We start from the raw sequence: 224081 nt of genomic DNA, 5'->3' as shown, positions 1-224081 counted from the left end.
CATGGGAGATTTGAACGGTCATAACCCGCTTTTGGGTAGTAATGTCACCAACACTTAAGGTAAATAACTGGAGGATTTTTCCTTAAATAATGATCTGTGCATTTTTTATGATGGTTCTCATACATATCTACACCCTGCAACTGGAACATACTCTTGTCTGGACTTGTCAGTGGTAGAATCTTTTTACTTAATGAATTTGAATGGTCAGTCCACGATGACCTCTGTGGAAGTGATCATTTTCCTACCATTTTAAAATCTGTTACACCTTCTGATGTTCCTTCATCTTCACGTTGGAATTTTACTAAAGCCAACTGCGCATTATATGAAGTCCTTTGTTCTACAAAACTAAAACCTGAAGTTTTTATTGATGTTCCCGACTCTATACAAATGTTCTCTTACTAAAATAGCTGATGAATGTATTCCGAAGTCCTCCGCAAATCCTCACATACGTAAACCATGGTTCAACAATGATTGCAAACAAGCAAGGAAGGCACGGAAAAAAGCTGAACAATATTTCCGACGCAATCCAATGGTCCATAATCTCAATAAATTTAAAATTTTAATGCTAAAACCCGGCGCACTTTCAAACAAAACAAACGTCACTCTTGGCAAAATTATGTTTCCAAGATAAATTCACGGACGCCAATGTCAAAGGTATGGAACATGATTCAGAAAATAAAAGTAAGGGTACTAAATCAAGCATACACCATCTCATAGATGGGGATCAATTATTAACTAATACATCAGATATTGCAAATAAACTTGGTGAAACTCTAGCTCACCATTCTTCCTCGACTAATTATGTCCCTCAAGTTCAAAAATACAAAAAAACAGCAGGAAAAGAAACCTTTACATTTTAATTCAGATAACAGGGAAGATTACAATGAAGTCTTTTCCATTCATGAACTTCATACTGCACTTGGGCAGGCTCATGATACTGCTGCAGGATCTGATAATATACATTATCAACTCCTAAAGCATTTACCGCAATCCTGTTTAGAAACCCTTTTGATAATATTTGATAAAATCTGGATGTCAGGAGAATTTCCTTCTCCATGGCGTGAAGCTATCAGTGTTCCCATACCTAAACCTGGACGTGATCATACTGATCCATCAAATTATAGACCAATTTCATTGACTAGTTGCGTTTGCAAACCATGGAACGCATGGTCAATAATAGATTAACTTGGTACTAAGAATTCAATAACTTCATCACAAATATCCAATGAGGATTTCATAAAAATCGCAGTACCATTGACCATTTAGTTTGATTGGAGTCATTCGTTAAGAATGCCATTATAAACAAACAACATGCAGTGTCAATCTTTTTCGAACTAGAAAAGGCATATGACACTACATGGAAGTACGGTATTTTAAAAGATTTACATGATTTTGGATTGCGAGGCCGTTTGCCTCAATTTATATCCCAGTTTTTAACTGACAGGCAATTTCAAGTCCGCGTTGGTTCAACCCTGTCTGATCATTATAATCAGGATCAGGGTGTCCCACAAGGAAGTATTTTGTCTGTCACTTTGCATTAAAATCAACAGTTTAGCAAAGGTTTTACACGATTCAATTGATGGATCGTTGTTTGTAGATGACTTTAATGTTTCTTGCCGTGGTAAGAACATGCATACGATTGAGAGGCAAATGCAATTGTGTTTACATAAAATCCAAAAATGGTGTCTAGAAAATGGCTTTTAATTTTCCAAATCTAAGACTAACTGTGTTCATTTTTGCAGAAAATATAAACATCACAGAGACCCAGAACTAATATAAGATAACACCCCCATTAAAGTGGTAAAAGAAGCGAAATTTTCGGTATAATTTTCGATCATCATTTTACCTTTTTACCACATATAAAGTATTTGAAAAATAAATGCCTGAAGGCCCTTGACCTACTGAAAGTTGTTTCAAATTCCAAGTGGGGAGGGGATCAGAAAACCCTCCTCCAACTGAACAGGACACTCATCTGCTCTAAACTGGATTATGGCTCCATCATTTATGGTGGATCCTGTAAAAGTAAATTAAAGTTATTAGATAGTATTCATCATCAAGGCCTGCGGCTTTGCCTTGGAGCCTTCAGAACATCCCCTATCAATAGTCTGTATGTAGAGGCGGATGAGCCCTCACTAAAACAACGTCGAATTAAACTCTCATTGCAATACCTCACAAAGCTCTATTCAAATCCTACTAATCCTGCATATGATTCCGTTTTTAATCCCCTCTATGAGGATATGTACCTTAAAAAGTCATCCCTTGTTCCTCCACTTGGTCTACGAATCAAATCTGACATTTCTGCTGCTGAAATCAATCTTGAAACTATAGCTCCAACTCAGCTTTTGTCCTCTCCCCCATGGCAGTTGGTACAGCCAGAGGTTGACCTGTCATTAACTAAACTTAAGAAATCAGAAACAAACCAACTAATCTATCAACAAGAATTTAATGAATTGCGGAACACATATAACAAATCTATATTTACAGACGGATCCAAGGATGGTGACGCGGTTGCTAGCGCCACCGTGGTTGGATCTAGGGTTATGTCTTTACGACTTCCCGATAATAGTTCTATTTGCACAGCCGAATCCCATGCAATTTTAACAGCTCTAAAATATATTGGTAAACAAACTAGTCATAAGCAATTTATATTATTTTCGGTCTCCCTCTCGTGTCTTCAGGCTATTAAAATATATCATGTAAGCATCCACTTTTAATTGAAATTATTGAATTATATAATCAACTTGCTACTGGCCAGTACGACATCGTTTTTTGTTGGTTACCTAGCCATGTTGGAATCATTGGTAACACAAAGGCCGATGCTGCTGCCAAGCGATTCTGCCCACTGGTTCTCTTTGTAGCTCTGGTACAAAAAACGGCGGAATAATAAATAATAATAATATTTGCGATTACAATAGGGCTTCTGCTTTGCAGGCACGAAGCCCTAAATATATCTCCAACTCTCCTCTCCCCCATGGCAGTTGGTACAGCCAGAGGTTGACCTGTCATTAACTAAAATTAAGAAATCAGAAACAAACCAGCTAATCTATCAACAAGAATATATTGAATTGCGGAGCACATGTTATACAGACGGATCCAAGGATGGTGACGCGGTTGCTAGCGTCATTGGATCCAGAATTATGTCTTCATGACTACCAGATCACAGTTCTATTTTTACAGCCGAATCCCATGCAATTTTAACAGCTCTAAAATATATTAGTAAACAAACTAAGCATAAGCAATTCATATTATTTTCAGACTCCCTCCCGTGTCTTCAGGCTATTAAAAATATATCATGTAAGCATCCACTTTTAATTGAAATTATTGAATTATATAATCAACTTGCTACTGGCCAGTACGACATCGTTTTTTGTTGGTTACCTAGCCATGTTGGAATCATTGGTAACACAAAGGCCGATGCTGCTGCCAAGCGATTCTGCCCACTGGTTCTCTTTGTAGCTCTGGTACAAAAAACGGCGGAATAATAAATAATAATAATATTTGCGATTACAATAGGGCTTCTGCTTTGCAGGCACGAAGCCCTAAATATATCTCCAACTCTCCTCTCCCCCATGGCAGTTGGTACAGCCAGAGGTTGACCTGTCATTAACTAAAATTAAGAAATCAGAAACAAACCAGCTAATCTATCAACAAGAATATATTGAATTGCGGAGCACATGTTATACAGACGGATCCAAGGATGGTGACGCGGTTGCTAGCGTCATTGGATCCAGAATTATGTCTTCATGACTACCAGATCACAGTTCTATTTTTACAGCCGAATCCCATGCAATTTTAACAGCTCTAAAATATATTAGTAAACAAACTAAGCATAAGCAATTCATATTATTTTCAGACTCCCTCCCGTGTCTTCAGGCTATTAAAAATATATCATGTAAGCATCCACTTTTAATTGAAATTATTGAGTTATATAATAAACTTGCTACTGGCCAATATGACATCGTTTTTTGTTGGATACCCAGCCATGTTGGAATCATTGGTAACACAAAGGCCGATGCTGCTGCCAAGGCAGCACTCAACAAATCTGTGACACCACTTCTTATTCCATACAGTGATAATAAACCCGTGATTAGATCTTACATCCGTGAGCTAATGCAAAGGAAGTGGGACACTCAAGTAGGTATAAATAAACTACATGAAATTAAACCAAATATCGGTTATACCTACTTGGGTTGTCAGTCCAGATTTGATTAGGTCATTATGCGACGATGTCGTATCGGCCATTCAAGATATACTAATGAATATATATTGAAAGGTGAGGATCCTCCATTCTGTATCCCTTGTGATGAAGGAATCACAGTCAAGCATGTCTTGCTTGACTGTATTGAATTTTCAACCACAAGGGATAAATATTTCAAAGTTTCATCCTTAAAGGATCTTTTTAATATCAGTGCTCATTTAATTATTGACTTTTTAAAAGAAATTTTATTGTTACATAAATTTTGATTGATATGTTTTGTATATAATATAGTTTTTATAATTGGTAAAATAAATTTGATAACTGAGATTGTTAGTGGCTGTTTCCTCGAAGGGGGGTGAAGTAGTGTAAAATTATTGTGCCCCTGAGAGGGTATGTAAGACCACGTCTTTCAAAGTATATTGATTTCTACCACGTTCTTAATAGTAGCATATATGTTCATTTAAATTTGGCTAAATTTGTCATAATCGACAACAGCTGAAGGGATGATGTAAATCCAGCTGGGGTCCATGCAGGTAGCAAAAGTACTGTAAGTCCCCATGGACCCTAGCATGGTGATCTACCTTCAGCTGCTGGCGATCTATAGCCTGTTTTTATCTTGTACCGTTATGTATAGTGCTATTCTCTTTTATAATTTCGTACTAGTTTTATATCTTTTTCTGTGATGAATCTAGTAATTTTACTGTCCTTTGTTGGCAGGTTTTTAAACAAGTTTCATTGTATGTATTATGTTTAACTATTGATAGTCACGATATGGCTGAATTATTGCCGATGTGACTTAAAATTTAACTCACTCACTCACTCACTAAAACAACGTCAGATAAAACTCTCATTGTAGTACCTCACAAAGCTCTATTCAAATTCTACTAATCCTGCTTATGGTTGCGTTTTTAATCCTCTCTATGAGGACATGTATCATAAAAAGTCATCCCTTGTTCCTCCACTTGGTCTACGAATCAAATCTGACATTTCTATTGCCAAAATCAATCTTAAAAATATAGCTGCAAGCAGCGATGTCGGGCTTCGTGGGTTTCTGCTTTATAGTAGCGGATCCTGGTTTACATTCGTGGAAGTCCATTCACAATATCTCACTTGGGTTACACAGAGAACTAAAACAATGAAACCGAGTTCTTCATGTCCCTAGGTAATGAGGCATTTCCAGTTGTCTTCCGGTATCAGGAAGGATATGTGCACTATTGTATCTGATTATTATATGGTCTTTATTAGCAATATGATATTTAAGTGGTCCGTTTTGAGTGAGAAAAAATTGTCAGTTTTGGCGATGTTCCAGTTTGGCATTTTTAAATTTGGTAACTCTATTTGCCCCCTTGGCAACTGAAGACCGCATTGACCGCCAATACGACCGCCAGTATCAACAGCTGTAGCCGAGAATAGTGTGTGGGCTGTTATGCACTACATGGGCAACAACGTAATGTACCAGGTGCAGTCCGTTTCTAGCCACCACATACCATACAACCCTTTTTGCATTCAGGGTTAAAATAGGTCCCCTGAAACCTATGCTTGTTAGCAGGGTTGACTAAATCAGAACTTGGTGACAAAGTAACAATACAGTTATGATAAGCAAACAAAGCCACATATATAAATTCAGGCATTGTTTATATATTCTATTTTGTCATGGAAAAAGAATTGAGGGTTTTGCAAATATTATATGTAACATTGCTATCCAATGCAAATAAATGTATTGAAAAGTACCATCATTTCCAACTCGCGTCATTGGATTTTTGTTTGTTCGTTGTTTACATATATACTTTGTTGTGATTTTATGCATAAATTGAAAATGGCGGGGCTATTGACGACTTTGCCTTCTCGTTAAACTCAAGTTCCACACTGTCTCAAAAATATTGATCCAATTACCGACCTATTTCATTAACTAGCTGTGTTTGTAAAACCATGGAGCGCATGGTGAATAATCGCTTAGTTTGGTTTTTAGAAACCAACAATTTAATCAGTGATATCCAATGTGGTTTTCATAAAAAAAACGAAGTACTATTGATCATTTGGTTCGTTTAGAATCATTTATTAAAATGCTTTTATAAACAAACAACATGCTGTATCTATCTTTTTCGATTTTGAAAAAGCTTACGATACCACTTGGAAGCATGGTATTTACATGACTTTGGTTTAAGAGGCCGCTTGCCTCAATTTGTATCACAGTTTTTAACAGACAGACAATTTCAAGTTCGTGTTGGATCAACCCTGTCTGATCATTATAATCAGGATCAGGGGGTTCCACAAGGCAGTATTTTGTCTGTTACCTTGTTTAGCATAAAAATATATAGTTTATCTAAAGTATTAAATGACTCAATCGATGGGTCATCGTTTGTGGATGATTTTAATATTTCATGTCGTGGTAAAAATATGCGTACCAATGAAAGACAGTTACAGTTGTGTCTTAATAAAATTCAAAAATGGTGTCTTGAGAATGGATTTAAGTTTTCACAGACGAAGACAAATTGTATACATTTTTGTCGGAAATATAAACCCCATAAAGACCCAGAGCTCTCTTTAGATGATATTCCAATTAAGGTTGTAAAAGAGGCCATATTTCTGGGATTGATGTTCGACCACCATTTGACGTTTTTCTCACATATTAAATATTTAAAGACTAAATGTCTGAAGGCCCTCGATTTGTTGAAAGTCGTCTCGAATTCTAAGTGGGGAGGGGATCAGACAACTCTCCTTCACTTATATAGATCATTAATCCGCTCTAAATTAGACTATGGCTCCATTGTGTATGCTGGAGCCATAAGAGTAATTTAAAAAAGCTAGATTCAATCCACCATCAAGGACTTAGACTGTGCCTTGGTGCTTTTAGAACTTCTCCTGTTGACAGTCTCTATGTCGAGGCTGATGAACCCTCTTTGAAACTACGCCGTATTAAATTATCTCTTCAATATATCACTAAATTGCACTCTAACCCTTCTAATCCTGCCTATGACTCCGTTTTTCATCCCCAATATGAAGAACTGTTTCAGAGGAAACCAAAGCTGGTTCCCCCACTTGGAATTCGGATTAAATCAAATGTTATTGCTGCCAATATAGATTTAGATCTCATCTCTCCTTACAGCCTTTTGTCTTCTCCTTCCTGGCAGTTTGTGAGGCCAGGAGTAGACATTTTCCTCACACGTTTTATAAAATCTGAGACCAATCCACTCGTATATCAACAAGCATATTTACAGTTAAGAAACAAATACGACACTCACCGTTCAATCTTTACTGATGGATCCAAGGATGGTGGCAAAGTAGCATCTGCCATCGTCATTGGATCAAAACATTTATCCTCCAGAATACCAGATAATAGCTCTATATTCACTGCTGATGCCAATGCTATCCTTACAGCCTTGGGATACATCAAAAACAGTCTGCATATAAACGAGTTATAATCTTTTCTGATTCTTTATCTTGTCTTCAGGCACTAAAAAAAGTCTCTTCTAGTCATCCAATCATTTTAAACATTTTAGAACTTTATAATGATCTTTCAACTGGCCTATACGACATCGTCTTTTGTTGGTTGCCCAGTCATGTGGGCATAAAAGGCAACACAATGGCTGATGCTGCAGCTAAAGCAGAAATCAACAAATCTGTGACACCACTTCTAATTCCATACAGTGATTATAAACCTGTTGTCAGATGTTACATCAGGGATCTTATGCAAATGAAGTGGGACACCCAAGTAGGTATCAATAAATTACATCAAATTAAGCCAACTATCGGTTACACCTACTTGGGTTGTCAGTCCAGATTTGAAGAGGTCATTTTACGACGATGTCGTATTGGCTATTCAAGAAACACAAACGAATATCTACTAAAAGGTGAGGATCCTCCGTTTTGTATCCCTTGTGATGAGAGAATCACAGTCAAGCATGTACTGCTTGACTGTATTGATTTTTCCATTACAAGGGATAAGTATTTCAAAGTTTCGTCCATCTAGGATCTTTTTAGTATCAGTGCTCATTTACTCATCGGTTTTTTAAAAGAAATAGAATTAATAGATAAATTTTGATTACAGTATGTACAGTATACTAGCCACATAAAGAAACTGTGCACGGAGAAAATATATTCTGGATTGAAATACAACACAGCAAGAACAAAATGATGCAGCCGCTGTAGCAGCTGAATGATCGGACCATAAGAAAATGTCAACGGGACCTGAACAACATCTGTTACGATGACGTCAGAAGATCCAAATGGAGTAGGGGGTCAAACGACAAAGTCACAAAGTCAATAACGGGTATGACCACCCTGTGCGTGAATCACAGCAGTGCATCGGCGACGCATGGAGTCCACCAAATGGGCATGGAAGGCCTGGGGAATGGCCTGCCATATCCTCCTCAAATCCTGGAGGATGTGAAAGACGACGCAGACGGTGCTCCATTTCATCCCACACATGCTCTATTGGGGAGAGATCTGGAAAATTTGCAGGCCATGGCAGTAACATGACATTGTTATGGTGAAGGAAATCCATTGCGACCCTAGCCGTGTGAGGACGAGCGTTGTCCTCTGAAATGTCAATCCCGGGCCATGACGTTGCAGGAAAGGAATGACCACAGGCCTCAGAATCTGATCTCTGTAGCCAACACCGGTGAGATTGCCCTCAACAACAACCAAAGGGGTTCTGTGCCGTGCTGTTATCCCACCCCAAATCATCACAGAGCCACCTCCAAAACGATTCCTCTCCACAATACAGTTGCGTGCATAACGTTCTCCCAAACGCCGGTAGACAAGTTGGCGCCCGTCACTGTGGGAAATGTTGAACCTCGATTCATCTGTAAAGACAACATTTCTCCACCATATTCGAGGTTGGCGAACATGATTTCGACACCATCTTGGACGGTTGACTCGATGACGGTGTGTCAGGATGGGACGTATGGCAGGGCGTCGTGGTCGAATCCCGTACTGACGAAAACGATTCCTGACAGTGTTGGGATTGATACGGCGCAGTCCAGGAATTGTCTGGGACGTCGTTACTGCCGTTTGGAACCTGTGTCGGAGATGTGTAACTAGAATCCATCTGTTTTGTCTTGGCGTCGTTACTCGGGGACGTCCTGAACGTGGGTGGTCGGCAACGTCATTTGTGTTCGGATAACCCCTCACCAATGCCGATATCGTGTTACGATGGCATTGGAAATGTGTTGCCACCTGTTGTTGCCTCATTCCCGCTCGGATTATTCCAATGGCTTCATGACGCTGTGCAGCTGTCAATCTTGGCATGATTTGCTTGTGATATGCTTGTGTCTGCGCCTGAGAAGTTTTGAATTTTTGAATGACCCCAGATCATGCTTTCCAAAGTGACAGCGAATTTTGAGTTGCACATGCTGTGTACAGCTGCACAGGATGCACGTGCAGTAACACATTGCACGTCCATAGACCCCCCATCAATGACGTCATATCGCATGGCACGTGCATGAGCGTTTGAATGTCTCCAATAATTGCTGTGTTCAAACCTATATTTCATATATGGACGGTGTGCCCTTATATCTATATTTTCTCCGTGCACAGTTTCTTTATGTGGCTAGTATATATGGAAAGTGATTTTAATTTGGTAAAATGAATTCAAAACTTATATAATTAGATTGCTAGTGGCTGTATCTTCACAGGGGGTTGAAGTATCGTAAAACAATTGTCCCCGTGGGAAGGTACGTAAGTCCGGTATCATTCAAAGTATCTTTTCATTCCGCTGTGATTTTAATCGTAGCATTTTTGTTGATTTTAACTGTTTGGCTAATCTTTCTGAACATCGGCAGTAGCCCGAGGGATGGTGTAAATCCTGCTGGGGACCATGTAGGTAGCAGAAGTACCGTAAGTCCCCATGGTCCCTAGTATGGTGGCCTAACTTTGGTTGCTGGCGATCTACAGTCCGTTTTTATACCGTGTCGTCTGATATAATTTGATCATTTTATTGCTCTAAAACTAGTTTTTAAAATAATAATCTGTAATATATTGCTAGTTGTTGTACTGTCCTTCGGCGACGGGTTTTTATATATAATATAACGATATGGCTGAAATAGTGCCGATGTGACTTTAATTATTAACTCACTCACTCACTATTGACAGCTATTACTACCTTGACCTTATTATGTTCACTACTTGTAAAGCCAAAGCTGACAGATATCAACCAGAAAGGTGCATATACTATCTTACAAAACTGAATCATCCAACTGGCCACAAATAAACTTAAAAGGTAATTCAGCTTTGGGACCTAATCGGCTTATCACTAAATACTACATTCAGAATTTGATGTTGCAATCATTATTAAACGGGATGGACATTGTTTTTGTTTTAGAAAGGATCTCTGTTAGATTCATAAACACATCAGACATTGTTGATCCGAGTTTGGTTGAAATGGGTAAACTATTTATACATGGAAATACTGCATTAGATCCAGCTGAAAACATTCATACTCAACATACATTCTGTCGTACAAGTTGTCTGGTTCTGTAAAGCGTTTTGCACACAACTGGAAAATCCATACAGAAACAGACTATAGAAATCGCTTCCGTCGAAACATGACGTGAACGTAAAATCGGTCTGTTATTACCTTAAGTTGTTGTAATAAAATTATGACAAGTACGTGAAAAGATAGAACAAATATCGGAGAGTACAGCGATATCAAACTTTCAGTCACAAACTCAACTCAAATCCAAGAGTCTGAAAATGATTTATGAAGGAGGTGTTCTTGGGCGAGATATAAAGGGTCATGTTTTGTCTGTAGGACCCCACACGCGCCTTTCGAGTGAAACCGCTACCAGCAACTTCATTAACCCGCTTTAGCGCTTCCGCTGTCTCACTATACCCTTACCGTGGCTCAAGCTCCAATATGCACTCGACTGACCTATCAATCTTTATTTCAAGTACTGAAAAGGCCATAGGCCTATAGTACGTATATACATACAGTAGCAATGGGTGCAATAGGAATAACATATATCGTAACAAAATATCACATCTATAATGCAGAGGATCTGATGTTCATTGCATGATATATATACATTGAAAGATATTTTGTGACTGTTTCATTTTGGGATGACATGAGAATATAAAATTTGTCTATTCTAGGATTCAGATAAAAATATTTATGTATGTATTCTTTTCTGATATTTGCATACAATGGACAGACTAGCAAAAAATGGTATTCATCTTCTATCTCTTGGCAAGTACAATATTTACACAATCTGTTTTCCCTTGGTATCGCTAAATGTCTACCTTTTTCTATTAGAAGGTCATGAGAACTACATCTGAAACGGGATAGTGCTGTTCGGAATTTCTTAACATTTATATCCAAAAGATATTTTTCGGACAGAATGAATGATTTAAAACAGGTGTAATGCTTTAACTTTTTATGTAAGTTTAGTGAAGAGTACCACTTTTGAAAATACATATCTTTTAGCCTTTGTCTTAAATTATATATGAAACGATCTGGTACTGTTACATGTTGCTCTCTCCAAATGAACTCATACCCGCAAGACTGGAGTATCTTTTTGACACCCGAGGCCCAGTTATTTTTACCTCTGCTATCGTTAAGAATCATCATGTTATAGCATTTCTTTGGGAATCTGGTATTTGGCATTTTAAGCAATTTTATCCAATATTTTATTACTTTTATGTAAATGAATATATACATTGGGTATCTCCAACAATCCCCGTAAACTGTAACATTTGGAGTGTTGGAATTTACTCCTAAAAATCTTTTATACGCAAATAGATGTACCTTCTCTATTGTATCATTGTTCTCTAGGCCCCAGACTTCAGCACCAAAGAGTAAAATAGGACTGATCTTAGTGTCGAAAATCTTAGAGAATGTTTCAAAGCTAATATTTCCAAGGGGTTTTAGGTTTTGTAAAAGGCCAATTAAAATCTTTTTGGCTTGTAGTGCGGCTTTGTTGCAATGCAGTGACCAAGTAAGTCGATTTGTAAAATGTACCCCCAAATATTTGTAACTTCTTACAACCTCAAGTTTTTCACCTTTATATAGCCATTTTTCTCGTTTTGATAATTTCCCTCCATTTTTGAAAACTACAACCTTTGTCTTATCGATATTGACCTTCAATTTCCATTTGTTACAATAAAACTCAAGTTCATTTATTAACTTTTGAAGTCCAGGTACTGTGCTCGAGAACATAACTATATCATCAGCAAAAAGGAGTAGGAAAAGTTTAATAGTTTCTGGATGGAGTTGGATACCCTCGTTACAATTTTCAGATATTTGTATCGAAAGTTCATTTATGAAAAATGAAAACAGGAATGGACTTAGAATACATCCTTGTCTAACCCCAATATTACAGTAGAAGGAATCAGATAAGGTGTTACTGTTTCGAACACAGACCTTCACATTGCGATATATACAACATAGTAATTTACCAATTTTAGTACTGATACCTTGAGATTTGCAAAGGGACCACAACATGTTTCTGTTAATTGAGTCAAACGCCTTAGCAAAATCAACAAATATAGCATACATTTTTTCTCCTTTTCGTGCTAAATATCTCTGTACAAGTGTCTGCATTTGTAGAGTATCCATGCCTGAAACCGGCTTGTGCTTCATCTATCTTATTAAAGGAATCTGTCCAAAATACTAAACGTTTGTGTATAATACTGGGAAAAATCTTACTGAAAACACTCAAAAGAGTTATACCCCTATAGTTATTGGTGACATTAGTTGATCCCTGTTTGTGCAAAGGAATTATTATCCCCAGAGTCCACTGTTCTGGAAAATAAGTCTTTTCAAGCATAACGTTAAAAAGAATTTCAAGGTAGGGGAGGAGAATATCGGACGAATAATCAAAAAATTCAGGAATCAAATTATCTTCACCAGCTGCTTTATTGCTTTTTAAGTTTGCGATGCTTTCTGAAATTTCATTTCTTGTTATAGGTGAATCAAGAATATCTGAAGTTAACTGACAAAAAGAGTTATCAAATACATTCCATTCGTCGATATCAAAACATCTTTCCTCGTTCTCTGTAGAAGTTGAAAACAGATCCCTGAAATAGTTAAACCAATCATCAATTGGAATATTGTTTTGTGTATAACGATTAGTATTTAGCCCTTTAAGAGTGTCCCAAAATTGTTTAGAATCGCGTATACAATGTTCAAGTTTTTCCTGTTTCTCTTTGAAAAAATTCGTTTTTCTTTTCTCTGCATACACTATTATATTTATATATCGAAACATGACGTGAACGTAAAATCGGTCTGTTATTACCTTAAGTTGTTGTAATAAAATTATGACAAGTACGTGAAAAGATAGAACAAATATCGGAGAGTACAGCGATATCAAACTTTCAGTCACAAACTCAACTCAAATCCAAGAGTCTGAAAATGATTTATGAAGGAGGTGTTCTTGGGCGAGATATATAGGGTCATGTTTTGTCTGTAAGGACCCCACACGCGCCTTTCGGGTGAAACCGCTACCAGCAACTTCATTAACCCGCTTTAGCGCTTCCGCTGTCTCACTATACCCTTACCGTGACTCAAGCTCCAATATGCACTCGACTGACCTATCCGCATGGGTCAAAGGCAAACTGACACGCTGTGAAGTCAATCACATGCATGCGCAATTCTTGGTTTATTTCACGATGCTTCCCTTTTGAGAGTGTGTATTGTGAATTCGCGCCAACTTCTGCAACGCAGATATGACATGACATGATCAAGCCACATCTGTCGCGCGCGATACAATCACCTAGTCGCCTTGCCGAGAATACCACGTTCAGCGATAGCCAAATCAGACAAAAAGAGCGCCCGTGATTTCTATAGTGCGTTTCTCCATGTTGCGCACAGTTTGTATCGGTCGAGAGGAGGATGGGGCCACACAACCAATACACGACCTGGGAAACAATACAGTTTACTAGGCGTATCGCCTGGTGCCAGTTTCCGCGCTATAGCGCTACCGTTGTCTCGCTATACCGTTACCGTGACTCGCGCACCAGTGTGACCCCATTTACCCCTCCCCATTGCTATTAGGGAAGCAGATAGACTATATCGTCAAGGTGTGTATTGCCAAATGGGGTCAGACAGTAAGCGCACGACCTTGCATTAGTGCTGGGAATTCAACTTTCAGAGATAACCGAATCAGCATGTTGACATGTGATTTCTATAGTCCGTTTCTGCAAACGTTAACTTCTGGCCTTAGGCAGTAAGACTCTGCTGACATCCGTAAACCATAGCGATAGAACACAGTTGCAGTTCACCAGGAAACAGTGCTCAACAATCACATCATAGACCTCACGGGGTCGGTATTAATTCAAGAAATAAGTATGCCTTTCGGAGAAGGCCCTTCCGAGCACGTTCATTACTATTCTGAGTTGATTGAAATGCTGTGAACGGGGCTTATGCCGAAATTTTACTGCATCTTCTTTCACTCCTATCTTAAAAAATATATTTATATAGTCCGTTTCTGCTTGCGTTGTTTACCCGCAGTATGTACACTCTATTTCACTGAGACTGACAAGTGATCTCGGTAGTCGATAGCGGATAAACACATTCGCAGTTCGCTGAAAATTATACACAAAGACCACGTACTTGTTTATGAAATCCACAAACCTACACCACAGGTTTACAGACAATACTATAGCATATAGCGAGAAGAGCAAGGACGCTTCTTTCAGTGTCTTTACTGAACAAGTTTGAAGTGTCGTAAAATATCATTGTTTTCCCCACAAAATGACATTCGCAGTTAGATCACAGTTTGGTGTATTGGGATTTTGTGAATGCATTTCAATATCGAACTGCATATATACTAAAGAGTGCCTAGTCTGACAGTTATTGGACGGTCTGGTGAGGTACAATAGGTTAAAGTATGTTGTTATAGATGAATTCTGTTTCATTTTTCTTTCCGTAGCCTTCAATTCTATGTCGCTAGAATTAAACATGGCCATGGACAAGCCCAGTGTATACAAACACACGAAATTTGGTTGAAATCGGACCAGTAGTAACTAAGCTATAGGTGTTTAGAGTTCTGATATATTGCACGTTTATGGACGTTTGCCAAAGAGTTCCCTCTTCAACACGCTGTCCCTTCGTTGTCCTTGGAGCTAGAGTCAAAGGGATTAGTGTTCTGAGCTTGTGAGGATCCCAGGGACCTGTCGCATTACTTAGATGCTAAAATGCATGTCGAAAAGCCCTCTGCTAATTTGCATAGAGACAACGTCTGAGAAGTTTTGAAGTCTTTGCTCAAAAATTGTGAGAAGAGATAGTTCGGCGGCCAAGTGGTGAGAAAAGTGCTAAAATGCATGTCGAAAGGCTTCAATCCAATATGGCTGTCAAACGGTGCGTTTTAGCGACATTGGCGGTCGAGGCAAAATTGATGGGCATCTCATTGCGCTGCCGCATGCCAAATTTGGTAGTCATTGGACCTTTAGTTTCGGAGATATTTGCTGCTGAAATTGAAATTTTAAAAATTGTTTTGAGTTGTCTGCTCTTTGCCATTGGGCCTATGACCTTGGGCTTTTGCTGGGCACTGCGTCACATTGGTGCCAATGTTGCTGTCGATTTTGAAGCGATTCTGCCCACTGGTTCTCTTTGTAGCTCTGGTACAAAAAACGGCGGAATAATAAATAATAATAATATTTGCGATTACAATAGGGCTTCTGCTTTGCAGGCACGAAGCCCTAAATATATCTCCAACTCTCCTCTCCCCCATGGCAGTTGGTACAGCCAGAGGTTGACCTGTCATTAACTAAAATTAAGAAATCAGAAACAAACCAGCTAATCTATCAACAAGAATATATTGAATTGCGGAGCACATGTTATACAGACGGATCCAAGGATGGTGACGCGGTTGCTAGCGTCATTGGATCCAGAATTATGTCTTCATGACTACCAGATCACAGTTCTATTTTTACAGCCGAATCCCATGCAATTTTAACAGCTCTAAAATATATTAGTAAACAAACTAAGCATAAGCAATTCATATTATTATTACAGCCAGAGGTTGACCTGTCATTAACTAAACTTAAGAAATCAGAAACAAACCAACTAATCTATCAACAAGAATTTAATGAATTGCGGAACACATATAACAAATCTATATTTACAGACGGATCCAAGGATGGTGACGCGGTTGCTAGCGCCACCGTGGTTGGATCTAGGGTTATGTCTTTACGACTTCCCGATAATAGTTCTATTTGCACAGCCGAATCCCATGCAATTTTAACAGCTCTAAAATATATTGGTAAACAAACTAGTCATAAGCAATTTATATTATTTTCGGTCTCCCTCCCGTGTCTTCAGGCTATTAAAAATATATCATGTAAGCATCCACTTTTAATTGAAATTATTGAGTTATATAATAAACTTGCTACTGGCCAATATGACATCGTTTTTTGTTGGATACCCAGCCATGTTGGAATCATTGGTAACACAAAGGCCGATGCTGCTGCCAAGGCAGCACTCAACAAATCTGTGACACCACTTCTGATTCCATACACTGATTATAAACCCGTAATTAGATCTTACATCTGTGATCTAATGCAAAAGAAGTGGGACACTCAAGTAGGTATAAATAAATTACATGAAATTAAACCAACTTTTGGTTACAGCTACTTGGGTTGCCAGTCGAGATTGGAAGAGGTCATAATACGACGATGTCGTATTGGCCATAGCAGGTATACAAATGAGTATTTATTGAAAGGTGAGGATCCTCCATTTTGTATCCCTTGTGACGAGAGAATCACAGTCAAGCATGTCCTGCTTGATTGTTCTGATTTTGCCATCACAAGGGATAAATATTTCAAATCGTCATATATTAAGGATCTTTTTAACAGTATCCATTCTCGTTTAATCATTGGTTTTTTAAAGGAAATAGAGTTGTTTGCAAAATTTTGATTGTCTTGTAAAATATAAATGTTTTATGATTGGTAGATTAAATTAGCAACTGGGATTGTTAGTGGCTGTATCCTCGAGGGGGGTTAAAGTACTGTAAAATGATTGTCCTCCTGAGAGGTTACGTAAGTTCCACTTCTTTCAAGGTAAATTTACAACTACCGTGTTTTTAATCGTAGAATATGTGTCATTTTAAAATGTTAGGCTAACTCTGCCAATAATCGCCAAGGCCTGAAGGGATGATGTAAATCCTGCTGGGGTCCATGCAGGTAGCAAAGGTACTGTAAGTCCCAATGGTCCCCAGTAGGGTGATCTACCTTCAGTGGCTGGCGATCTATAGCCCGTTTTTATCATGTTATTGTTAGGTATAAGTGTTATCCTTTTATATGATTCCATACTAGTTTTAAAATCTTTTTCTGTGATAAGTCTAGTAATTTTACTGTCCTTCGTTGGCAGGTTTTTGTATAAGTTTTAATTGTATTTATAAGATTTAACCCTTGATAGTCACGATATGGCTGAAATATTGCCGATGTGACTTTAAATTTAATCACTCACTCACTCAGCTGACAGGTTTTGGCCTTGTGTGGGAGCACCAATGTATTACGAATATCCCCATGTTTATAAATGAATTTCTATATGGATTATAATTTTCATATGAACAAGACTGGGATGCAGCGCTTTCAGAAAGCTCAAAATCATATAACTATTCGTTAATATATATGGAAATATATATTAGTATGTTACCACAAGAGAAATTTCGACATGCTCTGGCTAGATTACGGTGTTGTTCCCATCATCTTCGGATCCAATCTGGCACAAAGCGGAACCTAGAGTGGAACGAGTTTGCAAAGTATGTTAATACAATTATGTTGAAGATGAGTACCATTCTAATATGCAAAAGTTACCAGATTTTGAAGGCAGAATTTATACCAAAAAATATTTTGAAATCTCAACAAGGCAAAAGTTCAACATCCTAATGCCATCTGTCCATCGAGCAACTGCACAATGTCTTTCTTTGTTAATTGTTAAAGCCATGTATCTAAGACAATCGCTGTTAAATATATAAATATGATCCTTTCACTGTACCTTTACCGTTTGTATCATATCATAAGATAAAATAGTTGATCAATGTGTTCCTATGTCCTCTGCCAATCCACACATCCGCAAACATGGTTCAATGATACTTGCAAACAAGCTAGGAAGGCACGGAAGAAAGCTGAAAAGTATTTCCGTCACCATCCTATGGTACATAATTTAAATCAGTTCAAAATCGTAAATGCTAAAGCGTGGCGTACGTTTAAGCAAAATAAACGTATGTCTTGGCAAGCTTACGTTTCCAAAATAAATTCACCTAAGCCCATGTCGAAGGTATGGAACATGATTAAAAAGATCAAAGGTAAGGGATCGAAATCTGGTATCCAACATTTTCAAATGGGAAGGAATTATTAACTGCTAAGACAGATATTGCTAATAAACTGGGTGAAACTTTGGCAAAACATTCTTCCTCATCCAATTATATACCCCAATTCCAAAACTACCAAAAACAACAGGAAAAGATATTAATTTTAATTCAGACAATGGGGAAGATTACAATGAAATATTTTCTATTCATGAACTACATACTGCCCTCAGCTCACGATAGTGTTACTGGAGCTGATAACATACATTATCAACTCCTGAGGCACTTATCAGAATCATGTTTACAGTCACTGTTAAATTTTTTTAAATGAAATTTGGACGTCAGGACGATTTCCACCGTCTTGACGAGATACCATTGTTGTTCCAATACCTAAACCAGGAGGTGATCACACAGATTAATCAAATTATCGACCAATCTCACACACAAGCTGCGTTTACAAAACCATGGAACGCATGTTTGGTACTTAGAATCCAATAGTCTCATTACAAATATACAATGCGGTTTCCGTGAGAACAGAAGTACTATCGATCATTTAGTACGTTTAGAATAATTTGTGATTGAAAAAATTACTTAATGAACAAACAACATGTCGTGCCTATCTTTTTTATCTCGAAAAAGCATATGACACTACATGGAAACATGGTATTTTAAAAGATTTACATAACTTTGGATTGCGAGGTCGTTTGCCTCAGTTTATATCCAACTTTTTAACGGACAGACAATTTCAAGTCCGTGTAGGTTCTACCCTATCTGATCATTATAATCAGCATCAGGGTGTCCCACAAGGCAGTATTTTGTCTGTCACATCATTTAGCATTAAAAGTAATAGCTTATCGAAAGTTTTAAATGTTTCAATTAATAGATCACTTTTTGTGGATGATTTTAATAATTCCCGTCGTGGCAAAAACATGCATACGATCGAAAGGCAACTGCAGCTATGTTTGAACAAAATCCAGAAATGTTCTTGGAAAATGGATTTAAATTCTCAAAATCAAAATCAAACTGCATTCATTTTTGTAGAAAATATAAACTGCAAAAAGATCCGGAACTTATTTTAGATAACACTCCTAATGAAGTTGTAAAAGAAGTCAAGTTGCTGGGTATCATTTTCGATCATCATTTGGCTTTTCTAGCTCACATTCAATATTTGAAGAATAAATGTCTGAAGGCCCCGGACTTACTGAAAGTTGTCCCAAGCTCTAAGTGGGGAGGAGATCCGAAAACCCTCCTACTGTAAAGAGCACTTATCCGCTCCAAACTATATGGCTCCATCATTTATGGTGGAGCTTGTAAAAGCAATTAAAAAATTCTAGATCCTATTCACCATCAAGCACTGAGGCTTTGCCCTAGAACCTTCCGAAATTTGTCGATACAAAGTCTGCATGTGGAGGCGGATGAGCCGTCCCTTTATCAAGGTCGCATTAAAGTATCTTTGCAGTATGTATCTAAATTACGTTCTTCGAAATCCAATCCAGCTTATGATAACGAAAATCTCTACCAAACAAAATCATCTCTTATTCCACCTCTTGGCTAAGAATACAATCTCATACTTCTGCTGCGCAATCAAATCTTGATAACATTGCCCCCACTCAGCTTTTCTCTTCTCCACCATGGTAGTTTGTAAAGCCAGAGGTGGACCTGACATTAACTAAACTTAAGAAATTTGACACAAATCAACTAATTTATCAACAACAATATAATGAATTACGAAGCACATATGATACTTACAAATCTATATTTACATCCAAAGATAATTGACGCAGTTGCCAGCGCCACTGTCATTGGAGTGAGTGAGTGAGTTAAGATTTAACGTCACATCGGCAGTATTTCAGCCATATCGTGACGAGAAGTACATTAATAATACACATATTTAGACAATATAAAAAGCTGTCAACGATGGACAGTACAATAACTAGAATAACACATAGTCTATTTAAAACTAGTATTAGTAATAGTATAAGTATTAGTGAACAACACAATATAAAAATGGGCTAGAGATCGTCAGTAACTATAGGGAGATCACCATACCAGGGACCATGGGGACTTACAGTGCCTTTGCTTCCTGCATGGACCCTGGCTGGATTTATATCATCCCTTCAGTCACTGGCGATAGTATACCAGTTAAGCCTTATGTTAAAATGACAAAAATACTACGTTTTAAAATTCCGGTATGCATAACAATACATTGAATGATGTGGGACTGACATACCCTCTTAGGGGACAATAATTTTACGCTACTTCAACCCCCCTCGAGGGCACTGTCATTGGATCTCATCCCCATTACAAGACAAGTATGAAATACTCACATCCCCCGCCAATATGACATGTCGGGTTGTGTCCAATGCATTAGCTCCTGTAAACTATGAGCACTGGGCCTTTTTGTAAATGGCCTAATTGCAGCACTAACAAAAGTTACTGCTGGTGTTGTTTTTCCATCTGCAGTTGCCATGGAAACTCGAAAAATAACTTTTTTTAAAATCCGAAACTACCAAAAGGCACCAGTTCACCACTAGATCTATCTATGTGCCAAGTGTGGTAAAGAAATATGGTACGGTTTTCACGATCTGCTCCGGAAACGAGGACTTACGCCATTTTCAGTCTAAATCAAAGTCGTTGCCATGGAAACTCGAATTTTTTTTTTTTTTTCAATCCTAAACTATCAAAAGGCGCCAGTTCATCACTAGATCTCTCTATGTGCCAAGTATGGTGAAGACATATAATACGGTTTTCAAGATCTGCTCCGGAAACAAGGACTAACGCCATTTTCAGTCTAAATCAAAGTCGTTGACATGGAAACTCGAACAAATAACTTTTTTTAAGAATCCCAAACTATCAAAAGGCACCAGTTCACCACTAGATCTATCTATGTGCTAAGTTTGGTGAAGAAATATGGTACGGTTTTCAAGATCTGCTCCGGAAACGAGGACTACTGCCATTTTCAGTCTAAATCAAAGTCGTTGACATGGAAACGCGAAAAATATAAAAAAAAAATTAAATCCCAAAACTATCAAAAGGCACCAGTTCACCACTAGACCTATCTATGTGCCAAGTATGACGAAGAAATATGGTTCGGTTTTCAAGATCTGCTCCGGAAACGAGGACTACTGCCATTTTCAGTCTAAATCAAAGTCGGTGCCATGGAAACTCGAACAAATAACTTTTTTTTAAATCACCAACTATCAAAAGGCACCAGTTCACCACTAGACCTATCTATGTGCCAAGAATGACGAAGAAATATGGTACGGTTTTCAAGATCTTCTCCGGAAACGAGGACTACTGCCATTTTCAGTCTAAATCAAAGTCGTTGCCATGGAAACTCCAAAAAAAAATTGGACGGAAAAATCCCCAACTATCAAAAGGCACCAGTTCACCACTAGATCTATCTATGTGCCAAGTTTGGTGAAGAAATATGGTACGGTTTTCAAGATCTTCTCCGGAAACGAGGACTACTGCCATTTTCAGTCTAAATCAAAGTCGTTGACATGGAAACGCGAATTTTTTAATTTTTTTAAATCCCAAACTATCAAAAGGCACCAGTTCACCACTAGACCTATCAATGTGCAAAATATGGTGAAGAAAAATGGTACGGTTTTCAAGGTCTGCTCCGGAAACGAGGACTCTTGTCATTTTCAGTCTAAATCAAAGTCGGTGCCATGGAAACACGAACAAATAACTTTTTTTAAGAATCCCGGACTTTCAAAAGGCACCAGTTCACCACTAGATCTATCTATGTGCCAAGTTTGGTGAAGAAATACGGTACGGTTTTCAAGATCTCCTCCGGAAACGAGGACTAACGCCATTTTCAGTCTAAATCAAAGTCGTTGCCATGGAAACTCCAAAAAAAAATTGGGTGGAAAAATCCTAAACTATCAAAAGGCACCAGTTCACCACTAGATCTATCTATGTGCCAAGTTTGGTGAAGAAATATGGTACGGTTTTCAAGATCTTCTCCGGAAACTAGGACTACTGCGATTTTCAGTCTAAATCAAAGTCGTTGACATGGAAACGCGAAAAATATTAATTTTTGTAAATCCCAAACTATCAAAAGGCACCAGTTCACCACTAGACCTATCAATGTGCAAAATATGGTGAAGAAAAATGGTAAGGTTTTCAAGATCTCCTCCGGAAACGAGGACTACTCTCATTTTCAGTCTAAATCAAAGTCGGTGCCTATGGAAACTCGAACAAATAACTTTTTTTAAGAAACCCAAACTATCAAAAGGCACCAGTTCACCACTAGATCTATCTATGTGTCAAGTTTGGCGAAGAAATATGGTACGGTTTTCAAGATCTCCGGAGAAAACGAGGACTAACACCATTTTCAGTCTAAATCAAAGTCGATGACATGGAAACTCAAAAAATAACTTTTTTAAAATTTCCAAACTATCAAAAGGCACCAGTTCACCACTAGATCTATCTATGTGCCAAGTTTGGTGAAGAAATATGGTACGGTTTTCAAGATCTGCTCCGGAAACGAGGACTACTGCCATTTTCAGTCTAAATCAAAGTCGTTGACATGGAAACGCGAAATTTTATTTTTTTTTAAATCCCAAACTATCAAAAGGCACCAGTTCACCACTAGACCTATCTATGTGCCAAGTTTGGTGAAGAAATATGGTACGGTTTTCAAGATCTCCTCCGGAAACGAGGACTAACGCCATTTTCAGTCTAAATCAAAGTCGGTGCCATGGAAACTCGAACAAATAACTTTTTTTAAGAATCCCAAACTATCAAAAGGCACCAGTTCACCACTAGATCTATCTATGTGCCAAGTTTGGTGAAGAAATATGGTACGGTTTTCAAGATCTCCTCCGGAAAAGAGGACTAACGCCACGCCATTTTCAGTCTAAATCAAAGTCGTTGCCATGGAAACTCAAAAAAAAAATTGGGTGGTAAAATCCCAAACTATCAAAAGGCACCAGTTCACCACTAGATCTATCTATGTGCCAAGTTTGGTGAAGAAATATGGTACGGTTTTCAAGATCTCCTCCGGAAAAGAGGACTAACGCCACGCCATTTTCAGTCTAAATCAAAGTCGTTGCCATGGAAACTCAAAAAAAAAATTGGGTGGTAAAATCCTAAACTATCAAAAGGCACCAGTTCACCACTAGATCTATCTATGTGCCAAGTTTGGTGAAGAAATATGGTACGGTTTTCAAGATCTTCTCCGGAAACGAGGACTACTGCCATTTTCAGTCTAAATCAAAGTCGGTGCCATGGAAACTCGAACAAATAACTTTTTTTAAGAATCCCAAACTATCAAAAGGCACCAGTTCACCACTAGACCTATCAATGTGCAAAATATGGTGAAGAAAAATGGTACGGTTTTCAAGATCTTCTCCGGAAACGAGGACTACTGCCATTTTCAGTCTAAATCAAAGTCGTTGACATGGAAACGCGAAATGTTTTATTTTTTTAAATCCCAAACTATCAAAAGGCACCAGTCTTCACCACTAAACCTATCAATGTTCAAAATATGGTGAAGAAAAATGGTACGGTTTTCAAGATCTGCTCCGGAAACGAGGACTACTGCCATTTTCAGTCTAAATCAAAGTCGTTGCCATGGAAACTCGAAAAATAACTTTTTTTTAAATCCCCAACTATCAAAAGGCACCAGTCTTCACCACTAAACCTATCAATGTTCAAAATATGGTGAAGAAAAATGGTACGGTTTTCAAGATCTGCTCCGGAAACGAGGACTACTGCCATTTTCAGTCTAAATCAAAGTCGGTGCCATGGAAACTCGAACAAATAACTTTTTTTAAGAATCCCAAACTATCAAAAGGCACCAGTTCACCACTAGATTAATCTATGTGCTAAGTTTGGTGAAGAAATATGGTACGGTTTTCAAGATCTTCTCCGGAAACGAGGACTACTGCCATTTTCAGTCTAAATCAAAGTCGTTGACATGGAAACGCGAAAAATATTTTTTTTTTTAAATCCCAAACTATCAAAAGGCACCAGTTCACCACTAAACCTATCAATGTGCAAAATATGGTGAAGAAAAATGGTACGGTTTTCAAGATTTTCTCCGGAAACGAGGACTAACACCATTTTCAGTCTAAATGAAAGTCGTTGACATGGAAACTCAAAAAATAACTTTTTTAAATTTCCCAAACTATCAAAAGGCACCAGTTCACCACTAGATCTATCTATGTGCCAAGTTTGGTGAAGAAATATGGTACGGTTTTCAAGATCTTCTCCGGAAACGAGGACTACTGCCATTTTCAGTCTAAATCAAAGTCGTTGACATGGAAACGGGAAATTTTATTTTTTTTAAAATCCCAAACTATCAAAAGGCACCAGTTCACCACTAGACCTATCTATGTGCAAAATATGTTGAAGAAAAATGGTACAGTTTTCAAGATCTGCTCCGGAAAGGAGGACTAACGCCATTTTCAGTCTAAATCAAATTCGGTGCCATGGAAACTCGAACAAATAACTTTTTTTAAGAATCCCAAACTATCAAAAGGCACCAGTTCACCACTAGATCTATCTATGTGCTAAGTTTGGTGAAGAAATATGGTACGGTTTTCAAGATCTGCTCCGGAAACGAGGACTACTGCGATTTTCAGTCTAAATCAAAGTCGTTGACATGGAAACGCGAAAAATATAAAACAAAATTAAATCCCAAACTATCAAAAGGCACCAGTTCACCACTAGACCTATCAATGTGCAAAATATGGTGAAGAAAAATGGTACGGTTTTCAAGATCTGCTCCGGAAACGAGGACTACTGCCATTTTCAGTCTAAATCAAAGTCGTTGACATGGAAACTCAAAAAATAACTTTTTTAAAAATCCCAAACTATCAAAAGGCACCAGTTCACCACTAGATCTATCTATGTGCCAAGTTTGGTGAAGAAATATGGTACGGTTTTCAAGATCTGCTCCGGAAACAAGGACTAACGCCATTTTCAGTCTAAATCAAAGTCGTTGCCATGGAAACTCGAAAAATAACTTTTTTAAAATTCCCAAACTATCAAAAGGCACCAGTTCACCACTAGATCTATCTATGTGCTAAGTGTGGTGAAGAAATATGGTACGGTTTTCAAGATCTTCTCCGGAAACGAGGACTAACGCCATTTTCAGTCTAAATCAAAGTCGTTGCCATGGAAACTCCAAAAAAAAATTGGACGGAAAAATCCCCAACTATTAAAAGGCACCAGTTCACCACTAGATCTATCTATGTGCTAAGTTTGGTGAAGAAATATGGTACGGTTTTCAAGATCTGCTCCGGAAACGAGGACTAACGCCATTTTCAGTCTAAATCAAAGTCGGTGCCATGGAAACTCGAACAAATAACTTTTTTTAAGAATCCCAAACTATCAAAAGGCACCAGTTCACCACTAGATCTATCTATGTGCCAAGTTTGGTGAAGAAATATGGTACGGTTTTCAAGATCTCCTCCGGAAAAGAGGACTAACGCCACGCCATTTTCAGTCTAAATCAAAGTCGTTGCCATGGAAACTCAAAAAAAAAATTGGGTGGTAAAATCCTAAACTATCAAAAGGCACCAGTTCACCACTAGATCTATCTATGTGCCAAGTTTAGTGAAGAAATATGGTACGGTTTTCAAGATCTCCTCCGGAAAAGAGGACTAACGCCACGCCATTTTCAGTCTAAATCAAAGTCGTTGCCATGGAAACTGAAAAAAAAAATTGGGTGGTAAAATCCTTAACTATCAAAAGGCACCAGTTCACCACTAGATCTATCTATGTGCCAAGTTTGGTGAAGAAAAATGGTACGGTTTTCAAGATCTTCTCCGGAAACGAGGACTACTGCCATTTTCAGTCTAAATCAAAGTCGGTGCCATGGAAACTCGAACAAATAACTTTCGTTAAGAATCCCAAACTATCAAAAGGCACCAGTTCACCACTAGACCTATCAATGTGCAAAATATGGTGAAGAAAAATGGTACGGTTTTCAAGATCTTCTCCGGAAACGAGGACTACTGCCATTTTCAGTCTAAATCAAAGTCGTTGACATGGAAACGCGAATTTTTTTATTTTTTTAAATCCCAAACTATCAAAAGGCACCAGTCTTCACCACTAAACCTATCAATGTGCAAAATATGGTGAAGAAAAATGGTACGGTTTTCAAGATCTGCTCCGGAAACGAGGACTACTGTTGTTTTTAGTCTAAATCAAAGTCGGTGCCATGGAAACTCGAACAAATAACTTTTTTTAAGAATCCCAAACTATCAAAAGGCACCAGTTCACCACTAGATCTATCTATGTGCCAAGTTTGGTGAAGAAATATGGTACGGTTTTCAAGATTTTCTCCGGAAACGAGGACTACTGCCATTTTCAGTCTAAATCAAAATCGTTGCCATGGAAACTCGAAAAATAACTTTTTTTTAAATCCCCAACTATCAAAAGGCACCAGTTCACCACTAGATCTATCTATGTGCCAAGTTGGGTGAAGAAATATGGTAAGGTTTTCAAGATCTGCTCCGGAAACGAGGACTAACGCCATTTTCAGTTTAAATCAAAGTCGTTGCCATGGAAACTCAAAAAATAACTTTTTTAAAAATCCCAAACTATCAAAAGGCACCAGTTCACCACTAGATCTATCTATGTGCTAAGTTTGGTGAAGAAATATGGTACGGTTTTCAAGATCTTCTCCGGAAACGAGGACTACTGCCATTTTCAGTCTAAATCAAAGTCGTTGCCATGGAAACTCAAAATAAAATTGGGTGGAAAAATCCCAAACTATCAAAAGGCACCAGTTCACCACTAGATCTATCTATGTGCCAAGTTTGGTGAAGAAATATGGTACGGTTTTCAAGATCTTCTCCGAAAACGAGGACTACTGCCATTTTCAGTCTAAATCAAAGTCGTTGACATGGAAACGCGATTTTTTTGATTTTTTTAAATCCCAAAATATCAAAAGGCACCAGTTCACCACTACACCTATCAATGTTGGTGGCCGAGAGGGGACATCGCTTTCTCGCTTGCTCGCTTTATCGCTTTCTCGCTCTATCGCTTTCTCGCGGTTAAGCAATATCCCCTCTTGACCACTACAGGGGCCGCATGTGATATCTGCTGCAATTGGGAGGTAATGTTGAACTTTTCTCACTATTTACTTAAAACATAATTTAACTGTAGAGACGTGGGTGATTTTAAAACAATCCACCGATTTTTGCGTAAAATGTAATTGATTGATTTATGGCCCTTTTCAGTTGCATGTGACCATCTCGCCGAAAGCGCGTGGCAGATCATGGCAATACGCTCTAAATAAATCAGGTTAAAATCTAAATATATACTATATATAAAAGTTAAGAAGACTTTGGTTAACTAGTCATGGCTGATTGTTTTGCACAAATACAATCTTATAATTTTGGATGTTCTATAACTAGTTTTCGGTAGTATATGATGTTACAGTGTGTCATGAGGTTGTCCGTAAATGTTCTTTTTGACATTTGATGTATGTTTAACTTGAATTGTGTTTCTTGTCTTGTGCAAATCTACAAAGATATGTGCTTGCATATAGTTTTTGATAAACACCGCTGTGAGTGAGTGAGTGGGAATGGTTTCACGTCGCTTTTAACAATAATCCAGTAATATCACAGAGAACACCAGAAATGGGCTTCACACATTGTACCCATGTGGGGAATCGAACTGGGTCTTCGGGTTGACGATCGAACGCTTTAACCACTAGGCTACCCCACTGCCCCAATCGCTGTGGCGTTACCACAGTTGATATGTGTACTTGTGTAAAAAACTACACATATGGAGAGACATAATTAGTGTGGCCACATAGTTAAGGTTGATAACAATATGAAATGCATTACTATGATTACCTATATACATATATATTAAATCAGCTATCATTATAATATGCTATGTATATGTGTGTGTGTGTGTGTGTGTGTGTGTGTGTGTGTGTGTGTGTGTGTGTGTGTGTGTGTGTGTGTGTGTGTGTGTCCGACTGTCTGTGTAAAAAGGTAGTAGATAACTACATAACTCACATCAGAACGCACAATTGTTAACCATACAGTTTAAATGGATAGAGAATTGCTACATAAATATGTATATTCCTGTCTGAGCCTATACTATAAATGGATATCTAGTCTCTCCTGGCGGGAAAGTTAAACTATATTTAACAAGCACTTTAGCATTAAATTTAATTCCCGAAGACAGTTTGATCGAAAGTCATTATAAGAAACGAGTTGTTTTTAAAAAATATTTACGACGCATTTCATTTCTGTTGTCCAAGGAATGGGGTTACGGGTTAATGACGCTCTCGAAAGTCGTAAATGTGACTTAAGGTAGAGACATATATCTAAATCATCTGTATTTTGTAAGGGAAACATAACTGTGTACATGTACATCTTTTGTTTGCATAATGTGCATGCAACTTAATGAACATAATTGTGATCCCGAAATCGGACGAGCACATATTCGGCTTCAATTCCAAATCTAATGACCGAAAAAAATAATTCTTTGGACGTTGTAAAACTATACAAACTGGCTAATAAAACTGACAATTATTTGTCAATATATGATCTCCTTTTTATCAGTTTTAAGATTGATGGATGAATGAGGGGAGGATACTATGAACAAAATGAAAATATGAACAGTGACTATCTGTATTCTGTGAATCTTGCTTATTTATTACACTACAAGAAAATATACAAGCTAAACGAGAAAAAATTACGTGTGTATTTTGTAACATATTTATCTACTACAAGATGTTTAAAAAATCTAATCATAAGAGGCAAAATAGCGGTGAGAATTACAGGAATGGATCACTAAATGTCAGCAAAAACCGTTTAAATGTACGGCATTATGGGAAATATCGCTTTCTCGCTCTATCGCTTTCTCGCTCTATCGCTTTATCGCTCTATCGCTTTCTCGCTCTATCGCTTTATCGCTCTATCGCTTTCTCGCTCTATCGCTCTATCGCTTTCTCGCTCTATCGCTTTATCGCTCTATCGCTTTCTCGCTCTATCGCTTTATCGCTTTATCGCTCTATCGCTTTCTCGCTCTATCGCTTCCTCTAATGACTAGTCATATGAAGGAATCGGGTGTTCTTTAACTTCTTTTGAATAGTATGTACTGTAAATCTTGAAATTAACGTTAGAGTTAATAATAAATGCAAACAAATTAGCGTAGACTTAATTACCGCATTCGACGTAATAAGCGCACAGGGCGCTCTCAAAATTAGAATATTATTTTGGTGTAAAAAAAGTTGAGTTGAAAGATGAAGTTCGTGGTTTATGCTGACAACCCTGAAAAGTTTATGTACGACAGATATATTTTTCCCGAATTTAATTGCCCATAATTAAGTGTGCATATAACGAGTGCTTATTATACGCGAATAAATAAGTCTTGTGTACATTAATCAATCGGAAGGTGTGCTGGGATTGTTCACTAGCCAATATATTAGCAAATAACGCCGTGAGCGTTTATTAGAGCGGGGCGCTTATTACGTCGAATACGGCAATTAGACTTTGCATTTATGTCTCAGAAATGACTGTTGATAAGACGGCCTCACTGAACACTTTGAATAGCGGAAATACCAACTTGAATATAAAATCAATCAACTATCTATTTCCACATAACGGTTACTGAGAACAATATGTCATCCAAAAACTAGAAATTACATAATGAATATCCGGTAGTATTACCATTGCTTGGGTGAGTAAATTATTTTTAAGTAGATAGTGAGAAAATTTCAACATTCTCCGTCCATATGTATAATTGAAAATGCGACTTGGAAAAATCTCAGCTCCCCCCCCCCCCCCCCCCCCCCCCCCTCACACACACACACACACACATCAGCCCCCCGACCCCCCCTCTCACACACACACACACACACACCACACACACACACACACACTGAGGACAATGCATTAATGTTGTTTTACGTATATACTCTTTATCGTATAGAAACACATGACGCATGCGACCCATATCGTGGCCAAGAGGGAATATTGCTGTACCGCGAGAATGCGATAGAGCGAGAAAGCAAAAAAGCGAGAAAGCGAGAAAGCGATAAAGCGAAAATGCGATGTCCCCTCTCGGCCACCATATCAATGTGCAAAATATGAACATGAACATATGAAACTCGAACAAATAACTTTTTTAAGAATCCCAAACTATCAAAAGGCACCAGTTCACCACTAGATCTATCTATGTGCCAAGTATGACGAAGAAATATGGTACGGTTTTCAAGATCTGCTCCGGAAACGAGGACTACTGTCATTTTCAGTCTAAATCAAAGTCGGTGCCATGGAAACTCGAACAAATAACTTTTTTAAGAATCCCAAACTATCAAAAGTCACCAGTTCACCACTAGATCTATCTATGTGCCAACTTCGGTGAAGAAATATGGCACGGTTTTCAAGATCTCCTCCGGAAACGAGGACTAACGCCATTTTCAGTCTAAATCAAAGTCGTTGCCATGGAAACTCAAAAAATAACTTTTTTAAATTCCCAAACTATCAAAAGGCACCAGTTCACCACTAGATCTATCTATGTGCTAAGTTTGTTGAAGAAATATGGTACGGTTTTCAAGATCTTCTCCGGAAACGAGGACTACTGCCATTTTCAGTCTAAATCAATGTCGTTGCCATGGAAACTCAAAAAACAAATTAGGTGGAAAAATCCCAAACTATCAAAAGGCACCAGTTCACCACTAGATCTATCTATGTGCCAAGTTTGGTGAAGAAATATGGTACGGTTTTCAAGATCTTCTCCGGAAACGAGGACTACTGCCATTTTCAGTCTAAATCAAAGTCCTTGACATGGAAACGCGAATTTTTTTATTTTTTTAAATCCCAATCTATCAAAAGGCACCAGTTCACCACTAGACCTATCAATGTGCAAAGTATGGTGAAGAAAAATGATACGGTTTTCAAGATCTGCTCCGGAAACGAGGACTACTGTCATTTTCAGTCTAAATCAAAGTCGGTGCCATGGAAACTCGAACAAATGTAATTTTTTTTTAAATCCCAAACTATCAAAACGCACCAGTTCACCACTAGATCTATCTATGTGCCAAGTTTGGTGAAGAAATATGGTACGGTTTTCAAGATCTTCTCCGGAAAACGAGGACTACTCTCATTTTCAGTCTAAATCAAAGTCGTTGCCATGGAAACTCGAAAAATAACTTTTTTTTAAATCCCCAAGTATCAAAAGGCACCAGTTCACCATTAGATCTATCTATGTGCCAAGTTTGGTGAAGAAATATGGTACGGTTTTCAAGATCTTCTCCGGAAACATGGACTATTGCCATTTTCAGTCTAAATCAAAGTCGTTGCCATGGAAACTCAAAAAATAACTTTTTTTAAATTTCCAAACTATCAAAAGGCACCATTTCACCACTAGATCTATCTATGTGCCAAGTATGGTGAAGAAATATGGTACGGTTTTCAAGATCTGCTCCGGAAACGAGGACTAACGCCATTTCTTTAGTCTAAATCAAAGTCGTGCCATGGAAACTCAAAAAATAACTTTTGCAAAAATCCCAAACTATCAAAAGGCACCAGTTCAACACTAGATCTATCTATGTTTCAAGTCTTGTGAATAAATTTGGTACGGTTTTCAAGATCTGCTCCGGAAACGAGGACTACTGCCATTTTCAGTCTAAATCAAAGTCGTTGCCATGGAATCTCGAAAAATGATTATTTTTTAAATCCTAAACTATCAAAAGGCACCAGTTTACCACTAGATCTATCTATGTTTCAAGTCTTGTGAAGAAATATGGTACGGTTTTCAAGATCTGCTCCGGAAACGAGGACTACTGCCATTTTCAGTCTAAATCAAAGTCGTTGCCATGTAAACTAAAAAAATAACTTTTTTAAAAATCCCAAACTATTAAAAGGCACCAGTTCACCACTATATCTATCTATGTGTCAAGTTTTGTGAAGAAATTTGGTACGGTTTTCAAGATCTGCTCCGGAAACGAAATGTGACGGACGGACGGAGTGAGTGAGTGAGTGAGTTAAAGCTTTACGTCACATCGGCAATATTTCAGCCATATCGTGACAAGAACATTTATAAGACTGACATTAAAATAAAACACCTGTCATCGACGGACAATAGAACACGTAGCATATCACAGTTTATAAGTAAAACTAGTTTAGAACAATTAAAAGAATAACCTATTATTCAACAATACATTATAAAAACGGGCTAGAGATCGCAAGGGTTTACTTTGAGCACCTTGTTTTCTTTAAATACCGCGATCTGAGACATATGTCCTGCTTTACTGTATTGATTTTTCCATCACAAGAGATAAATATTTCAGTGTTAAAACAAGTAAGGACCTTTTTAATGTTGTTAATTCACATATAATATTGTGCTTTTAAAAGAAATCGAACCTGTTCATGAATTTTGATATGCTTAATGTATTATTTTATAAATTGGTAGTGCTAATTAATAACTTTTTGTTAGTGGCTGTTCCCTCAAGTGGGGTTGAAGTAGCGTAAGGGGTAGAATAGGTCTTCAGCAACCCATACTTGCCGTAAAAGGCGACTATGATTGTCAGAAAAGGCGACTAACGGGATCGCTCGCTGACTTGGTTGATACATGTCATCGATCCTAAATGCGTGGATCGATGCTCATGATGTCAATCACCGGATTGTCTGGTCCAGACTCGATAATTTTACAGACCGCCGTCATATAGCTGGAATACTGCTGAGTGCGGCGTTACACAACAAACAAACAAAGTAGCGTAAAAGTATTGTCCCCCAAAGAGTGTATGTAATCCCATAGCATTCGAAGTAGTTTTGTGTATGCCAGCCTTTTAAACGTAGTATATTCGTCATGTTAATCTTTGGTTGAACTGGTAGACTGTCGCCAGTGACTAAAGGGATGATATAAATCCTGCCGGGGTCCATGCAGGAAGCAAAAGCACTGTAAGTCCCCATGGTCCCTAGTATGTTGATCTCCCTTTATTTAATGACGATCTCTAGCCCATTTTTATATTGTGTTGTTCACTCATTCTTTCTGATTTTAAATGTTCCTCAACTAGTTTTAAATCTAATCTGTGATATTCTAGTTATCGTACTGTCCTTCGATGACAGGTTTTTAGAAAGTCTAAATATATGTATTATTAATGTATAACTTCTCGTCACGTTATGGCTGAAATATTGCCGATTTGACGTTAAATATTGACTCACTCACTCACTCACTCACTGAGTGCCCTTAATTCTTTTTTTCTCTTTTGGATACATGGACTGTAGATTGGTTTACTTCCAGGTATGGCACAGGTTGTGTTTCGGCCAGAGGTTTTTTTAGCGACTCAGGCAGAGGATTCAACTGAATCTCGGTCTGTGTATCAGATGAAACAGATTCTTCCAAAAAATGGAATACAAGATAGTTTGTCTGTCCAAGACCCAGGATATTGCTGTCTTGGCAGTCATTATCTACTTCGCAGACAGAAGAGGATACCGTGACAGAGTAAGATTTTGAGGAAGGATTTGGTGGCGACAAATCTGCAACAAGTTTCTTAGCGTCAGCAAAGAGATGGTATTGGTGTACTTGATTGTGTTGATTTTGCTTTCTCTTTCAAACTTCGGACATGATTTTGAAGATGACATGTGCTCACCGTTGCAGTTTGCACATTTAATAACATTTGTGCAGTCAGTGCTCTCATGTTTTGCACTACAATGGGAGCATACTGGAGAATTTCTGCAGAATCTGGCACCATGTCCAAATTGCTGACATTTGAAGCAACGGAGTGGACTTGGTACAAAATTATCCACTCCCAGGTTCAAATAGCAGGCTTTGATAGATGTTGGAGGTTTTGAAAGAGCAAATGTTGAAAGGTAAATATTTGTTTTGATGATGTTGTCATGTTCTTTTCTCATGAATCATTTAACGGTGATAACACCTTGAAATTTCAGCTCTGCCACAATTTCCTTTTCTGACATGTCTAACAGAAATTTGGATAGATCCCAGGCAATATCTTTGCACGAATTCAGTGATTTGTGCTCAGAGACAACAATCTCTGTAATTGCGAAGTAATGTGTGTTGAGCAGATTTAAAGATTGTTGTCACCTAGCAGATTCGACCAGCAGGAACCACTACGGAGACGAGTGACGTTTTTGACATTACCACACATTTCCTCTATTGCTTTTGAAATAACGAAAGGGTTGACCTTGAGTTGGTTGCCATCAGTTCCTTCCACAACCAGTCATCGTGGCAATGAATCTGGATTTTGTTAGATATTTTCATCATCTGGTGATAAAACAGCATCAGTTCCTACATGTCTTCGTTTAGTTTTGGTACGAGAACCAGCGGATTGTGGGTTAGACATGGTAAAAGAAAAAAATTGACATCCCTGCTCTCCTCCCACCATCGAATGTCAACATGGACGGTGTCGCAATGGAAGGCAGGCTGCAACACCAGAGCTACAGGAATGCTATACTCCAGAAATAAAGACATGAAAAGCTAAGAAGACTAAAAGAAATAATGTCAGGCTGGTTCAGCCCATGACATAATTCCCAAGAACCACAAATTGGCTCATGAGCCACTGCCTTCTTGCATAGGACTCTAGGCAAAAATATATATTCGTAGACATGTAGACTCTGTTTCTTCTGATGAAGATGCAGTACCTCAAAATTCTAATACTTTGCTGAGGTTCTTAGTTCTTACATCTCCTGATGGTAGCCTATTGAAATTAAATCCATTTGCTATTTCCAAAAGGCATTGTGGAACAGTGAAAAATGTCACTACCAAGATTGACACGAAATCAGCGACACCAAGCTGGACAATCTGGCCGGCAAGTAGCCAATGCATTTCAAGTCCACGTGAGGACCATATACAGGCTCAGCCAACGGTACCAGACAACCAACACTACAGATGACCGACCACGTAGTGGAAGACTAAGGGTCACCACCCGACGTCAGGATCATCAGATTGTGCGACAGCATCTTCAAGATCGCTTTGTTACTGCTGCAGAAACTGCTCGACAGACCATGGGGACACACCAGCGACACATTAGTGCAGACACCGTGCGTTGACAATTGACGAGCAGACACCTCCACTGTCACAGACCACACCGACGACCCATTCTGACACCACGTCATCGTCGGGACCGTCTTCAGTGGGCAACACAGCACCAGCAGTAGAGAAGAGTCCTCTTCTCAGACATGAGCCGTTACTGTATCTCAACAGCAGATGGCAGAAAGAGAGTCTGGAGACGCCGTGGGGAAACATCATTCGGATGATTGTGTTGTTGACTCGGGGTGTGGTCCGAGCATCATGGTGTGGAGTGGGATTGGTCTTGCAAAGAGGGTCGGCCCTGTGGTCTTCCAGAACATCGGTCCAGGGAGAGGCAATGGTGTCACAGCAGGTCGGTACATTGATCAAGTCTTGATACTTTACCTCATTGGGCACGTCGCCGCAACCACGAGTTTCAGAATGATAACGCCCGTGCCTACACTGCGAGAGCAAGAAGAGACTTCCTCTAGCAGAATGGCATCAGAACCACGAAGTGGCATCAGAACCACGAAATGGCATGCCCTCAGTCCCCATTTACATCCCATTGAACACCTGTGGTACGAGTTTCAAAGACGGCTGAATGACGTCCGACAACTGCAGCTGAACTGGTGTCAGGCGTTCCCCAGAGTGTGTGGTCAAGTGCCTATGGCCTTCATCAACCGCCTCATCCATTCCCTGTATCGACCGTAGTCATCAAAGCACATGGCGGACACACGAGACTGGTGTTGTGTTTCCCTTTAAGAACATTTGACACTTTAATTGTTACCTTGATGATCAGTTTTGCCAAGTTTCATCTTTTTAATATGTCTCAAAGTATGTTTACAGTGTTTGGACAATAAAGGCGTCTCCTAAATCTATCCATGGTTACGTTTCTTTTGCGGTTCAGTATACATATGAGTTTGTAATAGGATAATGTGGGTACTGCTCTGCAAACATAAAACTACCCCCCCAAAAAAAACAAAAAACAAACAACAACAACACAACAACAACAACAAAAATATAGCTGCAAAGCAGCAATGGCGGGCTCCAAGTTACACTGTGCACAAACGTCCATGTTCGAATCCTTAAAGGGTATCCTTGTACCCAATCCGTCAAATGTAGGCACAACTTGCAGGGTATTGCCGCTACGAAATTGGCGTGTGCTAAGTCTGTTATAAACCCATTTACGACATCAAACATGTTCGAATCCTCAAAGGGTTTGTTTGTACCAACTCTGTCAAAAGAAAGTCACCGTTTGCAGGACATTGGCGTGTTCCAGGGGTGTCCCAAATTCTAATCAAATATTACCACCAAGTGTTGTTACTTTTTCCATGCACCCAAGAACAGAAAATAAGATGCATATGATACCTAACTTCATGTAAACTTGCAATAGTTTCTGTCAACAAGCTTACAAGATATGATCGTTAAAGTAAAATTTCGGTAATTTTTTTTATCAAAATCAAAATCCAATACAACCGCAACTAAAACAGATATCCCAAAACGGCTATGAGAGTTTGCTGTGTTGTGTGTGGAGACAATTCTCAGAAAATTTGGAAGCATTTCATGCAGTGGACTCGGAGTTGTTTGCGTTTGAAGACAGGTACCCAAAAGACACTGTGAAAACCTTCAATCCAATATGGCTGCCAAACCATTTGACCAATGACCAAAGTCAAAGAACAAAATATGTCAAGCAGCTCAAACAGCAGATACATGCAAGTTTTCAAAATAATCGGATAAGCGGTTGCGGAGCAACAGGGCGAAATACATCTTTAAAAACGTCTTGATTTTTAGTTATCTGCCCTTGGCTTTTGGGGCTACGGCCTTGGCGGGCACTAGTACCCAACGGTCTTCATACACATACAAAATTTGAACAAAATCGAGCCAGTGGTTATTTTGCTAGCTCTGGTACAAAAATCGGTGGAATAATAATAATATTAAATCAAACGCTAACACTGGGGCTCTTCAGCCTTTCGGCTTGGGGACTCTTTAACAGGCTGTAACTTCTTTGTCAGTTGGGCTCCAGTCAAACGGATTAGCGTTCTGCGTTCGTCCGGACCCCGGGTTCCTGTCGCATTGCTGAGATAAAGTGCTAAACTTGTTTCCGACATCGTTCATATTCGAATCCTCAAAGAGTTTACCTGTACCAACGCCGTCAAATGTAAGGAACCTCTTGTGAGACATCACCACTACTAAATTGACATGTGCTTGGGTGTCCCAGGATGTTTTTACCAATTTCCAACTTCGACCATGTTCGAATCCTCAAATGGTTTGCTTGTACCAACGCCATCATATTTAAGGAACCGCTTGCGAGACATCACCAGACGTGTCCTTGTGTGTTCTTAACCCATGTTTGACTTCGACCATGTTCGAATCCGCATATGGTTTGCTTGTACCAACGCCATCAAATGTAATGAACCGCTGGTGAGACATCACCACACGTGTCCCAGTGTGTTCTTAACCCACGTTTGACTTCGACCATGTTCGAATCCCCAAATGGTTTGGTTGTACCAACGCCGTTAAATGTAATAAACCGCTTGTGAGACATCATGACATGTGTCCCAGTGTATTCTTAACCCATGTTTGACTACAACCATGTTCGAATCCGCACATGGTTTGCTTGTACCAACGCCGTTAAATGTAATAAACCGCTTGTGAGACATCATGACATGTGTCCCAGTGTATTCTTAACCAATGTTTGACTTCGACCATGTTCGAATCCGCACATGGTTTGCTTGTACCAACTCCATCAAAAGATAGTCCACGTTTGCAGGACATTGCCGCTACCAAATTGGCGTGTGCCACAGTTTCCCAGAGTGGACTAAATGCCGACCTCCATATTCTAATCCGCAAATGGTTTGCAAATGGTTTGCTTTTAACAACGCTGTCAAAAATAAGGTACCGTAGCAATTGGCAATTGAGAAATGAAGAATCAAGTCAGCGAGTCTGATCACCCAATCCGATCAGTCGCCTCCTGTGTCAAGCATAGTTGCCTCTTGAGACAAGCATCGTTTGAAAAAGGCCAATTCTAACTCTGGTCGTCAAGGGTAGTACACATAATATTGAACAAGGCTGTGGAGAACGCTAGGGTATCTGCAAAGCCAGTGAATGGGTGTTTATAGTAGATTTATGAGGCGCTTCCATCCGTATTTGTACTTGGGTGAATTTTTTTATCAAAATCAAAATCCAATATGACCGCAACTAAAAAAGATATAAAAAAACGGCTATGCTCATTTGTTGTGTTCTGTATGGAGACAATTCTCAAAAAGTTTGAAATCATTTCATGCAGCGGATTCAGAGGAGATAGTATTTGAAGACAGGTGCCCATAAAACCCTGTCAAAACCTTGAATCCAATATGGCTGCCAAACCATGTGATCAATGACCAAAGTCAAAGAACAAAAAATATCAAGCAACTTAAGCAGTAGATACATGCAAGGTTTGAAAGTAAACGGGCAAACGGTTGTAGAGCAACAGGGCAAAATATATCGTCAAAAAATACTTGTTTTTCAGTTATCTGCCCTTGGCCTTTAGGCCTATGGCCTTGGCTTTCTGGCGGGCACTAGTAATAATAATAATAAATCGAACGATTACAATAGGGCTCTACAGCCTTTCGGCTTGGAGCCCTAATAATAAATCGAACGATTACAATAGGGCTTCCAGCCTTTCGGCTTGGAGCCCTAATAATAATAATAATAATAAATCGAACGATTACAATAGGGTTTCCAGCCTTTCGGCTTGGAGCCCTAATAATAATAAATCGAACGATTACAATAGGGCTCTACAGCCTTTCGGCTTGGAGCCCTAATAATAATAATAATAATAATAATAAATCGAACGATTACAATAGGGCTCTACAGCCTTTCAGCTTGGAGCCCTAACAACAAAACAACCGCATGTAACTGCCGATATTAATGATATCCAATAAATGTCCCAGGCAGACGCAGACCTGCGTTGGTTGTCAGCCTCTCAGCCAGCAAACGTCCATACTTTAGGATGTTCATTTCTTTGGGAATTGAGTATATATAAGGGCAATCTGCTTTAGTGAGGATGCGCGTGGATGTTTGCTACAAACTACAAACAAGCGGTGCTTACCAGGATCGACGCGGTCCCACTGCACACATGTGCATGCTGGACTCTCCTCAAAGATTGTGCCATCGCCGCAGTGCATCAGGGTCCTTCCAGTACTGCCAATTTGATAGTATGTCAAGGGGTTGAGAGAATTTGCCATCAATGTGCATTCTGAAAATATTGAAAGTAACAATATATCAGTACACATTGTACGATATATGGAAACTAAGAGATTTATCATATACTCTTGAATTGTCGCTGAGCTGATATAATAGGCGATAATGTTATTATAAAATATATCATATTGAAATGATTTTTCTGGTATGGAAACATTGAACAGGTTGGTGTGCATCCCTTTGCGATTGATGATCAGTGAGTGGGTCATATCGGCAATGTTTCAGCTATTGAGCAACGGGTATTGATAGTCAAATCAATTTCTTTCATGTTTGAGGCAGACAGCATATTATACACGTCGCGTTAGGAACGCAACACTTCATTCAGCAGACCCATGCTAGACAGAAAACATGACTAAAATATTGCCGATGTGTTGGTCACGCAGCGACCCAATGCTAAACAGGTAAAAATAGTAGACTTTCATGACCGTTGTGTCCAGTAGCTTCCGGTTATCATTTCAATGATTGCTTATTTATTATGTTTATGCGTTATTATTAACACGAATATATTGTTACTAATATACCAATTCACATACAAAAAGATATTTAGACATAAAGAAAGATTTTCCCAGAGGTAGGGTACAATGAAACCAAAACATCAATTCTGATACGGAACGTCTTGTATCTGCATTTCGAAATCGCCGCAACAAACTACGAAACTCTTTATTTGTGACTTTTTGTAATGTAAAAAAAAATGAAAGGGTGGTTGAACCTTTGAACATAGAACAATTACCTAAACTATTCACAAAATATGATGTTTGCTGTTTTACTCCACGCTCAGCAGTATTCCAGTAACATGGGTACGCCGTCTGGTACAATGACCCGACATCAGCTGAGTAACGGGGATGGAGTATTGAAACATTATTGTCCCCTGATGGTCACACGTAAGTCCTAATAGTATCAAAGTACACTGCCAAAATATAATTCATATTTGAACAATGTTTTAACCGAAGGCTAGTATTGAGTGCAAAATATGCCGGAAATACATTCGTCACGACTCGCCCCTTTCCTTAACCTGCAAGAAGACTCGTCCCCCTATCGATGAATGTTATGCGCGAAAATTACGACAAACCAATCAGAATGCGCATGTGATTGCAAGTTCTTCGTCAAAGAATCCCTCAGAAATAATTTTTGATTTTACATATGTCATGCATCTAAACATACACCCAAGACACAATTAAATGTGCTCAATCATACTGTATAATTCCTCTTGTCCAGATGTGCTTTAAATTGCATCTTAAACATATATAATATGCACATGCACAAAAAGTTAAGCGCCACCATATTCATAGTCTCTTGATTTCAAGTGTGGGAATCAGAAATTGATGATGTATGACTGAATTAGGCTTCCACAGTTTCATGAACCCAAATTTGTCCAGATTCCACAAGGAAAGCGTGCTTTGCGTGTTGCTGTAGTTCCCCTACCAATAGTGAAATTCAAGTGTCAGACACGTGGTTGCATTTTGCTTCCAATAGAGGTTGAAAATCGGCCATGGTGAGGAGAAAGTTAACGAGCGCTGAAAGATGGCAAGTGACAGGCATGAAAAATGCTGGCAAGTCATGCAGGGCCATTGCAAGACAAATGGGTCGTCATCACAGTGTTATCACTCGTTTGATTGTCAAACATGGTCAAACCAATGATGTCAATGACAGGCATAGGTCTGGTAGGCCAAGAAAGACCTCTAACAGAGAGGATAGACGTCTTTTCAGGATAGTCAGACGAAATTCATTTGCCACAACAGATTTAAGACTGTAGTGGATTACCCATTAGAGACTCTCGACGATGACTGTAAGGCGTCGCCTCAGAGCGGCTGGTTATAACGCCAGAAGACCAGTAAAACGTCCTGAACTGACTGAGAGGCACATGCGGAATCGTCTGATATGGTTTCGTGCCCGTAGTCAATGGAACTTGGCCAACTGGAGAAGGATCCATTGGTCTGACGAGTGTCGAATGCTGCTACGAACTGTTGATGGTCGAATACGTAATTGGAGGCAACGTAACACTCGTTTTGCACCAAGGAACACCCAGAAGGCCTTAGCTTGTGGCGGGGGGGGGGGGGGGGGGTCTGTCATGATATGGGGTTGTGTTTCCTTCGGCTGCAAACTTCCGCTGGTGACAATTCGTGGAAACCTGAATTGCCAACAATACCAAGATGCCGTTCTTAGTCCAGTGGTAGTCCCTCATTTTGACAACCATCCTCTTCAGACAAGACATGTTTACATGGACGACAATGCTAGACCACACAGATCTCGGGCAGTTTTTGCTTATTTGCGTCAAGAAGCTTTTGCCACTCTTCCTTGGCCGGCCTGTAGTCCGGATCTTAATCCGATTGAGCATCACTGGGACATTCTTGGCCGGAAAATCAGACATCGTGATCCCCCAGTTCAAAATCTCGTTGGACTTGAAGCCACACTTCATGAAGAATGGATCCGTTTGCCTCAGAGAAGCATTCAACGACTTGTAATGAGTATGAGGCGTAGGGTTGAAGCTGTGGTCAATGTTCGTGGATCATACACACGTTACTAACGTTTCTGTCTTGCAATAGACTCTGCACTCCCTATGTGACACCTTATATGGTCTGCTGATATCATGACAGTTACATGACTAACAAGGTTTTTCAATGTTTTCTAATCCATCAATTTCTGGTCTTCGGTAAATTTCCTTTCTGCTCATATTCTTTTCGAACACAAGATAAACTTGCTTTGGGACAACTTTTGCATCACATGAGGTTTACATATACGGCTTATAACAATCGTACATCTCGTTATAAAAGTCATCATTAAGTGCCAAAAGTAACAGCTCACAAATGTGGTGGGTGGCGCTTAACTTTTGTGCATGTGTATATATGGGGAAATGTATGTGAACCATTACGCAACGAGTTGACAATTGTTTTACGTATGCCCGTTTGCGCTAAGACGGAACCCGGTCGCAAAAATGGCCATGAGAGGGGCACAACCGATACTGACATTTTCTGTACCCCTGTGACATTAACTGTATCGTGTACGTGTGTCTGTCTAGGTGACACGATTAATGTTTTGAACATTGTGTACATTGATCTTCAAACAGTGTTTCAATTATGGTTTCTGTGTCCTATTTTGAAACAATCGCATTATATTACATTTTGAAAGTCAGTGTCAAGTTTCTTTTTTTGAAGAGTATATATTAAGCCTTTTCACGCAAAACACGTGCATATGAATACATCGATAGCCTATATGTCAATTCATAAAATATGGCTGCCGATCGATCACCCAAAGGAACTGTCAAACGTATCGATATTTGCTATATAACAGGCTGAGTCCCTAATACACGACTGATAAGCTGCTCTCGCGAAACAAATAGACGACCTTAGCCTCTTAGAGAAAATACGAATAGTTTGACATTGGGTGTTTTTGGCCACGATATGGTGTTCTATGCCGTAACCCTGACTGCTTCGATGATGAGATCACAACAGATTACGAACAGGCAGTTTCCTTATTGAAACAAACGACAATGAATGTAAAATATAACATTGTAAAATGTGTTTGAAAAAACTTTATTCATGACAACATGTGCTTTACAAACCTTTTTGTTATCGATATTCATTGCTATCACCACCAACCACCATCAGTCCATAAGAAAACACTCGTCCGTTCGACGGATCCCGACATCACAACAGTCACAGGACTTGATCATAACAACTTATCAAACTTCAGGAAATTTATTTTAAAACATGTACAATAAAGCAATTCATACACGTACCACTGTTTCTGTTCCACAACTGTCACATTTCTTTCACACGCTTTCTAATTTCTAATCCGAGAAATCTTGAAATTAACAGATCAAATCAGGTCCCTCGTCTCAAATAGCCGGCTTGTCTGCAGCCTAAAAAAGGGCTGTTCAGTCATGCTCCAGTTCCATATGGCAATCACGTTGTACGATCAGGTTCATTCCCAGTAAATCTAAAAGATAATGTTGAACCACATCATAGGCTTGTCATCTTGCTTCCTGTAACTTGTCTGAGGCACGGAAAAGGTAAATAACAACATTGGCAGTCATTTACAGTCATGAGGTATGAGTAACCGTAGGTAGGTCAAGTTCTGCCACATCCAAGTTTGAGACATATTAAAAAGATGAAACTTGGCAAAACTGATCATCAAGGTTGAAATTAAAGCGTCAAATGTTCTTAAAGGGAAACACAAGACTAGTCTCTGAGAAAATGGCATCACAAGTATCTCGTGTGTCTGCCATGTGCATTGATCGATACTTGGAATGGATGAAGCGGTTGATGAAGGCCATAGGCACTTGAGCCCACACTCAGAGGAACACCTGATGCAGTTCAGCTGCCGTTCTCGGCCATGGTCGGACGTCGTTCAGCCGTCTTTGAATCTCGTCCCACAGGTGCTCAATGGGATTTACATCGGGACTGATGGGAGGCCAGGTTCTGATGCCATTTTGCTGGAGGCTGTCTCTTGTTGCTCTCGCAGTGTGGGCGCGGGCGTCTCGCGAATCTCGTGGTTTGCTGCGACGTTCCAAATGAGGTATGGCGTGTGGTATCGAGACTTGATCAATGTACCGACCTACTGTGACACCATTGTCTCTCCCTCGACCGATGTTCTGGAAGACCACAGGGCCGACCCTCTTTGCAAGACCAATCCCACTCCACACCATGATGCTCGGACCATCCCACGGGTAAACAACACAAGCATCCGAATAAGGTTCCCCACGGCGTCTCGACACTCTCTTTCTGCCATCTGCTGTTGAGATAAAGTAACGGCTCTCGTTTGAAAAGAGGACTCTTCTCCACTGCGGGTGGCGCCAATGCTGGTGCTGTGTTGCCAACTGAAGACGGTGCCGGCGATGCCGTGGTGTCAGGATGGGTCGTCGGTGTGGCCTGTGGCAGTGGAGGTGTCTGCTCGTCAATCGTTGACGCACGGTGTCCGCACTTATGTGTCGTTGGTGTGTCCCCATGGTCTGTTGAGCAGTTTCCGCAGCAGTAACAAAGCGATCTTGAAGATGCTGTCGCACAATCTGATGATCCTGACGTCGGGTGGTGACCCTTGGTCTTCCACTACGTGGTCGGTCATCTGTAGTGTTGATGGTCTGGTACCGTTGCTGGAGCCTGTATATGGTCCTTACGTAGACTTGAAATGCATTGGCTTCTTGCCGGGCGGTTTGTCCAGCTAACAATCGTCCGAGGGCTTGGTGTCGCGGATTTCCTGTCAATCTTGGCATGTGGTAGCAATTCGAAACGAATGAATGTTATCCGATCTGGGTGGATTTTTATAGGGCAAGAAATGGGGGAACGCTTTCGTTTCGTTTGCGTTTCAGTATATATTCGTTTAGCATTAAAAAGCTATTTCTACAATGTCACCTCAACAATTTGAAATGGCATATTCGATTTCAAAGAAATTTGTGCACGCGCAGGTTCTGATGTAATTAAAACATATATCTTTTGACTAAGTTTGGAGGGTTAACTGTGAACTTCTTTTTGAGAAACCATGTGTTTAGCACACTTATTTTGAACTATGTGTATTTTATTGTTGAACTTTAGTAATATTTGTTACACACATTACCACCTGTGGCCAATTATAACAAGGAATCACGTCGGATTTGGCTGGTCTTTCCTGAATAATGCAATACATACTATTTGCCATGATCATTTGTGTCCGACTGTTGATTGCACCTCCAAATTTACAAATTATATTTGATGGCTCCTTGCATACATATTGTACAAATGGCAAAATGAAATATCAATTCTTGTTTGTTTTGAAATGACTCATTCAAACTTAAACGTTTGTATTATCACGTGGAAAGGTAACGGTTCAGTCGCTAAATAATGTGATTTTAAGACATATCAGATCATTGTCTAAGAACACGTTTGACAATGCCTTGATACTTCCATAGTGTACATACGATGAGATATACATATTATCTGAACATTTTCAAGCTAAAAGTAAACCATGATCACCCGGCAACATCGGTAAACTAACAAAGCTAAAAAACACAATTCAATACATTGAAAATATATAACCTCCATGTTTATTGTCAATAGTGCATCATTCAAATTAAAAAAGTAAGGCAGTTTATTTGTAAACAGTTAACATAGCTGTTAACCATTGAACCAGAAAAAGTAGCAAAACATTGCAGCATGCTAACTACTTGTGTAGGTGAAATTATGGCATTTAGCACTTCGTTTTACATAAAGTTCTGATCTGTTGACGCTCATTGCCTCTGAAATGTCATGTTTTTGGGGCATCACCTGTCCACTTATATATTCGAACCGTATCCCGTTTTCACAGCAGGAAGTGGGTCTGATACACCATCAACAATGTAGGAGAATGTGGCTTTAGAGGCGAGTGGATCGCATGTTGTCCCTCACAAAATGCATCAAGAGTGATCATCTTTTCTCTCGACTGAGGACAAGAGAAACAGAGGTGTTCTTCAGCCTCCTAAGTGTCTGGAAACAAAACATATTGATGTAAACTGCTCTAATTTATTGACAATGTACTGACGTAGGTTGCAAACAACTGACCAGTGCAAACAACATAATAGATTTATTATATTTGCCTTGCATATTTCGAATGTTGATGAGACATGAATTGATGTTGTCGAGAATAGATACATGTATATATCCTCAATCAACAATCCACATAAAAATGAAATATGATGTAAAACAAAAATTTGCTTCAGTTACTGAAAAGTACACATTTAGGTACACAATGTGGATTTTGCTAGTTAAAATAGATTCTCTCTAGCTCTTTCACATGTACATATCTTTTGTTATTTATCTATTTTTAATTAAGCGAGGTTCCTATTTCATATCAAGTTTTTGTTTAAAGTGACATAATGTTTCCTTGGCCGAACCAGGAACACAACCTTGATATGAAATGAGTTTTTGATTATATTTATAACCAACGATGTTTTTGAAGGAATCATCACGAGAATAAAGTCCACATGTCAGGATAATGAGAGCAAAGTGCGTATGAATACGAAGTATGCAAAATTACTTTTGAGAAAATTATATTTGAGAAATCAAACCTAATTGCATAGTCGCCCCTCGTGGGGACCCGAAGAAGATAAGAATGTGTCCTCAGCACCCATTTGCTGGTCGTAAAGTGCGATCGTATTGGGCAGCCTTTTTTGCGGTGGGCTGCGACCCTGTGTCGACAGAGGAAGCGAGTCTGGTGGTTGAGGGCGACAAAGCCGGCAATAGTGCTCCTTAGTCCAACACACCGGTTCGACACTAACTTTGCCAAGATGGCAGTAGAATGGGCCCGATTCTGTCAATCGGCTGGTCATGTCATGCCCTTTGCATAAAGATTTCACGCACACTTTTGATACTTAAAATAAATCTATTCTAAATGAATATCATATCTATCAATCGATAAAACTTGCTTAGAGCCCTGTGCTCAAACGGACCTCCGAATTCTGTACGTCTCCAATTGATTGACATGGGCCGAAACAGCCTGACCTTTAATTAGTTATAGATATATAGTTATAGATTTCCGTGTCAAATTTACAGGGGTATACCACCCCTTTATCCTCGGTCTTGACATCTTGGAGATCCGATGCAGCATAAGAGTGTCCTTGTTGACACACTATGGTGGGGTAAAAGGGGTGCAGAACTATTTTCCTTTTGACATGGCTTCGGAACACCCTGACAATATAATGACAACACCTCGTCAAACGAGAGCACATCCAATCGATACGACTATGGGCCAAGTATCTTGCCTGCCCGGCAAGACTGAAGTTGACACAGCTATCAAACGATTCACTGTAAAGAAGGATGGTGTCGTCGAACTGACCAACACCTACCTCTTAACTTATGAATATCCCCCCATCTATCACAGCTGGTTACTGTAACACCTGAGTGGAATGTGTACATCCCAAACCCACTCTGGTGCTACACCTGCCAAGCGTTTTGACATGAATCAAAGTCCTGCCATGCCTCTGCTGCGGTGACAAACACGAGTACACTGGCTGCAGAAAGGATGTGAAGTGTGCAAACTGCGGTGTGAACCATGTGGCTTCTGTCAAATCCTGTCAAGTGTGGAAACGCGAGTCTCAGATCATGAGAGTCAAAACTGAACAAAATGTCTAGTTCCACGAAGAAGAGGGTTGAAGGTTCTACTGCAACCACTTCTACTCTCTCGTCATCCTGTAACCACTAACTCTATCGACTGCCAGACTGATCTAACACGGCTCAAGTTTGTCAAGCCACTTCCTACTGCTTCACTCCCTTAACCAGCTGAAACGACTTCGTCTAAGACTCCTCCTAAACGCAAAACTGTAGAAAATGCGGAGGCAGAGACTCCTAAACCAACACTTGAACCACTCGGTAAAATACAAACAAGGAGAGAAAATTATTGAAAAGAAAGCACCACAGACCATCTCTCCTTTAGAGGTGAGGTGAAATGGGGTTTAACGTCGCGTCCAAGATTATTGCACTTATATAGCGACGTGCATGCACGTGTATGTGTGTGCGTGTGTGGCTGCTTGTACTAGTCCGGACTGATGCCGATTTATAGTGCTAGCTCACTGAGATACCATGCCGCAGTTTAACATGAATACCCCACTCAGACACAGTATACTGACTCCGAGCCGACCAGTCCTTGTTTTAGCCCCTTAATGCCGAGCGCCAGACAGGGTAACAACAAGTACAATCTTTTAACGTCTTTTTGTATGACGCGGCCCGGGATCGAACCCTGGACCTTCCGCTTTCCGGGCGGACGCTCTACCACAAGATCTCCTTTAGAGGTCCAAGTAGAGGTCCATAACTCATTTGGTCCTCTGGGCACTGAGGTAACTCTATCTCCACATGAAACCAATAGGAGTACTTCAAAGTCTTCCTCACGTTCGCGTGATATTTGACCTGTTGAAGCACATCCATGAATCCAAAACACATTATACAATGGAATTGGAGAGGTCTTAAGAAGAATTTGAAACACAACTTTAAATTCAAGATTTTTAACCGTCAGCTTTTTGTCTCCAAGAAACACACCTTAAAACCACAGATCTATTTGATATCCGTCAGTACAGTTCTCACCACTCGTTTTCCCCTCCTGGTGATAAAGCTACTCGAGCTTCCTCTATCCTGGTGAAGCAGGGCATAATCCATAGCCATATTCCAATCAACACTACTCTACAAGCTGTTGCTCACCGTGTTACTTTCAACACTGTTCATTGTATCTTCCACCTTCCTTAGCTATCTGCCAATCAGATCTTCAGACTTTGTACGATCAGCTCCCGAAGCCCTGTATCATTATGGGCGATTTAAATGGTCATAACCCCCTATAGGTGGTGTACTGATACAAATACTAAGGGAAAAGTCCTTGAAGATTTTATCTCAGTTAATGATTTATGCATCTTCAATGATGGTAATTACACGTATCTGCATCCTGCCACCAGCATCTGCTCTGCCCTTGATCTTTCACTGACAGATTCAAATATTTTAAACAAATTCGAGTGGTCGGTCCATGATGACCATTGTGGAAGTGTCCAATTCCGAATAATACTTTCAATCCCGCAGACGTTCACCAAGAAGGTGGAACTTTACAAAGGCCAACTGGTCTTTATTCCAAACACTATGTACTGAAAAACTAAAACCAGACAATTTCAGGATTGTTCTTGATCTAATACAACTATTTTCAGATGCACTAAATTATATTGGAGACGAAAGTAATCCTCTGCAAACTCATATGCGTAAACCATGGTTTGATAATGACTGTAAACAAGCCAGGATAAAATAGGAAGAAAGGTGAGAAATATTTCCGTCGACATCCCACTGTCCACAACCTTAATAAAGATAAACTCGTGGGATAAAGCAAGAGGTACCTTTTAACAATATAAAAGGCAATCCTTGAGGAACCATGTATCTAAAATCAATTTCTGCACATCCATATGGGTCCAAGGTGTGGAACATGATTCAAAACATTCAGGGCAAAATAATCCTAATCTGGAGTTCACCATCTCAAAGATTGTAATGCACTTTTACCAACTAAATCTGAAATTGCCAACAAGCTTGGTGACACTTTGGCAAACCATTCCTCATCATCCATCATTATAATTCTCAATTTCAGAGGTTGTAAAAACAGAAGGAAAAGGAAACAGTAAATTTTAACTCTGATGAGGTTGAGGACTACAACGAAACATTTTCACTCCATAAATTACATACTGCCCTATGACAAGCCCATTACACTGCAGCAGGGGCCGACAACATACATTATCAGCTACTGAAACACTTACCCGATTCCTGTTTAGAAAGTTAACTTAACCTCCTTCATGTCACAATGCTATTATCATTCCTATACCAAAGCCTGGATGGCATCATACAGATCCATCCAATTACTGCCCAATATCACGAACTAGCTGTGTTTGTAAAACCATGGAGCGCATGGTCAACAATCGATTGACCTGGTACTTGGAGACCAATATCGATCCTCACTGACATCCAGTGCAGTTTTGAAAAAAACAAACAGAAGGACCATTGACCATCGGGTGCGTCCATTTTTAAAAATTCCATTGTCCACAAACAACATACTATATCAATCTTTTTCGATCTAGAGAATGCATGTCATACAACCTGGAAACATGGTATTTTAAAAGATTTGCATGAATTCGGATTGAGGGGCAAATTACCAACTTCATATCTCAATTTTTAAACAACAGACAATTTCGAGTAACAGTGGGCTGTACCCTGTCTGATCATTTCGATCAAAATCATGGCGTCCGTTAAGACAGCACACTATCAGTCGCACTTTTCAACATCAAAATGAATAGTCTCAATAAAGTATTAAATAATAGCGTTGATGGTTCACTTTTTTGTGGACAATTACAACATTTCTTGTGGTAAGAATGTGAATACAATAGAAAGACAGCTAAGCTCTGTCTTAACAAAATCTAAAAATGGGCAAACGAAAACTGCTTCAAATTTTCTATATCCAAAACAAGCTGTATTCACTTTTGTCGTAAATATAAACCTCACAAGGATCCAGATCTATTTCCAGATCGTACTCCTATCAAGGTAGTAGTGGTGGCCAAATTCCGGGGCCTCATATTTGACCGTCATCTCACATTCTTACCACACATCAAATATCTAAATTACAGATCGTGAATACGCTCCAAACAAGACTATGATTCCATTGTCTATGGTTGAGCCTGCAAAACCAATGCAGAAAACTGACACAATACACCACCAAGGCCTTAGACTCTGTGGGACCTCTCCCGTGGACAGTTTGTATGTGGAAGCTGATGAACCTTTACTCGAACAGCACCGCATTACACTTTCACTGCAATACATCACTAAATGGCATTCAAATAAAATAAAATCCAGCATACAATTGCGGTTTCCACCCTCAATATTAAAACCTGTTTCGAAATCTGTCTAACTTGGCATATAGATTCTCTTTGGAATCAGAATTCAACCACCTAGCTCAGCAGCAAAAACAGATCTAAATATTATATCTACCTCCCGACTTCTGTCTTCTCCTCCATGGCAATGGTGAAGCCAGAGGTAGACTTCACTCTAACCAAACTCCAAAAGTAAGAAACTAATCCTTTGGTATATCAACAATCATATAACTAATTACGATCAAAATATAACCCCACAGATCCATATTTACAGAAGGGTCCAAGGATGGTGGCAAAGTTGCTAGGTGGATCCAAAACTGTCTATTCAAGAATCCCAGAAAATAGTTCAATCTTTATTGCTGAGGCAAAGGCTATGACTTATATATTAAACAACAAACCCAAACTAATAGCAGCAATGGCGGGGCCCAAGTAACACTGCGCACAAATGTCCATGTTCGAGTCCTCAAAGGGTTTCCTTGTACCAAATCCGTCAAATGTAGGCACCATTTGCAGGGTATCGCCGCTACAAAATTGGCGTGTTCCAGGGGTGTCCCAAATATTAATCAAATATTACCATCAAGCGGTGTTACTTTTAGCATGAGACCGCCTCCGTGGTCTAGGATCTTGGAAGCGACGTTTAACCCTATTTCACCTCACCACCTACTTTTAGCATGCAACCAAGCACAAAAAAAGAGGTACATATATACAACTAACTTCATGTAACTTTCAATGGTTTCTGTGGAGAACCTTACAATATATGATCTTTAAAGTAAAATTTCGGTGAAAAAAATGATCAAAATAAAAATCCAGTAGGTCCGTTGCTATAAAAGATATCCAAAATCGGCTAACAGAGTGTGATGTGGTATGTATGGAGACAAGTCTCACAAAGTTTGAAAGCATTTCATTCAATGTATTCAGAGGAGTATGCATTTAAAGACAGGTATCCAAAAGACACTGTGAAAACCTTGAATTCAATATGGCAGCCAAACCATGTGACCAATGACCAAAGTCAAGTCAAAGTCATAAAATTGTCTTTACAATATATCTCTAAATTACATTCTAATAACTCGAATCCAGCATATGACTGTTTTTAATCCCCTTTACGAAAATCTACGATAAAAAAATCATCTCTTATCCCAGCACTTGGAATAAGATTACAATCCCATATTTCTGCTGCTTAAATATATCTTGAAAATAGACCCCTACTCAGCTTTTGTCTTCTCCACCATGGCAGTTAGTGAAGCCAGGGGTGGACCTAACGTTAACTAAACTGGCACTCGTGAAGAGCAACCTCCTCATGGTGAGTGCTGGGTAGCGCTAATAGCTCTTCCCCCGTGTGGAACCGGGGCAGAATGTTTCCACAGCATCCCATTGCTGGTCGTAAAAGGCGACCGAATTGGGCAACCTGTTTGCCGTGGGTTGCGCCCCTGTGTCGGTGGAGGACGGGATTCTGCTGGTTGAGGGCACTGGAGCCAGGATTAGCGTTCCTTTGCCCAACACACCACTTCGACCCTTGCTTCACCTAGACGAGTGATGGAATTGGCCCGATTCTATCAATCGGCTGGTCACGCTATGCCCTGTGCATGGAAAACTTGTATTTAGAAATCTCAAAAGAAATAAATTGTTTATCATGAAATATGATAATGTTATTAATGCCAATTTATATTTTGCCTAGAGTCCTATGCCAGAAGGCGGTGGCTCATGGGCCAATCTGGTAATACGGACTGCTGAATTCTGTGTTTTTACTGGAAAATGCCATGGGCTGAACCAGCCTGACATTTGTCAATGTATTCCGAAGTCCTCCGCAAATCCTCACATTCGTAAACCATGGTTTAACAACGACTGCAAACAAGCTAGGAAGGCAAGGGAAAAGGCTGAAAAGTACTTCCGACGCCATCCTATGGTCCATAATCTAAATAAATTCAAAATTGTAAATGCTAAAACCAGGTGTACTTTTAAACAAAACAAACACCAATCTTGGCAAAATTATGTGTCCAAAATTAATTCACGTACGCCGATGTCCAAGGTGTCGAACATGATTCAGAAAATTAAAGGTAAGGGTAATAAATCAAGCATACATCATCTTAAAAATGGCGATCAGTTGTTAACTGATAAATCAGATATTGACTAGTTGCGTTTGCAAAACCATGGAACGCATGGTCAATAATAGATTAACATGGTACTTAGAATCTAATAATTTAATTACAAATATTCAATGTTGATTCCGTAAAAATCGCAGTACCTTTGACCATTTAGTTAGATTGGAGTCATTCGTTAAGAATGCCATTGTTAACAATCAGCATGCAGTGTCTATCATTTTCGATCTGGAAAAAGCATATGACACTACATGGAAGCACGGCATTTTAAAAGATTTACATGACTTTGGATTGCGAGGCCGTTTGCCTCAATATATCTCCAAGTTTTTAAATGACAGACAATTTCGGGTCCGCGTGGGTTCTACCCTGTCTGATCATTAAACTCAGGATCTGGGTGTCCCACAAGGCAGTATTTTGTCTGTCACGCTGTTTAGTATAAAAATAAATAGCCTGTCTAAGGTTTTAAACGATTCCATTGATGGATCGCTTTTCGTGGATGATTTTAATTTTTCCTAACGTGGTAAAAATATGAATACTATTGAAAGGCAACTACAATTATGCCTAAACAAAATCCATAAGTGGTCATTAGAAAATGGTTTTAGATTTTCAAAATCTAAAACTAATTGTATACATTTTTGTAGAAAGTACAAGCCTCACAAGGACCCAGATCTAGTTTTAGATGGCACTCCTATTAATGTTGTAAAGGAGGCCAAGTTCTTAGGCATTAATTTTTACCATCATTTAACCTTTTTGCCACATATCAAATATTTAAAGAATAAATGTCTGAAGGCACTTGACCTGTTGAAAGTTGTCTGAAACGCAAAGTGGGGAGGGGATCAGAAAACTCTTCTTCAACTGTACAGAGCTCTCATACGCTCCAAACTGGATTATGGCTCCATCATTTATGGTGGAACTTGCAAAAGTTACTTGAAACTGCTTGATTCTATCCACCATCAAGGAATCAGGCTTTGCCTGGGTGCCTTCCGAACATCTCCTGTATCTAGTCTGTACGTTGAAGCTGATGAGCCATCCCTTAAAGACCGCCGCCTAAAATTATCTTTACAATACATCACGAAACTCTATTCAAATCAATCAAATCCTGCATATGACTGCGTTTTTCATCTTCATCATGTAGACCTCTATCATAAGAAACCGTCGCTTGTTCCACCCCTTGGAATAAGGATAAAACCTGAAATTTCTGCTGCAAATATTGATATCACAATCATATCTCCGACTCAAATACTCTCGTCTCCTCCGTGGCAACTAGTGAGTGAGTGAGTGAGTTAAAGTTTAACGTCACATCGGCAATATTTCAGCCATATCGTGACGAAACAAAATTTGATATGAACAATATATATTAAACTGTTTAAAAGTCTGCTGACAAAGAGCAGTATAACAACTAGAACATCACAGACATTCGTAAAACTAGTTTGAGAACAAGTAAAAATAGATAACTAACTAATCATTTAACAACATATTATAAAAACAGCAACTGAAGGTTGATCACCGCGCTGGGGACCATGGGGACTTACAGTACTTTTGCTACCTGCATGGACCACAGTCGGATTTACATCATCCCTTCAGTTGTAGGGACCGCCTCCGTGGTCTTGTGGTAGAGCGTCCGCCCGGAGAGCGGAAGGTCCGGGGTTCGATCCCGGGCCGCGTCATACAAAAAGACGTTAAAAGATTGTACTTGTTGTTACCCTGTCTGGCGCTCGGCATTAAGGGGCTAAAACAAGGACTGGTCGGCTCGGAGTCAGTATACTGTGTCTGAGTGGGGTATTCATGTTAAACTGCGGCATGGTATCTCAGTGAGCTAGCACTATAAATCGGCATCAGTCCGGACTAGTACAAGCAGCCACACACACACATACACGTGCATGCACGTCGCTATATAAGTGCAATAATCTTGGACGCGACGTTAAACCCAATTTCACCTCACCTCACCTCACCTTCAGTTGTTGGCGATGACTGACAAATTTAGCCAAACAGTAAAATTACACATATACTACTATTAAAAACGTGGAAGAAGTAAATATACCTTGAAAGACGTGGTCTTACATACCCTCTCAGGGGGACAATAATTTTACACTACTTAAACCCCCTTCGAGGATATAGCCACTAACAATCTCAGTTATTGATTTATTCAACCAATTATAAAATGCATTTATTTATTTACAAAACATAATAATCAAAACTTATGAAGCAATTCAATTTCCTTTAAAAACGCAATAATTAAATGAGAACTAATAGTGTTAAAAAGATCCTTCATAGATTTAACCTTGAAATAGTTATCCCTTGTGATGGAAAAATAAACACAGTCAAGCAGGACATGCTTGACTGTGATTCTTTCATCACAAGAGATGCAGAATGGAGGATCTTCACCTTTTAAAATATATTCATGAGTGTAACGCGAATGGCCAATACGACATCGTCTTAAAATGACCTCTTCAAATCTGGACTGACAACCCAAGTAGGTATAACCGATATTTGATTTTATTGCATGTAATTTATTTATACCCACTTGGGTGTCCCACTTCTTCTGCATTAGATCTTTGATGTAAGATCTAATGACAGGTTTATAATCACTGTATGGTATCAGAAGTGGTGTCACAGATTTGTTGAGTGCTGCTTTTGCAGCAGCATCAGCCATTGTATTACCAACAATTCCAACATGGCTGGGTAACCAACAAAAAACGATGTCATATTGGCCAGTCGCAAGATCATTAAATAACTCAAGAATTTCAATTAAAAATGGATGCTTACATGACATATTTTTAATAGCCTGAAGGCACGAAGGTGAATCTGAAAAAATAATGAAGTCTTTATATTTGGATTTGTTCTTGATATATTTTAGTGCTGTTAAAATTGCGTGCGCTTCTGCTGTGAAGATGGAACTATTATCGGGTAATCGTGAAGATACTGTTCTGGATCCAATGACGGTGGCACTAGCAACTGCGCCACCATCCTTGGATCCATCTGTAAATATAGATTTATATGTGTCACAAGTGTTTCTTAATTGATTGTATTCTTGTTTATAAATAAGTGGATTTGTATCAGATTTCTTAAGTCTAGTTAATGTGAGGTCTACATTTGGCCGTACCATTTGCCAAGGAGGCGATGAAAAAAGTTGTGTGGGAGCTATATCCTGAAAGTTAATGTTCGCAGCAGAAACGACTGATTTAATTCTTATTCCTATGGGTGGAACAAGAGATGTTTTCTTATTGTAAATATCTTCGTAAAGAGGGTTAAATATGCAATTAAAAGCTGGATTTGACTGATTAGAATATAATTTAGTGATGTATTGTAAAGATAGTTTCAGACGGCGTTGTTTAAGAGAAGGCTCATCCGCCTCAACAGACAGACTTTGAATAGGAGAAGTGCGAAAGGCTCAAAGGCAAAGCATCTGTCCTTGGTGATGGATAGTATCAAGTTTTTTAAAATTACTTTTACAGGCTCAGCCATAGACGATGGAGCCATAATCAAGTTTGGAACTGATCAGTGACCTGTATAAGTGTAGGAGGGTAGTCTGATCCCCTCCCAACTTTGAATTAGAAACAACTTTCAACAAATCGAGTGCTTTCAGGCATTTAGCTTTAAGAGATTTAATGTGTGGTAAGAAAGTTAAATGGCTATCAAAGATGAGTCCCAAGAATTTGGCCTCTTTTACAACTTTGATAGGGGTGCCATTCAAAAATAATTCAGGGTCTTTATGCGGCTTATATTTTCTGCAGAAGTGTATACAGTTAGTTTTAGACATAGAAAATTTGAACCCGTTTTCGAGAGACCACTTATGAATTTTATTGAGACATATTTGTAACTGCCTCTCTATGGTATGCATATTTTTCCCACAACAAGATGCATTAAAATCATCCACGAACAGTGATCCATCCACTGAATCACTTAAAACCTTGGACAGACTATTAATTTTAATACTAAACAAGGTGACAGACAAAATACTGCCTTGTGGGACACCCTGATCCTGATTATAATGGTCAGACAGGGTGGAACCCACTCGCACTTGAAATTGTCTGTCTGTTAAAAATTGTGATATAAAATGAGGCAAACGGCCTCTCAAACCAAAATCATGTAAATCCTTTAGAATGCCGTCTCATTTAATAATTAGCTTTTTAAAAGAAATGGAACTTGTACATAAATTTTGATAAACGTGTTTTGTAATTAATAAATGATCTTTTAATACTGGTCGAATAAATTGGATAACTAAGATTGTCAGTGGCTGTACCTCGAAGGGGGTTGAAGTAGTGTAAAATGATTGTCCCCCGGAGATGTTACGTCAGTCCACGTCATTCATAGTGTATTTATTACTACCATGTTTTTAATTGCAGAATATATGTTGTTTTAATTCGGCTAAATTGACAATAATCGCCAACCACTGAAGGGATGGTGTAAATCCTGCTGGGGTCCATGCAGGTAGCTAAAGTACTGTAAGTCCCCATGGACCCTGGCGTGGTGATCTACCTTCAGTTGTTGGTGATCTACAGCCTGTTTTTATGTTGTGTTGTAAAATGTTAATAATTTTTTACATGCTCTCTGACTAGTTTTATGTGAATCTGTGATATTCTAGTTATTATACTGCCCTTCGTCGGCAGAATTGTATGCAGTTTAAAATATATTGTTCATGTCAACTTTTGTTTCGTCACGATATGGCTGAAATATTGCTGATGTGACGTTAAACTTTAACTCACTCACTCACTCACTTTAGAATGCCATGCTTCCAAGTATTATCGTAGGCTTTCTCAAGATCAAAGAAAATTGATACTACGTGTTGTTTGTTGACAATAGCATTTTTCACAAAGGATTCTAATCGTACTAAATGGTCGATAGTACTTCTATTTTTTCGGAAACCACATTGGATATTTGTTAATAGATTATTGGTTTCCAGATACCAAATTAATCTATTATTAACCATTCGTTCCATGGTTTTACACAAGAAAAAATACCCATATATACAAAATATACAATTGTGTATATTTGGTATTTCCAAAATATACAATTTTGTATAGTTGGTATTTCCAAAACTATACAATTTTGTATATATGGATAGATTTTACCACTGCTTCATTGAATTTTTTGAACTCGTAAGAGGTTTCTTGGGGTTTGAAACTAATGTTGCCGAACAGTATTTTTGCACGTGACAATAACACGTTAATACTATTTCATTATGGCAACTATATTTGGAGTGTTATGAAATAATTTTTATTTCTTGATGTTGACAGCATTTTACATAAGAAATAGAACATTTGTGCAGATTTTAGTAACAGAGAATGTAAATAATACCGCTGTCTTAATTAGATTGCGGTTTGAAAAAGCACTGTTTGTATAACGAAAGGCTGCTGCTGTTTTAATTAGGTCGGAGTTAGAAAAGCACTGTTTGTTTAACGAAAGGCTGCCGCTGTATAAACTTAATTGGGGTTAGAAAAGCGCTGTTTGTATAACGAAAGGCTGCCGCCGTCTTAACTAGGTCGGGGTTAGAAAAGCACTGTTTGTATGGGGAAAGGCTGCCGCTGTCTTAAATAAATCGGGGTTAGAAAAGCACTAGTTGTATAACGAGAGGCTGTCGCTGTCTAAACTAGAATAACCACTAAACGGAATAGCAAGAGAGTAGCCTTTTAGCGATTGTCACGATCATTGCAAAATAATAGATAAAAAATCCATGAATTTAAAATTGTACAAGGAAACATATATAGGAAACACATCGTTGGAATAAATTCCTATTATATTACGTTCACGACATTAGTTCTGGAGTTTTCAAAGTAAAATTTAATATATATGTTTCTGTGATTTCATGTTATGGTGATTCTAAATATGAAATATTGGTTGATATTGTTTGTCAAACAGTTGTACACACCGTCCATTGTGATACTTCTACTTAAGGATGTTTGTTTAGTCAATTGGCATGCGTTCATTGTAAACAAGGATCATTAATGTGAAAGGATTACTAAGTTTGTCATCCAGTATTATGCACTTCCACGATTAGCATAATTAGAACAGAGTTTGTAATTAGGTACATCCGGACTCCAGTTAATCAAGCCAGCTACATCAGTTGAGAGTGTGAGCAACATGAGAAGAGGCGAGCAACTCAATGTGATTAATGAATTAGGGGAATTTTAATAAATAAACGAACGCCTGTCGCAAAAATGCATTCGAACATTGAACACGCACAATCGCAGATTTCTATGGTACATTTGAGGGTGAACGTGAACGAAGCCGTGCAGGATGCCTAACAGCGATTTGTCTTCAGAACACACAGTGAGCTCAGGTGAGTTTATTAATGATGATATTTTTATTCATTCATAGATATGGCGATCATGAGCGCTGACACTATATGTGTTCGCAATAGAACATTTGGAAGACTAGACACATATTGATTCACTATATGACCACATCAAATCCAGTATTTGTTTAATGCAACAGGTTTAAAGGATTCAAAATTGTGCATTATTACAAAATACAATGTGTGTCGCTTCGTCTCCCATGTAAAATACATTAATTATTTGTTTAAATATAATTTAATATTACTATGAGTTTTACATTATAACTAAAATTATGGAGTCTTGCATGTCGAGCCAACAAACTATTGTACATATTATTCACATTGGAATTTCTGTTTACTGTGTTTGCGGTGGGGTCCAGACAATTCCCCAAAGGGACAATTCCAAATACTACTGCATAAAATAATAATGCTGATTTGGAGAAAATTACCAAATGGATGAAAGTAAGTAAAATTGAATCCAGAGAAAACAGAAGCTTTCTATTTCACGTTAAATTAAAGTCTTCCCAAGTGCAAAACCTAATCTTAAAATGAAAGGAATTAATATTAATGACTTTGGGAATAATATTTCAGTCAGATTCTGATATTGACGAGTTAAAAAGGAAATCCCTATGATTAATTGCCTTAGAAGTCTTAGATACCTTTCTGGTGTCCACCGCCGTAAACCATACTCACTCACTCAGTTAAATAACTCTTTTCACATAAATCGTTAGAAGTTATGAACAAGCATATAATGCCCATATTTGGGATAATTGTACCAAGAACAAGAATTAATCCTAGAATGTTTCCACTAAGATTCATTCCGGACGCTGAAATATTGCCGATGAGACGTTAAATTTTAACTCACTCACTCAATACGGACTATTTGTGGGGCGATAAGGGGTACAGGCCACGAGAAAATATATAGAGAAACTAACACAGCCATTACACCTTTTTACAAGATGGAAAACATCTTTGCTGTTAGTAATTACATTTATAGAAATCAAACCAATATACAGGCTATATGTTGTAGAACAGAATGCTTTGCCAAGTTATTCCTACCTGATACCAATAATAATTTGAATAGTCATCTGATATAGAGGATTATTAAACTTGGACAGTGTGACTTATATACAGTTAAGCCATGATACCAGATTTTGTCACATAATCCTTTATCGCCTCGGACTCGGTTGTAGTGATTTAAACTTCCATCGGCTTAAAAGACAATATATTAAGAAACGATTCGCCTTTCTATTCTAAAGGCTAAGTGAGTTTATATTCAGTGGTTTATGGGAAACAATTTGTCAATTTAGCTATTTTGAAATCGGTCCATGTACATCCTACGTTCGGGTGAATTTGCACTAATGTTATAACTTAAGAATTAATTCATATTTTAAGACACGTATTAAGTATTAAACAGTTAAATAGCTTTTCTTAGTAATTGAACACCTTTCCATCGACCGCACCAAACTGTTGACCAATCGTTTTTCATGTATTCTACGTCAAATAAGATCAGAACACGTGTATAATTACAACATCCCCAGGATACCAATAACAACGAAATGTACAAATTAACAAACATGACCAACATTATTATTTCATGATAATGTAGGTGTCATGCATGTAATTATAGCTATATAAACATATGTTTAATTATTCAGTTTGTGTGAAGTCGGTCATAAATACAAGAAACAGTTGATTCTGAAATTCTTTAATCATGTACTTTTAAGTATATTTTCCCGATATTATGTTATCCCCAAAAGGGCAATTATATTCATGTTATATTTATCAGTCAATTTTTTAATACGAATTGCGTAACATTTATGCTACTTTGATTTTATAAGACCAATGTTGTTGTTACAGATTCAGGGACCGACTAGGTTCATTACATGTCATAAAAGTGCCGGGACATAATGTGGTGGCAATACATTCTCTAATTAACACCTGTCACAAAGGGACGGGCCATTTGGGTTTGTCCTCAGGGAATGTGTTATGCAATTTGTGTATTCACGAAATAACATTCAACAAGTCGGGTGATTAAGGATTGATGCATTTGTACTTCATATAAATAAATGAATTACACTATTTTCTTAATCGTGTGCGAAATACGCATAATGTCGGAAAGCGCAAGTTAAATCCCCAAATACTGACTTCGTTCCTAAATAAATCACAAACCTCACTTATAATTGTATCACTGTATCACTTTAAATTTTAATGATGTAAATCACGTATCCGTCACTTTTTAATGTAGAATACGTCAGTCACTCAACCAGTTCCACTATTATTTTCCCAAAAGATCAAAGATTAAAAACAGTTATCAAGATTTTATTTCCATATCGTTAGATATATTTAATCTTAACATTGAAACATCTTCATGTATTATTCTGTATTGAATGACATTAGATATATGCTCCTATGCCGCCGCTGGTGTCTTAATTTGCGAGAATTAAACATTTAGTTTGCATCCAACCATGCGCGTCCCAAATTATAACAGCGTCAAGCTTTCAGAGCTCCAAACAAGTTTTCCAAAGTAGAAATTAAGCAAAATGAATATTTATCAAGTTTCCTTTTGGTAGAACATATGCATGCTGTTATGGTTTTTCAAAAAAAAATCTTCGTTCTCTCTGTTGTTAACAATATTAAAACAACAAGTACTATAAAATATAATACGGAAATATATTACATATCATTTACGCATCCTGCTGCTCACAAAACAATGCTATTTAACAATATTTGTGTCCCAGGGACTGAATACCAATTAGACCAAGCCAGCTCTACAGATACTGACTCTCTCAAAGACAGCAAGCTACATTATACAGTTAATTGAAAACTGTAATCTCAAACATATCTAATGCTACTTCAATACTTTATCATATATACTTAGCAGTTGAATATACTGTAAAATTGAAATTAATCCTCTATTAGTTTACAGTGACGATTCTTGCAGGCTATATAATGCAGGCACGGCCCGTTACGTATCATTCAATCTTTATCTTTCTCACTTTCTTACAAAGGCATAATGATCGATAATCTCTTCTGTTGCAGTGTGAAATGTTAATTTATTGTGAGTAAGGCTAATCCCTTTCTCCAGACATAAATTGATCACTCACCAACAACTGACAAGGGATTACTCCTCGTTAAGGCAATACTAAGTGATACAATATGCTGCAGATTAATTAACTAATTAAGGGTTAAATGAGATTGTTTACTCAGAGTGTGATGTAAGCATACCAAACGTTACATACGCAGCTTGTTAAGGATATAGGCCGATAGTTCGAGGGATGTGTATGATCCCGGCCAGCCTTCGGTATTGGGACTACAATGGCATTATGCCATGAAGTAGGAAAATTCCCTGATGTCCATATTTGGTCAAATATATCTAAAAGTGTCTCCAGACAAGATTCTGGTAAATGTTTTAAAAGCTGGTAATGAATGTTAGCTCCTGTTGCTGTGTCATGAGCTTGCCCAAGGGCGGTATGTAGCTCATGTAATGATAAGACTTCATTATAGTCTTCACCATTATCAGAAGTGAAATTAACTTTTATCTTTTCCTGTTGTTTCTTAAATTTTTGAAACTCCGGGACATAATTAGATGTTGAAGAATGTTTCGCTAACGTTTCTCCAAGTTTATTTGCAATATCTGTTTTTTTCTGTTAATAACGTGTCACCTTCCTTAAGATGGTGAACAGATGATTTTGAACCTTTGCCTTTTATTCTTTGCACCATATTCCACACCTTGGATATGGGCGTGCGGGAACTTATTTTGGAGACATAGTTCCTCCAAGACTGACGCTTGTTTTGTTTAAAAGCACGTCGTGCCTTGGCATTGGTAATTTTGACCTTATCTAGATTATGGACTGTAGGATGGCAGCGGAAATACTTTTCCGCTTTCTTCCTATATTTTCGTGCCTGTTTGCATTCGTTGTTAAACCATGGTTTACGAATATGTGGAATTGCAGAGGACTTTGGAATGGCTTCATCAGCAATTTCATTCAGCAAGTCCGAAAACAACTGTATCGGATCTTGAAAATGTTGAAAAATGTCAGGTGTTAATTTTTCAGTGGATAATAATTCATATAAAGACCAATCAGCCTTAGCAAAATTCCACCGTGTTGTTGGCGGACGATCAGTAGGGTTAACAGTTGTGAGTATGGTAGGGAAATGGTCACTCCCACAAAGGTCATCATGAACTGACCATTCAAATTCGTTGTAAAGATCTGAATCTGTGATAGAGAGATCCAGCGCTGAATATGTTCCTGTAGCAGGATGTAGATAAGTGTTTGAATCGTCATTAAATATGCAGAGATTGTTGTCCGAAATAAAGTCCTCGAGCACTTTTCCCTTACTGTTTGTATTTGGACTTCCCCATAGAGTGTTGTGCCCATTTAGATCGCCCATGATGATACAGGGCTTTGGTAACTGATCATAGAGATTCTGAAGATCAGCCTGCTGAAGAATATTCGAAGGAGGAATATACAAGGAGCACAAAGTAAATGCAATGTGCAAGGTAAGTCGGACAGCTACAGCTTGAAGATTTGTATTGAAGGGAACAGTACTGTGGATGATGCCTTGCCTGATCAATATAGTAAAACTTCCAGTAGCTTTCTCACCTGGAGGTAAAAATGAATGATAGCAATTGTATTTCTGTAAATCAAATACATCGCTGTGCTTAAGATAAGTCTCTTGGAGACACAGTGCTGATGGTGTAAAGTCCTGAATTAGCAATTGTACCTCATTAAAAATTTTCCTGAGTCCTCTGCAATTCCACTGAATCAAATGAGGCGTGTGGGTCATGGTGGCTCAATAGGTAATCTCACACGCGAGCGTGAAGAACTCATAGCACTGGCCTGAGAAGACGGAGTTACCTCCATATCCAAAGGTCCAAAGGAGTTATGGACAGGCACCTCTGAAGGAGAGGGTGTCCGAAGATGTTGACTGTTTAGTTTTTTTCTTTCTGTCTTTGACATGTGAACATGTCCTGGTTTTTCAATAACAGTTAAAGATTGTGGATCAGTCTGTGATTCTGAAGATGATGTAGTGAGCTGACAATCTGATTTGGTTGGCTGAATGACAGACGTTGTTTCAACTGGTTGAACGGAGTGAACCCATGTCAACTCAGTCTGACACTCTATGGATGAAGTGGCAACAGAACGAGACACTGCAGCAGAATAAGTAATTGTTGATGGCAACTGATTTGCTACTTATTTTTTGGCTTCCAGATAGGAAATATTGTTTTGATGTTTGAGTTTCAATATCTGGGATTCAGTCTTCCATAGTGGACAGGATTTGGACCAGGCTTCATGTTGGCCATTACAGTTGGCACACTTGACGTCTTCCCTACATTCAGTGCTGTCATGTTTACCACCACAACGCTGGCAAACATGAGGTCGATCACAAGATTTGGAACCATGACCAAACCTTTGGCAAGTATAACACCGGAGTGGATTGGGGACATACACCTCCACTCCGATATTAACATAACCAGTTTTAATTGAACGAGGGATACTTGGTCTATCAAATGTGAAGAGATAGGTATTCAGGGGAGTGATAACACCACTGACCTTTTCGGTGAAACGTTTAACAGCTATCACTGCCTGATCCTTTAACTCTGTAACAATTTCTTGTTCAGACATGTCCGAAAGACATCGAGCTCTGTCTCGAACAATGCTTCTACTGGAGTTTAAAGTCTTGTGTGCTGAAACAGCAACCTCAACATTTGCAAATTGACTGATCGACAAGAGATTTAGAGATTGCTGTTTCTTCAGACACTCCACAAGAATAGAACCACTACGGAGACGAGTGACGTTTTTCACTTCTCCACAGTGTCCGTTAATAGCTTTTGAAATAGCAAACGGATTCAATTTTAAAGGTAGTTTGTCAACAGCCTCGATCACCAGGAAACGGGCCCATGAATCGGAGTTGGTGGGAATGTTCCCAGAATCAACATCTTCAAGACGTCTTTTTTTATCGTTACGAATTGAACCAGGTTGTTTGGTAGACATGGCGAAAGAAAAGTGTTTCAGCATACCTGCTCCCCACCCCCCATGGAGTGTCAACAAGGACAGTGTTGTAGCGCATCGGATTTCCAGCATGCAAACACCAGGGATACAGGGATGTAATACTCCAGCAAATATGACTTGACTAGCTATATTTATCTACCAGATGTAGTGCCAGGCAGGTTCAGTCCATGACAAGAAACTGGAGACATACAGAATACAGAGGTCAACATCACCAGATTGGCCCATGAGCCACCGCCTTCTGGCGTAAGACTCTAGGCAATTTATTCCATCAAAAATTGGTAATTCATACAAAGTATGCATGGCCAAGACCAAAATATACATTATAATACAACACGGGAGTGCATATACACTATTACGCACAGGGCCTGGCATGACCAGCCGATTGATAAGACCGGGCCCATCTTACCACCCGTCTAGGCGAAGTAAGGGTCGAAGTAGTGTGTTGGGCAAAGGAACACAGTTCCAGGAACCAGTGCCCTCAACTACCAGACTCCCGTCCTCCGCCGATACAGGGACGCAACCTACGGCAAACAGGTTGCCCATTTTAGTCGCCTCATACGACCAGCAATGGGAGGCTGTGGAAATATTCTGCCCCGGTTCCACACGTTGGAAGAGCGATTAGCGTTACCCAGCACTCACCACGAGGATGTTGCTCTTCACGAGTGCCCGTGGCAACTAGTACAGCCACAGGTAGATCTTTCATTAACGGCACTAAATAAATCAGACACCAATCAACTCATGTATCAGCAAGAATATAATCAATTAAGAAGCACATGCAGTACTAACAAGTCTATATTTACAGATGGATCCAGAACCATATCATCCAGATTACCAAATGAAAGTTCCATTTTTACAGCAGAATCACAGGCAATATTAACAGCTCTCAAATATATAAATACTCAGTCCAAACATAATAACTTCATCATATTTTCTGATTCCCTTTCTTGTCTTCAGGCCATTAAGAATATTTCATATGAACATCCACTTTTACACGACATTATAGAATTATTTAATGATCTTGCTACTGGCCAGTACGACATCGTCTTTTGTTGGTTACCAAGCCATGTTGGTATCACTGGTAACACAATGGCCGATGCTGCTGCTAAAGCAGCACTCACAAGAACTGTGACACCACTTCTCATCCCATATAGTGATTATAAACCTATAATTAGATCTTACATCCATGATCTGATGCAAAAGAAGTGGGACACCCAAGTAGGTATCAATAAATTACATGACATTAAACCAAATATCGGTTATACTTTCTTGGGTTGTCAGTCCAGATTTGAGGAGGTCATTTTACGACGATGTCGTATTGGCCATAGCAGATACACTCACGAATATTTGTTGAAAGGTGAAGATCCTCCATTTTGTATCCCTTGTGATGAGAGAATCACGGTCAAGCATGTCTTGCTTGACTGTATTGATTTTGCCATCACAAGGGATAAATATTTCACATCATCATCTCTCAAGGATCTTTTTTATAATATTAATTCTCATTTAGTTATTGGGTTTTTAAAAGGGATAGAATTGTTTAACAAATTTTGATAATATGTATTGTATAAAATGAATGACCTTTTACAAATTGGTAGAACGAAATTATATCTGAGTTTGTTACTGGCCGTATCCTCAAAGGGGGTTGACGTAGTGTAAAATTATTGTCCCCCTGAGAGGATATTGTAAGTCCATGTCATTCAAAGAATATTTCTGCCTACTATTTTTTTAAACGTAGAATATTTGTATTTTTACTTGTGGCTAACTTTGCATACAATCGCCATGGCAGTTGCTGAGGGTATGATGTAAATCCTGCTGGGGTCCATGCAGGTAGCAAAGGTGTTGTAAGTCCCCATGGTCCCCAGTATGGTGGTCTGCCTTCAGCTGCTGACGATCTATAGCCCGTTTTTATATTGTGTTGTCTGTTATACTCTGATTATTTTATTGTTCTAAAACTAGTTTTACAATTAGAATCTGTGATATTTTGCTAGTTGTTATACTGTCCTTCAACGACAGGTCTTAAGATATTATACAAATGCATAACTTGCTCAAGTCACGATATGGCTGAAACAATGCCGATGTGACTTTAAATATTAACTCACTCACTCAGATTGCACTTGACGACTCTACCCAGATATCTCAAAATAGTCTCTTGCTGCAAACATCTGCTTCCCAAACAGAGAATCCTTTATCTGAACCTACATGAACTCAAAAATTAGAATCAGAATCTATCAATGGCATTGACGATTTACAAGGTGAAGCCCACTTGTCTAACAAACAAAACAACAGAGGTGAAGGGCCATGGCTCTCACGCACTTGGAGGTGCCTTCTCCTACTACAACCCCCGTAGTGGTACATAATACTTTTGGACCTCTGGAAATGGAGGTAAGTCCCTCACTCCCAGATCAAGGGAATGGATCTCCTTCCCGCTCTCGATCTCCAGTTGAGCCACCATGAGTTGCTCTTCAACTATGATCCAATGGAATTGCAGAGGACTAAGGTACAATTTCAATGATTTGCAACAATTAATCCATGATTTTAAACCATCGGCTTTTTGTTTCAGGAAACTAATTATAAAGATACTGACCAAATACAGATAAAACAATATAATGCATATAACTACTGGAGGATCTTCAGTATTGGTGAGACAGGATGTTTTACATAGTCCTGTTCTACTAGATACGCCACTTCATGGTGTTGCTACCTATTTACATCCAGGTACAGGCACCTATTTATCTCTAGATCTATCACTTACCAACTCTGAGCTTCTAAATGAATTCGAATGGTCAGTCCACGACGACCTATGTGGAAATGACCATTTTCCGACTATTCTTGAAACAATGTTCCCCCATCATCAAGATGGAATTTCACTAATGCTAACTGGTCATTGTTCGAGTTACTTTGTACAGGCAAATTAAATCCTGATCGTTTTGTTGAGGTTCCTGATTCAATCAAACTTTTCTGATGAACTTAACAAAATAACTGATGAATGCATTACCAAGTCCTCTGCAAATCAACACATCCATAAACCATGGTTTAATTATACTTGCAAACAAGCTGGGAAGGCACGGAAGAAAGCTGAACATTTTTTCCGTCGCCATCCTATGGTACATAATTTTAATAAATTCAAAATTGCAAATGCTAAAGCACGGCGTACGTTTAAACAAAATAAACGCAAGTCTTGGCAAGCTTACGTTTCAAAAATCAATTCACGTACGCACATTTCCAAGGTATGGAACATGATCCAGAAAATCAAAGGTAAAGGATCTAAATCTGGCATTCACCATCTTAAGAATGGGAATGAGTTGTTGACTGATACATCTGATATTGCAAATAAACTGGGTGAAACTTTGGCCAAACGTTCTTCCTCTTCCAATTATGTGCCTCAATTTCAAAAATACCAAAAACAGCAGGAAAAGAAACCTATTAATTTTAATTCAGATAATGGGGAAGATTACAATGAAATATGTTTTATTCATGAACTACATACTGCCCCCGGAAAATTTCACGATACTGCTACTCGAGCTGATAATGTACATTATCAACTCCTGAAGCACTTACCAGAATCATGTTTACAATCACTGTTAAATATTTTTTTATGAAATTTGGACGTCAGGACGATTTCCACCGTCTTGGTGTGATGCCATTGTTGTTCCAATACCTAAACCAGGACGTGATCACACAAATCCATCAAATTATCGACCAATTTCATTGACAAGCTGCGTTTGCAAAACCATGGAACGCATGATAAATAATCGACTTGTTTTGGTACTTAGAAACCAATAATCTCATCACAAATATACAATGTGGTTTCCGTAAAAACAGAAGTACAATCGATCTTTAGTACGTTTAGAATCATTTGTAAAAAATGCCATAATAAACAAACAACATGCAGTGTCTTATCTTTTTGATCTCGAAAAAGCATATGACACTACATGGAAACATGGTATTTTAAAAGATTTACATAACTTTGGATTGCGAGGTCGTTTGCCTCAGTTTATATCCATCTTTTTAACAGACAGACAATTTCAAGTCCACGTTGGTACTACCCTGTCTGATCATTATAATCAGGATCAGGGCATCCCACAGCGCAGTATTTTGTCTGTCACATTATTCAGCATAAAGATCAATAGTTTATCGAAAGTTTTAAGTGATTCCATTGATGGATCACTTTTTGTCGATGAATTTAATATTTCTTGTCGTGGTAAAAACATGCATACTATTGAAAGACAACTCCAGTTATGTTTCAATAAAATTCATAAATGGTCACTCGAAAATCGTTTTAAGTTTTCTAAATCCCAAACGAACTGCATTCATTTTTGTAGAAAATATAAGCCACATAAGGACCCCGATTTAGTTTTAGATGGAACTCCTATCAAAATAGTAAAGGAAGCCAAGTTCCTTGGTATTATATTTGACCATCACTTGACCTTTCTACCACATATTAATTACTTAAAAACTATATGTCTGAAGGCACTTGATCTGTTAAAAGTCGTTTCAAATTCAAAGTGGGGAGGGGATCAGAAAACCCTCCACCAACTGTACAGAGCGCTCATCCGCTCAAAATTGGATTATGGCTCCATCATATATAGTGGAGCTTGTAAAAGCAATTTTAAAAAAACTGGATGCTGTTCAACAGGGCCTGAGACTTTGCCTTGGAGTGAGTGAGTTAATGCTTTACGTCACATCGGCAATATAAAAATTGGCTAGAGATCGTCAGTAACTAAAGGGAGATCACCACACCAGGGACCATGGGGACTTACAGTACCTTTGCTTCCTGCATGGGCCCTGGCAGGATTTATATCACCCTACAGTCACTGACGATAATTGACCAGTTAAGCCTAAGATTAAAATAACAAAAATACTAAGTTTAAAAGCCTGGCATGAATAAAAATACTTCGAATGATTTGGGACTTACATACCCTCTTAGGGGGACAATAATTTTACGCTACTTCAACCCCTTTTTGAGGGTACAGCAACTAACAATCTAAGTTATTAATTAGCAGTACCAATGTCTAAAAACTTATTATGGACATCAAATTTATGAATTAATTCAATTTCTTTTAAAAGCACAATATTAAATGAGAATGTACGTGATCAAAAAGGTCCTTTACTGTTTTTACATGATAATATTTATCCCTTGTGATGGAAAAATCAATACAATCAAGCAGGACATGCTTGACTGTGATTCTTTCATCACAAGGGATGCAAAACGGAGGATCCTCACCTTTTAACAAATATTCATGCGTATATCTTGAGTGGCCAATACGGCATCGTCGCATAATGACCTCTTCAAATCTGGACCGACAGCCCAAGTAGGTGTAACCGATATTTGGTTTAATTTCATGTAATTTATTGATACCTACTTGGGCGTCCCACTTCTGTTGCAGAAGATCTCGGATGTAAGATCGAATCATGGGTTTAAAATTAGTGTATGGGATCAGAAGTGGTGTCACAGATTTGTTGAGGGCTGCTTTTGCAGCAGCATCGGCCATTGTGTTACCAATGATACCAATATGGCTTGGAAACCAACAAAAGACGATGTCATATTGACCAGTAGCAAGATCATTAAATAATTCGAGAATTTCGATTAAAAGTGGATGTTTTGATGACATATTTTTAATCGCCTGAAGGCATGAAAGAGAATCTGAAAACAGTATGAATTGTTTATGTTTAGCTTGATTACTGATATATTTAAGTGCTGTAAAAATGGCGTTTGCTTCTGCAGTGAATATGGAACTGTTATCAGGTAAACGTGAAGATATTGTTCTGGATCCAATGACGGTGGCACTAGCAACTGCGCCACCATCCTTGGATCCATCTGTAAAGATAGATTTATAAGTGTCGTAAGTGTTTCTTAATTGACTGTATTCTTGTTGGTAAATTAATTCGTTAGTGTCTGATTTCTTTAGTTTTGTTAATGTAAGATCTACCTCTGGCTTTACCATTTGCCAAGGAGGAGACGAGAAAAGTTTAGTAGGAGCTATATCTTGGAGTTGAATATTAGAAGCTGATATTGCAGATTTTATTCTGATTCCGAGTGGTGGAGTAAGTGTTGATTTCTTATTGTAAAGATCCTCGTAGAGAGGATGGAATATGCATTCAAAAGCTGGATTAGACTGATTAGAATATAATTTAGTGATGTATTGTAAAGATAATTTTAAACGGCGTTGTTGAAGAGAAGGCTCATCTGCTTCTATATAGAGACTGTGAATGGGAGACGTTCTAAAAGCTCCAAGGCAAAGCCTCAGGCCTTGATGATGGACTTTGCCTTGGAGCTTTTAGTACTTCTCCAATATACAGAGTCTGTATGTGGAGGCTGATGAGCCGTCCCTTACGCAACGCCGCATTAAATGTCTTTACGGGTACATTTCTAAATTACATTCTTCAAAATCCAATCCAACTGTGTTTTTAATCCACTTTATAAGGAACTTTACAATAGAAAATAATCAATAATTCCACCTCTAGGAAAAATAATACAATCTCATATTTCTGCTGCTAACATTAATCTTTAAAATATTGCCACACTCAGCTTTTCTCTTCTCCACCATGGCAGTTGGTACAGCCGGAGGTGGACTTAACCTTAACTAAACTCAAGAAATCTGGCACAAATCAACTAATTTATCAACAGCAATATAATGAATTACAAAGGAAATATGACACTTACAAATCTATATTTACAGATGGATCCAAGGATGGTGACACTTGCAAGCGCCACTGTCATTGGATCTAGGACTATCTCATCCAGATTACTGATAACTGTTCTATTTTCACAGCAGAAGCAAATGCTATTTTAACAGCACTTAAATATATTAACAGCCAAACTACATAAACAGTACATATTTTTTTCAGATTCTCTTTCTTGCCTTCAGGCTATTAAAAACTTGTCATGCACACATCCACTTTTAATTGAAATTGTTGAATTGTTTAAAGATCTTGCTTCTGGCCAATATGACATCGTGTTCTGTTGGTTACCAAGCCATGTTGGGATTATAGGTAACACGTAACTGTCGAAACGTCAAGAAAACAACAATCGTAAAAAAAGCACCTTCACAGAGCCCCTCTCCTTTAGAGGTACCTGTAACTGTTGGGGTTCATAACTCATTTGACCCTCTGGAGATGGAGGTGACTCCATCATGAGAACACAGACACAGGAGTCCGTGTTCCTCACGTGGCCGTGAGAGATTCCCCCATAGAACCTCCATGAACCAATCTCCTAACTTAATTCAGTGGAATTGTAGAGGACTTAGGAATAATTTTAATGAAGTACAGTTATTAGCACAAGATTATAAACCATCAGCATTTAGTTTGCAGGAAACCTATCTTAAGCAAACTGATAAATTTGAAATGCGTGAGTACAATTCATATAATTATTTTTCCCCAACAGGTGATAAAGCCACTGGGGGTGCTTTAATTTTGGTGAGGCAGGGCATTATCCACAGCCCTGTTTCTCTTAACTGTAATCTTCAGGCTGTTGCTGTCCGTCTTACCTTACACATATCCTTCACACTTTGTTCATTATATATTTCTCCATCCTCGAATCTTCAGCAGAACGAAAAATAAATTCACGCACGCCAATGTCAAAGGTATGGAACATGATCCAAAAAATCAAAGGCAAAGGTTCCAAAACTAGTATTCGTCATCTAAAAGATGACAATACTTTATTGACTCTCTTCTTTGTCAAATTATAAGCCAAAGTTTCAGATGTATCAAAAGCAACAAGAGAGGAAAAAAAGTTAATTTTAATTCTGACAATTGCGAAGATTATGATGAATATTTTCACTACATGAGCTAAACACTGCTTTAGCACAAGCTCATGATACTGCAACTGGTGCTGATGATAAACTTGCCTGAATCTTGTCTCACAACATCTACTGAATATTTTCGATGACATTTGGACAACGGGACATTTTCCTCCTTCATGGAGAAATGCCATCGTTGTACCCTTACCAAAGCCTGGCAAGGATCATACAGATCCATCAAATTACCGACCTTTTTATTAACTAGCTGTGTTTGTAAAACCATGGAGCAAATGGTAAACAATCGATTAGTTTGGTTACTTGAAACCAACAATTTAATCACCGATATCCAGTGAGGTTTTCGTAAAAACCAAAGTACAATTGATGATTTGGTTCGTTTAGAATCATTTATTAAAAATGCTTTTATGAATAAACAACATGCTGTATCTATCTTTTTCAATCTTGAAAAAGCTTATGATACCACTTGGAAGCATGGTATTTTAAAAGATTTACATGACTTTGGTTTAAGAGGCCGCTTGCCTCAATTTGTATTGCAGTTTTTTTTCAGACAGACAATTTCAAGTTCGTGTTGGATCAACCCTGTCTGATCATTATAGTCAGGATTAGGGGGTTCCACAGGGTAGTATTTTGTCTGTTACATTGTTTAGCATAAAAAAATAGTTAATCTAAAGTATTAAATGACTCAATAGACGGGTCACACATTGTTTGTGGATGATTTAAATATTCCATGTTGTGGTAAAAATATGCATACCATTGAAAGACATTTACAGTTGTGTCTTAATAAAATTCAAAAATGGTGTCTTGAGAATGGATTTAAGTTTTCACAGACCAAGACAAATTGTATACATTTCTGTCGGAAATATAAACCCCATAAAGACCCAGAGCTCTCCTTAGATGGCACTCCAATTAAGGTAGTAAAATAGTCCAAATTTTTGGCATTGATTTTCGATCACCATATGACGTTTTTGCCACATATTAAATATTTAAAGACTAAATGCCTGAAGGCCCTCGATTTGTTGAAAGTCGTCTCGATCGTCTCGTCGTGGGGAGGGGATCAGACAACCCTCCTTCACTTATACAGGTCATTAATCCGCTCTTAATTAGACTATGGCTCCATTGTGTATGCTGGAGCTTGCAAGAGTAATTTAAAACAGCTAGATTCAATCCACCATCAAGGACTTGACTGTGCCATGGTGCTTTTAGAACTTCTCCTGTTGACAGCCTCTATGTCGAGGCTGATGAACCCTCTTTGAAACTACGCCATATTAAATTGTCTCTTCAATATATCACTAAATTACACTCCAACCCTTCAAATCCTGCCTATGACTCCGTTTTTCATCCCTTATATGAAGAACTGTTTCAGAGAAAACCAAAGCTGGTTCCCCCATATAAGCAATTTATAATCTTTTCTGATTCTTTATCTTGTCTTCAGGCATTGAAAAAAGTCCCTTCTAGTCATCCATTTATTTTAAACATTTTAGAACTTTATAATGATCTTTCAACTGGCCAATACGACATCGTCTTTTGTTGGTTGCCCAGTCATCTGGGCATACAAGGCAACACAATGGCAGATGCTGCTGCTAAAGCAGCACTCAACAAATCTGTGACACCACTTCTTATTCGATACAGTGATTACAAACCTGTGATCAGATGTTACATCCTAGATCTTATGCAAAAGAAGTGGGACACCCAAGTAGGTATCAACAAATTACATCAAATTAAAGCAAATATCAGTTACACCTACTTGGGTTGTCAGTCCAGATATGAAGAGGTCGTTTGACGACGGTGTCGCATTGGCCATTCAAGATATACACACGAGTATTAATTAAAAGCTGAGGATCCTCCGTTTTGTATCCCTTGTGATGAGAGAATCAAAGTCAAGAAGTTGAATTAATTGATAATTTTTTATGTAAATAGTTACTTTTTACGAAATGGTAGTGTGTAATTATTATTATAATTATTATGTTTGTGGCTGTGCCCTCGAAGGGGGTTGAAGTAGCGTAATATTATTGTCCTCCTGAGAGGGTATCATAAGACCAAATCATTCAGTTTGTTATTCCTACCATAATTTTTAATCGTAGAATATTTGTAAATTTTAATTAGTGGCTAAAATTGACTACAATCACCATCAGCTGAAGCGATGGTGTAAATCCTGCTGGGGAACCGTGTAGGTAGCAGAAGTATCGTAAGTCCCCACGGTCCCTAGTATGGTGGCCTAACTTTGGTTGCTGGTGATCTATAGCCCGTTTTTATAATGTGTTGTTGAATCAAAGGTTATTCTTTTAATTGTTCACGAAACTAGTTTTACTTTTAAACTGTGATAGTCTAGTTATTATACTGTCCGTCCGTTTTTATTCGTCTAAATTGAAGTATTATTAATGTTCTCGTCACGATATGGCTGAAATACTGCCGATGTGACGTTTTAACTTGCAGTTAGGAACGGATGTCGCTGGTGTTGAGGGGTAATCTGCCGATCTTGTCGAGGTGTTGTGGCCCTAGGACGACCGCTCCGAGGAAGGTCATCTGTGCACTGTGTAGCATTGTATCGATGCAAGAGACGGTAAATTGTGGTTATGTTAACGTTGAAATGACGGGCAACATCTTGGACAGACTCTCCAGCTTCCAAACGTCCGATAGCCTGGTTTCTCTGAATTTGAGGCGTGGCATTGTTGACCAAGGAGTGGTAGGTTCGAGAATCGGCCACAGTTTTATACCCATTACAGTTCGTGACAGTTCCTGCATTTTCGAATTCGCGAGAAATGGGTGCATGATACCCACATATTCATTGAAATGGTGCGTTTTGGCGATTTGTTTTTCATGTTGCGTTTTGGCGATTTGTTTTTCATGTTGCGTTTTTAGTCGGGGCTTCCAAAATGCAACCAAAAATATTGATTACACCATCAGGCTTCACTACATGCTAAAACTCGTATCAATTTATGATGATGATTAGTAAAATGTTTTATAGGTGTTCAGGCAACTAGGCCCATTTACACCTTCCCCTTAATAAAGGTTTGCTAAGTTCCTGGATATTTTATAAAGTATCAAAACTTCCACATGCTTTCATATAAGCGAGAATGACTTTCTGAACATCATGGTGAACAATATTCCTAGAACATAGAATACCAGACAATGAGAAGTCAATATTGAGAACTGTTAGAGACTCCACCATTGCCTTACGCTGATTAACATACTTTTGGCAATGCAATAAAAAATGAGCTACATTATCAAGCTGATTACACACTGTACAATGTGCAGAAATGTCTGTATAAATAACATTTAGATAAGCACCAAGACCACAATGCCCAAGACGTAGTCTGGTAAAGAGAACCTCCTATCTCCGATTATTTCTAGATATGTGTAATTTAGTGATAAAAGGATTGATGCCAAAGAGATGAGGCCCATCTCTGCTGCCATTTTGTTTTAGCATGGGTCATACTGACGGTGCCTAACTCTGCAAGAGAAGGTTAAATTGTTTCATCCTGTTCTGATTTATCAAATTCTAATGCAGCTTTTGCCAATTTATCAATCCAACGCAATGCTTCAATGATTGCTCCTAGTTCAGCAGAAAATACTTATAAGTGATCAGCCAATCGGATAGAAAGTTCTCTCTCTTCATTAACGATGAATATACCAGCACCAACACGACCAGACACAGGGCACTTAGAGCCATCAGTGTAAATCTGCATGGCATTTGACCACTGTAAACTTCGGATATGTTCCTCAGCTATAGCTTTAACTCGAGGTGCTGGCTCACATTTATTTACCTGCTCCAGGACATCAAGATAAACTGATGGTAGTTCAAGCAGCCTTGGTGGCTTTTCAGGCAGAACAGTAGTGTCATCTATTGCAACATCACGCACAGTATGATTGAAAGCCGTTCTCTGAGATCGCATCCCATAAGGCCCCATACCATTTTTCCAAGAGTCATGAAAATATTCTACACAATCATTCAACACAATTTTAACACATATCTAACGTCTAACATTTCACGCCTGAGATCTAAAGGCACTCCACCTGATTCAACTTGTAAAGCCTCAACAGAGGTGGTCCTGAACGCGCAAAGACATAATCTTAGGGCTTTTGACTGAACAACATCAAGTCTTGCTTTTTGTGTAGTACATGCAGATCCATAGGCTTGACAACCGAAATCAAGTCGAGATCTAATGAGGGCTCTATATAACATTAACAAACACTTCCTGTCTGCACCCCATTTAGTACTGGAAATACTTCTCAAAAGGTTCAGGACTTTATTGCATTTCTGTAACAGATAGTCCATATGTGGTTTCCAGGTGAGCCTCTTATCAAACCAGAGACCTTAAGACTTGACTTTATCGACAAACTCCAATTCAGAACCACACAGGACTAATTTTGAATTATGAGGAATTTTATTCCGAGTAATAATGATAGAAGATTTAGAAGCTGAAATCTTAAAACAACAATGAACATGCCAATTCTGTACAAAATAGAGAGATTGTTGAATGACTTTGAAGACAGTGTCAAAATTACCGGACCTTTTCCACAACGCTCCATCATCTGCAAACTGTGATGTTTCAACCAGGATATTAATATCAAACAAATCATTTATCATGACATTAAATAATGTTTGGCTGATCACACTTCCTTGAGGTGTTCCATTCTCTAAAATATAAATATCTGGCAGTGACGTTCCAACTTGGATAGTTCTACCCGGTAAGAAATCTTTATCGAATCAAGCATACGTCCACAAACACAAAGGTTATACAGTTTAATAACCAAACCTTCCCTCCACAACATGTCATATGCTTTTTCAATGTCCATGAAAACAGCCATTAAATATTCAGTGCTACCTAATGGCTTTTTAATTTCAGTTTCAAGTCGCACTAAATGATCAGCACAAGATCTATTATTTCTAAATCCTGATTGAACTTCTGAAAACAGATTTTTCTTTTCCATGAAGTACACCAGACGGTTTTTTACCATTCTCTCCATTATTTTACACATGTTAGAGGTAAGAGCAATAGGTCTGTAGGATGTGGCTTCAGTAGGATCTTTACCAGGCTTCGGAATTGGAACTACTATTGCTTTTTTTCAAGAAGTGGGAAGTTGGCCTTCAAACCAAATATTATTAAACAATAAAAGCATGGTTTCAAGGCTGATAAGGGGAAGATGTTTAAACATATCATAGCATACAGAATCATCTCCTGGAGAAGTATTTTTCCGTCCAGAAATAGCATTCTTTCATTCCTGGAAACTAAATAATGAGTTGTCATCAGCAATATGATATGTCAGACAATGTAAGATGTCCGATAATTCTGATTCAAGTGTTTCTTTATAGAGGAGAAAATCTGAGTTAAAGTTATCTGTATTCGATACTTTTTGAAATGACTGAGCCAGTGTATACTCTTGTCTATATTTGTTGTTGCAGGCGTGACTTTACCAATAGACGGAATAGCATGATTGGAACTTGAACTACCAGAAAAAAAAATCATTTTCCTCCATACTTGGGATAGAGGTATATTGTTATTTATAGAACTGGTGTAATTGGACCAAGACAAACGTTTTGCTTCAATAACAGTTCTTTTCAGTAATGCGAAAATGTGCCTATACTCAATTAAATCACACGGCAAAGCCGATCTATCAACAATTTTCTATGCCCTCTTCCTGGCATCATGTGCTGATTGACATTTATCCGTCCACCAACAAACAGGCGGTTTAAGCGGACGTTTACCAGAACTTCTGCCTATAAATCTATTGGCAGCATCAATAATGTTAGAGACAAAGCATTTGGAAAACTTCTCCATGTCAATAAAGTTTATAGCAGGCATGATTGTTGACAGAGCACAAAGCAGTAAATGCAGACCAGTCAGCTTTAGAGAAAATCCACCGCTGAGGTGTACCACTCAGTTCAGCGTTTGGGTCAAGTTGAAGGCTAGTTAACACAGGATAATGATCACTACCAAAACAATCCCGCAAATACACTTCCCAATCACAATCTGGAGCCAGTTGTGGACTGACAACGGTCAAATCAAGGCCCGAAAATGAGTGAGTTAAAATTTATAGTCACATCGGCAATATTTCAGCCATATCGTGACTACCAAAAATTATACATAATATATACATTTAAACAATAACGGCCTGTCAACAAAGGACAGTAAAATACCTAGATGATCACAGAATATTATTTAAAACTAGTATACAACCATAAACAGATGTCACTATACCTAACGATACAATATAAAAAAGGCTATAGATCGCCAGCAACTGAAGATAGATCACCTCACTGGGGACCATGGGGACTTACAGTACTTTTGCTACCTGCATGGACCCCAGCAGGATTTACACCATCCCTTCAGGTGTCGGCGATGGGCCGAAAATGAAGCAGAAGCCAAGTCATACCGGGTCATAGAACCATCATTAAGAAGGAAAAAATTCTTTTCATCAAGTTGTGTCTCAATGGCTTTACCTCCAGCATCCAACTTTACTAGGTCCCCACAATGTACTGACTATTAAAATCACCACACACTACTGTAAGATTGTCTGACATGTTCAAAAGTGAAATATAGTCATCATAGGTAGCAAGAGCATTATTATAGACATTAAAAATGGAGACTGATCTTTCCTTCAAATGAATATTGACTGCATTCGCTTCTAATTGGGATGGTGGCAACGTAAGTTCATTAAATGACAAAGTCTCCTTTATGAGTATTTCACAACCACCTCTTAAACCGACCTGACGATCGTTACGTAGGCAGACATAACCTTCCCAACGAAATTTCTGTTTAGGATTCAGGAAGGTCTCCTGAAGACATATAACATCAGGCATTGGGTCAAGACTGTTAATAAAAACCTTGAATCCCGGACCATTAGCATTTACTGATCTAGCATTCCACTGAAGGATCAAGAGAGCCATAAGAAGGGTTAAGACTTCCATTGTTGACCCTTAACCATGCTCGTGAGATCATCAGGGGACAGATTTTCGTAAAACTAGTTTGAGAACAAGTAAAAATAGATATCTAATTAATCATTGAACAACACATTTTAAAAACGGGCTATAGATCGCCACCAACCGAAGGTTGATCACCGCGCTGGGGACCATGGGGACTTACAGTACTTTTGCTACCTGCAAGGACCCCAGTCGGATTTACATCATCCCTTCGGTTGTTGGCGATGGCTGACAAATTTAGCCAAACATTAAAATGACACATATACTACTATTGAAAACGTGGAAGAAATAAATATACTTTAAAAGACGTGGTCTTACATACCCTCTCAGGGGGACAATAATTTTACACTACTTTAACCTCCTTCGAGGATATTGCCACTAACAATCTCAGTTATTGATTTATTCAACCAATTTTAAAATGAATTTATTTATTTACAATACAAAACAATCAAAATTTATGAACAAGTTCAATTTATTTAAAAAACCATAATATTAAACGAGAATTAACATCATTAAAAAGGTCCTTAATTGTTTTAACATTGAAATATTTATCCCTTGTGATGGAAAAATCAATACAGTCAAGCAGGACATCTTGACCGTGATTCTTTCATCACAAGGGATACAAAACGGAGGATCCTCACCTTTTAAAAAAAATTCATGCGAATATCTTGAGTGGCCAATACGGCATCGTCGCATAATGACCTCTTTAAATCTAGACTGACAGCCCAAGTAGGTGTAACCGATATGTGGTTTAATTAACCCCAAGAGGGACTGGTCAGCTGACGCCATCGTCTTGATACCATCAGACTTGAATGCACGAGCAGTGCCAAGAATAGCAACAATACAAATAACAAAGTTGAGAAAATCAACAGGAGAGACATTGGTGAATAGAGGTTTGCAAGATGATTCAGGCATGATGTCAACAACAGGATCAGTCTGACATTCAACTTCCAGAGTTTCAGTCTGAGTACTAGCAGTCACCATGACTGGAGGAGACATAACATCAGAAATTGTAACAACCTGAGACAGTGGTTTAGCTGCAGGAGGTGGTTTAGGGAGTGTTGGAACCTAACTATATCTAAATCTCCACGTACCTGTCGAACAGCCTAAGAATAAGACAACTTACCCTCAACTCGGACTTTCTGAATCTGGACAGCTTCCTGGTATTTAATAGAACCTTTTTATGCCGCAGAGTGAGCACCACCACAGTTCTTACATTTAAGTGAACTTTCATTGCACTCTTCATACTTGTGCTTCCACATTTAGCGCACACATTATGAGTACTCCTACGCTTAGCAGAAACATGTCCAAAGGACTGACACTTGAAGCATCGCAGAGCAGGAGGAACATACATCCGGATTGGAAATCTCTGAAAGAAAATAACAACATGATCTGGTAAAGACTGACCAGTAAATGTTAGCAGAACAGATTTGGTAGGAACTTTATTAGGTCCATGAGTCAGACGCACAGCAGAGCACATTAGAGTGAGTGAGTTATGCTTTAAGTCACATCGGCAATATTGCAGCCATACCTTGACTATCAAGATTAAAGATTATAATTACTGTGGAACGTATAAAAACCTGCCAACGACGGGCAGTAAAATTACTAGACAGAGGAATATTTAAAACTAGTATTGAATCATAAAATGGATACTACGATACATAACAATACATTATAAAATCAGGCTATTGATCTCCAACAACTGAAGGTAGATCACCATACTGGGGTCCATGGGGACTTACAGTACTTTTGCTACCTGCATGGACCCCAGCCGGATTTACATCAGCCCTTCAGCTGTTGGCGATAATTGGGAAATTTAGCCAAATTAAAAAGAACACATATGCTACGATTAAAACTATAGTAAGAATAACATACTTTGAATATTTTGGACTTACGATACCCTCTCAGGGGGACAATAATTTTACACTACTTTAACCCCCTTCGAGGATACAGCCACAAACATTCACAGATATCAAGTCATTCTACTAATGTTAAAATATCATTTATTTTTATACCAAACAAATTAACAAAATTTACTGAACAACTCTATTTCCTTTAAAAAAACAATAATTAAATGAGAACTAATAGTGTTAAAAAGATCCTTCATAGATGTAACCTTGAAATAGTTATCCCTTGTGATTGAAAAATCAACACAGTCAAGCAGGACATGCTTGACTGTGATTCTCTCATCATAAGGGATACAAAATGGAGGATCCTCGCCTTTCAATAAATATTCATTTGTATACCTGCAATGGCCAATACGACATCGTCGTATTATGACCTCCTCAAATCTGGACTGACAACCCACGTAGGTGTAGCCGATAGTTGGTTTTATTTCATGTAATTTATTGATACCCACTTGGGTGTCCCACTTCTTCTGCATCAGATCTCGGATATATGATCCAATCACTGGCTTATAGTCTGTGTATGGAATAAGAAGTGGTGTCACAGATTTGTTGATTGCTGCTTTCGCAGCAGCATCAGCTATTGTGTTCCCAGTAATTCCAACATGGCTGGGTAACCAACAGAAAACGATGTCGTATTGGCCAGTTGCAAGTTCATTATACAATTCAAGTATTTCAATTAAAAGTGGATGTTAAGTAGACTGATTTGTAATTGCCTGAAGACAGGAAAGAGAATCGGAAAATATAATAAATTGTTTATGTTTTGATTGTTTACTGATGTATTCTAGTGCTGTTAATATGGCTTTTGATTCGGCTGTAAAAATGGAACAGTTATCAGGAATTCTAGATGATATAGTCCTGGATCCAATGATGGTGGCACTAGCAACTGCGGCACCATCCTTGGATCCATCTGTAAATATAGATTTGTACGTATCATATTTGTTCCGTAGTTGATTATATTCCTGTTGATAAAAAAGTTGATTGGTTTCAGATTTCTTTAGTTTAGTTAATGTCAGATCCACCACTGGCTTCACTAACTGCCATGGTGGCGAAGACAAAAGCTGAGTGGGGGCTATACTATCAAGATTTATGTTAGCAGCAGAAATATCAGAACGTAGTCTTATTCCAAGAGGAGGGAGAACAGATGATTTATTATTGTAGAGATTTCCATAAAGAGGATTAAAAATGCAGAGGAGGGTTTTCTGATCCCCTCCCCACTATGAGTTGGAAACAACTTTCAATAGGTCCAAAGCCTTTCAGACATTTAGTCTTTAAGTACTTTATGTGGGGTAAAAAGGTTAAATGATGATCAAAAATTAAACCTAAAAATTTGGCTTCTTTTACAACTTTAATAGGCGTGTATTCCAAAATTAATTCCGGGTCTGGGTGAGGTTTTAATTTTCTGCAAAAATGAATACAGTTTGTTTTAGATTTGGAGAATTTAAAGCCATTTTCTAAACACCATTTATGAATTTTATTTAAACACAGCTGTAGTTGCCTTTCAATAGTATGCATGTTTTTGCCACGACGGGAAATATTAAAATCATCCACAAAAAGTGAACCATCAAAAGAATCATTTAAAACTTTTGATAAACTGTTAATCTTAATACTAAACAATGTGACAGACAAGATACTGCCTTGTGGGACTCCCTGATCTTGATTGTAATGATCAGACAGGGTAGAACCCACGCGGACCTGAAATTGTCTGTCAGTTAAAAACTTGGATATAAATTGAGGCAAACGGCCTCGCAATCCAAAGTCATGTAAATCTTTTAAAATGCCATGCTTCCATGTAGTGTCATATGCTTTTTCCAGATCAAAAAAGATAGACACTGCATGCTGATTGTTAACAATGGCATTCCTAACTAATGACTCCAATCTAACTAAATGGTCAATGGTACTGCGATTTTTACGGAATCCACATTGAATATTTGTAATTAAATTATTGGATTCTAAGTACCATGTTAATCTATTATTGACCATGCGTTCCATGGTTTTGCAAACGCAACTAGTCAATGAAATTGGTCTATAATTTGGTGGATCGGTATGATCCTGTCCAGGTTTCAGTATAGGAACAACAATGGCATCACGCCACGAAGAAGGAAATTTTCCAGATGTCCATATATCATCAAATATGAAAAGTAATGTTTCCAAACATGATTCTGGTAAATGTTTCAGGAGTTGATAATGTATGTTATTAGCCCCTGAAGCAGTATCATGAGCTTGCCCAAGCGCAGTATGGAGCTCATGAATGGAAAAGACTTCATTATAATCTTCCCCGTTATCTGAATTAAAATTAATAGGTTTCTTTTCCTTCTGCTTTTTATATTTTTGAAATTTAGGTACATAGTTAGACGAGGAAGAATGCTCAGCTAGAGTTTCACCCAGTGTGTTTGCAATATCTGATTTATCAGTTAACAACTGATCGCAATTTTTAAGATTTTAATTTTCTGAATCATGTTCCACACCTTGGACATCGGCGTACGTGAATTAATTTTGGACACATAATTTTGCCAAGATTGGCGTTTGTTTTGTTTAAAAGTACGCCTGGTTTTAGCATTTACAATTTCGAATTTATTTAGATTATGGCCCATGGGATGGCGTCGGAAGTACTTTTCAGCCTTTTTCCTTGCGTTCCTAGCTTGTTTGCAGTCGTTGTTAAACCATGGTTTTCGAATGTGAGGATTTGCGGAGGACTTCGGGATACATTCTTCAGCTATTTTATTCAGTTCGTCAGAGAAAAGTTGTATAGGGTCAGGAACATTGAGAAACTTTTCAGGTTTTAGTGTGTTAGTACACAGTATTTCATATGAAGCCCAGTTGGCCTTAGTAAAATTCCATCTTGATGACGGAGGTACATCAGATGGTGTCACAGATTTTAAGACGGTAGGAAAATGGTCACTTCCACAAAGGTCATCGTGGACTGACCATTCAAATTCACTTAGTAAATCAGAATCAACAACTGACAAGTCCAGACAAGAATACTTTCCAGTTGCAGGATGGAGATACGTTTCAGAACCATCATTGAAAATACATAGGTCGTTATTAATGAAAAAATCCTCCAATAATTTACCTTTTGAATTGCTGTCATTACTACCCCAAAGTGGGTTATGGCCATTCAAATCTCCCATGATAACAGAGGGCTTTGGGAGTTTGTCATACAGTGCCTGAAGATCAGACTGTCGGATAGAGTATGATGGTGGTACATACAAAGAACACAAAGTAAAAATAATATTCAATGTCACACGGACTGCAATAGCCTGAAGAGGGGTATTGAGAGGAACAGGGCTGTGAATGACGCCCTGCCTCACCATAACAGAAGATCCTCCATTTGCTTTATCCCCTGGGGGTGAAAAGCAATGGTAAGAACTGTACTGTCTTAAATCAAAAATATCTGTGGTCTAGAGGAAGGTTTCTTGGAGACAAAATGCTGATGGCCTGAAATCTTGAATTAAAAGCTGAAGATCATTAAAATTATTCCGCAGTCCTCTGCAATTCCATTGTATTAAATTGGTTGAGCAACTCATGGAGGCTCAATTGGAGATCGTGATCGGGGGGAAGGTCCTCTACGCTGTAAGGGTAGCGAAGTAGTGACCTCCATATCTAGAGGTTCAAAAGTGTTATGAACCTCTACAGGAGCAGTCAATGACATTACATTTGACAGTATCTGTGCAGTCAGTGTTATCATGGGTCTTACTGCAGCGGGAGCAAACTTTGGTATGGCGACAGGATTTGGCTCCATGTCCAAACTGTTGACATTTGAAACAACGGAGTGGATTCGGAATATAGACATCCACTCCGATGTTGAAATAACCGGCTTTAATGGAGGAAGGAAGCTTAGTGAGTTTAAACGTGATAAGGTACGTAGTTATTTTTATGATGGTGTCACCATCTTTCCTTGTGAAGCGTTTCACAGAAGATACACCTTGAGACTTCAATTCTGCAACAATCTCGTCTTCAGACATATCTGAGAGGAACTTTGCACGGTCACGTACAATGCCTCTACTGGAATTCAGTGTTTTGTGCACAGAGACCGCAATCTCTGTATTTGCAAAATGATCAGCGTTGAGTAGATTCAGAGATTGCTGTCTCCTTGCACACTCCACAAGCAGTGAACCGGACCGGAGATGAATAACATTCTTCACGGTACCGCAAATGCCTTTAATTGATTTTGAAACAACAAAGGGGTTGAGTTTGAGAGGCTCACCATCAATCCCTTCAACTACCAGAAATCGTGGCCAAGAATCAATATTATGTACAGAATCCTCATCAGAAGATGTGGCAGGATCTTTATCAATATGCCGTCTTTTAGTTTTTTGTCTAGAACCAGTGATCTGTGGGGAAGCCATAATGAAAGAAGGATTTTCGACATACCTGCTCCCCACCCACCATGGAGTGTCTACAAGGACGGTGCTGCAGTGGAAGCCGACTAGAAACACCAGGGTTACAGGCATGCTATACTCGAGCAATACAGACACGGGTAGCTAAGAGAGTCAAACAGAAATAAAGTCAGGCTGGTTCCGCCCTTGGCAATTTTCTGAAGACAAATAGAACCCGGAGGTCAATAATGCCAGATTGGCCCATGAGCCACCGCCTTCAGACATGGGACTCTAGGCAGAGTAATAACACATACAAAATTTGATCTGTTCCATAATTATCTTGTGGAATATAAGGATATATATATTCAAAATCAAAGTGGACCATGCTCTGGGCAAAGCGTGACCAGCCGATTGATAGAACCGGGCCCATTCTACCACCCGTCTAGGTGAAGTCAGGGTCAAAGTGGTGTGTTGGGCAAAAGGAGCACCGTTCCTGGCACCAGTGCCCTCAACCACGAGACTCCCTTCCTCCACCGACACAGGGGCAAGAGCACATTAGAGGAAACACAAGTTTTAATTCGTCCTCAATTTCATTCATCTCAATATCCAGATCAAAACCATAGATGACTCCACGTGTTCTCATTAATGATTCAGGTTCATGTGTGGTGACAAAATGTTCATAAAGTTCTGTGACCTGCAAAAGTGTTTTGGCAGCCTTAACAGTTTTGGCCATCTCCCCTGGCCATCCGCTTAACACTGATTATTTCTGTAGTGACCTTAGCCAAGGCTCGAGTCAAAGCACGCTGTGTCATAAGTTGACAGAGGGACGTTGAACCATCATCATATTCATCTACATCGGCTTTAAAGATGAGTGAGTGAGTTAAGATTTAACGTCACATCAGCAGTATTTCAGCCATATCGTGACGAGAAGTACATTAATAATACATAGATGTAGACTAAATAAAAACCTGTCAACAAAAGGACAGTATAATAACTAGGATATCACAGAATCGATTTAAAACTAGTTGAGAATGTATCATAAGTATCAGTGAACAACACAATATATAAATGGGCTAGGGATCGTCAGTAACTTAAGGGAGATCACCATTCTAGTGCCTTTGCTTCCTGCATGGACCCCAGCAGGAGGCTTTAAAGATGACAGTGGTTGATTTGACCCGCGCTGGATCATCAAATACAACTGGAATACGACCAATTCGCTTCCTCCCTGAAGCCACCACTTTAAATCCGTCCTCACATTCCATTCTGTTGTCAGCCATTGCCGAGGACAAGCCCCAACAACTGACTGTAACAAACAGCAAACACCAAATAAAAATTAAAAGTTTGAATGAACTCCAACACAAGAGAAATCAAAAGCCAAAAGAACCAAAGAGGAAGTACCATAAACAATCGAATGTGTTGTATAACACTAAACAAGTTGCTGAGAAGCTAAAGACGTCCGAACTCGACGGCAGTCAAGACCGAACTCTCGTATCAATTTATGGTTCTGTGTTTGTTACCTATTTGCTTAAAACCACTCACATACTTTTGCATGTGAGTATATATTGAAAGGTGAGGATCCTCCATTCTGTATCCCTTGTTATGAAAGAATCACAGTCAAGCATGTCTTGCTTGACTGTATTGATTTTTCCATCACAAGGGATAAATATTTCAAAGTTTCATTGTTAAAAGGATTTTTTAACAATATCATCTCTCACTCACTCACTCACTCAGTCATTTTAAAGAAATAGAATTTGTACATAAATAATGATAAATGTGTTTTGTAATTAATAGATGATCTTTTAATATTGTAGAATAAATTGGATAACTAAGATTGTTAGTGGCTGTACATCAAAGGGGGTTGAAGTAGCAAAAAGGATTGTCCCCCGGAGATGGTACGCAAGTCCTCGTCATTCACAGTATATTTATTACTACCACGTTTTTAATCGCAGAATATATGTTCTTTTACTATGGCTAAATTGACAATAATTGCAAACACTGAAGGGATGTTAAATGTTCCGCAACTAGTTTTAAATCTTATCTGTGATATTCTAGTTCTCATACTGTCCTTCGATGACAGATTTTTATAAAGTTTAAATATTTGTATATTTCATGTCTAACTTCTCGTCACGATATGGCTGAAATATTGCCGATGTGACGTTAAATATTAACTCACTAACTCACTCACTGAAGGGATGTTGTAAATACTGCTGGGGCCCATGCAGGAAGCTAAAGTACTGTAGGTCCCCAATGGTCCCTAGTATAGTGATCTACCTTCAGCTGCTGGCGATCTGTAGCTGTATTTTTATAAGGTATTGTTCTGTATAGTGATGTATTTTTATGGTTCCACGTTAGTTTTAAATCATAATCTGTGATAAGCCTAGTTATTTTACTTTCCGTTGTTGACAGGTTCTTATAGTTTCCATGTAGTTACTATATATACCCTTTGTAAGTCACGATATGGCTGAAATATTGCCGATGTGATTTTAAATGTTAACTCACTCACTCATTGGCCAATCTGGTGATATAGACCTCTGTTTTCTGTATTCTTTAGAAATGTGTCATGGGCCGAACCAGCCTGGCATGTATTCTTTAAGATATCACAGCTTTTCAAGTCTGTATTTTCTGGAGTTTTAGCACCCTTGTAGCCCTGTTGTTGCAGACTGGCTTCCACTGCAACGTCGTCCTTGTTGACACTCGATGGCGGGTGGGGAGCAGGGATGCCGAATCTCATAATTTACACCATAAGCTCACCACACTTAATCTGGTTTATCCAAGACTAACAAACGTCGACATGTAGACTCTGTTTCTTCTGATGAAGAAGCAGTACCTCAAAATGATGATACTTGGCCGAAGTTCTTAGTTATTACTTCTGATGATGGTAACCCATTAAAATTAAATCCCTTTCCTATTTCCAAAGGTATTAAAAGTGCGGAACTGTTAAAAATGTCACACACCAGCGAAGCGGTTCCCTTTTAGTTGAATGTGCACGGAGGCAGCAATCAGTTAATCTGCTGGGTATACAGCAGTTTGTTAACACCAATGTTGTTGTCCCGGTGCACAGGACACTGAATTCGTGTTGGGGCATCATCAGAGATTATGCTCCTTGTCTTGCTTGACATGGGCGAAGAAGAGATCGTGGTGGATCCAAAGGTGTTACTACTGTAAAGCGTTTCACCAGAAAACAGGATGTCACTTTTGACCTTCAGAATGTACCATTGTCAATCAAAGCTGGATACTTTAACCCCGGAGTGGAGGTGTATGTGCCTAATCCACTCCGATGCTTTAAGTGCCAGAAATTTGGACAGGTTGCGAAATCATGCACTTGCAAAACTGTATGCGTACGTTGTGCATGGGCTCATGAGAGCTCTTGAGTGCACTAATGAAAAACTGAAATATAACAACTGTGACGGCGAACATGTTGCCTCCTCTAAATCGTGCTCACTGTTTCACCATGAATCAAAAATTCTGAAAATAAAATACACACAGAACATAACTTATCATGAAGCCAGAAAATTCATTCAGTCTCCGTCTCAAACAACTCTTTCAAAATCTTATTCGCACAGTCTCAACTCCAGTTCCAGTCAAGAAAGTTCTCACAACTTCAACACAATGCCAAACAGACATATCTTGGATACATGATCAGCAGATCATTTCTGACGAGTCTACTAAACTCAGCCAGTTCAGAGCCCCTAATTCAATGTCTGCTTCTTCACAAACACAATTCGTACAAACTGACCAGGCACTCGTGAAGAGCAACCTTCCCGTGGTGAGTGCTGGGTAACGCTAATAGCTCTTTCCCCATGTGGACCCGGGGCAGAATGTGTCCACAGCACCCCATTGCTTGTTGTAAGAGGCTACCAGAATTGGTCAACCTGTTTGCCGTGGGTTGCCCCTCCGTGTCGGTGGAGGAAGATAGTCTGGTGGTTGAGGGCGCTGGTTCTAGGAATAGCGTTCCTTTGCCGAATACACCACTTCGAGCCTTCACCCAGACGGTTCTATCAATCGGCTGGTCATGCCAAGCTCTGTGCATTAACATTGTATTGCACAAATTTGGAAAAAGTTTAAAATATGTAAACATTTGCTATGAGTCTGTTTTGATCTTTTACAAATTCATTGAATTTGAAATTTTTCACTTACAATGTAAAGGCTATTTGTTTTGCACAAAGATGGTATATTCAATTGTATATTTTTGGGCCATGGTTCATTGAATTTCAATACCTTTTGAACTAAAATGATTAAAATTCATTGTCAAATATGCCTGGAATTGAAGGCGATGGCTCATGGGCCAATCTGGTGGATTAATTAATTTTCAATTAATTCTTCTGCTTGAGTATACCACCTCAGTATCCTTGGTGCTGCCAGTTGGAGATCCACTGGTGTTAAGCATTGTCTTTATGACACTTCATGGTGGTTGGGGAGCTGGGATGGCGAACCATATACACAATCAACATGGCACAACCAAAAAACCCAAACGTGCACTAGATGATTCCTCAGATAAGGAAAATACTTTTTCGAAGAATTCTTCGAACAGCTGGTCACGATTTTTAGTGGTTACTGCTGCTGATGGTACACCATTGAAGCTTAACCCATTTGCCATTCCTAAGGCGATTTATGGCATTGCAGGCGATGTTCAGGATGTGAAAAAAATCGTTCAGGATTTCTACTAATTGACTGGAAAAGTGCAAAACAATCTACTTAATTGCAAGCTGTCAAACATTTGGTTTCTGTTCCTGTGGTAATTTCCCCACACAAGACTCTCAATTACAGTAAAGGTATTGTCAGAGACAAGGAACTTTGTCTCTGGGATATGACAGAGACTGATATTGTAGATGAGTTACATAATCAGGGAGTTACAAACGTCAAAGTTTCACGTACAAAAGAGATAATCAAACACCTATCTCTTGACGTTCTCAAAACCAAAAACTCCTAAAAATATCAAAGCAGGAAAATTTAACATTGAAGTGGATCATTACATTCCCAACCCACTTTGATGTTACAAATGTCAGCAGTTTGGGCATAGTGCACAATCATGCAGGAATCGCAAACTATGCCATCAATGTGGAGAAAATGACCACGACACAGATGACAAATGTACCAAAAGCCCTCACTGTGCAAATTGTTATGGCGATCATGTAGCCTCTTCAAAGTCATGTTCCAAGTTCAAACTTCAACTTCAGATTGTTAAGATAAAACATGAGAGAAACATTACCTTTCCTGAAGCAAAACGTTTGGCGACCACAGCTGTGTCCTACTCGGCAGCTGTGACTCGCACACCTTCTAGATCTGTCACGTCTGTCCATTGCCAGACAGATATTACTTATATTTCAACAGTAAAGTATTCCCTATTACGGTCAAGTACTTCTTCGCAAACAAATGATGCACCACAATCAGCGCCTGTGTCAACACCATCAATGGCAACTGCAACAACTCCAAACTCTTCCCCTATTGTCAAAAATGCCAGCAAGAAATTGATTACTCAAAACATTCAGATCGTGTGCCAAAGGGTCACCTCGACCCCATACAGATTTATAATCGTTTTGAAACCTTGGGAGGACATGGAGGACTCTCCTCACCATCCCGGGCGCAACAGAAGTAAGTCGCCGCGAAATGGGAGACGTAGATCTCCTGTACATCCACCAGTAACTTAAATAGTATGAATCCACTGATTCCGGGCAATTGCAGGGGTCTCAGGACCAATTTTAATGAACTACATTTATCAATCCAAGATTTTACGCCATCAGCAATCTGTCTCCAGGAGACATATCTCAAAGAGATTAATAACTTTGATTTGCGTCGGTATAGTTTTTATCATTCATTTTCTCATCCAGGTGTTAAGGCTACTGGAGGATCTTCTGTTTTGGTAAAACAGGGTGTGATCCACAGCCCTGTTTCACTTCATACCAATCTTCCAGCTGTCGCAGTACGACTGACTTTGTATATAACATTTACTCTGTGTTCTCTATATCTTTCTCCTCCTGTGCTTCAGCGATCAGATCTTCAATCCCTGTATGATCAGCTTCATAAGCACTGCATGATCATGGGCGATTTGAACGGCCATAACCCCTTATGGGGAAGTGTTGATGTTACTACCAAAGGAAAAGTCCATGAAGATTTCATTTCCGATAACAACTTGTGCATTTACAATGATGGATCAAGTACATATTTACATCCTGCTACTGGAACCTATTCTGCTTTAGATCTGTCACTAACAGATTCAAATCTATTAAACTAATTTACGTGGTCGGTCCATGATGACTTGTGTGGAAGCAACACTTTCCGTCACTATTAACAGCAAGTAAGCCATCTTATGTTCCACCTACATCAAGATTGAACTTTACCAAGGCGAACGTTTACTGGGCTTCCTTTCAGGAACTCTGTACAGACAGATAAACATCTGATATGTTCAGGACTGTTACCGACCCAATCCAATCGTTTTCGGATAAGCTGAATGAAATTGCTGCTATAACCATACCTAAGTCCTCTGCAAATCCACACATTCGAAAACCGTGGTTTGATAAAGTGCAAACAGGCTAGGAAATGCAGGCAAAAAGCAAAGAAATATTTCCGCAGACATCCTACTGTCCACAACTTAAATAATATTAAAATCACAAATGCAAAGGCACGCCGTACATTCAAACAGAATAAGCGTAAGTCTTTGGGGACGTATGGCGCTAAAATTAATTATCGCACACCAATATCAAAGGTGTGGAACATGATAGCAAAAATTAAAGGCAAAGGGACAAAATCGTCTGTCCACCATCTCAAGGAAGGTGACCATCTCTTAACAGATAAATTGGACATTGCCAATAAATTAGGCGAAACGCTGACCAAACACTCTTCAATGTCAAACTATGATCCTAAGTTTCAAACATATCAGAAACAGCAGGAAAAGAAGAGGGTTGATTTTACGTCTCAAAATGGATAAGATTATAATGAGGTATTTTCGCTCCACAAGTTAAATACTGCCCTAAGTCAAGCGCACGATACTGCAACGGGAGCTGATAATATTCACCCTCCGCTCCTGAAGCATTTGCCTGATTCATGTTTAGAGACACTTCTTGACCATACTGATGCATCTAATTTTCAACCAATATCACTAACCAGCTGTGTGTGCAAAGCCATTGAGCGAATGGTAAACAATCGACTGGTGTGGTACTTGGAAACTAACAATCTTTTAAGTAACATTCAATGTGGTTTCTGTCAAAATAGAAGTACCATTGACCATCTGGTACGTTAAGAATCCTTTGTAAAAAATGCAATTGTAAATAATCAGCATGCAGTATCAATCTTTTTTTATTTAGAAAAAGCTTATGATACCACATGGAAGCATGGTATTTTAAAAGATCTACATAATTTGGGTTAAGAGGCCGTTTGCCTCAATTTATGTCCCAATTTTTAACAGACCGACAATTTCAGGTTCGTGTGGGTTCCACTCTGTCTGACCATTATAATCAGGATCAGGGTGTCCCACAAGGCAGTATTTTGTCTGTAACTCTGTTTAGTATAAAGATTGATAGTCTGTCAAAGGTTTTAAACGATTCCATTGATGGTTCACTTTTTGTGGCCGACTTTAATATTTCATGTCGTGGCAAAAATATGCATACCAGCTATGTCTCAACAAGATCGAAAAATGGTGTCTCGAAAAAGGTTTTAAATTTTCAAAAGCTTAGACCAACTGTATACATATTTGCAGGGAATACAAACATCACAAAGATCCACAGCTATTTTTACATGGCACACCTATCAAGGTTGTAGAAAAGGCCAAGTTCCTGGGTCTCATTTTCGATCACCATTTGACTTTTAAGCCACATATCAAGTATCTTAAAACTAAATGCCTGAAGGCTCTAGATTTGTTGAAAGTTGTTCCTAATACAAAGTGGGGAGGTGATCAGACAACCCTCCTCCACTTGTATAGGTCTCTGATCCGCTTCAAATTAGATTATGGCTCCATCGTTTATGGTGGAGCCTGTAAGAGCAATTTACAAAAGTTAGATTCGATTCTCCATCAGGGACTACAACTCTGTCTTGGCGCATTCCAAACATCTCCCGTGGACAGTCTATAAGTAGAAGCTGATGAAGCTTCATTGAAGCAACGCCGTATCAAATTATCGTTACAATATATTACTAAATTACATTCTAACCCATGAAACCCTGCATACAGCTGTGTTTTTTAACCACTTTACGAAGAACTTTTTCACAGTAAGCCTAAGCTGGTCCCACCACTAGGCATTCGGATTAAACCACACATTACAGCTGCCAATATTAAGCTTGATAATATTTCTCCTTTCAAGATTTTATCTTCTCCTCCTTGGCAACTTATCAGGCCGGAGGTAGACTTTTTACTCTTTCACAATTTCAAAAATCAGACATAAATCAATAAACATATCAACAAGAATATATACAAGTTAGAACTAAATATGAATCCCACCAGTGCTGCTGTCATTGGATCGAAAACAGTATCATCCCGATTACCAGACAATAGCTCAATTTTCACAGCTGAAGCCAAAGTAATATTAACTGCTTTGGAATATATCCAAAAACAGTCCAGTTGTAAACGGTTCATCATCTTTTCAGATTCTTTATCATGTCTACATGCAACAAAATCTAGCTATTCAAGGCATCAGGCACTCGTGAAGAGCAACCTCCCTGTGGTGAGTGCTGGGTAACGCTAACAGCTCTTCCTCCGTGTGGAACCGGAGTAGAATGTTTCCACAGCAACCCATTGCTTGTCGTAAGAGGCGACAAAATTGGGCAACCTGTTTGCCGCGGGTTTGCGCCCCTGTGTCGGTGACGGACGGGATTCTCAATGGAAACACGAAAACGTCGTTTTTTCGTATATGGTCATTGGACGGAAAAACGACTAAAAATTCATTAAAATTGATTAATTGGTGAGCGTCTAGAAAGTGTCCAGAAAAGGGTCGAGTTTTTCAAGCGTAAAATGGACGGGAAAACGATGCTTTTTGCTCCGCCTTGTACAACTGTTAACGGCCAATCAGATGGCGCTGGTCCCCAGACGCACGTGATTCCTAAGGCTTCCTTTCGGAAGCATTAGGTTTCGTATTTCTGACATGCCTTGCTCTAGTATCTGTCGCGCGCAGTGCAGCGAGATTTGCCGATAAGCCAGTTTTAGGATATGTAACATGTTAATAGAATTCAGACACGCGCCAAGAAGTCAAGCAAACAATGTTACCAAGTTTATTGTGGTAACACATCCCTCCGCTATGCACAGTTACCTCTATCGGATAATAGGTTGTGTTTCATTTGGTTATAACAGTAACTATTTTTTTAATGTGAAGTTTACAAGATATACAGCTTTTCGATTGGACGAGAGGTCGGTCACATGCTGTTTTTCATGTGACTGTATTCTTGAAATGGCGTAAACACTGACTACTTCCACATTCCTGGGGAAAACCCTGGGAATTCCCTGGTACGAATTCATACAGAAGCGTTGTTTCTCATCATTTAGACCCTTTAATTTTGAACTAAGCGTCTTAGCTTACTCTGGGATAAGTCAGAGAGTTTGGTTGCATGCCTGTTCAAGGTTACTCTCGCTACAACCCATCCCAGAGAAAAAAAATGAAAACACAAAAACAAAACAAAAATCCAACATATCGTAGTGACAATCTACAGCAATCTATGAATTTACCTTAGTATCTATTTGAGTGAGTGAGTGAGTGAGTGTAATTAAAGTCACGTCGGCAATATTTCAGCCATAATGTGACTTGAACGCGTTGGACAATATTAATAAAAAACTGTCGACGAAGGACAGTATAATAACTAGCAATATATCACAGATTGACTGAAAAAATTGTTGTAGAACATAAAAACTATTTGATCAGTTGGATACGACACAATATAAAAATGGGGCTATAGATCACCAGTAACAAGGTTAAGGTCACCATACTTAGGGACCAAGGGGACTTACGGTACCTCTGCTACCTGCATGGTTCCCCAGCAGGATTTACACCTTTACCCAAGTTACTGATGATTGTTGCAAGTTTAACCAGAGATTAAAATCAACAAATATTCTGCAGTTAAAATAGAGGTAGATATAAATATACTTTGAAAGAGGTGGTCCTACATACCCTCTCATAGGGTCCTACATAGGGGGACAATAAATTTAAGCTACTTCAACCCCCATCGAGGGCATAGCCACGAACAATCTCTGTTAATAATCATACACTATCGATTCATAAAATACATATCAAAATTTGAGAATTAGTTCAATATCTTTAAAAAAGTTAAGGATTAAATATGAATTAACATTGTTAAAAAGGTCCTTAACTGTTTTGACACTGAAATATTGATCCCTTGTGATGAAAAAATCGATACAGTCAAGAAGGACTCATCAACGACCTCATCAAATCTGGACTGACAACCCAAGTAGGTGTAACCAATATTGGGTTTAATTTCATGTAATTTATTGTCTACTTGGGTGTCCCACTTCTTTTGCATTAGATCACGGATGTAAGATCTTATTGCCGGTTTCAAATCACTATATGGTATCAGAAGTGGTGTCAGAGACTTGTTGAGCGCCGCCTTTGCAGCAGCATCGGCCAATGTATTTCCAGTTATGCCCACATGGCTCGGCAACCAACAAAAGACGATGTCGCATTGGCCAGTTGAAAGATCATTGTATAGTTCTAAAATATGTAAAATAATTGGATGAGTTGAAGATACCTTAGTTAATGCCTGAAGACAAGAAAGATAATCCGAAAAAATTATAAACTGTTTACATGAAGACTGTCGTTGAATATATACCAAGACTGTAAGGATAGCATTAGCCTCAGCAGTGAAAATAGAGCTATTGTCTGGTATTCTAGATGATATAATTTTGGATCCAACGACAGTAGCACTTGCTACTTTCTGGACCCATCAGTAAAAATTGAACGGTGAGTGTCATATTTGTTCCTCAGTTGTAAATAGTCCTGTTGATATACTAGTTGATTTGTGACAGATTTTAGAAAGCGTGTCAGTGAAATGTCTACCTCTGGCCTCACCAACTGCCAGGGAGGAGTAGACAAAAGCCGGGAAGGAGAGATAAGATCCAGATCTAGATTTGCATTAGTAATATGGGATTTGAGCCGGATTCCAAGTGGAGGTATCTTCTGAAATAGATTTCCATACAGGGGGTAGAAAACGGAGTCATAAGTAGGATTAGAGGGGTTCGAACGTAATTTAGTAATATATTGAAGAGACAATTTAATATGGCGGTGTTTTAAGGAAGGTTCATCAGCCTCGACATAGAGGCTGTCAACCGGAGAAGTTCGAAAAGCACCAACACATAATCGTAGTCCTTGATGGTGGATTGAATCCAGCTTTTTTAAATTGCTCTTGCAAGCTCCAGCATACACAATGGAGCCATAGTCCAATTTAGAACTGATCAATGATCGATATAGGTGAAGAAGGGTTTTCTGATCCCCTTCCCACTTTGAATTAGAGACGACTTTTAACAAATCTAAGGCCTTCATGCATTTTGTCTTCAGATATTTAATATGTGGCAAAAAAGTTAAATGATTGTCGAAAATCAATCCTAAAAACTTGGCTTCTTTTACAATCTTAATTGGAGTGCCATCTAAAGAGAGTTCAGGGTCTTTATGGGGTTTATATTTCCAACAGAAATGTATACAATTTGTCTTGGTCTGTGAGAACTTAAAGCCATTCTCAAGACACCATTTATGAACTTTATTATGACACAACTGTAATTGGCGTTCAATAGAACGCATATTTTTACCACAACATGAGATATTAAAATCATCCACAAACAATGACCCATCAATTGAGTCATTTAATACTTTTGACAGACTATTTTTATACTGTGACAGACAAAATACTGCCCTGTGGAACCCCTTGATCCTGATTATAATGATCAGACAGGGTTGATCCGACACGAGCTTGAAATTGTCTGTCAGTTAAAAACTGTGATATAAAATGAGGCAAACGGCCTCGTAAACAAAAGTCATGTAAATCTTTTAAAATACCATGTTTCCATGTTGTATCGTAAGCCTTTTCAAGATCGAAAAAGATCCGTACAGCATGCTGGTTATTTACAATGGAGTTTTTAATAAATGATTCTAAACGAACCAGATGGTCAATAGTACTTCTATTTTTGCGGAAACCACATTGGATATTTGTAATAAGATCATTGATTTCTAAAAAAAACACAAGTCTATTATTGACCATGCGTTCCATGGTTTTACAAACACAGCTAGTTAACGAAATAGGACGATAGTTAGATGGATTGCTATGATCCCGGACAGGTTTTGGTATTGAAACAACAATGGCATTGTGCCAAGAAGGAGGGAAGTGGCCTGTTGTTCAAATATTATCAAAGATATTTAAAAGTGTTTCAAGACATGAATTGGGTAAGTGTTTTAAGAGCTGATAGTGGATGTTATCAGCTCCTGTTGCGGTATCATGAGCTTGCCCTAGAGCGGTATTGAGCTCATGCAGTGAAAATACTTCATTGTAATCCTCACCATTATCTGAATTAAAATTAATTTTCTTCTTTTCTTGTTGAAGTTAATATTTCTTAAACTGAGGATTATAATTGGATGATGAAGAGTTCTTAGCTAAAGATTCACCCAACTTATTTGTAATGTCATATTTATCAGTTAATATATTATTGCCATCTTTAAGATGATGAACACCAGAATTTGTACCCTTGCCTTTGATTTTCTGTATCATTTTCCACACCTTAGTCATTGGTGTACGGGAATTTATCCTTGATACAAAGTTTTTCCAAGACTGACGACGAATTTGTTCAAAAGTACGACGGGCCTTGGCACTATTTATTTTTACATTATTTAGATTATGAACTGTAGGATGCCGGTGTCACGAAATATATTCGCCCCCAGAATAAAATCTCCCCCCGGCGAATTTATACCGGTACAGTTCCGCCCCTCTCGAAATAAACTCTCCCCCACCCTACGAAATAAAATCTCCCCCCAGAATATTTCCTCCCCCGGTCGTCTTATAAATACTTGCCATGCAGTTCAATAGTTGTAATGTTAATTTGTTTATGTATTTTTTTATTCATTTTTTCCTCTCCTTTATTTTTTCTGGGTTATAAATTTATCTAAATATACATTTAGTTACTTGTGTGTGGGTGGAGTGGGGTGGGGGGGTCCCACCTTTCCTTTCGTTTTTCATAATAATATATTTTTAAGTTGTATATAACGTATGAATCCCTTCTCAGATTACTTTATCTCATTTCTATATGACGTACTATTTTCCTTCTCTGTGTCGTTCTTGTTTTCTCTTCAGTGTGAGGTTATACTGTATCATTTTTACTATTTTGATATTTTGCAATATGTTGTGGTCATCAGTTATGCAAATCAGATTCGGTGATTCTTTTTAACAAGATGTTCTTCATTAATATTCACCGCCAGCCCGATTGTAACAATTACATGTACACTTTGCTTTGACGATGCCGGTTGATGTTGTTCAATACAGGTGTTTTTCACTGCAAACACGAAAACGTCGTTTTTTTCCATATATGGTCATTGGACGGAAAAACGACTAAAAATTCATTAAAATTGATTAATTGGTCAGCGTCTAGAAAGTGTCCAGAAAAGGGTCGAGTTTTTCAAGCGTAAAATGGACGGAAAAACGATGCTTTTTGCTCCGCCTTGTACAACTGTTAACGGCCAATCAGATGGCGCTGGTCCCCCGACGCACGTGATGTCCAAGGCTTCCTTTCGAAAGCTTTAGGTTTCGTATTTCTGGCATGCCTTGCTCTAGTATCTGTCGCGCGCAGTGCAGCGAGATTTGCTGATAAGCTAGTTTTAGGATATGTAACATGTTAGTGGAATTCAGACACGCGCCAAGAAGTCAAACCAAAAAATGTTACTAAGTTTATTGTGGTAACGGCTATGCACAGTTACCCCTATCGGATAATGGGTTGTGTTTCATTTGGTTATAACAATAACTAATATTTTAATGTGAAGTTTACAAGATATACGACTTGGACGCGAGGTCGGTCACATGACGTTCTTCACGTGACTGTATTCTTGAAAAAGGCGTAAACACTGACTACTTCCACATTCCTGGGGAAAACCCTTGGAATTCCCTGGTACGAATTCATACAGAAGTGTGGTTACAACCCCATTTAAGGATACCCTCGCTACAACCCATCCCAGTGGGAAAAAACACGAAAAAAAAATCCAAACTGTCGCATTGACAATTTACTGAAATCTTTGAATTTACCTTAGTATCAATTTGACACATCTTCACAATCACCTTTCAGTGATCGGCCAATTGATCAGTGATGCCAACGGCTTGAAATAGCCACAGGTTAATTAACAACTTCGAAAATATCTCCCGTCACGTTTATCGTGTCGGCCATTTTGACGTATTGTACTTGATGTAAATGTATTACGATGCTCTGTCATTGTAATTGACTTACTGAGGTAATTCTGTAAAAGATCTTCTCACCTAATGAGGATATTGTTTGGAATATATTTCTTGTAAACATACTAAAACATATGTTCCTCGCTTTGGGGGAACTATTTTATTCCGGGGTGGCCCATTAAATCTAGTAGTAGGTCAAGGCACCATGCGTGATCTGTTATTCTTTGTGTTTAAATTACGATTTGGGGCGTTAATAAAATACACTGACGCAAGTATATTCTATTCAAATCAATTGGATAATTGAATATGCTTTCTTTTACATATTACATAACATCACTGCACAAAATATGAACAGTTGCAGTAACACACTACGGTAATCGCATTAAACATCATTTTCAACTGTACAGTATTTCAGTATTTCAGTTATATCATGGTGTATCAGACTGATGTGGGATACAAATCCGAAGTGGTTCAGGTCATCCAATGGGTGTTCGGGAAAAGGTGAGCGTATCCTGCCACACAAGTGGCACCCGTCACAAACACATGCAAGGACAAGTCAATTGTTCACCTGAACAAAGCACGGAAACACACAATGATGCCCATCCTCACTTTTACCGAGCATGTAAATTATTTTGTCCGTCAAAAACATGGACGAGTATAAACAATATGTTCATTCACGTAATACATGTCATACATTTGACAAAATGTATTGACTCGGAGTATTTTTGTTAATCACAGCGTATGCAGTTGAACTCGTCACCCATCCCATTATTGATAACCCTTCTTGAAGATCTATGAAATCAGAAGCTGCAACACTCTATCTTTTAACTGGCTTGTGAGACTTCTATTTCATTACTCAGTTTTATTTGCACGGATTACTATGGAAGGGACATTGTCGCATTGACGCCCTTTCAAAAACAAGCAAAACGTGTCAAAATTAACAAAAGCGCGACAATTGGCCATTTGTGGCATTGTCGCGTGTTCGCATTGTCGCTCTTTGATAATCCTTTTCTTTATTTTACAAAAGGGCGACGATGCCGTAACGCGATCTTTTCAAGGTCAAAATATGTCTCGTTGTCGCCCCATAACAAATGTGTATAAAGTTCAGTTATTGTTACAGTTAGGAAGTTCAACCTGATAAATGTACGTCTTGAAATGAAAACGCAAGTCCGTCCGCGAGTGCATAACGTTTTATTGTGAGCACTTCTCTAAAAGTGCTTAGTGTTCAACTCCCAGTTCCAAACACGTAGTACCTCCTCAATAATCCACATACCTCCAGTGCAGTGGTCTTCCGGAAGATCCTACTCTTGACCGTATTAGACAACTGACGAGTGCACGCCTGACCTGTGACCTCGTTGCAACCCTCGTGATGTGTTTGCCGAAGGGAGAGGTGTAGGAAATGTGTGCTCCAGTCCAGCGCAGAGCTCGCGACACACTGTGTACTGAATGTTGTATACAGTATATTGCAGTTGATATACTGTATACTGCATGTGATACTTATTTGGGGAAATGTTACAACTTTCAAGATTCAAGATTCAATTTGCATATATTTCATATACAACAGACCGCCGTCATATATCACTGGAATACTGCTGAGAGCGGCGTTAAAACAAATTGTTTTCATAATGGAGCGCTGCAGTCATTTAAAATAGAACCGTATACACATGTACATGTAGTACCAACTCACTCTATTTGTTTCGAATATTCAGCAGAAAATATATTATTAACCAGGTCTTTGGGAAAAGATATCAGATTTTTATAAGCAGCCACATAGGGATGATAAAGGACCCCTCGCTGATTAGGTTCTTGTTTACTTAAGAGCAGAGTTGGCCATGTTAGATGATATAACCAAAATCCGGGAGCTCCGGCGGGGGGCAAACTGGTCTTGTTAGTGTATGGTATGAGCTGCGACGTTGACCCAAGAGAATAATGTAAAACATGAGACCAACTCAAGTCTGTAATGATTTGGAAAGTCTAGATTTCCACAGCTCTAGCCTGAAATTAAGAATTGTTCTGTGCTCCATTTTAATTGTATTATTTTCATTTTGTAGACATGGATGGACCAACCAGGAAAGAAATTGATGGAATATTAATATCACATGTTACAACTGATCCAGTTAAATTCATCACACAATAATAAATTAGTATTTGACATAACGGCATTTGATTATTAGGACATGATCATGTACATGTTCACTGTAGTAATGTACGCACCAGTCAACTTGATTATAATTTGTTATCAAAGTGTAGCGCGGCATCAACGATTACTTTATGATATCCTCACTTGTCATCATGTATTGACATCGAACAATGGACGGCAATTCGAAATTCTTATGGATAGCTTCAATAGGGACAGCACCGGTGTCAGTACAATTTTCCTAGTTAAAATAAGTATCTACAAAATATAATCTGAAGCAGACAAGAACAATATTTTTTTAATAATGCTTACTTTCATGGATAGAATTAAGGCAATCTAGGCTTGCCAAATCGTTCTAGACTTGAGCTGGATTCCTTTTAAATTTATTCTGTATGGTCTGGGAGAAGAACGGGCGTCAGTATCGCATGGAGAACTGGGACAGCCTTATTCAGTGTAATCGGATATGTTGTGGAGTTTCGGTTTTGGGCTGTTTGCTGAATATACAGAATTGCGAGTTATGTATACTCTGTATTCTTTCGTCATGGTAGCATATATTTTTTCGATGTTGCTTTTTGAATTATTTTAATTGTATTATTTTCATTTTGTAGACATGGATGGACCAACCAGGAAAGAAATTGATGGAATATTAATATCACATGTTACCACTGATCCAGTTAAATTCATCACACAATAATAAATTAGTATTTGACATAACGGCATTTGATTATTAGGACATGATCATGTACATGTTCACTGTAGTAATGTACACACCAGTCAACTTGATTATAAGTTTTATCAAAGTGTAGCATCAGATAGTGATATACACGAATATGATCTATACTATGATAAATGTATTATCAATTTCGTATTATGAATTAGATAAACAGAAATATGATAGTAAAACAAATTATTTTAATCTATTCTTGTGAGTAGGTAACGAGAGATCTAGGCAACTCACTAACGTTTCCATTTATGAAAAATGAAATATTAAAAGTTTAGGGGTTTGAACATGCACATTGAATGACAGGGAAGAAAGCAACGCAATAAGTAAATTATGAATCAAATTATGTTATAAATATAACAGAATATTTAGAAAATACAAGTTTAATTTCTCATTGTTGGAAGGTGTTTAATAATTATATAGATTGTGTTTGATTGTTTGTTGTTTAACGCCGCACTCAGCAATATACCAGCTATATGACGGTGGTTCGTAAATAATCCAGTCTGGACCAAACAATTTAGTTATTATCATCAAGAGCACCGATCTACGCATTTGGGATACGATGACATGCATCAACTAAGTCAGCGAGCCAAGTCGCCTTCGTACAAGCATGGGTTGTTGAATGCCTATTCTAACCCGGATCTTCACGAGTATTTTTTAAAATAATAAGGTACAATGAAATTCTGTATATGTCTATAATAAGTGTGTATAAGTAGATGGATAATATGTCCATACACGCCAAGTAAATGGTATATGCATTAATTTAAATGCAAATGATTCAATGATGAGTTATTTCACAAGTCCATATTTCAAGACATGAATTTGATATTCATAATAACTCCACAAAAGCTACACAATGGCAACAAAACGGTACCAGCATCACAGATGCCAATAATACATGAGATACATATAATTACTTTAAAGTTAAAACATGTATCTAAATAGAAAATTAGAAGGATACACTTCCGACATTTTTCGTATTTTGTTTTCGTTTGGAGAGAGAAGTTGTGATTGATATCTGATGGGTGCAAACATGTGTTCCCTTCCGCCCAGGCCTTGCGGCATTGCTATAGCCCAAAATGAAACAAGCCTTGTTCAACAGGTTCAGACTGAAATTTCCATCCCACTTGGGCTCCTTTTAAATTTAAATATAGTTTCTCGTGTCGATATGTGTCAGAAGAAATGAAATATTACAGCACTGGTGAATAGGTTATATGCGCATGTCAGCGTCGATCCTATAATATCCTTTTATGCAAAATACTTACAGTATATACTGATGAATTAAGGTAGTAATACTACGCAAATATATGACCAGATGCATACATCAGTATCATCTCGTGATCTTAATTCGTGCTTTGAGCCCTTTTTCTACCGGAGATTCTGGGGTGTTACATCACACCAGAAAGCCAGGTCCAAATTCAAGTCATAATTTCATGGTCCGTCTTGTATGTTGGAAACCAATATCGCAATATGGCTAAATATTGCTGAACGTGGTATTAACCCGATTACTCACATAAATATTCCATTTTCTACAGTCATCTACGAACACTATCTTTAAGGAGGTATATCTGTATCATCCAAATGCCCATACATATATGTCCACATTTATATGTATAAAGCAAGTCGTCCTGCACTCTTCCTATAAAGATAAATGTTAAGCATTTCCTCTGTATGGATTTATATAATGTAATATCGTTTTAATGTAATGCTGATGCAGTAAACGTACCACAGACCTAATGCTAGAATAACATCTAATTTCTGAAATGAACATATTTTACAGAAAAAAACAGTTGTTTAAACAATAGTTATACAATATAAGAACAAGGAGCCAAGAGCCAAATATTGGGCTGTGTTGGACATAACTGTTTCGGGGTCTTATGACAGAAAAACCTGATTCCTTTAAGTATAAAGATAAGTAAGTATAGATGTTGTACATATTCAAATATGTTCGTGATTAACCCAACCTTGAAAAATATTGAAGGATGAGTGGTAACTATTTATGCCATTATTTCAAATTAGAATGAGAACACATCACGAAAGCATGCTACTTTAATATACGTATCTTGTTAACCCAATAATTTTTTTTTAGTAAGACCAGCATGTATATCGAGAGTATAGGTTTGGTGCGTGACTTATCACACAGTACTTTCAGAAAGTGTGCATATTCTGTTTATCGGCAATAAATAACATAAGACGATTCATACGGGTAAATACGATTTACTTCAGAACTAGTATAGATTATTTAAGGGTTAGGGGGAAATGTATGTAATTAACAGAACTTTGGCCGGGTTTGAAGGTTTTGGGTCCTGGCTTGGGCTTTGTGTTGGACGTGTAGACGGCATTTCCAGGTTTGACGTATCAATGACAAAAATGATGACAGATGCAATTCTCTGCCTTTTCGGGTGAACAATTTGGCTTGCCTTTGGATGTGTTTGTGGCGGGTGCCACTAGTGGATCGGAATGAGCTCGCGTTTTTGCGAGCATCCAATGTCATCATTTATTATGATGAAGGATGAAACATGCTCCTGATGTTGTCGCAATGGTGCAGTTGGCGCTACTTTTGGCAAGGGTTTCTCATGATAATGGACATGCTTATGTCGCTTTTGTTGACCGATAAACATGAAAAGATATAATGTTAGTGTATATGGTCATGTAATTAAGAAACAAACGACGAGTGGGAGTTGTTTATTGTACGATAAACAACGACCGAGACTCGTTTATTTCTATATGAGATATCAACATTACGTACAGCCTCTTTGAGGGTGTTAAATTAGGAAAAAATACACGCTTTACAATATTTACCCGTACTTAAATAATGATGATTCCTTGAATAGAATCCGACAGCGGCCATGCTAGATAAATCCATTTTAGGATTTGAGTTTGGTCCCGCATATTCTCACAATTTTCTCGTCAATCATCTGTACCTTTTCTCCCAATACCGATTGTCATATCACTCTCACTGTCGGATTCTCAGCAACATTTATTGGGAACAACTCACTAGACACATACCTCTCAAAAATAAGGTCAAATTTACGACGTTTTCAAGTTGCGAGTGCATGTTCGAATCTCAATAAATGAAGTCATGATAGAACAATGTTTTATCGTGAAATAAATATCGCTTCCTTCTTTGTTCTTTGCGATTTATCGCGTAGCTATCTTATATCATCAAATGCCAATTTCTAATTGCTTTATCATGACGTATCCGTGTCATGTAGCAATAACATACACAAATATCGTTGACTTCGACGTTGAATAGTCTCATGAAATATGATTATTCTCTTCTGGTTGATAAATCTAACATATTCTTACTTTAAGAATAGCGACTATACATTATCATATCCCTTATCAGGTCTCTGTAACATTTGCAAAATGATACAAATATATAAATACAACTGAACCTAAATGTAATGTTTTAATATCCTTAAGTTGCTGAGTGCAGCATTAAACAACAAACAAACAAAACATAATATCTTTAAGAATTATGTTAACAATTCCGATGCTAAAAATAATCTCACAATCTCCATACCTCTTTCTCTCTATGAAAACATAATAACTTTTTTTTTAATAATCTGAAGGAATAATAATGGCAATACTATCATAATTATCATCATTATTTGTGTTACTTATCCTCAAGTGAAGTAGTCCTCCACACTTTACATTCAGTGAAGAAGCCCATGAACATATGAACTATGTAACATACATTCATGGAAATTAGATGAACAGTTGAAGTTAGCAAATGATATTATTCGGTCGAACGTCTATCAGCCATCTATTCTATTCATGAAGAACATTTCACGTGGGACCAACAGAGGGAATTATGACTATCGACTTGCTAATTATTTTTTTATATTCATGCCAGCTCAAACGATCTATTGGCTTGATTTATTGTTATGGTATCCACAAAATAAGTAGGATCCGATTTTTTTCCGTTTTTGTTGAAATAAAACTGAATAATATTTGCTGTTTACATATTAAAGTTTGCCAAATTGTTATAAAATGTTTGCCCACAGCAAGGCTACGTATCCCCAACATATTGTGCTAGGCACAGTATCACTGGACTGAGGGAGGGCGGTATTCCTCCTGGTGGGTCACCTGCTTGGCAATATGGGACGGGAAAACTGCAGGGGGTGAGGGCAGTTAAGTTGATGGTACAGACAGATAAGAGAGATCATTTTACAAATGTGAAACCTCAGTCCACAAAGGAAGAGGCGAAAGCTGAAACTTGGTGAGGTTTACAGAACAAAGGCAGTTATTTCTAGTTTCTTACTGACTCTCGAAGATACATTTAATAAAACAATTAATGCGTGTATGTGTGTTTGAGTTTGTGTGTGTGTTTGAGTTGTTTGAGTTGTTTTTTGTGTGTGTGTGTGTGTGTGTGTGTGTGTGTGTGTGTGTGTGTGTGTGTGTGTGTGTGTGTGTGTGTGTGTGTGTGTGTGTGTGTGTGTGAGGTAGAAGAAGAATTGTACACCATAAAAATGGCTACGTATGTAGTTGGGGTAGATATGTTGAATGCCCGGCCAGTATGCCCTTTGAGTCACTACAGTTTCAGTCATTAAAATGCGTAAAACAGTATTTGAGTGAAAGAAAACACTATAAGTGAGTGAAACAAAAGACCTCAGTACAGGCAAACCCAATCCCCCAACCCCAAGTCTGCATGTATCAATATTCATACCTGCCACATCCTCAACCGCTTAACTTACTAACACAATCATCTGACAACATGTTCGCCAACCCTAGTATCACAACGCATACACACATGCACGCACGCACACACAGACACACACATCACATTCTTCTTTCCCCACCACTATGTCCACGTCAGCCATCATGGATCCATGCGCATGCTTTCATACATAATCCATCCTCCCACCATTCCCCAACATCCATCAAACTATAACTATATCCGCCCTCATCTATCGGTATTCGTGCTTTCATACATACATACACCCCCCTACCATTCCCCTACATCCATCGCAGTATAACTATGACTATAACCGCCTTCGTGCATCCGCACTTATGTTCACATTGCATTGCATATGCATCGAATTACACGTTTAAAATATCAATAATATTTTACAACATGTACATAATATATATCAGCAAACATAGATTATTATAACGTAATAGATTTCATCCGTCAAAACATCCCAGAAAGAGGGGCAGCCTGGAATTTTACAATGGTATCTGAATGCACTGAGACGTTCAACTGGTCAGGAGGTGAGAGTTGCGGAAGATTACGGTAAACTTCAGTTACAGATCTCCATTACGAATATCTAAAGTATGAATAAAGATCACAGCTTGCTATGACGTGTACTTCATTCCTGCAGAATTAGCAATTTCCTTAACTCTAAATTGTATGTCTAAATGCTTATGTAGACAAAGACCCAAATGTATATAGGCATGACCATATCATATTCTACGCAAATATCACCACATTTAAAAACAAAGCTAGATTGGGTCTTTGAAGGGCATTAAGAACTGATACACACAAGGAAAAATATTTATGGATGTCAACGGAGGAACACTGCGTTTCGGAATATATCTTTCTTCTTCATCAGGTGGTGAAATGCTATGAGGCAGAGAACATATATTTGTACCTGTAAGAACAACAAAAGTAAAAAGATAGCAAAGAAGGGAACGCAACAAGGGAAGCCAACAGATAACTGGCGCTGATTTACCCGCCTCCCGTTTGCCCATTGTCCATTTCCAATTGCCAATCATTCATAAGTTAAGTTTTGGCTTTAATTTGTCCATTGATAATCAACCATCAACGTCTATTATCTCCACCCTAAAAATATGTAGTTTACTGAGAAAGTGGTATCCAAATATAATGTGTGTTACTGTTGACCACTTTCTTAAAGGCATTGTTGGTTCAAAGCTTTCGGCCATAGAAGCCGTGCCATTTTTCTCTTGTCAGAGAAGAACACAAAGTATACGTCATCTGGACCAGAGACCATATACCGATATATATACCATCGGTATATGGTCTCTGTCTGGACTAACATTTTTGGTTCGGTGGCTGGGTTAGATCGCCAACTTTGTGTTCTGGCGATTGGGTGCCTCACTCACAGTGTGGGTTCAAATCCCAGACGGGACTCAACCCAAGAGAGTACGAGAATCTGTACTTTACTCAGAAAGTGTTATCCCAATTATAACATTTGTTTTCAAGAAAGCACAATAAATGTATATTTGGCTTTGGATGGGTAATGATATCACAGACATATACGGATATTGATGATGACTTGGAGGAGCTTCGTAACGCACGTCTTCTCAATTCAGGGATTGGTAAATCCAAATGTGTGTGTGCGCGTGCGTGCGTGCGTGCGTAAATGTGGGCCTGTTGGGTGTTACATAAAACATTCATCTTGAGCGGGATGGTAGTTCGAGTTGGATTAGCATGTTAACGATATGATCATATGAGAATGCCGCGCATGAATGTATTGATGAAATTCCTAGGTACATGGGGCCTTTTCGTCCCCAGGAATACACACAGTGGAGACTTCAATGGGGATAGGGTGTACACAATGTGCTGCCTGGTAGATTGTGTGTCATCAGACCGGACAACGTTGGTCTTTGACTGATTGTGGCGTAAAACACACTTATTCATTTACTTATATCGGAAATTGAATGTTCATCTTAATTGTTATTGTTGAACATGTAATATATTTTTAAAGAAATAAAACAGTGACATAATAACTACAACTTAATGTGAGTAGCTCTATTGGAATGAGATGAATAAGTCTTATAAAGTTGTAAGCTTCTTCACAACCGTGTAACTATGAATTGACTTTATTGGGTAATCAAAAAAGAGATAGGACCTAAAATAGCCAGATTTCATACGATTTCACTTGTCCACCATCTTGGATGCAAGGCGAAAACATTTCAGCGCGTTTGAAGCCACTGAGAATGCCCCCTGCAGAGTTGGACGAACATTCTGCGGTGGCGCGGCTGAGTTGACTAGAGGCTATCAGCAGTATTACCTGTCCAGGTTATTTAGGTCCGTCATTTGTGTGTGTGTGTGTGTGTGTGTGTGCGTGCGTGCGTGCGTGCGTGCGTGTGCGTGTTTGCTTTTGTGTGTGTGTGTGTGCGCGCGCGCGCGTGCGTGCGTGCGTGCGTGCGTGTGTGTGCGTGTTTGCTTTTGTGTGTGTGTGTGTGTGCGTGTTTGCGTGCGTGCGTGCGTGGTTGGGGCGTGGGGGGCGTGGGGGGGGCGTGGGGGTGAGATTGGGGGGATAGATGATAGATTTAGCAACAAGTAAGGTCATCTTGAGTGGGAGGGTATTCGCAAATGGATTAGCATATGAACTATGATTCTCTTTAGGCAGAAAATGAGGATCCACGATGTTCGACCTGGTAGAAGTGTGTTATCAAACCTCACAGCATTGGTTTTTTGACTGACTGTAGCGTCAAAACAAACTCATTCATTTACTTGAACTGAATGTTCATCTTAATTGTTATGGATAGTCACGGAGCCATGATCCAGAGAACAGGGTGTAATTAGATAGAAAAAAACTAAGTAATAATAGGATTACCAGAAAATCGGGGTTTTACACACAAACCAATAAACTTCGCTCATTAACACCAGAGTAAGTCAGTACAAGATTGAAAACTGCCCCATAATTATGTATGACATGCTTGTCGGGTATTGCTACATATATATGTGAAAACAAAGTTATGAAAATGAAGAGCAAAACTGATGAAAGTTACCAATAAACGTGTATAAGTGTTATATCGTCACTGCAAAAATAATGATTGTTTGTCTTTAGTATTAACATTCAAATACGTTATATCTGTATTAGCGATATTGTCTTCGTTCCACCGGTGAGTCAGCGTTAGCCGTACTATCTCGTAGTATAATTGTATTTCTGAAGACATCACGATACAGTTTTTACGATGCATCACGTCTGCACTAGCGCTTGATAACAGCCTTGTGTTTGGGTGTTTCAGTGGTTTAAATCGCTGCTCTTGATATTGTTGATTAAAATTTGATACTATGAACAATATAATGTTATGTGAGAGGTTGACTTTAGAACGGTAACATACTAATAGTATATAGGATGACATAAACAGAACAATGAGAAGTTCGTCCAGATTAGTGTATAGGAAACATTTAATAATTAAAATAATTACATTCAACAACTCCTCTTTTAAGTCCATTATCCTGACTGCAAGAACAATCGGCCGGAATACAATGTATAGTTCTTGTCCTTTTCCATATGACTATATAGCATACAATAAGCTATCGGGTCCCGTTTAGATCGGGTTGGGTGGCAGCCTAGATAGCCATAGAATAGTTTCATCTTGGAATCTCCCATATCACTGGGGATCCTCTTCAATTTAAATGGAGTTACTCGTTACGATTCCGAACCTTCACGTGACTGTGTTTATGAATCATTGTCAAATAGTGGTGACATTAAATCTAGGAAACAATACGTGAAATCGCGCATGCACAGAACGGAAAATTTGGTCAAGGCATTTAGTAATCCGCATGCGCAGAACGATTGATTTCAGTACTTCCGCTAAGCGCTTCGAGTGCAGCGTCAAACGTGGGCCTGTAATCTAACACGCGAGGACTGACCAATGAAATCTGAGAAGTAGAAATACCGGTAGACGCTGTTGCTTGATTGACAATGTCAATCAAGAAAGGGAGGAGCTTAACGGTATCGTTCTCGCCCAGTAAATTCCGATGTCAAATAACGACGTTATTTGGACGGAAAAACGATGGTTTGAAAACGTCCAAATAACGTCGTTTTTCCGTCCAATGACCATATACGGAAAAAAACGACGTTTTCGTGTTTGCAGTGTTTGAATCTATTCTACATGCTAATCATTTCGGGAAGATGATACACATTTCTCTATATTTTGGGTTACTTTGCTTATAAAGATTATACATATAAACGTACGCAGTCTTAGTAGATTTTAAAGTAGATTTAATCAGTGCTGAATAAGATAGTTATGATGTTGTATGTTTAACAGAAACCTGGTTGCACCATGATATTCTAGCCACTGGTATTACACTGATACCATTTTCAAATCGTAGCCTGTATTAAGGAATATATTTTAGATCTTAAATCTAACGGCGTGGATATGTTGACAGTTTTTACATAGTTAGTGTTAAAACCGAATGTTTGCGAGGATTAATAAGATTTCTGAATTCAGTTACAACAGTAGTTCCGGTGTCACGAAATATATTCGCCCCCAGAATAAAATCCCTCCCCCCACCTCTCTCCCCCCGTCTTTTTTTATACCGGTACAGTTCAGCCCCTCTCGACTCGAAATAAAATCTCCCCCCAGAATATATTTAATATTTCCTCCCCCGGTCGTTTTATGAATACTTGTGTTTGGCTTGTGTTGGGTCCGACTTGGCCCGGACTGTCAAAATCCACTTTAAACACACAGATGCATCATCAAATGTGTTTACATCTATAGACAAGCCAAACACTTCTGATAGAGACGATGTTGAGAATGTGGAGTGAAAAGGGCTTCACTTTGAGCACTGTGTTTTCTTTAACTGCCGCAATATGTGACAATAAAGTGGTATATAGGTAGATATAATACTAGTCGTTAGATATAAAGAATGTTTAGTAACTTTAGAAGTTCTAGCACAGTTATTAACACGTGTCATGTCAGCCCTATGACATTCGCGATTGTCCACTTCCACCGCTTCCAGAAAACATCCTGTGTTGGTTTAACATGAAATGGTTAATTAGGGATGCCCAACACGTTAATTAATGAAAGACGAGTTGTCAAAACACTGTCATTTCCTGCCCAGGACATCACACCCCTACACGCTAAGGTCGGTGAGAAACATTCTCATCAAAGAAAAACACACAATCAAGACACTGACTTTTCTACGAGGACTCACGGAATATTTTCTCCCCCCGATTATTTATACAGACGTGTTATGCAGTTCAATAATTTTAGGTGTATTAAATGCTTATGCTATGCAGTGTCTGTGTGGTATTTTGTGATAGACCTAAATACTAGATAAGGAAATGTTTGTAGTAAGAATGTGTTCAGCTGTTTGTAGATTCCCGTCATCTAGCTACAAATCCTGTGATGTATGGTTGAAGAATTTTGAACTGAACAGTCCGAAAGTTTATATCTAAAATTTTGGAATTGAAGACAGTGATAGAGTCTTATATCAATATGTGGATACATAAATATTGGTTTTATGTTTTAACGGAGATATGATATTTTCTTATGAAATATCGCGTATTAGTGTAATTTGCATGCTTTACCATTCTAAACCACGTGAATGTTGTAATATGAGTCAATCGAGTGGGAAACAGCCCAATCCTCGCTCTATAAAGGACTATGTAGATCATTTTGCAAGTTGAAATGACCCCTGATACTTGAATACTTTATGAGTAAAAATTGAGTAAAAATCAATGCTGATTAGTCAAACCGCTATGCTGGGCTAACCATGCGGTTCAAGATAAACGAGCACTGTTCGACTTTTTTTTTGCCGAGCGGTCCAAACCGCGCCAATGGAAATACTACATCATAAATGAACTGTTTCGATTTGCGCGATTTCACCAACTGCCAGCCCCTAGCGGTTTGCAGTTGGTGAAACCGCGCACAATGGAAACTAAGTCGCATAACTTTTAAGCATGGTTTTTGTATATAGCATTTCAACCGCCTCCCTAAACGTGCCCCAAACCGCGTGGGAAACCGCGCACATGGAAACTCAGCCTAAAGGGCGGCGGCTTTTACATAAGCCAGTAAAGCTTGTTTGTCAATCCCCATTCATATATTTATGTATAAAAATCTGTTAAAGCAAAATACATTGAAAAGCCTGGTTTGTTTGCATTAAAATCAAAACAAAGGAATCTGTAATTAAAATGTGTAAGGTGTAAAAAGCTTTTACATAAAAAAGCAAAATACATGGGTGAGAGTAAATACATAATTCTATATAATTTTCTTGAATGGAGCACATTTGAAAAAAAAGATAATCCAAGCATATGTGATATTACCGTGTTTAAAGAATTTATATCAGTCATATATTTCTAACTTAGATCACCGGTATGTAACCCAGGTAAAGCATGCATATCTGGGAACATTGTAATGTTGGTACAGTTTATCGTGTCCTCGTGCTTTAGCATTACACATTAGCTTTTCATATTCCTCAAGGTTTTAATGTTTATTTGTTTATGTACTTTTTAAAACTTTTTTTCTCTCCTTTATTTTTTCCGGGTTATATATTTATCTAAATATACATTTAGTTACTTGTATGTGTGGGGGTGTTAAACAGAAACCTAGTTGCACCATGATATTCTAGCCACTGATACCATTTTCAAATCGTAGCCTGTATTAAGGAATATATTTTAGATCTTAAATCAGAGTATAACGGACAGCCTGAGCAGGAGGCGCGCATGGATATGTTGACAGTTTTTTAAGTAGTTTGTGTTAAAACCGAATGTTTGCGAGGATTAATAAGATTTCTGAATTCAGTTACAACAGTAACCGTACATGTATTTGTTACATTAAGTCATTTCATTCAAATTTGTTTGGTATGATATATATCTTATAATTAATTTAGGATGGAAGGTACAGTTACCAAATAAAATATGCTGAAATATCAATTCATTATGACCATATTTCATAATCTATTTTTTAAAGCAACCCTCCTTACATTAAAGATATCTATTTAAAGAATATTGTACTTAAAGACATTGCAACAAACAGAATAATCAGGGGGGAGACTTTATACTGAGGGGGGCGCGAAATATATCCGCCCGGGGGAGATTTTATTTCAGAACAGATTCTCCGGGGGAGAATCTGTACCGGTATAAAATCTCCGGGGGGAGAATTTGTACGGGGGAGAGTTTATACCGGGACACCGGCGAAAATATTTCTCTGCCTTCTTCCTACACTTCCTAGCCTGTTTGTTATCATAATTAAACCATGGTTTGCGAATGTGTGGGCGAACAGAGGACTTAGGAATATATACATTAGCTATAGTATTCAGTTGGTCTGAGAACAACTGAAGAGGATCAAGGACATTGATAAAAACATCAGATTTCAATTTGTCAGTACAAAGTGAGTGAAATAATGACCAGTCGGCCTTATGAAAATTCCACCTTGGCGCTGGTGGATCATCAGTCGGGTTAACAGCTGAAGTATAGTAGGGAAGTGATCACTTCCACATAAGTCATTATGTACTGACCATTCAAACTCATTATAAATATTTGGATCTGAAAATGATAGATCAAGTGCAGGATAAGTACCCGTAGCCGGATGTAATTAGGTGGATGATCCATCATTAAATAGACATAAATCATTATTTGAAAGGAAGTCTTCAAGGATTGTCCCCTTAGTATTGGTATCAGCACTTCCCCACAAAGGGTTATGTCCATTTAAGTCACCCATGATGATACATAGTCTAGGGAGATGGTCAAACAAATTCTGAAGATCAGACTGCTGAAGAGTGGAAGATGGTGAAATATATAAAGAACAAAGTGTAAAGGTTATGTGCAAAGAAAGACGAACTGCAACAGCTTGAAGGTTGCATTTAAGAGGAACAGGGCTACGGATGACACTCTGCCTCACCAAAATAGAAGAACCACCAGTGGCTTTAACACCTGCAGGTGAAAACGAATGGTAAGAATTGTACTGACGAATATCAAACGTATCTGTATGTTTCAAGTATGTCTCTTGTAAACTAAAAGCCGATGGTTTAAAATCTTGCGACAATAATTGTAGATCACTAAAATTGGTCCTAAGTCCTCTGCAATTCCATTGTATTAAATTAAGAGAGCTGTTTATGGTGGTTCAACCGGGGATCTTGAACGGGAGGCTTGTCCACTGCCATGAACTGGCTGTGAGGGAGTGTCCTCCATAACAAGAGGTCCAAAAGCATTATGAACCGTCACAGGTGTTGACAAGGTAGGAGGTACCTCTTAATGCTGGAGAGCCTTTGCTCTTCGCAGCTGTTTTTTCTCACTTTTAGAGAGATGGGCATCACCATACAATGCTTACATACATACACCCTCCTACCATTCCCCTATATCCATCGCACTATAACTATGACTATAACCGCCTTTGTGCATCCGCACTTATGTTCACATTGCATTGCATGCATCGAATTACACGTTTAGAATGTTAAATATTTTACAATATGTACATATTAAATATCAGCAAACAGAGATTATTATAACGCAATAGATTTCATCCGTCAAAACATCACAGAAAGAGGGGCAGCCTGGAATTTTACAATGGCATCAGAATGCACTAAGAAGTTCAACTGGTCAGAAGTACGAGAATATGTAGTTTACTGAGAAAGTGTTATCCAAATATAATATGAGTTACAGTTGACCACTTTCTTAATGTCATTGTGGGTTCAAAGCTTTCGGCAATGGGAGCCGTGCCATTTTTCACTTGTCAGAGGGGTACAGAAAGTACATCATCTGGACTAATATTTTTGGTTCGGTGGCTGGGTTAGATCGCTGACTTTGTGTGATGGCGATTGGGTGCCTCACTCACAGTGTGGGTTCAAATCCCGGACGGACGAGAATCTGTACTTAACTTAGAGAGTGTTATCCTCATTATTAACATTTGTTGTCAAGAAAGCACAATAAATGTATATTCGGCTTTGGATGGGTAATAATATCACAGACATTTACGGATATTGATGACGACTTGGAGGAGCTTCGTAACGCACGTCTTCTCAATTCAGGGATTGCTTACTTAAAATGTTTGTGTGCGTGCGTGCGTGCGTGTCTGCGTGCGTGCGTGTGTGTGTGTGAGTAAATGTGGGCCTGTTGGAAATTACATAAAACATTTATCTTGAGCGGGATGGTAGTTCGAGTCGGATAAGCAATTAACTGTTATCTTCTTAAAGTAGAGAATGCAGCGCATGAATGTATTAATGAGATTCCAAGGTACATGGGGCCTTTTCGTCACTAGGAATACCCACAGTCGAGACATAAATGAGGATAGTGTGTACACAATGTGCTACCTGGTAGATTGCGTGTCATCAAACCGGACAACGATGGTCTTTGACTGATTGTGGTGTAAAACACACTTATTCATTTACTTGTATTGGAAATTGAATGTTCATCTTAATTGTTATTGATGAACACGTAATATATTTTTAAAGTAATAAAACAGTGACATAATAACTACAACTTTATGTGAGCACCCGAATGTGGCCACAAATCTTTAAATCCATTCTAAACATGTTTGAAAATGACTCAACAATGACATTAAACATTACAATCACAATAAAGTTTGCCCTGTCTTCTTTTACTGTCAGAATAGTGGGGTGTGTACTTTCTTTTGTACTTCAGTTTATTTACCAGCACCCGCGTTTTATACCGAGGAAGAAGTTTGATATTTTTACAACGAATGAAGTTCATCAGGCTGACCTCTTGTTTCTTCCCCATGATAAGGTAAGACGCAAAACGTATAAATATTTAACCGTAGTGGATGTGGCTAGTCAATACAAAGAGGCTGAGCCATTAACTTCGAAAGATTCAACAGAAGTAGCTAATGCACTGATCCGCATATATAAATGCGGACCACTAAAATGGCCTAAGCTATTTCAAATAGATCCCGGTCGCGAGTTTATGGGATCGGTAACTAAACTGTTAACAAAGAACGATGTTGAAATCAGGCGTGGTGAAAAAGAGGCCCACCGTAGTCAAGCTATCGTTGAAAGATTTAACCGGACATTAGCGGAACGTTTGTTTGTCTATCAGTATGGGATCGAAATGAAATCAGAAGGATTAAGATCAACCGAATGGTTGACACGATTATCAGCTGTTGTATCAGCGCTGAATAATGAAGTAACGAGATTTATCGGGAAGAAACCATCTGATGCGATTAAAATTAAATCCGAGACTTCCGAATCTTCAGCACCGAGGAGAGGCTAAGAACAAAAACTTCCGAATAGAGTAAGCGTAAGATATTTATACCAGCCCAGTGAACTCGAAGGAGGCCTACGTCACGCAACCGATCCGATTTGGTCCCTTGAGACATATAACATTAGTCGATTGGTTATGAAAGAAGGAGAGCCTATTCTTTATTATCTTAAAGATGGACAGGGCAGGGCATTTGTACGAGAAGAGTTGCTCATAGTTCCCAACGCTACAGTATTACCGCCTAAGTAACCATAAGCATAGGTAGTTACACTATCCTTATCAATCTATCTCTTTGTATCTCAGGGGGATAATGATGTCTTCTTCATTCTTAATCCATATATCCTGTGATTGTAACTTCTTAAATCGTGTTTGAATGTTCTACCCTTGAATAATACTTCTTTATACTGTTCGTGTTTGATATGCTTTTTTACCACATACTTCTTAACACCCTTAGCTTTTCTTATCTCCCCATTATCGGACTTTTTATAGAATACATCTTAGGTCTTAATCCAACATACTCCGCTATAGGAGTCCCAGCACATTAATCCTTCATCTTACCTAATACCTTTTTATTTACTACGCTGTGCAGTGGATTATCTTTTGGGTAATCGTTCGTGTCGTACATATCTATTTTTTCTGCCATATCTTTATACACATCCTCGGTTTGTATTTCCATCAACAAAGAATCTGTGTCGGTATATAACACCTCGCATCTATTGCCATATTGCTTCTTAAGTTCGTTGTAATAAAAGTCATAGATTAAGAGTTTTGACAAGTCAAGAATACTCATACCAACGTGCACTGGTCTGTTGAATTTTATATTATTCTTCTGCATATGCAACGCTGCAAAGTCGTTATCAAATATCTTGCTTCTGTTAAAAGCCGGACTGGCTATAAGTTTCCTGAGTCTTTCTTCCTCATTAAATCTGACTAATTTAACATCAACACGCTTCCTTAGATTCTCCATAGTTTTACCAAATACTGAGTTATTCATGACCTTATAAAGGTTCTTTTCAAAATCGCTGGTGGCTATCTTTCTTAAATCTGTATTCAGCCTTATATAGGGCTCCATCCAAGGGCTTTGATCAAACTTTAGAACTCTGTGTATTTTCTTTAGTTTCATACCTAACAATAGATATAACTGGAGATTTCTGTAGTGAATTATATATTTTGTCTTATCCATCAAATTTGGTAGGAGTTTTTCTACGTTAGCTATCCTTCTATTACCCATCAAGGAGTGTTGATGTTCCGACATCCAATCTTTATTCACCATTAATCTTTCAGGAGCTAGCGGATAACTGTTATGATCTTTATGTAACGAATTTGGATATTCCAAGTCAACTTCTAGTATGTACCCTTTATTCACATTGATATTATGGATATCATTCACTTCGACCCACTCAAAACCACCCGTGGGTAAAGGTTGACTCATAGCCCATCCGTACAAATTGTTGGCGTCGGGATATAATATATGCGTGTCGGGTTTACTCGGATCATATCCTTCAACTAATTTATTATTAGCCTTAGAATACCTTTTCGCTACCATTGATATACCACCTCTTAATCCTTTCTCAATAAACAAGTGCATATCGTAATCAGTGAGTAGTTTTAGTTCCACACCAGTCTTCTTCAACAATGCATCCCACGATAGTCCGGGACTGGAATAGTACCATGCCGGTGTCACGAAATATATTCGCCCCCAGAATAAAGAATCCCCCCGGCGAATTTATACCGGTACAGTCCCGCCCCTCTCGAAATAAACTGTCCCCCACCCTACGAAATAAAATCTCCGGTTGATGCCGGTTGATGTTATTCAATACAGGCTGGGGTGGGGTTTTTTAAAATCTATTCTACATGCAAATCATTTCGGGAAGATGATACACATTTCTCTATATTTTGGGTTACTTTGCTTATCTAATTTCCGATTATCATTCCTAGTTTTACTTTTTCTCTTCGGCTGCGGTGATATCCATCCGAATCCAGGACCTTTGCATAGTCCAGATTTAAAGATTATATATCTAAACGTACGCAGTCTTAAAGACAAAGTAGATTTTATCAGTGCTGAATTAGATAGTTATGATGTTGTATGTTTAACAGAAACCTGGTTGCACCATGATATTCTAGCCACTGATATTACACTGATACCATTTTCAAATCGTAGCCTGTATTAAGGATTATATTTTAGATCTTAAATCAGAGTATAACGGACAGCCTGAGCTGGAGGCGCGCGTGGATATGTTGACAGTTTTTACGTAGTTAGTGGTAAAACCGAATGTTTGCGAGGATTAATAAGATTTATGAATTCTGTTACAACAGTAACCGTATATGTATTTGTTACATTAAGTCATTTCATTCAAATTTGTTTGGTATGATTATGTCTTATAATTATTTTAGGATGGAAGGTACAGTTACCAAATAAAATATGCTGAAATATCAATTCATTATGACCATATTTCATAATCTATTTTTTAAAGTAACCCTCCTTACATTAAAGATAACTATTTTAAGAATATAGTACTGAAAGACATTGCAACAAACCGAATAATCAGGGGGGAGACTTTATACTGAGGGGGGCGCGAAACATATCCGCCCGGGGGAGATTTTATTTCAGAACAGATTCTCCGGGGGAGAATCTGTACCGGTATAAACTCTCCGGGGGGAGAATTTGTACGGGGGAGAGTTTATACTGGGACACCGGCTCCAAGTCCTATTGTTTAACCATGTCTTTCTAAATATCTCGAATATATCGGCGAGTAACAGTACATCGGTTTTTAAGTACAGATCGTGATAATCGCCTGAATTCTTACAACCTAATTTATCCCACACCGTCAGAGCATGTTCATAATCGGCATCGGTTATTTTAGATTCTGTTAAGTTCCTATAGAATGATTCAAGAGGTGGTAATTTAGTTTCGGCGAATCTTGACCAATCATCCATATATTCATAAGGATATACACCTTTTCTCAGCAACAAATGACAAGTAAACCTATCAGTATATTGACTTGTTATCGCAAAGTCATTGGGATTGTTCGCATTAGCTAAATTGTCCAGGGAAGATAACAGAAACTGTACGGAGTCTATGAATCTAAGCCCATTACTTTGCTTTATTCTGCTTTCCCATCCTTGTCCGCATAATGTATAGTTTTAGTCAATGAGAACGATATGTATTTTTCCATATTATTAGGAATAAGCCACCGTCAGTCTTTAAGATAGCTTGCATGATGAGATGAGAATCGTATCCTCTAAGGTTATGAAACACAACGGGGATGGGTATTGTTTGAAAATTCATTTTTAGTTTCAAGTTACACTCGTTATGCGCGGTCCCCGATAATTACCCGTGACGTGGCAATGATCTCTTACAGAATCCCCATTCAGGGGCTTATTACAAACATGACAACTCGTTGACTTCTTATTGGCCCTCCAATCATTCCTTGTCATACACATGGGTTTCTTACGCGATAAATTTTCCCTGATTATTCTCTCTTCATTTTGTACATATTCTAGGAACTTTCCCGCTGCATCGGGACCTCTGTAAATCACGGGCAGGTTTGTTTTCCCATCATACCTTACAACTATATATCCAAACCCACAAGGAATATGTTCTTGAGTTTTGGACGTAAAACAACTATCTTGATTATTGCGTTTGGTATTTTCTATAGGTTTGATAAGTGCTTCGAAGTCGGCGTAAATTACGTACGGTACTGGCATTTGATTACAGTAATGTTCAAATATTAATAGGCACTCGTGAAGAGCAACCTCCTCGTGGTGAGTGCTGGGTAACGCTAATAGCTCTTCCCCCGTGTGGAACCGGGGCAGAATATTTCCACAGCCTCCCATTGCTGGTCGTATGAGGCAACTAAAATGGGCAACCTGTTTGCCGTGGGTTGCGTCCCTGTGTCGGCGGAGGACGGGAGTCTGGTAGTTGAGGGCACTGGTTCCTGGAACTGTGTTCCTTTGCCCAACACACTACTTCGACCCTTACTTCGCCTAGACGGGTGGTAAGATGGGCCCGGTCTTATCAATCGGCTGGTCATGCCAGGCCCTGTGCGTAATATTGTATATGCACACCTGTGTTGTATTTTAATGTCTATTTTGGTCTTGGCCATGCATAACTTGTGTATATTCTCAATTTTGGATTGAATAAATTGCCTAGAGTCTTACGCCAGAAGGCGGTGGCTCATGGGCCAATCTGGTACTTTCGACCTCTGAGTTCTGTATGTCTTCAATTTCTTGCCATGGGCCGAAGCAGCCTGACATTTTATTTGTTAGACAAATACAGCTATTCATGTTGTTCTTACTGGAGTATAACACCTCTGTATCCCTGATGTTTGCATGTTGGAGATCCAGTGCAGGAAAACATCAGTCTTTGTAGCACTCCATGGTGGTGGGGAGCAGGGGTGCTGAATAATTTACTTTCACCATGGCAACCAATCACTCTGGTTCAAACCGCAATGAAAAGAAAAGACGTTTTGAAGCTGAGACTTTCTTATCTGACGCTGCTTCTGTTCAACAAAATTCAAATTGGTCACGATTTCTTGTAGTTGAATCTGGAACTGAACATCCTTTAAAAATGAATCCATTTGCAATTTGCAAAGCCATTGAAGGTATTTGCGGAGAGGTAAAAAATGTTTCACGGCTCCGGGGCGGCTCTCTTTTCGTGGAATGTGCAATGAATTGTACAATGTTTGCAAACACTGCAGTAGCTGTCTCTGAACACAGAACATTAAATTCAAGTCGAGGTATCATCCGTGACAGAGCCCGCTGTCTGGCTGAGATGTCAGAGGACGAAATACTTGAAGAATTAAAGGTACAACATGTCACGTCAGTGAAACGTTTCTCAAGAAAAGATGGTGAGACCTTCGTTCCTACGAACACAGATTTGTTCACCTTCTCCCTTTCAACCATACCCCAATCAATAAAGGCAGGCTATTTCAACATCGGAGTGGAGGTGTATGTCCCCAATCCACTCCGATGTTATAAGTGTCAGAAGTTTGGACATGGGTCCAAGACATGCAATCGATCGTCTGTTTGTTGCCGCTGTGGTAGCAATCATGACGGTTCTGATTGTACAGCTGAACTCAAATGTGTTAATTGTAATGGCCGACATGTTGCATCTTCCAAATCCTGTCCACTGTGGAAACTTGAAAAGGATATTTTGACTGTCAAATGTCAAAATAATTTGTCTTATCTGGATGCTAAAAAACTTGTTGCCAGCCGGTCTCCTCCATCAACACAAACCTATGCTGCAGCTGTCTCTCGCCCTTCCACAACTAGATCCATAGAATGTCAAACAGATTTGACATGGGCAAATTCAGAACATCCAATGCCTCTTACGACAACTTCTGAAAGCCAGACACCTCAATCAGATACTACAACATGTGACATTTCTCCACCATCTAAGATCATGAGTGAAACTTTGACACAATCTTCAGCAGCTCCAGAAATGCCAGCTACTGTACAAACATCAACTGACATGTCTAGAAAACAAAAGAAAAAACAAAACAGGAAAATTACAACAAAGATCCCGACTCCTACTGAAACATCTGTAGATGTTCACAACTTCTTTGATCCTTTAGAGATGGATGTTACTCCATCCTCACATCACAACAACAGTTGTGACTCCTCTTCACATTCACGTGAGCGATCTCCTGTGGAACCGCCATGAATCATTCAAATGTACTTCAATGGAATTGCAGAGGGCTTAGGCACAATTTTAACGAACTATAGTTATTAACAACTGATTTTATTCCATCAGCAATTTGTTTACAAGAGACGTACTTAAAAAATACTGATAAATTTGATTTAAGGCAGTATAGTTCCTATCATTCTTTTTCTCCTCCGGGAGATTAAGCTACTGGAGGTGCTTCTATGTTGGTGCGGAGGGGCGTTGTTCACAGTCCTGTTCCGCTTGACACGAATTTGCAAGCAGTTGCAGTTAGACTTACACTGCATATTGCCTTCACACTTTGCTCCTTATACATTCCTCCATCTTCAAATCTTCAGCGTAATGATCTACAAAAACTATACGACCAGCTCCCAAAGCCCTGTGTCATCATGGGTGATCTAAATGGGCATAATCCTTTATGTGTTCAACCATTAATCAAAAGGGAAAAGTGATCGAGGATTTTGTTTCCGGTAATGATCTTTGCGTTTTTAATGATGAATCCGACACTTACTTACACCCTGCTACTGGCACATATTCATCTTTAGATCTGTCTCTGACGGATTCAGTTTTGTTAAACGAATTCTCATGGTCTGTTCACGATGACCTATGTGGGAGTGACCATTTCCCCACCGTGCTTAAACCCATTAATCCCACTGATGATCCTCCTTCACCTCGATGGAATTTTTTGAAGGCTGATTGGCCTTTATTTCAATCTTTATGCAAAGATAAATTACAACCTACGTCTTTTTAAAATGTTACTGACCCGATTCAGTTGTTCTCAGATCAACTGAATGAAATTGCTGATGAATCAATTCCTAAGTCCTCTATCAACCCACGTGTTCGTAAACCATGGTTTGATGACACTTGCAAACATGCTAGGAAATGTCGGAAGAAGGCGGAGAAATACTTCCGTAAACATCCTACTGTCCATAACTTGAACATCGTCAAAATTTCAAATGCTAAGGCGAGACGTCTATTCAAACAAAATAAACGTCAATCCTGGCAGAATTATGTCTCCAAAATCAACTCTCGTACCCCTATGTCCAAGGTATGGAACATGATCAAAAAGATCAAAGGCAAGGGATCAAATTCTACAGTAAACCATTTAAAGGATGGCGACACTTTGCTAACGGATAAATCTGCTATTGCCAATAGACTTGGGAAAACTTTATCTCAACATTCGTCTTCATCTAATTACGTTCCCGAATTTAAAAAATATCAGCTTCAACAGGAAAAGAAAAAAAGTAAATTTTACATCTGATAATGGTGAAGATTACAATGAGGTATTTTCACTACATGAGCTACATACTGCCTTAGGGCAAGCTCATGATACAGCAGCAGGCGCTGATAATATTCATTATCAGCTACTTAAACACTTGCCAGAATCATGTCTTGAAACAATGTTGAATATATTCGATGATATTTGGACAGCAGGGACATTTCCACCTTCATGGCATAAAGCCATTGTTATCCCCATACCCAAACCTCGGCGGGATCATTCTGATCCATCAAATTACCGACCTATATCTCTCACTAGCTGTGTTTGTAAAACTATGGAACGCATGGTAAATAATCGATTAGTGTGGTACTTGGAAACAAATAATCTACTTACCAATGTACAATGCGGTTTCCGTAAAAACAGAAGTACTATCGATCATTTAGTGCGTTTAGAATCGTTCATTAAAAATTCCATTGTAAATAGAGAACAACGCCGACTAAAATTATCTTTACAATACATCACTAAATTATATTCGAATCAGTCCAATCCAGCTTTTGAATGCATCTTCAATCCTCTCTACGAAGATCTTTACAATAGGAAATGAACTCTCACTCCACCACTCGGAATCAGAATAAAATCTGCAATATCAGCTTCCGATATTAAACTCCAAGATATAGCTCCTACTAAACTTTTCTCATCTCCTCCTTGACAAATGGTAAAGCCAGAAGTAGACCTGACATTAACAAAACTAAAGAAATCAGATACTAACCAATTAATTTACCAACAAGAATACCTTCAACTAAGAAACACTTACGACACTTATAAATCTATATTTACAGATGGATCCAAGGATGGTGGCGCAGTTGCTAGTGCCACCGTCATTGGATCCAAAACAATATCTTCACGTTTACCTGATAACAGTTCCATATTCACTGCAGAAGCAAACACCATTTTTACAGCACTTAAATATATCAGTAATCAAGCTAAACATAAACAATTCATACTGTTTTCAGATTCTCTTTCATGCCTTCAGGCGATTAAAAATATGTCATCTAAACATCCACTTTTAATCGAAATTCTCGAATTATTTAATGATCTTGCTACTGGCCAATATGACATCGTCTTCTGTTGGTTACCAAGCCATGTTGGTATCATTGGTAACACAATGGCCGATGCTGCTGCAAAAGCAGCCCACAACAAATCTGTAACACCACTTCTGATTCCATACACTGATTTTAAACCCATGATTCGATCTTACATCCGAGATCTTATGCAACAGAAGTGGGACGCCCAAGTAGATATCAATAAATTACATGAAATTAAACCAAATATCGGTTACACCTACTTGGGCTGTCAGTCCAGATTTGAAGAAGTCATTATGCGATTATTGGCCACAGCAGATATACGCACGAATATTTATTACAAGGTGAGGATCCTCCGTTTTGTATCCCTTGTGATGAAAGAATCACGGTCAAGCATGTCCTGCTTGACTGTGTTGATTTTTCCATCACAAGGGATAAATATTTCAAGATTACATCGATGAAGGATCTTTTTAATATCAGTTCTCATATAGTGATTGGGTTTTTAAAAGACATTGAATTGTACCATAAATTTTGATTACCATGTTGTGTACATATTATCCTTTTTTTAATTGGTAGAATAAATGTAATAACTGAGATTGTTAGTGGCTGTATCCTCGAAAGGGGGTTGAAGTAATGTAAAATGATTGTCCCCCTGAGAGGGTACGTCAGACCACGTCATTCGAAGTATATTTTTTCCGCCACAATTTTAATCGTAGAATGTGTGTTCCTTTAATATGGCAGAATTTGTCAATACTCGCCAACAGCTGAAGGAATGATGTAAATCCGGCTGGGGTCCATGCAGGTAGCAAAAGTAATGTAAGTCCCCATGGACCCTAGCATGGTGATCTGCCTTTTAGATGCTGGCAATCTACAGCCCATTTTTATATTGTACTGTTTCATGACTATCTAATGATATCTTTTTTTTGTTGTATGCTAGTTTTAAACATTCAATCTGTGATATTCTAGTAATTTTACTGTCCTTCGCTGACAGGTTCTTATTTGGTTTACATATATGTTTAAATATTGTATAACTTCTCGTCACGATATGGCTGAAATATTGCCGATGTGACGTAAAGCATAAACTCACTCACTCACTCACTCAAATATTAATATACTTTTCCCCTCTTTAGGCATATCAATCCTGATAGCATTCTGTCCAACACCTCTGCAGTCTTCTTTATGTGCTTCTAATAGATCTTGTCTGCTGTACCCATGTAGGCATCTTTCACAGAAATATTTCTTTCCCTTATATTTTGTTTGATCGTATAATAACCTGTTTAAACTCTTTATCCATGTATAATGATATTTTCCATCTTTTTCGATCAGAAATGAATTGATTCTGGTAATATGTTCTGTGTACAACAATTCCTTTAGAAGAATGTCCGAAAACATTTATAGCTAAATTATTTTGCTTTTCCACCTCATCAATTTGTGATATTGGTGTAGGTTTGTCTATACCATCGAGGTTTAGTCCATCTATTGGGGATAGCTAGAAGGTCTATCCGTTTTTTTGTCTACGGGGAACAATGAAGATCTTATCATCATTCTGAAACAGTCATCGGATTTACATTAATTAGGGCTTTTTTCTTTTTATAATACGGGGGTAAATCTATATAAGATCCACATTTGAAGGCCATATAATTTGCTATATCTAAATATAAACTATCGATTTTATCCACACCCGAACCCGAACCTCTATTAGTCCAGCATTCTAAAGTTTCCTGTATCCTCTGAATTGATGTATCTCATGATGCGTTTATAGTATCGGATTCGGTTATAACTTCTTGATTGCTCCGGAAATATGGTTCGGTATATTCAGTGCTATCGTCTGAGCAACTTTTACTCAATGACATTTTAATCATCAGCTGGTATTTTATACTATGTAAATCATCTAATTCCTCATTAACTTTGCTCGATATGATGGGCTTAACATCATTAACATCCATGTTGGAATTAATATCTATCTTCCAACCTCTTAGATATTTACCAACGCCGGCGGATGTGGGTAAAAGTTTTAATTGTTGTTTTTTATCAACATCGTCAACTGATTTATTATCAATATCATCGGATTGGTTATTATCTAGTAAAGCGATCAATTAAGTTTTTCTCATTCAAGAATAACCTCTCAGCCCACTGTTTTTTGCTTGAGCTTTGAGTTCTCTAACAGTCTGGGGTTTGTTGTATTCCAAACCAAGTAAATCGATCAATTCAGTTTTTCTCATTCGAGAATATCCATGTAGACCATGTTGTTTTGCTAAAGCCTTCAACTCTCTCACCAAAAACCATTGTGGTTTAATGGTATATACAAAATGAGCCAAATGTCTAATTGGTTGTTTTTCATATATATCTAAATACGTATTCTCCCCAACCTATTCCTCTCATTGATGTAATCTCTCTTCCTAGCGTAAATAATCTGGTTCCGGACCCTATCAGCACCGTGTTTCTTCCATAAACAATAACGACCTTTGACTCCTATCCCACATACAGAACATGTATAGTTAATGTTTCCCCGCCTGATGTAATAAGAGTGGATGCCACAGTAAATACCAACAGAACGTCGGTTGCATTGAGTCGGCTTCCCCATGAGTGTAAATCTGCATCTATACATCTATCATATCCTTTATCTAAATGCAAATCACATCTCCACTGGTGAGTCAGGGTGACATGGCTGATAAGACTCGCCCTAACTAGGTCATGGTTTATGCGTAGTTATTGTGTAGCTATAAATAGCGATGACTGATAACCCAAGAATTATGAAATAATATCTTGCGGTCTTTTTGTTCCTCTGACGGTGTATAAAACTGACTTATTGTTGGTCTCTGTATTGGGTCAAGTTTTTTTCAATAAACGAGGAAGTATTTGTGCATGACAGATTCAACATCCTTAAACGTTTGAATTGAAAGTCCTTGCTTACGCAGTTCTTCATTAATAAAATCTTACTTAATATCTTCTGTCTGGTCCATTGTGACTGGGCTGCTTCGAGTTGTTCTAATGCTTTATTATGTCGTTTACGCTCCATCATCGTAATTGTTGCCATGTTCATATGAATATAATATATTCAAATGTTTAATTACTTCATTATGTCTTTCGGATAAGCCCTTGTTTGATGAGCATATCTCTTGTTGCCATTGCTAATCCAATATTGAGAATTCCCATACCGATATCATAACCATTAAAATCTAGCTTGGGTGGTGTGGCTTTAGTAATCATTTTAGCTATACGGGCATAGCCAATGGCCAAGCAGCTGACCACCACTCAATGATACGTTGCGTTTACCAACATTTTACCGTCTGTAACTGGAGTAGTTATGCTTCTTAAAGCATTATATGGGGGGCTAACCTCTAATTGAACTTGTGGTTGTGTAATCGGGGGTGACGTTTTCTCTTCTCCGGTCTTATAAAACAACCATACCACCGCTATAGCAACAACTCCTACTAGCGCCCAAGTTTTAATCGGACGACTATGTTCAATATTTGAATTATGCATTAGTTTCACTTTCCTCGCCAGCCCGCCCTTCCTACCGGCGGCGATTTTTTGGGGGTTCTTCATCACTCTGGCTTGTGGTATTTCTTCATTCACAATCTGTTGTGCATCCTCGTTCACTTGTTGTACAATCTGTGGTGTCACTTGAGTCTCCATGATTATTAAGTGGACATGTATGTTTAAATTGACAATACCTAGCTCTTATTAAAGCTGTGGTGAGTGGAGCTAAGAACATTCCATATCTATGATAAAACGCACAGCTCACTGAGCTTATAGCGTGTTTGATGAATGGGTCTTTCTCGAGAGATTCGCATCAATACGGGCGATGTTCTGCCGGGATAGGAAGAAACGTACTAGCTACGACTGTGTATAGTTGTAACATAGCCGACCCTATTGTTTTAGTCATGGTAGCTCCCAGTCTAGACTCATAACGCGTGTACAGTTTTTTAATTTCTTTGTCAGTCATGTTATCAATTTTTTCGATGGTATAATTGTCCCCCAAATATTCCGAACATTTTCCACTGGCTACCAAAGCGGCGAGTCTTTCTCTATGTTTATCTAAAGATTTATCTACATCTTGATCTGGCTCATCTTTGAGCATTTGTTCGATGAGTTATGTAATACCTAAGGAGATATTTAAGTCTAACATAATATAATATGGCATATCCAATACAGCCCGTAATAATAAACTGTTGTGAAAGAATGAGGATTTCAAGCCACATAATGTCATTATAACCGCTAATGTTCAATTTACTTGTGCTATCTTTTTGCAATATTTGCTATAATTTTGCTATTTTTGCTACATTTGCTACATTTTGCTAAGCAATTGCTTAAGCAGCTTGTTGATCGGTTTTTAATACGAGTTAACAATGCTTTGTTGAAGCTAACAGTTTTCTGACTTTATCTCGTTCGGGCTTGGTATAAATAACATCATTTTCGCGTAAACATTCCTCGAATGAATCTCGGTCTTTGAAATGAAACAGGGTTACCTTTTGCTCTGCTCTCTAAGATCTTTCAGGACAGAGTTGTATTTTTGAGTAAGTACCCAAACGCTATGCTGAGTATGCCGTCCAGAGAATGCTAAATATGAAAGCATATCTTTCTTTTTGGGTAGTTCTTTACTCGCACTGCAATCGTCTATTATGAAAAGTGTTGATTCTCCTTTGTATTTTTCGTGACACACTCGTAAACAGTCTTGTAAACGATCGCCCAGATCAACTCTGTGTTCCCCATCATCATTCATTACCCAATCTCTCGATAGGTATGTTTTATTAACGCTTATAGTCGGGCACAGAATGATAATATGATCGAAAACGTACCGATAATGACTTTCTAAAATATCTAGAATAAAAGCTGTTTTTTCACAACCCGTTTGCCCGCATATGATAGCGCAGTGAGGTTCTTTAGGTTAAAGATTATTAATAGATTGCTTGGCATGAATCTTCCATTCTGTATATTAAGCTGCGCATCCATAATCACGTACAAATATATGTTTAATTTACCAGCCGATTCCTGGAGCTTCGTTATCCGTATAGTGACACCCTCGCTGGCATTTTCTATTCTCCGCCCACTGCCGTGTAGTTGGTCATCGTCCGTGGTTCGCATGTCAAGCCATAGCGCGTACTTCGTGGTGAGGTATTCATCTATCGATACACCCCCGAGAGACAGATCTTTCACGTTAACTTCTGGGCTTCGTTTTATAGAAGGGAGTTTTTTAATCATATCTCATTGTTGATACGCTAGCATTCCTTGACTATATATTTGATTAGGAACGCCCTCGATAGTCAATTCTACTTTTGTAATCTTGGGATTGTAGAACTTCTCGGTATTTCTTTTAAATGCATCGGAGGGGTCCTCGAACAACATTAAAATACCCTTCAACGATCTCGTGGGGACGTTTAGATTGATATTCCACGTCGTATCTTTTTTGTTCCTTGTGATCTTTGGAAGTCGAAGCATACGATCGTACAAAATAGCTAAACTTCCGGTATACTGGTTACGAATTTGTCTGGCTAATTCAGGATCTGTTATCATATCATACTCCAGTGAGATATTGTCAATGGAATAGCTAGCATCTTCAGCAGCTCTGATTACTCTACCGTAGTCATTAAAAGTGAGTTCGTATTCTAACCTATCACCTAGGGATGCTTGATAAAAGGGCATATGGGAATCTAGTAATTCAAAGTCGAGCGGAATATAGAATAGGTTACCTAATGCGCTAGCAACAGCGAGATCTTTTACGACGGCATTATCACCATTTTCAGCACCCACATGCAGTCTCAATGTGTTCCGATTACAAATATCTTGGTACTGTAAGTTTTCCCACTCTTTATCCGTTCTCCAGAGATCCATGTAACAATAGTATACATCGCTATCGTCGATACTCAAAACCTCATTACCACTAATTTTAATCGCGTTTTTCTTAACGATAGCACGACCATTGTTCTGAACAGGCTCACTGTCAACATCGGTAGAAGTCAAACTAATCGTTAATGCTTGTCGGACAGTTCCCGGAACTAACACATCATGTGCGATGAGATTAGCGAACCAGAAGCGTTTGATTCTGATCGATGGTACTCGGGTTATTAGTTATAGTTACAGACTGGCGAATTGCTTTGACCCCTAATGTATCCCGAAGTCTAAGTTGTGGGTTTAACTTGCGTCCGTATTGCAAAGACATTGTTATATTGAAATTATGTAACCTTATGTTTAATATAAAAATGGATGATTTTAATCTAGATGATTTTGATAACCCTAGTACAATCGAAGAGGGTACTGATGAAACCAGCTTTACGAATCTTAACGATGAACTTTTACAATCAACCGTTAATGATTATTACGATAACTTTAAAGATGTTAGCCCAATTGGTCGTGACTATTCAAAGTTTACGATAGATAGTGAAGGAATATTGCGAATACGCTGTGAACCTGATATTGACCTTCTGCATTATCATACTCGTAAGCCCCTAGCTTTGTCTACGATAGCCGCTAAACATGGCATAAACTTTGTTTGTAATGAATTAGGTTTTGTAGACAACGCGCAACGAGATAAACTTTCCGCGAAGACTACTAAGGTTCTTCGGACTGTGCGTGATGAACTCGGTAACATAGATAATTTGGAAGAAAGCTCGAAGGTGGCCTTCGACAGGCTTGGAGAAATTTTGGATACCTACTACGATAATTCCACGGTCAGTGTACCATCCTCGTAGTTCAGTATTAGGGAATTAGGAGGTCTTGACAAGGCAATGCAAACAATGCGGGGAGAACTCATCAATAATATAGCCAAGCTATCTGAACTTGACAAGCATATAGCTTATGAGAAAACAAAACTTGAACAGGCGGGTGATGAATTCAGTAGACGCCGCGTTGCAGAAAGATTAAGTAACTTAGAAGATAAAAAGATCGGCCCGCCTCGAAGCTGCTTCCAGTAATAGAAAGGCACTTCATTCACAAATCAGTCAAATTCGAGAAACTATCGATCAAGTCCTCAACGATGACACTACACTGGCTGATAAAATTAAAACATTGTTCAGAGAACAGGGGATAACAATTGCCAGTATTTTAACAGCATTGGGATTTATTATATCGACTTTGACTCTCGCGTTAACCGGTGGTACAGGAGGTGGTGCACCGCCTAGTGATAGGGGTGGTATAAAAGTGGCGAAAAAAGCATTTAAAAGCATTAGGTTCAGCACTAGGAAAGCTCGCTGGGAAAGCCACGTCTGCACTTCCCGGCATAATAGGGAGTATAGTTTCCTGGCTCTTGAATTTATTAGCTAAGACCACCACTTGGTTTAGTCACAACTTGTGGGCACTGATTGTAGCAATTGCCAGGCTGTTGTACGTATCCGCTAAAGACTATTTAACCAAATAAGAACTATTTAACCAAATCATGAGTAAACCAGCAGCGACTCCATCTACTATAAGCGCTGTTTTTTAATCGATATGTTGTTGATTTTTAGCCGCAACATGCGGTGGCACTTGTGGTTGTGTGTTAGTAGATGGTTGTGGTGTCTGTGGCTTGACTATTCCCGTTTCGCCTGTGTTTGTTTGCGTTATTAATTCGGTGTTAATATCTGAATTTATACCTGGTTTTTGTTGATCGGTAGCAATAATAATTTTATTATTATAACCAATCACTTGAACGATCTTAAGTTCCATATTACTCGGAGACATGTATAGTCCCGGTGCATAAACGTAGTCTACCTTGGATTGAGCATACTGTAATACATCTTGATAAAGTTTTATAGAAGATGGTATGTCAACTGGTGAATCAAATATCCTCCACGTTTGCAACAAACTGTTTATGCGCATCGAGTGCCGTCCCAGAAATGATTATTCCCGTTCGTGTTTGCGACTGTGCACCAAGAATTGCCCATACATAAGTTCTTATTGATTCATTAACTCTTACAACTCCTGGGTTGGTAAAATTATCTTCTGTTTTATCATTAAGAAATTCATTCCAAGTATTTCCAGGTGGTTGCTCAACCATCTGGACGGTGAAAGCAACACCACCCTTAAAGTTCATACGATCATCTCTCCACTCGTTACTCGAGAGAGCAAAGCTTGGAAGAAGCCGACCCCTTTTCAGTAAATCATCGCTGACTTCTTTAACAGAGTGTGCACCAGCGTACGGAATACCTAGACCATGGTTAACTCCACTCAGACGCCAATCTTTACTCGTAGAAACATTAAATTCCTGACAAATACGTTCAAATACCCACCTATTGTACGGATTATTTGATGCATTCCATGCTCGATCCTGCGGTAATGGAGCACTAATTTCTTTAAGTATACATCTAATCTGATAGTACACGTGAAATGATAAAACAGACTTATTTAGTTCAAATCCTGGGGCATAAAGAGATACACCACTCCCTGTTGTTGCACACCATATTGCAAGTTTAACTGATTCTGCCAAAATTGCATCGGATTGTGGAACCAATCGTGCACCATTTTATCGCTAGTTGCGGTGAACCTGTATTTTTCAAAGATATCAGGGAATTTAACCAAAAAATTAGCACCAGAGGCACTTACTAAAATCGACTGATTAGTAAAATAAGTTGATTTCATATTTAAGTTATGATATAGTATCTTTGTATATTTAATGTGTATGTTACACTCCCAGGAATAACAAATGGTCAGTCTATTGAACTGCTTCATACTATCGATAACTCGGATGGTCAAGTTGAAGTCGGCATCTGTGATGTAACGTATTACCCGCAGTGGACCAGTATAAGTGCTGCAAGAGGTAATAATCAGATATATAAATTAGGTGAAAACGATGTTATTGATAAATACATTATTATACCTGATGGGTATTATAGAGTATGCTCACTCAATGATGAAATCTTTAAGCCTAATGGAATTAGTCTAAAACAAAATGAGTCGAATGGGATACTGAATTTAAACGCTGGAGAAAAGGGTGTAAAGCTTTTCATGAACTTAGGAATTACACTTGGATGGAGAGGAAAACTAACAGTAATCATGACATCAGATAAGGGAGATAAATTACCCGATTTAGTTCCCTACAAAGAGTTGTGCATCCATCTTGATCAAATAAGCACGACGGATAATTTTCAACTAGAAAGTCCTTCAACTCTATTCAGAGCTGTTCCAGTCAAAGATGAAAAATACAATAGCGGTAGATTGGAATCTTTCTCATCATTACAATATAAAAAATTAAAGTGTGGTATAATTTCAGATCTCAAAATTTCTGTATTAGATGTAAAACATCAACCTGTAGATATAGGATACTTGAGTGTAACACTCAATATTATAAATAATGGTTGATTCATCAGGCCCTGGAACGCTCAGACAATGTAATACAATTGCGCTTTGCGATCTCGGAGACACAGAAGGAATCGGTAAACCCAGTACCGATGGTAAGTAATACGCTTTACACTTACAAGATAATGTATACAAGCGGAAAGAAGTTGCATTCACAGGTAATCTAGGAGGTTTAACTGATGTCGACCTTAGTAGACTCCATAAAAACACTTCATATAATCTTACTCTCAACGATGATAATAAATGGACTATGATCGAAGCAAACATCGCGTGGCTACTGAATATCGTCATTACCCCACCGTATGTGATGATGGGTAAGGCACATAATTTAACTAAGATAATAAATAGTGGGATCGTACTCGGGGCTTATATCCCATCAAAACGAAAAAGTGTGTTAGTCACCCCCCTGCCAGAAAACCCAGGTCATATGTTATATAGTCGTCCGGCATAAAAAAATGCTAGTTTCAATTTGGTTACTGAATTCAATGATATTAAACAGAACTTGAGTGCAATACCTAATCTTTCTATGCTTATTATTGAAGTCTTGTTTCGGAGATGCACCGGAAGATGCCGTCGAAATATTACCAGGTCCACCCCTTGAGGGGGTCCAAATTATTAAAAGTGACAGCATTTCTCTTACTAAGATATTCATGCCGTATAATATACATTTGATAAGGTTGATGTATACTCTCAAAACATTTAAGCAAGACCAATAAAAGACTATTATATGATATAATAATAATATGGATGAAGTTGCGCTCGATGAAGTTGATGAATTTCGATTACATCAAATAAGCGACATAAAACATCGAATAGAGAAGGAGAGGGAGTTGAGACTTGGATTGTATAAAAAGTATCGCAGAGCTGTGAATGCTCTCGACAGAGTTGACACCTCACTTGTAATGGCTAGCATGGGACTCGGTGTAGCCGATGTCGGTTTATTATCAACTATAATCACCGCGCCTATCATACTTGGCATGCAAATAGCCGCCGGAGTCTCAGAACAGGCAGGAATAGCGATAAAATTCATTTCTCGTAAGTTGCAAAAGAAAGCATTAAAACATGATAATATTCGGATGCTCGCCGAAGCAAAGTTGAACAGCATTGAGGATCATATTTCAACAGCAATGGCTGATTGTAAGATATCCGAAGAGGAGTTTCATTTAGTGTTGTCAGAACTAACCAAATACAACGCAATGAAGCAGGAGATTCGATCAAAGACCAGTGGTATTAGTAGCGAAGACGAGGGAAAAAAGTTCATAGAACAGGGGAGATAACAATTATTCCGTCCCAAAACCAACATTTAGAAGAATGCTTACATAAATATATAATAATGAATTTAGTTTAATCTCATGACGATCGTTGAATCTCATCATCATTTTTGCATAAAAAAATCCATCTGTAGTAGCAGTATAGGTATATAAATCTAACTCCAGTTGAAGTGAGCCAGAACCCCTATTACCTATACTACTGAGTGAGTGAGTATGGTTTTAGGCCGCTTTTAGCAATGTTACAGCAATATCCCCGTGGGGATCACCAGAAATGGGCTTCACACATTGTACCCATGTTGGGATTCGAACCCGGGTCTTCGACGTGACGAGCGAACGCTTTACCCACTAGGCTACCCAACCGCCCCTCTAATTTACGGATAAATGAGACCCGCTCATTTTGGAAAATGTTAGGATAATGATGCAAATTTGCCACCTATTGATACACTTTTTGGCTATTTCAAAAACATAAATGCAGATAATGTACACTCTATCCCTGATGGGCACTCGTGAAGAGCAACCTCCTCGTGGTGAGTGCTGGGTAGCGCTAATAGCTCTTCCCCCGTGTGGAACCGGGACAGAATATTTCCACAGCACCCTATTGCTGGTCGTAAAGAGCGACCAAATTGGGCAACCTGTTTGCCGTGGGTTGCGTCCCTGTGTCGGCGGAGGAAGGGAGTCTGGTAGTTGAGGGCACTGGTTCCTGGAACTGTGTTCCTTTGCCCAACACACTACTTCGACCCTTACTTCGCCTAGACGGTTGGTAAGATGGGCCCGGTCTTATCAATCGGCTGGTCATGCCAGGCCCTGTGCGTAATAGTGTATATGCACTCCCGTGTTGTATTATAATGTATATTTTGGTCTTGGCCATGCATACTTTGTATGAATTACCAATTTTTGATGGAATAAATTGCCTAGAGTCTTACGCCAGAAGGCGGTGGCTCATGGGCCAATCTGGTGATGTTGACCTCTGTATTCTGTATGTCTCCAGTTTCTTGTCATGGACTGAACCTGCCTGGCACTACATCTGGTAGATAAATATAGCTAGTCAAGTCATATTTGCTGGAGTATTACATCCCTGTATCCCTGGTGTTTGCATGCTGGAAATCCGATGTGCTACAACACTGTCCTTGTTGACACTCCATGGGGGGTGGGGAGCAGGTATGCTGAAACACTTTTCTTTCACCATGGCTTACAATCATTCTGGTTCAAAGCATAGACATTAAGAATCAAGCTCATCTGATGAGGCTGTTGCAAATTTTGATTCCTGGGCTCGATTCCTCGTGATCGAAGCTAAAGTTCAACAACCTATCAAACTTAATCCCTTTGCCATTTCTAAGGCAATCTATGGCTATTGTGGTGATGTTAAAAATGTGACCCGACTTCGTTCTGCCTCCCTTCTTGTTGAATGTGTAAGGAAACAACAATCCCTCAATCTACATGTATTATCAGTAAGTCAATTTGCCAATGTTGAGGTTGTTGTTACTGAACACAGGACACTCAACTCCTGCAGAGGCATTGTTCGTGACAGGACTCATTCCTTGTCCGACATGTCAGAACAAGAAATAGCAGATGAATTAGAAAATCAAGGAGTGTCTTCTGTGAAACGTTTCACAAGAAAAAAGGACGATTCAACTATTGAAAAGACTAACACCTACCTATTCAGATTTGGTAGATTTTCATTACCTCAGTCAATCAAAGCTGGTTACGTCAACATCGGAGTGAAGGTGTATGTCCCCAATCCACTCCGATGCTTTAGGTGTCAACATTTTGGCCATGGCTCTAAGTCATGTACTCGCTCCGTTGTTTGTCAAAGTTGTGGTGACAACCATGACAGTACTGATTGCCAGCAAACACTCAAATGTGCAAACTGTGATGGAAAACATATGGCATCCTCTAAATTCTGCCCTGTATGGCAAAATGAATAAAAAATATTGAAAATAAAATGTGAAAAAAACATCACCTTTGGAGAGGCTAGACAACTCTTTAAATCTCAGTCACCACCTCAATCAACATTTAACTACTCTGCTGCTATCTCTAAGCCAGTTCAATCTTCATCTGTCTCGAGTCAGACAGAATTGACTTGGGTCAAATCTAATGCTCATACATTAGCACCACCTACAACATCTCAGGCAGAGAGCCAGACTCCTCCTGAATTAGTACTTGAATGACCTGCAACTGAATCTGTCCATCAGAAAAAAAAATGAAAGGAAAAAGTCACAAAGAAACAAATCCCCCAGGAATCTCGATCTTTCAGAGGTGCCTATCCACAACTCTTATAGTGCTCTGGATATGGAAGTAACTCCATCCTCACAGCATACTGATGGGAGTTCTCACTCCTCACGTTCGCGTGAGAGATCGCCTATTAAACCACCATGAGTCATTCACCTACTTTACTCCAATGGAATTGTAGAGGACTTAGGAATAATTTTAATGACATTCAATTATTGATGCAGGATCTTAAACCGTCTGCTTTATGTCTACAGGAGACATACCTTAAAAGTACAGATAAATTTGATATTAGGCAGTATAACTGTCATCATTCATTCCCCCCCCCCCCCCCCCCCCCCCCCCCCGGAGGGTCGACTATCTTTGTTAGACAGGGCGTGATTCACAGCCCTGTTGCTCTCAATTCAAATCTTCAAGCTGTTGCTGTTCGTTTAACTTTGAACATTGTCTTTACTCTGTGTTCCTTGTATATTCCTCCATCTACTTTGCTTCGACAATCTGATCTTCAAAATCTATATGATCAGCTCCCCAAGCCATGTATCATCGTGGGTGATCTGAATGGACACAACCTTGTTACCACAAACAATAAAGGGAAAATACTTGAGGAATTCATTTCGGTTAATAATTTGTGTATCTGTAATGATGATTCGAACACCTATTTACATCCTGCCACTGGAACATACTCAGCACTTGATCTGTCTCTCACAGATTCAAATCTATGTTAATATTAACGAGTTTGAATTGTCGGTCAATGATGACCTCTGCGGAAGCGATCACTTTCCCACCATTCTTAAATCTGTGAACCCGAATCCTGAAACCTCCACATCCAGGTGGAATTTTACAAAGGCCAATTGGTCATTGTATGAAACATTGTGTACTGCAAAATTAATCCCTCATCATTTTCAAAATGTTGAAGATCCGATTCAATTGTTTTCAGATCAGCTCAATGAAATAGCTGATCAAACAATTCCTAAGTCCTCTTCAAATCCTCATATTCGCAAACCGTGGTTTACCTATGAATGTAAACAGGCACGGAAGTGTAGGAAGAAAGCGGAAAAGTAAAAATTACAAATTGCAAAAGGCGGGCTTATAAACAAAATAAGCGTCAATCTTGGATAAACTACATTTCCAAAATAAATTCCCGTACTCCTATATCCAAAGTATGATACAAAAAATTAAAGGCAAAGGATCAAAGTCTTCTGTTCACCATCTTAAGGAAGGTGATCAGTTATTAACTGATAAATCAGACATTGCCAATAAACTTGATGAAATATTGGTGAAATATTGGCAAAACATTCATCATCATCTAATTATGTCCCTGAATTCATGAAATATCAAAAACAACAGCAAAAGAAAAATGTTAATTTAAACTCTGATAATGGGGAAGACTATAATGTTTTCCTTCCATGAGCTACATACTGCCCTTGGGCAAGCTCATGATACAGCAGCTGGTACTGATAATATTCACTATCAGCTCCTGAAACATTTGCCTAAATCATGTCTAGAAACCCTATTAGATATTTTTGACAAAATATGGACGTCGGGGAATTTTCCTCCTTCGTGGCATGATGCCATTGTAGTCCCTATACCAAAGCCTGGTCGGGATCATACAGATCCCTGAAATTACCATCCTATATCTTTAACCAGTTGTGTCTGTAAAACCATGGAGCGAATGGTAAATAATAGATTACTCTGGTTCTTAGAAACCAATAATCTACTAACAAATGTTCAATGTGGTTTCCGCAAAAATCGAAGTACTATTGATCATTTAGTACGATTGGAATCGTTTGTAAAAAATGCTATTGTCAACAAACAACATGCAGTGTCAATATTTTTCGATCTTGAGAAATCTTACGACACTACCTGGAAGCATGGCATTTTAAAAGATTTACACGAGTTTGGTCTGAGAGGCCGCTTACCACATTTTATATCACAGTTTTTAGCCGGCAGGCAATTTCAAGTCCGAGTGGGTTCAACCCTGTCTGACCATTATAATCAGGAGCAGGGTGTCAAGGAAGTATTTTGTCTGTTACTTTATTTAGTATTAAAATCAATAGTCTTCCAAAGGTTTTAAGTGACACAGTGGATGGATCATTTTTCGTTGATGATTTTAATTATATCTTGTCGTGGTAAAAATATGCACACCATTGAGAGACAGCTACAGTTATGCCTCAATAAAATTATGAAATGGTCACTTTAGAATTGGTTTAAGTTCTCTAAAATCAAAACAAACTGTATCCATTTTTGCTGCAAGTATAAACCTCATAAAGACCCTGAGCTATTTTTGGTTGGTTTTCCTATTAAAGTTAAGGAAGCCAAGTTCTTGGGTATTATTTTTGATAATCATTTAACATCTTTACCTCACATAAAATATCTGAAGACAAAATGTCTGAAGGCAATTGAGTCGTTTCTCATTCAAAATGGGATTAGATAACCCTACTTCATTTATATCGATCTCTCATCCGTTCCAAACTCGATTATGGCTCCATCATATATGGCGGAGCCTGTAAAAGTAACTTCATTCAGTACATCATCAAGGCCTGAGGCTTTGTCTTGGTGCCTTTGAACATCACCAGTTGATTGCATATATGTAGAGGCTGATGAGCCTTCTCTAAAACAACGTCGACTCAAACTTTCATTACAATATGTCACTAAGTTATACTCAAATCCTTCGAATCCAGCATATGAGTGTGTATTTAATCCCCTGTATGATAAATTATTTCAATCAAAACCAAAACTTGTTCCTCCTCTAGGGTTCAGAATTCAGCCACATATTACAGCAGCTAATATTGATCTTTCTACTATCTCACCTTCCCGGCTACTGTCTACACCTCTTTGGCAACTAGTTAAACAAGAGGTAGACCTAACACTAACTACCCTAAACAAATCTGACACAAACCCATAGGTATATCAACAAGAATATTCCCAATTAAGGTCCAAATATTATTCTCATCGCTCTATTTTTACCGATGGTTCAAAGGATGGTAGCAAAGTTTCAAGTGCCACTGTCATTGGATCTAAAAGGGTGTTTTCGAGAATTCCTGGTAAAAGTTCTATTTTTACAACTGAGACCCATGCTCAGGAATATATTTTAAAAGGTGAAGATCCTCCATTCTGCATCCCTTGTGATGAAAGAATCACAGTCAAGCACGTCCTGCTTGACTGTATTGATTTTTCCATCACAAGGGATAACTATTTCAAAGTTTCATCACTCAAGGACCTTTTTAACATAAACTCTCATTTAATTATTGGTTTTTAAAAGAAATTGAATTGATTAATAAATTTTCATGTAGAAAGTTATATATTTTATAAATTGGTTATATAATTATGAACTGAGATTGTTAGTGGTTGTACCCTTGATGGGGGTTGAAGGAGCGTAAAATTATTGTCCCCCAGAGAGGGTGCGTAAGCCCACTTCATTCAAAGTAATTCATATATACCAGGTTTTTAATCGTAGAATGATTGTTTGTTTTAATTGTCCCCCGCCGCGCGAAAGCGCGAAGCGGGGGATATAGTATTCACGACCGTCCGTACGTCCGTCCGTACGTCCGTCCGTACGTCCCACCTGTTTGTTGCCGCGATATCTCAAGAACTAAACACTGGATTGTCTTCATATTTGGAACTATGGTGTATATACAGACTCCGCAGACACCAGTCGGTTTTGGTGACCTTGACCCCATTTTCAAGGTCACAGCAGGCATATCTGCTTTTGGAGTTGGAAAACGGTGTTGCCGCGATATCTCAAGAACTAATCTCTGGATTGTCTTCCTATTTGGTACTAGGGTGTATATAGGGACTCCGCAGACACCAGTCGGTTTTGGTGACCTTGAGCCCATTTTCAAGGTCACAGCAGGTAAATCTGCTTTTGGAGTTGGAAAACGGTGTTGCCGCGATATCTCAAGAACTAATCTCTGGATTGTCTTCCTATTTGGTACTAGGGTGTATATAGGGACTCCGCAGACACCAGTCGGTTTTGGTGACCTTGACCCTATTTTCAAGGTCACAGCAGGCAAATCTGCTTTTGGAGTTGGAAAACGGTGTTGCCGCGATATCTCAAGAACTAATCTCTGGATTGTCTTCCTATTTGGTACTAGGGTGTATATAGGGACTCCGCAGACACCAGTCGGTTTTGGTGACCTTGACCCTATTTTCAAGGTCACAGCAGGCAAATCTGCTTTTGGAGTTGGAAAACGGTGTTGCCGCGATATCTCAAGAACTAATCGCAGGATTGTCTTAATATTTGGAACTATGGTGTATATACAGACACCGCAGACACCAGTCGGTTTTGGTGACCTTGACCCTATTTTCAAGGTCACAGCAGGCAAATCTGCTTTTGGAGTTGGAAAACGGTGTTGCCGCGATATCTCAAGAACTAATCGCTGGATTGTCTTCATATTTGGTATTTTGGTGTATATACAGGCGGGGGACATTTCGTCACTTCTGTGACAAATACTTGTTTTTGTCTAAATTTATCCACAATCACCAATAACTGAAGGGATGGTGTAAATCCTGCTGGGGTCCATGCATGTAGCAAAGGTACTGTAAGTCCCCATGGTCCCTGGTATAGTGGCCTAACTTTAGTTGTTGGTGATCAATAGCCTGTTTTTATGATGTGTCGTCTGTCATAATCCAATAATTTTATTGTTCTAAAACTAGTTTTAAAGTTATAATCTGTGATATATTGCCAGTTGTTGTACTGTCCTTTGCCGACAGTTTTTTTTACATATGCCATAACTTGTTCAAGTCACGATATGGCTGAAATATTGCCGATGTGACTTTAAATATTATTTCACTCACTCACTAGTTAGGATTTATTCCCATTAACAGGTACATCAATACTAGTTATTGAATCATACAATTATATCACTTACCCGTTATTGTGAAGAATGTATTTCAATAGATATATAGCTCTTTTCTTCATCCACTTCCTATAAATGCAGTACCGGTCTTCTAATATCGTCAGTTTCAAAACCGTGGTATTCATCCTGACAGCCAGAAGTGTAAATTCTCTCAAAGCCTGCGCACGTGCATTGTGCACATCGGCGCAGCGCAAGTACTGTGTTTGATGAGTGTGTATCCAACTTGCAACCCCAGGTATATGCTAGTACACTCAAGTGAGTGAGTGAGTTTAAATTAAAAGTCACATCGGTAGACATGTTAATAAAATATGCTACATTTGCACACGATCATGTTCTTTCGTTTGTTTGTTGTTTTTCGCCGCGCTAAGCAATGTTCCAGCTATGTGACAGCGGTTTGTAAATAATCGAGTCTGGACCAGACAATCCAGTGATTGGAATCATAAACATCGATCCACCCAATTAGGATACGATTATATGCATCACGCAAGTCAAAGACCACCCTTGCCTCTTACGACAAGCACGACGACTTATTCTCTACCCATTTTTTTATGGATCCATGGTTCTGCATACAACATGCAACACTTACCGACTTTTACATGTAATCCAAATTGCGTGGATCGATGCTCATGATGTCAATCACTGGATTGTCTGGTCCAGACTCAATTATTTACAGACCGCCGTCATATAGCTGGAATAGTGCTAAGTGTGGCGTTAAACAATAAACAAACAAACATGTACAGTTGTAAAATACAGAGGTTATTCAAAATGTATATATCCCTGTTATTATTACTTCATTTAAATTGTATATTGATACTGTGACCATACTTATCTCTCTTCTTAGTTTCTGTGTTTGCTTACCTGTTGCATTTTGATCAACTGTTACAGCCGGTTTTGCTGTGGTTGTAGGAATAGCGGCGATTGACGATGTAGCAACTGTTGTCTTGAAGTCTGGTTGTCGAGTAGGTCGAGATTCTAATACAAAGAAATTTCCTCTTTTACCGTGCGATTCGAAACATCATGCCTACATGTCTTTTCGCTAAAATGTGTCTCCATAAGGTGTACTTGTGCAGAATATTCAATCAAATCAGACAAATACCATTTAATGACCTGCAACTCAGGTTGATTGATATTTACTTTGTTCATGTCGTGCATATTAATAGCTTGTAGTACGTGATTAGTTGGCTATGACATCAGTATGTACAATACGATGGCCATAAGTGTTCATGAACCTACAGCTAAGGTGACATAGATCTTCAGGAAATAAGGTCCAAAAAATTTCAATATGTGTTCAATGTGTCATCGAGTTATTTATATATATAAACATACATATTTAAGTCCAAAGATGAGCTGTATAATTTACTCAACCGGTTTCACGCATGTGCTTTTCAAGAGTATATATATATATATATATATATATATATATATATATATATATATATATATATATATAATGTTACAGGAAACAAGTATAATCAGTGATTAAGTCTAATAACTGGAAATTTCAGTGATTATGTCTAATAACTGATTCACTCGGTGGTTATGTCTAATTACTGAAATCTTCAGTAATTAGACATAATCACTGAAATGAACCAAGGGATTTTATACTTGTTTACTGAAAGCATATTCCTGCCTTTTTATAATAATTTGTGAGAAGGCTTCATAATCCTGTCCTAAGCCAATCAGGCAAACACATATAAATGGTTCACCTTGACCAGATACCTCACACTTTGACTATGGAGCCTCACGATACCTTCAGAGATGCACTGTACAAGATGTATGAGGAAAACAGGCGTGTCCTCATCCCGAAGGAGCTTTACTTGGAATCTATGAACAACTTGCTAGAAGCCTCCAGTACCACTCAGAAGACACCACACCACTACTACCTCCTGAAGAAGTATGAAGTACTGAAGTGTGGTGACGTTGACAAGTTGATCAAACGACGCCAGTCATCAGAGGAAGATCCACTGTATTTCGTGACCATCGAAGATACGTACGACTCTATCAAGCGCGCTCACCTGGCAACTGGTCGTGGCGGAAGAGATAAGATGATTCATGAAATAAATAAGAAGTATGCCAACATCACCATTGATTCAATCTCCCTCTTCAAATCCATGTGTACGGAGTGCCAGCGGAAGAGGAAGCGACCAACCAACAAGGGGACCGTTGTCAAGCCCATTCTTTCCAAGGACTTTAATTCAAGGGCTCAAGTGAACCTCATCGACATGCAGTCAATGAGTCAAGGCCAGTATAAGTGGATCATGGTTTACCAAGATCATCTTACCAAGTTTGTTGTGTTGCGTACCCTAACGTCTAAACGTGCTTCTGAAGTCGCCTATCACCAGTATGATGTATGCGTCACCAAACTGTATAATGCTGACGATTTCAATACCGATCGAAGACTCTCTTTGCGTCAAGCGGTTCAACTTGACTCAGTCTGTGGTGGTCAAGGCTTTGTAAGGTGTAATTGTGTTGGAACTAAACGGTGTCAGAGCAATCGCTGCAAATGTTTTAAGGCCAAGATGCAATGTAATTCTAGATGTCATTCACGTCTTTCATGTGCAAACAAACATTCCTGAGTGTCCATCTGACTGCTATTTGTCATTCACGTCATACCATTTTATGAAATGAAAGATTGAACTGTTTAAGCTTATTTCTGTGATTTTTGTGTAAGGTATCTGGTTACAGGAGGTTGTATTTACTTTGATAGCTAATCTAATTTCAAAACTAGCACACATTATAAAAACAAGGCAGGAATATGCTTTCAGTAAACAAGTATAAAATCCCTTGGTTCATTTCAGTGATTATGTCTAATTACTGAAGATTTCAGTAATTAGACATAACCACCGAGTGAATCAGTTATTAGACATAATCACTGAAATTTTCAGTCATTAGACTTAATCACTGATTATACTTGTTTCCTGTAACATATATATATATATATATATATATTTATATATATATATATATATATATATATATATATATATATATATATATATATATACACACAAGTGTGATATACTATTTTCACTTAAAGTCACACATATTACATGTCACAAATTTAAAGTCCAACGAAATGGGATACTTCATTTTGCTATCATATTGGCAATGTGACCAGATAAAACCATATCATCACAAGATGACATTCATCACGATGTATAATTTTAATCAACTCGGTGCATTTAACTATCAACCTTGGAAAAAGTTCACTGACACATACTACAACAAGCAGGACATTTGCATTAAGAAAGTAGCATATCGTCTCGGAAAGAGCGAAAGAAAAGAAAAATATATCAGAGCAAGATTCGTGTGGATTTAAAATCGCAATCGCACTTCTAAAATTGTGACGGGTGATGTTATTTAAAGATTACACAAACAGAGCTAATCTAGGATTCGAACTCACGATCGAAAGATCAGGCCACATTAATCTCATTAAAATCAGATCTCAGTTCTCGCTACCGCTAAACAAAGATCTCAGGACATCCCATTACAGGTCACGTCAGACCGACCTTTCCCGAACTTTGACCAATGGAATGACTAACAAGAAGTCGACAATTGGCAACTACGCGACTACGCTTCGAAACATTTGTATTTACTCAGAACAGAATTCGGTGTTCCAGTGTTTCTTCGACCTTAACATGATCAAGTCTAACCTCCAGTTTGTTTAAGGAAATAAAAAAGCGATTTTGTTTCAGTTTCAATCATTCCTGTTGAGAGGTTAGAGCGGCAGAATATAACAAACTGCGGCAAATTGTTATACCATGTGCGGCAAATTGTAATAAATTCTCTTAATCATTTCGATTTCAATCTGAATTCGAGTTCCAGTGTTTGTTCGACCTTAACAGGATCAATTCCAACCTCCAGCATGTTTAATGAAATAAAAGAAGTCATTTTGTTCCAATCTCCAGTGTCATCTCTGTTAAGAGGTAGGTGCGACAACTTGTAAATATAACTGTATTGCAAATTACATGTCTGTTGTTTTACATCATTTGTATTATTCAGTGTGGGGAAAAGCCCATTTGTTGAAATGCCAGTATGGTGAATTGTCCGGGTGGGGAAATGTCCTCCACTCGTGATCAACACACCATAATTAAGCAAAGATATCTATTAACTGGAAGAGAAATTTGTTTTCTATCCATACCGGTCATTAACGACAGAGATCTACATGTCTAAGGTGATGTCTAATATACTCTCAAATCTTGATCACCATTTGACTTTTCTGCCTCATTAAATATTTGAAAAATAAATATCTGAAAGCCCTGCACTTACTAAAAGTTGTCTCAAACTCTAAGTGGGGAGGAGATAAGAAAACCCTCCTGCAACTATACAGAGCACTTATCCGCTTAAAACTAGATTATGGCTCCATAATTTTTTGTGGAGCTTGTAAAAGCAATTTAAAAATTCTAGATCCTATTCACCATCAAGGGCTGAGGCTTTGCCTTGGAACCTTCAGAACTTCGCTGATACAAAGTCTGTATGTGGAGGCTGATGAGCCGTCCCTTCATCAACGTCGCATTAAATTATCTTTGCAATAAATGTCTAATTACGTTCTTCGAAATCCAATCCAGCTTATGACTGTGTTTTTAATCCACTTCACAAAAATCTCTACCAAACAAAATCATCTCTTATTCCACCTCTTGGAATAAGAATACAATCTCACCTCTCTGCTGCGAAATTAAATCTTGAAAACATTGCCCCCCCCCCCCCCCCCCCCCCCCCCCCCCCCCCCCCCCCCTCTGCTTTTCTCTTCTCCACCCTGGCAGTTTGTGAAGCCAGAGGTAGACCTAACATTAACTAAACTAAAGAAATCTACCACAAACCAACTAATCTATCAACAACAATATAACGAATTACGAAGCACATATGACACTTACAAATCTATATTTACAGATGGATCCAAAGATGGTGACGCTGTTGCCAGCGCCACCGTCATTGGATCCAGGTTTATCTCATCCCGATTACCAGAAAACTGTTCATTTGTTACAGCAGAAGCAAATACTATTTCAACAGCACTTAAATACATCAACAGACAATCTAAACATAACCAGTTCATAATTTTTTCAGATTCTCTTTCTTGCCTCCAGGCTATTAAAAACATGTCAGACACACATCCACTTATAATAGAAATTGTTGAATGATCTTGCTCCTGGCCAATGCAACATCGTTTTCTGTTGGTTACCCATGTTGGAATCACTGGGAACACAATGGCAGATGCTGCTGCAAAAGCAGCACTCAGAAAACCTGTGACACCACTTTGTATCCCATACACTGATATCAAACCTCTCATCAGATGTTACATCCGAGATCTGATGCAAAAGAAGTGGGACACCCAGGTAGGTATCAATAAATTACATGAAATTAAACCAAATATCGGTTACACCTACTTGGGCTGTCAGTCCAGATTTGATTGAAGAGGTCGTTATGCGGCGATGCCGTATTAACCATTCAAGATATACACATGAATATTTGTTAAAAGGTGAGGATCTTCCGTTTTTTATCCCTTGTGATGGAGTAACCACGGTCAAGCATGTCCTGCTTGACTGTATTGATTTTTCCATCACAAGGTATAAATATTTCAATGTTAAAACAATTAAGGACCTTTTAAATGATGTTAATTCTCGTTTAATATTATGGTTTTTTTAAAAGAAATTGAACTTGTTCATAAAATTTGAATGTATTAATGTTTTATTTTATAAATTGGTAGTGCAAATTCATAACTGAGATGGTTAGTGGCTGTACCCTCAAGGGGAGTTGAAGAAGCGTAAAATTATTGTCCTTGATTTTTTTTTATGTAAGTTCCGCATCATTCAAAGTATCTTTATGCATGCCAGATCTTAAGACGTTGTATTTTTGTCATTTTAATATAAGGCTTAATTGGTAAACTATCGCCAGTGACTGAAGGGTTGATATAAATCCTGCCAGGGTCCATGCAGGAAGCAAAGGTACTGTAAGTCTCCATGGTCCCTGGTATGGTGATCTCCCTTTAGTTACTGACGATCTCTAGCCGATTTTTATATTGTGTTGTTAACTTATTTTTGTTGATTTTAGATGTTCCTAAACTAGTTTTAAATCTTATCTGTGATATTTTAGTTATCATACTGTCCTTTGGTAACAGGTTTTTATAAAGTCTAAATATATGTATATTTAATTTCTCGTCACGGTATGGCTGAAATATTGCCGATGTGACGTTAAATATTAACTCACTCACTCACTCAAATCTTGAACCTAACATTGCAAATTACCATTCGTAAATACATTTGTGAAAACAAGTAATAATATAAACACGCTTAAATACACATTCAGTGAGTGAGTCAGTTAAGATTTAACGTCACATCGGCAGTATTTCAGCCATATCGTGACGAGAAGTACATTAATAAAACATATATTTATACAATATAAAAAGCTGTCAACGATGGACAGTACAATAACTAGAATATTACAGAGTCTATTTAAAACTAGTTGAGAATATATAAAATATAAATTGTATTCGTGAACAATACAATATAAAAATGGGCTAGAGATCGTCAGTACTAGGGACCATGGGGACAGTGACAGTGGCGACAGTGTACCAATTAAGCCAAAGATTAAAATAACGAATTTTCTATGCTTAAAAGCCTGGCATGCATAAAAATACTTCGAATGATATGGGATTTACATACCCTCTTAGGGGGACACTAATTTTACGCTACTTCAACCCCCCTCGAGGGTACAGCCACTAACAATCTAAGTAATTAATTAGCACTACCAATTTTTAAAACAATACAGTAACTACATCAAAATGTATGAATAATATACACATCAAATACACATTCAAGTTCGAAGCAGTTTTTATTTGTTTAATAATCTGAGCTTTTAGTGATACCATATATAATTATGTATGTTGGCTTAGTAGCCTATATCACATACTGTTACAACAGAGAGACAGTGTTATTTGGTTTCATCACAGCTCTTCTTAGTTCTGCAGACTTATATACATTGCAAGATTCTTTAAAATATCTACATTTGTACTGGATATGAGGGTATAACATTTATTTATTGAAGGATTGACACAGACTTTTGCTGGTATATAATAGTTCCTAATTCCCAGTTCCCAGTAGTTAGACAGTGGGGTAGAGATGGCTTTCAAAACATGACTTTGACATGCTGTGGTAATGGACCAGTTCTGGTAGACTAATAATAGACTTTAACGTGATATAATTGAAATATTGTTAAAAGCGCGTTAAGCTCATTGATTCATTAATAAACTGAATATTTAATATGATATAAATTAAGACGTTCGCCTGAAGTTAGTCGGTAAAATAATGTCACTACTCTGGCACAATAGCGTTATATATATATATATATATATATATATATACATATATGGTTTTTTTCTACCCGTATAGAGATAAACTAATCAAAGATTTTCAATCATTGCAGGTATGCAGATAGTTGATGTTGTCATATCACAGATAAGGAAGTCCCAGGTTTACTTTCAACATCACAGCTACAGCCAGAACAAGATTGGATGAATCTAATAAGTGGCAATGTTGACACATGCTTTACTCACAAATTGAGAAAATAAACTCATTGTTTTGGTATAAATTTTGACGTTTGCAAGTTATTAATTTATAATAAAAAAATATATGAAATCAACATTTAATGTCATGAACAAATACAAATTATTCAGAATAAGACATCAGAATTAGTTATGCAATATGGTTATTTAAAATTTCCTAATATAGAGCTTGGTAACGTGATCAATACTGTTTTATATGATTAAATAAAACGTGCAAAATGAACTTTGAACTAAAATCATCCAAAATGAGAAGTACGATCAATAAGTCTAATATTCTCATAAGGTATCTGACAGATGGGGTATGATCGGGACTAATCCGTTTTACCACTTGAGCAACGAGCACTGGATACAATGGTAGTGATCCAGGTTCCGTCATTTGGGGTGAAAATATGCCGCCGTTGTCTTGTCATTGTTCGTTAATGATGTCTAGTCCCATATTGACTTTTTTTATTGTGAAGGCGTAACGGTTAAAACAGTTGGTGGTTACATACAAATTCTAGCTTTAATATACCCTGATGGCAGTTTTACTGTCGGATAAGCCTAAATATTTGAGGACAGAATCGAGGATTTCACGAATATTGTAATTACTAAACGTAAACGCCAGAGAATATCAGGATTATCTAGCGATCAAATGGGCGTTAAAGGCAATAGTGGTGACAATCAGTGTGACCATGTTCTGCTCTAACAGATGGAAATGTTAATGACGCTACAATATTTAGATCAGGTGCTTATATAAATAATTCTTGAAATAGCATATGCATATATCTGTACCTTTCATGGAAAGAATCTACAACATACACTTACTCGTTGCATATATAAGTTTTGATCAAGATCAGATGTCATTGTCTCCCGCTACGTTGTATGGTAGTGGTACATTTTCTGATTTTGAAAAGTGTCCTTAATGTTAATCCATAATCCTATACTCCGTTCTGGTAAGGTGATGCATGACATTCACACTGTCCATATACATGAACAAACGTATTATTTCATAATGGTCACTAATGAACACACCAATGATTATGCATTATCGTTTATACAATATTTCAGTACACGTTTGTACCAATCGTATAAAAACGATGTACATGTGAATGTAGCATGACAAACGAAATTTCTAAGTGTAAAATATTAATGCATCAGTGGAAGATAAATGCATTTTATGTATTTGGGTCATTCAATCCAATGTATCACTATTTTTCCTGATGCGGGGCACATAGTTTAATGATAAAGAGTGTCATTATTTCACACGATTTTACAAGAATAAGGAATATTGCAAGAGTGGCTTTTTCGGTGTTCGGCAATACGTGCGTCTGACAAGTAGCACATATAATGTTGACCCTGTTTTGGGATTAGCCACATTAGTATCTTGATGACGTTATATATTTCATTTCATATTAAACTAGCGGAAGTGTTGTATCAGTTACTTCTGTTTTCAGTAACACATAATTACATAAGATAATATCAGAAGACCGATGGGTATGATGTATGGTTCAGTTGAATGATTGCAACGTTCAGTTTAATTAAAACATCAATGTGAAACAAACTCACATCATTCATATAGCAAAAGGTTGCCGCTGAATAGAATAAGTTACATTATATTCGTACCTTGCAATACTATTTTCCTAATCTTTGTCATTGAATAAGCATGTTGCAAATGCCACGTTCCAAACAAAAAATGTTATGTGTCGTTTATTCAGGACATTGTCAGCAATTCAAGCCCTGCCAAATGAGACATATTTCAAAAAGAAATTGAGGTGATTCATTTGTCGGCATGCAAGCGTTTCTTACGCGTAGAATTATCAACTCCAAGTCATATGGTAAGGGGAGAATTTGTCAGATATCCCTTAAATAATGATATGCTTACAAACGTGGTATAAAATACTGGTGACGAATTTTAAAATATCCTGAAAAACGATATGTAAAGAAATGTTACAATATGTTGTTGTTGTCTGCAAATAACGGAAAGATCAACTGGGTGTCTTAAGATTAAGCACTTGCTCTGGTTTTGGCTATATTTGGGATCCCCGTGGGGACCCGGGGAGGGTAAACAAGAATGTGTCCTCAGCACCCCATTGCTGGTCGTAAAAGGCGACCGAAGTGGGCAACCTGTTTGCCGTGGGTTGCATCCCTGTGTCGGCGGAGGATGGGATTTTGGTAGTTGAGGGCACTGGTTCCAGGAATAGCGTTCCGTTGCCCAATACACCACTTCGACCCTTACTTCGCCTAGACGGGTGGTAGGATGGGCCCGATCCTATCAATCGGCTGGTCATGCCAAGCCCTGTGCATTACTATTATATTGCACAAATTTGTTAAACTATCGACATATTTGAAATGTTAAAATGTTGAAAGGATCTGGTGTTGACTTGGCCAAATGATTTTGTACTTGAATTTCAAATGTATAGCTTCACTTTAATAATTTGCCTAGAGTCTTATGCCCAGAAGGCGGTGGCTCATGGGCCAATCTAGTACGTTACACTACTGGAGTATATCTATCCTGTAACCTCTTGGTGTTAGTCTGATGGAGATCCACTGACATTTAACATCGCCAGTATAGGCGCTCTGTGGTGGGCGGGGAACAGGATTGATGAAACTTATTCTCTTAACCATGGCACCCAAAACAAATTCTAAAAAGGCGAAAAGAACACATTCTGATTCAGAAAGTGAACTTGACTCCTCGGATGATGAAAAAGTCGGTCGATTGTGTTATTCAGAGAGAGACACTTGGCCCAAGTTCATTGTGCTTGAGGCCACTGAAGAACGCAAATTAACATCCTACTCACCCTTTCTACTAGAAAAAGCATTAAAAGGTAAAGTTGGTGAAGTCACTGATGTAAAGAAACTGAAATTTGGCTCTCTTCTAGTGGAATGCAAATCTTGTAAACAAGCTGCTACCCTTCTTGAATCCACGAAACTGGCAGATATTAGGATCAAAAGTTACGCTCATAAATCGCTCAACTTCAGCAAAGGGATCATCCGCGACCGTGATCGCAGTTTAAATGACCTATGAGTTGATGACATTGTTTCTGAGCTCAGAGATCAAGGCGTTATTGAAGCAAAACGTTTCACGTTGAGGAAAGATGGGAAAATTTCGCCTTCCAACTCTTACCTCTTGACGTTTGATACACCTAAATTGCCAGAACGTTTAAAGGTAGGTTGCTTTGCTATGCGGATTGATTTGTTCATACCACGTCCTATCCGCTGCTTCAAATGCCAAAAATTTGGTCATGGTCAAATTTCATGCAGAAATCATGTTGTATGTTATCGCTGTGGAGATCGAGACCATGAAGGCTCTGCTTGTGATGCTATTATCAATGTCCTAACTGCCAGGAAGCTCATATGGCATCTTCCCCTGAATGCCCTGTGTTCAAATTTGAGTCAGCAGTGCAGCGGGTCAAGTCGGAACAAAATCTTGGCTACGTTGATGCATGGAAGATAGTCAGTGGCCATTCCCCTGCAGGACCAACGAAAAAAACTTATGCATCAGCTCTAAAACCTACACACAATTCTGTTATGTGTCAAACAGACTGTACATTGGTCAAGGCAGACATTCCTGCATATCTTTCTTTGAACACAGATCAATCTAACAATGTATCTTCGGTTTCTGTTCAAACATCCCCTACAAATGTCCAAACACAGCAACAAACAGAAATATCACCAATAGAAGGTATACCCAAACCAGAAGTAGCACGAGCAGAAGCAGTACGCGCTTTAATTAAACAAAGGGTTAAAAACAAACCAGAAACGCACAAATGTCCAAAAGGACTCCAAGATCGTATGCAAATTTTCAACCGGTTTGGTCTCCTAGAAGACATGGAAGTGACTCCTGAACCAGGTAAAAGTGGCCTTATACATGGCCACTCTTCAAAAAAGAAAGAGGTTAGAGGTAGATCACCTGTTCACCCTCCATGAATCATACTATTATACAATGGAATTGTCGAGGAATTAGAGTTAATTTTGATGAAATCAAACTTTTAGCTAAAGACTATAACCCTGTGGCATTTAACCCCAAAGAAACATTTTTAAGAGATGATCAACTATTTGCTTTACGTCAGTATGAAAATTATAGTTCGTTTGCAAGGGTGACGAATGGTAAGGCCTCTGGTGGCACAAGTATACTAGTGTATACTATGCAGGCTGTTGCAGTGCGTATAACATTGCATATTACAATAACTCTGTGTTCTTTATATATTCCTCCATCATGTGCTCTTCAACTCAGGGATCTAGATAATCTTATTGATCAACTTCCCAAACCATTTTTGGTTATGGGTGACTTGAATGGTCATAATCCCTTTTGGGGCTCATCCCATCATATTGATAAAGGAAAAGTACTAGAAGAGTAACTAGATAAGCATAGTCTATGCCTTCTTAATGATGGAAGTAACACCTACCTCCATCCTGCAACAGGTACGTACTCAGCTTTGGATTTGTCCATTTCTGACCCCAATCACTTTTTAATGAATTTTCATGGTCAGTTCATTGTGATTTATGCGGCACTGATCACTTTCCTACCGTGCTTAAGGGTTATATGTCCCTTTGAGGATACTTCTGTTCCCAAATGGCAATTTTCAAAAGCTGATTGGCTATCTTTTAGCTCTTTGTGTAGCACTCAATTGAAAGTTGATCATTTCATAAAAGGCAAGGACCAAATGAAAATGTTTTCTGATACCTTATTAAATATTGCCACTGAAACCATCTCTAAGACCTCGGCAACTCCACGTATTAATACACCATGGTATAATGATGATTGCAAAACAGCTAGAAAAAAAAGGAAAAAGGCTGAAAGAGTTTTCAATAAACATCCGACTCAAGATAATTTAAACCAATTAAGGATATTCAGAGCAAATGCTCGTAGAACGATTAAAAACAAAAAAAGTAGCAGCTGGAGACATTTTGTTTCCAAATTGAATACCCGTACTCCCCTCAAGTCTGGAATATGGTCAGAAGAATAAAAGGTAAAGGTCCTCTAGCAGTGTTCAACACTTGAAAACTGATACTGATACACTGACATCCAAAAAGGACATAGCAAATAAGCTGGCAGAGACAATTAGTAAAAATTCATCATCTACCAACAATGACCCCAAATTTCAAATCTACCAAAATCAGCAGGAAGCGAAGATTCTGAGTTTCAGATCCGATAATTCTGAAGATTATAATGAATCTTTTTCCTGAAGTGAACTGCAAGAGGCACTACATAAAGCTCATGATACAGCATCTGGGCCAGATGATATCCATTATCAATTATTGAAACATCTACTTGAGTCATCTCTTTTAACCCTCTTGTACATTTTCAATAATATTTGGGAATCGGGTAATTTCCCTTCTTCTTGGCATGAGGCTACTATCATTCCTGTGCAAAAACCAGGGAAGGATCACACAAATCCTTCTAATTACCGTCCAATAGCTTTAACAAGTTGCATCTGTAAAACCATGAAACGAATGATCAACAGGCATTTGGAATCTAATAATCTGATAACTGATATTCAGTCTGGTTTCAGACATCAGAGGAGCACCATTGATCATCTCGTTAGATTAGAGTCATTTGTACGCAACGGTTTTATTAATAAACAACATGTTGTATCAATCTTTTTTTATTTAGAAAAGGCGTACGATACAACATGGAAATATGGCATTTTAAGAGATCTCCATAATATGGGTCTTCGAGGACGTATGCCTAATTTTATCACACGCTTTTTAGAAGATAGACAATTTAAAGTTCGAGTGGGCTCCACATTATCTGAGGTATATGATCAGGAAATGGGGGTCCCTCAGGGAAGGATATTATCAGTGACACTTTTTAGCATAAAAATAAATAGCCTTGCAAATGTTTTAAATGATAATATTGATGGTTCGTTATTTGTTGATGATTTCAATGTTTCTTGCCGTGGTAGAAATATGACTACCATTGAAAGACAATTACAACTTTGTCTCAGTAAAATACATAAATGGTGTCTAGAAAATGGTTTTAAGTTCTCTAAAACTAACACCTGCTGTATTCATTTTTGTAATAAACGAAAATTACATAAAGATCCAGAATTGACTTTGAATAAAACTCCAATAAATGTGGTCAAAGAAACCAAGTTTTTGGGTCTTACCTTTGATAATAAGTTATCTTTTATACCTCATATAAAAGATTTGAAGGCTAGATGTCTGAAAGCACTTGATATCCTTAAGGTGGTATCAAATGCTAAATTGGGTGGAGACCAACAAACTCTGTTACATCTCTATAGAACATTGATTCGGTCCAAACTTGATTACGGCTGTTTCATATATGGTTCAGCCCGTAAATCGTACATTAAAGAGCTTAACACCATTCACCATCAAGGTCTAAGATTGTGTCTGGGGGCATTTAGAACTTCCCCTGTTGAAAGTTTATATGTTGAAGGTAATGAACCTTGTCTTGATATCAGAAGGATAAAACTGGAACTGCAATACGTAACAAAACTTCATTCCAATCACTCCAATCCGGCATTTAACATTGTTTTTAATCCCCCTTATCAGACTTTGTATGACAAGAAACCTAATTCAATTCCTCCACTTGGTATCCGTATTCAACAACATATTGCAGATGCGGATCTAAATATTTCTTCCATTGCAACATATAAACTACCTGAAGTGCCACCATGGCAGTCAATACAGCCTAATAACAATTTGGAGTTAACAAACTTAAAAAAGGCAGATATATACGAACTCTTTATCATATCAACAAGCATTCCATGAACTTAAACTTCAATATGATGGATACACGAGTATCTACATTGATGGATCCAAACATGATGAGAAGGCGTCAGCTGCAGCTGTTACGCATGATAGTATTCTATCAGTACGATTAACTGATGGAAGTTCAGTTTTTACAGCAGAGGCTAAGGCTATACTGTTAGCCTTGCAACTTAATGAATGTTCGAAAGAGACCAGTTTTATCATTTTTTCTGATAGTTTATCCTGTTTACAGGCAATCAACAACCGTAAAACTGACCATCCCTTTTTAGTTGAAATGTTTAAATGTCACTTGAATTTGTCCGTGGCTTATAATGACATCATCTTTTGTTGGCTTCCCAGTCATGTCGGCATCATTGGAAATACTAAAGCAGATTCTGCAGCGAAAGCAGCTCTTGGGAAATCGTTCTTGATGGGTACTTTCACATATACTGACCTTAAACCTGCTATTTGTCAATATGTTAGCAATATGTGGCAGCAAAGTTGGAATAAACAAGTATTGAATAAACTCCATGCCATACAACCCTTGATTGGAAATCATGGCCCTACTGGATTAAGTCGTCAGGATGAAGTTGTTATCCGACGGTGTCGTATTGGACAGTCATTTGACTCATTCCTTTTTATTGAAGGGAGAGGATCCCCCTCAATGTATTCCTTGCCATAGTCCTTTGACTATCAAGCACCTTTTGTTGGAATGTGTTGATTTTGCACTTATTCGTCAACGCTTTTATACTGTTCAAACTATTTCTGAACTTTTCACTACTGTTTCTAACCACTTAGTTTTAGCCTATTTGAAAGAAATTAAACTGTATGAAAAGATGTAGATTTTAAATTTTGAATGTCAGTTTTTACTGTTTACTGTGATAAGGGACTGAAGTTTTAGTGATCGTCGTCATCACATTTAAATAATGTTGACTAAAGGAAATTGATTTGGTTTTTATAGCCACGAATAGCTGGAATATTGCTGATCTGCGGCATAAAGCAACAATTACTCACTCACTCACTATATTTGGGAACGTCAATCTGTCGGTATTGTTCTAACATTTCTTTCAAAATTTACATTTCGGCTAAAGTCTCTCTCCAAAACGGTTAAAAACGTATAGTCATTCTTTGTATAAACCGTCATTTGGTCTTGAAATGTATCTAAATGTAATCGGTATCTCTAAGTTTAGAAACTGTCTGGCAAAACTAACATGTAGTTCCCATCAGTTAAGAATTGAAACCGGACGACAATGCAAACAACCATGATGTGAGAGAGTATGTTTACTGTGTAACGAATTGTATATAGAATATCATTACCATGTTATCCTTGTTTGTGATATATATCAATTCATCAGGAACTATTATATACCAGCAAAAGTCTGTGTCAATCCTTCAATGAATAAATGTTATACCCTCATGTACAGTAAACATGAAGATATTTTAAAGAATCTTGCAATTACATAAGTCTGCAGAACTACGAAGAGCTGTGATGAAACAAAATAACACTGTCTCTCTGTTGTAACACATGTGATATAGGCCACTAATTCAACATACATAATTGTATATGGTATCACTAAAAGCTCATTTTATTAAACAGATAATAATTGCAACGTTCTTGAATGTGTATTGCAAAAGCGTGTTTATATTATTTCTTCTGTTTTCATAAATGTATTAACGAATGGTAAGAGAGGGCAGTGTTAGGTAGATTTGAGAGTATATTAGTTATCTATGTTGATCTCTGTCGTTAAGGACCGATATGGATAAAAAAAAAAGTCTCTTCCGGTATATAGATATCGTTCATTAATTATGATGTGTTGATCATGAGTGGAGGACATTTCCCCACTCGGACAATTCACCATACTGACATTTCAAAAAATGGACTTTTCCCCAAACAGAATGATAAAAATGATATTAAAGGGGCACTGATCTAACGCAATTCCCCGGGACTGGTTGTTGCCTTTGTTATTGTTTTTTCCAAGTGAGTACCCGGATGTATAGCAGAAATCTAGACTAGTTCGCGACCTCTCCTGCGCCATTCGTAAGCGCATTAGTCGCTTTTATGGGTAGTAATAAGGGCGTATGGTCACATTGATCAACAAAATGAAATACAGTTTTCGAGATAATAAGGAAATGTAGGTATCTTTGTGGGTAGCATCGGTAATGGTGACGAAGTTTTGATAAGTCACTTGCTTGGTAATTTTGCGATTTTCGTTTACACTATTTTGACTTGCAACACAAAGTAAATATTTCACCTGAGCATTGCTTTTTTTATAGTGTGTATTTTTTTTTACTGTCAAATGTGTAACAAATTTATTAAACGTCTAAATATTCAGTTATTTTACAAAGCGACTGAAAACATTTCCATCTGTATTATTATGATAATGAATTCCAAACATTTTGATGTTTAATGTCATCACCAAGAGACTGAAAATGTTACGTTGAGAAAAGTACATTTCTATGTTGTTTGGCTTCTAATACTACATAATAATCTGTTGTGATGTTTGTAGGCCCTTTTGATCGTCTTAATCAATCTGGACAGATTTTTTTGTCAAAATGACTGAAATATTTACACATTTTATAAATTGCCTGAGAGAATCACATTTTTTCAAATTGACGGTAATATATACACGCTTACAAAGGAAAAGACCTGTGAAAACAACGTCTATCGCGCATTGAAGAATTTCCCAACCAAGACGTAGAGAAACAAGAACGAATTATCTGTTCAAATGAAGGAAAACAAAATGCAAATAACATAATTACAACCTACCAAATTTATGTGTATAAATTTTAGGCAGCTTCCTTGTTCGAGGAATGTATCCGTGAATATCCACACAAAGGAACAATATCCCACTCGTCTGCAGATGTACAAAGAAACTTATTCGATGTCACGTGTCTCAGTAACAATCAAATATTTTAAAAGATATATATCGTTTCGGGATATTATAACCCGTGTTCGTTTCTCAACTGATCACTTGGATTGTTTCAGGTGTTTTACATAGGTGTCAAGTCTCAATGGTCGGCTGAGAAAGCCCACGTGACAACTATTTTCATAACGTTCACGGTTCTTAAAAAATCCACTGAGTGATAGATAACAATGATCAATCAACGTGTTACAAGTTAACCCTTTGAACAAAGTATGTTGTTTTACATTGGCACTTGACGCCATGGTATGAATGTATTCCCTTTGTTTTAGTAAACCTAGACATGTAAACACTCACTCTTGACATATCCACTTTGCAAGATAACAGTGATTAATCAATCAACGTATTTTCTGTTAATCCTTTGATGACTAGGAACGTTCCGTTGATTTACAAAAAAATAAATCAACTGATCATTCATCTCTAGCTGGGCTGCCACGTGCATATTACATAACACACATTTCACCTCACTTCAACCCTGGATTTAGATTGAATAATTACCCCAGACACAATAAATGCCAAATGGGAACCTTTGTCAGGTTATCTAAGTGGTGCTACCACTAATTGTACCTGTAATAAATTCATTAACTGAGCATCATTTGAATGACGACAAATACACAAGTGAAGGGTTATACGAGAAAACGTGGATGACAACAAGGGAGTAGTAATCGTATTATCGACGCAAGCCGAAATCCGAAAATGCTTTCACTGCATGGATACTTTTTTTAGTATAAAACTATAACCATCTGTGGTATTTCCAAATGACGACATCCGATGAGCTCCGCTGTTCTTTTTGTCTGCTTGTTTAGGCTGAAGAAATTAATAACATGCGCCCTTTGTCGAAATCTTTATAGATCACAGTTAACCAATTAGTGTTTATGCAAAAATGCTTAAAACAAATATTGCCTCCAGCCTCCAAGTTTATTTAGCCGTCCTTGCAGACGGTAGCCCAGTCTCTGGTCACGCTCAGTTGCGTTGCGTATCATCCGGGTACTCACGGGGGAAAAACAATAACAAAGTCAACAACCAGTCCGGGGAATTGCGTTAGATCAGTGCCCCTTTAAACAACAGACATGAAATTTTCAAAACAGTTTCATTTACAAGTTGCCGCACCTGCCTCTGACACTGGAAATTGAAACAAAATATCTTTTATGTAATGAAACATGCTGGGGGTTGGAATTGATCATTTTAAGGTCGAACAAACACTTGAACTCGAATTCAGTTTGAAATTGGAAGGATTAAGAGATGTTATTACAATTTACCGCACTTGGCATTACAATTTGCCGCACCTGTCTTTCAATAGGAATGACAGAAATTTAAGCAAAATCGCTTTTTCTTGATTTCCTTAAACATGCTAGAGTTTGGAATTGATCTTGTTAAGGTCGAACAAACACTTGAACTTAAATTCAGTTTGAAATCAGAAATCAGCTGTTATTACAATTTACAGCACTTGGTATAACAATTTGCCGAAACCACCCTCTCAACAGGAATGACAGAAATTGTAGCAAAATCGCTTTTTTTAGTTCCTTAAACACGCATGGATTTGATCATGTTAAGGTCAAAGAAACACTGGAATACGAATTCTGTTCTGAGAAAATACAAATATCAAGTATTAAATGTACTTTAGTATTGATAATCTGTCGTTTCAAAGTCCGGACTTTGATTTCAAAACAGCTTAGTCGCACATTTTAAACTTCATGCAATACTCTTTTATTACAATTTACCGCACTGGTTATTACAATTTGCCTGATTTTCTATTACAATGTGCCGCAGTATGTATTACAATTTACCGCAGTTTTTTACAATTGACCACGTTATTACAATTTATGTCATAACACTTGCTCTGATTAGTCAGATGAAAGGTCGTTCTAACATGACCCGCAAAGGGATGTCCTCAGATCTTTATTTAGCGGAAGCGAAAACTAGGATCTAACTTTACTGAAATTGAGGTCACTCATGCCATATTAATGAAAAGGTAGCATTTTCTTTAATTCCTTTATTCACATAACATAATGAAGCTTTGTACCAAAATATAACATGGAAGGAGGCCTTTCCAAAACGATACATATTACAACATTTATCGGGATGAATATAATCATAACCAGTTCGACATTGCAAAGTTTGTTTTGTCTTCAGAATATTGTAACTTCCTTAATCCTACTAACACATACACTGTAGACGGCAAAGTATTTTTTGTAGTAAAGGAAGGACAACATCGGTATCAATTTAACGAAACATATGAACATTCTAAACGAATCCACAAACAAGTACACGATGAGCGGAATACCTCCTCTGGTATTACAAGAACAAAGATGAACGGATATTCCAAGAGGAGAGTGGTGTTCGACCTCTCGGCATTACCTCCGATCCGGCACATCCTGCTCGCGGTTGTGCGTCCACAAGCTCTCGGACGTTTTTCACAAGAAGGTATTTTCTTCACTTTTACACAAACCTAACACGTTTGCACGTATAATACAATGCTCTTTTAATGGATGCAAATAAAGAAAGTTATTGATGGGCATTAAGTACTGGTGAACACATTTAGTATACTGATTATTCAAACATAAATATAAAAATTCAGGTACTTACCTAGATTTTCCGGAATACATCCACAGTGGCGTTTGTTGTAAATGTGATTGGTGGGGCAGTCTTTTGGAAACCATCGATTCCCCGAAATGCGAAACCTAAACTTGAAAGGTTCTGTGGGAATGGCTTCAAATCCGCAACCTGTGGTGTTTGAAGTGTCATCGTTAACAAGAGAACAGTAGTCAAATATTAGAAGAACAAAGGTCAAGCTCTCTCGATGGATTTGTTTGTTTGACGCCTGACACTGCAATATTGCAGAATGCGGTCTGTGAATTATCGAGTCTGGGCCAGGCAATCCAGTGTTTAACATTATGAGCATTGATCGACTCAAATGGGATACGATCACATACATCAACCAAGTCAGCGATCCTGACCACCCGATCCCGTATGTCGCCTCTTACGGCATGGGTTCCTGAAGACCTATTTTTCCTCGGATCATCACAGGTCTAGAAGATGTTGACGAGTATTAATGCTTGCATTACCTAACGTCGCATGTTGGTAATGATTGTCAAGTAACAAATTCATAATTCGGGTATATTCAGAAATATGTAAGTATCATTTTCAAATTCTATGGCACTGATGCCTCAAGTATGGCAGGTGGATAACTTGATATACAAACATCTCTAAAGAGTGAGTGAGTGAGTTAATATTTAACGTCACATCGGCAATATTGCAGCCATATCGTGACGAGACAAAATTTGACTTTAATAATATAAATGTAAACTGTATAAAATTCTGTCGACGAAGGATAGTAAAACAACTAGATTATCACAGATATATGTTTAAAACTAGTACATAACCATAAAATATGACAATTCATAACATTACAATAGATAAAATTGGGCTTTATATCACCAGCAACTAAAGTGAGGTCACCATACTGAGGACCATAGGGACTTACAGTACCTTTGCTACCTGCATGGACCCCAGCAGGATTTACTCCACCCCTTTAGTCATTGGCGACCACTGACAGGGTTTAGCCGGAGATTTAAAACCAACAAATATACTACGATTAAAACATTGGCAGATATAAAATTACTTTGATTTATATGGGCTTACATATCCTCTCAGGGGGACAATGATTTTACGCTACTTCAACCCCCTTCGAGGATATAGCCACAAACAATCTCAGTTAATTATCACATACTACCAATTTATAAAATATATATCTTTGTACATCAAAATTTATTAATTAATTCTATTTCCTTTAAAAAACCGATGATTAAATGAGCATGTTTTTGATTAAAAAGATACTTTATAGATGACACTTTGAAATATTTATCCCTTGTGATGGAAAAATCAATAGTCAAGCAGGACATGTTTGACAGTGATTCTTTCATCACAAGGGATACAAAATGGAGGATCCTCACCTTTCAATAAATATTCATTTCTATACCTGCTATGGCCAATACGACATCGTCGTATTATGACCTCATCAAATCTGGACTGACAACCCAAGTAGGTGTAACCGATATTTGGTTTAATTTCATGTAATTTATTCATACCTACTTGGGTGTCGCACTTCTTTTGCATCAGATCACGGATGTAAGATCTTATTATAGGTTTATAATCACTATATGGGATGAGAAGTGGTGTCAGAGATTTGGTGAGTGCTGCTTTAGCAGCAGCATCGGCCATTGTATTACCGGTAATACCAACATGGCTTGGAAACCAACAAAAGACGATGTCGTACTGGCCAGTAGCAAGATCATTATGTAGTTCTATAATTTCACGTAAAAGTGGATGTTGACAAGATATATTCTTAATTGCCTGAAGACAGGAAAGTGAATCAGAAAGGATAATGAACCGTGTATGTTTAGATTTAGTATTTATATATTTGAGAGCAGTTAATAATATTGCCTGTGATTCTGCTGTAAAAATGGAACTGTCATTCGGTAATCTTGATGATATGGTTCTGGATCCAATGACAGTGGCGCTTGCAACAGCGTCACCATCCTTAGATCGATCTGTAAATATGCATTTGTAAGTATCATAAATGCTCCTTAATTCATTATTTTTTTGTTGATAAATTAGTTGATTTGTTTCAGATTTTTTTAATTTGGTTAATGTGAGATCTACCTCTGGCCTTACCATTTGCCAAGGAGGTGATGAAAACAGTTGAGGGGGAGCAATATGTTGCAGTTTAATATTTGAAGCAAACATAACAGACTGGATTCTGATTCCGAGTGGTGGAACAAGAGATGATTTTTTATTGTAAATATCTTGGTAAAGAGGATGAAATACGCAATTAAAAGAAGTCCTACAATTATCATATGTGCCGTCGAGATTCACATATTGCCACAACAATGTTTGACAATATTGTTATTTACACAGGCGGCTGTAGATGCATCCTGACGTCACGATGACTGCTTATCACAGTCGTATAAGAATAGAGTGGACACGGAGAAACGTCAGGTAATTGCACCACTGGCGTCATGCCATGTTCAGTTCGAGGTTCCTTTGCAGATGGTCCGAGAGCTGTTTAAAGACGTGCTTTTTAGTGGCGGAGGAGTTCAACCTTGACTGCCGTCAAGTACTGACGTCTTTTGCTTGTCAGCAAGTTGTTCAGTGCCATAGAGCACATGTGTTTATGGGTGTTCCTTTTTTTTGGTCCTTTTTTCGCTTTTGATTTCCTTTATGCTGGAGTGCATTCAAAGTTTTCACTTTCAATTTGTTATGTATGATTTATACGGTCAGTTGTTCGGAATATTTCTCGGCAATGGCAGGCAACAGAATTGACTCTGAGGAGGGGATCAGAGTGGTGGTTTCAGGAAGGAAGCGCATTGGTCGTGTTCCAGATAGTACTTCTAAAAAAGCTTTTGTTGTCAAGCAATCAAACACTGTCGCTGCTCTTGCGTGATCTTACTTTTGTTTTTGATGAGCCAGTTGAGGCTGCCAAAAACGTATGCAGGTTACAGAACTTTGGGAACATTATGTCACAACTTATGAGCCTGACTCACTTATAAGATTGACCAGACTCGATTTTTTACAGACCGCAGTCATATAGATGGAATATTGCTGAGGGCGACGTTAAACAACAAATAAAATCTATGGTATTGATCTGGATGTTGAGATGAGCTCTACTGTATGCGAACTCTAAGTATGATAGATATGTGGAGAGAACTACATAATTTACTACAGAAATTTACATGGTCGAAACAAAATCCAAGACAACAAGCTAGGCTGGACTTCTTGTTAGTGTCTGAAGACATGAGAAATATGACATTGGAATCAAATGTTTTACCCGTTTTCAGTCACAACATTATCTTTCTCTAATACAATTATTCAAGAAAGACTACGCGGTTATGAAGCTTTGAGGGAAAACAATTTCATTGTCTTCATTCATTAGAAGAGTCACCAGAAAGACCCCCCCCCCCCCCCCCCCGGAGGAAATGTGCAATTCATTACGTAATGAGTCGAATGCTCTTGAAGAAGCATACATTGTTTACCCACAAAAGATCCACCATGGTCGCATCCATATGGAATGGAAAGTAACACAAGTGTGTTTCTGTGGGTTTTTTCTATGCAAACCAATGACAAATTGCAAGAAACAAAAACTAAATTAGATACTGTAAATAGAAACAATTCTTTTCAAAAACAAGTCGCGCAAAATCATCCGTGAAACAAGCAATCGTGTCCTTGTCCAACTTCTTTCCATAAAGATTTTCAAAAATAATGTTTTTAATAATTACAAAATAGCAAAAGGCACCACTTCAGCATGCGACTGATACATCTTTCAAGTTTCGATCAAATATACTGAATGGTTTTTCGAGTTCTGCCCCGGAAAAGGAAATGATTACAGACAGACAGACAGACTGGCTGATAGCTATATCCCCCGCATCATATGCAGATCACCAAATTCAATCAAACAAAAGTAAGATATGAGATTTAGAAAAAAACATGAGGCGACATTTTCATAAAATTACGAAAAATATCTATCAGAATTATCAAAATAGAAATTAAAAATGGAACATTTAACAGAAGAAGAAATAAGAGGAATCCTAATTAGAAATAGAATGCATTGGTACGAGAAAGGAGAAAAGCCAAAACGTTATTTCACTTAGAAAATAGAAATTATGTCAGTAAATTATAAATAAAGTTATAACTGAAAAATATACGGTAACGACAGACAGCAAATGCACATTGGATGAAATAAGCAACTTACATAAAAAAATTATATACATCTGATAACAATGACAGAAGTTACGAAGAAAGAAATTTCATTAGCAGTTAAAAAGATGAAAAACAATGCATTGATAGCTATCCTATTGATCTTGTTATGTTCTTTCTGGAAACATAACTACACTTCTGGATATACAGATTTGTATTAAAGTCCTTCTGAGTATGACAATGAAAAGAGGTGTTATACATGTAACTTGTATACAAAAACAAAAACAGAACATTGATAAAAAACTGGAGACCAATAACTTAAATGCATTCTATAAAATAAATAGTACTTGTACTGCAAACCGTATAAAATCAACAGTGTAATTGCTCATTCATAATAATCAAACAGGATTTATTCCAGGAAGATCTAGGTTGTTATACGATAATATCTTTGAATCAAAAAGACAACAACAAAAACACTTCTGCTGATCGATTTTGAAAAGGCATTTGATACGGTATCAAAACAATTTATAAATAAAGTTTTACAAAAATATGTATTTGGACCAGAAATGATAAGGTTGGTAAATATACTAACTTACCATACTACATCAAGCATGATACAAAATGGGCATCTATCAGAATTGTTTACAAATGGAAAAGGCTGTCGACAAGGTATTGAAGGGATTAGTGTCAATGACAAAAAATACAAACTTGGGCAGTATGCTGATGATACTTAATTATTTTAAATGGCAAAGATGAAAGTTTTTACGCAGCTATAGAAACACTTAATGAACTCTTCAAAATGTCTGCATTTAAAATTAATGTAGACAGAAGGAACATGGATAGGCTCAAAAGCGGGTATTTCCTTTAAAAAGCCAATAACTAAATGAGAACTAATAGTATTAAAAAGATCCTTCATAGATGTAACCTTGAAATATTCATCCCTTGTGATGGAAAATCAGCACAGTCAAGCAGGCCATGGTTGACCGTGATTCTTTCATCACAAGGGAAGCAGAACGGAGGATCCTCACCTTTCAACAAATATTCATTTGTGTAACGAAAATGGCCAATACGACATCGTTCTAAAATGACCTCTTCAAATCTGGACTGACAACCCAAGTTGGTGTAACCGATATTGGGTTTAATTTTATGTAATTTATTTATACCTACTTGGATGTCCCACTTCTGTTGCATCAGATCTCGGTTATATGATCCGATTACAGGCTTATAATCAGTGTATGGAATAAGAGGTGATGTCACAGATTTACAGCATCAGCCATTGTTTTACCTGTTGTTTTATCCTGATGCCAACATAGCTTGGTAACCGGGAAAAAACGATGTCGCATTGGCCAGTAGCAAGTTCATTAAATAATTCCAGAATTTCGATTAAAAGTGGATGTTTGGTAGATTGATTTTGTAATTGCCTGAAGACAGGAAAGAGAGTCAGAAAATATAAATATAATAAATTGTTTGATTGTTTACAAATGTATTCTACTGCTGTTAATATGGCCTTTGATTCGGCTGTAAATATGGAACAGTTATCTAGTATTCTAGATGATATAGTCCTGGATCCAATGATGGTGGTACTAGCAACTGCGTCATCATCCTTGGATCCATCTGTAAATATTGATTTGTTGGTATCATATTTATTTCTCAATTGATTACATTCTTTTAGAAAATTGAGTTGATTTGTTTCAGAGTTTTTAAATTTAGGTAAGGTTAGATCTACCTCTGGTTTTACTAACTGACATGGTGGGGATGTCAAAAGTTGGGCTTTATTTTCAAGATTATTTCAGCAGCCGAAATACAAGATTTTATTCTTAGGCAAAGTGTTGGAATAAGTGATGATTTTTTAGCATAGAGGCCTTCGTAAAGAGGAGCAAAAAACACAGTCATAGGCTTGATTGGATTTCAAAGAACGTGATTTAGAAATATAGTGCAAAGATAATTCAACGCGACGTTGTAGTGAAGGTTCATCAGACTCCACGTACAGACTATGAATTGGAGAAGTTCTAAAGGCTCCAAGGCAGAGCCTCAAGCCCTGATGATGAATAGAATCGAGTAGACAATGGAGCCGTAATTAAGTTTAGAGCGGATGATGGCTCTGTACAGTTGGATGAGGGTTTTCCGATCCACTCCCCACTTTCCGTTTAAATCTACTTTTATTAGTGAGTGAGTGAGTGAGTTTATGCTTTTCGTCACATCGGCAGTATTTCAGCCATACCGTGACGAGAAGTTATACATTATTATATATATTTAAACTAATTAAAAACCTGTCATCGATGGACAGTAAAATTACTAGAATATCACAGATTAGTATTTAAAACTAGTATACAGCCATAAAAAAGATATCACTAAACAGACATGAAACAGTGTTCATGCTAGGGTCCATGGGGACTTACAGTACTTTTTGCTAGGTGCATGGACCCCAGTCGGATTTACATCATCCCTTCAGAAGTTGGCAACGATAAGGAAATTTAGCCGGAATAAAAGAACACACATTCTTCGATTAAAACTATGATAGGAATAACGTACTTTGAATGCTATGGACTTACTATACCCTCTCAGGGGGACAATAATTTTACAGTACTTTAACCCCCGTCAAGGGTACAGCCAATAACAATCTCAGTTAACAATTATACACAACCAATTTAAAAAACAACTATGTACATCAAAATTTATTGATAAGTTCAATTTCTTTTAAAAATTCAATAAATAAAACAGAACTAATACTATTAAAAAGATCCTTTAATTTTTTTTATTGATGATGCTTTGAAATATTTATCCCTTGTGATGGCAAAATCAATGCAGTCAAGCAGGACACATTTGTATACTTGCTATGGCCAATAGGACATCATCGCATAATGACCTCTTCAAATCTGGACTGACAGCCCAAGTAGGTGTAACCGATATTTGGTTTTATTTCATGTAATTTATTGATACCTACTTGGGTGTCCCACTTCTTTTGCATCAGATCACGAATATTAGATCTGATTACATGTTTATAATCAATGTATGGGATCAGAAGTGGTGTCACAGATTTGTTGAGTGCTGCTTTTGCTGCAGAATCAGCCATTGTGTTGCCTTAAATGCCCACATGACTGGGCAACCAACAAAAGACGATGCTGTATTGGCCAGTAGCAAGTTCATTAAATAATTCAATAATTTTGATTAAGAGTGGATGTTGACATGATATGTTATGGATAGCCTGTAGGCAAGAAAGAGAATCGGAAAATATGATAAGCTTCTTATATTTTGACTGTTTACTGATATATTGTAAAGCTGTTAAAATGGCATTGGCCTCTGCTGTGAAAATAGAACTATTATCGGGTAACCTGGAGGAGATACTCCTGGATCCAATGACAGTGGCGCTGGCAACAGCGCCACTATCATTGGATCCATCTGTAAATATAGATTTGTAAGTATTATATGTGTTTCTTCATTCATTATATTTTTGTTGATAAAAAAGTTGGTTTGTTTCCGATTTCTTTAATTTAGTTTATGCCAGATCCACCTCTGGCTTTAACTACCAAGTTGGAGAAGACAAAAGCTGCATGGGGGCTCTATCTTCAAGATTAATTTTAGCGGCTGAAATATCAGATTGAAGTCTTATTCCAAGTGGGGGGAGAACCGATGATTTTTTATTATAGAGATTTTCACAAAGGGGGTTAAAAACACAGTCATATGCTGGATTCGAGTTATTAGAGCGTAATTTAGAGACATACTGTAAGGATAATTTAATTCGGTTTGCTGAAACTTATGCTCATACCATGGCTCAACACTCAAACTATGTACATTGAAAACAAATAAGAGAAGACATTTATCTTCTTCTGATGATGAAGAAGTATCTACTTCAGGAAATGATTCTTGGCCAAAGTTCTTGATCATAGAAGCTGCAGATGGAAGTCCATTAAAACTTTATCCTTTTGCTGTATCCAAGGGCATGTAAGGTGTCTGCGGAGACTTTAAAAATGTCACTCTCCTCCGGAGCGGTTCACTTTTAGAGGAATGCGTGAAGAGGCAACAATCTCTCAACTTCAATGCTGGGTCTACCTCAACACCCGGGTTGTTGTTTCAGCACACAAGACACGGAATACGTGTAAGAGGCATTGTCAGAGACTGGTCACGTTGTCTTTCAGATATGACAGAAGAAGACATTGTAGCTGAGTTAAAAGAACAAGGAGTAACCTCTGTAAAGCATTTTACATGGAAACAGGATTCAAACATTATCAAAACAAACACATATCATTTTACTTTTAGAATGACAACACTTCCCAAATCCATTAAAGCCGGTTCTTGTAACACCGGTGTGGAAATCTATGTACCAAATCCACTCCGATGTTATAAATGTCAAAGATTTGGACATAGTGCAAGGTCTTGCACCTACAAGGCAAGATGCTCAATCGAATGCACGAATGACATGAAGTGTGCCAACTGCAGTGGTGAGCATGTGACATCTTCTAAATCTTGTCCGAATTTTGTACATGAGACCAAAATTATCACACTCAAATGCAAAAATAACATCTCTTACTTTGAACCAAAGAAATTAGTTCCTGCACAATCAGCACCTACCACTAGTCTTAACATATTCAGCTGCAGATTATTCTTCTGCTCCAGTCTCTCTTACTAAATCTACATCAGTCTCGACTTCCTGCCAAACAGTGATATCATGGATTAATGAAGCCCAGATAAACTTAGATGAAAATATACAAATATCACAAGATTGTCAACGTTCTTCAGCCAGCCAGATTGAGGAACCACAACCAGAAACAACCCTAGTTACTGATTCATCTCGTGAAGTACTCCAGGGTGTTGCTCACCTCACAAAAACTCAAAAGAAACAGTTGAAGAAAAGGACCAGATCACTTCAACATTTGAAGGTGTCTACTCCTTTGGCAGCTGTTGGTACGGTTCAACATTCATTTGAACAACTTGGCATGGAGGTTGCCCCTTCTCACATGGTGCCTGGAAGTGGCACAATCACGGTCCCCAGTTGAACCTCCATGAGCCAGACTATAAATTTAATACAATGGAATTGCAGAGGACTTAGGAACAATTTTAGTGATCTACAGTTGTTGACACAATATTTACAACCATCAGCTCTTAGTCTACAAGAGACATATCTAAAAAATACAGATAAATTTGATCTTCATCGGTTCAAATCATATCATTCATTTTCACCTGGAGGGGATAAAGCTACTTGCGTAGCTTCTGTTTTGGTGAGGCAGGGTGTCATCAATAGCCCCGTCTCTCTTAAAAAGGAAAATCATATGATAGCAACTTGCCTAGAGTCCCATGCCAGAAGGTGGTGACTCATGGCCCAATCTGGTACTTTTGACCTTTGAGTTCTGTATGTCTTCAATTTCTTGTTAAGGGCCGAGCCAGCCTGACATTTTATTTGATAGACAAATACAGCTATTCATGTTGTTTTTAATGGAGTATACTATCTCCGTATCCCTAATGTTTGCATGTTGGAGATCTGTTGCAATAAAACATCGCTTTTTGTGGCACTTCATGGGGGGTGGGGAGCAGGAGTGCTGAATAAATTCCTTTCATCATGGCTAACAATCACTCTGAGTAGCTGAGATTTTCTCATCTGATACAGATGTTTCTTAGGCACGATTTATAGTAGTTGAATCGCGAAATGAACTACCTTTAAAATTAAATCCTTTTCCCATGTGTAATGCCACTGAAGGTATTTTTGGTGAAGTGAAGAATGTTTCACAGCTCTGGGGCGGCTCTCTTTTGGTAGAGTGTACACGGAGACAGCAGGCTAACATTCTTTTAAAATGAACCACCTTTGCAAACACTGAAGTTGCTGTCTCCAAACACAGAACGTTAAACTCGAGATGGGGGATCATCCGCGACAGAGCCCGTTATCTGGCAGAAATGTCTGAAGAAGACATTCTTGCAGAATTAAAAGGACAAAGTGTCACGTCAGTGAAACGTTTCACCAGAAAAGATGGAGAGAAGATTGTTCCAACAAATACTTATCTGTTCACCTTCTCTCTGTCAACCATTACCCAGTCTATTAAGGCAGGCTACTTTAACATCAGAGTGGAGGTGTATGTCCCCAATCCACTCCAGTGTTACAAATGTCAGAAGTTTGGACATGGCTCCAAATTATGCGATCATCCGAAAATTTGTCATTGTTGTGGCAATTATGACCTTTCGGACTGTACAGCAGACCTCAAATGTGCAACTTGTTTGGGCCGACATGTGGCGTCATCCAATTCATGTCGTTTTTGGAAACATGAAAAGGATATTTTGTCAGTCAAATGTCAAAATAACATTTCTTCCTGGATGCGAAAAAACTCTTTGACAGTCGGACAACAAAACATACTTATGCTGCTGCTATTTCTCGCCCTTCTACCACTAGATCTACTTCAGACTGACCTGAAATGGACACGCACTGACCACCAGCTGCCTATGACTACAACATCTGACAGTGAGACAAATCATTCTGTCAGGCCTTGTGAAATGTCTTCAACTTCTGTAACTGTGACTAAGGCTCAGGCCCAATCTACACCTACTCCTTAAATGCCAGTTACTGCCACACGACCAACAGAAATGCTCCCAAAACAAAAGAAAAAACAAAACAGGAAAATTACAACAAAGATCCCAACTCTCACTGAAACATCTGTTCATAACTTCTTTGATCTTTTAGTGATGGATGCTACTCCATCTTCACATCACAACAACAGATGTGATTCCTCTTCACGTTCATGTAAACGATCTCCTGTGGAACCACCATGAACCATTCAAATATACTTCAATGGAATTGCAGAGGACTTTGGCACAATTTTTATGAACTACGGTTATTAACAAAATATTTTATTCCATCAGCAATTTGTTTACAAGAGACGTACCTTAAAAAATACAGATAAATTTGATTTAAGGCAGTGTAGTTCATATCATTCCTTCTCTCCTCCAGGAAATAAAGCTTCTGAAGGTGCTTCTATTTTGGTGCGGCGGGGCGTTGTTCACAGTCCTGTTCTGCTTGACACGAATTTGCAAGTAGTTGCAGCTAGACTTACAGTGTATCTTGCCTTCACACTTTTCTCCTTATACCTTCTTCCTTCCTTGAGTCTTCAGTGGAATGACCTTCAAAAACTAAACGACCAACTCCCAAAGCCCTGTATCATCATGGGTGATCTAAATGGGCATAATCCTTTATGGGGAAGTTCAATCATTAATCAAAAGGGAAAAGTGATTGAGGATTTTGTTTCTGATAATGATATATGCATCTTTGATGTTGACTCAGACACTTACTTACACCCTGCTACTGGTACATATTCATCATTAGATCTGTCTCTGACGGATTTAGTTTTGTTAAATGAATTCTCATGGTCAGTCCATGATGACCTATGTGGAAGTGACCATTTCCCCACCGTGCTTAAACCCATCAGTCCCACTGATGATCCACCTTCACTTCGATGGAATTTTGTGAAGGCTGATTGCCTTTTATATCAATCTTTATGCAAGGATTAATTACAACCTTCGTTTTTTCAGAATATTATGGACCCAAATCAGTTGTTCTCAGATCAACTGGCACTCGTGAAGAGCAACCTCCCCGTAATGAATGCTGGGTAACGCTAAAAGCTCTTCCCCCGTGTGGACCCGGGGTAGAATGTGTTCACAGCACCCCATTGCTGGTTGTAAAAGGTGACCGAATTGGGCAAACCGTTTGCCGTGGGTTGCGCCCTGTGTCGGCGGAGGACGGGATTCTGGTTGTTGAGGGCATTGGAGCCAGGTACCGGTGTTCCTTTTGCCCTAAACACCACTTCGACCCTTACTTCGCCTAGACGGGCTGGTAGGATGGGCCCGGTCCTATCAATCGGCTGGTCATGCCGAGCCCTGTGCATTAATAATTGTATTTGCACACATTATATATCGGAATTCTATTTTACGTGAGGTTTGGCCCTGATTATTCTGACTGATGTCTCAATTCAATTTCAAATGTTTGTATTTCAAATGTATGTTTTTCAAGTTTGACATTTGCCTTGAGTCCTATGCCCAGAAGGCGGTGGCTCATGGGCCAATCTGGTGGATTGATTAATTTATTAGTTAATCTGCTTGAGTATATCATCCCAGTATCCTTCCCGCTGCCAGTTGGAGATCCGCTGGTATTAAGCATTGTCATTGACCCTCCGTGGTGGGTGGGGAGCTGGGGTGATGAACCATTTACAAACTAACCAGGGCACAACCCCAAAAAAAACAACGTGCATAGGATGAAAGTTCATCTTTTGACAAAGAATATTCCTTGTCATCTCCTGATAGTTGGAACAGATTTTTAGTTGTTCAATCTATTGATGGTGAACCTTTAAGGCTAAATCCATTTGCTACTGCAAAATCAATCTATGGCATCGCTGGTGATGTTGAAAATGTCCGGAAAATTAGAAATGGTTTCCCCTTGATCGAGTGCAAAACTCGAAAACAATCAAACACTCTGCAAGCTTTGAAAACCTTGGTCACTACCCAGGTGAAAGTTTCACCCAATATCACCCTCAATAGCTGTAAAGGTATTGTGAGAGATACAGATCAAATCCTCTCTGACCTGACCGAAGAAAAACTAACTTCAGAGCTGAAAGATCAAGGAGTTACTCACATCAAACGCTTTACAAGGAAACTAAACAATGAAATTATCAAGACCAATACATACCTCTTTACATTTGCCCTTCACAATCTTCCTTAAGCAATCAAATCAGGGTATTGTCACATTGGAGGAGAAGTATACATTCCAAATCCTCTCCGTGGTTACACATGCCAAAAATTTGGACATGGAGCTCAATCATGTAAAAAAACAAAAATATGCTATTGTTGTGGTTCACAAGATCATGACAGTTATGATTGCACTAACATCCCAAAGTGTGTAAACTGCAATGGAGACCATATGTCCTTCTCAAAAGTATGCTCTGTCTTCCAAACAGAACACAGAATCATTAAAGTGAAACTGGAAAAGAAAATCTCTTACCCTGATGCAAAGAAATTAGTATTTGCTAGCCAACCACAAACTCTGCCATTTTCTTATTCCACAGCTGTGTCAAGAACAATAAACAAATCCGTTACATCTGTTGACCCCAATTGCGTGGATCGATGCTCATGTTGTCAATCACTGGATTGTCTGGTCCAGACTCGATTATTTACAGACCGCCGTCGTATAGCTTGAATATTGCTGAGTGCGGCGTTAAACAACAAACCAAACCAAACCAAACCAAACCAAAACATCTGTTGACACCCAGACTGATATTACTTGGGTCAAAACAGACACATATTCCATTCTGAACACTGCACCTGTTCCTGAAGTTGTTGATCCTGTTCCTGAAGTTGTTACTTCTGTAGGTTCAGACTCAGACGCAACATTCATCACCATCTCCAACTGATAAAAATGCCAGCAAGGAAGTAGATTATTCACACAAATCTGACAGAATCTCAAAGAGTCTCCATGATCCAATTCAAGTTTACAACAAATATCAGATCTTAAAGGACATGGATGTGTCTCCTTATCCCCATTGGCGCAGCAGAAGCAAGTCGCTACGGTCAGGGCAAAGTAGATCGCCCGTCCTTCCACCACCGATAACATGAACAATTACCATCCACTTATACAGTGGAATTGCAGAGGTGTAAGGACCCATTTTAATGAATTACAGTTATTAGTACAGGACTTTCAACCATCAGCATTCTGTCTGCAAGAGACATATCTCAAGCCAACAGATAAGTTTGACTTGCGTAAATACATTTCGCGTCATTCATTTTCTCCTCCCGCTGTTAAAGCTACTGGGGGATGTTCTATTTAAGTGAGGCAGGTTGTGAGCCACAACCCTGTTCCTCTGAATGTCAACCTGCAAGCTGTTGCAGTTCGACTCAAACTGCACGTAATAGTTACTTTGTGCTCCTTATATATTCCACCCTCTTCAGCTCTTACACAGTCTGAACTTCCCGAAACCCTGTATAATCATGGGAGACCTGAATGGCCATAATCCTCTATGGGGAAGTGCCAACACAAATCCAAAGGGAAAAATCATTGAAGATTTTATCACTGACAATAATCTATGTAATTGTTTTTATGAAGGGTCAAAAACATACTTTGGATCTGTTTTGGATCTTTCACTTACAGATTCCAATATGTTAAATGAATTTACATGGACAGCCCACGATGATCTTTGTGGAAGTGATCATTTCCCTTGTTATCCCCCGCCGCGCGAAAGCGCGAAGCGGGGGATATAGTATTCACGACCGTCCGTACGTCCGTCCGTCCGTCCGTCCGTACGTCCCACCTGTTTGTTGCCGCGATATCTCAAGAACTAAACACTGGATTGTCTTCATATTTGGAACTATGGTGTATATACAGACTTCGCAGACACCAGTCGGTTTTGGTGACCTTGACCCCATTTTCAAGGTCACAGCAGGCATATCTGCTTTTGGAGTTGGAAAACGGTGTTGCCAGGATATCTCAAGAACTAAACACTGGATTGTCTTCATATTTGGAACTATGGTGTATATACAGACTCCGCAGACACCAGTCGGTTTTGGTGACCTTGATCCCATTTTCAAGGTCACAGCAGACAAATCTGCTTTTAGAGTTGGAAAACGGTGTTGCCGCGATATCTCAAGAACTAAACACTGGATTGTCTTCATATTTGGAACTATGGTGTATATACAGACTCCGCAGACACCAGTCGGTTTTGGTGACCTTGATCCCATTTTCAAGGTCACAGCAGACAAATCTGCTTTTGGAGTTGGAAAACGGTGTTGCCGCGATATCTCAAGAACTAAACACTGGATTGTCTTCATATTTGGAACTATGGTGTATATACAGACTCCGCAGACACCAGTCGGTTTTGGTGACCTTGATCCCATTTTCAAGGTCACAGCAGGCAAATCTGCTTTTCGAGTTGGAAAACGGTGTTGCCGCGATATCTCAAGAACTAAACACTGGATTGTCTTCATATTTGGAACTATGGTGTATATACAGACACCGCAGACACCAGTCGGTTTTGGTGACCTTGACCCCAATGTCAAGGTCACAGCAGGCAAATCTGCTTTTGGAGTTAGAAAACGGTGTTGCCGCGATATCTCAAGAACTAATCGCTGGATTGTCTTCATATTTGGTACTATGGTGTACAGGCGGGGGATATTTCGTCACTCTGTGACAAATACTTGTATTCTTACTGCCAACACCCCAGCTGATGCGCCACTTTTAACGAGATGGAATTTTTTAAAGGCAAATTGGCCTTTATTTAAATCATTGTGTAAGGATGGTTTGATACAGATTGTGAAAAGGCTAGGAAGATTAGGAAGAAGGCGGAAAAATATTTTCGTCAACATCCTACAGTACATAATCCCAATAATGTGAAAATAACAAATGCCAAGGCACGACGTACAATTAAGCAAAGACAACGCCAATCGTGGAGAAGGTATGTACCCAAAATCGATTTCCCTCCTCCGATTTCAAAGGTGTGGAACATAATACAAAAAATCAAAGTTAAAGGTTCAAAATCTGCTGTTCATCATCTTGAAGATGGTGATAAATTGCTTACTGACAAAACTGACATTGCAAATAAACTGGGCGAAACTTTGGCCAAACACTCTTCATCATCTAATTACGTACCTAAATTTCAAAAATACAAACAGCAACAAGAGAAGAAAAGTATAAATTTTATTTCGGACAATGGTGAAGATTATAACGTAATATTTTCAATTCATGAGCTAAATAATGCAATTGGACAGGCCCATGATACTGCAACGGGTACTGATAACATCCATTATCAACTTCTGAAACACTTGCCTGAATCATGTGTAGAAGTTCTGCTTTGTATCTTTGATGAAATATGGACTTCAGGGAATTTTCCATCTTCATGGCATAATGCCATTGTTATCCCTAAACCACAGCCTGGTCGGGATCATTTTAATCCTTCAAATTATCAACCTATGTCATTACCTAGCTGTGTCTGTAAAACCATGGAATGTATGGTAAACAATAGATTAGTTTGGTACTTGGAAACCAACAATTTAATCACTAACATTCAATGTGGTTTCCAAAAAACAGAAGTACCATCGACCATTTATTATGTTTGGATTCGTTTATAAAAAATGCCATTGTAAATAAACAGCACGCGGTATCAATCTTTTTTTACTTTGAAAACGCATATGATACCACATGGAAACATGGTATTTTAAAAGATTTACATGATTTTGGTTTGAGAGGCAGTTTCCCTCAATTTGTATCTCAGTTTTTAACTGACAGGCAATTTCAAGTCCGCATAGGCTCCAACCTGTCTGATCATTATAATCAGGATCAGGGTGTCCCACAGGGCAGTATATTGTCTAAAATGACTCGATTGATGGCTCATTATTTGTTGATGATTTTAACATTTTGTGTCGTGGCAAAAATATGCCCACTTTTGAAAGACAATTGCACCTTTGCTTAAATAAAATTCAGAATTGGTGTGAAAAAAATGGTTTCAAATTTTCAAAATCCAAGGCAAATTGTATTCATTTTTGTTGAAGTTATAAACCTCATAAAGATCCTGAATTGTTTCTTGACAGTACTCCAGTTAAGGTTGTTGAGGATGCCAAATTTTTGGGACTTGTTTTTTACCATCATTTGACCTATTTGCCACATATTACGTATCTGAAGAATAAATGCCTGAGGGCTTTAGATTTATTTATCAAATTCTAAGTGGGGAGGGGATCAGACAACCCTCCTCCACTTATACAGATCACTTATTCGCTCCTAATTAGATTATGGCTTGATTGTGTATGGTGGAGCCTGTAAGAGTAATCTCGAAAAATTAGATACAGTCCATCATCAAGGCTTGAGACTCTGTTTTGGCGCATTTGGGACATCTCCTATTGATAGCCTTTATGTTGAAGCTGATGAGCCTTCTCTTCACCAACGCCGTATCAAATTGTCTCTTCAGTATATTACAAAACTACGTTCAAATCTATCAAATCCTGCTTATGATACAGTTTTTCATCCACAATATGAAGAACTGTTTCAGAAAAAAACAAACATATTCCACCTCTTGGGACTCGGATGAAATCCCATATTACCGCTGCCAATATAGAACTGGATACTGTATCTCCATACAGACTTGTATCAACTCCTCCATGGCAATTGGTTCGACCGACAGCGGATCTAACGCTTGCTAATAACAAAAAATCAGAAACTAATGACTTACAATATCAACAGGATTATATACAGTTACGGCGCAAATATGATTCTCACCGTTCTATTTTCACTGATGATCCAAGGATGGTGGCAATGTGTCGATTGCCACTGTCATTGGATCTAAGACTATCTCTTCCCGATTAACAGACAACAGCTCTATATTCACAGCCGAATCTAAGGCAATACTCACAGCTTCGGAATACATTCAAGAGCAGTCCATCTACAAACAATTTATAATACTTTCTGATTCACTGTCCTGTCTTCAGGTGATTAAAAACATGTCTTCGGGTCATCCATTCATCTTGGATATATTGGAACTGTACAATGTTAACCTGTTATTAGATGTTACATCCGTGATCTAATGCAAAAGAAGTGGGACACCCAAGTAGGTGTAAATAAGCTACATGCAATAAAACAAACCATCGGTTACACTTACTTGGGTTGTCAGTCCAGATTTGAAAAGGTCATTATGTAACGATGTCGTATTGGCCATCTCCTTATACGCACGAATATTTGTTAAAAGCTGAAGATTCTGCATTCGGTAGAATCCCCGTCAAGCATGTTTTGCTTGATTGTGTCGATTTCTCTCTCACAAGGGATAAATATTATCATTCATCTTCTTTAAAGGGTCTTTTTAATAATGTCAGTACTCATTTAATTCTTGAATTTTTAAGAGAAATAGAACCAATAGATAAATTTTGAATTGATGATATTTTACGCATTTTAAATAAGTTAAATATTAACATCAACTGAGATTATTGATGGTGGTGCCACTCGGGTGGTTAAAGTAGCGTAAAAATGTTGTCCTCCTGCTAGTGCCACGTAAATCCATTCTCAATCAAGGTAAGTAATATTGACTTGAGTTTTAGAACTTAGATTGTGTTGTCTTTTTTAATATTGGCTAGCATACAGTACGGCCACCGGTAAGCAGAGTGATGGCATAAATCCTGCTGGGGAGTCAGGCAGGAAGCATAGGTACTGTAAGTCCCCATGATCTCCAGTAAGGTGGTCTAACTTTGGTTATTAGTGGTCTATAGCCTTGTTTTAATTGATAGGACTTAATCTATTATTGCCTTATGTTTTTCAAAGAAATTATGATCTAGTTTGTTTTATTAAAAACTGTGATATACCTTACTATTTTACTGGATTTTGTCGACAGATCTTTGAGATTTAATGCCTAGTTCCCATTGCTATTATATGACTGAAATATTGCCGATGCGATGTAAAATTTAACTCACTCACTCACTCACTCTCAGATCAAATGAATGAAATTGCTGATGAATCAATTCCTAAGTCCTCTGTCAACCTACGTGTTCGAAAACCATGGTTTGACGATACTTGCAAACAAGCTAGGAAATGTCGTAAAAAGGCGGAGAAATACTTCCATAAACATCCTTCTGTCAATAACTTGAACACTATCAAAATTTCAAATGCTACGGCGTTACACTGTCGCCAGTGACTGAAGGGATGATATAAATCCTGCCGGGGTCAATGCAGGAAGCAAAGGCAATGTAAGTCCCTATGGTTCCTAGTATGGTGATCTCCCTTCAGTTACTGACGATCTCTAGCCCACTTTTATATTGTGTTGTTCACTAATACTTATGATTTTTATATATTCTCAACTAGTTTTGAATAGACTCTGTGATATTCTAGTTATTGTACTGTTAATCGTTGACAACGTTTTATATTGTATAAATATATGTATTATTAATGTACTTCTCATCATGATATGGCTGCAGTACTGCCGATGTGATGTTAAATCTAAAATCACACACACAATGAATGATCCCGGGGTGCACAAAGTTGATCACTGTATGTCACGAAAAATACAAAGGAAAATCGGCTCTTTTCATAATAGATGACTGCGGTGTGAGTAAAGAACTTACCAAAAAGAAAGATATGCTTTCATATTTAGCATTCTCCGGTCAGCATATGGGGCATAGCATTTTGGTTCTTATTCAAAAATACAACTCTGTGTTGAAAGATCCCAGAGAGCAGGCCAATTGGGTTGCCCTGTTTCATTGCACAGACCGAGATTCATTTGAGTAATGTCTAAGCGAAAATGATGTTATTTCTACCAAGCTCGAACGAGATAAAGTCAGAAAACTGTTAGCGGAAACGAAGCACTGTAAACTCATATTAAAAACTGACAAACCAGCTGCTTATGCAATTGCTTTGCAAAAATATAGACAAATATAGCAAACATATATAACAAAAATATAGCAAAATATAGCAAAAATATAGCAAAAATATAGCAAAACATAGCAAAAATATAGCAAAATATAGCAAACATATAGCAAAATAAAGCAAAAATATTGCAAAATATAGCAAAAATTCGGCAAAGATAGCAACATATAGCAAAATATAGCAAAATGCGATAAAATGAACACTAGCGGTGATTAGGCGATTTGAAATCCTCATTCTTTTTCAACAGTTTATTATGCCATATTTCATCATGATTTCATTAGACTTAGATACTGGCTTGGGTATTACATTATGGAATGCGACAAACTTATCGAACAACTGCTCCCAAGATGAACGAGTAGTTACAGATCAACACAGAGAAAGACCCACGGCTTTGGTAGCCGGTGGAAAATGCTCCCAATACTTGGTGAAAAATTATAGCACTGAAAGATTTGATAACATGACCAATGAAGAAATGAAAAAACTATACGCCTTTACGAGTCTCGACTGGGAGCTACCATGACTAAAACAATAGGTTCGACTATGCTACAAATATACACAGTAGTGTATACATTGTAGCTAGTATGTTTCTTCCTATCCCGGCAGAAAATCGCCCGTATTTATGCGAATCTCTCGAAAAAGACTCATTCATCGAACACACTTTAAGCGCAGTTAACTGTGAGTTTTACCATAGATACGGAATATCTTGGTGCCGCTGACCAACGCTGACAACCGCTTTAATAACTGCTAAGTGTTGTCAATTTAAACATACTAATAATGGAGGCGGACAAGTGACAGCACAAGTGACAGCACAAGTGAATGACGAAACACCGATTACACAATCACCACAAGCCCCGATTGCACAATCACCACAAGCGATTGAACAATCACCACAAGTGACTAAGAATCCTTGAAAGGTTGCATCTGGTAGGAGGGGTGTGCTAGTGAGGAAGGCAAAACTTATACCCAATTAAGCAACTTATACACCCGAATAAAATTTGAGCCCCTATGTGATAGGCATTATAGCGGTGGTATTGTTGTTTTTTAAAGAGAAAACACCACCACCAGTTGAGGTTCAATTAGAGTTAAGTCCCCATGTAATGTTATAAAAGCATGACTACTCCAGTTACAGACGGTCAAATGTCGTTAAACGCAGTGTATCATTCAGCGGTGGTCAGCGGCTTAGCCATTGGCTATGCCAGTATAGGTAAAATGATTACTAAAGCCACACCACCCAAGCTAGATTTTAATGGTTATGATATCGGTATGATGGTCCCAAATGTAGGCCTATCTATGGCTACTAAAGATATGCTAATCAAACAAGGACTTATCCCAGAAGACATAATGAAGTAATTAAATATTTGAATATTTTATAAATTTGTATTTATTATAGTATTGTTGAACTCAAAATAGCATCAATTGCAATGACGGTCGGTGGAGCTATTGTTAATGTAAGAGGTGCGGAAACGACATAATAAAGCATTAGAACAACTCGAAACAGCCCAGTCACAATGGTCAAGAAGGAGGATGCTGAGATTAGATTTTATTAATGATGAACTTCATAAACAAAACCATTCAATTCCAAGGTTTAAGGATGTTGAATCTGCAATGCATGAATACTTCCTTGTTTATGGAAAGACACTTGACCCAACTGGTAAAAGGCCAACAATAACTCAGTTTTATACATCATCAGAGGCTCACAAAGACCATGAGATAGCATTTATAATGTTTGGGTTGTCAGTAGTTGCTATTTTTAGCTACACAATTACGCATAACCCATGATCTATTATGCATCAGCTATGTCACTATGACCAACACACTATGTGACTGTCGTGCTGAGTCTGATCATCTATTAATATCGCTGAGTCGTATCAGCTATTAATATCACTGAGCCTTATCAGCAATTAATAATCATGACACCTAGGCTGAGTAGAGACTCGGCCGATTTCCATTTAGACAAATGATATGATAGGTGAATAACAACCATGAATCTGTGCAGATTTACACTCATGGGTAAGCCAGTTATCAGTGGCAGACGTGAAAGAATTTTGTGGAATTCATGCTTACTACATTAGACAGGGAAACATAAATTATACATGACATTGTTCTGTGTGTGGGATAGGGGTCAAAGGTCGTTAATGCTTATGCAAGAAACACGGCGCTGATAAGGTCAGGAACCAGATCATTTATGCTAGGAAGAGACATTACATCAACGAGAGGAATAGGATGGGGAGAATACATGTTTAGAGAGATGAAAAATACCATTTAGACATTTGACTCATTTTGCATCTACCATTACATAACAATGTACTTTGGCAGAGAGTTGAAGGCTTTGGCAAAACAACGTGGTGTACGTAGTTATTCTCGAATGAGAAAAGCTGAATTGATTACCTTACTCAGTTTGGAATACAACAAACCCCAGACTGTTAGAGAACTCAAAGCTCAAGCAACAAAAATAGGGCTGATAGGTTATTCTCGAATCAGAAAATTTAGACTGATTGCTTTACTGAACAAAAGTCAACCGGCTGTTCAAAAAAATCAACATGCTATTGAGTTAAGATTTGTACCCATAGCCGGCGTTGGTAAATATCTAAGAGGTTGGAAGATAGGTATTAATTCTAACGTGGATGTTAATGATGTTAAACCCATTAAATCAGGCAAAATTAGTGAGGTGTTAGATGATTTGAATAGCATACAATACCAGCTAACGGTTAAAACGGCATTGACTAAAAGTAATGCAGACGATAGTGCCGAATATACTGAACTTTATTTCCGGGGCAACCAAGAAGTTACCAAATCTGAGTCTATAAGCGCATCATTGGATACTTCAATTCAACGGATACAAGAAACTTTAGAACACCGGACTAATAGTGGTTCGGGTTGGGATGTGGATAAAACAGATACTTTATATTTAGATATAGCAAATTATATGCCTTTGAAAGGTGGATCTTATATAGATTTACCCTCGTATTATAAGAAGAAAAAAACAATATTAATGTAAAATATAAAGGCGATGATTGTTTCTGAATGATGACAATATCTGCCCAGTTTCCCCGCAGACAAAAATTGAGATAGGCCTTCGAGCTATCCCAAAGACGTTGATCTGAACCTTGATGACTTTCGACGAACCTACACCAATCGATAAGATGGAAAAGCAAAATAATTTAGCTATAAATGTTTTCGGACATTCTCCTAAAGGAATTGTTGTACACAGGATAAGTTCCACCCCTAAACATATTCCGAGAATCAATTCATTTCTGATCAAAAAAGTTTGGAAATATCATTATACATGGATAGAGAGTTTAAGCAGGCTATTATACGATCAAACAACCCATAAGGAAAAGAAATATTTCTGCAAAAGATGTCTGCATGGATACTGTAGACAAGATCTATTAGAAGCGCATAAAGAAGACTGAAAAGGTGTTGGGCAGACTGCTAACAGGATCGATATGCCTAAAGAGGGAAACAATATATTATAATTGGAACATTATTGTAATCAAATGCCAGTACCATACATAATTTACACTGACTTCGAAGCACTTATCAAACCAATAAAAAATACTGAACACAGTACTGAATTTAGTTTTACATACAAAACTCAAGAACATATTCCTTGATGGTTTGGATATATTGTTGTAAGGTATGATGGGAAAACAAACCCTCCCGTGATTTACAGAGGTCCTGATGCAGCGGAAAGGTTCCTAGAAAGTCTACAAAATGAAGAGAGAATAATCAGAGAAAATCTATCACGTAAGAAACCCATGTGTATGACGAGGGATGATTGGAGGTCCTATAAGAGTGAGTGAGTTAATTTGGTTTAACGCCGCTTTTAACAGTATTCCAGTTATATCGCAGCATGTCACCTTAATGTGGGAGGAAAGCCCGAAGTGATGCAGGTCTCAGACGTTTACCACTTCGGTGAAACCCACGAGCACGGGTGTGGTGCTGACAAACCTAGAAACATAATCGGGGCCACAATCATAGGTTTCTGGCATGCCCAAGGGACGCAACTCTGCACAGCGAATCGCGGCGCCTTAGACGACTGGGCCACCCGTGCCCCCAGGTCCTATAAGAAGTCAACGAGTTGTCATGTTAGAAATAAACCTCTGAATGTGGATTCCGTAAGAGATCATTTTCACGTCACGGGTAATTATCGGGTAGCCGCGCAAAACGAGTGTAACATGAAACTTGAATTCTCAAACAATACCCATCTCCGTTGTGTTTCATAACCTTAGAGGATATGATTCTCATCTCATTATGCAAGCTTTTTCAAAGACCGACGGTGGCTTAACGTGCATTCCTAATAATATAAAAAAATATATCTCATTCTCTTTGAGTAAAACTATACATTATACGGACAAGGATGGAAAGCGAGAACAAAACAAAGTAATGGACTTAGTTTCATAGACTCTGTACAGTTTCTGTTATCTTCCCTGGACAATTTAGCTAATGCGAACAATCCCGATGACTTTGCAATAACAAATTAATATTCTAATAGGTTAATCCTTACGAATATATGTATGATTACCACCAATTGAATCATTCTATACTTAACAACAAAAGTTCCTGTGACACCAATATTTTAGTGTGTTTTTCAAACAAGTAAAGTTTGCTTTTCAATATTGAAGTACATGTATGGAATCAAGTCACAAAAACGCATCTGCTACAGAAAAGCATGCATTCCATGCAAAAGTTGACTTTTATGCAAGCCCCATGCATTTCACTACCCAAGAATGGATATTAAAACATGTCCGTTAACGGGATTCCATATGCATTGTTTACCATCATGCTGACAACAACTACTCAGAAAAACAACAAAATTACGCAATTATTCAACATTACAAAATGCCACGCCTGTTCGAAAATGAGCGTCTGCGAGTCATTGGTATGCTTGAAGCAGGATCGAGTCAACGTGATGTTGCAAGACAATTTAATGGGTAACCAATAATCGACAAGACAACTGGATTCGAACAACACACCTATGAAATCGATTCAAGCCAGCAACAGTGACTGCAAGAAGCATCCCTGGCCTTCGACGAATATCTTCACAAACCATACGTCGTCGCCTCAAATGTGCAGGGATTGTCGCCAGAAGACCCGCCAGACGTCCCATTGTGACAGGAAACCACCGTCAAGCACGTCTACAGTGGTGCAGACAGCGTCTACGCTGGACGGCCATGCAGTGGGGACAAGTTCTATTCACTGACGAGCCTCGTTTTCATCTCAGCCACAGGTATAGACGGATTCGAGTGTACCGACGCCGAGGTGAACATTACGTCAATCATTGTGTCATGGAAGTAGATCGGTTCGGGGGCGGCAGTGTTATTGTATGGGGTGGGATTACAGCAAGACAGAGGAACCGTTTGATAGTGGTAGAGGGAAATCTCAATGGACAGCGATACCGCGACGAGATCATCAGTACCGTTATTCTACCGTTTTTGCGTTGTCATGGCCCAGGCATTAACTTTCAACATGACAACGCCCGGCCTCATATTGCTCGACTTGTTCAGGATTATCTTTAACAAAACAACGTGAACGTCATCACGTGAGCACATGTGGGATGAGATGGATTGGCGCCTTCGACGTCAACCACTAGTTCCACAGACACTCCTGGAACATGCTCAAGCAGATATGGACAGATATCCCACAGGACTTTGTTCGACGCCTGGTCCATTCCATGAGACGAAGATGTGTTGCTTGCATCGCAACCAGAGGTGGACACACATGCTATTGATTTTTTAAATTGACATTTTGGCATGTTCATGGTATTTTTTATGAAATCACGCATTTTCTGAAGTCAGTATGGCAAATTAAACCATTGGGACACTCACAGGAGTTTTTTATCCGTTGCAAACCGAAATTGTTTCAGATTTGGTAAAAACATAACTTTGCATTAAATCTTATTCAATGTCACAGGAACTTTTGTTGTTTAGTATATAAAAATTCAACAGAATCTAAAATAACCCATGCCGATTAGGAACACGCTCTGACAGTGTGGGATAAATTAGGTTGTAAAAATTTAGGCGATTATCACGATCTGTACTTAAAAACCGATGTACTGTTACTCGCCGATATATTCGAGGTATTTAGAAAAACATGTTCAAAACAATAAGGCTTGGATTCGGCATGGTACTATTCCAGTCCCGGACTCTCGTGGGATGCATTGTTGAAGAAGACCGGTGTAGAATTAAATTACTGGCCGATTATGATATGCACTTGTTTGTTGAGAAAGAATTAAGAGGTGGTATATCCTATGATATGCACTTGTTTGTTGAGAAAGAATTAAGAGGTGGTATATCGATGACGGCGTAAAGGTATTCTAAGGCTAATAATAAATTAGTGGAAGGATATGATTCGATATACGATACGCACATATCTCGATTTGTACGGATGGGCTATGAGTCAACCTTTTCCGACGGGTGTGGTAAAAAATATCGATGTGAATGATATTCCTACAGATTCTGATTCTTGACTTAGAATATCCAACAGAATTACACAAGAGTCATCAGAAAGATGACATATCCCCCGGCAGCTGTCTGTAAAGTAACCACAAGTAAATGTGCAATTCTGTGTGTAATGAGTCAAGAGTTGAATGTTCTTTAAGATGCATACATTGTTTACCAACAAAAGATCCATCATGGTCGCATCCATATGAAATCGAAAGTAAAACATGTGTGTTTCTGTGGGTTTATTTTATGCAAACCAATGACAAATTACAAGAAACAATAACTAAACAAGCGTATAGTCAACGAAGTCATCTATATCCTCCGCCAATTTTAACACATTATGGTCCCAAACCAGGTAACTGACCCAACATTTCTCTTAGCCCATGTCAAAATAGCTGCAAGGGAAATTCTAAAATAAACATTTCTAAAACTCCTTAATATCAAATGGCACCAGTTCAGTATGTACTTTATATATAGACATGCAATGTTTGGCAAGGAAACATTTAACAGTTTATTTGGTATACTCGAGAAGTGAACCCACCCTATATGAAAACTTAAATCCAATTTGTTGCCATGGAAACGTAAAAAAAAAAAATTATAAAATTCCTAAACAGCAAAAGACACCAGTTCAGTATGTGGCTGGTAGACATGCAAAGTTTTGTATGAAAGTATTTAACGATTTTTGAGTTACGCTCCGGAAACGAACACCACCCTTATAGAACCTAAGTCCTACTTGTTACCATGGAAACATAAAAAATAAAAATTCCTAAGTAGCAAAAGGCACAACTTCAGTATGTGACTGATAGATATGCCAAGTTTCGATCAAATACACTGAATTGTTTTCGAGTTCTGCTGCGGAAAAGGAAATGGTTACGGACGGACAGACGGACGGACAGACAGACTAGCTGATCGCTATATCCCCCCGCATTATATGCCGGGGGGGGGGGGGGGGGATAATAGAGATCATAGCAGTTATCCGCTAGCTCCTGAAAGATTAATGGTTAATTAAGATTTGATGTCGTAAAATCAACACGCCTTGTTGGGCAATAGTAGGTAAGCTAACATAGAAAAACTCGTACCAAATTTGAAGGATAAAACGAAATATATAGTTCACTACAGAAATCTCCAGTTATACCTATTGTTAGGTATGAAAATAAAGAAAATAAGTTTGATCAAAGACCTTGGATGGAGCCCTATATAACACTAAACACAGATTTCGAAAAGAATCCATATAAGCCCATGAATAACTCAATATTTGGTACAACTATGGAGAATCTAGGGAAGCGTGTTGATGTTAAATTGGTCAGAACTTATGAGGAAGAAAGGCTCAGGAAACTTACAGCCAGTCCAGCGTTTAACAGATGTAAGAGATTTGATAACGACTCAGTCGCACTACATATGCAGAAGAGTAATATAAAATTCAACAGACCGGTGTATGTTGGTATGAGTATTCTTGACTTGTCAAAACACTTAATGTATGACTTTTATTACAACGAACTTAAGAAGCAATATGGTGATAGATGCAAGGTGTTATACTGATTCTTTGTTGATGGAAATACAAACCGAGGATGTGTATAAAGATGTGGCAGAAAAAGATAGATATGTACGATACAAGCGATTACCCAAACGATAATACACTGCACAGCGTAGTAAATAAAAAGGTATTAGGTAAGATGAAGGATGAATGTGCTGAAACTATGTATTTGGTAAAAAAGCATATCAAACACGAACAGTATAAAGAAGCATTATTCAATGGTAGAACATTCAAACATGTGATGTGAACACTTCAAGAAGTGACAATCACAGAATATATGGATTAAGAATGAACAAGACATCATTATCCCCCTCAGATACAAAGAGATGGATTGATAAGGATGGTGTAACTACCTATGCTTATGGTTACTTAGGGCGGTAATACTGTATCGTTGGGAACTATGAGCAACTCTTCTCGTACAAATTTCCTGCCCGGTCCGTCTTTAAGATAATAAAGAATGGGCTCTCCTTCTTTCATAACCAACCGACTTATGTTATATATCTTAAGAGACCAATTCGGATCGGTTGCACGACGTTGACCTCCTTCGAGTTCATGGGGCTTGTATAAATATCTTACGCTTACTCTATCTGGAAGTTTTTGTTCTTTGGCTCTCCTCGGTGCTGAAGATTCGAAAGTCACAGATTTAATTTTAATCACATCGGATGGTTTCTTCCCGATTAATCTCGTTACTTCATTATTCAGAGCTGATACAACAGCTGATAATCGTGTCACCCATTCGGTTGATCTTAATTGATCTGATTTCATTTCAATCCCATACTGATATCCAAACAAACGTTCTGCTAATGTCCGGTTAAATCTTTCAACAATAGCCCACTACGGTGGGCCTCTTCTTCACCACGCCTGATTGTGACATCGTGCTTTGTTAACAGTTTAGTTACTGATACCATAAACTCACGACAAGGATCTACTTGAAACAACTTAGGCCATTTTAATGGTCTGCATTTACATATGCGGCTCAGTGCATTAGCTACTTCTGTTGAATCTTTCGAGGTTAATGGCTCAGCCTCCTTGTCGCGACTAGCCACATCCACTACGGTTAAAGCGTATTTATATATTTTGCGCCTTACCTTATCATGGGGGAGAAACAAGAGGTCAGCCTGATGAACTTCATTAGTTGTAAAAATATCAAACTCCTTCCTTGGTATATAATGCGGTGCCAGTAAGTGTATTTGCCACATCGCTTGTTTCTTTAACCAAACCTTGGCCACATCTTTAGATACCTTAACCGCAGTGGCTAATTTTTGCTCCTATACCTATCCAATATCCTCGTGGGCAAGTAAATTTTATCCATTATTAATTAATATTGATAATTCTTTTAATAGGATTCATGGCGACTAAAAATGACCTCTGTAGTATATGTATTGGGTATAAATCTGGCTCCAGTTGAAGTTAACTAGAATCCCCATTGCCTATACTACTACTTACAGTTACAGACATTGCTTTAATTCAAATTTTGGAACCTAATTCTAGCAAATTATTCACTAAGGACCAGAAGCAATATATAAAATTACACAAAAGGATTTGATATTTTTCCAGTTCTCTACGGATGTGAAGGCCTATAATCGGAATTAAATCAAGAAATTATGTTGTCTGTTCTGAATTTATTCGTAAATACGAGTAGATTTAAACTTAATTAATACTCAAAACACCCATGCAAAATATATACGTATCTTGTGCACAGTAATATTACGTATGATCCCATCATTTAGATCACTGTTGTACTTGACCACCAAATAATATGTTGTATAATAATATACGCCTGGACTATCTCTTGTTACTAGAATGTTTACAGGAAAATGCATTAAAATAGAGAGAGAGAGAGAGAGAGTGTGTGTGTGTGTGTGTGTGTGTGTGTGTGTGTCTGTGTGTGTGTGAAACAATTGACAATAAGAGATACAAACCACCCTTGAGTGAGTGAGTTGGGTTCAACGCCTCTTTTAACAGTATTCCAGTGTGTCAGCTTAATGTGGAAGGAAAGGCCGAAGTGAAGCAGATCTCAGACGTTTACAACTTTGGTGAAACCCACGAGCAGCGTATGGTGCCTAGAAACATAATCGGGGTGAACCAGCATTCGAACCAACAATCATAGGTTTCTGGCGTGCCCGAGTGACACAACTCTGCACAGCGAATCACGGCGCCTTAGACGACTGGGCCACCCGTGCCCCCAACCAGCCTTGAACCGTGACAAGGTAACATATCTGCCTTGTGCTTGGGACGTATTGATACATTACTCTATCGGACTCAAACCCCTATCAAGGCTAAATAATCAAGTTGGCTTCAATCCAGTTGGTTTCAATTTGTCTATCGCTAATAACCACAGGGAGTCAATTTGTCAATTGTTTATTACCAGTCAGTGCGTCCTTTTGTCTTTTGCTAATTACCCATCGGCGATGATTAACTGTTGGCTTCCCTTGTAAATTTTCGAACTTTGTTATCTCATCACCTTTGTTGTTTGTTACATGTACAAATTTCTGCTCTCAGAATTCTAGCAGTCATTCGTCAGTGTTCCTAGTCATTAGTCGTTTACTTAGCTTCCGTCATGGGCGGACGTATTTACAAATTCACAGCCGGATTGCTACTGCGATAAGCACTACAGCTCTCACCTAACCTCCTTCAACACCATCTGACACACCTCCTGGGATTACGAACACTCACAGGGATTTCGAACAATCTACTGGATCGGACACTATCCTCAAGCCGGCTCGCCGGTCGCCGGTCGCCGGACGACCGCTACCCCAAGCGCCTCCCCCACGGACATTTCAGTGGCATCTTTCCTAGAAAAGTCTTATTTACTATCTCCCTCTCCCCTCTTAACTGTAATTTAATTATCTCATTATCATCCCCATTGTTTTATGAACTTGTTGATTCTATTTTGTATTACCCACTGTATTATTGCATCCCCTCCCCCCTCAAACAAACTATGACATCCACAACACCAACACCCACACCACCTTTACCAAACTCGCTTTTCACAACACCTATACACAGCAACACACATTTCCCAGGTCTGACACCCACACACAACATTAACCCCATCCCAATTGACTTTGGGTTAGACCTGGACTACCTTATCCTCCCCCACCCCCACAGGAACATCATCTCCCCCATCCACCCCCACCTCCAACATACAACAGCCTCCCTGACAACGAAAACATCTCAGACACCTCATCCTGCTCCCTCCCTGAGAACAGTCCCCTCACAAATGGTCACTCCCAAAAACTCCATTCCAACACAAACAAACTTATCGAATTCCTGTCAGCTGCCATACTGCTAAAAAACAACCAAAAAAGTCCACACCCTCGCCCTGGTATCCACCAGCCATTTACATTAGAAGATCTCACCATCTACTGTGGGGCACCAAAATCTATTCAGATGGATTTGGTGGACTAGATGGGTGTCAACAACCTCATTTGCTTGAATAACAATCAACCAACTAGATTCCCTACTAGCCATCTACAAACTCAAACAGCAGTAGATTTATCAAGTTCAACACCTATCTTATTCAGCTGGGAAGTTCATTCAGACACCTGGGTCAGCGACCACTACTCCATTAAAATTACTTGTCAATACCTAAAAATATTCCATATTCCACCTCCCTAATCCCCCTTAAGACAACTCCCAGCAAACAAAATTCAATTTGCAAATTCAGACTGGCAGACATTCAACAAACTATGTAACCAAACAAAAAACAACATGACATACATAACCTAAACAATGACACCGTCAACACAAACTTCACAAATACGATATATAACATAGAACAAAAAATGGCAAAAAACTAAGACATTCAACAGTTTACTAAAGAACTTATAAGGGCAGCCAAAAAGAAACACTGGCAAACTTTCACAAGCAGTTTGAAAATGGGCAAACAAAACACCAAAATCCTATGGAAAAAAATCAAGGCTATTAAAGGAAATTCTAAAACATTCACAAGGCCCAATATTCCTAACTTAAATACAGATAAAGCAAAGGCAAATGTCATGGCTGCCCACTTCTCGACCGCAAGTAGCTCCACCAATCACACAAAACCACTACAAAACACAATTAAAACACAGTCTAAATCCAACAAAAGACCACCCAATACCCACTTACCCATTTACAACTTCATCAACCTACATTAACCTCAAAAGCAAAAACACAGCCACAGGAGCAGACAAAATCCCTGTTAAAATTCTAAAAATACTCTTACAGTTTTTCTTTACCAAATTTGGACAACTGGAACCCTACCCACATCATGGAAACCTGCAATACCGGTTCTTAAACGGGAATCTTAAACTTAAATAATGGAATCTATAATAAACAACATGCTCAAATTCTAAAATCTCCTTATGGAGGACCAAAGTGGCTTTATGTCAAAAAGACAAACTGTAGACCACATTTTACATTTAGAGCATGAAGTTAAAACAGGACTGGCACAGAAACAATACACATTGGCCATATTTATAGATTTTACTAACGTATTCGACATGGTTTAGCATAACGGCCTAATCCAAAAACTATTTGACCAAGCCATTGATGGTAGAATACTAAATTTCATACACTCTTTTCTACCAGACAAAAATATTACAGTAAAATCTGACCACACACTTTCAGACCCTTACCCCCTTGAAAATAGGACCCCACAGGGAAGCATATTATCCCCAACATTAGTTAACTTCATGATTGATGAAATATCCCCTAGACTGCCCAATAACATAACTACCGTCAACTTTGCTGACGCTATTTCGTTTAGGGCGTCATCAACATCATAAAATGAAATCGAAAAAAAGAATCAAACCATGCTTAGTAATATTGAATACTGGGCTTCCCAGTGGGGATTAAAAATTAACACAAAAAACAATTGGCCTACCCTTAAAAAAAACACATATGCCAAATTTAACACCCAAACTCACACTTAATGACGAAATTATCACATTCCAAAAAAAAGCAAAAATCCTTGGCATAACTTTGGACCAACACCTAACAAGGGCACCTCACACTGCTAAAATGGTCAACTCTTGTCAAAAAGACACAAATCTTATGAGAGCCATCAGCAGCTGTGACTGGGGAGCTGACAAACAAACACTTCTGAACATATACACAGTAAAAAAAGTGTTGCACCCCCACATTAATACGTTTGATACATCACAACATTTAAAACGCCCGACTCTGGTTTTAATGGTAGGTATTCCTTGGGGATCTGATGTTAAATGTGTAATGTTTTCGGAGGGAAGATGATCACCAAAACGTAGCAATCAGCACGTGAATTGCATGGTGCATGACATTTGCAGATTGCAGTATCTTCTTAAGCTCAACATCGCCTATAAAAGATGTTCTCTGACAGCCCAGTTTATTGTAACCCACAATGCCGGGTAGACGATTGTCAGAAGCAGTCAAGTGGCAGATTATTGGCCTTCATGGAGCAGGTCTTTCGTTCAAGGAGATTGGCAGAAGAACCGGACATCACTACTCAACAATAAGCCGTTTGGTCAGAAAACACGCACAAACTAATGATGTAAGGAATCGCAGACCCTCTGGCAGACCACGTAAGACCACAGTTAGAGATGACAGAGCGTTGTTGAGGGTGGTAAGGCGTCATCCATTTGCTACAAGCACAACCTTGAAACGTCTTTGGCTTCCTCGTCAACAGTTCAGTACCCAGACCGTGAGAAATCGTCTTAAATCTGCAGGGTTGAAGTCCAGAAGGGTTATCAAGCGACCTAAACTCACAGACAACCACAAACGACTACGTCTAGCCTGGTGTAGACTGAGACAGAACTGGAACTTGAGGTCCTGGAGAAGAGTCCACTGGTCGGACGAAAGCAGGTTCCTTCTGCATGTTGTGGATGGCAGAGTGAGAGTATGGAGGCGTCCTGGAACAGCTTATACTGCAAGAAACATCATGCCAACTGTACCATATGGAGGTGGATCTGTTATGGTCTGGGGATGCTTCTCATTTGATTGTAAGCTTGATTTAGTGACCATACGAGGCAACTTGACAGGGGAGCGCTACATCCAAGAGGTGCTGAATCCAGTTGTGGTGCCCCATTTTGACAATCATCCACTGGCCACCAGACCGATATTCATGGATGACAATGCCAGACCACATCGTTCACGAGCTGTGACCCAGGTTATCTACAACAATGCTCTGACGCAGATTCCATGGCCAGCAATGAGTCCAGATCTGAATCCTCTGGAACATGTATGGGACATTTTGGGACGCCTGATTTATCGTCGGGACCCTCCTCCACAGAACTTGCGTGAATTGGAAGCAGCATTACACGAGGAGTGGCAGCAGCTGCCCATGGAGCGATTCCAACGTCTGGTGAGGAGTATGAGACGAAGACTTCAAGCTGTGATCCAAGTGCTTGGTGGAAGTTCTCGATATTGACTTACTGTGTTCGTCAAATCTCCATATGACATTCTTACCCTATTGGATGAATTTGGTCACTAAAAATTATTGAGATGTCACCATATTTAATGCGTCTTCGTTGTTCGTTCATTTTTCGTAAAAGTTCAGCAAGAGATTATTACATGCCATAAGGTCATGGAATACCCCATTTAAGTTCATTGTATAGACAATACACTGGTTTGTTGGTATACACGAAATCCTGGTTATAATATTAATTCGGTTATCTTTACACCCTTTCAAAACACCCCTCCATGAAAAAGTATAGGGGGTGCAACACTTTTTTTACTGTGTATATATAAAACACTAATATTATCCCAAATAGACTACGCCGCTCCGGTTCTCAATCCATTATAAGCTCTTAAAATAGCTCTGGGAACCAGAACCGGTACCTCACTTAACACATTACCAATACTAACATGCACAACATCAATCCAACTTAGACGCAATCAAACAATACTTAATTATTTGCCTGAGGCACAACACAACCCAATATACGAAATAATTCCACAAATTCCAAAAAGCTCGACCTTCAACACTTAAAAAATTAAAAAACAACCACCATATGGCACCCTTCCTTACCCACCTCCACAAACTCATTAAAACCCACAGATTAGAACATATCAAGCACCCACCCCCCACCCCCCATCCCGATTAACTAAAATCATCGAGGTTGAAATTAAAGTGTCAAATGTTCTTATAGTGAAACACAACACTAGTCTCTGAGAAAACGGCATCACAAGTCAGTATCTCGTGTGTCCGCCATGTGCATGAATAAATGAGGCGGTTGATGAAGGCCATAGGCACTTGAGCCCACACTCTGGGGAACGCCTGACGCAGTTCAGCTGCAGTTGTCGGCCTTGATCGGACGTCATTCAGCCGTCTTTGAATCTCGTCCCACAGGTGCTCAATGAGTATATATCGGGACTGAGGGCAGGCCACTCTGCATGTTTCTGATGCCATTCTGCTGGAGGAAGTCTCTTGTTGCTCTCGCAGTGTTTGCACGGGCGTTATTATGCTGAAACTCGTGGATTCGGCGACGTGCCAAATGAGGTATGGCGTGTGGTCTTAAGACTTGATCAATGTACCGAGCTGCTGTGACACCATTGCCTCTCCCTGGACCGATATTCTGGAAGACCACAGGGCCGACCGTCTGTGCAAGACCAATTCCAACCCACACCATGATGCTCGGATCACCCCACGAGTCTCTCTAAACAACACAAGCATCCGAATAACGTTCCCCACAGCATGGTCAGACCTTTTCTCTGCCATCTGCTGTTGAGATACAGTAACAGCTCTCGTCTGAGAAGCGGACACTTCTTAACTGCTGGTGGCGCCAATGCTGGTGCTGTGTAGCCCACTGAAGACGGTCCCGGCTATGACGTGTCGTCAGAATGGGTCCTCGGTGTGACCTGTGGAAGTGGAGGTGTCTGCTCGTCAATCGTCGACGCACGATGCCCGCACTAATGTGTCGCTGGTGTGTCCCAAATGTCTGTCGAGCAGTTTCCGTAGCAGTAACAAAGCGATCTTGAAGATGCTGTCGCACAATCTGACGGTCTTGACGTCGGGGGTGACCCTTGGTCTTCCACTACGTGATCGGTCATCTGTATTGTTGGTGGTCTGGTACCGTTGCTGGAGCCTGAATATGGTGCTTACGTAGACTTGAAATGCATTGGCTACTTGCCGGGCGGTTTTTCCAGCTTGCAATCATCCAAGGGTTTGGTGTCGCTGATTTCTTGTCAATCTTGGCATGTGGTAGCGATTCAAAAAGGAATGAATGTTATCCGATCTTGGTGGATTTTTATAGGCAAGAAATGGTGGAACGCATGTGTATTTCAGTTTTTCAAGTCCCGTGCATCGGGTTACCATGGCCGTTGCCGTGATGCGTTAGGGCGATCTGCTTTGGTTTTTTTATGATCAAATTTCATTTTTCCTGACACGGTAATGTTAAATTTTTCGAAACTTTGACAAAAATTAGCCAAATATCTAAATGACAGCTTTTCATGCAATGTTACTTGGGGTGACATTACTTTTGCGGTTCAGTATATAAATGATAACACACACACACACACACCCTCCCCAAGATACAAACACATCCCTACACACACTATTCCAAACCCACCCCAAATGCACTAACTATTTAGGCGCGATACAACTCATTTCAAATAAACACTCCAACACACGGCCAGATATAATAAACAACATGATAAATCTACATTCCAACTTAATAACAAACAACAAAACAATTTCACTACAGCCATATACCCAGTCACTACATGAGAATGACCTCCTAGACCAAACAACCAAGCTAGCAACAACACACCCATCACCTATCATAAATCTCAATACATGTAAATCCGAAACAAAATCACTAATCAAACAGCATATAAAAATTCAAAAATTCCAAAGCAATAGTCAAAATTATTTAAATCCACATGGATAAAGTCCCTATTTACTAGACCCATTACAAAATGCATTTAGGTGGCTATTTAGTTTAGTGTGTCCTAACTGTAGTTTAGTGATGGCCCTGTCTATTTTCTTGGATGGGCGGAGGTTCTCAGGTTTGGATAGAGTTTTTTTAAGTATTTTTTGTGAGTTGGCAGTTTGAGTTTTGATATTTTGTTTGCCATTTTTTGGAGATTTTTTGTTTAGTTATGCTTTTTTATTTCTGATTTAGAGATGGGCAAATTTAGGCTTATTTCTGGGAGTTTAAGTGATGGTTTGGCTGCTAAGTCTGCATTTTCATTACCGTAAATTCCTACGTGTGCTGGAATCCAGACGAATTCTATTTGTTTGTTTTGTTTGGTTAGTTCAGAACATCTTTTTTAATATTCGATTTATTAATTTGGGGCGGTTTTTAGTGTTTTTATTTTTTAGGGCCTGGAGTCCACTGAGGGAGTCTGTAAGAATGAGGATGTTTGGATGTTTTTTTAGTTGTGGATTGTGTAGAGCTGTGGTCATTCCCATGAGTTCGGCGGTCAAGATTGACTGATTATTTGGGAGTCGATAAGATTTGGTTTGTTTTAATGGTTGGGAGATGTGAAACGCCGAAACCTGTGTGATTTGAAGCCGGATCAGAGGATCCATCTGTGTAGATGTGGCACCAATTTGGCCATGTTTCGTGGATATATGCTAGTGAGTTGTTTTTAGAGATGTTTGGGTCCGTTTGTTTGTTTGTTTAGAGTGGAGGCGAGTGAGATGTCTATTTGGGGAGTTTGGGGTTTGGAGTGTAAGTATCAAAGGGTTTGGTATTTTGTCTTAGGTTCTTTAATTTGTGTTCATTCAGGTACTTATTTATTCTTTGTGAAATTGGGGTAAGAAGTGGTTTTTTTCGAGCCTGTGCTTGGTTTTTAGCGTTTATGTTATTTTTCAGGATATTTTGGATGATATGATTTGCTTGGGACGCCGCCCAGAAATTTAAAGATAATTTTTCCCCTGTTAGTGCTCGTAGTGTTGTGCTACATGTGCCTTTTTGGGTGCGGGTTATTATTCTTAGTGCTTGATATTGTATAGAGTTTAGTTTGTTGGTTAGGGATTTGTTTAGGGTGTTGTAAATGGCGCTGCCGTAGTCTATTTTAGAACGAATTAGAGCTATGTATAGGGTTGTTTTTTAGGCTCTCCAGTTAGAGCCTGTTAGGCATCTTAGCGTATTTAGGTCTTTATTGCATTTATTTATTAGGTGAGCATCCCAGGTGAGATGCTCATCGAATATTAGTCCTAGGAATTTGGTTTGTTTCTGGAATTGGATTGGGTTATTGTTTAGCTGTAGTTTTGGAGACGAGGATTGCATATTTTTGTGTTTGAAGACAATACCTGTTGTTTTATCGGGATTTAGTGAGAAGCCCCATTTGTCTGCCCATAGTTTGATTTTGTTTAGTGATTTAATTGAATACTTCTAGTGCGGATCCAGAGGGCTCCGTCATCTGCGAATTTAGATGTGTTTATTTTTGGGGATAGTCCCTCGAATAGGTCATTTATCATCATGTTGAAGAGTGTTGGGCTTAGGATGCTGCCCTGGGGAGTGCCGTTTTCTAGGGGACATTGGTCCGATAGAGTATGGTCTATCCCCACCGTAATTTTGCGATTACTTAGGAAGTCTTGAATGTAGTTTACTATTTGTCCTTTGAGTCCTAGTTTTTGTATAAGCCCGTTATGCCAAACCATATCGAAAGCTTTGGAGAAATCTAAGAATATACCTGTGGTGTATTGTTTATTTAATTGTCCTATTTTTATTTCCTGTTCTAGTCGAGCGAGGTTGTCTAGGGTTGAACGGCCTGGAGTGAAGCCTGGGTTTGATCTGGGTTTATAATATTGTTTTGTTCTAGGAAGTGTTGAAGTCTATTTTTAACCATAGATTCCATAACTATGCATAGGTTTGAGGTTAGCGATGTGGGCCTGTAGGAGTTTGCTTGGTCAGCTGGTTTCTTAGGTTTGGGTATTGGGATGACCAGAGCATGTCTCCATGTTGTAGGGACCTGGCCGTTTTGGAATATTAAGGTTTATAGTTTTGATAGTGTATTGAGGAGTTTTGGGGGAAGTTGTTTGATTATTTGGTATGAAGTTAGGTCGAGTCTTGGGGCTGTCCCTTTTTTCCTGTTATTTGTTACGTGTAGTAGGTCCTCAATAGTATATGGTTTGTTTATGTCTAGGTTATCATCTTTTGGTAATTTGGAGAATTTAGGTTCTGACTTTAGTTTATCCATAAATTTTTGACTGAAGTTGCTAGTGCTGCTTACGGCCGAAAAGTGGTTGGCTAGGTTGTTTCCTTTTTGAGAGGGGTTTGTTGAGTTGTTTATGTTTGGACTTTTTTTACGTATTTTGCGCCAGACTGTTCTGGCGTCTGTAGTGGGGTTAATCCCCTCACAGAAGTTTTTCCAGTTTTTTTTTTTGGCTATTTGGACTACGTTTTGTACTTTGTGGTTTAATTCATGAGCTGTGTTAAGATATTTGGCCTTGGCTTGGCCTTGTTAAATGCAGTTTTTCGTTTTTTCCTAGTTGAATTTATTTTGTCGTTCCACCACGGTACTGACGGTTTGTCTGTTTTAGCCGTTTTATAAATGGGATGGAGTTTTTAGCTGCAGTGATTATGTATTCAGTTAGGTTTTTGCAGAAGATTTTGGGGTCTTTATTTTCTAGGTTTTTTATGTTCGCTTGGTTACAGATTTCTTTGAATTAATTCCAGTCTGCATATTGGTATTGCAATTTTGGTTCCTGATTTTCGGATGGTTTTTGGATGTTTATGCCTCCTACTGTTATGTTAAGGGGTAATGGTCGCTACCTAGTGGTTCTGGCTGGACTTCCCATTGCGTGCTTTGGGCCAGGTCGGGTGTACATATAGTTAGGTCGATAGCCGACATAGTATGGTGTATTTTATCGTATCTGTTGGGATGGTTATCGTTTAGTAGTTCTAGGTCGTTTTGTTCTATCCATTCTGAGATTGATTTGCTGGGTTGGTCTAGTTTATCTGCTACGCCCCAGGTAGGATTGTGAGCATTAACGTCCCCTAGGAATTAATATAGTTGATTTTTTTCCCTATTTGGGTGAGAATGTCTAGATCTTAAGGCTTTACTTGTTTGGTAGCCCAGTGGTAAATATTGATGATGTTAATTTTGTTGTTGTTTGTTATTTGTATGCCGTAAGTTTCTAGATTAGGTGTGTTTATTTTAATCTCTTGATAATTAATGTCTTCCCTGGTGTATATGAGAAGGCCACCACCTGCGTTACCTGGTTTAGTTTTGATTCTGTGAAGTCTTACTGAGTTATAGTTTTTTAGGGTGAATTTAGTTTTAGAGGAGAATTAAGTTTCCTGTATGCATACTACATGTGGGCCTTTGTTTGGTTTGAATTTAGTTTGAAGTTCATGGCCGTTGGAGGCTAGCCCGTTGGCATTCCATTGAAAAATATTTAGACCTTCCATTACTGAGGAATGTGTGGTTGTAGGTTAAGCTTTTGTTTTAAGGTTTAGTTTATTTGGATGCTTCTCTAAGATTAATGTTAAAGAGTTCGAATGGGGTTGTTGTTAATTTTAGCTTGTAAGCTACTGAGTGAAAAGATTTGATACTAGCTTTTGGGGTGCTTTGCTTGTAAGCTAGAAGGATAATTAGGTTATTTGGTTGTTTAGAACTTGTTAATTGTGGGGCTTTGCGTTTAAAGCATTTAGGGGGCTGAAAAGGGGATTTCATTAATTTCCTCCGTTGTAGAATATTCGCTTTCTTCGTTGAGATCGGTTTTAGTGGCCTCACACTCCATGGGGGTGGTTTGCGTGCATGGTTGTGTTTGTGATTGTATGTTGGGTTTCGTTGTAGTTTCCTTATTGTCTGGGTTTTCGGGTTGTGCTTGCTTGTGTTGAGATGTTGCTGCCCTGGAGGCTGTGGTGTGTGTGGTGCTTGGTTGTGGTATGGTGGTCGTCTTACGATTTGTTTTGCATGCGGGTGTGGATGTTAACGTTGTGGCTGTGAGTGGTATGGGGGAGAATGTGAGAGTGGGTGTGTGGAGGGTGTGCGGGATGGGTGTTTCGAGTGCAGTTTGTGCGCCTTGCGGGGTTATGGCCCATACAGAGTCTGGGAGTTTGGCTATGTATGTTTTTTACGGGATGTTGTTTGGTTGTGGTGTGTGTAAGAGAGGTTGGGATGTATGCGACGTGTGTCTTTAAGCTTGTAGTTTGGCCGTGTACATGTTGTGTTTTTTGGCCTGTTGTGTTTGGGTGTGTCTGTGTGGGCATTGATTGGAGAGTGAGTAGTGGTTTATGCTTTTACAGTGTATGCACCAGGATGAGCATATGCCTGGGTAGTCTGTTTGGGCGCATTTTTTACATTTGGATTTTTGGAATTTGGGGGGGTGTCTGGAGTGTTTTTTGCCGAACTCGTCAGGGATGAGTGAGTCTGGTGTCCTCCCGGAAGTGTTGTGCGCTTCCGAGGGTGTTAGTGAGTCGGGTTTATGGATGTCTGCGTGAGTGATGATGCGGGTGTCGGGCATGTTGTTGTGGTTTGAAAGTATGTAGTGTAATGTATTTAGATGTGGTGAGATGTAGTTGGTGAGCGGTGTTGAGGTGGGTGTTGTTTTTAAGGAAAGATAGTGTAGTTGAAGTGAATTGGTTGGTGAGATGCGTTTAGGGTTTTAGCTGTTTAAAGGAGTTTTTGGGAGAGAGTTTTTTGTTTAGCTAGGTTTAGGTTTTTTGGAGTTAGCTTGGGTGTGTTTGTGGTTTTGTAGTCTTAGTGAGGATGCGTGTGTGTGTGTTTGATAATTACCGGAGGTTCCTCCTTTGGCTGGCTTACAGTGGAAGCTGTGTAGGCTTGGCTTGGATGGCTTGGTAGACTGGTTGGCTTGAATGGCTTGGTAGGCTTGAGAGGTATTGCTAGCTTGGAGTACTGCCTTAATGCTATCTCTATTATTACCAACTTTTACGATTCGGAACGGGATCGAAATTCCAAGTACAAGTTGTCTTCTCCGACGTCCGCGCACAAAATTCTCCCATACCCAGACACACTAATGGTAATGGTCCCCTCCTTTTAACAGTCATTCAACCAGCCACTTAGCCAATGTCAAGGACACTCCCCGCCACACACTCACACGCCACAACTCCCCACACAAGCCTGACACCCCCCAACCCGCTTCTGTTTTTAACATTGGTGTTATGAGCCTTCCGTTTACCTTCCTACTTATATTTAGCCTAACTATCAGCTTAACTGATATTTATATTATCTGTACCCTACTTTAACTATACAACTTTATGTTACAGATTAAGACTTTTATCAGCTCCCCACTGACAACCTCCTGTCACCCTAAAACCTCTAACGCCCTTTTTTCTAACTTTCTTCCCTCCTTTTACAGTGTTTTGGGCCAGACGTTTAATATTATTCGCCACTCTTTATTATTATTATTACCTAAAACTCGGCTGGCCCCAACTGCGACATATCCAGACATATGGATGTCAAATTCTTTATTATGAGGAACACAACGTTTTGGGGTTAAACGACCGGTTCAACGGTCGTTTAAACCCCAAAACGATGTGTTCCTCATAATAAAGAATTTGACATCCATATATATATATATATCATTGTTATAGATTGGAACCCGTACGACGACATTGGTGTGTTTCATAATCTCATTCCTAAGTACCCAGAACATCGAACTGGTGAAGAAGGCTTCCTCCTGGTGAAAACGACCTCCATAACAGACATGACGTGACCATAATTTGCAGAATACTTGCAACTTAGTTCCATCCTCACAAATTTGAGAAGTGGCGTAAATCTGACGGTGCCACAGTCATACATTGCGGCCATGGTGACATCTGTCCGCCACATTTGTTTGATGCTACAAATACGGCACTTAATACTGATAGTGTTGACTGAGTTGTAACATCACATCTCTTTTCGCGCGTGTCACTATGTCTCCTGTTATGAGGTATCGGTTTCGTCAATGAATTTGCTATAAAGTTGCTAATTTTCAATGACATAACATTTACACCACTTTATATGAAGCACAGTTACGTTTTCCCGCTGTTTAAAAAAGCATGTTAAGTTTCAACTTCGATGGTTTGTTGTTTCGGAGACGAGCGGACAAATACATCCATGACGAAAGCAAGTTTGAGTTTCAGTCAGGAGAGTATGTAATCAGTAAATGAGTTATCAAAACGGTCACCTCAACTAAAAAATATGCAGCAAATACCTTTAGACTAAACAGAAACCTGTCGTCGAAAATAACAGTGATAGAAGTTTGAGAACAGTTAAAAATATAAACTATTATTCAACAACACAATTTGAAAACGGACTATAGATCGCCAAGCAACCAAAGCCACCATACATGGGACAATGGAGAGTTACAGTACTTTTGATACACGCATGGTACTCCAGCAGGATTTACACCATCGCTTCAGCACCCTTGTACTCAATTAAAGCTGCCAATTACAACCAACAAATATACTACAATGAAACATGCGGTAAGCTACTACAATCTCAGTTACTTATGTATTCTAACCATTCGAAAACTTCATGTATATTTAAACAATCTATATAGCAATCAAAACACCAACAGGATGATTAGTATATAAGAAAGGCCAAGGGAGCATGATGACGCCTTCCATAGTTTCCCAGGTAACAATGGCAATCTAAACATGATTTTAGTGATGTCTGAAAAATCCGTGACTTACAATTTGTTAATGATGAAAGTCAATCATGTTGGGAACAATATTGAACTCTTTAGAACAGAACAGAACAGAGTTTATTCTCAAAAACACAAAATAGTGGTATAGAGAACACACATGACGAAGTATAATACAATTGTATAACGAATGTAGCACAATACAAGCAAGTTGGAGTTAATGCATTATATATACATACTTTATACAATATATACATTCATATTTGCATACAATATATACATCATATTTGCATACATACCTGCGTAAATAATTATATATTAAGGTAATATCTTGATATGTAGTAGATCACTCATTGTAGCAGTGCGAGTCCATTCTTTATATATTTACATAACTTTGTAAGAAGAGGTTTGAAATCACAATTAATTAAGTAGTTGTATTTATGCACAGTAGGATACTTACAAAAATAGTCTGGTAATAGGGTTGTTCTAAGGTTGAGTAATTCGTTACAGCTTAATAAAAAATGAAATGCGTCGCCAACAGCGGCATTACATAGAGTACAATATCTGTTGATACGTGGTATTCCGTGCCATCTTCCTATTTTTATCGGCAACTTGTGATTTGTTGTTCTAAAACGCGTTAGCCAAATTCGTAGATTTTGTGGGAGAATTAAAAGATATGGTTCTAAAGTGGGTTCGCTTTTGAATAGTTTATAATTATCTGCCTTAGAGGAATTTTGAATATAAGCTTGCCAAGATTGTTTATACTGATTGTTAACACTATTTTCACTTGTTGTTTGACCCACTGGACATCTGGTACAGCTTGTGGTATCCACAAGTAATGCAGTCCAGTTTCTTGCAGGATTTGTTTTATCATATTCAATAGAGAAAATTGTACCTTTTCAGATTAGGATGACAGGGATAGCATTATTGAGTACATGATTTGTGGTAGCGGTTTTTGGGAAAGTAGGATCTTACTCCAGAACGAAATGATTCTTACTTTGATGTTAATTATTATAGGGTATCTGCCGAGCTAACCATATACCATATAATCTGGGGTTGACTGCTTAATATTTAATATATATTTACAGTATTTCAGATGAACCTTTTCCAATATATTACGCTTTTCAAAACCCCAGATTTCGTATCCATATAATAGTATAGGGAGAACTAATTGATCAAACAATTTCCGTTGACAGTCTAATGAGACATCTAGTTGCCTTATAAATTTGTAAACAGAGAACATTGCCCTACTGGCCTGATCACTAAGTGACTTAAGCGCTTTACAAAATCTCCCATTCCCCGAAAATAGAACCCCTAGGTAGTCATATCCTTTACCTTTTTTATCTTTGATCCTTGTAATGTAAATTCAAAGTGTTTCCTGACATATCCCTTTGAAAATATTATTATCTTTGTTTTATTCAGGTTAACGTTGAGTTTCCATGTGTTACAATAATCTCCAAATACGTCAAGGGCATTCTGCAAATCTACGGCAGTTTCTGACAACAGAACTGTATCGTCCGCATACAAAAGTGAAAAAAGTTTCAAATAAACACCGATCTCGTTTGATGCATAGCCATTTACAAAATCCAAGCCCTTTATATTATTTTCAAACAAATATGATTCTAGGTCATTTATGTATAGTGCAAATAAGAAAGGTTTCTCCTTGACGGACGCCTATGTTACATTGAAAAAATGGGGTAATATCATTATTATACTTAACGCATGACTTGATATTTTGGTACATATTGTATATCAATCTGAAACACCTGCCAGTAACATTACTTTCAATCATTTTAAACCACAGTCCATTTCTCCAAACAGTATCAAAAGCTTTACTGAAATACATAAATGCACAAAATATTCTTTTGCCGGATGCTTGGTAGATATCAATTATCGATTTTAGTACATAGATATGATCTAATGTGCAGTGGTTCTTTCTGAAGCCTGCTTGCGATTCACCAATTAAACCAATGGTGTCTGAAAAAGCTTGTAGCCTATTGTTTATTACAGAGGTGAATAGCTTACCCAAGCAGCTTACTAGTGAGATGCCCCGATAATTCTCAGGCTCGCTCGGGTTCCCTTTGTTTTTATAGATTGGCTTGATACAGCCGAGAAGCCAAGAATCTGGGATAACTCCATGATCAAATATAACATTAAAGAGTCTAACATAAACTGGCATTAAAATGTGAATTGTACTTTTAATATATTCATTTACAATTCCATCAAGTCCGCAGGCTCTATTTGATTTAAGATTATTGACAGCTGACAGTATTTCATGTTCAGTTATAGCATCATCTAGTAAATCATTATCATGCATATCGCTAAGGTTAAAATCATTACAATCATCAGTCGGATGATCATTCATACGTTTAAAGTGTTCGAACAATGTGTCAATATTAATATCGCTTTCACTTGATTTAGGATTAAATGATTTCAAAATTTTCCTGAACGTTTTGGGGTCTTTGTTTTTTTGTATCTTTAAGTTTTGCACTACAGTTTTCATCATTAATAACTGTGTCACATGATTAATACCTTCTTTCAGGTTGGCATTTGTTATCTCGTCAATGTTATTACATAATGTTTGAATAAAATCGTTATTCAACTGAGAACAAAAATTCATTTCGCAACCTGGGATCCCATTGTCTCGGGCGTTTGTTGTCCAAACATTGGTTACGATAAGGTACATGTAAACTGTTGGTTACATCATGCGTGAGCTTAGGCGCAAAACGTAAACAGATTTCTAAACGGCAATGTGCATCTGAAAAGACAGGGTCGAAATTTCCTTTATAAAAGGGAAAACATCAGCCGTAGCCAAGCAGTAGTCGACTACACTCGAATCTTTACAAGTAAATGACCCAATTCCTTTATCTAAACCTACCCTTCCGTTAACAATAAACAAATTATCATTTCTACAGATATCAAGTAGCTTGTATCCATATGAATTCATGCAGTTGTCCATAGAGTTTCTATCAACGTCAAAACCATTATCGCAGAGTAAATGAAGCTTTGCACTAACCATATCGCTGTCTTTGTCATATCAAATCGCGTTCTAACTCATTAAAATGTTCTACAGACGAGTATCGGCTGGACTCGGGAGGTATATACACACATCCAATTATTACATCTTCATTAACTGTAAGACAATTAGATGAGATGCGACACCACAGAGCTATGTCATTTGATTTATCTATGATTTTAGTGTAATTGGACAGATATTTTTTACAAGCTATTGCAATTCAACCCGATACTCGTTTTCTACCATTGTTACATCTGTTATTACTGTATACAGTAAATCCTGGTATATCAATGATATCTAAGTCGCATAATTTAGTCTCTGTTAAACAGATCAGATCAAAGATCAGACTTACAAAAGTCCGGGTTTGACAGCCGTGAAGTAAGACCACATACGTTAAGAGAAAGACATTTAAAGGAACGGTGAGACACATGAAATTTACAATGTCCAGCATGCTCTCTATTGTCCTATGCTGTATCCATAGGGTTTGGTTTAGCTCTAGTTTTCATCATTTCTTCTAATCTGTGCGGTCTCCTGAGTATCTCACTCTTAGAGTTGTGTACAGGTTTTCCAGGCACGTATAGCTGATTGTTGATATAAAGTTTATCAACTGTGAGCGCTGTCCTGTCACCAGCATGATAGGCGGTTCCACGCACTGGGTACAGTAGTTTCCGTCGCTGTTCTATCTCCTCCGGAAACTGTTCATTGATGTAATAGCTCGTCCCTTTTAGTTTATCATATGAGGATTGTCTCACAGTTTCCCTGTCCTTGTAGAGCTGGAATTTGGCCACGATTGGTCTCGTTCTCGCTGATCTGCTGTCAGTGCGGGGTGCACCCATCCCGTGAACTCTCACAAATTCTATTTCCTTTGTAATTCCAAGCTTCTCGTGGATAAACGACTTCAGCAGGGTCTCAGTATCCTCATCCTTCTCCTCTTTAAGGCCAACAAACACAAGGTTATCACGCATGGACCTGGGCCCACTTGCACAGAACAATCTTAGTTACAATCGATCTTAGGCGGCTACAATCAACTTTATAATCACCCTACAATTGTCCTATTCCACTTGCACAAACCGATCTTAACGCGATTGTAAGACGGCTTGGATTTAAGATCGCGATCTTAACTAAGATTGAAATCTTCAATGGTGGAGGTACAAATATCTTAAACTAGACTCCTGTCTATGGTTGTCTGCAAACGCGCAAATCTTGCTGCGCATACAACGTGTAGAACCGGTTACGACATACAACACGTACCTCCCTCCACGCACCTTGCACAGTTGAAAGGTCTCAACTATTTGAAGGAAACTATAATTAGAATGTTGGCATATAGATTTAGTGACATTCTTATTATGAAAGTAAAAAAAGAAAATAATAATAGATCTCTATGTCCAAATAACATAACAGGTAAATGTATGATCGTCATCTATTTGGGGGAGCTTTCCGTAAAATCCTAAATACATGTATATCCTTCATGTTTTAGTTTTGCCGCTATTACAAAGGATGTTATGACAACCTTTTCAAAACACAGTAAGACGGGAGATTTCAAGAATGCATGTACGGGAAATAAGAATAATGTTTCAAGAAAGAAGTTGTTTAATATATATTCATTTGGTATTAATTATATTTTTTAAAAAGTGTGAATTTTACTTTTGCTATTTATGGGATATTTTACACAAATTTCAAATGTCTCATCATGTGTATTTGCTTGTTTGATGAATATTTGTATTAGTTTCTTATAAATTCAGATATTACAACCGCTCGTGACTGTCCCACTCGATTTTGGATATAAACGTATGATTTTGCACTTCAACTTGTGTTTACTTGTAGATTATTTAATGATAAACTAAAGACAAAATAACTGACACGAATGTGACCCAAAAGATATACAAGGGGAGCTCGGCGATTCTACAACATTAATACACTAACTGGGCAAGGAAGATTCTACGATACTTATACAAAGGGAAACCACTCCCATCTAGAATATAAACTATGATTAGCTGCCCTTGATTTATCTTAAAGGTCACGGACGTTACAAATCGCTTGCAGACGACTTAGGTTTTATCCTTCCCTTGATAAGGTATGTTGTTTTAGACTTCTTTCAGCATTGACACGGGTGGGAATAGTACTTTTAACTATCGACTCGATAGTTATGTGGTTCACTATCGCAATTAACGATATTTTTGACGTTAAATCTGTGGTGCGGTCTTCGTGTTGTTGAAGTGTCGATTCGAATCATAAAATCTAACGAAATAAATAGGCAGTGTTTGATCGTAAAGCAGATTATTAATGTGAAACTGGCCCTGTCTTGCACGCCATTTTGTCAGGGACTACAACGATCTTAGCTACTTAAGATTGGTCTGGACCAATTGTAAGTTTCGATTGTAGCTTACAATGATCTTAACCTACAATCGCTTTGTGCAAGTGGATGACAATTGTAGCGTAAGCCTAAGATCGCGATCTTAAGGATTTACAATAATTGTAGCGCTAAGATCGCTTTGTGCAAGTGGACCCTGGACTGTACATCGAGCACCCTTTCCATGAGGTCGTCCACCTGATAATTCGTACCTTTACTTTTGAGGTCAGCTATCTGTCTTTTCATTGTGTGAATGCTGGTCCAGCTTTTGATTTACATCGCTGAATTGCTGCTCCTGGATACTTGCAGCCTCCTCGATTTTTCCGTTGGTTTCCCTGAGCACTTTCACTTCATCTTCAATATTGACCATCCTTGCGGTCAGTTTTGTCAGGTTTGCTTCCAATTTTGCCTCCAGTTTGCTGAATCTCTCGTCCATAACTCCGAAGTCGCTAAATATCTCGTCTCCCCAAGATGGACGGACGGAGGGTGGAGAGTTAACCACTTGAGCTGTCGGTCCCTGTGGTGTATATAGAGAATACTACACTCATTCTCGTTAGATACCATTTTTACGAAACGAGTGGACTTTCTATGGTATCTGACCGAGCGAAACACATCACACTGCCGGGGTCCCGTCTGTGCAATCAAAATGGTTCGGTTTCCTTGATCTATCAGCTGAATTTATATCATGTCCGTACCATTTTGGAAGAGGGAAATCAGACTGTTCGCCAAAGACATTCATGTTAACTGTACCACCCTATATACTGAAGACGTGAAAATCAACAAACTCAAATCTGCTTGCATGTCAGTGACAGCTTCGAACAATCGAAGGGCAAGGTCGCCACCAGAATAAGAAAAGACAACCGCGATCCACTCACAGCGTTTTACGCTAGAGATAGGGAATGTTTCTGTTCACATTTGGGATGTTTGGGGCCACAAAATCAGAAGTCAAGCACACTTCCACGGAGTTTTCGAATGATTTGTATCGGAACTGTGAACTTTAAGTGATCTGGTCGTGCTGTCGTGTTCGTTCATTCATGAACAACACCTCCCGAAACAGCGCCACAAAATACGCTTCAAGGGGGACACCGATGGCACAACCGGATCACCCCAAGTAAGTCTAGATATCTGTCCAGATAGTTTAAACAGACTTCATTTCACCACGCCTATCCTTTTACGTTAAATCAAATTGAAAGTTGGGTGCGTCGACGTCACGCTCAAGGGACGCGCTCGATCGGCAGTCGTACATTGTTAATCGATTTATAGACCTAGCTCGATTATATGTCTGTAGGACCTCTATGCATAACTTATATAGAATGCAAACCGAATTTGATGCGTGTGACTAACTTGTTTGGTTTAATAAAGTGTTTGTAAATATCTCTCGTTCTCATGAATTTCTTCAGTTCTGCCTTGTAATCGCAAAATGAATGACGTCTCGCGATTTTTTTATGAATGAAAAAAGTAGTCCGGGTGTGACAGAGCACACTCCGTCGCAGTGGTGACTCAGCATAACACCACTGCCACAGGCTAATTTGCATATCACGTGACCGGACTTTTCTCTTGTTTGTAAACAAACGCGCTTTTTTCAGAAATCAGTATAGAACGGACTAATGTAAGTATTTGGGGGCGCTTTACATATTGTTTTGCATAACTATATAGATATGCTACTACAACTGCGACAGTGAGTTGCATGACAATATATATTTATGCATCAAAGTGACCGTGTCGCTAGCTCTCCGTTGCGCTTCGATGACAGCACGTGGAGCCGTACATCCAATGTAAACATAGGATAACTACGCAAAAACAAGTAGATTTTTACGTATTTGCATACTTTCTCAATGAAAGTTAACCATTCTTTGGCATTTGTTTATGAAAATGTGTAGACTTGTCAAACATGAAACGGATGAAAAGCATATGCAATATCTTGACTGGACTGTGAAAGATGTGACGAATCGTCACATGGCGCTGGCCTGTGGCAGAGGTACTATGCTAGCTGGCTGCCGGCCGCATGGAACTCTGGGTAGGAGAGTGGTGACAGAGGTCACGGTTATCCAATCAAAACGAATAAAACAAGGTCAACCTTGTACGACACACGTGTGACGTACGGATTTAGTATCTTACCACCTGTTTCTTCACCACGTGGGTAATAAAAGAGGTTATTGGCGTAAGAGTGAACTGGCCATATCCCTGAGTATACACATATTGTTGACCAGGTGTAGAGGCACCGTGGTTCATCGCCATATCGTATATTGCGTCCAAGGGTAAAATCTCCTTTTCGTATCTCTTTTTCACATTATCCTCCGTAGAAGTTGGGCTATTGTCGCTCTTCTTGCGTTTATTGCCTTTACCCTTTGGCTTGGGCAGTACATAACCATCTAGGGTGTGCAGGTAAGAGCTCTAAAAAAACACGTCCTCTCTCCACGGCGGCTTGTATACAAAGTTTAGCTATAGAGGTGCCCACCTCATGTTAAATTACGAAGGGTCAGTGCTCATTTGCTTTCAAGGCATGTCATATGATCGAGTGAAGTATATCGGTGTTAACAAACTGCTTGAACATAAAGAGCGCCATATTTTGTTTAAAGGATGTAGTCGGTGATTCCGTAAGTCAGATCGCGTTTTGTTTAGCCATGGTAGAATTGAGATAACAAAACTGTGTTTTCAATGTAGAGCTGGGTTACCTGTAGATTTAACCGCGCTAAATTGAATTTGGAATCGAACGCGCAGAGAGCACAATATCTTTATCTCCTAATTAAACGCTTCCGGTATTTGATAATATACACATATCTACTGAATACAACGTCTCCCACATACTCCATATGCAACTAGGTTATGCAATTTGTAACTCATATTTAAAAGCAATTTTGGGATTCCAAATGGTCACATTCTACAATGCTTTTTAAAATACTATAGCTCAAACAACCAAATGGGGGAAGTCATATGCTGAAATAAGGTAAAAAATATATTTAATGATTCCTCATCAACTCCTTTATAAGATACTTTAGATACTTGCTATGATATGAATATATAATCCCTTGTCCACATTAGTTTGGTATAACCATTGGACTATGTATTATTATGCATTTAGTTATTATGTCGTGTGTTTTTTAGTCCCGCGGATATATTTGGAAAGACTTCCTCCATTATAAAAAAATCAATATTCATCAAGATTTAATCACATTAATGTATTTAATTTCTTCATTTTCTCACCGTCGCTTGCTTCTGTGACAACTGCTGTCACTAGCACTGGACCAGCATACAGCGCAAGCATCAGTGTTTGAAAAAGCATCATCATCACGACCTTGATCTGCAATGGTTATCATGTTTATAATAGTACAATACGACGAAACGGGGCTTATTATTTGTTAAAAAAATATCCAAATCCAAATTATATTTGCTAACGTTATTAATTTTGAATTGATAAACATATAATGATCTTGTTATCTATTCTAAGATATCACAAAAGCGATTTTGTGATGTCAATTTCTTCTTCTTTTAAAATAATTTATGGCCTTCTTTAAATGTCAAGTAAGTAGTGAAATAGCACTTCATACTCACGTCTACAAACGGTTGAGCTAATAATAGGAGGAACATAGTGATATGGTGTTTATACTCTCAGGAAGGAGTCTTTAAAGACGATAAATTCAAGTACTTTGTCCTATTTAGTCAAGCTTAACAGCCTTGTATTGTTTGCATGAAGTGCATACACTAGAGTATATTTTGCATTATGCGGGTCACGCATACAACTGGTTACAGCTTGAGGCTAATCGTGTCTCCACATTGTCTTGCTAGCTAAATTTTATGATACTTACCCAGACATGTGATCTTCGCAAATGTTTTGGGCTCATAAAATTCACAGCCACATTTAATGTCTCAAGTGAGTTGAAGTTCTGTTCATTTTCTTTCGAATGCGGCGCTTAGTCAGTTTCAACATATTAACAAAGGTAAACAGTCGTTCAATAGCCCTGGTGTAATTCCATTTCTTGTCATACTATGATATATTTAATTCAATTACTTTCCTTACCTGGTATTATATTCCGAGAGAGCACGCAGGGCGAAGCTGTTTCTACTTGGACACGGAGTGGGAGTATGTGAGAAAGCTGCCGCGGTTGTCACGATGAAGCCCTCATTAATGTCTCTTCTACGTCGCACATGTCACTCATTGTGACTGATAACTATTTGAGAACGCTGACCTACAAGTGTTCCAAGTTGCTTTTTATGAATATGTTTGTTTCGAATCCTTATGTGAAAGTTCAAGCCCTATAAAGATAATCTGAATAATTTTGCTTGTGTCTAGTACAACATACTTTCACGCTTCCATGTACTATTATTTTTTTGATATTATGTTCTTTCCATTCTTTCATGGCACATGTCTATAGGGCCATTATGTGATTAGAGGTGTTAATGTTATTTGATGTCGAAAATAAAGGTTGTTGGTATAAGTCAAAAATAGTAATATTAAATCAACCAGTAAAAGGAAGTTTTCAAAAACAACGCAAAAGAGAGAAACCGATGCACTACAGGATTGATCTTGACCTTGACATCGAAGTTAGAAGCATGATCGCAATTATTCTCTCACTAACGGCGACATTGTGATTGAAGGTGCAGCCTTATGGAGCACGTTTATTCCTGAAAAAGGAAAACCGTAAAACTGCTTTGTGACACGGAAGATAGGGCTACATGTAAATCTGTAGCCGGCAGATCGTCAGCTGTTTTTGAGTAGAGGTCGTTTGAACGACACTGATGTCGTACGAGGTTACGCAGGTGACATTTATAAAACTCTGCCGTGAATCTAAATGACAACAAAACAACTAATTGTTGCACCTGACAGTAAATTTCAACAAATGTCGATGAATCACTGTGTAATAATATTAGTCAACGTTATTTGATATCGTGAAAACGTTGAGCGTGCTCTTACAGTAGTGTTTCGACTGGCTCTACCTATAGACTTCATTAGAACCATACTTATCTGCCCTTTATTTGCACGAGCTGAGCGGTAGAGTTGTAGGAGAAAATAACATCTGGGGCCTACAGGTCTATTGTCTTTGAAAAGAGCAGATAAGGGTATTCAATTCAACATTGTTATCGTTCACCAAACCTTGCCATCTTCTAATCTTGAATACTAGTATTCACCCTTTAACTAATTCAGAAATACGGGTTTTTCTTAATGTCAAATGAAACAACGCAAAACCCTCTTGCTATTTTTCTGTATCATTGATGGAAATGCAGATCTAGTGGCGTGTAAGATTTGGTGAATATTATGAGATACATATTTAAACAGATATTTTTACTTTAATATGAAGGAAGGTATTGTTTCCTACTGAAAATATAGTAGTCTCTGTCTGTGTACTTTTGTATATGTTTAACCTGTTTATTATCTTGCTGTATCTGAGGTTTGTAAAATGGCCAAGTCAAAAAGTACTTCACCTGGAGAGATAACTCCTATTAACAAACCTACAGCCTCCCAACGGGATCCACAGTATCACCCTTGATCACTGAGATATTTATGACCCACCTGGAGGAAAAGCCCTGGAAACATCCCAAATAACTCCTCTCTGCTAGTTCCGCAGAGTTGATGACACCTTTGTCATCCTACATCCCAAATATGACCCCAGAACTCTATTGGACCACCTGAATTCCCAAAACCCACGAATACAGTACACCATGAAGGAAGAAACCAATCGACAGCTCCCCTTCCTTGATGTACTCGTACAGAAAGGTAATAACGACAAACTCCAGACCACTGTTTATCGGAAACCTACCCATACAGATCAATACATACACTATGCCTCCAACCATCCACCTCAAGTCAAGAAAGGAATTGTTTCAACTTTAGCAAGACGAGTTCATAACATCTGTTCCACGAAGCAACATCTAACTACTGAACTAAGCCACCTCAAACAAGTTTTTGCACAGTATAACCTCTATCCTGAGCAACTAGTACAACAAACGATACAGAACATCACCAAGAAATCTCAGAAATCCCCACGTCAACAGTCTGCATCCTTTCTGATCAGCCTCCCGTAAGTTGGAACAGTTAGCCACAAAATCCAGAGACTCTTAAAGAAACAGGCCAACATTGATGTAGTTTTCAAGAGAAGTCATACCATTCAGAACACAATTAAAGCAATGGGGAAAACACCATCCAGCCACAAGCTAGAACCATCAGGAGCAGTGATGGATGCAATGCAATAGTTGGGAGATTTTACGAGCGCTTCAACCTCTGGCTATTTCGCACTCGGGGCAGACGGGTCTTATGAAACCATAAATAGTGGGAATAATGATAAACGTCTAGCCCAAAAAACTGTAAGTGAAGGGGGATAAAGTAGGAGAGAAGACGGGATTGGGTTGAAGAGGCAGAGAGATGCCATAACGAGATTGTAGAAGTCCTACGTTAACCAGGGTCTAGGGGAGTATACATAAGGTAGGAGAGATAGAAAGAAAATAGAGATCAGTTGAGCTGATGTTTAAGTATATAATAAGATAAATAAAATATTAGGTGGGAAAAAAAAAAGGAAAAGTGGATAGGAGTGGGTAACCTATGCTAATAAACAGGGGCCTTACGCGGGGGGTGGGTTGGTAAAGGCTGTGTGCCGGTAAGTGTGTCCTTGACATTGGGCGGGTGGCTGGTTAAACGGCTATATTATTAGTGAGTATGGATATGGCAGAGTTTGGGGCGCGGACGTCGTAGGGGACAATCCGCGCTGGGCTATTTGGAGCGCGGGGGTCATAGTCATCTTGGCTTGGACTCTCGCCCCGCGCACACGTCCTCCCAAGCTCTCAAAACTACCAAAGCTGACAATGAGAGACCTCTCAATGTCTTTGCCGAGGGAGCTTGTCTCCATCCTGGAGCCCTTGCTGGCCTACCGGGTTGGGGACTACTCCCTCAGGACTTCCTACAAGTCCAACTCCTCCACGCTCTCCATCTCCTTCGACCTTGGTCAAAGGAAGAGACCTCTGGTCAAAGCCCCGGCTAAGACCAAGCCTCAGATGGCCCGAGCCCCAGCCCCTAAACCTCCTGCTCCCCGCCCGGCGCAGAAGAAAAAGGGGCCCCCCCGGGTAAAGAAGATCCCTCCTCCAGTCCTCGACATGGAGATAGAGACTTCCCTCCCTACCACCCCACCGCCCCCGGTAGCTGCGTTGGACCTCGTTCCCCTCGACTCCAGAGGGGAGGAGCCCTTCCGCTCACCCGAGGGCAGTGGACAGGGGAGAAAGAAAAGGAAGAGGAGAGAACTCCCCTCACCCGAACCTGCCTCCCGTTTCACAAAGCTAACTGGCAACTTTTCACAAAACTCTGCAATCAAACTGACCCCAAACAAATACACAACAGTAACATCGACACCTTCAACACTAACCTCACCAACACATTATTCGACATCGCCAAACAATGCATCCCCACATCCAGGCCAACCCCATCCCACAACCCCGTCCCCTGGTGGAATGACGAAATCAAAACAGCCAGAAATCTAAGAAAAAGAGCCCTAAATAAAAGTAAAAGAAACAAGTCAAAGATTCCAGAGTTTATTTATCTAAGAAACCACACCAAACAACTTATAAAAACAGCCCGAAAACAACACTGGCAACTTTTCTGTAACTCCCTAAAAATTGGAGATAATAACTCAGGAAGATTTTTAGGTTTTGATGAGGTTGTGAATGTGGGTAATGAAGGGGGCTTTGTTTTTGTTGTTTTTGAATTTTTGGATGGTGGCAGGTCTAGAGTTTTGGTATTTCAGTGTTATTTCTTTGTAAATGGGGTTTTGTTGGGCTCCTTTTTGGTGATTGGTGTAGGCTGTGTTGTATGGATACACAGCCCTGTTTTGTTTTGTTTTGTATTATATGATGCATCTGTGTAGATATGTGTGTGTTCCGGACAGTTATCTTGGATGTAGTTTAGTGATATTGTGCCTTTTTCTATATTTGTGAATTTGTTGTGTTTTCTGAATGTTATGGTTAAGGATGTATGAATTGGTTGGGGGGGGGGGGGGGGGGGGGAGGAGTTATATGTTCTAGTTTGTAGGTTTTGATGAGGTTGTGAATGTGGGTAATGAAGGGGGCTTTGTTTTTGTTGTTTTTGAATTTTTGGATGGTGGCAGGTCTAGAGTTTTGGTATTTCAGTGTTATTTCTTTGTAAATGGGGTTTTGTTGGGCCCCAAGCCCAGTAGTTAAGTATTGATTGGTGACATTTAAGTTGTATTGATGTGATGCCTGTGAGGATTTGTAGTGTGTTAAGGGAGGTGCCATTTCTGGTCCCCAGGGCTATCTTGAGGGCTTTATATTTGATTGAATTAAGCTTTTTTTCCAGGTTTTCTGTTAAGGAATGGAAGACCGGAGCGGCATAGTCTATTTTGGCATGAATAAGTGTTTTGTATATATTTATGAGTATTTGTTTGTCAGCTCCCCAGTGAGAGCCGCTGATGGCTCTCATTAGGTTGATGTCTTTTTGACAGGAATTGACCACGTTATTAATGTGGGGAGCCCATGTGAGGTGTTGGTCAAATGTGACTCCTAGAAATTTTGCATTTTTTTTAAATTTCTTTATTAAGTGTGAGTTTGGGTGATAAATTTGGCATGAAGGGTTTTTTGAATACTATGCTGATGTTTTTTTTGGTATTAATTTTGAACCCCCATTGGGAAGCCCAGTGTTCTAGGTCCGAAAGGATTGGTTTAATTTCTTTTTTCAATTTGTTTTATTGATGTTGATGACGTCCAGAATGAGATATCGTCAGCGAATTTTGCTGTAGTTATGTTTTTAGGGAGATTTGGGAAAATGTCATCAATCATAAGGTTAAATAACGTGGGGGACAGGATGCTTCCCTGGGGGGTGCCATTTTCTAGTTGGTGGGGTTCTGATAGTGTGTTGTTTGATTTTACTGTTATGTTTCTGTTATTTAAGAAAGAGTGAATGAAATTTAAAGTTCTTCCATCAATGGCTTTGTCTAGTAATTTTTGAATTAGGCCTTGTTGCCAAACCATGTCAAATGCTTTAGAAAAATCAATAAAAATGGCCACAGTGTATTGTTTTTGTATTTGGGCTGTCTTAACATCATGTTCTAGATTTAAAATATGGTCTAAAGTCTGTCTATTTGCTGTGAAGCCGCTCTGGTCCTCTTAAATAAGGCTATTGTTTTGGATTTTATGCTTTAGTCTGTTATTAATTATTGATTCCATGATTTTACATAAATAAGTGAGATGGGGCGATAAGAGTCTGGGTCATTTGGGGGTTTCCCTGGTTTCAGAACTGGCACCACCAGTGCATTTTTCCATGTTTTGGGGAGGTAGCCAGAGGTCCAAATTTGGTTGTATAGTTGTAGTAATAGTTTTTGAATTTTGATGGGGATATGATTGAGAATTTTGTAACTGATGTTGTCTAATCCAGTGGCTGGGGCTGTGTTTTTGTTTTTTATTGCAGTTTGTAGTTCATGTATGTTAATGAGTTTGTTTATTGGTAGGTGTGCGTGTGGGGTTCTGTTTTGGTATGTGGGTTGAGTATTTATGGTATCTTGTATGTGGTTTGAGTGGTTGGTGGAGCTGCTAGCGACCGAAAGGTGGGCAGCCATGGCGTTAGCCTTTTTTTTTATCTGTTTTTAGCAAAGGAAATTTGGGCGTATTAAAAGTCTTGGCATTGCCTTTTATTGCTTTAAGTTTTTTCCATAATATTTTTGAATTTTGTTTGCCCAGCCTCAAGGTTGATGTAAATGTTTGCCAGTGATTTCTTTTGGCCGCCTTAATTAGTTCCTTAGTGAGATTTCTTTGTTTGTGAGCCAAATGGAGTTTAGTAATATCATGTTTTGCCTTATTTAATGCTTTTTTTCTTAGTTCTGTAGATTCTATGATTTCAGGGCTCCACCATGGTACTGTGTTGTGTGTATGGTTTGTTTTGGTGGTGGGTATGCATTTCCTGGCTATGTTGTATAGTGTATTACTGATGTTTGAGTTGAATATGTCGGTGTCAGTATTGTGTATGTTATGGGTGTCTATTTTGTTGCATAGTGTGGTGAATTCCTGCAAGTCAGCTTTAGTGAAGTTAAATTTGGTTTGTTGGGTGTGGTCTGTTGGGGGGCTAGGATCAGAGGGGGGATGGTTGGGTAGAATATTGAGGGAGATTTTTATGGGGTAGTGATCGCTACCCCAGGTGTCACTATGAGGATCCCAGGTGAGCTTTTGGAATAGATGGGGAGTGGAAATGGAGAGGTCAACTGCTGTGGTGGATTGGAGGTGGCTGGTGGGAAATCTAGTAGCTCGGTTGTCGTTAAGGCAGATAAGATTTGTGGTGTCTAACCATTCTAGTAGGAATTTTCCAAATTTGTCTAAGTAGTTTTTGGTCTCCACAGTGGGTGGTGTGCATTGAAATCACCTAGAATGAGGGTGTTTGGGCCTATGAATTTTGATAGTATTTCTAAATCCTCTGGGTTAAATGGCTTGGTCTTAGTGTGGTAACAGTTTATAACAGTAATTTTTGTGTCGTTTATAGTGATATTGGCCGCCAGGACTTCTAGATTGGGAGTAGGGATGGGTAATTCTTCATAGTGGATGGTGTTTTTAATGAAAAGGCCCAGGCCCCCATGAGGGGGTCCTGGTTTATTTGGGGGTCTGGCTCTATCTTGCTGAAGGAAAGTATAGCCTGAGTTTATTTATCTAAGAAACCACACCAAACAACTTATAAAAACAGCCCGAAAACAACACTGGCAACTTTTCTGTAACTCCCTAAAAATTGGAGATAATAACTCAGGAAAAATTTGGAAAAAGCTTAAGGCAATCAAAGGTAACTCCCGGAAATTCGCCCAACCCAATTTCAAAAACTGCCCAACCAATAAAGACAAAGCTAACCACCTAGCCAACCATTTTGCTAACACTAGTAGCACGGCCAACTACCCCCCTCTATTTCAACAAGAAATTAAAAAACACCCCCCTTTTACCAAACGCCCTGACCTAGCACATCTCCCCATCAACAAAGCCATCAATATACACGAACTTCTACATGCACTACACAACAAAAACACAGCCTCAGCCACAGGAATCGACAACATAAGCTCTATAATACTCAACAAAATACCACCACATATACAACAACTACTACTACAGCTATACAACCAAATATGGTCCTCAGGCACCACACCCCAAACATGGAAACACGCAAAGTTATCCCAGTCCTTAAGCCGGGCAAACCCCCTAACGACCCCGACTCCTTCCGTCCCATATCCCTTACATCCCACATATGCAAAATCCTAGAATCCATTATAAATAACAGATTAAAGCATCACATCTCCTTCAATAGACTTATAAGCCCAGACCAGAGCGGCTTCACAAATAACAGACAAACACTAGACCACATCCTACATCTAGAACAAGACATTAGAACAGCCCAGTCAATGAAACAATACACACTGGCCATATTTATAGATTTCAGCAAAGCTTTCGACATGGTTTGGCACACTGGCCTTCTAAACAAACTTGAATATAGCCAAATCAATGGGAGAATACTAAACTTTATACACTCGTTCCTATTAGACAGACACATCACTGTAAAATCACATCAAACTCTCTCCGACACCCACCCCATTGAAAACGGCACCCCTCAGGGAAGCATCATATCACCAACTTTATTCAATTTCATGATTAACGACATTTTCTCAGATGTCAAATACTCGGAAAAAATCACAACTGACAAATTTGCAGATGACGTTTCTTTTTGGAGCTCCTCGGCCTCCATTAATTTATTAAAAACAAGAATCCAATCTGTCCTAGATAACATTCAAAAATGGGCTTCCCAGTGGGGTTTCCAAATAAACACAAAAAACCCATTGGCATGCTATTCAAAAACAATATATGCAAAATTATACACCCAAACTTCACCTTAATAATCAAGACATTTCCTATCAAAAAGAAGCCAAGTTCCTAGGTATCACATTCGACCAACACCTTACATGGGGCCCCCAAGTACTGAAAACGGTCAATTCTTGCGAAAAAGATCTAAATTTAATGAGAGCTATCAAAGGTAATAAATGGGGGTCCGACAAACAAACCCTACTCAACATATACAAAACACTCATCCAATCAAAAATTGACTATGCCGCTCCGGTCTTAAGCGGC

The 224081-nt window shown here is 38.6% G+C and overlaps 2 protein-coding genes across 3 annotated transcripts; one reads left to right on the top strand and one right to left on the bottom strand.

The window, feature by feature from the left end:
- Nucleotides 1-17804: 17804 nt before the first annotated feature.
- LOC124147161 lies at nucleotides 17805-216108 on the bottom strand. 2 transcript variants are annotated; one of them, XM_048391575.1, is made up of 6 exons: nucleotides 216016-216108; nucleotides 215202-215298; nucleotides 163682-163819; nucleotides 144782-144895; nucleotides 39494-39640; nucleotides 17805-17875 (listed from the first exon to the last, which is right to left on the bottom strand). In XM_048391575.1, the coding sequence occupies exons 2-6, from the start codon at nucleotides 215284-215286 to the stop codon at nucleotides 17820-17822; spliced, it is 540 nt and encodes a 179-aa protein (XP_048247532.1). In that variant the 5' UTR covers nucleotides 215287-215298; nucleotides 216016-216108; the 3' UTR covers nucleotides 17805-17819. The 2 variants fall into 2 exon arrangements, with proteins under 2 accessions (XP_048247532.1, XP_048247531.1); XM_048391574.1 differs by lacking the exon at nucleotides 216016-216108 and adding an exon at nucleotides 215550-215681.
- A 2684-nt stretch (nucleotides 216109-218792) lies between these two features.
- LOC124147150 (extensin-like) lies at nucleotides 218793-219461 on the top strand. Its single transcript, XM_046517759.2, has one exon. The coding sequence runs from the start codon at nucleotides 218793-218795 to the stop codon at nucleotides 219459-219461; it is 669 nt and encodes a 222-aa protein (XP_046373715.2).
- Nucleotides 219462-224081: the final 4620 nt, after the last annotated feature.

This window comes from Haliotis rufescens, unplaced genomic scaffold (genome assembly GCF_023055435.1).
Source record: "Haliotis rufescens isolate VD_foot unplaced genomic scaffold, xgHalRufe1.0.p SCAF_90, whole genome shotgun sequence".
NCBI lineage: Eukaryota > Metazoa > Mollusca > Gastropoda > Lepetellida > Haliotidae > Haliotis > Haliotis rufescens.
Note: the sequence above shows the minus strand (reverse complement) of the source record. Positions and strands in the feature narration are given on the sequence as shown.

Bases quoted from the DNA above. Each gene is read 5' to 3' on its own strand.
- LOC124147161 (XM_048391574.1), bottom strand. From the start codon at position 215,585: ATGTTCCTCCTATTATTAGCTCAACCGTTTGTAGAC. The intron at 215,299-215,549 runs GTGAGTATGAAG...TAACCATTGCAG, and splicing joins TAGCTCAACCGTTTGTAGAC to ATCAAGGTCGTGATGATGAT. The intron at 144,896-163,681 runs GTAAGTACCTGA...TCTTTGTATTAG, and splicing joins ATGTATTCCGGAAAATCTAG to AATCTCGACCTACTCGACAA.
- LOC124147150 (XM_046517759.2), top strand. From the start codon at position 218,793: ATGAGAGACCTCTCAATGTCTTTGCCGAGGGAGCTTGTCTCCATCCTG.